This window comes from Lissotriton vulgaris, chromosome 4_1 (genome assembly GCF_964263255.1).
Source record: "Lissotriton vulgaris chromosome 4_1, aLisVul1.2, whole genome shotgun sequence".
Taxonomy (NCBI): Eukaryota; Metazoa; Chordata; class Amphibia; order Caudata; family Salamandridae; genus Lissotriton; species Lissotriton vulgaris.
Window position 1 is genome coordinate 893,808,269 of NC_141691.1, and position 288,358 is coordinate 894,096,626.

Consider the following 288,358-nt stretch of genomic DNA (forward strand, 5'->3'; position numbering starts at 1 on the left):
AGATGTCATTTTCTAGTATGTCCACGTTAGTGGATGGGATAGGGGCAGGGCGGGTGTCTGATAGGTTCGCGAGAAATCCTTCCGCATCATAAGCGTTCCATTTGCGAGACAGACCTCCGGCCATCAGCGGGATGGGGGGTTTGCCACTGATCGTGAGAGTGGTGTCTATTAAATGGTGGTCTGACCAAGTGCAAGGTGAAACGGAGGGGGGGGATAGAGTGAGGTTTTGGGTCCATATTTGGTCTAGAATGTGGCCCTTGATGTGTGTGGGCAGAGTAATTTGTTGGGACAGATTGAGACTAGTGAGGGCCTCGAAGGCCTCCGAGGCATGGGGCCCGGCATTGATGTCATTGAACCAGTAATTTAAATCGCCAAATAGTGCGAAACTGGGATGGGAAGTGAGGAGATTGATCAACTGATCAGACAAAGTGGCCGCGAAAGTTGGCATCGGTTGAGGGGGGCGGTAGAGAAGAAGGAAAGTTAAGGCCCCGCTATCCATGTTTAAGCTGAAGATGAGATTGTCGGCTCCCAGGAGGGATATGGATGAGGTGGAAGTGGAGTTCAGATGTTTGGAAATTATGGCCGCTACCCCACCCCCCGGGCGGTTTCCCGGTCGGTCAGCGCGGAGGATGTAGTAGTCCGGGGGGAGGGCTGCCAGAATGTCAGGGAGTGAGTCCACTGTCAGCCAAGTTTCAGTCAGCAGGAGGACGTCGGGTTTTTCATTAGAAAGGAGGATGAAGATGTCGGCGTGATGTTTTACTAAGGATCGGGTATTTAGGTAGAGGACTCTGATGGTGGTGTTGCTCTGAGTAGACTGACTAGGAGGTGTGCCCACATTGGTGGAATGCCGATCTGGATGGGCAATGTCGGCCGTGAGGATGCGTCTGATGGTGGAAGGGGAGGGTGTGAGGTTGGGAGACTGTAAGTCCCGCAGGGAAGTGGCTGAATATGTGATGATATGGCCAGCCTGGCTGGCCCCAGGGCCCGGTCTGGCACGGACGGGCACAGACGGGCTTGCCTTAGGCGCGCCTTCGGCGCGCAAACGGCGCGCCCGCTGCGCTCGTCCGCTGCGCTTCCTGAAATGGCACATTTTTATGGGTGTTGGAAGACGGCAAAAGGAGGGTGTGGCCTAAAAAGGGGCGTGGCCAGCGATCTCGCCGGTGATGGCGGCGGGGTGTTTTCCTTTCCCCAGAGTCCCGTGACAGCGCTCGGTCCGCTGAAGACAGGATAGTGTGGCCCCAAGGGGAGCAGGTGGTGCAGCAAGTGAAAGGTAAAACAGTACTTTAAAATAAGTGCAGAGATTTGCCTACTCCCGGCTTTTCGCCTCAGGAGAAAGAGATGTCACAGCCGCGCTTGTAGTCAGCGAGGCTTAAATAATGAAGGCGGGGGCGTGGCCTAAAAAGGGGCGTGGCCAGCGATCTCGCCGGTGATGGCGGCGGGGTGTTTTCCTTTCCCCAGAGTCCCGTGACAGCGCTCGGTCCGCTGAAGACAGGATAGTGTGGCCCCAAGGGGAGCAGGTGGTGCAGCAAGTGAAAGGTAAAACAGTACTTTAAAATAAGTGCAGAGATTTGCCTACTCCCGGCTTTTCGCCTCAGGAGAAAGAGATGTCACAGCCGCGCTTGTAGTCAGCGAGGCTTAAATAATGAAGGCGGGGGCGTGGCCTAAAAAGGGGCGTGGCCAGCGATCTCGCCGGTGATGGCGGCGGGGTGTTTTCCTTTCCCCAGAGTCCCGTGACAGCGCTCAGTCCGCTGAAGACAGGATAGTGTGGCCCCAAGGGGAGCAGGTGGTGCAGCAAGTGAAAGGTAAAACAGTACTTTAAAATAAGTGCAGAGATTTGCCTACTCCCGGCTTTTCGCCTCAGGAGAAAGAGATGTCACAGCCGCGCTTGTAGTCAGCGAGGCTTAAATAATGAAGGCGGGGGCGTGGCCTAAAAAGGGGCGTGGCCAGCGATCTCGCCGGTGATGGCGGCGGGGTGTTTTCCTTTCCCCAGAGTCCCGTGACAGCGCTCGGTCCGCTGAAGACAGGATAGTGTGGCCCCAAGGGGAGCAGGTGGTGCAGCAAGTGAAAGGTAAAACAGTACTTTAAAATAAGTGCAGAGATTTGCCTACTCCCGGCTTTTCGCCTCAGGAGAAAGAGATGTCACAGCCGCGCTTGTAGTCAGCGAGGCTTAAATAATGAAGGCGGGGGCGTGGCCTAAAAAGGGGCGTGGCCAGCGATCTCGCCGGTGATGGCGGCGGGGTGTTTTCCTTTCCCCAGAGTCCCGTGACAGCGCTCAGTCCGCTGAAGACAGGATAGTGTGGCCCCAAGGGGAGCAGGTGGTGCAGCAAGTGAAAGGTAAAACAGTACTTTAAAATAAGTGCAGAGATTTGCCTACTCCCGGCTTTTCGCCTCAGGAGAAAGAGATGTCACCAAGCATGACAAGGAGACGGCGTTGACTTGTCTGGTCATGGAGAGTGAGGACTCCAGGATGAAGCCCAGGTTGCGTGCGTGGTCTGTCAGTTTGGGTGCGCTGCCCAGGGCCGGAGGCCACCAGGAGTCGTCCCAGGCAGAGGGCGGAGATCCCAGGATCAGGGCTTCCGTCTTATCAGAGTTCAGTTTCAGGCAGCTGTTCATCATCCACTCGGATACGTCTTTCATCCCTTCGTGTAGGTTGGTTCTGGCGGTGGCGGGGTCGTTGGTGAGGGAGAGGATCAGCTGGGTGTCGTCGGCGTAGGAGATGATGTTGAGGTTGTGTTGGCGTGCGATGGCCGCAAGGGGGCTCATGTAGATGTTGAACAGCGGGGGGCTGAGTGATGATCCTTGGGGTACGACGCAGATGACTTTGGTGGCCTCAGATGTGAACGGGGGAAGGCGGACTCTCTGGGTTCTTCCGGCGAGGAAGAAGATGATCCACTCCAGTGCCTTCTCTTGGATCCCGATGTTGCTGAGGCGTTGTACTAGGGTGCGGTGGCAGACCGTGTCGAACGCCGCGGAGAGGTCCACGAGGATGAGGGCCGCTGTTTCTCCGTTCAGCGTTCAGTTAAAGTTCAGTTCAGTTAAAGGGGCACCATGTTTCCTGGTTCTAATCGCAGATCTATGCTCGTTCATTCTGATACGTGCTTCTCTGCATGTCTCACCTACATATATAAGGTTACATGGGCATCTGGTTAAATAAATCAAATTCATCGTTCTACAGTTTATAAGGCTTTTAATTTAATTTTAATAGTTACATTATTATGGGAAGTACAGTTTCCTCTAATGATAGAGTCACAATTCATGCATCCTTGACAAGGAAATGTTCCTGTTGGTAAAGGTGCACTGTTTATGCTTGGCTTTATATTTCTCTTAACTTCTCTGTATGTATGTACCAAACTGTTTCTTATGGTACACTTTCTTCTATACAAGAACATTGGTTTTGGTAATTTCTCTTGTTTGTTATTAGTTATTAAGTGCCAGTTTCTGTTTATTATGTTTTTGATTTTATTGCTGATGGAGCTATAGTAACAAAAATTAAAGGTTGTTGTTCGATTCTGCCCTTCTCCTTCTCTTTATTTGTGAACAGGTTGGCTCTATTGAAATACCTAGCTCGTTTGTATGCATGATGGACAAGACGTTTAGGGTAGCCTCTTTCTAAATATTTTTGTCTAAGGACATCAGCATGTTTATCAAAATCTCTTAAGGATGTGCAGTTTCTTTTGAGTCTTAAAATTTGCCCGAAGGGAATATTGTCCTTCTGGCATGGCGGGTGATTACCTTTAAAATGGAGCATCATGTTCCTATCCGTTGGCTTGGTATACAGTTCGACGCTCAGGGCGCCATCTGTATGTTTAATGACTATATCTAAGAACTCACATCTTTCCGTGTCTCTGTGGGAGGGGAATTTTAAATTACTATCTCCCAGATTTAGTGAATCTACAAATAATGTGGGAGTCTCCGATGTTCCGGTCCAAATAAAAAACACGTCGTCAATGTATCTTGACCAGGCAGAAATATTCTCATAAAAAGGTGCCATGTTATTGAATATATGTATTTCTTCAAATTGGGCTACGTAGAGGCAAGCCAGACTTGGAGCACAGGTGTGTCCCATGCTAGACCCCTTTATCTGTTTATAAAACTTATTGTCAAAAAGAAATTAATTGTTTTTAAGCACTAAGGTTACACAGTCTACAATAAAAGTATGATGAGAGGTGAGGTCAATATCATCTGGACTGAAGAGAGATTCAATCATTTCAATAGTTCTGTCTTGACGAATAATTGTATAGAGAGCCTCTATATCTAGGCTCACCAGATATTGTGTTTCAGGATTAAAAATGAGGCCTTCTACTTTATGAATAATGGCTGTGGTATCTTTTATGTATGCTTTTGTGCAGTGACCAAAGGTTGCAGAAAGACATCTGTGTAACCTTAGTGCTTAAAAACAATGTATTTCTTTTTGACAATAAGTTTTATAAACAGATAAAGGGGACCAGCATGGATACCAAAAGTCTTAAAGTTAGAGTTTCCTCTCAATTTACCTTTGTGAATCGGGCCCATAGTTTTAAAGCACACTTTTACCTCACTTTTAATAAAGTGTTGGTGTTCTTCGCCCTCCCCATCCTGCCACTTCCTCCGTAAAACATTGCACACTTTCACACTTAGTTAGTTCTATCTAGAAAAAGTTAATTGAATTAAGAGGTGCTGATTCACCTTCATCCTTGTACCAACCCCTAACGCTTTGTTTACATATATAAATGGATCCCTTCTCCATAGCGCTCACTGCAGAACTTCTGTGTATGTAGGTGCTTCATAGAGATTACCATATGGATTCAATGCATAGTGAAGTCGATAGAATACAAGACTTCAATTCATAGTACAGGCACTGGTATTCTGCTCAGGCATTGTAATGTTTGGTAGATATGATAATTTCCCTCAATCAACTACATTTTGTGTTAAGGAATGCGGTTGCGGTGAAATTAGTGGAGTGTTATAATAATTCATGTCATAATTGTCAAGGAGTAGTTTATTTTTTTTTTGACGGCCTATTAGTTGTTCGTGGAGGCGGGGGCATGACAATGGTACAATTGGGTGGTGCCAGGAATGTAGCTGGGTGTATAACTGGAAGAAGTGGTGGCTGCATCCTAAGAAAAACTGTGAGCACCGGGAATTATTATTTTACAAATTAAGCACTGCAAATAGTCAAAATGCGGCTCAGCACTGGAACAGTGGGGTGGAGGCCAAGCAGTTAAGGAATTAAGTATATGTGGTAAATAAAACACTTTTTTAGGTCAAAACAATTGACAAACTATTAAAAGTGCAAAATTAAAGAGCAATCAAGCAAATCTTTGCACGTCATCAGAAAATGAAGACCAGCAATAATGTGTCAACCCACTGCTCCGTACACTCAGTTAACACTTCCACCCTGCAATATCCAGCTAAAGCAGAGACTGCACTACAGTCACTCACACCAGAGGGCCATGGCCCAGTTTGAATCACTCCTGCACCACACAAAGTAGTGTAAGAGTGACCCAAACCGTAAGTCATATTTTTGAAGCCACGTAAAGCCACTTTTCATGGTTTTGAGTTGTTTCAAAAATATGCAAATCACTGTGTTGCATTACTCTACCCTCGCTATGGATTCCATGGGCATTACGTGGGTGTTCCCATGCAACTCCCATGATTTTTGGCACATTCCCAGATTAACAAAACCTTGTAAACCTGGGAATGCGCCTAAAAGATATACCTGCCAAGGAGAGACATGGTAAGGAGAAATATCTTTATTTCTCCTTGTTTTTTCTTCTTTTTACATGTGCTGCCAAAATGGTGCCAGCGCAAGGGAAAAGGACAGGAATGTGCTGTATTGGATAAATATGGTGCATTCTTGCTCTTTCCATGTGACACAGTGCAGCACAGTAGGTGACTTTCTCTCCTGCCCTGTGCCACAAATCTCATGAATATGCCCCAGATAGTTTACTGTAGACAATGCAATCCAGTGGTGATGACAGCATGGAGGATGAGTTGAGCAACTTGAAATCACAGTTAATCAGAATGCTACCTATTACCTAATGTGCTCATATGTTACTAGTACACTTTTATGGTCGATTGTTTTGGGTTTACAAATAAATCCGATTTAAAGAGAAAAAGAACCACCTGAAAGACAAGCCATCTGTGCCTGCCTCAAAAACTTGTCAGCATGGCTAGAGGGACCCTGCTTTTGGATGGATGCCTGCATATGTTCTTTACAAAGCCATTTTGTTTTTCAGGTGCACTTTTAAGCCTCTCGGTGAGAATGCCACTGACCCTCAGTATGTCAAAGTTAGAATAAAAGATAATAATATCTGCGAAGCTTGTTCCTTACAGCTGCATCCTCTGGATACCCACCCATCCAAAATGCATGCCCCAGACACGTGCCTAAGCACCCGCTTTATTGTTTTGAATAAAACACACCTTTAAGCTTGTTCAAGATAACCTATTCGATGGGTTGTTAATCATTAAATCATGAATCACAGAAGAGACAACAATTACTGTGAAAAACACACCGCCTCCCAGTTTGAAGCAATCGTGGTTTAATGCCAACTAGGTCATGAAAAGGTGTTGACATGAATTTACAAAGATTAGCAGACTGCCAGACTAATTAATGACTTGCAACTCTTGTTTTTTTTCTGAATCGCTTCTAAGGCATTGTCGTTATTTCTCATCTCTCCTATACTATTTTTCCCGTATGGAGCGAGATAATATTTTTTGGGCTCCAAGTAGTTTCTGATGTGTCATGGGTTTCTCTGTAGTTGTCTCTCCGAGGGTCGGTCATCTTCTACACTGTGACTTCAGAAGAACTGAAGGCACCATCTCTGCTCTCACATCCCATTACCTCCCATCTTTCCTACATATTGGCATGGAGCAGAGGCATTGCACAATGTCTTCTTCTGTAATTGTCAGATGAGCATAATGTGTCATCTTCACTTTCAAATGCAAGAGTAAGTGTGAGTGCATTGGGCACATAAGGCTGGAGCAGGGAGAATATGCGGGCAGTCCATTGGAGTCCTGTTTACCTAACCCTGACTCCATTATCCACAACAGCTGAGAGGGCAAAGCGTGTGGGTAAAAAGACAGTGGCGGCTCCTCCACTAGGGTGGAGGAGCGTCACCCTACAGAAAAAAAAATTATAATAATACCATGTTGTTATCTTTTTAGTTTTCTGCCCTGGCTTTAGGTGTGTGGTGCGGAGGGCTGGGATGGACACATAGCAGGGGGAGGAGTGGTGAGCATTTTCTAAGTGTGCATGACTTTTTGGCCGTCCGTCTTGGGCCAGCCAAACACTCATGTGCGCTTAGCATGTTCTTCACCTGGCTGTATTGCACAGCCTGAGTGGAGAACATGCACAGGCTCCCAGTCCCTGTCTGAGCACCAAACTACAGTGCTCAGACCAATCACAAGGCTGCTGCCATGCCTGTGACACAGCGTCATGATTGGCTAAGGAAGTCTGGATGCCTCTTTCCTGCGTCGGACATCAGACAGAGTGGAGGTGGCTTTCGGGTAAGTGGATATCACCTTTTTTCCTACCCGCCCCTCCTCACCACTACTACCCCGTAGCAGCCGCTACTGAAAAAAGAAAATGGAGAAAGTGAAAGGTAAGTAAAAAAGCATGGGTGTGGAAAGCCTTCAAGGTGTATGAGATAATAGGCATCATCAGGAAAAGACAAACAGGGATACACACAAGAAGATGAGATCTGGACAACAAGGGATACAATCTAATATCAATCATTGACACTTATAAAGCGCGCTACATACCCGTAGGGTCTCAAGGCGCTGGGGGGGGGGGGGTGCCGCTACTGCTCGAACAGCCAGGTCTTCAGCTTCTTCCTGAAGGAGAGGTGGTCTTGGGTCAGGCGCAGGTCGGTCGGGAGGGAGTTCCAGGTCTTGGCGGCCAGGTAGGAGAAGGACCTTCCTCCTGTAGTCGCTCTTCGGATGCGGTGGACGGCGGCGAGGGCGTGGTTGGCTGATCGGAGGTGGCGTTTGGGAGCGTAGAAGTTGACTCGGCTGTTGAGGTAGCTCGGGCCTTGGTCGTGTAGGGCTTTGTGTGCGTGGGTGAGGAGGCGGAAGGTGATTCTTTTGTTGACGGGGAGCCAGTGAAGGTCTTTCAGATGTCCGGAGATGTGACTGGTTCGTGGGATGTCGAGGATGAGTCTGGCTGAGGCGTTCTGGATCCGCTGGAGTCTCTTCTGGAGCTTGGCGGTGGTACCGGCGTAGAGGGCGTTGCCGTAGTCCAGTCGGCTGGTGACGAGGGCCTGGGTGATGGTCTTCCTGGTCTCGGTGGGGATCCACCAGAAGATCTTCCGTAGCATGCGTAGGATGTTGAAGCACGCCGAGGAGACGTTGTTGACTTGCCTGGTCATGGAGAGGGAGGAGTCCAGGATGACGCCCAGGTTTCGTGCATGGTCAGTCGGTTTGGGTGCGGTGCCCAGGGCGGGGGGCCACCAGGAGTCGTCCCAGGCGGAGGGTGAGGAGCCCAGGATGAGGACCTCTGTCTTGTCCGAGTTCAGTTTCAGGCAGCTGGTCGTCATCCACTCGGCTACCTCTTTCATCCCTTCGTGCAGGTTGGCTCTGGCGGCGGCGGGGTCGTTGGTCAGGGAGAGGATCAGCTGGGTGTCGTCGGCGTAGGAGATTATGCTGAGGTTGTGTTTGCGTACGATGGCCGCGAGGGGGCTCATGTAGACGTTGAAGAGGGTGGGGCTCAGAGATGATCCTTGGGGGACGCCGCAGATGACTTCGGAGGCCTCTGACTTGTACGGTGGTAGGCGGACTCTCTGTGTTCTTCCGTCGAGGAAGGAGATGATCCATTCCAGTGCCTTGTCCTGGATGCCGATGTTGCTGAGGCGCCGTACTAGGGTGCGGTGGCAGACCGTGTTGAATGCCGCGGAGAGGTCTAGGAGGATGAGGGCCGCTGTTTCTCCATTGTCCATCAGGGCTCGGATGTCATCGGTGGCGGCGATGAGGGCGGTCTCGGTGCTGTGGTTGGCTCTGAAGCCGGACTGTGAGGGGTCGAGGGATCCGTTCGTCTCGAGGAAGGCGGCCATCTGCTTGTTGACGGTCTTCTCGATGACTTTAGCTGGAAACGGGAGGAGCGAGATGGGGCGGTAATTCTTGAGTTCGGTGGGGTCCGCTGTGGGTTTCTTGAGAAGAGCGCTGAGTTCGGCGTGCTTCCAGCTCTCGGGGAAGGTGGCGGTGTCGAAGGATGTGTTGATGATGTCTCGCAGGTGGGGTGCGATGACAGCGTCGGCCTTGTTGAAGACGTGGTGAGGGCAGGGGTCGGTCGGTGATCCGGAGTGGATGGAGTTCATCGTGCGGATGGTGTCTTCGGTGCTGATCGGGGTCCAGGCGTGGAGGGTGGTGGTGGGGGGTGGTTGTTCGGTCATAGTGTGCGTTGGTTGGTTGTTGAAGCTGTTGTGTATGTCGGCGATCTTGTTGTGGAAGTATGAAGCGAGGGAGTTGCAGAGGTCTTGCGATGGGGTGATGTCGTTGTTTCCTGCGCTGGGGTTGGAAAGCTCTTTCACATAGGGAGAGGGAAAGAAAAGACTGCCCGCCTGCAGCAAAGAAACAAGGCTAAGTTCTGATCAGGAAACAAAGGGTCATTTAGCTGGGAATGATGGGTCAGGATACAAAGTGGAGAATTGGCACTCAAGATGGGCAGAGATGATGCTGCGTGCAGTCAGCCTGAGTACCCTACACATAATCCCGGGCATTATTATCATCCACAGACAAGGGGCTAAGGGGTGTGGTCATGCAAACACAGCGCCGCAACTCTATAAACAGAGCCTGTGACAAGGAAGAAGGGTGCAACTAGGGATTAAAATAATACCACTCTACCACCCCTAGTAGTTCAATCCTATAAGTACCCAATCACAGGCATAGTTAGACAGGCAGGCAGTATCTTTGAATCCCCTTGTCCACCTGTATTCTGGTATACAATTTGAAGGACTGGTGTTTGTTTAAAATGTTTCTTATTGTATCAATTTAATTGTGTATATCTTTGTCTTTGGTGTTTTTGAATTTTGAGTATTGATTGTGTACAGATCCAACACTTGTATATATTGCGCACATTACTTTCTGAATGTATGCTTGATTGTTTTGATAATTGTGCTTTTGAGGACATGCAAAGAAGTCAATGAAAAATGTGAATAAAATAAAATAAAAAAAATTTCAAACAACACAGTGGATCACCCAGTACTTACAGGCTGGGTGTGTACAAATTACAAAAAAAGTAAACCTGACTGGCTACTTGTTCTGTTTGGCAACTCTATAAACAAGCATTTGCAATACAATAGGTCTTACATTTATGAGAGTTTGAGCTATTGGCATTGTAAATGGCAATGCCTTTTATTTATGCGTTGTTTTTAAAACAGATAAATAAAAGGCATTATCATTTACACTGGGCCTCAGTTATCTCTCTAAGTGCACTACACCATCTTTAATCATCAGTGAACGCGGACCCACTGTACCTTAAAATGATGCTGGGGAGGAGAGGAGGAGGGGAGGAGGGCAGTGTGTGGGGATCGCCATTGAAGGGAGTGTGATTGAGTAGAGAGAAGTAGCCGCACACGCCATTGGTCAGCTTGGGTGGGCTTCAATAGTTGGCCCAGGTGGACAGTGTGAGAGTGGAAGGTGTTTACAGATAGTGCAGGGAGTGTAAGAAACTAGCTCAGAGAACATAGAGACCACATGGGTGATCCGCCATGGCCAATTTCAAGTGACCCTACTGACTGAAGCCAAGGTGCCAAACGGTTAAGGGGCACAAGCACTGCTGCTGGGAAAGTCGAGAGACAAAAAGGCATCCAAAACGGACTTACATGAAAGAACAAGGGCCAGAAAGAAGAGACTTCAACAATAAAAGAAACAAAGATAAACAGAGGAAAGGGGGAGTCTGGAATAGAAAGGCCACAACGCAAATATAAGGGTCAAGGCAGACGCTGCTTCAAACAAAAACATGGCCCGGGAGAATGGGCATGCATCAGAAGGGCAGTCTGAAGAGGGAAGGACAAACCATAGGTAAAAAGAGAGGAAGAGACTAAAGAGCAGACCTGGAGCATAGAAGCAATGCTCATTTCGAAGCAGGGAACAAATGGCCATACAGCAGAACTCTAGAGATCTGCCCGTGTGTGCGAACTATGGGTGCAGCGGGAACTGGCGTGCCCCTTGCACATGGATGTGGCACATGTTTAAAGAATGGTCGAATGTAGTACATGGAATAAATACAGTTCACAGCCAGGTACTTTTTACTATTAAGTTTATGTATATGGCATTTGCATTGCACTAGCAGGCAATCATCATGTTGGAGACACATGAATTGAACTTCAGTAACACTATAGAGCCATCTAGCTAAGATACATGGCACACACAAGGCATGATGGGTCACAGCAGGTCTGCCGATACACCTGTGCTATTTTCATTAGCATGTTGATCCCCATGAAATATTCCAGGACGAACTTTAATGTCAAGGCTGTAAGAGGATACCCCAGCACCTAGATGAAATAACTCATTCAGTATTGTCTTCATGCAGCTGAGAACACAAATATACTTCACGTAAGGCTAAAACGTATCTTTTTGGATACACATTTATTTCTACTGTGTTTGTACATGCTTACTCTCTCCTCCCTTTAACCCTTTTTTTTTTTAAATGATGTTGGGTTTTTTCAAAAATATGTACCTCTTTGGTCACTTGGGGCACCCACAATGTCTACTGAGCACTCCTTTACTACTTTACAGTGAGAGAAGCCCATTTTAAGCTACTTGAGACACAACAATAGCTAAGACAATTCCATAAACCAATGAACTTATTGGAACTATACAAAGTACTATTCAAATGAAAGTAATAGATGGACCGCAACATTAAACAATGAAATAGAAAATGTAAAAGAACATAATCACCCAATCAACATGGCAAACATTTTAATTTGTCACATTGTACAAGACGTATAGGAACCCTCCACAAGCTCTACTGTTACCAATGGAACAATTTAAAAGATCACGGTCATAGAAAACCAACACAATCTATTTTTTTTATTTTTTTTATTTGCAAAGTTTTATATAGCTCTTGCTAGACCCGGAGGTATCAGAGTGCTTTGCAAGAGTATCAGTGAATTACAGGATGCATAGTTATATAATTTGAATCAGCGAGTTATCGGTTACATAGTTACATCAGTTTGAATCAAAGAAACACAGAGGGAGAAGAAGGAGGGGGGGAAAGAGACACGGACGGGGAGATGAGGAAAACAATGTCAGATGACCGGCTGGGTAGGTGACGGCCAAGGAGCCAGACTCCTCTGTAGCTGCATACGATAGCTCCACCGGGCATCAGCCAAGTTTTCTCGGGCTCCGCTGTAGGTATATACATCAGTTGAATCAGCGAGTTACAGGATGCATAGTTACATCAGTTAGAATCTAAAGAATCACAGAAGAGGGAGGAAGGAGAAGTGTGGCTCACTGGTTAGAGGCGGCAGACCCTGAAGCAGAGATCAGGCCCGGGACCAAGGTTCAAGTCCTGACGCGGCAGTGTCTAGGATCAATGTCCGCGAACTCGATAATTCTCGCCTCGGCTCCTTGTCTAATCATCGGCCCCACGCTGCAACTCTGGGCAATAGCTTGCTTAATCTCTACAACGGCCCCACCAGCGCTGGGATGCCTGGCTCCGCCCTTCACAGGGAGAGCCAGGAAGGGTTCCACAGCCTAAGTGCCGAGATACCCTCATGGGTGATTCAGCGCTATATAAATCAATAACTATAACTATAATAACTAAGGGGAGGGAAGGAGACACAAACGGGGGAGATGAGGAAAACAATGTCAGATGACTGGCTGGGTAGGTGACGGCCAAGAGGCCATACTCCTCTATAGCTGCATAGGACAGCTCCACAGGGCATCGGCCAAGGTTGCTCGGGCTCCGCGATAGGTACAAACAGTTTTGGTATCCACCCAGGGGGCGTCGTCATAGATCCATTGAGCCCACAGAGCACACATAGAGAGCCCAGAAGAGCTAAGGCGAAGGTTATTCCATTTGTTCTCTGCCTGTCTGCAAAATTAAAGCAACCAAATTCAGCTCTAAAAACATAAGCAGAAATAGATGCCCCTTCTATGTAACAATCATGCACACAAAGTAAAATTTCATTTTGTGCAACAATTTAAGAATCAACAATTGAATTATTTCTTCACCACTGAAAACAATCTGTTAGCCCTAACTCAGTCACCAGGTTGGTTGATTGATGATAGATTTTATTCATACCCACCCCACTTCAATCAAATACACATAATACACAACCAATCTAAGAATGATAATATCCCATGAATATTTGTTCAACTTTCCAACAAAGAAAATACTACTTCCAACAAGTTATTGACCACCATCCAACAAAGAAGAAACAACTATTCACTTACCAAAAACAGGAATAGACTTCGAGCATGCATTGACACAACACATGCGATTCATAAACTTTTTCCCTACACGTGTGTCAATTCTATTATTTTATTCTAATCAGTTAATGAAGGAAGAAATCCCAATTCGCGATTATCTATTCGGAAGCAAAATGCAAATGCAGTTGCAAATAGCAACTGCATTTTAAATAATTACGATTCTGCTTTCTGGGTCAGGGAGATCAATGCACAAACAGAAATAAGTGCCTATGAGAAGCCTGGAGAGCAGGTGGGTGAGGAGGGGAGAACTGCTCCACAATCCAAGTGACTGGAGGAGCCCCAAAACCTTAATCACCACAGGAATGCCCAGCCAACAAGCAGAGAAGGAGACATAAGTGAGAAAGGTAAAATGTAAGTTCTCCACTGGAGATACTAATCGAGGAGTGCTGCAACACCCTTTAGGAGCTGTTTGGCCGTGCATCTCTGACTGTGCCTGAGACCCAGAAATGCAAAACCTGGAAGGAAATGCAGAAGAAAAATAAATGCTTTTGGTGTGACACAGAGCTCAGTGGAAGAAATTTGGAAGAGATGGTATGACCTCAGGTGTCGCATCAAAGGAAGGGTGGCAACACATCTGAGTGAGTGCCGGGCGACAAGAGATGGTCCCTCAACTGCACCCCAACCCAATACACCGGAGGTAATGGTAGAGACTACCCTGGATCTAGAGGCATTAGTTGGTTTGGACAGCCTTAATACTTCAGTACCTGCACCATCCTAAAGTAAGTGTACATCAAAATAACTGTCCACAGCATGCATGTAAAAATAGAACTGATCCAGGCAGGTCCTAATGGGACTATTTCATAGTTAAAGTACCATTAATGGTGCATCATGGGACTTGTACTAAAAAAATTGCATACTGTAGTCAGTGTCAAATCATATGGTACAACTAAAGACAAATGGTGGTTCCCCATATAATTACATTAATAACATGTCCATTCTTCGAATATCTGCAACTGAGGAAAAAACTGATTGCCCAATTGATGAGGTAGAAGAACAGACACAAGTGTGGCGGAAGAAACACTTTTGGTGGACAGTCTGCCCACACTACTTCATGGACACTCTAGCGGTGCATCTTTTTCCCCACAGCCACTATCATCTGAGGATGCCATCCAGCCACCCACTCCAATCCTGACACAAGTTGTCATGCCCTGACACGAGCGTACTGTAGTGCATGCTCGTAGGCGCCGTGATAGTCCATATATACACCAGCCTTCTAAGTCCCAGGCAACTGCAGAACAGCAGGTGCCACTTTAAATAATTGAGGCATTCATGCTTCAGAATCAGTGCCTGCAGCATAAACACATTTAAATAGGCATCAGAAAATTGCATTACATTCAGCATACAATTTCAGTGGGTTTCAATACAGTGAGCACTAAAATGGACAACCTAACAAGTGTCCTAGAAACTATGCACATAGATGGCAGTGGATACTAGCCATCAGAGACAAAGAGAGAGGAGAAGTGCTGTACATATGGGTGCCTCAACAAGTTCCATTGGAAGGCTTGCACATGCCACCTCAGCCTGATCAAATTGGACTGTGACACTGCAGGTCAAAATGAGGCTCTTCAGTGGAGATGTGTCGAGGGGTATCGGCCAGATTACCACTCCAGTGTAAGCCATACAGAAAAGCACAAATTGCAAGTGCGCTGGTTGAAGGGCAGCCTGATAGTGAGGAATTGTCGAGTGTCAGCAGCATCTCAATCAAAGGTGTGCAAGTGCTGCAACGCAGTAGTAGTCATACTCCAGCAACGCAACATGGCGGCACATCCTATTCTGGACGTAGTCAAAGAAAGAATTGAGGGGTACCAATCAGGGAGTGCATACATTTGTTGGTTTAATTTAGGTTGGTGCTGATACCACATGCTGCATACATTTATGTGTAAGACAGATTGATTTGAAACAGTTGTGAAACACCTGACATTAAAGGTATATTCACTTTGATAAATCAAACTATTGTGCAACCATTTTATTTCAATTTGTGGAACTAACCATGACTTACCTTGCAAAGTAATGTGTTACAATGTGGTCCCTGTGCCTCCTCCCCTCCACTGCTCTTCTCTCCTCTGTTGGATGCTGAACTGATGGGCTGAGTTATTCATCCTCAGAATCATATTCCAACACCCCAATGTGTGGGTCTCCTCTGTGGGCAACACTGTGTAGTATGGCACACATTGCTACCATCTTACAGGCAATTTCTGGTGCATATTGTGGGGCACCCACACTCTTATGCAGGCACTGTGATTTCAGGAGCCCAAATGACTGTGGCATTGCAGTCCTGGTGCGAAGATGTGCAGTGTTAAATAAAGTCTATTTTGTGTGGTGGGAGAGAGGAAGAGTGTAAGAATCCAGGGACATGGGGCATACGCGCTTTCACCTGAAAAACATACATTGGTGTGAGGCAACATACATTATGTGTGGATTAGGCAACTACAAATATATTTTGATGTTTATTTTCAGTACCTAATAAATATCCGTCATCAAACTCCCCTCTTTCCAGTTGTCCGTAAATTCCGCTGTGCCAAAACATGAAGGAGTCATGGGTGCTTCTGTATATTGTGACACTATATCAGTGATAATGTTGTGGGTATTGCATACAACTTGATTGTTAGGTGAATGGGTATTTTTCCAGTTCCTAAAAAGATATTCAATATGGGATGGTAGACATATGGGCACATGTTTCTCAGCAATACACCCTATGACATGGTTAAAATTCGCAATCCGGTAAAAATTGTGGTTTTGTACTTTGTATTTTCTGCTTATTTCTGAGCAGGTATATGTGGCGGTGGATGTAGATAAGCATGGCATCTAGGAATCTCCTGAAGAAATGCGGAAGAACACTTTAAGACACCCCTCCCCTAGCACCTATCACATTCTGGTAACTTCCACTGGCTAATGTGTGGACCGAGCACAACGCCTGCACATGGGAGGGGATGGAATTGCTGCACAGAGTACTGCTTTCTAAATGTGGCTTTAAAAGGACAATGATGTTCAGAATGACATTGCTACTTAGCCTGTACAGGTCATTCATTTCTTCTTCTGTTTGTTGGAAAAGGTTCAGCCTAGTGCAGAAAATCCTTTCAGTTTCTGCCTCCTCCTCTGCTGAGGAGCCAGTGTGCTCATCCTCCTTGCTATCACGTACAGGGCAGCCATTGTGGAAAGGCCTGATGCATTTTGGGCCTGCACTTTGCACCCAGTTAAAACCAGATTTGAATCAGGGGTTAATTGCATATGCAAATGGATGTTTTTGTGACAAGTCGCTATTTGCGACTGTCTTTTTCATACCATTTGCGAATCGCAATTTGCAAGTTGCTAATTCCAGTCGCTATTGTTACTGACTCGCAAACCGGTAGCATTACTAGTTATGGTTTGCGAATGGCTTTTGTAGATGTACAGTCTTTTTTTTGCATTGCAACCACTTCACAACCGATTTGTGAGTGGCAATTCTATCGTACATCTGGCCTATAGTTATCAACATTAAATAATAATGCAATGGAATAGAAGCAATCTAAGCCTTGCAGTTTTTGGAAAAGTTGGATTTAGTGGGATAGGATTTCAATGCCTATTTTGTGTTTGCTTAGATATTTTTGGTTTAGCGGAGGATGACACTGGGTCTGCTTGAACGAGTCACAGTGTGCACGTCCCAGACTACCGCCATATATTGTTCAGTTGTTACCCAATCCATGGACATGCCTGCCCCTCCCTTCTACAATTACACATGGATACACTGTGCACTGTGCCAAACCGCCACATCTTATTTATGATACACAGGTATAGTCGCACCATGGACATGCCTGCCCCTCCCTTCTACAATTACACATGGATACACTGTGCACTGTGCCAAACCGCCACATCTTATTTATGATACACAGGTATAGTTGCACCATAACGCATACTTCCAAAATCGCTGCACAGGGACAGGCTCACAGTTAAGTACAGTTTTCTTATTGTTCCACTTGTTCGAACTCCTCATTTCTGACTCGCCAGTGGATTTTAATGACCCATTACACCGTTTGGTTCTAAAAACGTTACATTGTACTGTCTGACGTGATATTCTGAGTGTAATGATGTAACTATTACGTAAAAAAGCTAAAAAAACAATACAGATTGTTTAAGGTGAATAAAGTTATTTTTGGATTAGAAGTTTGTGTAACAGTCAAACTCTTGCACAAACCACTAAACCAAAAATATCTAAATGGACACAAAAAATTTATCACATCCTAGTCAACTCAATCCAGCTGTTTAAAAAACTACAAGGCTTAGATTACATCTATTCTATGGCCTACAGCTTACTCTAACATAATCTACTAATACTCACTGTTAACAAACAAAACGTGATAACCAATGCAAAATACATCCTAATCCAAAAACGTTGCCAAATATTTTCTTTTTGAAACCTGTTTTTTTTATTGCATTCAGGTTTGTTCCATTCTAAAATACATGAGGAAATACAAATGTTTACTCTGAATTACAGCATTACAAAGAGATCAACATAACAAATGGCAAACAATCGCACATATAAAATATAACTAAAGCATATATACTCATATTTTGTAGCTCAGATATCCTAATGAATAATTCCTACAGCAAATAATCCATTAAAGTATTCCAAACTAATAAATAATTCGAAAGTCCAAGAACCTGTACAAAATATTCCACCGAGCATAGCTCCATTTGTTAATACATGATTCACTTAAAAACCCATAAATACTTTTTTAAATAAAAGAAAAAAGAGTGGAAAACCAAAAATGAAGGGAAATGCAATAAAAAAGTATATATCCCCTAATCAAAATCAGGATGTGATTAAAAATGAACAGCCTTCAATGTTGGTTTCTTCTGTGCGGTAAATGAAATACATAACACATTCCCACCCACAACCCAATACATTACAATCTTAACTTTATACCTGAAAAAAAACTAAAATGCTAATTCCTAGTCCTTCAAAATCAATATTAAAAAATAGTTTTAATTTAAAACCACAGTCCTACACACTGGAACCACCCACACCACAAAATACACACTTACATAACATATGAGCCATAACACATAAACCTACTACACTTTCAAAACATCAGATAACTCAGAAAAATGTAATTAACTTAGAATGTAAGATTTGAATTAGACTTTTCTCATCCAAAGAACTAGAAACCTACTACCTCTTGCCTTATTTGCTGCTAATCTCTGAAAATATAGAAAAAATACAAAAACAAAAAGTTAATTTGAAATAAAAAAGACTTACTATATATAAGAGCCTATTCACAAAAGCGTGTTTGAGCACAGGAAGTAGTACTCCTGTAGCAGCACTTGACATACAAAGGCAATTCACAAACCTCTGGTAAGATATTTTTACCTGTTATGTGCCGAGTTCTCCATCAAGAAAGCACAGCTCTTCACAAAGGGAGATATATGTTTTAGCAGTAAAAGAGGGAAGGACGAGAATGAACAGTTGTAAATGGGAAATATCTACTAATAAATGGGTGAGATTAAGAGAAATGTAAGATGGATATATGTAGAGTAAATACAAGGGGCCTGATGTAGACTTTGGTGAATGCATACTCTGTCCCAAATGTCCACTTAATTATATGTGCCACAAGATATAATGCACTTTTAATAATGCGGATGAGATATCTTTCATGTTTGGTACAGCGTAACCATTCCGTCAAACTCCAAATCAGGCACTAACAGATGTGCACAAAAGAGTAAGACAATTGCTAGTCATAAAAGTTACAGCTACAACTACTACAGTAGTATTACTGATAAAACACGTTCCACTCTTCTCTGGCCAAGCCTTGGAGTAAGTCAGGCACAGCACATGGCCATTCAAATGCATAGATACAACAATGAATGGGTGGTAAATGTTATAGTTATGTACAAAGATTGAGTTTAAATCAGTTATATAACCAGAAGATTCAGAATGGGTGTTGGTTTTGTTTCTGCAAGGGTAAGCCAGAGAGAGGTTGGATTTATGGCTGGTGTAGATGTGGTGCTAGCAGGGTGTCTGTGTGGGGGGAGGTGGCTTTACAGGTTGCAATTGTGCCCCCGTTGACTTCTGTGTATTGCCTTGGCTTTGCAGACTGACAAAGGCACCTGTGTGAACCAGCCTTTATTATCTGTATGGCCAAAACATGTCACCTAACATGTCACCTTGACTCCTCTTACAAAATAGATAGAGTCTTTACAACTTTACATTGGCTTGAATAGATGTTGCTACATTATCCATGGTGATGGTCACTCTCAGTATGGTGGTTTTCATGTTTCATATTGACTTCCACCCTCACTTAAAATTGTTGCTTGAAAAACTGATCTACCAAGAGTTCTAGTTTGTTCTTGTCAACTCCACTTCTTCTCTCACATGCATGGCAATCTTACAGTGCCAGCAGGTAGTTCATTGTGTGGATGGCTGGAGGGTGGCGGAGAGAAATTAATGAATGGGGGAGAGGTCTGCCTTAATGGGGCCTTCTTCACGCTCAGTTGAAAAAGAGAAGACAGAAGTTGCATCTGCATTGGAAGGAGTATCAAGAGAAAGGGGTACCTGCAGGCTGTGATATAATTTGGGGAGAGTCTTGTGTAGCTGGTACCAGTACTTGCACTTTATAGTTGCTGCTTGGGGAATTGAAATCATAGAAATTGTCGAGGAGGTAGGTGGCTGAAAGGTCTTGAGGACTTCTTTGAGATGTATCCCTGTGAGATGTGTCCCTGACAATCTCCTACTATCACTCCTCCCCTTCTCTCCCACTGAGAAATCTGCAGACATGGTATCTTGGAGGAGGATAATGTTTTCTCACAGTTCTGCCTGCCATCTCCTGCTTCTGGATGGGAAAGCATCATTGTCAATATTTTGTTGCAAGAAGTTAGAAGTAAAAGATTGTACATGTTACAATAAATGACTCATCATGCCTTCTTTGTGATCCAAAGATGACACATTAATGTACACACTAAAACAATGCTTCCCAAACTGTTGGCCACAAGTTCAATTTTAGTGACTTGATTAGTCCACACAATAAATAAAGATGTCTTTCAATTCTGTAGTTTTCTTGTCCCAATCAGTGCACTTCAAAGAGGAAGATCAAATGTCAGGCTATGTCTTCTGACAAACTGCTGCTTCTTTTTTTAATATGGAGATTGGTTTTCACAAACTCCTCTCACTTTGCAATCAGCGTAAAAAAGTCAATTGAATTATGTGACAATCTTGCTGGCATACAGGGGATGTGAAAGGAAAGGCTGTAGGATGTAATGTGTTTTAATACACAGCAAAATATAAACACTTGTAAATAAATTGTACTCATTCAACAGTCAGGAAAACAAAATGATGCATGTGTGATGGAAACAAAGATTTTAATAGGATTAAAATGTATCAAGACACTTTACTTGGTGATACACGAATGATGAATATTCACTGAAACTCGATTTCCAAACATTATCATTTGTGTGCAGTATAGTTTTATCAGTAAAACTGCATGTCTGTGCAAATTTAGTGGCAGGTCAATGGAAAACGTGCTACATGCAAGTAACAGTGGGCTGCCACATGATGCTTTACATTTAAAAATCACCAGCCTCATGTTTATTAAGGCTAAGGGGGTGGAAAGGTTTGTCTTTCTAAAAATTGGGTCATGATTCTAAAAGGTTTGGGAAGCACTGCATAAAAAATTAACTAACTTTAGGAGTCACATATATTTAGATTCCTGCAAGCAACAATAGCAACATATCTTAGCTGCTCTTTCCACAGACACTTGCTTTGTGGACAGACACATAGCTGTCAGATTCTGAACCTTGCTCCTGAAAGTCATTATGTATGTGTCTCTAGATCTAGCAGCTGTCAAACCATAAATTTAGGAGGTAAAGTTAAATTGGTATTCATGAGTAGGTCAAATTCAGACCAGTGTACTAACAGCAATGAGAGAATTATATATATATTTCCCAGTGGCAGTCCATAGGAAATGTGTTTTTAAGTTTTGCTAATAACTTTGGCACCGTTTGACAAATCTTCACAAAACTTTCCAAAGAAATGCTCTTTTTGCCTAGGTTGTGCATGGAAAGTTTATAGGTGATCTGTCACGCAAGGATTGAGAAACAGGGCGGATCCCAAAATGCAAAATCCTCATCCACTTTCAATAGAGTTTTTTAAGAAGCACTACAGCTTAAACGGCTGAACTGTGGCAGCAAGCTACATCTTTGTTCACAGATTGTGCTTTTTGTGATTTTGGGTCAATCCATTCAGTAGTTTTTAAGAAATGAGTGTTAACATATATTTGTATATCTGGATTGTTGGTCTGCGAGAGTGTGAAGCAAGTCTCGCGGCAGCGGCAATTTAAAGATAGAGCATTCTTATTGACCCAGGGAGCCTTTTTCCCTTGGCCTACCTCACTCCCATGGGATTCAGACTCCCTGGAGAGTGAGCACTCTGATTGTCTGCCAGCAACATGAGAAAAATGTTGCTGGCAGGTAAGTGCTCTGATTGGCTGCCAGCAACATGAGAAAAATGTTGTTGGCTGCCATTACAGGATTTCCGCATTTCGCCCCCTGTCCTGAAGTTTAAAACAAAAATTATGTAAGGGGACAGGGTAGGGATACCCAAAGAGACTTCCTGAGGCAAATTTTGCTGTGTTCCTGCGGAAGTCCTGCGGGATATATGTATATGGGGAGGGGGCATCAGTAGGACCCCCCTACCCAACCCATTGAGGGCCCCAGTGACCCCATCGCTGGTGATAGGTAAATATAGGCAGAGGGAGAGTGCATCCGGACCCAGTGGATGAGTCCCTGTGCCAAAATAGGCTCTAGGCATTTGGAGGTGTGGGGATGGGTGCTGAGCGCCCCTCCCTTTTAATATGGAATTGGGCAGAATGATGGGGACCACAGGGCCTCAGACAGACTCAATTCAATGTTGGTCCGGGGGTATAGGGTTCTTGGGTCCTCCCAGTGGTGGGGACAATGCACCATCCCCTATAAACCTGGCCCATCCCAAGATTTTTTTAAAGCACAGATAATCACACTTTTTTTTTTAAATGACAGCAGATTTGCAGATCCATCGGCAAATTTGCTGTAAAACATTTTAAAATATATATTTGCCACCATTTAGGGTCACAACAGGCCTAGAGGGGCAAGGGATCCCTAACCAATTTTTAAAGTTAAGGCATCTTATCTCAAGATCAGTTGGATCTCCTGATCCTCCTCGGAATGAAATATATAACGTTTTTGAGCTTCAATTTCCCGACGCTCCTGAATGGATTTACTCCAAATCACAAATCACAAAAAGCATGCTTTCTGGAGAAATATGTAGCCTTCTGCCAAATTTAGTGTAATCTTGTTTGGCAGTTTTTGCGGCATCGCTGTTCACATTTCCTATGGAGAAATTAATGGCGAAACAAGCTTTGGGCCCCCTCTTTCCCCAGCCCCCTGCTTTTTTTTTTTTTACATTATTTTTTTAGTCATCATATATGCCACCAGATTTTGTATGCTCTAGATGGGTCTCGCTGTCCCCTCTTATACTGACATTTCCGAATCCGGCCTGGGGACAGTATCTTAGCGGACAGGGATGTCCCAGAGGTAGGTTGTTTCCTTATCCAACTCCCCTGACCTTTGATGGAATACTTCAGGCCAAGGGAGGACAGGACCGACACAACCTCTGGCATAATCATCGGACCGTTTACTTGTTAGACCAGACCTCCTCAGCCCCCTGCTTGACAGATCCCCCCAAAACCTTCTAGGTAGGAGCTGAAGTGGATGAGACTTTTTTTTTGGAAAGTTTCATGAAGATTCGTCAAACAGTGCCAAAGATATTCGCAAACCAAAAATTGTTTTCCTATGGAAACTTAAATTTAACTATAACTACCCAGTGTCTCCTGAGAGGGTTTTTCAGATTGCTAAAATGACTGGTATCAACACCAAGATTCTTTAGTAGACTTGTGATATTAGTGAACAGATGCCATGGGCCAGCATCCCACTCTGAACGGTGTTACAGCTTCAGTGCAGTTAACCATCTTCCACTTTTACAGGCAAATCAATATTTTGCACACAAGCAGATATACACATATTGAAGGAAGTGGTCAAGGTTGTGAAATTTGCAAGCAATTCCTGTTAGAGAGGAATGCGAACAATTGTAAAGAGTATGTTATTTCATTAATTCACAGCATTTTGAAAGCATGCTTACCATTACATTTAAAAAATGTCCATTAAAGCTAGGTGGGTCGCGAAGGTTTAGCGTTCTAAAATGTTTGGAATGTAGTGGTCTATAGCACTGTATTAAAACAATTTAACATGGGCCCTTGCCTTGACATAGACTTGTGAATAATCTGTTTTCAACAGAAGCTTTGGCTTTTCTCACAGATTATTTCCACAACCTCCTTTGAAACTCACATCAAGTGCACTCAACCTTTACCTTGTTTAACATGAGTACTAAATGCACTCCATACTTTACTGGTTTTTAAGTGCTGCACCATATACCTTTCCATATGTACAACCAAGCTTGCCTCCAGACTTACACTTTTCCATTCAATACGCCCACGTATGAACACGCAGTAATTCTAAGCTGCATATGTCTACAGGCCCTTCAATAAACAATGTCTTTTTCAAATAAGGTAACAGTTTATGGAGTAATGTGACTAGCAGTGCCATGGATGAAGTTAGTCGAGATGTCAGCAGTAATGTTGTCAATTATGTCATTTGAGATGTTAGCAGTGATGTCATCAATGATGTCATATAAAATATCATGAGTGATGTAATTTCTTCTGTCATAAGCATTGCATGGGGCATAATTTATAGTTAGTTCATTAAAGTATAACTGGCACATTTCTGTTCTTTTTTCAGTGTTAAATGCTATTTCTCATTTCATTTGAACATTAACTCCTGTTTTGTCCTTGTTTTCTTTTTTTTTAATTACATTCAAAGTTAAGCATGTGCACCAACCCCCATGCTGTGCACAGATGAAGGTGGTGGCTGCAGAGCCTTGTCTCTGGCCAGGTCTTAAGCCTAGCCTCAGTGAGTGCCCAACCCCCTATTGTGCACTGTGTCTGGCCATGTGAAGTAGGGTATTGGATTCATGGTACTGCCTCCAGAAAGGTCCTATTCCCAACCCCCTATTCCGCATTGCCTTCAGCCATGTACATCATTGGTTTTGTCCAGCACCCAAGCCAGTGCATGCTGCCAACTCCCATTGTCCAGGGCCTATGACCTGCACAGTGGCAGTTTACTGCAGGGCCTGGTCTATGACCAGACCCTTCTTATCTTCTTTATCTATATCATTTTTCTGTACTCTGGGGGAGTGATGGGTGCAGAGGCACCCGGTCCTGGTACCACAGTTCTGGGGTTGACCACACAGTTTGGCCTTTAGCCATGCTGTTTGTCAAATGCCCTTCAACTACCCACCCACATGGGTGCCGACTCTTCAGCCAGGCCCTGTGCCCATCTGCCAGGGGCATCCAATCCCATGCAATTGCCTAACCCCCACTGTGCATGATCTCCAGTCAAGCTTTCTGCCCATCAGTTAGGAGCGTCCATCTCCTGATGTGCATGGCAGGACTTGGGAACAGAACCTTGCCCCCACCATTGCCCAGTGCCCATTCACCTGCCGGTGCCTAAACCCCATTGCGCATGGCCATTCGAAGCAGGGGGTTGGCTGCAGGGTCTGACCTCTAGTCGGGCCATGTGCCTAATACCCTATGGGTGCCCAACTCCTACTATGCAGAGATTTCATCCATGCACTCAAAAGGGTGGCAAAAGGAGGGCAACCTCTGCACCCAACAACCCCTGGACACCCAAGGCCCTGTAGGCACCCAACCCCACACTGCACCAGCCAGTGCCTAAGCTTTTTGCCAAATTTGGTGGAATTCAGTTCAGCCATTCTACTGTATTGAAGAGTAATCGATTGTTGATACCCCGGCCTGTTCCTGTACACAAGCTGGAAGGGAGTTTGTTTTCCCAGACAGTGGACGTGTGCTGCTGACATTCTTGAAGCTGGAGGGAGGAGACTTAGACAATGAAGTGGGGAAAGAAGAGACAATGCTCTTTTAGAAATTCAAGTGGGTGTTTTGCTGAGAGAAGCAGCTGATTAGACTTTCTGCTCACAGACATTTGGTAGATGGAGCGGGTGAAGGATGGGATTGCTGTCTCTGTTGTTAGGGTGAAACACCTTTAGATGAGACACGCCTTTTTCATTCCTCTGATCAGTATTCATTGTGGCTGATGATAGCCATGTGCAGAAAGGTCACAGTTCTTTGTGCCTCTGTTGTGGTACTCAAAGATGTAGACCACCCTTCTGTGAGAGGCATCACTCTACACAAAGGCTGAATCTGCAGAGCAGTCTGGAAAGGGCACCTGCAGTAAAACCTACCCCAAAACAGTTTTGTGTGTGCAAAAAGTGAATCCACATCTCCTGTCAACTTTCACTGGATAAAGGTTATAGCCACTTATCCACTAGTGGTTTCAAGTTCTCTTTGACCAAGAAAGAGAGTTCTCCACAGAGTACCCAGGGAGTGCTGTGCAACCAGAGTTGGTAGCTGCCTGATTCCCAGAGATATAGAGACATCATCTCACGTCTTGTTTTGCTGGAAAATGGGGTTCATCTGAACTGAAATGGCTACAAGCAACGTGTCTGCTGAGGACTAGAAGGAGGCTGCCAAACTTGCAAAAATTGTGACTGTCCACGGAGAGCCAGAACCAGAGAGACACCAGTGCTGTTGGGTTCTGCCACAAGAAGGAAGATGGAGGAGAGAGATCTACAAGCCCAAGGCATAATAGGTGCTAGTCTCTCTGGTATTGTGGTTCCAAACCACTGGTAATTACTCTGAGCCACATCCCAGTCCGTCACTTTTTTGTCCACCATCCTTCCTATGAGATCCAACCACAGGCAATTCTGTTCTATATGGAGGGCAACCCCAGTTGTGGACCTGCTACAAACCCTCTGAGGGAGTAGGATACCTCCCAAACCCTACCAATATCAAATATGAGAGACAGACTGAGAGGATTGAAGTTATGTATCCTGTCGATAAAAGATTGATTTATGAACCTAAGTTAATGGTAAATGGAAGTTGGATTTTTTTTTCTAGTGTCAAACTGATAAACAAGGATAAACCAAAGTTGTGCTCACACTGAGCAATAACCCAAAGCCAACACGTTTTTCGCAACGTACATAATCTCAATTTTGCTTCATCAGGGCTTTTAAATATATATAAAAACATTTAGAAAATATAAACCATCAACATAATGTAAAAAAGCCAGACAAGTTCATAAAGATGAAAAAAAAGCAATATAAGTTGTACAAACAAATGTTTTTTTTTGCGAAAGAACAGAAAATTGGTAACATGAAGGTACCAAACATATTGAATGAAAATATAAGTTTAAAAAAATTAATGAAATAACAAAATATATCATAGGGAAACGTGAAAACAATGTTGCTCATGTTCATATTTTCATTTTGTCCGTTTTAGTGTTTGAGACAAGCTGTGTTGTGCACTGATTAGTTGTCATACTTACTAACTTACATATGCCTACTGCCCCTTCTGGGGTATAGGTCATCAACCGGGACTCTCCAGACATCTCTGTCTTGGGCTTTCCTTTCATTCTGACTCCAGGTGTAGCTCATCTCCTTGCAGTCAGCATCAGGACTCGGGCCATGTGCTTCTTGGCCCTCCTATTTTCTTTTTTCCTTGAGAGTTCCAGGTTAGAGATTGCCTGCTTTTGTTTGATGCAAGTTTGTGGATGGTGTGACCTATCCAGCCCTTGCTTCCTTTCATTATTTGGTCCTGGGCAGGGAGTTGGAAGTCTGCTGCCATAGGCCATTTTTGCTGATGGTGTTTGGCCAGTAGATTTGGAGGATTTTCCCCAGACAGGTGTTAATGAAGAACTGGACTTGGTTGGTGGTGGTCACTGTTGTACTCCAAGTTTGTACTCCTTACAGAAGGACTGATTTTACCTTGGTGTTAAAAAGCCTGATCTGGTTGCCTTGTTAGGTCCTTGGAGTTCCAGATCTTCTTTACCTTTGCCGATTCTTGCCTTGATGTCCGCATCTGTGTCTCCCTGCTTGTCTATGATACTGCCCAGGTAGGTGAAGGCCTCAACCTCTTCAAGTGCATCACCTGCAAGAGTGACTAAAGCTGCCCCGGTTGAGTTAGTCTTCAGGATCTTGGTTTTCCCCCTGTGGATGTTAAGGCAAAGTTGTGCTGATGTGGCTGCCACATTGTTGGTCTTCTCATGCATCTGCTGATGGGTATGATCCAGTTGTTTATATCCAGCATGCATTGTCCGGATCTATGTTTAGTATCAGCAACGTCAGGTCCAAGAGTAATTAACAACTGCGTATCATCGGCATACGACAGTGTGCCGAATCCATGAGCCTTGATTACTTTAGCCAGGGGGGGGATACATATAAGTTAAAGAGCGTAGGGTTCAGAATATATCCCTGGGGGACACCCTGTTGATAGATTGACTCTTGGATGTAAAAACACCGATTTGAACTCTGGAAGTTCGGTCACTCAGGTAACAGCTGAACCAAGCCAATGCGGGGCCTCCGACACCCACTTCTCTCAGGCGCTCCAAAAGGATGGAATGGGAGATGGTGTTGAAGGAGGTCAACAGATCTAAAAGCTAAAAGGACCAAAATGGCATATTTTAAATTGTCCAGAGAGAGTCTAATGCTATCTACCACTTCTAGTAGGGCCGTTTCGGTACTATGGAAAGCTCGAAATCCTGACTGAGAAGGATCTAGCACTTTGATATTTTCCAGGTGTTTGGTTAATTGGCCGTTTATCAATGACTTCAGGAATTTACCGAACAGGAGAAGAAGGGAAATTGGTCAATAATTGTGAAGAGGTGAAGAGAAAACAGTCAAGGGTGTGGCCTGTATGTTTGGGTTTGCAGGGTTGTTATGTGTCAAATGTGAGATCCTTGGGAGTAAAAAACAATCACCTGAAATTGAACATCAGAGAAAAAATATGGGTGATCTACACCTTCGTCATCTTCAACATCACAAATGATATTGTACAATGGACTTCCCCTCTGGTCATTAAAGTTGGAGAATTAAACCGAGAGCAAACCAACACACTGTCCTTCTTAAAGTAAAGGGCCCAACGTGATACCACCAGAGGTACTTCTTTCTGATCCAGATTAGTGATCTGAATTACTTTTAAAAGTCTTTAAACAGATTGTCCTCACAAATTACGGCCCAGACTGCTGGCCTGGCAAAACAACATCACTGGACCACTATATCATAAGGGAAATAAATGGCCCAAATTCTTGTAGGCCAATCAGTCCATTATGTATTGATAGTAAAATATTATAAAAATCGATTCTTAAGGCCCTAGATGAGTGGGTCCCAAAAGAAAACATCCTTTTACCCATGCAAGGACGCTTAAGAGAAGGACTCTCAATGATAGACCAAACTTTCACCTTCCTGCATCCAACCCACACAGAGCAAGAAATTTTCGAGTGGATCCCTGTAGCGAGGTGTGAGGAAATGGCTGCTGCCCTCATTAGGTTGTGCCTGTGTGCAGATTCAAGTCGGCGACCAAGTATGCCAGAGGGAGCTGTTGTGAAGTTGAGCATGATTGTCCCGATCGGGCCACCGCCCATGTGCAGAGTAAAGTCAGTGGTCCCGTTTGCCAGAGGGGGGGCACCGTGAAGCTGATATCACTGTTGTGGTGCTGCAGCCCTCTGCAGCATTTGAAAGTGAAATTCTCCCGGGAACTCCGGAAGCACAACCCCTGCAGGCACAGGTAAATCTGATTGCAAGGCCGGAAGTCCCAGGGGAATTTCTTCTGCTAGATGACACTTTGGGCACTGTTTGGAACAGTCGGAGTGCGACACCTGAGACTTGGGCTACTAGTGGCACGTAACCTGAATGTCGCCAATACTGAATGGGGAGTAATTACAACTGTTAGTGAGAGGGAAGTTGGACTCAGGAACCTGCCTATCAAACACTATAGTCCTGACCACTGGGGACTGTGTTTGTTTATGCCGTATTTTACTTTGTGTTCGTATATACGCCTTTTTCATAAAAGCAAGTATTTGGCTTGGCAATCACTTATTTCTACAACTGAATGTATTTTAAGCTGTGAGCATGTGTTCACTCCCCTGTAGCTACCTCTCCTTTGAGAAGCTTTGAACTGCTCGGCCCATGTTACTACTGAAAGTCAAGTGCTGAAGGAGTACTTGGCCCATTTGCTCAAGACCCATAGTAAGTCGGGCCCCAGAACACCCACCAGAGAAAAAGGCCTCATGCCCACTGTGGCTCCCAATAGTTCCTGCTTCCCCCATGCTCTTTGAAAGGGTTTCTGACACACACATAGAAAGAGGAGAAGAGGGCAAGGCAGGCAGAGAGAAATTGATTACAATCCTCAGAGCATTACTGTCATTTTCATTGCAGCAACAAGAAGGCCAGTAGTGAAGAGGAATATGTTTATGGTTAAAAAAGTTGGCAACTAATGCTACAATTGAAAGCAATATGCAAATTAGGTGGGGGTAAAATGTGCATGATTTGCTTTCCTGTAATAATGGTAGATTTGAGCAAAATGACATGAATTTAAATTTAATTTCCCGAAAAGCAGTTCCACCATTTAACGCTATACTTTAGTATAACATTAATTCTTGCATTCTTGTTATTACCATGCATTTTGCACAAAAATAGTGCAAAAACCAAACGTACCATGAACAACAGCTGCACCTATGGTCTATTTATTGTTTGTGTGCTTACCGCAAATATCGCGTTCGCTGTAAAATTTGGAAGTAGGCTGAAGCACAAAAAATAAAAATAAAAAGAACATTACCTCTTAGAATAATATAAAACCAGTGGGAAAATATGTTTTCTTTGTACAATTCTGCTTGCTTCTGAAATGTGTATATATGATGATCCTAGCACGGCGAACCTTTTGTTTAGTTTTAGAAAAAAGACCATAAGCTTTCTTGTACTGAAATGTTTTCCCCATAAGAAAAAATTAAAATTAACTATATATTGGTGATTTTCTTGGTTCAATCCAGGGTAACCTACAAACACTGGTACCTTTAGAATCCACAATATGTTTATTAGGTCCTTATCCTGCTCAGAGCTCAAGTTTGTGCGTATAAACGCCGTGGTGAGGGAGGAGAATTCCATCGCTAGTTTGCAGTTAAACACATTACTGATGAAATCAAAGATCTTCCTCCAGAATACCTTGAGTGTTGGGCATTGGAAGATAAGGTGTGCTAGGTCCCCCTTCTCTTTGTTACAGTTCCAGCAGAGGGAGTCCTTCCTGAGTCCTAGGGCCAGATGTATCAAGGCTTTTGCGACTCGCATAGAATTTCTGCCTTTGCGACTCGCAAACGGCCTTTTAGCATTTTTTGCTATGTATTAATTTAAGGAATCGCTAAAAATTGTGATTCCTTATTTTGCCATAGCATTTAAGGAATCACAATTTTTGCGAATCCTTAAATGATATGTATGTAACATTTTGTAATTGCGAATTTGTGTTAAGAAATCGCATGTGACATGTGGCATGTGACACACATACATGCACACACATGTAAATTTCAGGGGTGCATCAGGGTGTCTTTGAGACACCCCTGCACCCTTGAAATAATTCTCAAATTGCGATTAGCAAATTGCGAATTCACAATTTGAGAATTATTGCACTATCATTCCTATGGGCCTCCTGGCCCATAGGAATGCATTGGAAAATATTCTCTATTTGCAAAAATGCGAATTCGCAAATAAAGAATAAGGAATCGCAAAAAAATAGCGATTTTGTACATACATTCCATTTTGCGAATTCTAAATAGCGATTCGCAAAAAATCGCTATTTAGAATTCGCAAAACGGAATCTTGATACATCTGCCACTTAGTGTTATACGCTCAAATTTGAGCTCTGAGCGGGATAAGGACCTAATAGACCTCTTACTGACAGCAGCTGTTAAATTGGTCCTAACCAACTGGAAAGACACAAGCAAAACTAGCCACAAAGGATGGATCAACTGGGTCACACGTCTCAGAGGAGCGGACAGCATTGCGCTACAGTACTCACCCTGGAAAGCGTCCTCGAGGGGGTTGTGGGAAGCTCTGGATACGTACCTAGAACCTTATGAACCTCCATAAACAATTGGCCTGAACATTTAGTGTACCGACCCTCGAACTAAAAGTGTGGAGCACAACAGAGCCCGGGTGGACTCGCAGGCGGACTCAAGCACCCTGAATGTCTGAAAAACGTAATGCAGTTTGTACAGCTGTTGCCAATGTAATGCCAAGCGACTGTATCTCCCTACATGCCTGTCCAATCCATCTTTTGTTTCACCTCTAATTTTTCTGTCCTTTCCTCCTTACATCTTTTTCACTGTCAAAATCAAGCAGTAAGGGGTAGCCACTTATGCATCATTGTACGAACGACTACAGCCATTCGTGGCTAACCCTGCACAGTACTTGTGATTGAATACTGTATATAAAAGAAAAAAAAAAGTAATAATCCACAGGATGTTTGAAGAAAAAAAAAGAACACAAATGTGGCATGGATACTTTTTGTGGAAAGGTTATTAAGGTTTAAATACGAGCTACCCCTAACATCCCAAAAATGGCTCAGCGGGGTGTGGGAGAGCCCTAGCGGTCAGACCCTTGAGGTACTGACACTTACCCATAATGAATGAGTACAGATTTGTATAGCGCTGGCTACCCGGGGGCATCCCAGCGCTTTAGACCCATCTCAGACAAATCACTCAGCAGAACAGGAAGGTCTTCAGCCGCTTTCTAAACTGTAAATGATTAGGCTCAAGCCGCAGGTAATCGGGCAGCTGATGTAATATAATATATAATAATAATAATAATAATAAGCGGAAGGCTCCATTTTGTTTAGTGTTAACAACAAACACCTTTACGGACCAGGTAGGGCCCTGCTGCCCAAGCCCCTTGTCTCTTCAGTGTTAGAAGAAGCAGCGAGCGCCCTCGTGGAGTTTCAGAGCGTTTGCTGTTCAGAAAGAGAAGCCTGAGCAATCATTTGGACTCCTTTTAGGGAACAAAGGGACGTATTTTCTTGTTTCGGAAAAACACCAAACATTCTTCCTGGTTGAACTGCTCATTAGGCTCCTGACAGACACACTGCGGAGTTGACAGAAAACCTGCGGTCTGATGACCTTCGCTTGCCGAGACTTCCCCCCTTTTCACCTGGAGGATAAACACCGGGCCATGTATTAGGAAGCCGGACAGAAAGGGAGTTTTGGAAGAATGACAGCCCGTTGCGTCTTACCTGCCCGGGCTGCAGTAACTGCTCGCAGGCGCGCTCATGCGGAACGCGCTTTCCCCCTAAGCTCCGAGCTGATGAGTTACCAGAACTAATGGCCGCCCTAATGGCCCTTTGATCTCCCTCAGTGTCAGTGTAGAACAGACGAGCCTCTGGAGCGACTTAGTTAATGAAGCTCCCGGGCCAGGGGTAAAATCAATAATCGCCTCTGCGTGTCCACGCCGGGGCTCCTTTAACGCATTCCCCACTGAGCCCTCAGAATGATGCAAATGGATTAACAGCTTTGTCCAAATGTAGTCAGCGACAGGGGGGTGCAGGCCAAATAAAGAAACGGCGAGAGAGGCGCATAATGGGACCGAGGAGGCGAAATCCAGCGGAGACAAAACAACTCTGTTAGGCACTGGTTGCTAAAAGCAATCTTGTTTGCACACCATTGCGATTTTTCTCAGCATGACTCACCCATTTCATGTTTGCTGATCTTCCACTTTCATTTTTAGCAATGTCAGTCGGGGGGAGGGGGCGTTGTTGATGAGTTGGTGGGGGTTTTGAGATTTGACTGTCTGCAGGAAAAACACAAGTTAGCAGCTTTTCCAATTGAGGACGTATTTTACAATGTATTTTAATGTGCACATACTTGGTTTAATTATTTTTAGAATGTGTATCATGCCCACTGTAAAAAAGAATTGGTTCTAGGAGCTTGCAAGGAGCGAGCTTCTTCCGGCAGCATGGTCCGACGTCCGTGCTTCCTTAGGGGAGTTTTGCTGAGTCACTGGAGAAGTCCAGGAGGTGAAGTCGGTGTAATTTTTTATCTGTTGCTCGTGAGATTGGCTTCACTACCATATCTAGTGGGGGTCATTCGACTGGTGGCTCCGATGACTGAGAAGTTTGTCTCCGACACAAGGTAGCAGCCGAATTGCAAAGGCACCGTGTACATATCACATTGTTACAGGAGACCCACCTCACACTGCCACAAGCTCACAAACTGCACAAAACATGTAGGGTTGACAACTGCTGCATAACTCATTCTCAGCATATGCGAGGGGCATTGCAACATGGCTCTGTGCGGGGGTCCCCTTCTCGGTATTAGAGTTTAAATCTGTCACTCAAGGGTGTTATGTGCTGGTACGGGGGAGTTGGATGGGACTCCTCTAGTTCTCGTATGCGTTTATGCACCCAACACGGAACACGATGCGTTCCTGACCCACCTGTTCACTGTGTTAGCAGATTGGTGATTTTAATGCATTGCTAGATACCACCCTTGGCCAATCCCACCCCCCACTGTCAGGTACGGCTTCCATGTGGCAAGCAAAGGTATTGTGACAGTGACAGTGGATTGAGGGCTGCTGGGGCCTCTCAAATGATTGGTGCTGTGGCAATGTAGGAATGAGGGAATACTCCTATTCCTGCACCCACGCACTACACTCTCGCCTCAATAGATTTCTATGCTCCTCCCGCCTCCAGCCTAGTGTACTGCACGCCACGTATTTAGGAAAGACCATATCTGATCACAATCCCTTAGAAATTACACTGTCTTGGGGCTGAGCCCCTGCCTCTATTCCCACTTGGCACCTACAGCCTTTGTTGCTTGACAATGCAGTTTTCATAGGCACCCTTGTGACCTGCATTGATACATATTTCATGGAGAATACAGGCATTGCATCCTCTCCTTAAATGGAGTGGGAGGCATTCAAGGTGGTGCGTAGAGACACAGCTATAGGAGCGGGTGGCTCAGAGGGAAACTGTACAAGATCTTACGCAGCTAGAGGACAGAGTGGGATCACTGGAGAGGGTGGCAATAGGGGATGCAGAGCGGCGGATAGGCTACAGGAAGCTAGAATTTCCCATGTGGAACTCTTTGATCGCCTTGGTATTATTGATTAGACGGCGCACACCCAAAGGACTTATACTGATGCTGATAAATCTGGAGAGCTCTTAGCCTGTTTGATTCGACCAGACCCCTCACCGCCACCCATACTATTGATAAACACCCTGACACAAGTGGTGGTTACAATACAAAGTGAAATCAATGCGGCCTTTCGTGATTTCGATGCTCAACTGTACTCGGCCTGCCTCCTCTTACCTGGTCTCTATCGCCACATTTTTACATTAAAATACCTGTGTAGGGTGTCCGCAAAGGGCCATGAAGTCCTGGCTGCTTCAATATCGGCGAATGAAATACATGGTGCAATCAAGGAACTTGCCGTCAATTAAACCCCTGGGTCCAATGGCATCTCTGTCGAATTTCATTCAATATATGGCCTGCAACTGATACCCCAATTGAAAAAAATGTATAACTCCGCCTGGGAACATGGATGTCTCCCTGCAACTACTAGGGAAGCTATAGTGCCGCCTTTGATTTAGTACCAAGAGTGAAATTATGGAAAGTTTTGGAGGAGTTGAATGTCCCTGGAGATATTCTGACTATCCTGATGAGATTGCATCATAACAACTATGCCCGTGTTAGGTGTGGCAGAGGTGGCAACTTAACCGAAAGGTTTCCCGTTCGCAGAGGGGTAAGACAGGGTTGTGTGCTTGCACCGACCTTGTTTTGCCTCTTTGTGAACGGGATAGTTGACCACCTAACCAGGATTCCCAACACTGACGCCCCAAAGCTGACTGGCAGCAGGGTGCCTGCAATCAGTTTGCAGATGACACCCTGCTGCTGTCCAAATCCCCTATGGGCATTCAACGTGTCTTGGATGGGTTCTTACAGTTCTGTTTAGACCGGGGGCTTGAAATCAACCCACAAAAGACCAAATATATGATCCTCAACCCGAAGCCGCATAATTGAGCCCCACCAAGGTTGGGAGCTGTCCAGCTGTCCAATTGGAACGGGTGTACACAATTGAATACCTGGGGATCACTGTTAATGAACACCTAACATGGTCACCCCACCAGTCGAAAGTGAACATCAAACTGGCACATTTGGCGGGTGGCACTATGAGACTGGCAAATAAATCCCCCTTTCGTCCACTTAGTCCCATTATTCACATTTATAAAGTCCAAGCCCGGGGTGGTGTCACGTATGGGGGTGAGCTGTGGGGGCACATTCCATCGTCCAAATTATCAACAACTGAAAACAAATTCCTGAGACAGATTGTTGCTCTTCCACAGAGTACTCCATTACTCCCGCTCAGACTGGATTTGGATATTCGACCAATAACGGAGGAGTTGGGCCTAAAGCCCTTGACATTCTGGCGGCGTCTATGGAGTAGCCCAGACCTTTCAAACTACAGAGCTGAGTTGCAGGAATTCTTAGAGTTACCCAATGCTAAAACAATGCCATGGCTGATCTACATCAGGAGAACGCTGGAGGCAATTGGACTCTCTGAACTATGGATAGACCCATTAAACATCTGCCTAAAGACCCCAAAAAAGGCACTGGCAAGAGCTTATTACGATCACATGCTCCTTAGAGCTATGGACGGTGCACGGGAGGGGTCACTGTCCAACAAGTTCATACAATCAAAAGATTCCTATCAACTAGAAAGCGTCCTAGATGCCATTTCCCCACAACTAACCAGGAAATTATTTCTCCAATGGAGATATGGAACTCTTCCCCTAGCATCGTTCACAGCATCCTGGTCCTCCCGGTCCTCTTCAGAAATTTGCCCGGCATGTGGACATCCAAAGGAGAATGACGTTCATGTTGTCTTCTTTTGCAGGGGCTATGAGAGGAGCAGGAAATATTGGCTAGTCCCTTTGCTCAGGAACCTGGGATTCAGAACCTTTCTACCCGCTTACAGAGTCCTAAAGACAGACTTATCCCCCACTGTAGTTTTTGCTTTATCTAAATTTTTAACCTCCATGTGGTACGCTCGATGTCGTCGTGTAAAAATGATGTGTAAGGAAACTTGAAGTCTTGAGACAGTCCTAAAATTGTGTTACATTTTTAACTCCAGTTTTATGCTGATCACTAATGTTGTTTAATATGCTTTTTAAATTTTGTATAGAATGGAATGTACATCTTTTATGATCTTGTGATCGAAATAAAGACTATTAAGTAAGTAAGTAAGATTAGAAGGCGCACACCCAAAGGACTTATACTGATGCTGATAAATCTGGAGAGCTCTTAGCCTGTTTGATTTGACCAGACCCCTCACCCACACCCATACTATTGATAAACACCCTGACACAAGTGGTGGTTACAATACAAAGTGAAATCAATGCGGCCTTTCGTGATTTCGATGCTCAACTGTACTCGGCCTGCCTCCTCTTACCTGGTCTCTATCGCCACATTTTTACATTAAAATACCTGTGTAGGGTGTCCGCAAAGGGCCATGAAGTCCTGGCTGCTTCAATATCGGCGAATGAAATACATGGTGCAATCAAGGAACTTGCCGTCAATTAAACCCCTGGGTCCAATGGCATCCCTGTCCAATTTTATTCAATATATGGCCTGCAACTGATACCCCAATTGAAAAAAATGTATAACTCCGCCTGGGAACATGGATGTCTCCCTGCAACTACTAGGGAAGCTATAGTGATCTCACTCGTGAAACCAGGCAAATCACCCTTAGCACTCGTCTCATATCGGCCTCTCTCAATATTGAATACGGATATTAAGCAAAAGTCTTGCACATAGGTTGCTACCGCTACTTTCAAAATTACTACACACTGATCAGTGTGGTTTTGTTCCATGCCGTAGTGCTTCATTAAATAACCACAGATTATTTCAAATTATGGACACTTCCCCTAAAAAATACCTCTTTTGCTGGTTGCTTGTCCCTGGATGTTCACCAGGCCTTTGGTGCACTGGGATGGGACTTCATCTTGACGGCACTGGCAAAATATGGTGTGCCCCCAACATATGCTTGTTGGGTAACACTAGTGTATTCTATGCCTACAGCTATAGCCCGTATCGGATCCTATTTATTTGCTTCATATTGAATATCGAGGGGGACAAGCCAAGGCTGTCCCCTTTCGCCACTCCTGTTTGTGGTCTCTATCGAACCTATCATGCAGCAACTCCAGCAGGATGATGAGGGATGGGATATCCCCCTGGGCCGCAGAATTCATTCTGTGTCTTTGTACGCAGACAACATGATACTATACTTCAAAAACCTCAATGTTAACTCTGGGAGGGTGACCCAATTGCTCACTGACTTTAGCATACTGTCAGGATTACAGGTAAACATGGATAAGTCTTGTACATTTTCCTTTGCTGGCACCTTCAAGGACCCCACCACTACAAGTGGTTTCACTAACATTCCACTATTTAGGTAGCAAAATATACCATATCAAATCAGGAGGGGTGGAGAGGGAAGAAACTGAGATCCATTCAGCTTCCTTATTTGTAGATCAAAAAAATCAAATGGGGAATGGATCACTTGTCCTGAGTAACCAGGGTTTATCAATTTTCGTGTAATATACCGATAAAAAACCCTCATTCACGTACAGAGGCTGGGGTGGCGGTATATCTTGATTCTCCGCCTAACTCTTAAAAACGTTAGAGTATCATCATAGGGTTTGCGCTTATGCTTCCTCCACCCGAAGGTGAACCCTGGTTAGTGCAGTAATGATCAGTGATAATGGGTATTCATGTAGTGAATCTCAAAAGAAAAAATGGTTAAAAGGCTCGTATAGCCAGGCCAAAGAAAATTTTAATAGGTCTGCGTTCGAGGTTTTCTAAAATTGTTTCGTGCGTAGGAAGAGTGATTAGGAGTCTCATCACTGTTTCTGCCCTTATCCTTGCCCAAGCGGGTCAAGTGGGCTTTCTTCAGGACCTAGAAAGAAAAAATAGTGATGGAGACCGTGTGTGTCTCTGTGATTTGAGACTGGGTATTATCAAGGTCTGGTTGAGTCAAGGTGCATTCACCTGATTCTAGTGAGGTCGAATTGTACCTGTAAATGTAAAGGAGTAAACAAGACAAACATACATAAAGAGAGAATGTCAGGTGTGCTTTCTCCAAGTAGTTATGCTGCCTGTAAGCATGGACAGAGAGGGAACTAAAAAATGGCAATTCCTTAACTATTGACAAATCTCTCAATCAGCCCATTAGGCAAAAGATCTCTCTCTGTTCTCTTATAACTTGTGTCACATTCGATGTTGTATTTGCTTTATTCGATAAAAAATATATCATAAAAGCATGTACATTTATGGGTCATGTTAAAACAAAAAAAAGGAATTCATTGTTAAATACAGAGGGTATATTAACAGATAATGCTTGTATATCAATTGTTCCATAAGTTCAATAAATACACTTGATTAGAATACTACCAGTAAAAACTACTACAGTAAAAAGAAGATGCATTAAAATACTTTAAAATTCTTGTACATGTACAATAAAAACTTTGATACAGCTAAAAGGGTCCCACGCCTCACCTATAACCTCCCATCCTTTAGTTCAAGTTCAAGTTCAGGGATTTATATAGCGCACTACTCACCCAGAGGGTCTCAAGGCGCTTGGGGAAGGGGGGGGTTCAATTTTTGTCGAATAGCCAGGTTTTAAGTTCTTTTCTGAAGGAGATGTGGTTTTGAGTAAGGCGGAGGTGAGTGGGGAGTGAGTTCCAGGTCCTGGCCGCCAGGAAGGAGAAGGATCTGCCACCCATGGTGGATCTTCGGATGCGCAGGACTGCGGCGAGGGCTTGATTGGACGATCTAAGTTGGCGGGTGGGTGTGTAGGACAGTCGAGTGCTGAGGCATTCGGGTCCTAGTTTGTAGAGGGCCTTGTGTGCGTGGGTGAGAAGACGGAATGTAATTCTCTTGTTGACGGGAAGCCAGTGGAGGTCTTTTAGGTGTCCGGTGATGTGATCTTGGCGAGGGATGTCAGTTGATGCGTCTTGGATGCGTTGGAGTTTTTTCTGTAATTTTGCTGTGATTCCGGCGTATAGTGTGTTACCATAATCCAGTCGACTCGTGACCAGTGCGTGGGTGACAGTCTTTCTTGTTTCGAGGGGGATCCAGCGGAAGATCTTTTTGAGAATACGAAGTACGTTGAAGCAGGAGGATGATACTGCGTTGACTTGTCTGGACATCGAGAGGGAGGAGTCTAGGATGAAGCCCAGGTTGCGCGCGTGGTCTGTGGGTGTGGGTGCTGTGCCCAGAGCGGAAGGCCACCAAGAGTCGTCCCAGGCAGAGGGGGAGGATCCTAGGATGAGCACCTCCGTTTTGTCTGAGTTGAGTTTTAGGCGGCTATGTTTCATCCATTCGGCTACTTCTTTCATGCCTTCGTGAAGATTGGTTTTGGCGGTGTTAGGGTCTTTGGTGAGGGAAAGGATTAACTGGGTGTCGTTGGCGTAAGAGATGATGTTAAGGTTGTGTTGACGCGCGATGGAGGCGAGTGGACTCATGTAAACGTTGAAGAGGGTGGGACTGAGTGATGATCCTTGTGGTACTCCACAGATGACTTCAGTGGCCTTTGAGTTGAATGGGGGAAGTCGGACTCTTTGAGTTCTCCCGGCAAGGAATGAGATGATCCAGTCCAAGGCTTTTCCTTGTATGCCGATGTTGCTGAGGCGTTGTATAAGGGTGCTGTGGCAGACTGTGTCGAAAGCGGCCGAGAGGTCGAGTAGAATGAGGGCCGCTGTTTCTCCATTATCCAGTAGTGTTCGGATGTCGTCTGTTGCTGCAATGAGGGCGGTTTCGGTGCTGTGTTTGGCTCGAAATCCGGACTTATTACGTGTTAGCCAAGCACAGCCCAAGTATTTGGCTACCCCACAAACCACGGTGAGGGAGATGGTATCAGATCTTAAAATGCGGAGCGCCACACAATACTTCTTGGTGCCCAATTTCCTGAAAATAGCTTTAAGCCATTTCCTTCTTGCGTGCCTGTAAGCTGGGCAGGCAAAAAGGAAATGGGCAATGGACTCCCGATGGGCTGCACAACCAGGACAGGAAGGGGATGTTACATTGCCCTGTTTACACCCAGCCGTAAGTTTGTTGAGCGGCAGAGTTCCAAACCTCAATTTCATGTATAGCATCCTGTCTCTAGGGATTTGAATGAAATCCAAAAAGGGTTCCAATTTCTGGACCGGCTTGTGTTCCAGAAATTGTTCGGTGAGGGTCCCCCTGTTGGATCAACTGGCCTCCCTCTCCTGAACCCACTCTCAGTATGCTTTCTTGATGGTTTCTTTAGGTGGCGGCGGCTGGCTAACCCATGTCTCCCCTAGCCCAATGTATATCACCAGCTGTCCAAGCTTACAGATCCATTTAATTGTATTACCCGTGTCTAATTTGATAAGTTCGATAAAGGCGGCAACATAATTTGACAGTTCGGGAGTCCTTGTTAGGCGTGTCCAGAATAGAAATGGACAAAGCCGCACAATGTCTTTGATGGACCGTTTTCCCATATCCTGGCAAAGTGGTATCAGAGGCGTGGAGGGTGGGAGAGAAACCAAGCCTCTATAGAACTTATTTTCAGATCTAGCTAGATCAGAGGTGTCCTTGAATCCCCAAAGTTCCGACCCATAAAGGGCCGATGGTAATGCTTTACCCTCATATACCACATTAGCCGGTGCTACCGGTTTGCTGACAGTAAGTTGCTGATCTCTTAAAATCTTCTCTGCTACCCCCTTGTGGTTGAGGAGCATTTTGGCCAGATGGGAACTCCATTTCATCGAGCTATTAACCCGAATTCCCAAGTAGTCAAAAGACTCCACCATGTCGAGCGGAATACCATTGAGGGTAATATTATTTATGAAGCGTTTGGACGGGTATAGAGCCATCAGCTTAGCTTTGGACGTATTAATAGATAGACCCCGTAGGTCACAAAACGAGCTGAACCTATCCAGCAATATTTGTAGACCCCTAGGACTCTTTGATAGAAGGAGGGTGTCGTCGGCGAAGAGTAGGGTGGGGGCTTTCTCGCCAGCCAGGGCTGGGACATCCACTGGGTCCTCTCTCAAATGGTCTACCGTGTATTATCAGGGTCTGGTTGAGTTAAGGTGCATTCAACTGATTCTAGTAAGGTTGAATTGTACCTGTAAATATAAAGGAGTAAACAAGACAAACATACATAAAGAGAGAATGTCAGGTGTGCATTCTCCAAGTAGGCATGCTGTCTGTATGCATGTACAGAGAAGTAACAAAAAAATGGCAATTCCTCAACTATTGACAAATCTCTCAATCAGACCCATTAGGCAAAAGATCTCTCTCTGTTCTTGTGTCACATTCAGATTGGTTAGAGGTTCTTTCTCTTTTCTCTTAAGGTTACTAAATTTCTGTCATGTTCAGATTTCTTAGGATGAGTAATGTGTGTGATGTCATTAGGCCTCTATCATAAATATAAGTTCACATGGATCACCCCATTACTATATTCACTCTGGTCTATATAGAGTCCTGTTGTTTGCAAGTAGAGTGCCCATAAGAGAAACTCAAGGACTTGACTGGAGGTGGTTAATTACACTTAAAAAAGGTGGCATTCATTATTTCGAGACATTGCATCTTACGGCCCTTGCTCAATAAAAGGACCGTTTGGACCTCTGTTGTGCCGTGCCTTTCTATTGGTGTGTCTATTATGTTAATGCACAGTCTCTTTCAACACGCTATGGTCAGGTCCCGGGTAAGACGAAATGCGTACTGCAAGGTGCGTGAAGTTAAAATACTCAAAGTCTTTATTATGCGCCTTGCTTCTATCTCTGCGTTGTCGTATGAAGATGCAGCACATTAAAACACAATATAAAATCATTTTAGTGCTGCACCCCTTGGTACCCTCTTCGATAGTTTGGAAAAGCTCTTTCTCACATTGCACGCGTATACAGAGCAACTGCGTGGGGACACTCCTGTAAGCGTACCTTGTGTAATTATTGTTTTGACATCAGCGGGCGGCTAGTGGGTTTGATTCCTGCTGCTTTCTTCTACCTATTGCGCTGGTGTAGCACAACTTGTGCTGACTCTTCCTCTGGAGGCCCGGTTAGGTTTGGCTTCCGTGTCGAGTTCCTTTGAAGGGAGCAGTTGAGCTAGAGGAAAGACTATGTGTAGATAGGTGGAAGACAAATATGAAGAAGAATGCTCTAGGGGTTGTGGACCTATCGCTTTTGGCATGTTTAAAAAGAGTGGTAGAGTCACTTGCTTTGTTAGGGGTGTTTCAGAGATTGTGATTAGTGACTTGTCTTGGTGATTCATCTTAAGGCTTTGGTCTTTTATTTTCTGATTAGGTAGGTGCTTTTGGTTAGCTGAGGAGATGGATGCTTCTTAGTGGTGTAGGCTCAGCCACGGGATGTTATCATTGAGCCCCTGGTCATTGGTTTGAAGGTGGTGGACATATTTCTGCTCTTTTTCAAACAGCACTCTTTCTGCTAGGTAATTCTTTGTTTCAAGAATTACCCATTTCAAGTCATTCACTGTGTGTTTTGCTTCTATAACATGATTACTCATTTTTGTTGTGTTTCTTTTGCATTTGACATTGCTCTTGTGTTCACATATCCTCTGTTTGACTTTGCGGCAAAGGGGCAGATTCACAGAATCGGCGCCTTTGTGAGCGGATTTTACCTTGATGAATCTATGCTTTGTGTGGTACCTTATTGTCCACTTGAAATCCGGAAAAAGTTGTATGGTTTTCGTTGCCGTGGTCAGATTGCAGGAGCCGCACGGTAGTGCCCCAACACAGGGGGGTTATTCCATAATTGTGTGGTCACTTCACCTCGTTTTTGTGGCGGCGGTCGGGTATGTACCAGGATGTCTTTGAGATGTCTAGTTCTTTTGTTAGCGAACCTCTGTTTCAGCCAACACAGGGATCCTGAAGTGAGGATTCTCCAGTTTCTGTTTACTTTTTTCTTCACATTATTAGAGGCTGCGTTGTAGGTGGTTACGCAAGTTATTAAATCCTTTTCTGGTACCCTTGGGGTTTTGTCTAGAAGGCTTTCTCTGGGTTGGTTTATAACCCTCTTTTTGCATTTGCAAATAGTTTTCTCTGGGTACTCACGGTTCCTGGTCAGCACGATTAACTCTCTCTGATCAAAGATCGGTTTCTGGATCACATTTCCGCTGTCGGTCTTGCTGCTGTGACTCTTATATCATTTTGAAAACTTACTGATAGCTTGGGAGTTAAAATGATTAAACACCATGCTAGTGGAGCTTCCTGGGGCCAAGGGCGTGCAGAGTGAGCCTTGCCAAACTACAACTTCTGACTGATGGAGGTGGACTGGGAGCTCCATATTTTAAAGCATACTGTCTAGCGAGGCAGGTTCAGTGACTGTCATGTTGGTTGGCAGGATGTAACCTAAGAGAGATTGAGTTCATGGCTGACCTGTTGAGCAAAGGCCATTTACAACACCTGATGTGTCCGAACGTGGCGGTACCTACAACACCCTCCCTTCTGTTATAAGTTGCCCTTATGTACTGGAAGATGGCGGGAATATGCTTGGCCTTCACACATCCCTATGCTCCAAATATACCACAGTGCTGCCTTCCCACATCATCAGGCACTCTGACAGCATGCTGGTCGGTACCCTGGGAAAGCGAGTGTATAACATCAGTGGGCTCCTTGTTTCAAGATAGAATACTGTTATCACACACTGTTTTTGTGTATTTATATGGCCTAACGGAAGATCTCTTCCTCACACATGCTAGCAATCTCCAATATGTGTGACGCTACTGGACATTAGATGGAACAGAACTGCAGACACACAAACCTCTTCAAGCATTATACACTTTGGGAGCAGGTAGACATTTGGTGCGTTGGCTTTATCACAGATTTCGTGCTCATCTTAAAGTTCCTATATCCTCCCTAAAACTCAAAAGGGAGACTGAGCTTTCCAGCGAAATGACGAACAAAGATTGGGCAACCCTATTAGAATATCCCAAGAAATTGTCTCTTAATTCAAGGTTTAAATTCATCCAATATTCCAGACTGCACAAGGCTTACCTAACATGATATAAGATTGGCCAGATGTACCTATTGACCTCGTCGGAATGTCCTCATTGCCATACGGTAGAAGCTGACCGTATGCTCAAATTGTGGTCAAGGCCTTGTTTGTCTGCTTATTGGACAGAGATAGCGACCTCATTGTCAACTTTGACCAGCTTTACATACTGTGAAGCCCCAGCGGACTGCCTCTTGGGCCTCCTCCCTAGACCGAAATGCTCTAAGGTGGTATTGCATTTCACTGACCTAGCATTGTTGTTGGCAAAATGGCTGATAACCAGACGCTGGAAATCATCAAAGTCTCCACAACATATTAAGTGGTGGATGGAGGTTTACAATGGGGACAGGTGGAAAGTGGAACAATTGCACATGAGGAATTTAGGGAATTGCGTAGGATACCCATTGCGCTAGCATAGGACCCCATCTTTAAAAGTTTTATGGCTCAGGATGAGCAGTCAGATGGAGATTAAGCTATAGATCGTTCCTGGGTTCTGGTGTTGGGTATATTAGATATAATTGGAGATCCCTCCCCATCCCCTTCCAATTGGCAACGCGAGTGCTCTCAATACCTTTGCTGGTGCCTGCCCATTGGGTCCTAACTCTGCCCTCCCAGGAAATGTGAAAACAGTATTTGCCTTGGTCCAGCTACACAGCATACTTAATAGCCACACCTGAATAAACCGAGGCCAACATCACATAATATTTTGGTGCTGCCTGATGGGTGACACAGTTCAGTTTAACAGAGCTTATTGGTTGGAGGGGGTAAGTTGACTTGCATTATAATGATGAATGGCTTCAAATGTTATGGAAATGTAAATATAATTCCATTGCCTAATATATGTACTGTTCTACATCTTACTGCATAACTCATTTGTGGACATACATTGTATGAAGTGTTCTATACACTTAACAAATGCAATAAAGTTTATATTAAAAAAATACATTGGGAATCATTGGCTCCTACATGTGTGTCATATTACAGATGTGTGGGAGGACAAACAAACCATAGGGAAAAGCACTGTTTGTGCACAACATACGAGGAGGTGCACAGACAGTGCACCCCCACAATAAAACTTTACAGAGATTTTATAGGCTGCCAGCCACAACCCCCACTCACTCCTACATGAGCTCCACCTCAGTTCCCACAAAGACTCTGACAGCCACACACTACACCTGCCTGTGAGAAATTCCTGCTACCCTTTCAAAATTCAGGCCAAGTCTGTTGTCACTGAAAGAGAGAATTGTAGTTAGAATCTGTAGCTATTTCTCTCACTATCCTCCCAGCACAGGCGAAATCCTTTCGGTTTACTCCTACAGTTTTCTCCTGTAATCCTCCGCATGCCATGCTCTGTGGTGGGTGCGCCTGAAAAAGGTGTGCCCAGCGCAGAACATGACTACGCACCAGATTAGTATAATCCAGTATGTGATTTATTCAGTCAAGAGTAAAGAGCCTAGAAGGACAAGAAGACATAATGAGAAGTAGGAGTGGATCCCACAATGACTTCACTTTGGAGTCCATTAAGGCTTCATTAAGCTTGAGGAAGAGCAACTCAGTGGGACATAGCTGATTATTTTATTGTAAAATTGAATCTAACAGTGATATTGTTTGATTAGATACAACTTAGATGCATAATACAAGTGTCATTGAATGTGATACCATTTAACAGCAGTGGCTGCCACAGGTAAGTGCGGTGGGGTGGGACAGGGCGCACCAGGGGGGGGCGAAGTCATCGACAGACGGCAGAATAGGTAGTTGCAGGAAGGTAGGATTCTTCTGCATGGTTACCCCCACTTTTTGCCTTGTGCTAAGCTGTTTTTGGACTAGTTTGACTGGGATCTTGCTAATCAGGACCCCAGTCTCTCTGCTTTCTCCCTAAATTGTTGTGTTCAGTATTTAGGCACATCCCAGATTGGATACCGGGGTGCCCTTACAAGTCCCTAGTTTATGGTACTAAGGTACCCAGGGCATAGTTACCCCAGAGGTCTCCCATGGGCTGAAGCATGTATTATGTCACCCATGAGAGACCATTCAAAATAGAATTACAGGCCTGCCATTGCAGCCTGTGTAAGCTGGTGCTAGCACCATTTACTAAAGATATAGGTTTACTATATTTAGGGACACTGTACTTAAAAACTATAAGTCACGCCTATTGCAGGTTTTAGAACTGGGGGTCTCTAGTTGGCAAAGGTAGGTACCACTGTTCAAATAGGGACCCTTACTTCTAGTCAGGTTAAGGAGGAACCACTCTTTAGATAACCTCTGCTCACCCCCTTGGTAGCTTGGCACAAGCAGTCAGGCTGATCCAAAAGCAATGTGTAAAGTATTTGTACCAACACTCACAGTAACACAGTGAAAACACCACGAACTGACTCCACAACAGTTTAGAAAAATAAAGGTATTCAATCTAAACTACACAAGACCAAAACAACAAAAATCCAACATACACAGTTCAAGAATATGGTTGCGAAAGAGTTCTTAAAGTTGCGATAAAAATAATCCACCGTTGCATGAAAACTTCACAGTTGCGTCACGTTTAGCCAACAGTACCTTTAAGTGCGACAAACTTCCAAAGCAGAAGTTGGTGCGGTGGAAAAAAAGCGATGGGTTGCTCCTGAGACCATGGGGATTCAGTCCTGCTGCAGCAGCGGGCGTGTTGCGACGAATCCGGTCTTAATGGGGAGGAAGGCGATGTATGGATTTTGGTGCGTAGGTTCCGTAGGAAGTTTGGTCTCGCAAAGGTACGATGCGATGATCTGTAAGGGCTGCAACGATCTCCTGGGCAACGATGCGTGATTCAGCACCGATCTTCCTCTCGCAGCTCATCGTTGCGATGGCTCTGCGACGATGTTCGCAGCGACATGATGCGAGCCACAAGCAGACGGTGCAGCGATCTCACCCAGCGATGACAGGCTCTGCGACGATGCTCGCAGCGATGCTGATATTCCCGCAAACAAAGGATGCGACGTCTCTGGCAGCGGCAACAAGAGCTGCGATGATCTCGGCCTTCGTAGCGGCGGGAATTTCCTTGCGCTGTCGGGGATGCGCTCTGCAAGCGAGCGATGCGATAACTTTTCGGTAGCAAAGTCTCTCAAATCTTGGTTTCCAGCTTCCCAGCACATGTACCACTTCCAGAGGCACCACAACTGGCCCAAGCCCTCTAGAAAGGACAGAGCTCTCTCAGCTGAGCTCAGGGAAGCTGGGGATGAAGTCCTTTTGTTCCTGGGACTTCAAAACAGTGAGCCAGCTCACAACAGGCCCTTGGAGATTCCTTCAAGTAAGGGGACAAATCAACAACAAAGTCCTTCCCCTCTCCTAGGCAGCAAAGCAACTGCAGGTCAGTCCAGCATCACACAGCCGAGCAGTCCTTCTTCTTCAGTCTTCCAGCTTTCTCCTTGGCAGAGGTTCCTTCTTGTTTCCAGGATGATCTAATTTTCTGTAGTCAGGGGTCCTGTACTTATACCCCTAAAATTCTTTGATCACTTTGTGCAGGAGGGCTCTGAACCCGGTCTGAACCAGTTCTGGGTGTTCCTTGAGCACTTTGTTTTCCTGGCCTCTCCTTTTCTTTCAGGGAGAGGGGCAGGGTCGTCAGCCGCCCAGCAGGAGGTGGAGCCAGCATTGTGGAAGGTAGGCACAGCCCTATTCAGGCCCAGGTGCTATCCCCTCCCACCACTCAAGATGCAGATGCAGTCATTCAGCCTAGAGCGGACCCAGCCAGCCTCCTGCGGGCTCCCAGCCCCTGTCACTCTCAAACCAGACAGCCAATTGACAAACAGGCCAAGGCACACTGAAGGGTCAGACACGAGAACAGCACATTTCTAAAAGTGCTGTTCTCAAACACAGAATTTAAAAACAACCTTTCCTAAAAGATGTGGTATTAAATTCTGAGTTCAGGGATACCAGACTGTTATGTCCTATCTTGCTCCTATGGGAAGATATGCTGGTAGCCACTGTAGCCAGCACCCCCCATGATAGCCTATGGAGCAAGATAGCCTTACAATAGTGAAAAACAAAAATGGGTGTAATTCACTACCAGAGCATGTCACCTGCACAAGTACATGCTCTACCTTTCACATACACTGCACCCTTCCCATAGGGGTGACCAATGTGTACATGAAGGGAAGGGTTAGGCCTGGCCAGGGGGACACTGACCAGTAGGACATGGCAGTTCACAGACTGCACTCAGGCACAGCGATGGCAGGCCTGAGACACCATTTTAGGAATACTCATATGGGTGGCACAATCTGTACTGCAGGCCCACTTGTAGCATTTGTTATCACCAGCCCTGGCACACTCAGTGCACTTTACTAGGGACTTCTTGGTGACACAAATATGCCAATCATGGATAACCAATCACAATATCAATTTACACAGGGAGCACTTGCACTTTGACACTGAACAGCAGTGGCAAAGTCCCCAAAGCATCTAAACCAGAAAAAACGAAATCCAGCACAGCATAAAAAATACAGGAGGTAGGGGCAAAAAGATAGGGGGAAAGTACACCAAAGATGCCAGGTCTAACACGTGTCCCCTCCAGCTGAAAGTGGGGAGAACTACCCACCCTCTTGGGAGTTCTCTTCACTAAGGCGGAAAAACCTGGACCGACCATCAGCATTGGCGTGTTCAGTGCCAGGGCGGTGTTCCACCGTGAAGTCCATTCCCTGTAGGGAGATGGACCACCTCAACAGTTTTGGGTTCTCACCCCTCATCTGCATTAACCACCTGAGGGTCCTGTGGTCTGTCTGAACACGGAAGTAAGTCCCAAAGAGGTAGGGCCTCAGCTTCTTTTGAGCCCAGACCACAGCAAAATCTTCCCTCTCAATTGCACTCCACCTCTGTTTGCTGGAGAGTAGCCTCCGGCTAATGAAAGCTACAGGTTGGTCCCAGCCCTCGTCAGTGATCTGTGAGAGTACTGCTCCCACATCATGCTCTGAAGCGTCTGTCTGCACTATGAACTCACTGGAGAAGTCAGGCGCCTTGAGCACCGGTGCTGTGCACATGGCAGTCTTCAGGGCATCAAAAGCAGTTTGGCAGGCTTCGGTCCAATTCACTTTCTTGGGCTGCTTCTTGGAAGTCAGCTCTGTCAAGTGGGCAACGATGGTGCCCTATCCCTTGACAAACCGTTGGTAATACCCAGTGAGACCTAAAAAGGCTCTCACCTCTGTCTGGGCCTTGGGGGGCTCCCAAGCCAGAATGGTATCAATCTACACCTGTAGGGGCCCCACCTGGCCCAAAACATCTAAACCAGCAAAAACGAAATCCAGCACAGCATCAAAAATACAGGAGCTAGAGGCAAAAAGATCGGGGGAAACCAAACCAAAGATGCCAGGTCTAACAGCAGGCCTTTGCAATCCTTTCCAGACCCGGACAGCACAAAATGGTTGCTGCCGACCAAAGACACGATCCTGCCCTCCTGCTGCTGAGCCAGGCTTGAGCGGGGGAAGGCAGAATAATAGGCATTCTGTCACAGACAGGATTTAGTGTATTGGGGCAGGGTGGGTGCGCTTGCCAGCGCACCTCATTCAGTATGAGGGGCACATTTGGTGTCCTCATACATAGTCCAGTTCAAACCAGTCCTTGGAGCTGTTGGCTCCCGCTCTGGAACGAAACTGGACAAAGAACATGGGAGTAACCTCCCCTTTGTCCAGACCCTCTCCTTTGAGGGTCCCCTGAATCTTCCCAACCCTTTCCCTAGGGTACTTAAGGGCTTAGCTTAGTTGCTGGACTTCGTTTGGGCATGACTTTGGCCTGAATTTGTCTTCCTTCCAGTCTGCTGCATCGTCTGTGCCCGTGCATCATGCAGGAACCTTCCGAGGCCTGTGAAACATCAAAGACACCTGAAGAAATTTCCCTTGGAGTGAAGGACTCACTCCCCTGCATTCACAGACACTGCAACTAAGTAGACTGGTCTGCAGATCCTGACCTCCTCCGGACTCCATGGGCTCTACAACACAGGTGGTCCTTTTCAACAGCTCCTAAGGCCTGCCCTGCCCTCTCACCAAGTTTGAGGCCAGTATCCCTTGTGGGGGTTGCAATAACCTAACCACTGTGCACCGTGTCCAACTTGCTGTTGCAAGGGCTTGTTGGCATCCTTCCAAGAAGTTCTTCGTGCTCCAAGTAGCCCCAACCTTGAGCATCTCCTGTGACCAGAATATTCAGCCACACTGCATCATGTGCATCATGGCCTGTATCTTTTGGTGAGCTGCTTAAGGTCCTCTCGCGACTCTAGTGCTTCCGGCCTGTGGGTCCATTTGAGGGTCATCTTTGTTTTGGTGAGTCCCCTGGACCTTGCTGGTCCTGACGTTGCACCTTCTTCGACTTTTGCGTGGGTTGCATTTGCCAAGGCTTGTTGGTGCTCCGCTGGACACCGACCCCTCTGTAATCTCCAACCTTCTGTCTTCCACTGAGTTTCTTCAGGGTCCACTGAGGAAGGGTCCCTAATCTTTTAAAAATCCAACCGCGACTTAAACATAGACTTGTATGGAGCATGCGGTCGTGTCCCCACACTGCACACGCTCTCCGTGAGGTCCCTATCTACTTACCAAGGGTAGTTGTGTGGGTCTCCAGCACTTCTATGTCCTCGCAACACTATATTGATCCTAATCGTGTTTCCTATACCACTTTCTTAGTATATGGTTTGGTCCCCCCCCCCTGGGGTCCACTGTGTGTTACGTGCTATTTACTTGTTTCTTTGATAAAGTAGTGTGTGCATTGTGTTTATCTTTGTGTTTGAGATATTTGAACATACTAGAGAGTATTATATAATAAATACATATTTTTATAAATACTTGGTGTGGTTCTTTTACTTAATCTATACTATAAGATTGCATTCTGGTTAAAAAAAAAGCTGCTTTACAATCTTTCTGGACTAAGCCTGAAGGCTGGTCTCCACAGCTACCACGCAGAGAGCTTTCTAAGGTTGTTTAAGACCTCTTAAATCACCATAAGGGTTGTCTGGACTGGTGCAAGGTGTCCACTTACATAAGTGTACATCATATACCGGGCCAGCTTCTCACATATTTATTTATTATACCTATTCCGTCGTCAGTCGACATCCTCCCGTTCCTACCATGCCCCCCCCCCCCACCCACCAGGCCCCCCCTCGTTTACTTGTGCTGGCTGCCACTGCATTGGAACTACTGTTTATAAAGAACATTAATAATATGTTACAAAATACAGACTATCTTTGTTACGATAAACAAGAAACAGTCCCCATTTGTGCACGTAAATCCAGGTATTACATAGTGTAAATTTTTACATTTAAACGTTTCTTAGAGTATGATCATGCTGTAGAAAGTTTTTTCACGAATAATGTGCTTTTTGTTTCTGAAATGCAAATGAATCCAGCTATGAAATAAACTGTCATTAAGGATTCGCAAACGAACCTTCTCGAATTAAGTTCAGGAATGTTTCGAAAACTTTTACATTTAAAAAATAAAAGTCCTTGCCATGTTCTCACATTACGTCTTGCTCTAACTTATGCGGGGAACGAGATTTTGATATCAATTTATGATTATGATAAATTTAATAAAGAATCCCATTCATCTGTTTTGGACCGCTTGTATCTGTCATTGAGGAAAGGACCACCCCCGCATTGGTTAGACAAACCCCATTAACTGACGCCACTCTGAAGAACCACTTACAACTGATAAAGTTTTAAGAGTTTATATGAAGTTAATTTGAATGCGTTACAATCCACTCAGGATAAAATCTCAAAGTATACAAAATACAAAATCGGTTACAATATCAGCTGCTTAAGCTTCGGTGTGAAGTGGTTCCTTCTGCGTCATCTGCAGTAAGATAAAAATATCATCAAGTTAATCTGTCCCTACTCTATGCTACGTGACAATCCTACTTCGCAAGTTTCTTCCCTAAAAAGGTGTCAGCAGTTTGACTTCCAAAGAAGTTCAAACTCTCTTTAGCCTCTAAAGGAAATCTTAAGTTTCAGAAGCAGTACCCTATCTGCCTACCCATCCGCTCTCTAAAGGGTCCTCGGCCTACTGCTCCCTTGCGCTCTGATCTCCCAGCGCATCTGCTCAAGGCATCTACCTTTCGCCCTTGCTCTGAGCAATTCGTCTCGCTGTTCCTAATCTCCCAATTGCTACCTCCTCCCCGGGGTGCTGTCCCTAAAATACACAATCACAGTGTGGGTGGAACGCCCCTTGACGCCCACCACGGACTTTCCCCGATGATGTCAACTTCCTGCTTCTTCCATTGGTCCACTCCTTGCGTCGTTCGTTAAGTTGACCCTTCTCCTCTGGATGTCATCTTCATCATCTCATCGTCGACATTTATTGATTCCTTTCAGATCGAGTAACATATGAATTTAGACAAGGCCTTAACTCTATGTCTCTTAACTTGACCCTGCTAGGTCCTGTGAATGGTCTTGTCAAAACATAGTCTACATTCAAAGTGTCTCTCCTCACGTTCGAGCAATAAGCTCCGTCCGGCATTGTCACCTTAAATCTAACAAGTGCTAGACTTCTCGGCTCTCATGTCCACTTCAAGCTATTTACGACCTTTACAAACCCTCTAAATTACATTCCATGTGACTATGCTCCTTCGAACTCTTGACCAGTTAGGTTACAAACACAAATGACCTAAACTCTTCCAGCATTCCTACAAAAACCCTCTACACAGCATAACCTTTGGCATACATTTATATATTCGTACTTCAGCAAAAGCCTTAGTTATACATAAATACATTCTACATCAAATATATGAAATACATAGAATACGACTGTATAGAATATAACTTATGCATTTTCCTTGGTTACATCTTTATGTGAGGTCTCTTATATATTTATCCACGTTTCTCCGTTTACGTCTTTCCACGTGACATTTCTCGCCGCTTCTCCAATTTAAAGTTACACATGTTTAAAGTTACACACGTACACGAATTCTACTGTGCACGTTCGATATTTCCTAAGCATTTCTACACAGTTCTATATATATATACCCATCATGTATACGGGTCTTCTAAATCTAATGCATTTTAACGTGTGAATACATTTACATTTCCTATACCATGTTATCACATTCATTGGCCTTTATACTATAATCGCCAACTTTACATTACGATATGCGTTTCATTCCTACGTTTATAACATATACGTCTAGATATGGCTACTATATACTTTGCATTCAAATTGCGCTCTCTCAGTTCCCCCCTTTGATGACTTTTAGGAGTCATCACTAAAAGCAATTTGAATATATCTCTTATACCGAACTAGTTACATCAGTTCCTCTTTTTATCGATTCAAGTGTTCTCAGACTTTTATACTGTTGATCTTGTAGAACAGCTAGTCTCCTTTCTTGGTCTCTCATCGATCTTTGTAACTGGTTCGACCTATACCATTTATACAATTTTACTAATCCTAATAATGTAATTATACAAATTAACACTATTAATACAGGCTTCAAAATATACCAAAATATGCTTTTGCCTAGATTAGCAAACCAACTTCCAACTTTTCCCACTCCATTTCCTACTTTTTCCCAAACATTTATTTTTGATAAATCTTCAATTTCTTGATGAATCTGTGTAATGTTCTGTATGACTTTCTCAAGTGGTTTTGAATTATCAGGAATATAAGTACAACATTCCTGAACTTTCAAAGCTTTACAAACTCCGCCTTCTTTTGCTAATATTACATCTAAAGCAAGTCTGTTCTGTAAAACCATTGCTCTAATCGACTGCATCTCACCTTCTACTAACATTAATGATCTTGCAGTGCTGGCAGACAATCTATCCACGACTGTCGCTAACCTTCTAATCTTAACATCGTTAAGAATCAAACCTAACAATGGAAACATCGCTCCAAATACATCTCCTACTACTTCTGCATCTCCTACTTCCCTTTTCGTTCTCCTCGAAGCCTTTCCTTCTATAATCGCTAAATCCTTTGCATGATATATTTTGGGGAAGACAATTGCCAAGTAACACGAACCATACCAATTGTCTGGAAGTTTTACATAGGTATTTCTCCCACATACAAAATACACATTCGGAATAGCTTGCATCCCTTTCATAAAATCCTTCGTGTAGTACTCTAGTCTAAAAGAGTGCTCGCAACTAACTTCACCTACAAATTCACTCTCATAATACGTTTTGCTTCGAGTTAAACATAACTTTCCTTTCTGCGTTCTATCCAATGCTATTGGACCATTACTACCTTTCTTTTTATGTGCCTTCTCTTCTTCTGTCCAATCTATTTTCCATTGTCCTGACATTTTTAGAATCTTCTGTCGTCTGCATCGGTCATCTACTTGTGCTATAAACCTTTTCTCTACTTCTGATACTTTGCAAGTCAGATTATTTCTTCGTGCATATGATGTATCTAATGTGTCCCAAGGAAGAAAGAATTTGGCTAGTCTATCTTCCTTTTTGTAGTAGTCCCACTTATTCATTTGCTTATAATTCGGAACTTCAGGCAGTACCGAATCATAATTTGAAAAGTAGTACTCAAACCCTTCTCTACCATAAAATATACTAAGCAGTAAACTACATGTTATCCCATAAGTCAATGGGAGATGGTGATATCTAATGCCTTCGTCTACAGAAGCCGGCAATTGCATACAAACGTAGCAATCTTTGGCCTCCATGGCATCGATATATTCATACAATAATTTAGCATATGCATTTGACCTAAAGTTTCCCTGAGACTCATCTATGTGTAATCTACGAGCTTCATCTGCAAGTAACGCCTTTTCACGTATAACATTGCTCTCCTCCTTCTTTCCCACAAGAGCAGGTTTCAAAGTCGTTACAATTTTTACATTTGCTATTCTTTTATCATTCTCATGTCCTGTCATGTAAGATATCGTTACTACTATGATTATGAGAGATATCACTATTGCTATAAGTGTACCTACTATACATCTAGCTTTTCGGTTTGGGTTGCCGTTCTCCATGTTATCAAAACAGCGTACCTCGTTCTCTAGCGAAAATTCCCTTTCCAGTCTTTGGTTGCTTGTTTGCTTTCACAGTCTTTAAAGTGCTTTTTATCAACAGATATCTTTTTCGCAACAATGTCCTTTTCTCTTCTTAGCAGCAGACAACCCTAGCCCTTCTCCGTCCTCTAAATGTAATCCCTAATTTTATTCTTCTTTCCATTCGGCGCTAGGTTATCTTCTTCTTTATAACATAAGTAAAAAGTCTTTTATGCATCAACAATTATTTTCGGACCTGCAGCTTTCACAACAATGATTAACAGTTCAAAGCGAATAACTTTTTCTTCTTCTTCTGTCATTTGCTGACCAACTGTTGGAAATTGTAATCTTTTTAGCACTAGATCTTGAATTTTACTCAAACGTGGGGGTATGGGAAGTGTGAAAGTCAGTAACCCCTCAGTCTCGAGTCCAGGCGCCAACATCCATATCTCCACTGCCACAAATGGATCGAGATTGATTACTTTCACACTCTTCACTCTCCCAGATTTCTGTCCCCAATACATCTGCTAGATAAGTCCACTCTGGGGTGGCGTACCTTCTGCAGGGCACACGTACCCTTCTCGATCTTCGTGGACTCTCAGTTCCTGAATCTGTCGTCTCTTCCTCCTGATCCGATTCTTCAGCGATCGGGGCAAGAGTTCTTTCCTTCTTCCTTTCCGAACTTGGCCTTTTCCTTCTCTCCGGCCAACTGGCTTCGTTGCTTTCCGTCTTTCCGCTCCTTGTTCCAGGACCTGTCTCTTGGTCACTCTCAGTTTGTTCGATATCTGTGTCGGATTCCCAATTACTTTCTTCTCCTGAGGCAACTTCGGTCCCACTCGTGTCCTGACCTTCGTCGCCCTGTTCCAACACAGTTTCAGTTTCTTCGATCACCTCCACAGCTTGGCTTTCCCCCTCTATGGCTTCTCCGCTTCCCGCCGGATTCTCATCCGAGAGAGGAGCTGTGTCTTCTGGAGGTGCTGGCACTCTTCGGGTGTGTGAGGCATGTATCCAGTTTGGCAGACCTCCACACTTCACTGCGGTATTCGTTACAAGTATGACTTGAAACGGTCCTCGCCAACGCACGTCTAAGCAGTTCTTCCTGACATGTTTCTTCACCAGGACCCAGTCTCCTGGACTCAGGTCATGGCACAAGTCTTGTACTGATGGAACCTCTGCAGCCTGGACCTGGAGGGACACAGAATTAACGGCATCAGATAGTCCCTTGCAGTAGTCCAAGATCAAATCGTCTGTGATGTTCACTAGCGCTGCAGTCGGAACCGATGGCAATCTCATAGCTCTCCCCATTAGCACTTCATGTGGAGAGAGGCCTGTTCTTCTATCAGGTGTGCTACGTATACTCATAAGAACTACTGGAAGTGCGTCTGGCCAACTCAGGGACGTCGATGAACAAACTTTAGCCAGTCTGGACTTGATAGTACTGTTAATTTGCTCTACGATCCCTGAAGCTTCTGGTCGATAGCTGCAATGTAGCTTCTGATCGATATTTAAAGCTGAACACAGCATCTTCACCACTTCGCTATTGAAATGAGTTCCTCTGTCCGATTCCAAAAAGGATGGCACCCCAAACCTCGGTATCAACTCTCTAAGTAACAATTTTGCTACTGTAAGTGTATCGCACCTACGTGTAGGGTAAGCCTCAACCCATCTAGAAAATATGCAAACAATCACTAGCACGTATCTGAGTCTGTTGCATGGAGGCATTTCTATGAAGTCAATCTGCATTCTATTGAAAGGCCCCCCAGACCTTCCTATGTGACTCAAGGTAACTGGTGTTCTCTTTCCCACATTTAGTTGCTGACAGATCGTACATCGCTGACACACTGCTTCTGCCGCTACTCTAAATTTAGGGTTAAACCACGTTTGTCTGAATACTCTCACCATAGCATCTCTTCCTATGTGTGCTGATCCATGCAATTTCCTTGCCATTGGACTAACAAGCTCATTTGGTAATACTGCCCTTCCGTCGGCAGAAACCCAGAAATGCATCTCACTTTTTTCACACCCTGCTGTTTCCCAGCTCCTTTTCTCATCATTTGGTGCATTTTCCTGTACAGCCCTCAATTCATCCCACGTATCCACCGTGTCTAACAACATGGTCAATTCAGTTCTTTCCTGGATTCCCCCCACCTTTGCATCAGTGTGAGAATATCCCTGCTCTGCGCAGTAACGCGCTACCTCATCTGCATATTTGTTTCCTAGTGATACAAAGTCCGTATTTTTTGTATGGGCTACACATTTGACCACAGCTATGGCCATAGGTTTTTGCAAAGCCTCTAACAATAGTTTCACGAATTCTCCATTCCTAATAGGAGAACCCGAGGAGGTCATATAACCTCTTTGAGACCACAACTGCCCGTAATCATGAACTACGCCGAATCCATACTGACTATCGGTGTATATGGTGACTCGAAGTCTATCGCCTGCTAAGCAAGCACGAGTCAAAGCCACAATTTCAGCTACCTGTGCGGAGTGTACTCCTTCCAGGCAAGCGGCTTCTATAACTCTGGTAATCGTGCATACTGCATAAGCTGCTCTCAGCTGACCGACATCGCTTCTTACGCATGAACCATCGACGAAGAAAATTTCGTCTGGGTCTGTCAATGGCTCATCTACGATATCAGGTCTCGGTTTGGTACATAGTTCAGTCACATCGAGGCAGTCATGTTCTGTACAATTGTCGTCGTCCACTTCATTCGGAAGTGGCATCAAGGTTGCAGGATTCAAGACAGAGCATCTCTTTAGGGTCACATTCTCGGCAGCCAGTATGACCTGCTCGTAGCGTGTGAGCCTGCTATTCGTCAGATGCTGAGTCTTAGTCCTGGTCATTAACAGTTCTACAGAATGTGGTACATACACTTCTAACTGATGACCCATAACTACGCTTTCAGATCGTTCAATGCTGACACCCGTTGCAGCTACGGATTTGAGACATCCGGGCAACGCTGCGGCTACTGGATCTAATGTAGCCGAAAAGTACGCCACTGGCCTGCGCGCATCTCCGTGGACCTGTGCCAATACCGCTAAAGCGCATCCCTCTCTCTCGCAGCAGTAAAGCAAAAAAGGTTTGGTGTAATCGGGCATTCCTAAAGCCGGGGCACGACATAAGTCCTCCCTCAGCTGCAAAAACGCCATCAAACAATCTTTGTCCCATGGTACCGGATCACTTACTCCTTTGTGCGTCAGTTGTAATAACGGTTTTGCCTTCAGTGAAAAGTTTGCTATCCACTGTCGACAGTAACCGACCATGCCTAGAAACATCCTGACTTCTCTTTGTGTCGTAGGCGCGTTCATTTTCATAATCGCCTCTATTCTGTCTGGAGACACCTTCCGCTTTCCCTTTTCAATCCTATGGCCCAAGTATTGCACCTCAGTCTTACAATATTGCAATTTACTTGGAGACACCTTGTGCCCGTTCTCGGCCAAGTGATTTAACAAGGTGATGGTGTCTTCTCTGCAAGCTTCCTTAGTTTCTGACGCAACTAGGAGGTCGTCTATGTACTGGACTAGAACTGAATTCTTGGGCAGTACCAGACTCTCAAGATTTCGTTTCAATAACTGGTTAAAGATCGATGGGCTCTCTGTATACCCCTGAGGGATACGACACCATGTTAAGACGCGATCTTCCAGCTTGAAAGCGAAAAGATACTGGCTCTCTTCGTCTAACGGTATCGAAAAGAAAGCCTGACACAAATCTATCACGGTAAACCATTCAGCTTGGAACGGTATCTGAAACAATATGACTGATGGATTCGGTACCACTGGACAACATGAGACAACAATGTTATTAATCTTTCGAAGATCCTGCACTATTCTGTATTTCCCACTAGGTTTCTGCAAACCCATGATCGGGGAGTTACATGGACTTCCCACGATCTCCTTCAATATTCCCTGCTTAATCATGGATTCGATCACAGGCTTTATTCCTGCAATCGTCTCTGGCGTTAGCTTATACTGTGGCGTTCTTGGATACTCAGCATGGGGTCTTACCAAGATTTTTACCGGTTCCACTCCTTTGATCAATCCTATTTCTTCCCCAGTAAAATCCCATACCTCAGCTGAAACTTTCTCTCTCAAGTCTTGCGGAAGCTCCTCCACTGTTAAGGTAGGATAGAGTTCCACACATTCCCTTGAGTTTACAACTTTAAAATCAGCGTCCTCATCATTGGTCTGCACTTCTACTCCCTCAGGTGTGCAATGTATCGTGCAATTTAGTTTGCACAGCAAATCTCTCCCTAATAAGCACACAGGACTAGAGTCGCAGATCACAAACTGATGTTCGTCACTGTAATTCCCTATCCTTACTGACACTGGTTCGGTCAAGGGATTCGTCATCCTTTTGTTCGCAACTCCTACCACCTGAACCGTTTCTCCTGATATTGGCAGACCCGGGACTACCGCCGATCTCAACGTGGATCGAGTGGCCCCCGTATCCACCAAAAAGGTCGTAGGACATCCCGCTATTTCCGCCTCTACGTATGGTCCTCTCTGATCTACTTCCAAAGCGGCTCCTAGAGTACAATCTTCCTCCCTATTCGCCCGCTGCCCTGTAAGAGGATCAACGTAGTAGCATTCCTCTCCTCCTACAAACAATGGCATCTGTCTGTAGGTTTTCCCTCCGTTTGTGATGCGAGGTGGTTGAGGAAACGGGGCTCGAGGAGTCTGAGTCCCCCCTTTGAGAAACCTGCCCTTCGGGACTATGGCTCCCTTAACCACGTTGCTCTGAACCTCTTCCTCCTCCTGCTCTAATTCCCCTGACTCAACATTGTAAGGACACTCGCGTCGCCAGTGTCCCACCTCATTACACTGATGGCATCTCGTCGTCTTTTTCAGTGTCGCTATATCCATTCTCGGTCTCGGTCTTTCTTCCTCGTCCCTGCTTTGATTATTCTGTTTCTTTGCCTGCGTTCCTGTTCCCTGCTGCCGCGGTTTATCCTTTCCAGCAGCTTGCATTTGCACTAGCATTAACTTTTCTTTAAGCTTCTTTGCCTTCGAGTCTATCTCGTCACTACAATACCTTGCGTATCTCAGAATCTCATCTAAAGGTTTGTTCTGCCAACAGATCAGATGCTGTTGGATCATTAGGCATATTTCCGGTCTTAATCCGAGGACAAACTTTGAAACAAACTGTCCTATATCCTTGGGATCCATCACATCTAACCCGCTGTATTGCTTGAATGCTTTCAGCAATCTCTCGTAAAACTCATGCACTGTCTCTTTCGGCTCTTGGGTAGTCCGATCTATCTTTACCCAGTCTATGTCTTGCACCGGCACTTTCTCCTTTAGCCACGTTATTACTCTCTCGTATTTTTCCATGACTCTATCAGATGGACCATTCGTCCTGGCGTCTCTTGATGGCTCACAAGTGGGCCATTCAACACTAAGCTTGCACGCCGTCCATAGGTCTCCGGGTACTACGATATCGAACAGTGTGTTCAAATCGATCCACAGTACCTTCGAGATCTTCACAAATCTTTCTACCTGCTTATACCACTCGACGGGATTATCCCTAAGCTTTGGGAAGGAATTGGTGAATGACGCCAAATCCCCCCTACTCCAGGGCACATGAACGTAGCTTCCATTCGCGATTTCTCGCAAAGGGAAGGCTTCCATTCGCATCAAGCCTGTGTCCTGGGAGCCCTCAAGTACACTCCGTCTAACAGAGCCCTTTCTGGACCATCTTTCCTCCCATCTATCTAGATCTCTCCATATTCTGATACTTACGATCAATTCCCTTATGTGTACTTTCAGCGCGATCGTTCTGCGATCATCCAAATCCTGATCCGTGCAAGTTAGCCTATGGTTACTCTGTAAAGCCTTAGTTCGTGACAGGTCTACCATGTACCTGTTTGCTAAATTTGATAAGTTCTCATGAACTGTCCTCGCTCTCCGAGTAATATCTTTGGATAGAAACAGTATCTCATCTGGTGTATACGAGTCTAATCTCTCTAGTGCCACTGTGCCATCAATCAACTCATCCAGATCTGCCTTCAAACTCATCACGTCTAGCCGTTTTGCTTTTATTTCAGCTTTCAGCATTTCAGTTCTATGTTCCTCTCTCATATCCCTCTCACCTCCACTATGCGCCCTACGCCTGAGCACAGGTGAGTTATGAGGAGTCTTCCTTCCATCTTTTCGTTCCCACCCTTCTAGATCCCAAGCCTTTCCATCTCCACGTGGGGTATGGTGGAATAATGCTCCGTCCCCCAACCCTATGTTCCGATTTTTAGGCTCGGTTTCTCCAGATGTGAGATAGGATCCACCGTTCGGTTCTAACCCCTTATAACTTGCTTGTTGTCTGGTGTCGCTTAATAAGATGAAAGGCCCTCGCCGGTCTTCCGTGTTCCCGTGATCTCTTTCGTGATCACCGGATGCATGGCGAGACGTTTCGCGACTTCCTATGTTCTCCTGACTCCTTCCACTATCACCGGATGCATGTCGAGACGCTTCGCGACTCTCCATGTTTCCGTGACTCCAATGTCTCACATTCTCACCTGAGGCATGGTGTGTGCACCTAAAGGTATTCTGGTACTCCTGTGTCCTACGTTCCCCTTCACTGAAGGTGACGCGAGGCACTTCGCCACACCCTGCACTTCTGTCTTCGCACATTAGCCTGTTGCTGTTATCAGCAGGACAAGTATCCCTTCTGCTCTCTTGGCTTCCTCTCTCCCACTCGGGGCTGCTTTCGCCAGCTCCACAATGAGTGAGAATCCTGTTATCCTGCTCTCTCCACTCGGATCCCGTTTCTAAATTTTTATTCCGAGCCTCTTCGGCCGCGTCCCATTCTCTCAGGTATTCCCTTAATTCCTTATGGGTTTTTGGTTTAGGACCCCTCAAATCCATTGGTCCTCTTCGACCTCCCTGTTCTACCCTGGGACCCGTTGCGGAATCTAATGGGGTACTCCGACTTATTGGTGCTCGTATTTGCCTGTGGGAATTCATTGTGGCATTCCTATTCTCCTCTTCTGCTCTTTCATTGTCCCATCGTGCCTGTTCCTCCTGCTGGACCCCTTCTGGGTTATAGATTGACACAATAGGGCCTATGGTGACCGGAACCTGCAAAGCGTCCGGCATTTGGTATGACCTAGCGCATTGCGTCTCCGGCACCTTCTGGACCACAAATCTTCCCACTACTCTCTGTTCAGGACTAGCTTGGGGTATTTCTACAGTCTTAGTAGCGTCCCACTCTGTTACTGGGATCGACTTATACTCCCCCCACCTAGCTCCGTCCGTTTGCGGTAATATGGGACTCGCAAGTTCACCGCTGTATGGAGGTGGTCTATCTGTTAACAACCTTTCTATTAGATCCTCCTCCGACTCACTTTCCTCATCTTCCTGTTCTAGAGGTTTCCTTTCTCCCGTAGCCTCTATCATGGTGAATAGTTTGTCCGCTTCTATCTTTTGTACCCTCCATTTCTTAGCTTCATCGTCCCATTTAGCATCCTGCACTGCCTTTACCGATCTTCTCACTCTTTCTTGTCGCCTCTTTACGCCCCTTTCGTGTGCTGTTCTAAACCACACACCAAGAGCTTCAAATTGTGTTGGCCTCGGTAGAGGTCTCATTGAAAGCATCGTCGCCTTCAGTTGGTTCAACACTTCTAATTTAAACGTTCCAAATCTTGGAAACGCTAGTTCTTTTTGCCCTTCGGTTAGCCTGTGCCACTCGGAAATCCATAATATCGAGTGTAAGCCTACATTTACTGCCATATGATATGCAGGTGTGCCTTCTGGTGGAGCTTCTTCTCCGGCATATAAATTTCTCCTTTTCTTTTTAAAGATTTTTCCTAAACCCTTAAAACACTTCATTTTGATAACGTACGATATTTCTTACTTATTTGCGTACTTGATAACAACCACCAGTCCCTGTACGACTCTCGCTAATCAGCCTATCCCAGCACGGTTCTATGCTAACCGACCAATCTCAGCGCGGCTCTACGCTGACGTCACTTCTCCCTTCTTCAGCAGCTTCTCTCGTTTTTCAACTCGTCTCACGATCTCATATGCGTTTTCATTCATACATTGAAAAATGACTACTTCCGTCCAAGCGATCACTTTTCTCTGACTGTACGGCCACAGTCTAACTGTAATTGCTACCTCAACTGGCACAGCGTCTTTCCTCTTACGGTCGGACACTTGCCTTAACTGATAGGTTACTTACACGCAGTAAACGTACGACCAGCGTCCGCTACTCATTCACTCACACATACGCTCCCCCTATCATCGGTCTGTCGGGAAATCAATGGTACCTCATGACCCCCTTTCAATGGTAGACAAATTACTCTGGGTGTTCGATACACCCGAACCACTTAAGTCCTCTGGACATAAGATTTCATCCAGTTGCGCGCGCTCACAACCTTCCCCCAATCACACTACAGGCATTCAACTCCGCTTGACATTACAACACAGGAACAACATAAAACACCGCAATCTTACAACGCATGACCCTTATACTCACTCTCGACCGACTCTGCTGCTTTTCTCTCGACGCACCGTCAGCACCGTCTTCGGCTGCAATTCTTCTTCTGGTCGACGATGACTAGGGACCTTGGGGTAAACTAACCTGGCCTAGGTCGTCTTCCTCAAGAAGATAACCATCATTTCTCTGCTACCAACTGCGGGGAACGAGATTTTGATATCAATTTAAGATTATGATAAATTTAATAAAGAATCCCATTCATCTGTTTTGGACCGCTTGTATCTGTCATTGAGGAAAGGACCACCCCCGCATTGGTTAGACAAACCCCATTAACTGACGCCACTCTGAAGAACCACTTACAACTGATAAAGTTTTAAGAGTTTATATGAAGTTAATTTGAATGCGTTACAATCCACTCAGGATAAAATCTCAAAGTATACAAAATACAAAATCGGTTACAATATCAGCTGCTTAAGCTTCGGTGTGAAGTGGTTCCTTCTGCGTCATCTGCAGTAAGATAAAAATATCATCAAGTTAATCTGTCCCTACTCTATGCTACGTGACAATCCTACTTCGCAAGTTTCTTCCCTAAAAAGGTGTCAGCAGTTTGACTTCCAAAGAAGTTCAAACTCTCTTTAGCCTCTAAAGGAAATCTTAAGTTTCAGAAGCAGTACCCTATCTGCCTACCCATCCGCTCTCTAAAGGGTCCTCGGCCTACTGCTCCCTTGCGCTCTGATCTCCCAGCGCATCTGCTCAAGGCATCTACCTTTCGCCCTTGCTCTGAGCAATTCGTCTCGCTGTTCCTAATCTCCCAATTGCTACCTCCTCCCCGGGGTGCTGTCCCTAAAATACACAATCACAGTGTGGGTGGAACGCCCCTTGACGCCCACCACGGACTTTCCCCGATGATGTCAACTTCCTGCTTCTTCCATTGGTCCACTCCTTGCGTCGTTCGTTAAGTTGACCCTTCTCCTCTGGATGTCATCTTCATCATCTCATCGTCGACATTTATTGATTCCTTTCAGATCGAGTAACATATGAATTTAGACAAGGCCTTAACTCTATGTCTCTTAACTTGACCCTGCTAGGTCCTGTGAATGGTCTTGTCAAAACATAGTCTACATTCAAAGTGTCTCTCCTCACGTTCGAGCAATAAGCTCCGTCCGGCATTGTCACCTTAAATCTAACAAGTGCTAGACTTCTCGGCTCTCATGTCCACTTCAAGCTATTTACGACCTTTACAAACCCTCTAAATTACATTCCATGTGACTATGCTCCTTCGAACTCTTGACCAGTTAGGTTACAAACACAAATGACCTAAACTCTTCCAGCATTCCTACAAAAACCCTCTACACAGCATAACCTTTGGCATACATTTATATATTCGTACTTCAGCAAAAGCCTTAGTTATACATAAATACATTCTACATCAAATATATGAAATACATAGAATACGACTGTATAGAATATAACTTATGCATTTTCCTTGGTTACATCTTTATGTGAGGTCTCTTATATATTTATCCACGTTTCTCCGTTTACGTCTTTCCACGTGACATTTCTCGCCGCTTCTCCAATTTAAAGTTACACATGTTTAAAGTTACACACGTACACGAATTCTACTGTGCACGTTCGATATTTCCTAAGCATTTCTACACAGTTCTATATATATACCCATCATGTATACGGGTCTTCTAAATCTAATGCATTTTAACGTGTGAATACATTTACATTTCCTATACCATGTTATCACATTCATTGGCCTTTATACTATAATCGCCAACTTTACATTACGATATGCGTTTCATTCCTACGTTTATAACATATACGTCTAGATATGGCTACTATATACTTTGCATTCAAATTGCGCTCTCTCACTTAACAGGAAGAGGCTTCCTTCAGAAAAAATACAAATAAAATAAAGAATTAGTTAACCTCTTTTATTTACAGTACACACTATTGTATGGTTGACAGTAAAGAAAGTCACTGTTGATGGATCATGTACAGATACAGCAATTTACGACATTCTTAAGTCATTTACAGACTAAAATAGGATTTTGAACTATGTGTTTGTCATTTTGAAAAGGTCCCCATACATAATGAATAGTTGCAATTCATCAGTGACGCTTGCAGACATTTCCACGGGGTGCGGGTCAATTATTTCATTTTACTTCAGAAATGTTTTACAAACTGTGTATTGGCTCGAGAACGGATTTACTTACATCACTGTTTCTTAATAAACCCACATTGTTTGCTTACAAGGTTGAATAAAAAATAAAAAATCGTAGTTTATATTTATTCAACATACATTTCTTCTATTCACTGTTTAGAAGTTGTTCACTTCATGGGTTAGTCCATTCTTTCTAGAGTGAATAAATATAGCTCTCTTGTTTCACTTCCTGCTAGATTTTTACCCCCAGAGTTGAAGTTCGTAGTGCAAGGGGCAGTTTGGATGCGAGTTGGTGAAAACATATCTGTTCAGAATTGCTAACCTCATAAACCAAGCTGACTGAAAAAGAACATTCTATTTTAGCCCAGGAATTATAATGCAGAAAAACTCACAGCATCATTTATAGATGGTTTTGCCATCTACAAGCTTCAACTGAGGTTTCCATTACAGGGATGGTGGCGTGTTAGGGTCCACAGGCCACCATGTATGTGATCGCCTTTAAATAAAGTAAACTTTTTTTATATAAACATGTTTTTTTTAACAGGGGAAAGTGTGTGTGGGCGTGGGGAGGATAAAAAAACACTTTTTAAAATAGTTTGTTTGAGAGTTGGTATAGGTTCCACTGGACCACTGTCTAGTCTCCAACCCACTTTTTCTTACATTTACAAAGAGAAAAGGGACCCACTCCCTTTTGTGAGTGAGTTATTTTATTTCTGGAGTTCATAACCTTTCAGTGTTTGGTGACCGGATTACAGTTGCAAAACACTGATACATCACATACCGATTTGGTATTTAGAAGGGAGGCCCACGACACGTCCCTTTTGAATACCCATTTGGTAGGGGATCACAACCCCCTTTTTCGTGACAGTAAAATTTTACTTACCCCTAAAACTGAATTAGTACATCAGAAAAAGCATGTTTTCAGTCACAAGCCATGAATTGAAGTGTCTGTGACCATAAAAATGCTTTGAACACTTGGGGCCATATGTATCAAGGCCAAATGGTATTTCGGCGTTTGCGAATTCATTTTCGCAAAATGGTATGTATGAAAGAATTTGGTTGCAAAATAAGGAATTGCAAATTTGCGATTCCTTATTTTGCGATTGCATTTAAGGAATCGCAAATTTTGCGATTCCTTAAATGCAATGTATTAAGCAAAAAAAAATTCCAAAATGCCCTTAAGGAATCGCAAATTACCACCAACTTCTAGTTGGTGGTAAGTTGCGATTTCCTTGAAAAATGCAAATTTCAGCAATTTTCGGGCATGTATGTGCATCACATGTGCTCCCATACTTATTTCAGGGGTGCAACAGGGTCTCCTTTGGACATCCCTGCACCCTTGAAATTATTCTCAATTTGCGACTAGCAAATTGCGAATCACAAATTGAGAATAAATTCCCATTCCTTCCCATGGGCCCGGTGGCCCATAGAAATGAATGGGAAAGTATTCTGTAATTGCGAATTTGCAATTTGCGAATTCGCAATTAAGGAATATCAAGAAATCGCTAAAAAATTGTGATTTTCTTGATACATACCAATTAGCGATTCGGAAATAGCGAGTTCTTAAAAATCGCTATTACAGAATCGCTAATTGGTATCTTGATACATATGGCCCTTGGTCCTTTGTGCTTGTGTCCTATCCGACCTATAATATGCAAATGGTCACCCTGCTAACGTGAGTCACGGGAATGCAAGAAATGTATATAAGGCTTTTTGTTTTGCACATTTGAAGGTAATCCAACATCACTTATTTAATCCCTTGCGCGCTAGCGGTTTTCCCGCTGTGTGCTGGGTTTTTCGAAAACCCGCGTTACATGACGAGCTCAGCTCGTCATCAGCATACGAGTGCCGTAGCTGATGAGGAGCTGAGCTCATCATCAGCATCGAAGGGGTTAAGAAAGCAGAGGATTCCATGTGAAATAAAGAACAATAATGAAACTTGATGCAGTGAAAGGAAGTTGTTTTATTTTTTTCTAGATAACTGTTGAGTATTTCCTGTTTTCTTTTCTTATTTAAGTTTTTTAAGGCACCTGGACTTTTATGTGGCTCCATATCCTGCCAAAGAACCCATAAACAGTGACAACAAGTGATGCCACTCTTTATGGATTCCTTTCAGTTGACTGATCATCAAGCTAGTGATCATAGCCACTGTGATAAAGTATTGTTTTCACATTAGATGCTTTTTGACGATTGTGCTAGGGAATATTGAAGGCAGAATATTGAAGAATCACAATAGCATGACCAGAATATCAAGAGATAAAATATTGAAGAGTAAGTGCACAGAGGAAGGTATGGATTTCCAATTTTTAAATCGACATATCTTTGAATATATTAATATATATAGTTTTTTTTCCAAGGTACGTATATCTTGATTTAGGTGTAGTAAATCAATACACCGTTACGTTTTTATAGTCTGTCCCTTGATAATCTAGTCACACATTGTGACCCTTCGATATTGCCTTCGACTTTCTCGCCACACACTGTGTTGACACAATTCTTAATCATGCTCACAAGTTTTTTCAATTTTCCGCTGCAATACAATCTTTGTAAACACCACTGATGGAACATTGATCATCAACTGTTGATTTGGCAGCTCCAGTAATTACACTGCTAGGATTTGTGATGGCCACAACACAGGCTGAGTACACAGTGACACAAATGAATCTCTCGTTAACAATGATCTTCAGTACCTCTTCACCTATGTCCTCTAGATTTTAAACTTCTGTTTTAATCTTATTTCTTTTAATTTTGTCCGGCCTAAAACACATTTATCGCTACTCTGACCTCACTTGATCAGTAAAATTGGTTATATTTTGACAAATTGCTCTCATGGTTAATTAACCAAAAGTAGTGCTGCCTTTGCTAGACTTAGTGTAGCCATCATCATGATGGCAGGGCTCGGACTATGCTCTTGAAAGGAAAAGCACCTTTCTGTGCATTATTGTACAACTCAGTCAACATCATCAATGACAGGTAAGACCTCCCATTCCAGTGCTACCTGGTAATCACACATGTCTCTCTAGCCACCTCATCACTTCAATGCTCAGTGAATGTGCGCTTCATACGTGAACCTCTAGATGGCTTTTCTCCATTCCTGTCACAACTGATCTTCCATACCTGTAAAAATCCACTGCCTAGCCTACAAATGTGTAACATGCTCCCCTACTTTCTACATTTGGGAAAGGAGCAAAATGAGGAAAGTTTGCTGACACGTCTGTCCTGACCAAGCCTACTTCCTAGAGGTCTCCAGTACCAAGTACAAAAGCATAGGAGTCATTCAATTCCTTTGATTATCTCTACATTTATTCAATGTCTTTTTTGAAAAGGGAATCATCGTACTGCAATACATCTCCTGATACCTACACTAGTGAAGAAACCGAATGTCAACCACAGTATTTAAGCGACTTCAGACCAATCTCTGTCCTCTCTTGCTTGACCATCGCCCTCAAATCTATAGATAATACTAAACTGTCTGCTTTCCTGTAATGGTATGTACTGTTCAATAACTTTCAGTCCAAGATCCATATGTGGTGTGGGCATGGTATTTTCTTTGCTATATAGTGGAAAGGAAATGATCACTGCCTTGGATCTGGGCCAAACCTCAACACTAATTCTCTTTGAGCTTTCTTCTGCTTTTGACATGGTAAACCACAAAATACTACTAGAATGTAAATTCATCTTGGAGGTTGAGTTATAGCGATGATGGAAATGTTATTTTCTGCGGGGTCACCCCCAAACCTTGTGCCTTCCTCCTCCATTTTTTGCTGAATTTGTTTTTATTGGTCTTAGGACTCTGGGCACTTTACCACTGCTTATCAGTGCCAACGTACGTACATGTGTTCTCTCCCTATAACATGGTATAATTGATTTCCACCTGTTTGGCATTATAATTTACTTATGAGTCCCTAGTAAAGTGCACAATATGTGCCCAGGGTCTGTAAATTAAATGCTCCTGGTGGGCCTGCAGTACTCATTGTGCCACCTACTTAAGTAGCCCTTTAAACATGGCTCAGGGCTGCCAGTGCAGAGCCTGGTTTTTCAGTTTAAATTGCCATATCGTCCTGGCAAGATAATCCACTTGCCATGTCCAAACCTTCCTTTTTAATACACAAAGGCAGGCCCTAAATAGCCTCAAGGGCAGAGTGCAGTGTATTTAAAAATTAGGACTTGTACTTTTAAGTTTTACATGTCCAGGTAGTGAAAGACTCTTAAATTCGTTTTTCACCACTACAAGGCCTCTCTCTCACATAGAGTAACATTGAGATTACCGTATTACACCTTATAAGTGTAAATTCCAATTGGGCCAAAATAGATATTTCCAGTTTGGTGTCTCTGGGCTTACAATTTAAAAGCGCAACTTATGGTGAATTTGGATGTTAAGAGGCAAATCTGACAATGCCAATTTTAGAAAGTTGGCATTTTCTTACTTTAACCATTCTGTGTCTCTGCCTGTCTCTGAATACACGTCTGGAATGGTTGACAGCTGGGCTTTGTGCATTCCCTCTAGACAGTCACACACAAAGGGAGCTGATGTGTGCTTGGTGGGCCATTCACTTCCTGATGGCCGATCACCAGATTGATGGGTCTTCCTGGGCTGGATGGAAGGGAGGAGCAGACAGTTGTACCTGAATAGGGCTGTGCTTCTCGCCACACAATCATCGGCAGAAATTCGACAACAACGCATCTTTCTACTGGGTGACTCGGAATTGATGCATCGCCTACAATCCTATGGACTGCCGCCAACACATCAGCTCTGACTGTTCCTCCCAGCCTGCACCTCGACGTTGACACTTTCTCCGTGAAGGTACTGTTTGCAGTGGGCCCTATATGGCTCCTGTATCTGACCAACGCTACATTGCAGTCAGCTTGATTTTTCAGATTTGACCCTGTCCAATGCGACCAGATGACCCCATTGGAGCTTTATGACTCTAAGCATTAGATTTCACCAAATTCATAGCTCCTGTTCTACTGAATGGATTTTTGTTGTTTTGGTCTTTCATCGTTCATTAAATTAAGCTCTATTGTTCTAACATGGTATGAATTATTTTAGTGCGGTGTTTTTACTGTTTTACTGTATTAAGGGTTGCACAAATACTTTACACATTGCCTAATACATTAAGCCTGACTTCTCTGTGCCAAGCTACCGGGAATTGAGCACAGGTTAATTTAGGGAGTGTATCTGGCCTACCCTAACTAGAGTTGTGGTTCCTGCTTGGATAGGGTACATACCTCTGCCAACCAGAAGCCCAATATCTAACAAGCCCATAAATGGTTCCCTTGTACCTCCTTGACAGGTCTCTCTGAGTAAACCTGACCTCTCTTTTACAACAACCATCTCTGTGGGGGCTTTACATAAATTATTAGCCCTCTTTTTTTTTTCCAAAACTCTTTTTATTGAAAGATCACAATATCAACGCAGCCCTCCGAGCCCGGAAGGCACTGCAAGCAGATCATTCCAACAACAATTACGATCCGTAAATTATACAGTTATATGCCCCGGCTCTTAACAGCCCACCTCCCAGAAAACCCCCCACACAACTCCCATCCCATCCCCAACCCCCCACCTTGCCCAGTTTTGCCATGTCCCCTTGCAAAACAGCAATGAAAAGAAAACAAATGCATTGTGTACTATATCGCCCCCTGGCCACATCTCGCCGACCCTTCATCATCTCTAGACAGTGGCGGCGGCTCCAGCCATATCCCCCGGTAGTCTGGCCACCTTTTCCATATTTTGTAATGTTTCTTAGGGCACCCTCTGGCCTCATAGACAGGGCGCTCCAATCCCATACAAAAGTCAAGGCCCTGTTTCCATACTGTCAATCTAGGCGCTCAAGGGTCTTTCCAGGTTTGTGCTATGTCCCGTTTCGCAAGAGTGAGGCCCAGCAACAGCAGATGTCTCTTGTAGCTATTGCCCCCCACTCCCTCAAGGACATGAAGGAGCCCTAGTTTGGGGGTGCGCAGGAGCTCCCAGCCCAGCACATCCGACAGGCAGTCCCATACATTGCTCCACCACTGCGCCAACCCATCACAGCTCCACACTGTGTGTAAGAACGTGCCAACCGCTCGTCCGCACCTCAGGCAATCGGGGGACGCAATCAAACCTGCTTTCCACAGTCGTTCCCTAGTGTAATAGGCCCTGTGTAAATATTTAAATTGAATAAAGCGCAGGCACACAGCAATAGCCGCTCCCCTGGGGGCCTCAAGCGCCTCCCACCAATCCTCTTCTTCCAAATCATCCACGTACCCCACCCAGACCTTCCACAGATGTTGTAGGGATGATGAACAGTGTACCACAAGGGTCTGATAAATAAGGGAGATCTTCTTGTCCTCCAGTTCCCCCATGAACACTTTAGCTTCTATAGGGCTGAATTCGGGCAGAGAGTCGAGGCCCTCCAAAGCGGGCATGATAGCATGGCGAAACTGCAAATATCTGAAAAACTGTGTCCTAGGCATGTCATATTCACGACTGAGGTCCTGAAACAATTTAAGAGATGTGCCCCGCATAACATGGCCCAGGTTCGAGATTCCAATGGAATCCCACCCCCTGAAGCCTTGCAAGGACGCCAACGCTGGGAGATGGCCATTGCCCCATAGCGGAGTTTCCTCAGTAAGTTTGCCCCACCACCCCATTCTGCGGAGAGCCTGGCGCCAGACCCGAAAGACCACTTGCCTGGCATTGGGCAATCCTCTCCTCAGCCGCGCGGAGTACAGTAGAGTGTGGATCGTGTGCGGCTCCATCAAGTAAAGCTCCAGGGCGTAGGCCGGGTCGCCTCTGTCCCCGTACCACCATTCATTGAGGACGAGGAGGTGGGACGCCTGATAATATGTTAGAATATCCAACGTGGCCAATCCCCCACAGTAGGTAGACAAAAAGCAGGTACGAAGAGCCACGCGAACAGGCCCCCCTGCCCACAAGAACTGGCCCAAAGCTGAGTTCACTTGCCGGAACCAATGTGGCGAAATCGGGAATGGGTGATTCTGTAACTGGTATAGGAGTCTCGGGAGGGCAACCATTTTAAAGATTGCCGACCTGCCATACAGATTGAGGGGCATACGGGCCCAGGACTTCATTTCGGACTGTACCCGGTCCCACACAGGCACCATGTTCCGTTCCCAGGAAACAGCGGGCGAAGCCATCAGAAACACATCTAGATATTTAAGGCCTCCAACAGCTATCTGCAGCGGTGACGCCCATTGGCCCAACTGTAGTCGATCTCCCAGCGTCCAGATAGTGGATTTCCGCTGGTTTAAAAACAGTCCTGACACTTCCCCGAAGGTTCTCATAACTTCTAGAACTCTAGGCCCGACCTGTTCACATCCGTGAGGAAGAACCGGACGTCGTCCGCATAGAGGGCGATTCTATCCGATGACCCCGCCTCCCACTCTATGCCACATATTTGAGCGTCCGTTCTGACTCACGCCGCCAACGGCTCCATGGCAAGCGCGAAGAGGTAAGGCAAGAGGGGGCACCCCTGCCGAGTGCCCCTCCCAATGGGGAAGGCCACTGACGCGGCGCCAGCTACACTCACCGAGGCCGTCAGGTTCATGTATAGGAGCTTCACATACCACAGGAAGCGCGGTCCAAGGTTGAGCCGCGAGAGTAGGGCAAACAGGTAGGTCCAGCTGAGGGAGTCGAAAGCTCTATCCACGTCCACCAAGAGCAGCGCAGCCTGGGCTCCAGCGCCACCGGCCACCGCCACCGCCACATGTGCCCGCCTAATGTTGTGGCGTGTTGCCCTACGGGGCATAAACCCCGCCTGGTCTGGTTGCACTAGCTCTGTGATGTATGGGAGGAGCCGGTTCGCTAGGGCCTTGGCCAGTATCTTGGTCTCGGTGTTCAATAAAGAGATCGGGCGGTATGAGTCATGCCTGTCCGGTGGCCTGCCGGGCTTGCAGAACACCACAATCTCTGCATATCTCCAATCTACTGGCAGGAGCCCCTGCTCCCTCTCCGCCTCGAGGGCTCGCCTATAATGTGGTCCCAATTGAAGGTGGAATTTCTTAAAGAACTCGCTCGGGAACCCATTCGCTCCCGGAGCTTTCCCCGTGTTGAGTTCTCCCAGAGCTGTGCCCAGCTCCTCCGCTGATAGCGGCAAGTCTAGTTGGTCCCTCGCATCGTCCGACAGCGCCCGTGGTGGGAGATCTGCAAGGAATTTGTCAATGTCTAAAGGGGGAAGATGCACCCTCGGGTCGTATAGGGTCGAGTAGTATCTGGCAAAGCTGTCGGCCAGGGATTTGGGGGCTGAAATCGGCTCCCCAGAGTCGTTCCTGAGGCCCAGCAATACCTGTGGGCGATACGTGCGCTGGCAGAGTCTGTGCAGCATCGTACTAGATTTGTCTCCCCACTGATAGATCCTGCTCCTAGTCACCAACCATACCTGGCGCGCCTCATCCAGCAATAGAGAAGCATAGGACTGCTGTGCTAGCAGCAGCCGTTGCACTCCCCCCGTATCACTTGCCGCACTGCTGCAAGACTCTAGCTCCTCAACCGTCGCTGCTGCCCGCACCAACCCCTCTCTACGCTTCCTACTGGCCACCGTACACCAGGCTATGTCCACTCCCCGCAGCGTGGGCTTAAGGGCCTCCCAAACTATTTGCGGATCAGTTACAGAGTCCAAATTTTCATCCCAATAGTGGGCTATGGCCATCCCCATGTGCTCCTGGTACTCCTCCTGCTGCAGGGACCATGCGGAAAGGCGCCATCGAAACGGCCGTCTCTCCTGCCCCAAGGTTAAGGTCACCGCCACTGGCGAATGATCGGATAAGCCCCGGGTTAAGATGGAGGCGTAGGTAACCCTCCCCACTACTACTGTCGGAACAAACACATAGTCCAGCCTAGAGAAGGATTTATGCACAGCGGAAACAAAAGTGTACTCTCGACTATGTGTGTGGAGGTAGCGCCATGCGTCCACCCAACCCATTCCCCGCGTCACTTCGCTCAATTTGGTGGGTGCGTCGACCAAGGGACCTCCCCCAGGCCTACATCTATCTATTCGGCTCTGCATAACGTCATTCCAATCGCCACCTATCACCGCCAGGCACTCCGGGATTTCAGACCATACCGTATAGAGCTTCTCTATCAGGGCCCATTGCAGCGGGGGGGGGAGCATTCACACTGCCAATCACCCAATGCTCAGCGCCAACGGTGCCTTTGAAGAATAAATATCTGCCCTGTGGATCAATCCACTGTGATTCATGAACATAGGACAGGCGTCGATGCACCAGGATGGCTACCCCCCGGGAACCTCGCACAAACCCAGCGTGGAAGACCTGGTCATACCCACACCGTCTCAAGCTAAGCACTTTGGTGCCCATCAGGTGGGTCTCTTGCAACAACAGAACGTCCGCTCCTTCCCGCTTCCCTAAGCGCAGCACTGCCCCTCTCTTGATTTTGTCCAGCATGCCACGAACATTCCAACTCACCACACGCATGCAGGCCATAGACATCCTAGATTCCGAATCCTCAACCGCCATCAAGCCGCAAACACATATTGTGGCCTAGGGATGCGCTCAGCAGGTAAGTACACACTTGTGTAGACAATGGCATCAACACTGTGCATAACAATTGACCCCCCTCCCCCCTAACTCCCAGACCCAACCCCCAACCTTCCAAACCCACCCCCCTCCCCGTACCTCTCCAACATGGAAGCACCTGTCGCGGCCGGCCCCCGGTCTGATCCCCAACGGGAGATCAGAGGCGCGTCCTCCAATGATACCCCTCGTGGCAACCCATAAGAACCAGGCTGTCACCCCCTCCGACCCCCTACAATTGGGGCAAGGTCCCAGCCCAGCATATCAGTGCACCTGAGCATCTATATAGAATGTCCGCAGGGTGTTACGATCCGTGTCACAGCTCCATCAAGGGGCATCCATATGTTGTTCCTGAGTGGAGCCTTCTTGTCGGGCAGTTGAGCTGGCACGCGAGCCCCTATTCGAGCGCGACCCCCTGCGACGGCAGCTCTGGCTCCGGAGGCCTCCGCGTGCAACGCTACTGTTGGAGGAGTCCGATTCCCCCTCTCTTGCAGTGTTCACGCGGATCTTCACTGTTTCGTCTGTCCACTGGAAAACTGCTTCAGGGTGTAATAGAACAGGGTGCGGGACTGAAAGACAACTCGCAGTCGTGCCGGGTAGAGCAGGGCATATTGGAGCTTGAGGCCCCGGAGTCGGGCCTTGGCCACTTGAAACGACTGCCTCTGTTGTTGCACCATCTTTGTGTAGTCCGGGAAGATAAGGATGGTTGAATTCTCATAGGAGAGTGTTCCCTGGAGCCGCGCTTGCCTCAGGATGACGTCCCGGTCGAAGTAATTTAAGAATTTTGCTATGATTGGCCTCGGGCGCTTCCCTACCGGAGGCTTCAGCACCAGCGCCCGATGGGCCCTCTCAACTACAAAACAGCGAGAGTGTGCATCCGCCGGAATTCAGTCTTCGAGCCACTTGGCGAGGAAAGTTTCAGACTTGTCCCCCTCGCAACCCTCGGGAAATCCCACAAAGGGCAGGTTATTCCTTTGAGCGCGTCCTTCCGCATCCTCCACTCTCAACGCCAGCCCCTTCTGGATCTTTTTGAGGGCCGCAACCTTCTTTTTAAGGACCGTGACATCATTCTCCCCTTGCGAAATGTCTGTCCCAGCAATGGGGATGTCATGCAGTACCCGGAGGCCTGGTCCCTCAGTTCTGGGTCTGTAGGGCGAAACAGCAGCCCTCACCACACCTGCATCGCGTCTCCGGCCACTACAGCCCTCGTCCGGCCCATCTGCCGCATCCACGTGGGTCCAGGGACTCGAAGTTGCGGCCGTTCCCAACCTCTGCCTCCTCCGGCACCCCCACTCAGGGCCCCCGGCCGACCACAGCCGCGGCAGGTCAAGGCGCGAGCTCCTCCTGGGGTCGACAGTCACCCGGGCCAGTCAGCAGAAAGCTGGTGCCAAAGCGCCGACCGGGGCACCCAGGCCGGGCAGCACCAAAATCCAGGCCCCGGTGGTGAAGGCCCCGCCGGAGCCTCCGGGAGCAGCCGCACCACCTCCGGATTTCGCCCACATATAGGCCGCCTCGCTCTCGACCGCTCCTGAGATCGCTGCTCGACCCCAGCAGGGGCGCCGCACCTCGCGTGCCTGCAGCGCAGTGGGAATGGTCTAGTCGTGCACCTTCAAAATCTAGGTCCCGGCTGCAGTAGGCCCCGCCGGAGCCCGTGAGACCCGCTGTGCTGCCCGGCTCGAACACCGCCCATTGGGTGTCCACAGAATCGAGACTACTACCGATCGTAGCGCATTGTCTCCGCTGCCGGTTGCTGCCGCTGGAGACCGCCGCTGATGCCCAGGGCCAGGATAATCGATGAGGATTTCGTCAGGCTGGCCGGAGAGCAAGCTCTATACGGCCGCCATGTTTGCTGGCTTAGCCACGCCCCTGTTAGCCCTCTTTAATGACTATGTAGCACCTCTCTCCTATGCCCTTCACAATTACAGCATGATTTATCACATGGAAATTGATGACACTCAGCTATACATCAGCCTAATCAACAATCCTGGTAGTCATCAACACATCATAGATTTACTAGCTAAGGTCCAAAACGTAATGCTCCAAACATGCTGTACTGGTATCATTGCCTCAAGCCATTTTGTCTGCCTATACTCTTCGGCCCTTAACCTCATCATTCTAAAAATATATGGTATAAAAGTATTCTTCAGCTTTTTTCTTATCTCCTAATCGAACAACATCTCTAAAATGCCTTCCAACATCAGCCTATCCCCTGAGGAATGTTACCTCTGTTACTCTAGCCTCAACGCTTAGTCCTTGTCCCAGTAGGTGTTACTATCAGAATTTATGTAAAGAATTTTATGTGTACCTCCCATTCAATATGACTGTGAGGCTACCAAGTGCAAAATATCAAGCTGGCTGTCTCATCCTTCGTCTGAAGCACACAGAATCTAACGTATGTCACTTTATAGGCTCCCGAGCAAACACTAGGCTGAATTCAAAACTCTGTGTCGCAAACACATCATGCAGCTTCCTGTCTCTCCAATCTAATGACTATTCTTACTTCTTCCAATGAAAAAGTCTAAGAAATGTGCAAAGCTTTATTCCAGTTGCTGCTCCTTTAGGACCAATATCCTATAGTCTAAAGAAATAGCTTATTTAGTGAATTATTTACAGTGTGGCAACCCATCCGAATGATCCTCAACAAGGGGGAGATCACAGCCCTTATTCTTCTAGACCTATCAGCAGCCTTCAACACCGTTTCCCACCCCATCCTAATCCAATGACTCCAGGAAACAGACATCTAGGAACTCGCCCTTGAATGGATCTGCTCCTTCCTCATCGAAAGAACCAAAGCCTTCAATACACCCCCTACCCCCTGAAAGGACGAGATCTTATTTATGGAGTCCTGCAGTGCTACTAGCTCAGCCCAATGTTCTTCAACAGCTCCATGACCCCAGTGGCCAATGCCATACAAGCTCACGCCATTAACATTCTGACCTACACTGATGACACACAACCGATACTGTCCCTGACAAAACACACAATGCCAAGAACAGATTCATCACAATCCGACACAAGTAGCTCCCTGGATGAAATTAATTTGCTTCAAATTGAACTCAGACAAGACCGAGATGGTAGTATTCGGGAAGAATGTCTCACCATGGAAATCTACCTGGTGGCCAGCAGACTTTGGTTCCACCCCCATGCCCTGCTCTCAATTGAGAAACCTCAGTACCATCATATACAACAAACTGGACATGACCACTCAAGTCAACACAGTGGCCTGCTTCAACACACTAACGATGATTAAGAAAACCTTCAAGTAGCCACCATACAACACAAGGAAAATAAGCCAAGCCCTCATTAACAGCAGACTATACTTTGAAAACACCCGGTACACAGGGATTATCAACCAGCTCACATGAAGACTGCAGACCATCCAAAACACAGCAGCTAGATTATTCCTCAACATCCCATGCCAATACTACATCACATCACACGTTAGGGAACTCCACTGACTCCCGATACACAAGTGTGCACACTTTAAACTCCTCACCACACCTATAAAGCTCTCAACAATGCTTGCCCTGTCTAACTGAATAACTGCAGTCACTTCAACCAACCTTCCAGACACCTCCACTCTGCTGGTCTCTCACTAGCACACACCCCACACATAAACAAAAGCAGAGCAGGAGACCTCGCCTTCTCATGCCTCGCCCACTAAAGCATGGAGCAATCTCCCACAACACATCAGGGCCTCCTCCTATCTTTTTAACTTTTACAAGAAGTTGAAGACCTGGCTTTTCGAGTAAACCCCCAGGGCTGGCCTCACACACCTAAAACCCTTCATGGGTGATTACTGTGCTTCAAAAACACCGATAACAAAGCATTTAATAACTTGCAACGTTTGTACTTCCTACTTTATGTTTTTAAGCATATGAACTGAATTGTACTCTCCTTTCAAAAAGGAACATAAAGCTATATTGCTATTACCCCTCTATGAACAGATTCAGACCATTTCCAAACGTCCAAAATTCACACGTGACTTTAAGTTTGTGATGTGTAAAAGATTTTCAAAAGTTCAGACAGAAAAATGTGACAAATAAATGAAATGCAGCTGTTTCACAGCATTAAAGAAACGCTTGCAGAGGAAGGGTTGTTTTTCAGTGAAGATATTGAAGAAAAGTAGAACACAAGCATGTACTAGAAATAGTTTAGTGAATCAATTTTAAATATAAAAGAATAGATTAGAGCTTTGGTCAGAAGCGTGCAGAGGTTGGTGAAGGAAAACAACATGTGAAAGACAACTGCAACACTTATTTATTTCATATTAAAAACAGAAAGAGGTGTTTTCTTCCAGAGGGAAAGTCCTGACTTTGGTAAGAGACACACACTAAGACAGACATTTTTACAATGCCTTTCATTAAACTATAAAAAGTGAGTAATTTCCCACAATGTATTTCAGGGTTCTGTTGAGGAACAAATGTCATTAACACTGAATAAATATTAGTCCATAAGAGGGCCCAATAGGAAAAGCTGGGGCTTCAGAATATTTGGAACTGGTGAACATATTATTGCATATATAAGTGTCTCTATGTGCTATAGAAGTGTTCACATTTTGACTGGCACTAACAATATTGTGCACTGTACTTTGAGGCCAGCAGCCACTACCAATAAATCAGTAGCCAGCAGTACTAATTGAACATTGACCAGTGAAACAGACTCTCAAATGAAGCTAACCCAACCCCACAAAGCCATCAAATTCTGGTACAAGTCAAACTTTACAGTATTCGCTGCCTAACAAACTACTTGCACAAGGGCTAATGTTAGGTGAGGTACACAATGTATTAAGTGGTACCAGAAAAAGAGAGAGAACCTCATTCAGGTTCTACATCATACAAAGAAACTTGAACGAAAACATCTTTATGTTTAAAAATGACTTTTTTTTGTTTTGTTCAGAAATAATTATTACATTTTAATTTTAAGTATAATATACAGTGAACACAGTACAAAACATCATACCTTAACTGTGAGGAATGAAATTTGAGAGCAATTACATGAAAAATATGGGAAAATCAACTTACATCAATATTTTGAACCATATGAATAAGTAAATAAATAGAACAAAACAAAAGGAATAAAAACAAAGAAAGGGCTACAATATGAAGTATGATATAGAATAAGATAAAATAGTATACATTTTATAATGAGTTGCATGTGTTAACATGTGAGTCCAACATACGCCATATATTGGGCCTAATAACAGAGTAGTCTTTATCAGTATGTATATATGCTATAAGTATGCTATAAGGCATTAATAACTTTGCATCTTTCCAATTTGAAGTAATTGATTTAATCGCAGTAGAAATAGGAAAATCAAAAGGCTTCCAATCATCAGGAAATAATACAATTTTAAGAGAGTACGATTTATAGATTAATGTAGGAAAAGATAAAGTTACTTGGATTTGAAATAGTTGGGTAGTAATATTTCAAACGTCAGACCAAAATTTAAAAATGATAGGATATTTATACAGTATATGCTGTAAAACTCCACTAGCAGTTTTACAATGCCAACAGTTTGGTGAATCTAAGAGTTTAGCTTTTAATAATTTGTCTGGGGACCAAAAATATTGATATAGTAAATAAATATTAGTTTGTAGAAGAGTGGCCATGAGATAACTAGCGATATTAAATCACCAAATATATTTCTATTGTACATTTGAAGATTGTATAATTATGTATGAGGACCCTTTTTAATTTAGAGCCATAAAAGGGGAAGGATGAGCAGAAGGTTTTTTATACACTTTAGAAACTATATACCCTGTTTGGCTAAACAGGCCTAGATAGAACTCCATATTAGATAATTTAGCAGAAAGTAACGAATCAGAATATGTATTAAGGATGGTATTACAGAGGAATTCATATTTTGGAAATTCCGATTGAGGTAAATGATATTTGGCTTTTATTTAATCAAATCAATAGAACACATTTCCTTGAGAAATATCAGCAATATAAAAAATACAAGCATTTATCCATGAATTCCTGAAAGAATTATGTTATTAATTTTGAGTTTGTGGTTAAACCAAAGGGAAACTTTTTTAGAAGATTTAATATTAGTAGGAAATTTTTCATCAAAAGATAAAAGGCCAATTTTTGAAATTTCAATAGTTTGTGAAATGTTTTAAAAAAAATGTTAGTCATGGTTAGAAGAGCAGGTGGAGGATAGGGCTTTGGTAAGTCTTTCTTTAATGTAAACCATTTGGGTGAGTTAGAAGGAGGAATATTTGGGAACGATTGTGAGCATTGTGCAACAAGAAAAGATACGTGCTATTTCTTGAAATCATGTAGGCCAATTTCTACTTCACATTTGGGAATATGTAAAGTTTTTAGATTAAGGAGCGCAGGTTTTTTGTTCCAACTAAACTTAGTAAGCAGTTTATTTAATTTTGTAAAGAAAGAATAAAGAAAACCTAAGGGTTATGATAACCATACATGCATAAAAAGTAAAGAATTTGTCATGCAATAGTAATTTAAGTACTTCAATACGGACAACCAATTTAAAAGAAGGGTTGATCATTTATCAAATTTCTCCTTTGTGGTGGTTAATATATTGAAACAATTGATTTCAATTGTATTTGTAATAGAATGAGCAAACGTTATCCCCAAATGAGAAAACGTTATCCCCAAATAGCCTTGCTCCACTCTGGTGCAGGATTATAAAACGCTCCCTAAAAACCGGAATCGTTCCTGATTGTCTGAAAGTGGGTCAAGTCACCCCGCTGCCGAAAAAAACAGGCCTGGACATAAATGACCTAAACAACTTCAGACCCGTCTTTAACCTTTCTCTTGTTTCCAAAATCCTAGAAAAATGTGTACTCCAACAATTAACACAACACCTGAACAATATGAACCTCCTTGACTTCCATCAGTAGGGATTCAGGAAAGGATGCAGCACAGAAACCGCAATCCTCTCATAATTGATGATAATCACAAATCACTGGACTCAGACCAATGTCGCCTCCTCAGTCTCCTAGACCTATTGGCAGCATTCGACACAGTTGACCACAAACTTCTCCTCAAAGCTCTCAAAGAAAGGGCCGGTTGAAACGAGGTTGTCCTCAAATGGTTCTCCTCATTCCTACTCAACCGCTCCCAGAGAATCAAAATCAGATGCTTCGAATCCGACCTTCAACCAGTCTGGAGGGGAGTCCCCCAAGGATCAGTGCTCTCCCCTCTACACTTTAACATTTACATGGAACCCCTCGCCACCTTACTCAGAAAAGCTAATATCCCTTTTCACCTACATGTGGATGACAGCCAAATCTACCTGGAAATCTCCTTTGCCAAAGACATCCAAAGACTCAATGAAACACTAAGAGAAGTGCAACGCTGGCTGTCAAGCAACCACTTAAAACTGTACCCAGACAAAACCGAACTGCTCCTCATCTTGAACAAAGAAGAGAACCCACAAGTGGTCGAGTGGCTAAAAGAGATCTTTGCGCTCAATGGGAACCTCACCCTAGCCGATTCTGATAAATCATTAGGCATCACGCTAGACTCAAAACTGGACATGACCAAACACATTAAGATTTCGGCTAAGAGCGCCTTCCTTAACCTGAAACTACTAAACAAAATAAAACCTTTCATTCCACCCAAGGATCTCAAACAAGCCACCCAAGCATAAGTGCTGTCAAGACTGGATTATGGAAAAGCAGTCCTCTCGGGAATAGTAAAAACACACCTTGCTCCGCTGAAAACAACCCTCAATACGGCTGCCAGAATGGTCACTGGAATAAAGAAATTTGACCACATCTCTCCAGCACTCAAAGAACTCAAGTGGCTTCCAATAGAAATGCGGGGGAACTTCAGAACGGCCTGCCTCGCCCACAAAGCCCTCCACACAGGCAAACCCCAATATCTGGCGTCCAAACTCAAAAAAGCAGGTCAGAACAGGAACCTTAGAAGCTGCAATACCTTAATTCTTATCCCGCTAAAACCACGAAAACAAAAAAAACGCGGCCAGATCCTTCGCCGGCAATGCGCCCAAAATATGGAACTCTATCCCCCCACACATCAGAACTATTCCCTCCTTTGCTAAATTCAAAAGTCAGCTCAAAATCCTATTCCTCGCTCAATCGCTAGCGATTAGATAGGATCAGTCGGAGTGCTGAAAATGACACTAAACCTCCCTCAGTTGTGGGATAACAAGTCCTTGTAACGGAACTCCTCAACATCTTCATCACTACGACTCTCATCCGGATTGTCTCACTGTACTGCAATTTGTTCTGCTCTCTTATGCTCGCTTTATTGTAATATGTTCTGTTACCGTTGTTCTGCTCTGCAACTGTTGTGAAGCTCTCCGATACCCTCCAGTCAGGCTAGCGCTATACAAAACTTTGTAAATAAATAAATAAATAAAACTTTAGTGTCATTGGTGCCCACAAGATGTAGGTATTTGCTATCATTGCAGAGTTGCATAAATTATTTAGTGTAAAAACTCAGTTTTATTGATATTCAAAGAATAACCAGAGCCATCTGCTTACTGTTAAACAATATCAAGAATAATAGGTAGAGAAGTAAAGGGACAATACACATAAAATAAAACATTTTCAGCACAAGCAGAAAGGTTTACTATAGTATTTTTAAAAACAGCACCAGTATATTGTTCATGAATGTGGAAATAGCATCAGAGAGCAGTAAGAAATCTTAAAGGGGATAGTGAGCAACCTTGCTGTGTACCTCTATATAAATTGAATTGAGTAGAAAGGGTACCATTGACATAAATGGAAGCAGAAGGTGTTGAGCATAGTGTTTTAACCATTTTAAAAATTATAAGGCCAAAATTAAAAGTTTCTAATGTTTTAAATAAAAACTGACAGGTTACTCTATCAAATGCCTTTTCTGTATCTGTGGCCAATAGGCCTACTGGATATTTGAGATCCTTAGAAAAAGAAAGAACATGGTGTAATAAACTAGTGCTTTGCGCTGACAATCTACCCTTCATAAATCCAGTCTGGTCAGATTGGAAAATTGCGGTGAGTATAGTTGAAAACCTGTTTGCTAAGGTTTTGCCATATATTTTGCAATCCTGATTAATGAGGGATATGGGATTAGAACTGGGAACCAAAGTAGAGTCTTTATTTGATTTTGGTAGTATAATAATGATGGATTTATTAAAAGAGTCACCCATCATGGAAGTATGTTGAAATTCTGTAATAATGGAAGTAGAATAGGAGAGAGTTGAGTTTGAAAACAATTGTAAAATTCAGCTGGGGTACCATCTGAGTCCGGTGATTTGTTGGTATTTAATACTTTGATGGCCGTTGTTATACCCTGAATGCCAATAGGATTTTCTAGAGTAAGTCTATCTGTATCAGACATTTGAGGTAAATGGCAAATTTTCAGGAATGTAATAATTGCATCCTCATGGAGGACATTAGGCTTATCACACAAGGAGGTATAAAAAGGTAAAAACGCTCTAGATATCTTCTCTGTAGTAGTGAACAAGTTACCACCATTCCTTTGAATGGCAGGTATTTGAGTTTGATCTTTTTTAATGCATAAGTAGTTAGCTAAAATTCAACTAGATTTGTTTGAGTTAAAGTGAAAGTTTGGTTTTTCTTTTGAGATAAGTAACCCTGCTGTTTTACTGAGCATACGTCTATATTCATATCTGTGTTTCTGAAGCTAAGATTTTCATTGTAGATCTCCTGACGAGATGAAAAGCCTTTCACGATCCGCTATTTGTTTCCCTCATGTGGAAAGAAGAGCATGACATTTTCATTTTCATGAGCCATAATAGAAATTGTGGCTCCTTGAATAAATGCTTTAAATGCATCCAAATGGATAATTTTGGAAGTATCTTCAGGTTTATTATGCAGAAAATAATCATTTATGGTAGATACCAAATCTTTGGAGTTATTTGGATTAAGAACTCTATCAGAGTTCATTTTCCATCTCTTTTTGGTAGGGTACAAATCTGGTATAGATAGAGAGATGGAGATTTAAGTGTGATCAGAAATTGTAACAAGTTGTATATTAGGATCAGTAATCATGTTGCAAAACATGAGGCTAAGAGGTAGTCAATTCTGGAGAGAGTGGAGTACGCATTAGAAAATAAAATACATTCTTTGTCTGTAGGGTGTGCTAATCTCCAAAAATCAATTAATTTAGTAGTAGAAAAAAGTAATTTCAAAAAGTGAAAAGATTTATTGGGCCAAAATTTGAATGCAGAAGAATGGTCCAATAGAGGTCTCGTATAAAATTAAAATCACCACCCATAACAAGTGGAGCATTATCTAGTTTTATTATTTTGGTAGTAATATTTTTTCCAAAAAGAAGGATCATCTTATGTAGTAGCATAGATGTTAACAACATTTTAAACGTGCTTGTCAACTTTAACTTGTGCATAAACATATCTACCTTCTGAATCATGATGGTGAGTTAATAATTGTGTATGAGCTTTGCGTGAGAAAAGTATAGTTACACATTTTTGCATTTTGCAGTATGAGATTAAACTACCCATCTCGTAGACACTGAATGTAGAGTTTTAACATCTTTGTGACTTTCTTGTAAAAAGCAAACATCAGTATTAAATTGTTTTAGATATTCTAAAATTATACGTCATTTGAAAGGATGGCCCAAACCTTTGTCAAAGAAACAACAACTTGCTTGTGCTGCTGAGCAATATCAAGTTACTGACAGACAGAAAACATGAGAGACAAAAAGGACAGTGAAAAAGAAGTAGCTAATATAAAGGAGACAAAAAAATGACAGACAACATATAGGGAGGGCATCAGCCAAGACCTCATATCAAATGGAACACTAGAGACAGAGGTAGGAAGCAAGACTAGAAACCCTGCATACACCTGCTATGATAACAATCTAACGTCAGATATGATGGGGAATAAACGTTAGCCAGTAGACACTGAAGGTTGGGTCTCCTTGACAATAGGATCATGCTGGTCTCAAAATTGTATCAAGTCTGAAGGTGAAGAGAAATACTTGTAAATATAATTTTTCCAGATCAGCATTCTAGGAGAGTCGAAGAGGCCTTACTTGTATACAGCATCTCATAGTCAAGGTTGCAAGTCTGAAAATTGCAGTTGAATTTGTACTGTCTCTTTTGCAAAATCTTGAAGAATAAAGACGTTATTTCCCCCAATCGTAAGGTTTGGGCGTTTTGTGTAGACTTCCTAATGAGTGGAGATGGTGATGTCTCAAAACGTTAAAAATTATTTGTCAAGGGGCGTGGTGAAACTCGCGGGGGAGTAGCTGCGCTTTGGTGGAGCTCTGCCATGTGTGGCCCCTTGAAGGATCATCCAAGCCAGCACCGGACCCATCCATCCCCGGAATCTCTCCCCCAGCCTGGTCCTAACTAATTGGAGGTAGGACCAGTGGACCTGATTGAAAGGCTTCTGGCCATCAACTGACAACAGAAGGGGCGGTGTTTGGAATTGTTTCATTTTGTCAAGAAGATATGCATGTGGGGCTGTCACTACAGCTCTTCTCAGGGATGAACCCAGTTTGATCAGGGTCCGTTAGGCACTGCATGTATGGTACTGGCTGGGTCCAAACTGGAGTGGCGTGGTGAGTAAATGAACAATGGATTAAACTCAGATCTTTGTGACTGAGGGTAAATGTTTGCATTGTTCAGCATTCCATCCATCAATTTTTCCTTTTGCTTCTAAACTAGATAAGGACATTTGCACTCGGAAGGTTCTCTTGCCGTTCAAAGGCTGCCCTTGAGTAAAGCCCTAGGTGAAGATGGCTATACCTTCAACTTTTATAAGGCGTTTGCATCCATACTCGCCCCATTTTTAGAGCACCTATATAAGTCCTGAAGCGGAACTATGGCTCTCACAGCTTCCATGCAGATGGCCACGGTTGTGGTCCTCCCCAAACTTGGCAAGGATCCGGCATACTGAGCCTCATACCGTCACATCTCACTGTTGAATGCTGAAATAAAAATCTTCACTTGCCTCCTTGCATCCTGTATAGTACCATACATGCAGTGCCTAACTGACCCTGATCAAACTGGGTTAATCCCTGAGAAGAGCTGCAGTGACAGCCCCAAACGCATACCTTCTTGACAAAATGAAACAATTCCAAACACCGCCCCTTCTGTAGTCAGTTGATGGCCAGAAGTCTTTCTATCGGGTCCTCTGGTTTTACCTTCAATTAGGTAGGACCAGGCTGGGGAGAGATTCCGGGGATGGATGGGCTGATACTATGCCAGCTCCTGAGACTAAAGTCAATGAAATATTGTCCCAACCATTTTGAGTGTCATGAGGCACCCGTCAGGGATGTCCCCTGTCCCCTTTGCTCTTTGCTCTTTACATGGAGTCCTTCGCTGAAAGGATTCACCAGCACCTTTCTATAATGGGCATTGCCATGGTGGAGAGGGAACATAAAGTGGCACTTTACGATGACGGTGTCATGCTTACAATAATACAACCATTCAACTCTCTACCTCCTCTTCTACATGAAGTGGAGGAATTTGGATGAGCATCTAGCTTCAAAATGGAACTTCAGAGAACAAAGGCTCTTAATTTAACTATCCCAAAAGAGGACCATGCACGCCTTGAGAATGTGTTCCCTTTCGACTGGATACCCAAAGGGTTCAATACCTGGGGCTCCAAATGTAGTACATGACTGAACGCACCACCCTGGAAAATTATTCCACCTTCATTCTTAACACCCAATAGGAACTTTTCTCTTGGAACAGATATATGTTATCGTGGCTAGGCAGACTAGTGGCAGGAAAGATGACCTTGCTGCTTTAAATTCTATATGTCATGCAAACCTTGATGTTACAACCCTTTGCACAGGTCTTAAGTGAACGAAAGAGCATATGGCTCAAAAACAGGTGCATTTGAGTCAAGTCGACGGGGTCTAGGAATCCTGCATTTGGAGTAGTCCTATCAGGCTGCATAGCTGTGCTACATGGTAGAGTGGTACTGGGCCAGCTCTGAGAAGCACTGGTGCTTCATTGACCTGGCAGTCGCAGGGATTCACATTTGGAAAGTGCCTTAGCTCCTCAAGAGACATCATCCACCAGGGGTTTATATTTCACCGGTCACCAGAACCACAATGGGAGTGTGGGACAGGGTACAAGAGACATGAGGTCTTTCCTTGTGCATTTTGTCCCAAACTCAATCCACAGGAAATCCAGATTTCCCTCCAGTGGCGGATATTCACATTAAGTGTCAGGAAACAAATTGCAAGAGTGTCAAGGAATGTTTTGATGCGGGTGGATTGATGGATTTCTCCCAATTGAACTCCAAATATGACCTTCCATCTAACACTTATAGGCAATACCTTGCTCTCCAAAATTGGATCGTACAACTTCCCATTCGGCACAATGCTAGTTGGCCGCTTACAATATTTGAGAAATGGCTATTACACGTCAGTTGGACAAAAGCATTCCTACAGATATTGACGCCTTCCTCCTTACTCCCATATCACACACCAAAACACTGGCACAGCGTAGGTGGGAAACAAAGTGTGAGCATGAGTCCACACCTAAGGAATGGCATGACATAGCACACAGGGCAAGGGCCTCGGCCTAAAACACGGCAGGCAAAGAAATGTTCCTTAAAATAGCCAACTATTGGCACTATACCCCGGCTAGAATAGCTCAATGGAAATCAGGGGTCCTCCATTGTTGGCGACAGTGCGGCCAAGTGGGCACTCTTATGTCCTAAAATCTAACTTTTTTGAAGTGAGGTCCTGGCATATATTGATCAAATTAATGACATAGAATTGTCTAGGTTCCCTAGGTATATATTGTTGGCACTACTAAATGCATGGCTTATCTTCTGAATTCGCAACGTGGGCAGCCATCACATTTACCACCGAGCAGATGTTGGTGTCCCGTTGGGGCACCGATAATGCCCAGACAAACTTGGATTGCCTTCACAAATGATGGAAACTCCTCGGTATGAAAAAGTTGACGGTGACTGTCACATAATATATCACGGTTTGATAAACCATGTGGATCTAGTATTTGTTTTTTAGCAAATGAATTTACGGAACTGACCTGTCCTGTCTATTTGTGCCTACTTCGCCTCAAACAACCGGCCCCATCGGATGACTGACCCACCATCTAATGACTCACTACCCAACCTCCCTCTGGTACACTGTAGCCTCTTTGTGGGTATTGGCTGAATTTGTAAAGCGTATATTTCCCCTCTATCTGTCCCATTTCTCCTCCCTATCTTTATTTTTCTCCGTTGAATGTCTAATTGTTCTTAAAACTTTCCCCCAAGAGCCTGTGGATTTAGTTGGGTTGATGTTGTTTATACCTTGCTTAAAACAATATAAAGATTTTAACCTAAAGATGATTTGTTGTGGTTTAGTCTGATGAGATTTTCAATGAGAGGCAATTCTATGAGCTTTGCCAACTTCTAATCGTTCCAGAAATGTGATATTTAGGAGCTTTGGAAATGTAGCTTCTATGAAGAAACGACAACTTTGTCCCTCAATATTCTCTAGAATGTTAAGGATGTGTAGATTATATTGTCTATTTCTATTTTCTAAGTTAAGTAAGGCCGTCTGAAGAGAAGCAACCTGCTTGACAAATGCAGTCATAGTTTCAATGGCTTTGTATTATTGCTGATTTTAATCTCACTGTATGCTACCTTCACAGAAAGGGAGGCAATGTCACGTTGAAAATATTTAATGTGCGAGAATATGGTGTCTGTGTTCATATGAATATCCTGAATTTCTTCCAAAATCTTATTTAGTGGGGTATCTTGTGTCTATAACCTTAGATTTTGTGGGCAGCGGTGAAACAGCTTGCTTTCATTTATTTGAGTTTGCTGATGCTGGTTTGGATTCTATTTCCCGAGTGTGAAAAACAGCCAATTTTATATATGAAAGCTTAGAAATGTTGAAATAATATGTAGAATATTGTCCATATTTATGTCCCAATTAGTAGTGCTTATCTGATAAAATTTGTAGATAAGGAACCCAAAGGAGAGTTATAGTGCATTGACTGAAGACTGCTGCACCGGATTGTGACAGAGAAAGAAAAACCCCTTCAAAATGTCTGAATGGGACGTTTCCAGGCAAGAGCAGACAACCAGAAATCCCTTTAAATGGATAACAACCAAGCTGAATAAAGGGCGGCAATTATGATGGAAGCGCCAGTCTCCTTGCCACTTCTCTCAGGAAGGCAGAGAGAGAGGAGTTTCAATTCAGTAAACAGCAGAAAAGAACTCTTTGCTCTACAGGCATCAAAAAGCACCTCAAACCTCTCCCCTAATACTGCATGACATGAGGACTCGCTGTGAAAATAAGGTTGAATTATGTCCTCGTTCGGCGGTAATTCATTGTTGTTTGGCAGGTACACAACGACATCTAAGGAGCAGCGGCCATTTTGAGTCGTGCACGCTGCCATCGCCCCAAATTAACTTTTACTTACATGTAAAAGAAACAGTCATGAATTGTTTCATCAAAGTTGGCTAATCTATAGGTGTGCGAATCTAAAGACCGATAGATTTTTTAGAACAACCGATTCCATTAGAAAATCTTGAAATCAAGACGATTTATCAATTATGTTCTATGCATATGACAGGGAACACCAGATAGACATTTTTCATTGGCTTGATGAATGATCGGCAGACATTAAGTTAGTGATTAATTCCAGAAGGATTAAAAATTCATGGATATCTACATAGAGAATAAAAGCAGGTGTTGACAACATTGATTTACACAAAAAGCAATAACGTTATTATATACCATAGTTATCATCCAAGCTATCTTAGAGACAACCATCCATGCAGGGAGTTTTAAAAAACATGGAAGGTTAGAGAACACCTCTTCAAATACTCAGATGTGCTAATTTAAAAAAAAAAATCAATAGCAAAGTATGTCCAAAGAAAATTCTCAAAAATGCTCAGAGGACACCAAGTTTGATACAGAAGCACATATTTCATAAAGGAAAGAAATGTCAAATTAAACATGTCTTGTTTGTGTCATCACTTTCAGCTCGAGCACCAACGAGTTCAAAATAATTACCCATCATGGAGAAGTGTGGCTCACTGGTTAGAGCAGGCAGACCCTGAAGCAGAGGTCAGACCCGGGACCAGGGTTTGATTCCCTACGCGGCAGGGTGTTGAGCTCAAATGTCCACGGACTCGATAATTCTCGCTTCGGTGCCTGACCTAATCATGGGTTCACACTCTGCAACTCTGGGCATTAGGCTTGCTTAATCTCCACAACGGCCCCCCGCGGCGGGATGCCTGGCTTTCACCTTGGGGATGCCCTGTAGGGGCTATCTCACAGGGAAAAACCAGGACGGGTTCCCAAGGCAAGCGCGGAGATACCCCTTCGGGGGTCGATTCTGGCGCTATATAAGAAATGTAATAATAATAATAATAATAATCATAACTGGCACATTCTTGACTACGTGTGCTGCCCTTTTGTAGGACTGTTTTTGCACTTCAAAAAACAGAAGCCAATTAGAAGCATTTGTTAAAGCTTACATACCTCCAGATAAACCACAAACCTATATTTAATTAATTATTTATTTATTTACTTCTCTCTTTTTAGTTCGAACATCAACTGATCTGAATTTCATGTTTGAAATTATCCAGTGGAAGACCTTCTGAAACTCCATACATTTTGACATATCTCTTGTTAAGGCGTGAAATGAGTCACTGGTTCACCCCCGCTTTCTGGTGCACCCGCTGTGAGTTTGGCGGCCCTAGGTGGAACGCTGTCTTTGGTATTTATTATGGGGCTGTCAGAACCGTCCCTGACAGACTCTGTTGACCTATGTAGGTCATGGTTTATTCAAAGCCAGGGTGTACCTTTCCATATGAAGGACACCCACAGCGAAGCCAATGACAACATTCAGCGGCAGGCGAGGGGTATGTGTAGGCACAGTGACTATGATTTTCAAGGTGGTAGAAGTGTTAAAGCATTTTATGTTTACATCGGACAAAACTATGGAATGGAGCATTGAGGCCAGTATAACATCAGATAGTACCGGAAATGTTGACGCCCCACTACGGACTTCTGAGAAGTTGCAGTCCTCTCATTGGCTAAGGATCCACCAATTAGACCGCAGTCTTTCCAAAGCACAGGAAAGACTGACTTGGGTGCCAATTAGAAGAACAACGAGTTTTACGAAAAAGGACTAACAATATCGTAAAGGAGCTGTTTTGTGCCAACAAAATAACGAACACTCCACGCCAAAACCCCTCATCGGCACCTATGCTTGAGATAATACTCAAGAGGAGTAGAGTTGAACCCATGGGAGCGAGATCAGTACCAATAAGGAATATTCCATCCTGAAACGCAAGTGATACAACTCTAAGACGACAGAAAACATGTAAGTTGAAGCCGAATTTTAATTGATCTGACCGGACCACTCCAAACTAACAAATATCATCCCCATTATAAGAGATATGCGGGCATTAACAATAAGGAGATATATATGTTTCAGAATCAAGTGAATTTGCGGCCAATGATGGAAATAGCCACAAATGTGAAATAAGGTAACATATGAAAGTGGCAACCAACCAGTGCCCATCACAAGAGAGACATTAACTAAAGTCTTGATAAAGATGGTCTATCGATTGTAAATCCATCAAAACGCGACAACGCTCTATTGCACATAATCAAGGGAAGCAGCCGATCCTGTAGTTATGAAAATTTAAACATACCTAGGAAAGGCCAAGGATTAAGTGAATCCTTAATGTGTGGTTTTTATGACAAAAACTAGTGTCTGTCTTTTTATTTCTCCTTTTTATGTTTTGTTCAGGTTTATGAAATTGTGATTTGGGGCGATTTATCTATTTTTTTTATTAAAATCTGTCCTGGTAGAATAAGTTGTTAGATACATGCTATTGAAGTGTATACAAATGTGAAACAGCAACAAATGCTTTTTAAATGTAATTTTTAAAATTGATTGGTGTAACATTGACAATGTGGCTTTAACTATCAAAAAATAAAAATATAATTTTAATGAGCTATTTTGAAATTTATGGTGTAAACATTAGATGGCTGTTTTAATACATGGGCTATATATGTTGTGAGCAGTATAAGGTCTTTGGTCTTCCAAGGGATTTCTCTCTTTTTTACTAGTTACAAGTACCCTAAGCCCCTGGTTGTTGAAAGGTGTCTCTCTCATTTATTTTTATATATATTGTTTATTCAAAGCCAGGGTGCCTTGCCAAAGAAGGACACCCACAGCAAAGCCCTAGACAACATTCAGCAGCAGGCGAGGGCTATATTTAGGCACAGTGACTATGATTTTCAAGGTGGTGGAAGTGTTAAGTCTGTGAAACAAGCGGGCTCCATCCCCTCTCAATGGTGGCACTCGCTGTGAGTTCGGCGGCCCAAGGTGGAACGCTGTCTTTAATATAAATATAAATATGTATATCACATAAAATGCCCATATTGTCTCACAGTAAGGAAGGCTAAACGTAGTTGGACTGAACATCATAGCAACAAAATTATAACACTTTTTAAAAATCAGGAGGTGACAAAATATATTCAAAAATCTGATCTTGCTTTAAGTCAACTATGATTGCAAACATTGGAGATTAAACCAGAAGAAATGAGACGTGGAACTAGAGAGTCCTGATTGATATAAAACATTTAGATACATTAAACACCAGAGACATAAATGAAATCCATGATTTTAGGCTATTAAGATGCTAAGACTTGAATAACATACAAATCAGTAGGCTATCCCTCGTGACAATAGCACTAGAAGACTTACAAGTTGAAATTTAACAATTTTGATTTACAGTGGTCGTATTTTAGTAAGCAGAAGTAAGTAAATATTTTTTTTGTCGTTTTAATTGAAAGTGTCAGCCCTCCAATACATGGGATCCTTGTGTGGTGGTGGTATATGGAAGCACAGTTGACTAATGTGGCAAGAAACATCTGAGAGGGCATCAAGGAGGAGATGGTGGTTGTGTGATCTGGTGCCCCTTGGCATAAATCAAGAAAACCACAATTGTACAATGTTACAAGGCAAGACTGTGGACCCCTAAGTAGCACCAGGCAAAATATGTGGACCATTTCCAAAGGAAGGGAGTACAAGTCCCATCATACTTCGTTCAGTGACCATATTCACTACTTGGCTATTTAAAAAAGTGCCACCAATTGCACTGCACGGGTATTGCGGAGGTTTCTTGGGCGTCTGCAGTGAAGTGTCTCACAACGGTACATGAAAGCAATTTGAGACAGAGGAATTGTGCACTTTTTGGAACCACCAATCAAGGAAGGGAAGCAATTTAGCTCCTCCCACCAGAAGAAGCATCAGTGATAGATGATTTGATCTTGGTGCCTGGAAGAAGGAAAATGAAGGGCAACCACAAAGTCTGTGATTATCCTGAGAACGTGTATCTGTTGTTGATAGAGGCTCCTATTAAGGATGACTATTTGTAGCTGAACAAAATCTTAGTTTTTGCATATAAAAAGTAACCAGATGAACGTTTACAAACATCGTATACATTGATATGCGCAGCGTGTACACAAATGCATAGAGTAACAATCAGTTAATGTTGTTAGAGTGATCATACAGTTCTATACTGATTCCAAAATGTATGGCACAAGATCAGGCGTTTGCCCCGACAGGTTATTATTCTCGTATTAGACTGCAAAATTGTCTCTAAGCTAGAACTCTTGAATAATTCTGGGTTTTTTCTCTCATTCCAGATCTCCTTCCTTGCTGATCCCTACCCTAACACCTGGCGCGATGTAGTCTCTCGGAGCCTCTGAGATCTTAAAGCAAGCAAACTTGGTGATGCATTAACATGAACCTTTTTAAGCATCATAGTATTCCCGAAGAATCAAGAGAGTCGACAGAAACTAAGTCATTATATAAAACAGTGAATCTGTTCACTCCTGAGACAGAGATGGGTATCTTGAACTGAAAAGAGTTTCAGAATGTATTTCACTTTTTATATTAAGACATTCATAACATTTTATCTGTTTTGTCTGGAGCTAAAATAATGAACATGATGTGCCTATTTATAAAGGGTATTTACAGCTGTAAATGTAAGATTATAGATATAGATGCTAATTTACGCCTTCCAAGAATTCACAAAGGGATTCCTAGTGGGTATGAATGAATTTACCACTGCAGAGTTCTATACCATAAATGCAGAGAAACCTACAGTTGTGAATTTCTCGCAATGAACATTTATGGGCATTTGCAAAATTCGATCTGAACGTTTTCAGCCGTGAAAAGGTTACCTGATTTACTGCAGACTTCTAGGATGGGTAGGAGAACAGATCACTCCCAGACTTGCTAGGTGTGTACAGCAAGAATATTCTCACTCTTACCATATTAAATATTCTACTTTTCCCCATATATCACTACATTTGATTGTAAGGTATGGACATAAAACAGCAAAGAAGGTGAGGAGTGGTGATTATAGCCAGTTACAGCTTGGCTTCTGTAAATCGTTAATAGTTCGGGTCTTATTTGGGACATAAAACCTAGGCAAAAATTAATTTCATTTGATTTTCACATGTCCTCAACCATGTAATGATACATTTTGGGCATAGCACACACTGTGAATAGTGGACCAGCATATATAGAGCTGGTAAAACTATGGGCCTTATTATGAGTCAGGGGGCCCATGGACCAACATACTTGCAGGGGTGCGGCGTGGTAGTCCAGCCACTGTGCACCGGCAGTCTGACTGACGTATTATAAGTTTGGCAGCCTGACCACCATTTGACCGCTGCAACCACCAGGGTGGTGGCGCGGCAGTCACGGGCTAAGAATATGCTGGTGGTGCTGCTGCAGCACCGCCATGCATATTTTAAGTTTCTCAACCACCAGCCTTACATGGTGGTCAGCACAGCCATGTAAAAGCTGGTGATATGGAAGCAAAAGTGGAGCTACATGGCCCCTCTTGCCCCATGCAGGTAGGTGCATGCAGGGGGGCAAATTTTTGCAACCGCTGTGTGCAAGAACCTCCCCCAGTTCCAGGACGGCATGGACTTTACACTCCATGCCACGCTGGAACACGCTGTTGTATTTTATGAAGAACAGTGGCTCCTGTGGAATAGATACTTAATAATGATTTGAAAAAGCGTAAATCACGTATTTTAAAACAGGGGATATGTGAGATGTCAGAGAGAAAGAACTGCCATTGTACTGATATAGTTGTTCAATGAGTTGTATTGAAAAATAAAATTACGGTAAATAGTTTCATACATATAGCGAAAATTATTTACAGTTGGGTAATGTGTCCCAGGTGAAAATATGAACCAAAGCATTAGAATAACATTTGTGAAAAAATATGTGCAAGGTCTCAAAATAAAATGTACACAAAAGCGACCACTTTCTTTCATCAAATTACATAACATCTACACAATCATAGAGTGCTATTCTTAAAGGTTCACTTTTCTCAATTGCCGACGGTGTTTTGATCCTAGTATGGATATAGGGTCTCTTCAGGACCTACGATGTGGGGGACATCTGGGAAGAAGAGAGATATGCATTTAGATTCTACTATGAGGGTCGGATGCTATATTTAGAGGTTTTTGGAGTTTGTCAGAATTACCTGTTTTTCAGAAGTGCTAGATTACTGGTGGTGTGCGTGCAAACCGTGTATGGGTGAAATAAAAAGTACTCACTAGGCAACCCAGCCGGGTTCTGTTTAGGCAAGAAAACATATATAGTCCTGGTTAGGGAGGTTAGGAAAAGTGACTAATTAATGAGGGAAGGGGGAGAGAAAATTGTTCATGCTGTAGTTTGGCTCTCAAGTCAGGAGATCAGATCACTTACCCCTAATGAGGGCGTGGGTCTAGCAGTTCTGGGTGGATGCACAGTGGCTGTCCTCTCTTTTCCAGAAGCTCTACTTCAGTGTGAATGTGGATTCCTACAGAATTATGTTGATATTTTGGCCAGAAGTGGGTGCTCAATGGCAGTGACCGTGTGTCCGGGATGATTTCTGTATTGATAAAATAATGACCAATGTTAGTCTCTATGTACATATAGGTGGCCACCTATAGGATACAATATTTCCAATAGTTTAAAAATATATCAATATAAACCGCCTCCCAAGTGGTCTCCTGCGGTAATAGTGATCACGGACAGGAATCCGTACTATAGGGCAAACGCAACCCAGGCCCAAGATTGTTATTAAACCCACTATTCCCAATAATTCAATTTACTCGAATTTAAAGAAACCACAATTGTATTGGGGTACTGTCCGGACCAAACAACAATTTGTACCATAATCTGACTCCCGCACCACCCAACTCATAATGAGGCCCTAACTGAACCATACAAGCACCACTTGAGGTAGACAGAGTCAACATGAGGGGGGATGTGGACAAAATATTCAATTGTAAATATCAGTGGACAGAAATATCAGAAGTAAAATATTGTGATACAAAAATATTGCAACGCAAAAATATGATGTGTCAAGAATATAATATTTTTAAGTAAATAATAACGTTTTATAAGAATATCATTGTTCTTAATATTATTTTCAGTTATTAAGTTGCACATAATATTGTTTATTAAATATTTTATTATGTTTTAGTTCATATATTAAAGTTATGTGTTTCTATTGTTTGTATTATTGATATTATTTTTTTATATAGTTTATCATTTTTAGTTATTTTGAAAATGTTTGTTAATTGTTAACAGTAATTTATAGTGTTGCAGCTGGTTGTTGGATTTGTAGGAGATAAGGTGGGAAGTTAATTAACTAATAGTTAATAATGAATAAATTAATCATTTGTAATTAATTATGTGATTGATAATAATGATATAATACTGATTTATTTTAGATATATTTTAGATGTAGGTTGCGTGGTTTTTCATGGGTATAGGATAAGACGTTAAATAAGAATCAATTCATTAACAATAAATTATTAATTTAAAAATAATGATTGAACTCATTACTAATTTTGTACATTTTATAATACGTATATATTTTGGTTATATTTTAGGTGCAAGTTGCTAAGTTTGTAGGGGTTCTGGGTGGGGAGTTAAGTAATAAATAATGAACAATTAAATAGTAATTGTTAATTAAATTTAATTGATTATTTGTATGTAACTTGTGTAATATGTATATATTTTAGCTATATTGTAGGTGTGGGCTGCTGGATTTGTAAGAGGATTGGGTGGGAAGTTAAGTAATAAATAATGAACAATTCATTATTACTTAATTATTTAACTGATTATCAATTTTGGAGATTGTGCTATACTTATTTATTTTAGTTTTGTTTTAGCTGTGGGCTGCTAGGCTTGTAGACATAAAAGGTGGGAAGTTAATTTAAATAATAATGATTAAATAATTATTTTACTAATTCTTTCTTAAATAGTAAACAATTACAATTATTTTTTAAATAGTGAATCATTATTAAATTAGTAAATAATCATTTTAATTGATAACGAATTATTTATTGGAATATTAAATATGTAAATTGGGTATGTTGTATGTTTTAATACATTTATATATTTAATGTTAATTAATAATGTTTATATTAATTATATTAAGAGTTTAATATTTTCGCTAATTTAATAGGGCCATTCAAATATGTAATGTGTTTGAAGTTAAGTACTTTCTCTACTGTTTGCTTAGACTTGAATGGGAATAGTAAATGTAACTCCTCCAAATTCCAACACTTTCCCTACTGTTGCACAGATTGGAGTGGGAAAGTCTAACGCTTTTCCTACTGTTCCACAGAGTGCATTGGAATCGTAAATTCTACCTGTCAAAAGTCCAACACTTAACATACTATTGTGCTGTTGAAGTGGGAATCGTAAATGTAATCCCTCGGAAGTCCAACACTTTTCCTACTATTGTGCTTTCTGGAGTAGGAATAGTAAATGTAACCCCTCTTAATTCCAACATTTTCCCTGATGCTAAGCTGACTGAAGTGCAAATAATGAATGTAACCCCTCCAAATTCTAACACTTTCCCTACTGTTGCATAAACTGGAGTTGGGATAGTAAATTTCACCTCTCCGAAGTCCTACAATTTAACTTGCACTGTTTGGAGTGGGAATAATAAAAGTAACCCCTCAAACATCCAACAGTTACCCTGCTGTTGCGCTGACTGGAGTAGGAATAGTAAATTTAACTCCTCCAAAGTCTAATGATTTCCTGACTGTTGCTTAGACAGAGTTGGAATAGTAAATGTACCCCCTCCAGACTTCGTTTCCCTACTATTGTAATGACTAGATTAGGAATAGTAAATCTAACTCCTCCGACGTTCAACACTTTCCCTAATATTGCAGTGACTGAAGTAGGAAGAGTAAACCTACTTCTCCGAAGTCCAAAACTTTCCCTACTGTTGCATAAACTACAGAGGGAATAGTATATTTAATATTCCTCAACCCGAATATTTTTTTAATGATATTGGTTAAATAGATTTTATAGCGTTAATTGTTTTATTTGTATATATTGTGCTATTTGTGTTTATTTTTACATTTATTTTGAATGTTCATAGAACATTTTCTACGTATGTCTTTTAGATTTTTTAATTCTGTTTAGTTTTATTGTGTATGTATGTTTTATACGGTTGGATTATCCTGGTATTTCATGAGCGAAGGTGAGAAAGGGAGATGCGAAAGACATTTTCTCTCTTGGACAATTTTGAAATGCAGGCATTTGTATTATTTTCATTGCTGCTACAATAATGACTTGCACATGGTTACTTAATCCCAAGGAACCCGATCATATTTAACATCTTTACTGCAGTGATGGACGCTATGCAGAGGGATTAATATTTAACTGCAGTACAAACATTGAATACACCAACATGGTGCACCTTGGATGTGTAGTATGCCAACATAGGTCACATGACCTTTTGAATTTAAACAGTTGCATTCAGCATTGTACGGATACTCACCTGTGAACAAGTCTTGAAATAGATGAAATGCGTCAGGGTATGAGCAGGCAGCCAGTACAATCTGATAACAAATGCTCAGATGTATTTTGAAATCGGGATCTGCACTTTGTTCTTATGGATATATATATGGCGCATTATAAATTGGGGGATTAAATCCGCTTGGATCCTGAGGGTCCCTAGGGGCCAACTAGCTCACCAGGTACCCCCAGTAAGTACCACTGAGCTGCGTTGCACAGAGGTGTTCCGAGGCCACGCCCCTTTTTACACCACGCTGCAAACATGGTTTCTGCTGCACTGCTGCTTCGAGGATTTTTGTAGGACCACCTGAGCAGGCGTAGGGGGTCAGGGTGTTTCTACCCTGCCCCCTTTTCTTGTTTTTCTCCTTTTTTTGTACTGTTTTCTTGTGACTTGCTGCTCAAATATCAATATTTTTTATTTTTTAATTTCTCAGCAACTACTGAACGGATTTACACCATTTTAAAAATTGGTCTCTTACTGAAATAAGATCTACATTGTTGCCAAACTTGGTGTAATTCCGATCAGCAGTTCAGGCTGTAGCCGGTAATAAAATTTCCTATGAAAATGAACATTGGAAAAATGCGTTTTTGGACCCCCTTTTTTTCTCAGCCCCCGCTTGGTGACTCACCCCAAAACTTTCCAGACAGGAGCTGACCTTTCTTTGTGGTAAATTTCACGAAGATTCATCAAACTGTGCTAAAGATATTGGCAAAAGAAAAAACGCTTTTTAAACAGAAACGAGGTCCTAACTATGACTACCTACTGACACCCGCCAGTAGGTCATATATATATAAATATAACTATATATATAACTATATATATATATATATTCAAACTTTGAGCAGAGGATTAGTTACCGGGATCCATATCCCTTAGTCAGGTGGCGTGTTTCGCTCGGCTAATCCCATCGCCGAGTATTGACAATGTCCAGAAGAATATGCTTTCAAAAGCAAAAACACGCACTCGGAAAGGTGCAGCGTTTCAGCACAAGGGTGCCTTGATCAAACGTGTGATCAAGGCACCCTTGTGCTGAAACGCGTAGCGTTACCTCGTGAATAAACCCCTTGTTTGCTGCACCTTTCCGAGTGCGTGTTTTTGCTTTTGAAAGCATATTCTTCTGGACATATATATATATATATATATTCAATAACAAAGTCCAATACCCACGCTCTCAGGAAACCACACGGAGACACCAAAATAAAGCCAGTGCTGTTTAATCCACAACGCGTTTCGCCGACAAACGGCTTGATCACGTGGATTGACGTTACCGTACCAGTGCAATATATATCACAAACAGTGGAAATGAAAACAGGACTGAAATGGCAAAGCATTGTTAAAGTAAAGTTTTCATACTACAATACTGTCGTAAAACTCATTTTAGCATTTTCAAACCAGCGTGAGAAAAAATGTTAAGAAATCACATATTTTCCACATCAAATAAGCATTTAAAGTGAAACACAGTATTTGCGCAACCATACAAATTGATACTTTGATATGACAGCAGTTGAGACGCGGCAAAAACCACACTGAAAAGGTAAATAGACCCTGTGGATCTCGTTTCTCATACACCAACACCTCACCCTTAATGTACGTCGATAACGTTAGAAAAGGGCTCACTCAGTGCTGCAGGCGAAGAAAGTTAATGTGCGCCTGCGCACACGGACAATAAATCAAGTGCTAGTGACCATGATGGAATGTCTCAGAATAAAACGAGAGTGGTGTAAGAGGAGAAAATAATAATCTTAGTGGCAAGTGCCCAAACCATGCTTTCAATCAGGTAATCAGTCCAGTCAAACTCCAAGTCATAGTGATGGCAGATCCTTAACGTCAAGGTGCTCATGTGACAAGAACCGGATTAGGGGAGGGGTCCCGTGAAGTGAAGTGATGGTGAACTGGGCCCCTTATCTCGGTCCTACGACAAAACAGATAGACAAAAACTGGTTAAAAACAATTTCATACAGTGAAAAGTTACATGAAGCTAAAATATCATCATAAGACAGTTTAACATGGTAAAAGAAGAAGAAGGAGAACGCTATGTGACAGTTGCATTATTCCTTTAGGTGTACGGCTAGCTCCTCATCTTGGTTAAGACCCCCCGGGGTCTTGGTTTGGAAGTCTATGATGAGTTTGGACTCCCTTTGGCGTAATTTCAGTACCCTGTTGCCCCCTCTGGGATTCTTAACTATCTGTTCCAAGATGAAATAACTCAGATCCTTGACATTAGAGAAATGTTTGTCTCTAAAATGTCGTGCCACTGGGTATTTGGGATCAAAATTGCTAATGGCTCTAGTATGTTCCAAAATTCTTTTTTTGGCCATACACGTCGTACTACCTATATACCATTTATTGCAAGTGCATGCACTTATGATGATATTTTATGATGATATATTCCATCATGGTCACTAGCACTTGATTTATTGTCCGTGTGCGCAGGCGCACATTAACTTTCTTCGCCTGCAGCACTGAGTGAGCCCTTTTCTAACGTTATCGACGTACATTAAGGGTGAGGTGTTGGTGTATGAGAAACGAGATCCACAGGGTCTATTTACCTTTTCAGTGTGGTTTTTGCCGCGTCTCAACTGCTGTCATATCAAACTATCAATTTGTATGGTTGCGCAAATACTGTGTTTCACTTTAAATGCTTATTTGATGTGGAAAATATGTGATTTCTTAACATTTTTTCTCACGCTGGTTTGAAAATGCTAAAATGAGTTTTACGACAGTATTGTAGTATGAAAACTTTACTTTAACAATGCTTTGCCATTTCAGTCCTGTTTTCATTTCCACTGTTTGTGAGATATATGGCACTGGTACGGTAACGTCAATCCACGTGATCAAGCCGTTTGTCGGCGAAACGGGTTGTGGATTAAACAGCACTAACTTTATTTTGGTGTCTCCGTGTGGTTTCCTGAGAGCGTGGGTATTGGACTTTGTTATTGAATATTTCTGGGTCGGATTCACTCCGCCGACGTCCACGCCACCTTTCATGGGTCAAGGGACCCGGAAGGAGTTTTGTGGTGAAACGAATATATATATATATATATATATATATATATATATATATATATATATATATATATATATATATATATATATATATATATATATATATATATATATTATGGATATATATATAATATATATATATATATATATATACATACATACATACATACATATATATATATACACACTCACACGCACACACACTAAAAGTAAAATGTACTTGGTTTTTACCAACATAAGACATTAAACGTTCTCGTGGTATTTTCATTTTTTTTAACCTTTATTTTTGTTTCTCAATGTATCATGATTATACAGCAATACAGCCACAGCCAACACGCGTTTCGTGCACAAACTAGCTTCTTTAGGGCTGTCACAAACAAAGAAATACACATCAGTTTCTTGCCTTGATTTTGAAAGCAATAATCAAACAAAATATATACATATATATAAAATAACAGCATCTTCTGTTCGACGTATGTTGTTAAATAAAATTCATAAGCATTTTGACCGCTTCATGTGTATCACATTTTTAAATTAATCAGTGTTAATCAATGTTACATACAAAATGTATTCTTCAAATTCTCTAATGCCATTTCACTCTTTTTGATATTATTCTTTTTAGTTTTCTATTTTTTATATGTTCTGTTCCCCAGGGATATTTTATTCTTTCTCTTGTACCTAAACTAGTCAATCGTTTTATGTTTCACCATTTAGATTTTGGGACAGTGAGCAGTAGTGACCCTACTAATTGCGCTGTACCTTAGAGCTGTTAGTTCAGAAAATTATTTACCTTAAATGTTCTGTTCCTTTCGTATTTCAAGTAACTAGTCTCTGTGTTTGTTACATCCTCCAAGTTCAGACAGCATACTTCTTTGATTATAGGAAAAAGAGTGGAAGAATATTCAGTATATGAGCGGTTGGTTGTGTTTCTAAATTCTTACATTTTTTATTTTCTATAAACGAGATAATAATTATTTTGACACTTTTCAATTATACTCCTGTGTGTTTACTCAGCTCCTCTCATCTGATTGTGTTCATAATGGAAATATCTGTCTGTAATTTCATTGTATTCTACCTGTAACAATAATCAGATGAATCCTTATATTGTGCACTAAATTTAACTCACTTCCTTTAGTTCCTTCCTTACTTAGGGGCACATTAGGATGAGTCCACCCGCCATCCCGTCGTACAGAGAGACCATAAGGGTGGGGGTCTCGTGCCTGCCAGTAGGATGGGCCCGCTACAGTGGCGGGCGCATTGAGCATCCCTAAGATTGTGGCGGGTGATGCACTCAGCACCGCCCGCCACAATGTTAGGGAGGCATGTTGTGCACTTCCATGCACAACATGGCAGGCAGCGCGCGGTGCCTGCCATGTTGTGCATGGAACTGCAGGGGGGTACCATAGTAATATGGCTAGACACCGCCACCATATTGCAGCCTTTTCCGCCCGGTCGCAAGTTGACCGGGGCAGAAATGCAGCGGAAGGTCTTTCCGTCCACCACGGACCCCCCAGCCATAATAATATGGCAGGGGTCTTTTCTACACAGATGGCGGGTGAATTGCCCCCGCCGGGCCGGCCGTGATCACCGCCAGCCCGGCGGGGGCACCAAAATAAGGTGAGACACTAAAGGCAGGATGAGGCCCTTACTGTCTCACCTTATTTTGGTGCTACTGTCTTCCTATTCCAAGGATGGTTAGATCTCTTTAGTTCTGCTCTTATTAGCACTCCCATTGATACGGGATACTATAAAGAAAACACATGTTTACTTATAGCCTTGCGGTGGTTACCTTAGCATTCAATGTTTTCAATCTCTTACCATTCCTTAGACATTGTTTTCTTAATAAAAACTAATAATTACTAGGTAAGTGCACAGCTGGGAGATTGGTCACCCTAAATCAATCTGTGTGCTTCCGTATATTCTAATTCAGTTAAACTTGCACATTCATGAAATATGGATAGTTATATGTTTTGCACTCCTTTGTTCTTAAACCTTTTTGTGTACCATGTTTTGGCAAGTGCCAATCTAAAAGAAAAAAACAAAACCAAAAAAAACAGAACAAAAAACGATGGCTTTCTCCCCATTTCTAGATTTTCTTATTGTACTTGGGGAAAAACATAAAGGTATTACTTTGTATGTCTCTAACAATCTAGCCCCTGAAAATATTGCTCTATCTATTACAAAAGTCATATTTCAGCAGATTGATATAAGTATACATGCTTGTCCTTGTAGCTAACCTATATTAAAGCATTCTCACATAACCGGGACTCTCTTTCACTTACTGCAGAGAAATGTCATCACGTCCATTTGTCAGAAAGATCAGGATACTTTGTGTAAGGGGGAGACTAGGCATCCTATTTATACTCTGCTCTAAAGTCAATTGAAGTCACCTGGCTTCAAGTGCAGGTTTTTACAAATATTTTTTTTTAAAACTCTTATGTTCTACTTTTCCTGTTATAATCGAAGAATCTTTCTTTTCTTTGCTAGATATTGAAGTTTATAAAGTAAAACTGTTAGTATGAAAACTCTAGTGCTCGATTAGTAGCAAAGTTAAGAATTTTTTATATGTTAGTTTATTTAAATAGCGTGAGGATTAGGTGTATATATCTGGGATTTGAACCCTGCACTGCTCCCTTTGCTACGGTCAAAACTCAGTCCTGTTGCCTCTTGGCTGCAGATATTTTTATTATTTTAAACATGTCTTTGCTGCCCTTTACTGTTTAGTTGGGTCAGATTATTTTGTGCTGGATGGAGACTTTGCCTTTTGTTAGTAGGTTGTCCCCAAGTTACTTGATTGTAGCTGGTTAACAGAGCACCTTTGTTCTATTTCATATGGAAACCTCTGTATTTTCTTGCAAATGTTGTTAAAGTTGATGTCACTTTTTTCTTCCTGAATGTTAAAGCTTCTTAGTGTAGCACAACAAAAACCGAAAAGCAAAACTGTTAAGCTTAAAACCTCGGGACAGTAATGTAACTTTTGAAATAGATCCCCCAACTACTAGTGCATCAGGGGGCACGTTTGCCTAGTGGTGGAGAAAGGGAGGTGGCCACCAAAAACCTTTCAGCAAACCCACTGTGTGGGACTTACTGGAGGTAACAGGAGGACTTATTGGCCCCCAAGGACCCTCTGGAGCCACGGAGACTTAAACTTCCAACTAGTATTGCACTGGTAGTCATGTTTGCAGAGTGGTGGAGAAAGGGGGCTTGGCCTCTGACAACTTCTCAGCAATCCAGCTGTGTGGGATGAACCGGAGGAAACAGGAGGGGTAGTTGTCCCCCAAGGACATTCTTGGTGGCCAACTACTCCTCCTGTTACCTCTAGTAAGTCCCACACAGCTAGATTGCTAAGAGGTGTTCGAAGGTCACGCCTCCTTTATTCAGCACTCTGCCAACACGGCTCCTGGCGCACTACTGATTGGAGGATGAAGTCTGCTTTCCTCCTGAGGGCCTTTGGGGACCAAGAAGCATTCTTTGTACCACCTGTAAGTCCTAAACGGCGGAATTCCTGAGAGCTGTGCAGAGGCCCGCAACCTTTCTCCACCACTCTGCAAATGTGAATACTACTTTAAAAACCATAGAAATTCACAGAAAAATACCAAAGGTTACAGGGATGTTATAGTTAGGAATTATAATTTTAAAAAACCTTAGAAATTCACTGAGAAAACCTAAGGTTATAGGGACGTTATAGTTAGGCTGATATTTCATTCACATAAAACCAGAGAAATTCAGCAGTTATAGTTAGCTAAGCTAACTATACTTGTGCCCCCCGCAATGCACTGTTTATGACCTCACCTATTACATCACTCATGACATGGTCATGACATTTCTGATGGCATCTCAAATGACATCACTGATGACATTCTCATCAGAATCCCTGACACACCCACTCACACCCCCATATGACCTTTCATGCACCCACTCCAACTTCCACACTACCATTCTCAAAACGTTTAACAAACCCATACCAGTACTTACACACCCACTCACTGATTCATAGGTCTACGCACACATCTACCCAGTCACCCATACAGCCACTCATACACCAACTTACTCCCTAATACAGTCTCTGATATATCCACTCATATACCCAGACAACCACTCACACACTGTCAGTCACTCATAGAGCTACTCACACACCTACTCACTCACCCATAGAGTTAATTACACAGCTACTTACTCACCAATACAGTTATACACACACCCACTCACTACTTCAGACAGATACATACTCACTCAACTATACAGTTACTGACACGACCACACACTAGCCCATAGGGCCACAGTCGCAATTATTCAGTCACACATACAGTCACTCATATACTCCAACTCACACCTATACTGCCTTTAACATATGCAGTTCCTCACCCATTTACCACTGACACATCTATTCACTCACCGACACATCCATACACACACTCAGTCACCCATAACGCCTATCACAGATACACTTACTAACCCATACAGTCACTGACTCACCCAATAACTCATCCATGCAGGCAATCACACATACCCTCACCCACACAGACACTCATACAGGTACTCAGACAACCAATCAGTCACCCATACAGCCACTCACCTATCCACTCACCAACCCATGCAGCCACTTAGACACCAACTAACAGACTGGTACAGACATTCGTACATACGCGTCACTCACTCATACATTCACTGAGACACCTACTCACTCACTTATACAGTCATTTATGCACCCACTGAATCATCCATACAGACACTTATACACCCACTGATTCACCAATAGACCTTGGTATATAAATGTAAAACATCAACTTTTTCAAAACACTCACAGTCACTGGATGCTGTCATCAGTGATGTCATTTGAGATATCATCAGTGATATCATCAGTGATTACACTGACCATGTCATGAGTGATGTATATGTGAGGTCATAAGTAGTGCATTGTGGGGGCATGGGTTATAGTTAGCTCAGCTAACTATAACTACTAAACTTCTCTGGTTTTGTAGGAGTTAATTGTCAGCCTAACTATAACGTCCCTGTAACCTTTGTTTCTTTTTTCAGTGAATATATATTTATGTATATTACCTACTTGTGATAGGTGTTGAAAGTTTCGGGGGGATTTGCCAAATGCGGGGCAAGAAAAAATGGGGGTCACAAAACATGTTTTTCCCATGGTATGTCTATGGGGATTTTTCATTTTTTGAACACGACTACAGCCCGAACCGCTGAACGGAATTAAACCAAATTTTGGCAGAATGCTAGATGTTGGTTCCCAAAGTGTGCTTTTTCTGATTTGGTGCAAATCCGTTCAGTAGTTTCAGAGATAGTGATGACAGCCAACTTGAGATATTGCTATAATGATAGCGAAACATGTTTCAGGGGTTGCTCATATTCATTTCAGGTTGGCATGGTTGGAATTTTAACAATTCAAAGCTGTAGTACTGTGCCTGGAGTGGTAAAAGGGTTTTGGCATTTTACAGCTTAGCATGGATGGCACGGTGCTAATCCTATGCATAAAAACTTTGGTGTAGAAATGGGCAAGAGACTTTCCCCCTTTCTATCTCAGCGTGGGTGTCACTGTGCTAATCCTATGCTTAAAGATTTTGATAGAAAAGCAGACATTTGAGGTGAGCAAATTTAGCAAATTTAGAGTCTCGCTGGTGTTGAGGGTGCTTTATACAGGAGCTGCTCTCCACCTAAACACGGGAACTACCCGAATTCTCTGCTTCTTATATATATTTGCACAACATGATTCCACAGGGAAACACTGAGCACTCTCGGATTCCATAAACTTCAATTTATTGTAGCCAGGTAGACATGTTTCAGCAGTTACGCCTTTTTCAATGCCAATTTTTAAACAAAGTGTCACATGCCAAATTTTAAACATTTGCTGCCCATCCACATTGGACAACAAAAAATCAGCAAGAGACAACTGACTGCTCAGTTTCCAAAGTATAGTCCAATTCACTCTGCATCGTTGCAACGTGTGTTTCTTTACATTATACTAATCTCAGTGATTATGCCAGCATGCTCATGTTTGCTGATTATAGTAATCTTAATCTCTTAGTAGAAAAGAGACATGCATCACACCAGTCCATTAATTAATTACATGTTGTCTATTAAATGATTGCAGCCCTCCTCCTGTCAATTGCTGGCTAAATTAAAGCATTTAATGTCCCTCAACCTGCCGCATTATGATCACATTCAAGGCACAAACCCATAGGAACTGGTTTCTCTCTATAAAGGTAACAGTCACGTCGGATGCACCTGCTCTTAAGCAATTCGGCAGAAATGGTGGCATTTGGTGGAAAGAAAATATATATATATATATAAATAATCAACGGCCCTCACTTCTTTCCACAATGAAAATCTCACTGCACCATAAACAGTAGGTTTCTTCTTTTTTGTTTATTGATCACACCATAGTGCAAACACACAGAAGGACGGTCTACTCATTTTGGCTCCCAGCCCTCTACTGGACCATAAGGTCCTTGCTTCTGGATTGCCTTTAAAAGTGCTCATGTGCATTAACCCCTCATTGCTTTACATTACAATGCGTTTCTACACTGCTAATCTTCATTCTCAATTGATGGTAACATTTGTGAGCCATGTTAGTGTATAAATGTAAAATATATTACAAATTCGTTTCAACATGTTCTTGAGTACGATAATTTGAAAGTTGGCATAAAGTGCAGGTGCATATATTTATAAATATTTAAAAGAATTGATAGAATATTATTCAGACAGATAACTCCATGAAATTAATTATAAATATAATATAAAATCTCAAGAGTAAAAATACATTAAGTTTACAAAGTATATTTTTCAAAGTGAAATCCATGTTTAAATTCTATATTAAAGTAAGAAGTGAAAGTGGTGAAGTACAAGTTGGGGATAGTCATTTTATAATTTTTTTTTTTTTTACAAATTATGATGATTCTCTATATCAGAAATTAAAAAAAACCTGTTGTTAATATCATCAATCTCTTTCCCAATCTTTTGTTCAGTACAATATAATTAGGGCTCCCTGTTTTCAGTTTTTATGTATTTTTACTGATTAATGCAGCCAGAAACCCATTTATTTTCCTGTCTGTATTTATTTTTAAATGTGAATAAAAAGGGAAATTGAGTTGTTTTTTGAGTGATTCTAAATGCTGTCAGTCATGGCTGCAAAGCATATAGCTTGGGGGATGGACAGGCAAGGGTGTTAAAAAAATAAAGGAATTTTAGTAAAGTTTCTTAAACAGCAATGGATATGCACAAGGTTAATACTGAGATGCATATGTTTTCCTAATAGTGCATTGATTTATCATCTCTGGTGTTTCCTATCATTGAAATCTCTCAGGCATTTAAGCATCAATGATTATTGATTGTTAAATATACATAGAAAAATACTAATTTCAGCTCAATGTTTTCACAAATTCCAAAATAAATGTGGAAAAATATAGATACAATTAGCAAAAAATAAATATGGATAAATACAGATGGAAAAGTAAACAAAAAAAATACCATAACACCGGGAGCCCTAAATATAATTGATTTCTTCACCCTTCCATTACTTATAATTCTAAAAAAGTTTCATCTGGACTTTTTTTTAATTTCCATAGGAGCTTCTGTATTGTTTGTTGTAACCATCAATTCCTATACATATATATACAAAGTGCTAGTGCAATCATAATTTAAAACTGATCTGTTCAGCTGTATTTTACTTGATCTGACGATCTTATTTTTATCAGTTATAACACCCTGCTATGAAGATTTATAGATTTTAAGTCATCCTGTTATTATATTTCCTAAAATCAGCATCTATCTAGTGAGTCTGATGAAAAAGAGCAGTTGTTAATTATAGTGACAGATAAGAGTCCACTTTCCTATATTGATTTTACTTCTACAGGTCTATATGTAATTCTGCATCCAGATTATGTCCATATGGAGTTTCAGTTCCAATTGCTAGAATGAGACTAGATTCTGTATGTCTTAGACTTAAAGTTCTGTCACCGCCTCATTCCTTCACTCCTACGTGTTTTATTCCAAAATATTTCAGTTGCTGGCTATCACTTGTGTGATGATCTAAAAAGTGTTTTGCGTTTATATAGGAAAGATCTTTATTCTTTATAGCACATAAATGTTGGAGAATCCTTAATTTTAACGTATTGATTCATACGTATTGTTTCCCGCAGGGACATTCCATTATGTAGACTACAAACTTCGATTCACAAGTAATATGTTCTTTGATTTTCTCAATCTTTCCATTCCGAAGTTTGTATGATAATGAATTTTGATCATGTTCACATGTCGACATTTTAAACATTTCTAGAAACCTGGTTTATTTAGCCAAGATATGTTGTGGGTTGTTTTATATCAAAATGACTTTGCGTAAAAATTCGGATTTTTCTCAGTTTAGGAGTAGTAAAGTTAGGACTCCTAACTTTACTACTCCTAAACTGAGAAAAATCCTAACTTTACAACATTAGGTATTCACGGAAGGCATTTAGGAGTCCTAAAGGTAGGAGTCCTAATTCTACTACTAAACTGCGAAAAATTCAAATTTTAAGACTTTCGGTATTCACAGGAGGCATTTAGGAGTCCTAACTTCTGTGAATACCAACATGACTAAGTGCCTTCTGTGAATACCAAAATGCTAGTAAGTTTAGGATTTTGTCTTAAGTTAGTACTGTGAATCAGGCCCTACGTAAGGCAAAGACCAAGAGATGAACTTTTAACACCTCAAATAAAAATGTATGTATATATGTAGTGTATAATAACTATATTCATTATACATTTATTGATTTTAATAATATATTTAATATATTACTACAAGCATATAAACATTAATATGTTCATATTAATACATTTTAAATATGAAAAGATTTATATAATGTCAAATCAACATTTTTATCAATGATATATATGTTTTCATAGTAATACCTTTTATAGATACAAATATAATGTAAAATAAATATTTTTATTATGTTACTCTATATATCTATATATCTATAGATATAGACAAATTTATATATAAATATATATATATATATGTCTGTGTGTTTATATAAGTATATCATTATACAAAGTATTAAATATTAGTGAAATATATTTAATGTACATTATATTTAATTTATATATTAAAATATTCAAAATTCACTACTTTAAACTCCATTTATATTTGAAAAAATCGATCTTTTTGTCTATTAGTGTTGATGATACTTTTTTGCCGGTATTTTTGTATTTACCATTAAAAGTATAGGAGCATGATATTTTGTTAAACAATATGTTTGACACAATAATTTTGTCAACTATATAGTTTACCAAGATACTGAGTCAGTGATCGAATATGGGTTAAGATCATCAAACCCTTTTACATTTGATGTATGTTCTAATGTGCGCTTTTCTAAGGTTTTAATCCTGCAACTTTGGGTATTTTTACAGCATACCTCAGCATGTAAGTGCATGTGGTATGTGTACGTGTATTTATTATTTGACCTGGGCCACAATTTCTCTGTCAATTGTAGCTATCCACACTATGCATGCACAGTTTTGCATGCATTGCTGGTACATCACAATTTTCCTCACCACCAGCTGAATAAATATATAAATAAATACATTTTCTGCCGTGCGACTGGAAACACTCATTGCACATACTGGATGATGAAAGTGACCAAAACAATCACACAAGTAACTAAACCAAAATTGTCACCACGAAGCAACTGGGTCGAATGGCTTCACATTGACTAAGCGCCAGCTAATGAGCAACACTTGTTTAAACACATATTTTGATGATGGTTCTTACTTATGGTTATTTGCCCCCCCATTGTTGAGTTTCCTCTCAACCCCCAACCTTTCATCCCACATTACCCACTTGTTCCTTTTTTCTCCTCTCATATATGGCCTTCTCATTAATGCAACACTGATCAAAGCCTCTTTTCAATTTCTCTTGCACCAGTATTCCCCCTGCCACCAGAACTGAACCAAATGGTTTGCAACCATCAGCCCTAGGTAACAGAATAATTTCCTATATCTAACTTGTTTTCTACATTCCATATTCCTAGAGCAAACAGTTTCAAATTCTGCGCTAATGGAAATAATGTAATTCTTCAGAGGGTTTGTCATTCCTCCCTCCCAAAAGGTAAGTGTATGATCATGCCCAACTAAGCAAAGCCCCTGGGGCATTTATCAGTGTTTAATCTACTGAGTTTAGTCATTTGTGTTCTTGTGTAATTTAATATTTTAACTTAACTAGTCTAAATCCTCCTACTTGCTACCTCTGTAGAGTCCAGAGTTACTGCAGGCCTGATTATGACTTTGGCACAGTTTGCTGGCTCTCCACCGGCACAACTGTACCCGACTGTTCCCCAGTACAGCCAGCGGTCCACCACCGGAATGACTCAGAGTTTCGCAATCCAGCAGACAAAACACTGCCACTTGGAGTCTGGTTGCTCATGGACCGCCGGACTTGTAATCAGGTCCTAAGACTTTGTGCCGGGGTTGCATCACAAAAGAAATGTAAAGCTAGTACAAAGCCCCCTGGTGAGATTTACTTTCCAATGCAAACCATGTTTTGAACTGAACAGTTGCTTAAAGTAATGGGGAGTAGCCCCATTTATGCTACTTTGCATCAAAAGGGACTTGCAATGGGTGGTACATTTGTGTTCCCATGCTACCGACCCATGGGTTTTGATTCAATTTACTATCCACTAGCATAGTTAGACAGGGATTTGCACCAAAAAAATAATACCTCCTCATGGCAGGCACAATACTGTAATAACTTTTAAAAGTCCTTTTAACTTTACATGTGTATTGCATTGTACAGACTGGGAAAAGTATTAAAGAATAATTTTGTAGTGGAAGGGTCTCCTCCCAATACAAAACCCATAATTGGCAGAGCACACACCCTTGCACTATGATGCAAAGGTTTGCTCTTTGGTGCATGGCAACCTTAAGTGAGCTAGCGCTTGTGGAAGAGAGAAACAGAGCCATATCTTAGTAGATATGTGCTGTTTTTCCTTCACCCTTTGAAGCACCAAAGCATAACAAGTTTAGTTACAGGCTGCCTTGCGTCAAAACTTAGCAAACCTACCCCAAAGTGTTTGTGCTGCTTCCATACCCTCCTCCTTTCCAAATCACCTAGTTCATTTGTACATTTGTCTTTTGTCCAATTGTCCCTTAAGTTCAGCAATAGGTCTGAAATGTTATGGATTAATTTTTATATATTGTAAAAATCAATTTATTTGGAATATGATTAGTGAAGATTTTATCAGGGAGTTGGCTGTTAATAGTTTGATTTTTCCTACATACACCACAAGTGTGAGTATAAGTTGCATATAACAAAACATTTCAGTATCTGCCATTTTATATTCAGATTTTTGTGTCTCATAGGACTTCATTTAGGTTTGGTCTCACATGTCCCCCAATTTACTCATTCTTTCTTGATCCTATTTTTGGAATCCCCCAGTCTTGCTCACTTCTTGTAGCTCCTCACTATCCCATGAAGAAGTTTACCTAGTTAGTACTCTCTCCCATCCCAAATATTTTGCCACTGTCTTCCAAATTATTAATACTGAGCATGCGCCTGGAGCAACTTTCAATGTACGTTTTTTCCCATATGTAGTAGCTGTATAGGTGTAAAGCCCAATGGTGTGTCTATCGACCTGAAGAGATGGTTCCTCTTCAAGAGCGAATGCCCACTCATTGATTATTGCAGATTGGACTGCCCAGTAATATGCCCGGATTTCAGGGAGTGCAATGCCTCTGTCATATACACCTCTAGGTAGCTTCTGGAGTGCTTTTCATGGTGACCCTCTGCCTCACTGTAGTACTCGAATTTAACATTCCACTTTCTGACAGAACTGCTCTGGGACCCAGTAGGTTATATTTTGAAATAGGGCTGCCTTCCCTAATAATCAAAGAGGCAACTTACACCAACATTTTCCATCATCCCAAAATCTGTTTAGTACAATATATTGAATACAGTTGAGAGATTTAGCCAGATCTTATTTTCCATGAATGCTTACATATTTGAATCCCATGGAGTGACCACCACTGGGTATGAGAGGGCTAATGTTGGGTTTGTAGTGATCAGTGGATAGATCTCTAATTTTTCCCAGTAGATGCATAATCTGGGATATTTCCTAAAAAGGTCTAAAATGTGTAGGAGCCTCTCTATAGTCGCTTCTGCAAGTTCCACATATAGTAGGACATCATCAGCATACAATGAAATCCTTTCCTCTCATTCCTGATTCCATCATTATCAACTGACTAGCATATTCTCTCTAATCCATCTTTTGCAGCGGCAACAATCATTGGAAGGAGTAGGCTTTCCGGAGTTGTCCCGCTCCCTAGTCAAAAAGCCTCCAAAGCGATACTATTTACTGTGACCCTGGCCATAGATTACCTGTATAGCAGTCTAAGCCATGTCATGTTTTGGGGCCAACACAATTTTTTTAAGGACTTCAAACAGGTAATAGATTCAAGAGAGTTGAAGTCTTTTGACATGTCTAATGGCATTAACATTGTTGATTTTTTCACACATGCCATACAGCCAAAAGTACTTCCTCCTTTTTATTTAATTTTTTATTTTTGGTAAGCCAATAACAGATAGGAGGGAGAACATGGCGGCCAACGAGTAGTTGGTCGCGGAGGCTGCCGAATGTCATGCGCAAGATAGAATTATATGTCTTGGTCCAGTGTAAATATTTGGGTCTGTAGACAGCATAGAGTAAACATAGCCAGCATAGTATCATGGATATGAGGAGACGGTGTAGTTAATACACTTACCGGTGGTCATAGCAGTCGGTGACGGCCTGCTTAGCTTTGGATCTGGGGCTGGACTTCGGTTCTCAGGTTTCCGCACAGCGACCCAGTGTGGGTTTCCACTTGGTTTTCTTTGGTCCTTCGGAGTGGCAGAGGTGGCGGGTCTGGTCGGATCAACTGAGGCGGCAGCTGCGGAGTGGCGGCTTCAGGGACCCCAGGGGATGCCGGCATTGTTGTGGTCCTGTGCAGCCCGCGAGTTAGAACGCGGATGGAAAGCCGCTGCGAGGCTCCCTGTCCAGGGCGGGAGAGGCAGGGGCAGCACTTACGCTGCTCCTGTGCTATAGCAATCGCGATAAGCCCCTCAAAGACTGGAAGAAGAGGCAGCGGAGAATATCATTATTGAACACGGAGTGAGAGCAAGCAGTGAAGTAAGTTTAACCGTGGTAAATGAACCGGGAGGTGTTTGCATAACTAAGGGGCCTCTGGCGAATCCGGAGGGTGAACTAGGCAGGGGACCCACAGGGATAAAGTTGGGGGGAAAAACTAGGTACGTATTGAGAAGTGCAAGCTTGAACCCGTCCAACGTAAATCTGCAAACTTTTGACAGCACTCAAAAACAGGGGGCTCAATCGGCTAAAAAACATATTAAAATGTTAACTTCTCACGTATCCATGTACGCCGATGGCCTCTTGATTTTTGTAAGAGACATCTCGGACGACCTTACTCCCATATGGTGGGCACTCACAGACTTCGCGAGCGCCTCCGGGCTCTGAGTCAATTGGGACAAGTCCACAGTATACCCATTTCATCCGGACTTGCCCCCTCGCGACATCTGGATAGGGACACAGAAAGTAACCTGGACAGCGGAGGCGCCTCGATACCTCGGGATCCGTCTCTACCACTCCCCGACCGATCTATTTGAGGGGAACCATTGCAGGGCGCTAGCCGGCATCGGATCGGTGATCGGCTTTTGGTCCAAGCTCCCACTCGCCCCGATTGGTCGTGTAGCCTTAGCTAAAATGATCATGCTCCCCCGACTCCTGTACCACTTTGTGAACCTACCGGTCATCCCACCCAGAACCTTTTTCCGCGACCTCGATTCTCTCCTGAGTACACTCATATGGGGATCGGGCAGGCACAGAATAGCGCTAAGGACACTGCAACTGACTACCACCCAGGGAGGCCGAGGAGCCCCATCCTCCGAGTCTTATTTCCTGGCGGCCCAACTCCAGTGGTTATCTTACTGGACGGCGGGGCGTTACATGAGCGAAACACATACCCCGACGGGCGAGATCCCCATACCGGAACTCACCTGTCTCCTTCTTCCGGGAACAAAACCACGGCGTACATATCCCCTACAGGTGACGGTGCGCCCCTATGCATGCTCAGGGTACATCGCATATTACCCGGTACACCCCCATATTCCCCACTGCTTCCGTTGGTCGGTTGGCCTAGGCTTGAAACATACTTCCCGACCAACATGCTCACTGTATGGATGACATGTGGGATCACGGAAATGGAATCCCTCTTTGAAGAGGGGCAACTCAAACCTTTCCGCCGGCTTGTGAATGAGTACGACCTCCCCCCAGGTCAGTTCCTACGATATTGCCAGCTCTTGGAAGGCTTCCTACCCCATCACAACCTCCAGTCTGGGGAACCAAGTACGCATCCGGCTATACACGCAGTCCTATGCATGGGGTTGGGCCGACACCTGGTTACCTGGCTATACAAGGCGCTACGAGACATTGCACACACACCCCTGACAGCTTTACGTGCCACATGGGAGGATGAAATTGGACGTCCACTACAAGACTCTGAATGGGTCAAGGCCCTCGAAGCCCCCAAAAAGACATCTAGAAATGCCCGTTTCAAAAATATACAGTACAACATTCTTCATAGGGCATATTTAACGCCAGCACGCCTACAAAAATTCTATCCCGACTCCCAATTCCTTTGCCCCAGATGTCACTCCCAGGACGCAGACTTCCACCACATGTTCTGGAGCTGCCCTACCCACCACACTCTATGGCAGATGGTCCATACCACTCTGACAGAACTCACGGGACTTTCAACCCTCGCTACATGGAAAGCCAGCGCGCTGGGCATATTCAGGATCCAAAAGCATCTCAAGGCACACAAGTGTTTCATCTCCCTAGCGCTATTACTGGCAAAGAGGGGCATAGCCATGCACTGGCGATCCCCCGCAGGCCCCCCCTTAGTGGCATGGGTGGGAGCAGTGTGTAAGTGGGCGGCAACGGAGGAAGATGCTTTGCGCGATGAAGAGGTTAAGGGGGTCCGGAAACATCCCATCTCCATGGAATGGGCCATGCTGCTGCATAGCTTTAAACAGCTGACACAGGAGAAAGCCCCGGAAACTCCCCCACCCAATTCCGCCACCCCTAGCCCCCCGGTGCAGTCATGATCCTAGTCCTTATGCCCCCTCTCTAACAGCACCACGATTCTACGATACAACAAGCCACGTCCATTCTCACCAGACCTGTACCTCCCCTTTCATACGCGCACTCTGCACCTACATGCTTCTTCCCCTAGTTTATACCCCACACGTTTCTTGCTACTGCTGATACACGGACCATAGAGACCCGATCCAATTGTCACTGTTCCCCTATTCTAGACATCCAATGCTGTTTGTACAAATTGTTGTTTATATGTCTCATGATATGGTCTGTATTGTGCAATATCAAAATGCTAATAAAAACAAGTTTAATTTTTTTTTTTAAAGTGTTACCTTCTCAAAATAAAGTAACAACTGGGGAATGGGTGACTTGCAAAAATAGAAAGTAAAAAAAATAATAATAAACTCCCAGAACCAACATAATCCAAACCATACCCTCTCATTGAGGAGTTATTTTAAGGTTGCATCCAGCACCTTAATACTACAACCAATAGGTTGTAATCCTGTTAGTAACCCCAGGAAAGTATCTGAATTTTCAGAAGGCAGAAGCCCAAACAGGTTCCAACAACTCGCAAGCTACCTAGAAGGAGAGGTCGCATGGGAATTGGAAATGGCTGACGAAGGTGACAAAATCTTAGATATAACTAAACAGAGAGACTTGGTTTATACAGGTGAGAACCAGGTGGCTTAATCTGGGGAAACTGTTTCTGAGTCAGCGGCAGGTGAGAACCAGGTGGGTCTATCTGGGGAAACCGCTTCTGAGTCAGCGGCAGTGGCAGCCCAAAGAGGAAATGCTGTAGACCAGTCCCCCCGGTCAGTCTCAGATCTCTTGCAAACGCAGACAAAAGAAGTTAGAGACAGATTTGTGGTCTCAGAAAGGAATCAAGCTGTTATCAAAGAGTCATGTGAAAAGATGGAAGAGAAACTGGATTCTCTAGCAGCCAGGACCACAGCTTTGGAACTCACTGTAGCGGAGCTAGCTTCTCACTCAGAGGAAAACGCAAGAAAATAATTTTATTGAAAGAGAGGGAAATGGGCTTTCAGGACAAGTTGGAATCTCTTGAAAATTTCCAAAGGAGGAATAACATTTGCTTGCTTAAAATTCCTGAGGGGGGTAAGGGGAGAAACCTTAAAGAGTATGTAGTTAAACTAATTAAACAAGCTATCCAAAATGAAACTTCAGAGCAAGCTCTCATGTCTGATATTCAGAGGGTACTTGGGGACCCATTTAGGCTGAATCCAAATAAAACTAGACCTCCAAAAATCCTAGTCCATTTCCTAACATACAATTTGAAGGATGGAATCTTAAATACGGCTCTTAAGGTGAGTTTGTTAAATGCAGAAGGTATAATCTTCCAAATGCGATCTAATGTCACATCAATTACAGCAACCAGGCACTGGGAGTTGGGGAAGCTATTAGAACCCTTCAGAAAGCAGTGTGCAACAGCACAGCTTAAATTTCCTGCCATGCTTAAAGTGATGTATAACAATAAAATGCATTCATTTAGGTGGGTTGAGGAAGCTGAACATGTTTTGCAGTCTTTTTCAGGGGGTATAGAAGGAGTGGGAAGTTAAATAGAAGCTCTGCATACCACTAAGTCTTCTCCGTCACTGTCAGCTAAAGGTTTTAAAGTAAAATGAGAAACATATAAAGATTGCCTGATTTACAATATAAAAATATTCCCAGGATAATATAGAGTATCTAGTGTTAAAGCTCCTGACACAGGGGGGGCCTCAAAGGCCAGTGTAGGGCCATGGAAAGGAAAGAGGGGGTTCTCCACAGGAGAGGTCATGAGAGAGAAAGGGGAGGGAGAGGGGGAGCATAGAGTGGGACGCAGTGGGAAAATAAAAATATTAAAAAATATGTCCAATTCATCTAAATAGGATTCTTAAAATTTAAATCTTTGCCTTTTTTGTTTGTTTTACCAATAGAGAGATGGCCCAGCCAATAGAAGATCAGAATATTTGTTTAAGAGTATTGTCATGGAATTTGAATTGCTTTAGAGCAAAGTACAGGATCGAGAAGGTCTTTCAATATTTGAGAGATGCCCCAGAACAAATTCTCATACTTCAGGAGACACATCTAACAGAGAGTCAGTTGAAAACTTTGTGTAAGTCTAGGAAGTGCATCCAAGATGTGGTCTGCACCACGCAATAGATTCTAAAGAAGTGCGTGGCCATAGTTATCAAAGAAATCTAGCTATCTCTCTAGAATGTAGTAGAGTGGATAAGATGGGGAGATGGGCCATAGTTAAAAGCAAGTGTCATGCTTACAAATCTACAGTGGCAGGATACTATGGCCATAATGCAGACGATCTAGCTCCCTTCAGAGATTTGGGTTCTGAATTGTTAAACTTTGCAGATCCGTTAATTCTAGCTGGCGACTTTAATGTGGTCTTAGACCCTGCCTTGGATAGATCATAGAAAAGTAGAGTGTTAGACCTAGTATCATTGTCGTGAGTCTCCCTTCCATTTTGACGGATTGCCTCCTTTGTTTTGATATGTTTTTGCTGGTTTTATGCTTTGGGCACTGTGCCACTGCTAAACAGTGCCACAGTGCAAGTGCTCCCTATGTTAAATGTATGTACTAATTGGTTATTCCATGATTGGGTTATTTGATTTATCTGTCAGCCCCTAGTACAGTGCACCATGTGTGCCAAGGGCTTGTAATCAAATGCTGCTAGTTGGCTTGCAGCACTGGTTGTGCCACCCACAGAAGCAGCTTGTAAAGTGTGTCTCAGGTCCGCCATTGCAAGGCCTGTGTGCAGTCTAGTACTGCCATTTCCACTTGGGCATGTGCATCCACTTGCCAGTTCCTATACCTTCCCTTTGCTTCATATTAGACACCCCTATGGTAAGCCAAAGGGCAGGGTGCATTGTAAGCATAAGGTAGGACATGCTCTGATGTGTGTAGCATGTTCTAATAGTGAATTAAAGCCATTTTCGTTTTTCACTATGGAGGGCTACCTGTTCTCCATAGGTTAGAATGGGCAGTTAGATTATTACATTCTTATAATCCTAACTGACTCAGGGAACATGGAAGAAATTCGAATTTAGTATGCCTGAACTAAGAATAATAAAATACATATTTTAGTAAAGTTGGTTTTAATATTCTGTGTCTGAAAATACCACTTTTAGAAAGTAGTTATTTTCTTGCCTAACTATCCAGGCCTGCCTCTGCTCTGTTGTGTATATCTTGTCTGGGTTTGTGAGTGACAGGGCTGGGGTATTCCAGGAGACAGGCTGGGGCAGCTCAGTGGTAAATAGAGAGATCTGCATCTAGATGGGAGGGAGGAGTTGCACCTGGGACCTGAATAGGGCTGGGCCTTCCCTCTAAAATACTGTCTCCACCTTCTGTGACTTGTCTGATGTCTCTGTCCTGCACTGTGAAAGGAGTGGAGGAATTATGTCAACAGAGTGCTCCAGAGCTGTATCTTCCATCCCCTGTGCTGGCTCCATCTCCTGTGGGACGGCTGATGTTTCTACCCTGCACAGTGAAAGGAAGAAGAGAGTCATGTAAACAAAGTGCTCTGGAACTGGTTTGGACTAAGCAGAGGCCTCTTTGCCTTCAGAGAACAAAGGACTTTGGGGTATAAATATTGGGACCCTGATCTCAAGAAATGAGATCACTTCTGGACAAGAAACCTTTCTGCCAAGGAGAAGAACCAAGGAAGCTGCAGGAGTTGTACTGCCCCTCTGCCAGTGTGCTGTTTGCTGGGTTGGTCTGCAGTGGTTGCTTCATTGCCAAGGGAAAGGAGAAGGAACGTTGTAAGGACTTTCATCTACTGAATATTCTCCAAGGGCTTTAACTGTGCTTGCCTCCAGCTGAAGTCTCAGAGACAAAAGACTTCATCTCTAGCTCCCCACTGAATTTCCTTGCTGGGAATTCTGACTCCAGACACCTGTGTGCCGCTGGGAGCTGGAAGCGCGACGCATTGTGAAGAAGCATGTCACTGCCACCGCTGAAATCATCGCAACGCCGGAGAACGAGCCTTCGCCGCATCTCCCTGGAAGTATGTGTTTATCGAAGCTGCCTACTGTCGCATCACCGGAGAAGCGTGACGCCATCGTGAGAGTCGCCATCACATCACCGGAGAAGCGTGTCGCAGGGCCTGTTGTGGCTCTAAAGTACAGAGTCGTCGCAAGGCTGCCAGGGCATCATCGCATCATTATCGCATCACCGCATCAAGGGCGCCATCTTCTCCCATCACAACCGGATCCTCGCATCGCATCAAGGCGCCATCTTGCGCACCGCAACGGGCCCGCAGGCCGAGAATCTACGCATCACCTTGCGCACCGGTAAGTAGCAAGCATTGAGGCACGACGCATCATCTCCCTCGGATCACGGAACCGATGCATCTCCCCTTTTGCGAGCCTTTTGTTTACTTTGAGTTACGCATCCAGGTACTTTGTTGAGAACTTTTTCGCATTTACCAACAACTTGAACTAAGCAACTTGAAATATCCTTTAAGTAACCTTAAGTGTAGTATTGTGGATTTTTGTCATTTGTGGTCTTGTGTTTAAGTCTATATAAAGAATACTTATTCTTGAGCGGCTACGCCTCCACACCATGAACGCCACAACGCCCGACACCGCTACGATGCCAGAACCCTCAACGCAGGACGATCACACACCTGCTTCCTGGCTGCCCGAAGCGCACCCATGGAGCGTTCACCTGCCGGAACTGCAGGTTCACAAGCATCCGCCCCACCATACTGCCGACCAGGAAAGAACCCAACCACATCAGATGCATCCTTCTCAACACCGGCTCCCCCCAAAACATGCCGCTGAACTCTGGGACCTACTCGACTAAACCTCTCCAGACGTCCCCTTCCAGACGGAGACCTGGCTGAACCCCGCCTCGGCACCCGACATAGCCATAGCCGTCCCGGAAGGCTACAAGATCACCCGCAAGGACCGCACCAACAGAGTAGGAGGAGGAATCGCCTCGTCCACAGGAACACTCTCAGAGTCTCGACCAACACCGACGACACCCTCAGCACCGCCGAACACCTGCACTTCCAGATCCACACCGACCCCAACTCCACCCTCAGAGGAACCCTCATCTACAGACCGCCTGGACCCCGACCACAGCTCAGTGACTCCATCGCCGACTTCGTCAGCACACATGTGACAGAGGAGGCGAGACGGATCTTGGATCGGGGGGGGTCAGTGGCAGTGATCCTCCTCGACCTGAGTGCCGCTTTTGACACGGTACATCATAAGATCCTGATGAACCGTCTCGCCGACCTAGGAGTGTCCGGAGAAGCCCTGGTTTGGTTTGAGTCTTTTCTATCGGATAGAACCTTCCAGGTCTTTGACGGCACATCCGTGTCATCGAGCAGGCCTCTGGGGTGCGGAGTCCCTCAGGGTTCATCCTTGAGCCCTACGCTCTTCAATGCATATATGAGGCCCCTGGCTGGGATTGTTCGTCCGCATGGTATTAACATCATTTCCTATGCGGACGAAACCCAGCTGGTGGTCTCCCTTGTGCAGAAGAGTGGCCTCCAATCGCCGCCCAATCTAGCGGCGTGCCTGGAGTAAGTGAGGAGTTGGATGATGAGCTCATGTCTGAAGCTCAACGACGACAAGACAGAGCTCCTGCTCCTGGGCCCGGCGGCCCCCTCCACTATGGAGCGGCTATGGCCCGCGAGCATGGGAGCGGCTCCTGCCCCCAGAGATAACATCAAAAGTCTGGGGGTATGGCTAGATAAGTCGCTGAGCTTCAACACACAGGCCCCAAGGTGGTGGCCACCTGCTTTGGCCTCCTTAGGGTGATTAAAAAAATTCTTCCCCTTCTTCCTTTTGAGGCCAGGCAGATAATTATACAGGGCCTCGTCCAATACCGCCTGGACTTCAATAATGCCCTGTATCTTGGAGCACCGGACTATACCTTACAAAAACGTCAGCGCACTCAAAACTGTGCTGCCCGTGCGCTACTTGGAGTCCCACGAAGAAAATCAATAAAAGCTGGCCTAAGAATGCTGCATTGGCTGCCTGTCAGGGACAGAGTTAAGTTTAAAGCTCTGTGCATTGCCCACCAGGCTCTCTGGAAAACGGGTCCAGAAATTAACTCTTCCTTGATTTCCCCTTACCTGCCCAACAAGGTGCTTCGATCCTCGTCTGTCTCTCTGGCCAAGATTCCTAGAATCATTAGAGCCAGAGCAGGAGGACGTTCCTTCTCTTATAATGTGTCAAGATTGTGGAACACCCTCCCTTTGCATATGAGAAGCAACTCCAACTTAACCAGCTTCCGGAAACAGCTTAAAACCTTTTTGTTTCAGTAACCAGAAATTTCATGTTCATCTGAGTGCATTTTTGTTAGTCACAGCGCCTGGACGCCTGAGGGCAACTGTAGCGCTTTACAAATCTCATTTTCATTTCATTTCATTTCACACATGCCCTTGCCTCCACGGACTACATCCTCCTCGGGGACCTGTACTTTTAACTCGAGAACAATGACGACACCAACTCCACCACCCTGATCTACAACCTAGCCAACCTCAGACTCAAACAACTCATCACAACACCCACCCACTCCGCCGGTCACACACTTGACCCCATCTTCTCTGCAAGCCCCCACGTCTCCTTCAACCATACCACCGAACTTCACTAGACCGACCACCGCTGTATCCACTTCACCTTCAAGAAACCCACCACGCACCACCGCACCCAACAGATGCCTCACCGCTGCTGGAGTAAAGTCACCGAAGCCCAGCTAACCACCACCCTCGCCCAGAGCCCACCTGCCGACCATACCGACCCCGACACCGCCGCCTGCAACCTCAGACAGTGGATCAACGACTGCGCCAACACCCTCGCCCCGATCAAGAAACCCTCCAACAATCATACCAACAATAAAGCCAGCTGGTTCACTGAAGACCTACGGGCCTCCAAGCAAACCTGCCGAAAGCTGGAGAAGATCTGGCTCCGTGAACAAACAACAAACAGCCACGCCGCCCACAAGAATGCGACCTGCAGACACCATCACCTCATCAGATGTGCCAAAAGGGCCTACTTCAAAGACCGCCTAGACAACAACGCGCACAACAGCAAAGAGCTCTTAAACATCGTGAAGGAAGTCTCCAACCCCAGCTCCAACACCAACAACATCCCAACCTCACAAGATCTGTGCAACTCACTGGCCACCTTCTTCCACCGCAAGATCACAGACATTAATGACAGCTTCAACGCCACGACCTCCCCGACAACCACTGAGACCTCCGCCCCTACGACCACCATCCGCACCAACCGCCTGCTCTACTGGACCAACATCAATGACGATGACACCATCAAAATCATGAACACCATCCTCTCCAGATCTCCGTCAGATCCATGCCACACCACATCTTCAACAAAGCCAGCACATCCATCGCACCCCATCATCAGAAAGTCATCAACACCTCCTTCAAGACAGCAACCTTCCCAGAGAGCTGGAAGCACGCACAGATCAACGCCTTACTCAAGAAAACTAAGGCGTACCCCAAGGACCTCAAGAACTTCCGGCCCATCTCCCTGCTCCCATTCCCAGCAAAGGTCATCGAGAAGACCGTCAACGAACAACTGACCTGCTACCTCGAGGAGAAAAACATCCTGGACCCTTCCCAGTCTGGGTTCCGCAGCAACCACAGCACCGAGACTGCCCTCAGCGTCGCCACCGATGACATCAAGTCCCTGCTGGACAACGGAGAAACGGCAGCCCTCATCCTCCTGGACCTGTCTGCTGCCTTCGACATGGTCTGTCACCACACACTACGAACACGCCGCCACAACGCTGGGATCCAAGAGAAGGCCATGGGCTCGACCGCCTCCTCACTCTGTGGCAGAACACAGAGCATCCGCCTTCCCCCCTTCGCTCCGAAGCCACCGAGATCATCTGCGGAGTACCCCAGGGCTTATCCCTCAGCCCAACTCTGTTTAACGTCTACATGGCACCGCTCGCCCACGTCGCCCATCGGCACGACCTCAACATCCTCTTCTACGCCGATGACACCCAGCTGATACTCTCCCTCACCAAAGACCCCCACACCGCCACGAAGGAATGAAGGCCGTTGCTGAGTCGATGAGGAACATCCGACTGAAGCTGAACTCGGACAAGACGGAGGTCCTTATCCACGGATCCAACCCTTCGGCCTGGGACGACTCCTGGTGGCCGACCGCACTGAGAACCGCTCCAACATCCACCGACCACGCACGCAACCTAGGGGTCATTCTCGACTCCACCCTCTCCATGACTAAACAGGTCAACGCCGTCTCCTCCTCCTGCTTCAACACCCTCCGCATGCTCCGTAGGATCTACAAGTGGATCCCCACTGAAACGAGAAGAACAGTCACCCAGGCCCTTGTCAGCAGTAGGTTGGACTATGGAAACGCCCTCTACGCAGGTTCCTCGGCCAAACTCATGAGACGTCTCCAACGCATCCAGAACGCCTCTGCACGCCTGATCCTCGACATCCCTCGCCGCAGCCACATCACACCCCACCTGAGAGACCTGCACTGGCTCCCGGTCAACAAGAGGATAACCTTAACGCTCCTCACCCACACACACAAGGCACTCCACAACACAGGACCAACGTACCTCAACAGACAACTCAGCTTCTACACCCCCACCCACCAGGTCCGCTCCGCCGACCTCGCCCTCGCTACAGTCCCCCGCTTCCGAAGAGCGACCTCAGGCGGCAGATCGTTCTCCCACCTCGCCGCAAAGACCTGGAACACCCTCCCCATCCACCTACGGCAGACCCAAGACCTGTTGACCTTCAGAAAACTCCTCAAGAACTGGCTTTTCGAGCAGTAGCAGCATTCCCCACCCCAGCGCCTTGAGACCCTCCCTGGTGAGTAGTGCGCTTTACAAATGATATGATTTATTTGATTGATTGATTTTTATAAAACCTGAGTTGTGTCCATCTGTAGTGTTTTCACTGTATTACTGTGTATATTCACAAATGCTTAACACACTGCCTCTGAGATAAGCCTGTCTGCTCGTGCTAAGCTACCAAGGGGGTGAGTAGGGGTTATTAAGGAGTGTAATCCCCTTATCCTGACTTAGAAGTAAGGGTCCCTATTTGGACAAAGGTGAATACCTTTGCCAACTAGAGACCCCCAGATCTAACATTGGTGGCAGCGGTGGGATTTGGACTTTGCATTTGTGTTTCATATACAGTGATTCATGTACACTACTAGTGAGTGTAGACCAAACGCGACCACATATCTTTTTTTTAGAATCTTGTTCCTTGGACTGTTAGTTTTTCCTGAAAACTCCCAATTTTTACTACCATGAGTAAACCAGCATCTGTTGCATCTATGGATTTTGAATTTGAGGAAGAGAGGTTGGAAACCTACACTGTGAAACAACTCAAGTATCTCTGCAGGAAACTGAAAGTTGCTACACCAGGCATTTCTAAAAACGACGACTACTAAAAGGCGCTGAGGGCCTGGGTAGAAGCAAGAAATGCCCCTGACCTTGTGGTGGAGCCAGTTGGGGATACAGATAGAAAGAGAGGTCGTGTGGATTTTTAGTCTGGGAACATTTAAAAACGGGCTAAACAGCAAAATTCCATGGGAAAACGCGATCATGTGATCTGCGCCTTTCCATCCTTGGGTCTTTTATCCCTAGTGTTGACCAGATTATGATGAGCACTGGTATTTTTCTGGTTCTGGAATTCCTTTGTCATATCCTTCCTCTCGCCCCTTCTTCCCCCCCCCTTTTTTCACCCCTCCCTTCCCCCTCCTCCCCCCCTTTTTAGGTTTTGACTGGCCATGCGCTTTGCGCATGTGCCAAAAAACCTCTTGAGTTGTGTGTGTGGCTTTGGGTCGGCCCTCGTCATTGATTGGCTGGCTCCGTAAACGGAGCCTTGCCATTGGACGAGGGGCCTGTCCGTCAATGCCGGACCAGACACGGGGGCGTTCCCGAGATTCTTTGGCTTTTGCCGACGTCACGCGACGTCAGCTGAAAGCCGGGAACGCCCCCGAATCTGGTCCGGCATTGCCGGCACCTGCCTTCCTGCTCTGCGTGTTTGTTCCCGCCCCTGCCCCCCCCGCCCCCCCTCCGTGCACCTGCCTTCCTGCTCTGCGTGTTTGTTCCCGCCCCCCCTCCCGCTCTCCGTGTGTTTGTTCCCACCCTCCCCTCCCGCTCTCCGTGTGTTTGTTCCCACCCTCCCCTCCCGCTCTCCGTGTGTTTTATTTATGCGTGTTCGCAGAAGGGGCATGGGAGGTGAATCTGTCCGTCAACGCGGACCCGTTTTCGTGTTTTTCAGGAATTGTCCCCATCGCCGCCCGGCCCGCGACCAGGAAGTCAGGCAGGCCGGGGGCGGTACTGCGGGACACTCGTCATTCCCCAGGCCGCGCTCTGATTGGCTGCCGGCCCGGGACCTAAGTGGAGGAAGAAGCAGCCTGCAACCTACGCCGGAGACCGAGGAGAGTCCCGAGGAGAGGGAGCTCTTAAGCCGCCGACGAGACCCGGTGAGTGCCTGAGAAGGAAGGGGGAGGCGTCGGGGCACTCTGCCGGTGCAGCGCATGTAACGTTTCCACTGAATCCCTGGCACCTAACATTTCCGGGATGCCGCTCTACGGTAGTAACATCCTCTGGGCATCCTTAAGGAAACTACCACAGGAAGTAATGGGGCTCAAACAATGGTATCTAACGGGCCACAACATGTCTGTTGGGATTAGGACCCCTCTGGGATTCTACGTGAATTACAGTGACGTGTTACAAATCTCATCCACTTTGGACCAGGCCTAGCCATACTGCCACATTGGCTGCAAGCTGTGAGGCGGCCTTCAGCAGGACCCCGCCACCACTTAATGCTTGCACGCTAGTGGGCTGGTAGCAACACTTTTTGCTGGGCTGATTCTGGTTTGCAGTTCGGCCCGGGTGGTCCCGTTAACGCTAATACCCCCTGTGCAGAACATCTTGAGCACAATGGCTGCCTTGGCGCCAAAATTTCTTCAACAACCCACTGTGGCCGTGACAACGAAGGCCACAGGACAGGCGACAGTCGGTGGCATGGTGTAACCATCCCCATGGCAACCGCCTCCAAGTTTGGACTGCTGCGGTACAATGATGTAATCACGAGGGAATGCCGCGGGCAAACTGGAAGGGTGAGGCGTGCCCGCTTGCAAAACTGCACCTAAAAGCTCTCATCTACTCTGCCAACATTTTCTCCGGACGCGGTTACTATAATTGAACTTTCACATTTCAAGTAGTTGCACCTAAATCCGCGGCCCTCGCACCACAGACGTCTCCTAGGTGCATTCTAGTTCTTTGCCCCTATAGGAAGCAAGGGGCAGCCTTCCTCCCTCCCCCGTAAGACACAGGCCTGTTTGTTTTAGGACGCGCAGCGGGGGTGGAATCCTCCGTGCTTCCCGTGCCAGAAACAGCATGTCGACCACTTCAGTTACACATCCATGCCGGGAGACAGTATCCGCTGGAAAGTTCTGAACGTGTAGCGCTCCACCCCGTGAGCGCCAACGGGGTGCTCCAGAATCATTTGGCCACCGATCACAGAATAACAATCGGGACAAAGTAGTGAACAGCAGCACTGTGTGGAGGAGAGATGCCTGCCAAAGGCTCGATGTATTTATCCTGGGCATGTCAGGCCTCTACATCCATAGTCGGGCCGCCGTTAAGCAGAGGCCCACACATACATGCCCCACTACAGGTAAACACAGAAGGCGTGTGTAAGACAGCAGCCTTGCGCTACGGTTCTATTTTCAGCATGTGTATACCGCCTTTTGCTATTTGTAAGGCACTGTAGCGCTTTATTAATCCGGGTGCCCTTTTCGACAAGTTCGGAGATGTAATTGATTGTGTGGTTGTTTTTAGCCTTGTGGAGTTCGAGTATAGTTAAATGTCTTTTTGTTTATCGTTGTGTAGGTTACCGTTAAAGTAAAACGAGGTTCAGCCTACTCAAGATTTTTGCTCCAATACATTTTTTCATCCATATAGCGCTTCCCAACCTCTGCAAGACATGAGGCGCTTTAGTATGCTTGTGATTAGTTGGCGGGTGAGCGTATGCATGAGTTGTATGAGGGAACAGATCTGTTGGGTGCAACACCAGGGTTGGCGATGGTGCGCCCCCCTCTGCTTGAAGTGGGGGAAATAACAATTGTGGGAGGAATTGAAGCTATCGTTAATACTACCACACCAAGTATGGGGTCAGGATGGTCCACCGAGGCAAGCTGGAGGTGCAGCCCCGGGATTAACCACGACGAAGGTGATGTACCAGAGGCAAAGGCACCACACTGACACCGCTGTGGGATCTATGAGGATCCCCATGAAGCTGTGGGTGTCCGAGTCAAGAACAGTCACAGATACCGCAGGTCAGGGGTCACCACGCAGAAGCAATGAAGACAATCCAGACACCAGAGGGACTCGAGGCTCACAGGGGAGCGGCCAAGGCACAAGTCGAGGATATTCAAACACGCGAGGGGTGGGGGTTGATGCACCAACCCGCGGGGAGGCCGCACCTCACCAAGGTAGGTGAGATTCCTGAAACAAACTGCACAGTCCCCTCTACAAGCCACCGACAGGCTTTAGTGACTTGCTTGCGGTGGGCATAGAAGGGCTGCCCTTTCGACACTCTCACCCGAGGCATCATACCAAACTATTGCGTTATTCTTTGTCTACAGAGGGCTCATCTCCAGCGGGGACAGGCAGAACCCGAGCAGCAGCTCGGCGGAGGTCAGGCGTTTCCAGTGCTTGGAGTGTGACCACGAACGAGTCCTTCCGGTATGCGTTGTCGCTTTTACACCATGGTCCACCATTTGGCTGCTTTCAGCGGAGTAACCCAAATCCAGACAGGCTGGTGTTTCTCAACGGCTGGGATGGTTGGGAAGAGTCAGTCACACGCCATCTGCTCATCAGGCGCCCCCTAGCAGTCTGCTAGAAGCAACCCGACCTAGTCACAGCCCTGCCAGGCGTTTTCAAGGACGCGACCCTGATATGTGACTAACGAGTTCCCAGCCCCACTGGCCTTTTAGTGGCCGCCGGCGATCATGGCATGTAAAGGGCGGCTCTGGCCCAGCTCTACTCTGTCTTCGAAGCAGAGTGGATCAGTGTTTACAGCGCATCAATCGAATGAACACTAAGTAAGGCCTCCTCAGACACCACAACATACAGCAGCATGGAAACATATGGCGCCTACCATTTCCCCTTCTTTCCCGTTTTTCTGTAGTGCTGCACATCCTACGTTTCTTACTACTATTAGCTCTGGTGAATGTTGGCTCCGGGCTCTGTAGATTGCTTCGTGGTGACAGTTGTTAAATGCCAACGTGTGCCATTAAATGACAAATACCATACGTTTTAAATTGGCATTTTTTCATTTATTTTTTTAGTACCTGCCAAACACCTCTGCTGTTCCTTAACTCGAGAGACCCTCCCTGAGGTGATCATTATACGTCTGACGCTGACACAGGCCTCATATCTCCCAGAAAGGGAATGAATGGATCTAAACTGATTCAAAATGTGTCTCTTCAAATCCAGCCCATCGAGCTTAAATGGATGCTAACATGAATGAATAACACCATTAAACTGTAAAGCACTTTGAATTCTAGTTAATGCCACAACTGTGTGCATGAGAGATGACATCTAATGCAGTCTATCTCAGCGCACTTCACAACTCATTCTCTTATTTTTAGGTCTCATCTGAGACAAGGCATGTGCTGTCTCTTGCAAGACATTTTGTAAGTGTACAATGGTCTTTGATAGTACCACATTGCTTACCATTAGTTGCCTTCATTGTCACTCATTTGCAAGATCCACATTTGTGAGTGCATACGGACTTCACTTAAGCTTCCTGTGTTTCTCCCTCCCCTGGAGCAAAGACGCATTACTTGTGTCCTTCCAATGTTCCCTTTTAGGGCGTTACTTTTGATTTTTATTTAAGGACTCAACTAGAGTGCATGCCTTTTCTAAAAGTTTCCCTCGTGTGCCACACGTGTGTTGCTGTTTCTCTGCCCGTGTCCTTCTCTTCTACATTCTCGTACTTATTATTCTGCCCACAAAACGTGTGAGTGTGGTTCTTCCTCCAGTTCCACGTTGTGCACTCTCATCTGTTTTGACCCACCCACGCCCTCTGTCTTCCTTCCCATGTAGTCTCCATGTTACTTAACCCCACCTGCACCCTCAGTGTTGATTCCCCTACCCGTGGTTCCTGTGTTGCTGCCCCACCCCAGTGTTGCTTCTTCCACTCCATACCTCCCCTCTCCTTGGTGTTTGTGTTTCCATCCTCCGTGTTCCTTCTCTTCCGACCCGCCTTTTGTATTGCTTTCCCTCCGTGTTGTTGTCCCTCCCCCCCCCCCCCCAACCTCTCCCTTTTTAGGTTTTGACTAATGATGTCCATGTGTGTTTGTTGTGACTGCTCTGACTATCTTCGTTGATGGAAACAGGAAGCGTGAGGGATTTATCCCCTCCCCCCCCTAGATTTTGGAGTGGAGGGGACACGCGGTAGAAGTTTAGGTCGACAGAAAAACTGCGCACTTCCACTGTTGACATCCGCATGGGATGACTTCCCTGCTGCTTTCGACCTGCTGACCGGCCTAAGGCTTCAGACAGGGTCGGATTTATTCTCTGGGGCCCGAGGACAAATTCCCGAGGTCAGATGTAGGTGTTGTTTGTCAGGTCTGGGGCAGGGTCCCCATTTAGCACATTGTCATTCTCCATAGAATGCGTCTCCTTCTATCCTGGGCCAAGGGCCCAGCATGGAGGACTCTGCCCTGCTTCTGTGTAGGAGTTCACATCCTCCTGGCAAAGGGAGGTGCTGGGGGCTATTGGAGTTCCTCTTTGATAAGGTGATGCATCTTTTTCATGGAACTCACCTCAAATACAGACATACATGGGAAAGCAAACCTGCTCCATACCTGTTTGACACTTAATGGAACTGCTTTGCTTTGTCAACAAATGCCCCGAGCAACGTGTTTGTGACAGTGAGTGCAGAGTGACAGTGAGTGCAGAGTGACAGTGAGTGCAGAGTGACAGTGAGTGCGAGTGCAGAGTGAGGGTGAGTGCAGAGTGAGGGTGAGTGCAGAGTGAGGGTGAGTGCAGAGTGAGGGTGAGTGCAGAGTGAGGGTGAGTGCAGAGTGAGGGTGAGTGCAGAGTGAGGGTGAGTGCAGAGTGAGGGTGAGTGCAGAGTGAGGGTGAGTGCAGAGTGACAGTGAGTGCAGAGTGACAGTGAGTGCAGTGAGAGTGCAGAGTGACAGTGAGTGCAGAGTGACAGTGAGTGCAGAGTGACAGTGAGTGCAGACTGACTGCAGAGTGACAGTGAGTGCAGAGTGACAGTGAGTGCAGACTGACTGCAGAGTGACAGTGAGTGCAGACTGACTGCAGAGTGACAGTGAGTGCAGACTGACTGCAGAGTGACAGTGAGTGCAGACTGACTGCAGAGTGACAGTGAGTGCAGACTGACTGCAGAGTGACAGTGACTGCAGTGTGTGTGTGCAGGGTGCACATTGTGTGAGTTTGCAGGGTGAGCAGTGTGTGAATGTGTAGGGGAAGTGTGTGAGTGTGCAGGAAACAAACACTCAAACGAAGTCCACCACACACTACTGCATATACTAGTGAATACAGTCATCTCTTTATACAGAAAAAATGAGTTATATTTAGAGGGGTCGGAGTGGGACACAGTGGGTGGATGGATGCATGATGGATGGATGTATGCATGATGCATGGATGTATGGGTGGATACATGGATGGGTTGGTGGTTGGATGGGTTGGTGGATTGCATAAATTGTTGAGGGATTGGCTGTATATATGCATCTATCCATCCACCCATCCATCTATCCATACACCCATCCATACACCCATCCATGCATGCACCCATACATGCATCCACCAACTCATCTATGCAAGCATTACAACAAGAGCCCGCAGCTCTCCTTCGTCTCTCCTCGACCCCCTTCCCTGAGCCCGCAGCTCTCCTTCGTCTCTCCTCTCCCCCCTTCCCTGTGCCCTGCCATTGTAAATGACAATGCCATGTTAAAAAAAAACATAAATAAAAAAAATGTCAAGAGCAATGCCAATAGCTCTAACTTTAACAAAGGCAAAACCATTGCATTGTAAATGCTTGTTCATATAGTCATCATTGGTTCATTGTTCCCTAAATAATCCTCCTAGTACTCCCATTGTTTTCCCTTTCTTCCTTTATTCTCCTTTGCCTTGATTAAAGTAGGCTCTACTCGTTCATTGCCACACATCAATTCCGCCCCCTCCCCCCCTTCTATCCCTCACCCCCCCTTCTATATTTTATATTTACAACCTGGGTCAATTATTTCAATCATTTTTCCGTCCTTTGTCTTATTTATTTTACATTAGTTTGGGTTATTTCCTCAGTTTTATTTTTTCATTTTGGTTATTATTTTTTTCATCTTTTTCTTATATCGTTTTCCTACATATTTATCGCTGTGATATTATTAGTTCGTTCCTGGAAATCACAGGCGAGTTAGTCCTTTGCTTAGCATAGATAGCGGGAATCTCCCCTTTAATATCGGCAATCTTTTAATTCTTTCCTCTAATTTTGGAACAGGGAACCCGTACAGTCTCCCACGTAAACAACTAAAAACACGGGGCTGCGCTACCTGTGAGCCCTTTGTATAGTTTATCCGGAGTATCATCGGAACTTATTTATCGATTCCTAGCTACATCAGTCGAGTCGGTCCCTTTTCTATGTTTATCATAGTTCATCCGTGGAGTCCGTCCTTTTTCTGACTATGTGGTCAACACTGCTCAATCTTACAGTCCTCTTTTTGTTTTGTGAAGACTATCAAGTGTATTCACTTTTCCACCTTCCGACACAGTATTTATATGGCCGTAGCTCTTATGGACGGTGATCATTTTCCCGTTGCATCGACTGTAGGTGGACTCGCACACTGCCACGTCTGACTTGTAAGGGCATTATCCTGCTCCTACTCGATCTTCAGAGGTAAGCGCTGTCTGTGGAACCTCCCCTGACTCTTAAATTTTTTGCGATTTCATTTTGTGTGAACCCACCTTTTCATCATGCTATGTATACTCTGACCCTCTAGCTACCTATCACAAGAAGGTTCCTTTGAAGGGATATCCCTACTCTACCTTGGATTAAAACATACTTCTGCAACTTCAAGTTAACCTAAGGTAAATATTGTGCCTTTTCAGAATCGCCATATCGCTATATTAGGGATTCATTTTTGGACTTTTCCTTCGTTAAATGAACTGATTATAATACGTAATATGTGGTTTCCCCTTTTTTGCATTTGGTCTTTAGATTTCATTGTCTCTTAGACCCACCAATTCTGTGGACATTTTCCATTTTTAAGCTTCCTGTAGCGCTTTTATGATACATTCTACAGGTGCGTAAAATGTGTAGTGTGTAAAATTATCTCTTTTTACTTTATGAGCCATTTAGTTTTTGTTTATTACCAACCGGCACCCATGTTAATTTGGTCAGGTGTTGGTTCCATCGGTGTGTGTTGTCATATAACCCTATACCTATGAGCCATTAGCTTCCCCTAAGCTGCATTTTAGTGATTATGAAATATGGAAGTTTCGCCTTAGAATTCTCCATACTTTATTTTTGGCTGTAATTAACACAAGCCCTTTACATATAGCGTGACACTGTTCATTTATCGATTGTTCTTTATCTGATTCAGTGTCTTTCGTTTATTGGTTACCTACTGGTTTTTCTTGGTGTATTTATACATCACACCAGAATTGGTTGTAGATCCGCCATCATTAAGAGGCATCATTATGTCATCTCCTCTTATTTATGATTTTGGCAGACCACGGTCATCGTTAATTCATTGTTCTCTGCAGTTTGATCATTACATCGTTAATCCGTTGTTCTCTGCAGTTTGATTTTTATGCCCCACATGTCTGTGTTATCTGATGAAATGTCCACTTGTTTTATAATAGTCTCTTGCACATTTAGCCCAGAAACTACACTTCATTTGATTGTTTGATATTTTGTATACTTTAGGAACACAATCGGTTTGGTGATCCTTGTATTTTTGACTACTCAGGAAACTGGTCGCTTACCCAGTGTATACAGTTTGGGTCAAATCTCTGACAATAGTGAGTAATCTGTACTGTACTATATATGTCCATTTTTTAATAACATCTGCGTATAAAGGAAATGTGAATAATTTGGATGGCGATATATATGTATAAAATGAATGAATTCATATATATAAAGGAAAGAGTCTCTATCACTATCATGATTGTAAATTTGCTGTATATTACATTCTCTTAAAGTGTTTATCAGTTTTTGTTAAATTCACGAGCTTGAAAAATAGCTTTCCAAGTGTTTGTAAATAGGTTTGTCTATTCTTATAATTAGAAAAAATCTCCTTTTTTCTCCCCTCCCTTAGTTTCTGAGTATGGCACAATCGTCTTTATGATTATATCAAATTGTTGTGGCAACATGATATTATATTTAATCTCTTGACAGTGATTACTTAGGTCCTGTGTATATTCTTGTTCATGAATACACGTTTTAGTGTGTCCTTTATGAATTTTTTATATAATGTAACATTAGGTGTAATACATTGTTATGATATATTTTTTAATGTATGTTTCAGATATCACTACTTCTGTGTGGCTCCTGAAGAAGGCGTCTTTACGCCGAAACGCGCGTCGAGTTTCACTCGCCACAGTGTGATTTTTATAAATTTTGTGATATTAATTTTTATATGTATGCTTAAATAGTAATGATATGTATGTTTTTTAAGTCTTATGTTTATATTGTGTAATTATGGTTATGCCATGTACCTGTATGATTTTTAATTGTCTATATTAAAGTTTTGATTATTTTTAAATTTCTTTCATTACCTAAAGTTTCTACTGTCATTTGATATTACTTGTTTTGCCATTGTTATTGACTGCCTAGGGTTTTTGCTCACACATTATTGTCCCTGCCCTAGGAGCTCACTGATATCAGTGTCCAGGGGGTCCTTGTTTTTTGCAATCCTATTCACAAATGCTAACACACTGCCGCTGAGATAAGCCTGTCTGCTCGTGCTAAGCTACCAAGGGGGCGAGCAGGGGTTATTAAGGAGTGTAATCCCCTTTTCCTGACTTAGAAGTAAGGGTCCCTATTTGGACAAAGGTGAATACCTTTGCCAACTAGAGACCCCCAGATCTAACATTGGTGGCAGCGGTGGGATTTGGACTTTGCATTTGTGTTTCATATACAGTGATTCATGTACACTACTAGTGAGTGCAGACCAAACGCGACCACATACCTTTTTTTTAGAATCTTGTTCCTTGGACTGTTAGTTTTTCCTGAAAACTCCCAATTTTTACTACTATGAGTAAACCAGCATCTGTTGCATCTATGGATTTTGAATTTGAGGAAGAGAGGTTGGAAACCTACACTGTGAAACAACTCAAGTATCTCTGCAGGAAACTGAAAGTTGCTACACCAGGCATTTCTAAAAACGAAGTCTACCAAAAGGCGCTGAGGGCCTGGGTAAAAGCAAGAAATGCCCTGACCTTGTGGTGGAGCCAGGTGGGGATACAGATGGGCAAATTGATAGGTCAGTGTTTCCAGCCAGGGGAGGGGTGCTGTCCCTACCTTGCAGCAGTATCTCTTCCAAAGACCTGTCCCCCATAGAGCTGGAAGACAGGGAGATAAATAGATCACTGAAGCTGGTGAGTCAGGGGGAAACAGAGAACAACAGGTTGTCTTTTGAAAGAGGGAGAATGAGAATGGAGCATGAGATAATGTTGAGGGAGTTAAAGATCAAGGCCAAGGGCTTAGAAATCAATCCCTCTCGTGGCAGCGCACCATCTGTGCCTTCAGAAGGCAGGGTACATATTCTCAAGGTTGTCATCAAAGATTTCCACAAAGGTGAAGATATTGGGCAGTGGTTTGCAGCCTATGATATAGCAATGTTGGCCCACTGGGTCCCTGAGAAAGATTGGGGAGCGGGTTTGTTGGGCCGCTTTTTAACTGAAGGTAGGGATACTTTGTTAGACTTGCCCAGTACTCATAGGATGCCTTATGCCCACATGAAAGGAGCACTGATGACAAGGTATGGGTTGACTCCAGAGCTCTATAGACAGAGGTTCAGGAGTTATAAGAAACTGGAGGGAACTACTTATGTAGAATATGTGACTTTCTTTTGCAGAGCTATGGATGGTTGGGTGAGGGGTAGCAATGTTGATAATTTTCATGCTCTCTATGATTTGATTGCTAGGGAGCACTTGTCTGCTAATTGTTTTCCCAAGCTACACCAGAACCTAATTGATAGCAAGTTCACTAACCCTAGACAGCTTGCTGAAGAGGCGGACCGCTGGGTCAGTACCAGGGTCCACAAGGGTCTTGTGGGAGACTCCGCCAAAGGTAGGCAGGGTCCAAAACAGAAGAGTGGGGGGGACAGGGGTAAACAGAGGGAGTTCCAAAAAGGTCCCCAAAGTAATTCCCAAGGGACCCACGGTAAGGGTTCCCAGCCTCCCCCTGAGAAGAAGTCAGGACCCCAACAGGTAAACCTGTTCAGAGGGGGCCTGTTACCTGCTTTCAGTGTAAGCAGGTGGGACACCGTTAGTATGATCCCCAGTGTCCCCAAAAGGGCCAGTATGTGCCACCCCGTGCACCACCCCATTAGATGGCCAGTGTAGCCCTGGGTGGGGAGGAGATGGGTGCCCAAGGTTAGTGGGGTCCCGCAGAAATTTCCCTTGTCTCATTAAGAGACTTTGAGATGGTCCCTAGTACTCAGCTGCCTGATAACACTAAGAAATACAGGCAGTGGGTGACCATCAGTGGCCATAGAGTGGAAGCTCTGAGAGACACAAGAGCAAGTGTGACAGCTGTCAAGTGTCACTTGGTGTCTGAAGAGCAGGTAGTCCCTCATGCATTCTTCACAGTTGTTGCCGCTGACAGCACAGAGAGCCATTGCAAGCTGGTTCAAGTTCCCTTTGAGGGGGGGGGGGGTCCTCTGGTACTTTTCAAGTAGCTGTGAGGCCATCCATGCCTGTTGATTGTTTGTTAGGCAATGATTTAGAAAGCTCCCCTTGGGTTAAGGTGGAGAGGAAGGCGCATTTAGAGATGTTGGGTCTGCCTGAGTGGGCATGTGTGACCACTCGGTCTATGGAAGCTAAGGGTGTTCAAGAGACCCTGGAGCCTGAAAGTATGGCCCAGGGACCTGCCTTTAAGAGAAGAGGTAGGGGGTGCAGGAAACCGGCCCCCATTGTTCCCATGGTCCAGGAGGAGGCAGACCTTGAGGGGGAAGTCCTGGAACCTACAGGGGAGCAAGTCTATGAACTGGGGAACTTACCTGCGCTGACCCATTGGTAGCAAGAAGGGGGTCCCTCCAGGGAGGAATTTTGTGAAGAGCAGCAGAAGTGCCTTTCTCTTGTGGGTTTGAGGCAACTGGTCACAAACCAGGCAGCAGGTGATCAGAGCCTTCCTACTGGGTTTGGCTCATGAGGTTTCTTTAGCTGGTCATCTGGGGCAGAACAAGACCTTTGAAAGGGTTGGCTCCCACTTTTATTGGCCCCAGATGCAGAAGAGTTCAGATACTCAATATTGGACCTGTCAAACTTGCCAGGCAAGTGGAAAAGTGGAAGGAGGTGCAGGGACCCTCTCCAACCTTTCCCTGTAGTCAGTACCCCCTTTGAACGGGTGGGGATTGACATTGTGGGGCCACTGGACCCCAAGACAGCCATGAGCAACAGGTTTATCCTGGTCTTGGTGGACCATGTCACCCGGTACCCGGAAGCCACTCCGCTCAGGACAGTGACGGCCGCGTGGTGGGACATGCACTGATGGGGATCTTCTCCCGTGTGGGGTACCCCAGAGAGGTGGTGTCTGACCAAGGTACAAACTTCATTTCTAATTATATGAAGTCTCTGTGGAAGGAGTGTGGTGTTACCCACAAGTTCAGCACTGCTTACCACCCATAAGATAATGAGCTGGTTGAAAGAATCAACCGGACCCTTAAAGGCATGATGATGGGTCTTGAGGAACCAATGAGGCGTAAGTGGGACGTCGTCTTGCCATGCCTTCTGTTTGCCTACCGAGAGGTGCCACAAAAGTCTCTAGGGTTCAGCCCCTTTGAGCTTTTGTATGGTCACCCAGTAAGAGGACCTTTGAGTTTGGTCAAAGAAGGCTGGGAGCAATCTCCCAGGGAACCTCCCTAGGATGTATATAGTTACATGCTGGCCTTCAGGAACCAGACTCGGCGTTTCAGAGATCTCGCTCAGGTGACTCTGGAAGCTAGCCAGGAGGAAATGAAGCGGTGGTACAATCAGAATGCCACTCTGATTGAGCTTCGGCTTGAAGAGAAAGTTTGGGTCATGGCCCCTGTGGAGCCATGTGCGCTCAAGGACAGGTGGACCGGACCATATGAGGTGGTGGAGCGCAAGAGTGATGTCACTTACCTGGTGAACTTGCGGTCTCCCAGGAACCCCTTGCGGGTCCTGCATGTTAACCGCCTAAAGCCCCACTTAGAAAGGTCCGAAGTGGGCATGTTCCTAGCGAAGGATGATGGAATTGACAAGGATACAGAGGCTCTTCCTGACCTCCTGTCTGGAACAGAGCAAGATGGGTCACTGGATGGTGTCACCCCCTCGGCCACACTGACCCCTGATCAGCAGCAAGATTGTCGCCAGTTTTTGGGGCAAATCTCTGATCTATTTTCCTTGGTGCCTGGTGTCACAGAGTGGTGCGTCCATGATGTGGACACTGGTGACAGTCCTCCGGTGAAACACAAGGCTTACAGAGTGACTGACAAGGTTAGGGCTTACATTAAGTAGGATATCTCCAAGATGTTTGCTTTAGGGGTCATTGAGTCCTCAAACAGTCCTTGGGCCAGCCCAGTTGTCTTGGTCTCAAAGGCTGCCTTGCCGGGTGCCACACCCGAACTCCAGTTTGTGTGGACTACAGAGGGCTCAATTCAGTCACCAGGACTGATGCACATCCCATCCCCAGAGCTGATGAGCTAATTGATCAGTTAGGGGCTGCACGGTACCTCAGCACATTTGATTTGATGTCTGGTACTGGCAGATCATCTTGACTGATGGGGCTAAGGAGAGGTCAGCACTCTCCACACCAAATGGGCACTACCAATTTTGGGTTATGCCCTTTAGGATGAAGAATGCACATGACACCTTTCAGAGGTTGGTCAACCAGGTGTTGGCTGGGCTTGAGGATTTTAGTGCTGCCTACCTGGATGACATTGCCGTGTTCAGTGCCAGATGGGAAGAACACTTGCAGCACCTCTGGGAAGTGTTGATGGCACTGCACAAGGCAGGCATCATGATCAAGGCGCGTAAGTGCCAGATCGGGCAGGGTTCCGTGGTGTACTTGGGTCATCAGGTAGGAAGCGGCCAGGTGGCGCGCCTACAACTCAAGATTGATACCATCGTGGCATGGGAACCCCCAAAGACTCAGACACAGGTGAGAGCCTTTTTAGGACTCACGGGGTACTACAGGAGGTTTGTCAAGGGGTATGGCAACATTGTTACACCCTTGACTGAGCTGACTTCCAGGAAGCACCCCAAGAAAGTGAACTGGACTGACACCTGTCAGAAGGCTTTTGACGCACTGAAGACTGACATCTGCACAGCACCCGTGCTTCAGGTGCCCAACTTCTCAAAAGAATTCATTGTTCAGACAGACGCTTCAGAGCATGGTGTGGGGGCTGTTCTGTCACAGATTAATGAAGAGGGCCTAGACCAACCTGCAGCCTTCATCAGTAGGGGGTTACTTCCACAGGAACAGAGGTGGAGTGAAATTGAGCGTGAGACATTTGCTGTGGTCTGGGCGCTGAAGAAGTTGAGACCATACTTGTTTGGGACTCACTTCCGGGTTCAGACCGACCACAGGCCCATCAGATGGCTGATGCAGATGAGGGTTGAGAACCCAAAGTTGTTGAGGTGGTCCATTTCCCTACAGGATGTGGACTTTACGGTGGAACTCCGCCCTGGCACAGAACACTCCAATGCTGAAGGTCTGTCCAGATGTTTCTGCCTTAGTGAAGAGAACACCCAAGGGGAAGGGTAGTTCTCCCCACATTTCAGCTGGAGGGGACACGTGTTAGACCTAGCATCATTGGCATGAGTCTCCCTTCCATTTTGACGGATTGCCACCTCTGTTTTCATATGTTTTTGCTAGTGTTATGCTTTGGGCACTGTGCCACTGCTAATCAGTGTCACAGGGCAAGTGCTCCCTTTGTTAAATTTATGTACTAATTGGTTATTCCACAATTGGGTTATTTGATTTATCTATCAGCCCCTAGTACAGTGCACCATGTGTGCCCAGGGCTTGTAAATTACATGCTGCTAGTGGGCTTGCAGCACTGGTTGTGCCACCCACAGAAGCAGCTTGTAAAGTGTGTCTCAGGCCTGCCATTGCAAGGCCTATGTGCAGTCTAGCACTGCCATTTCGACTTGGGCAAGTGCACCCACTTGCCTGTCCCTAAACCTTCCCTTTGCTTCACATTAGACACCCCTATGGTAGGCCATTTTCGTTTTTCACTATTGAGGGATACCTATTCTCCATAGGTTGGAATGGGCAGTTAGATTATAACATTCTTATAATCCTAACTGACTCAGGGAACATGGTAGAAATTCGAATTTAGTATGCCTGAACTCAGAATAATAAAATACATCTTTTAGTAAAGTTGGTTTTAATATTCTGTGTCTTAAAATACCACTTTTAGAAAGTAGGTATTTTCTTGCCTAACTATCCAGGCCTGCCTCTGCTGAGTTGTGTATTCCTTGTCTGGGTTTGTGAGTGACAGTGCTGGGGGAATCAAGGAGACAGGCTTGGGCAGCCCAGTGGTGAATAGAGAGATCTGATTCTAGATAGGACGGAGGAATTGCACCTGGGACCTGAATATGGCTGGGCCTTCCCTCTACAATGCTGGCTCCACCTCCTGTGACTGTCTGATGTCTTGCCCTGCACTGTGAAAGGAGAAGAGGAATTATGTCAACAGAGTGCTCCAGAGCTGCATCTTCCCTCACCTGTGCTCGCTCCACCTCCTGTGTGGCAGCTGATTTCTCTGCCTTGCACAGTGAAAGGAAGAAGAGAGTCATGTAAACAAAGTGCTCAGGAACTGGTTTGGACTAGGCAGAGGCCTCTCTACCTTCAGAGAACAAAGGATTTTGGGGTATAAATATTGGGACCCTGATCCCAAGAAATTAGATCACTTCTGGACAAGAAACCTTTCTGCCAAGGAGAAGAACCAAGGAAGCTGCAGGAGTTGTACTGCCCCTCTGCCAGTGTGCTGTTTGCTGGGTTGGCCTGGGGGAAAGGAGAAGGAACTTTGTAAGGACTTTCATCCACAGAATATTATCCAAGGGCTTGAACTGTGCTTGCCTCCTTCTGAAGTCTCAGGGACAAAAGACTTAATCTCTATCTCCCCACTGAATTTTCTTGCTGGGAATTCTGATTCCAGATACTAGCATGCCGCTGGGAGCTGGAAGCGTAACGAATCGAGAAGAAGCGTGTCGCGGTCGCAGCTGAAATCATCGCAACGCCGGAGAAGCGAGCCTTCTCCGCATCTCCCTGGAAGCATGTGTTCATCAAAGCTGTTTGCTGTCGCATCACTGGAGAAGCATGACGCCATCGTGAGAGCCTCCATCGCATCACCGGAGAAGCGTGTCACAGGGCCTCTCGTGGCTCCAATGTAGAGTTGTTGCAAGGCTGCCAGGGCGTCATCGCATCGTCATCGCATCACTGCGTCAAAAGTGCCATCTTCTCGCATCGCAACCGGATCATCGCATCGCATCAAGGCGCCATCTTGCGCACCGCAATGGGCCCACAGGCCGAGAAACAGCGCCGGGACAGCCCTGTTGGGGGTAGCCGATCGCTTTATAAGTTTCAAAAAGAAATCAATAAAATCTGGTAAAGCTGTAGGACCCGATGGCCTGCCTGTGGAACTATATAAAGAGCTAATGGAAGCCCTTATTGCTTTTATGGTGAAGCTATTTTCCCATATTTTAGAAAAGGGCGGGTATATGCCGCTATCTTGGAACGAAGCTACAGTAGCTTTGATTCTTAAACCTTCAAAGTCAGCTCACTCATGCGGTTCATACCGACTCATCTCTCTGCTAAATCTTGATTATAAGATCTTTGCCAAGATTTTGGCAGAGAGTCTAAATGGAGTTATAGGGTGTCTATTGCACAGGGATCAAAAAGGCTTTGTTCGGGGGAGAGGAATTTGAGATCTTACTTATAATTTGATTGGGGCAATTGATTTAGCAACACTGTATAAAACATAACTGGCCATTATTACGTTGGATGCCACAAAAGCTTTTGAAAGAGTTAATTGGGCCTATTTGAAGTATATACTGAGATTATGTAATCTGGGGGACAACTTTTTTAGGACAGTTACTCTGATCTATCAAACTCCGATAGCCAGAATCCCAGTGAATGGGAACCTGTCTGCTCCAGTTAAAATCCGAAGGGGCACAAGGCAGGGCTGCCCGTTATCCCCATTGCTTTTTAATCTATATATTGAGCCTCTATCTGAAAAGATTAGAAGACATTCCGGAGTACCTTTGTTTAAATATAAGACCTGGTAAAGGAAGGTGGCTCTATACGCCGATGATCTGATTGAATTCACATAGGATTTAAACACTGCAATACCAATCATTTACAAGGGGGTTGTCAAGGGCCGTCCGGGACTATGTGGGGAACACAGTTAGGGACTTTGGCAAGGAATGGGAACTGGGTAGAAAACAAACGCAGAAAGAGGAGTACAGCGCTGCCCAGGATCATACATGGAGTCAGAGGAGAAAAACGGATCCAAAGGGCAAGCCTGTAGAAGTTAACAAGATGGGCAAGACTCGGAAAGGAAGGAAACTCACAAGGCAATTTAGCATTCAGACTAACTACACCCAGGACAGACCTGCAAGACATATATATAATACAACATTAACAATAAAGGGGAGTCAGGGGTAAAGCACTCAGGAACTCCACACGGTAAGACTGAAGCTCAGTAAGTTTCTCACCCACAATTGCTGTTACAGATACTGACTGCAAATACCCACATATAGGATATGCATGCAAAGGCAGGGTCTGTGGAGCTTATACATATGGTGATGTTATAAATACAACTCAAAGACAATACTCACAGTGAACAAGAAACTCCACTGAGGTAGTCAGTTGTACCCATGGATCCTAGCGATCAAACAGGAACACGCAAGGCAGTAACAGTAAGGGTGTAGAACTAAACACACGCACAATAGACAAGGTTCTAGAAAGGAGGAGTGCTTAACAGGAAAGGAAGGAAATCACAGGGCACACTTGGCAGAAAGCAGGTAACAAACATGCAAGGCAACAGAAGCAAGACAGCAGAAAAGAAAGACAGTAAACTTGGAACTGGAACCAAGGAATTGGGAAGAAAGACAGGGACTGGAAAGGGATATATAGAAGGGGAGGCTACAAGGGTATACTAGAATAGTGCAGGTTGAGGAATCAAGGAAACAAAGCAGCATAGAAGGCAGTGCTGGGGCAGGAACAAGAATTGAGCTAAAGCTCAGCAGTCTAGGTATCACTGCCGACAGTGCTGGTTCAGGAACAGGGAATTAATATAGCTAAGGAGCCAAGGTAGCACTGCAGGCAGTGCTAGTACAGGAATAGGGAATTAGCTACAGCTCAGGAAACAAGGAGTCAAGAGAGCACTGCAAGCAATGCAAATTAGGAACAAGAAATAGCTGAAGCCCAGGATTAGGAACAAAGAACAACTATAGCTCTGGAACTCAGGAAACAAGAGCACTGCAGGCAGTGCTAATTCAGGTACAAGGAATAGCTATAGCTCAGGAACTCAGGAAACGAGGTAGCACTGCAAGCAGTGCTCATTCGGGAGAAGGGAAACTGCTGCAGTTCAGGAACAAGGAATACTAAGGCTCAGGGGTCAAGGTAGCACTGCAGGCAGTGCTAATTCAGAAACAAGGAAAACAGCAGCAGGTCAGAAACAAGGCATTACTAAAGCTCAAGAAACACTGGAAACAAGAACAGCAAAAGCTCTGGGAGCACTGGAAACAAGGATTGGTCTCACCGGTAAACAGCTACAATGACCAACCTTGGCCTGAAGGGAGCTGAGGCTTAAAAGAGCTCACAGTAATCATATGCACCAGGTGTGAGCAGGCTAGCAGGAGCCAGCCACAGGTGAGCTGAATTCTTCCACCCATCCATGGCCTGCAGGGGTGGAGGCAAAGCAGTGAGCAGGGAATTCTGGGTAATGGAGTTATAGGCATGAGTAGGCTGTCTTCAAGTATAAGCAGGCTGGCTTTCACAAAATCCGGCATAGATTGGGAGTGGATGTCAGTTCCCAAAAAGTGTCCAAACGGCTGGAAGTCAGGATATGCATGCAGGGGAGGGTCTGGAAGCTTATTAGAAGAATGTAAACTCCCACTATGTGGCTCCCTGGTGGTGGGTACGAGAGCACAGCGAGCAAATCTTGACAGGGGCGCAACAGTTTCGTCAGGTTTCTGGTTTAGAAATCAACACTATACACAAAAAGGAGCTTAGAGGGTACATAGAAACAGGTCTCCCCCCACTTACAAACCAACACAACAAAAGAACTGTTCTGTTAAATAAATGAACTGCTATATACGTCCACCATGAATTCACAGTCACACAATATTGTATGACAGGGCAGCGAATGCATGTATCCTGTCTGTTCTAAGGTGACTTCGGTCACTTCATATTCTAAAAACTGATGTGTCTGCTGTCTCTCACTGTGTGTCCCACCCCCAATTGTGAAGAGAGGGAGAGTAGTGTGAAGAATAATGTTAAAGCAATATAAAAAAATGAAAAAATGTGTGAGAAAAGTTGACAGTGCCTCACGGGAGTAACACCATGGGAGTCTACAGCAATACGTTGAGCGCCTCCTCATAGCGCTGTTTGGTAGGGAGGCTTTTTCACTGGTCCTGGTGGATGAGTGGGCTCACCGATCACTAGCGCATCGCCCTGTTCCTGGAGCCACACCCGATAATAGCCAGGGTACTCAATTACCGGGACTGAGACACAGCCCTCCACCTCTCCAGGGAACATGGTCAACTCTGTTTTGAGGGGATGGACATTTGGATTTATCCTGACTTCACTATGGCTGTTCAAGAACAGAGGCAGAAATTTCTCCCCGTCAAGAAGAAATTGCAACAGCTCAACCTACCCTACGCAATGCTATTCTCTGCCTGTCTCAAAGTCACGCCCAAAGGAAAACTACATTTCTTCAGCACCCCGCAACATGCGCAGGACTTCATCAAGACTCGGCCGAAGCAACCCGCGGGCCATTCCTCCCCACCCCACCACCCAGACAGTAGAGGTGATACTTCAGACATTGAATTAACCAATGCTGCTCTGCTTTTGGGGCGGACTCTGCCCTCCGGAAATATGCCATATGTAATTTCATAGGAGATCTTTAGATTTCACTGCGAGCTGTGCGCGGCCGCGGCGGGTCAGAGCACCCCCCTTGGCTGTGCACAACCACCACTTGCCCCCTGGAGATGCAAACTCCACTGACTCCACCCACTGCGGATCAGAGACCTCAGCCCGCACAAGTTGCCACCTACCTAAGTCTCACAACCTTGGCCTGAACACCGCTAATTGCTGCATCCTCTACCGTCTTGCTGGAGAAATCAACCAGGCCAAACGACTGTACCAGTAATTGGAACGAGATGAAAATCCATGTGACTGCCTGAACGCCCTCGCTAGAGCAAGGAAGACTCTGGTCCCCTTCTGGACTCCACCTATCAGGTGAACCCTTACAATTGTTGTTGTTCTTTTGGAAGTTATGTCGCCATTTAGGCCACTTTCTCCAATTGGGAACATGGCACTATGGGGAGGGTGGGAGGGATGTGGACCATGGCAGGATTGGGCTGCTGATGTGGGAGGGGGACGCTTGCACACCCACTTGAGAGGACTAAGACCTTATGACATGCCACACGCCACTATTCTGTTGACCATTTACACACCTAGATATTGACGCCAACTCGGACCATGTCCACACCCATGAATGCGCAACATTAAACCGCTACCATGACTGACTGCTCTAGACCCCCGGCATACCACTTCCTCACTTGGAGCGTACAAGGCCTAGGAGAACCCCGCAAACGCCGACACATATTATCTTATTTAGAAAGCCATAATGTCTATTGCGCAATGCTGCAGGAGACACATTTCAGCCCTGCCTCCCCAACACGTTTGCCTCCACCTGGGCAAGTTATGCATGCTTCTCCTTTTTTTCCTCCTATGCCTGGGGCACATGTATCCTGGTAAACAAATCCCTTCCTTACACCCCCATAGGCTCCCTTGTAGACAAGCAGGGCTGTTACACTATCCTCTGGGGCAGGCTAGCCGCTCAATCCTTCACATTCATATCCTGCTATGGAACTAACACTGACAGCCCAGAATTCTTCCGGGTACTCTGGGGCAAGATCCTAGAAATTGGATCTACTCACTTAATCTGGGATGGTGATTTTAATGTTACAGTAAACCCCACACTGCACCACTTGCACCCACAACCACATCACTATTCCAGCTACCATTCCACCCTGAAAATGATTGTCTCTGATCATGAGTTGATAGACGCCTGGCGCCATCTGCACCCACTGTTGCGAGAGGGTACCTGTTACACCACGGCCCGCTCCTCCTTGTCAAGGATAGATGTCTGGTTCATCACCAAGGGCCTCATCCCCTGGCTAACACATGCTTCCCATCTCCCCCCTACGTACTCCGATCACTTCCCAGTACTCATCACTCTTACCCCCTCCGCATGAGGACTCACCCTTCTTGGCCTGACGCCTCAAACCTCTGTCCCTGATCGACCCAGTATTCAAACAGGATCTAGAACAGGAAATCACCGATTTTTTCTCTCGAACGGGGATTCGGTGGGCAATACTCCACGGTGTGGGAAGCATTTAAAGTTACCATTCGGGGACTGTGCATTGCAAAGAGCGGGGGAATCTTGAGAGATATCCAGTCCACTCTACGTAGATTGGAGACAGAACTCAAACACATTGAATCCGAGATACAAACTCCCCCTCGCCTGAGTTACAGGCTCGGCTGCATAGTGTACTCAATGAATATCAGGAGACAGCTGAGAGTGTGTGTAAATTCAAGGGGAAATATCATAAAGCACGCCAACATGGGGAGGGTGACAGACCGGGAAAAGTGTTGGCGTCCTTAATTCGCCCTCCACAATTCTCAAACATAGTCCTTGAATCTGAAGATGAGGACGGCCAATTGCATAGAAACACGTCGGATATTGTGGGGACTTTTTGGAGGTTTGACCAACGCCTTTATAAGACTCATAGAACTCAACCGGCAAACTTCACCCCCTTCTTTGAGGACAACGCGATTGTTGCCTGGCTGGGTGATGGACAGAGGAAATTTCTCCTGGAGCATCACGAGGATGAAGAGATTATATCAGCCATAATGCAACTGCCATCCAGAAAAGCAACGAGGCCGGACGGTGTCCCGGCCGAATTGTATAAAACATTCTGCCACTTACTTATCTCAGTGCTGAGGCACGTCTATGAGGAGGCTCGTGAAACGGGTATACTACCCCATCTATGCGAGAGGCGCGTATCATCTCCCTGCCTAAACCGGGTAAGACACACACACACACACTGGGATTCATACAGGCCTCTCTCTTTAATAAATCTGACACAAACATTTTGGCTAAGCTATTCGCCAATCGCATCAGTCCTCTCATGACTGCCATAGTGCTTCCTGACCAATCAGGTTTCGCACCCACCAGAGGCACTTCTCACAATCTGCGCTCTTTGTTTGCGTTACTCCAAGACATTGACCCCGACATGAATGCTGCAGCTATATTCCTTGATGCCACCAAGGCATTTGATTCCCTGGAACGGGACTATCTTGCCTTTGTATTACAATGCATGGGATTCCCCGCCCCCTTCCTAGCCTGGATAAACCTGCTATACTCTGGGTTACAAGCTAGAGTAATGGTTAATGGCGTTCAGTCATCTCCCTTCACGATTGCACAAGGCACCCGTCAGGGGTGCTCCCTCTCACCCATCCTTTTTGCCACGGCAATTGAGCCCCTAGCGGACAAAGTCAGACAACACTTCCGCGAATATGCATTGATTTATCCAGAGAGGCAGATACTGATCTCATTGTATGACATCAGCCTCAACCCCATTCTCCGTCTACTCATTCTACTTAGCCACCTCGCCTGGGTTAACGTGAATAGGGGAAATCACAGATATACCCTCTCACAGACTCCCCCACACAGTTTGAACCTGGGTACCCCCTTGCATGGTGTGCGGACATGATCACATACCTCAGAATCAATGTCTCCCGTCGCTGAGATGAGCTGATGCATTCCAATTATGGGCGAACACTAGACCTCCTAACTGTCAAGATTACCAGATGGATTGCACTGCCCCTCTCCATGGCTCCCAGAGTATCTCTGATCAAAATGGTTATACTGCCCAAATTGCTCTACCTTTTCACCAATATCCCTCATGCTCCTAGCCAATAATTTTTAAAATATATTAAAACCCAGCTGATCTGTCTGGTGTGGGGTGGATAGCAACCCAGACTAACATGGAATGTCCTCACGCGTCCCTTTGCCGCCTGAGGGTTCGTATTTGGAACTTTACTTTGCATCTGCCCAGGCCCACTTAGCAGCTTACTGGATGCACCCCCCCCTTACATACCTCACTTAGCTATAGAAGACAGGTACATGGCCCCCACACCTTGCACAGCATACCTAAGCACTTCCGGGGCACCTGGCCTCCACCACTGTACAATGTACCACCAGTGCCTGGTGAGATCTGGCGCATAGAATCCAATGCCCCCTACTCTATTAGCCTTTAGGGCCTTTACGGGGCAACACAATCTACTGGTCACGCATGAAGGGGGCTGCCGCCGCATGCTGCGCAGGTTGTTCTGCCTCACCTGGGGTCAATTGCACACATACAGGAAGTTTTGCACCAGCGAGGAGTTCTTCGTCACCACATCCACCACTCCACTGGAGCGATTCTATTACATGAGGCTTGGACAAGATATGTGGACCCTCACCCAATAGTTCCCACCAGAATCTCCCATTATGCTTCCTCTTCATATCCTCTTACAGCAGACCACTCCTGCGCATGTAGTGTCACTGCTCTATCGCACCACCCAAAAGGAACGGGAGGGGGTACCTACTCCAACCAAGTGCAGATGGGAAGAAGAGCTTGGGCACCCTCTCACGACCAAACAATGGTCCTTCTGCTGCCGCCAGACTGGCGATATCTCAGCAAACAGTAGGCTACGCCTCATACATTACAAATACATTCACCGAGACAACGATCTATGCGATAGATGGGTAGCAGTAGGCGCTGACTTCGGACATTTGTCCTGGGGCTGTCTGCATGTCTGTGAATATTGGAGGGAAGTCCTCCACACTTCAGACAAAATGACAGGTACACACTTGCCCGCTGACCCTCTCACCGCTCTTTTGGGTTACACTGAACTGCTCCCTGCCAAGATACGGCGATATGCCTCCTTGGCCCTCCTCCTAGCGAAACAACGAATTGCCTGCAGATGGGGCAGAGGCCGTGCCCCCAAATTCAAAGATTGGCTGAACAACCTTATATATTGCCAGGAACAGCTGCGCACCTATGCTGAACTTTTGCCACCCTTCTTGCGCCCACAACATATTTGGGCTCCTCTCCAAGCCTACCTCCTGGAACATACCGAGACCATTGACACTGACTCCGACCCCCGCCAGGGAGAGGATACTACACGAGACGTAGAAGGTAATTGAATAACAGAGGGTTCCCAAGGGACCGGGCGAATTGACTGCAATGCTTTCACTGGGTTTTGACTACACATTCTATACAGACATGCTTTGGTGGCGGGAAATATCTAAAATGGGCTTGGCAACACTTGGACACAGTAGGCGAACAACAGTGATATTATTGGGGTTGTTTGACTTAAGTGTTAGATGGTACTTGTTTGAGACCTTTGTTGATAACCAACCATAATGTCTGCCCACCTGACGCGGCCGGCCCAATGAGGTTGTAGGCACCCGCTGTGTTCCTTACCCCACCGCCGTCGTTAAAGAATGTGTCAAATCGCAATGCCTACCCGCTGGGATGTAGGCACCTTACTTTTTTCAGACCTGAAAGGTGTCAATAAAGGTTATTTTTAATTTTAAAAAAAATAAGTGATGAGGTATCTGGGCATAATTATCAAACATAACATTGAAGATATTACAGATACAAATTTTTACAAAATTAGCAAGGAAGTGCAGAACTCCTTAATGAGCTGGGCTTACCTATCTCTAATATTAAAAGGTAGAGTTAATTTAGTAAAAATTAAGGTTCCACCTAAACTAATTTTTTAATACAAAACCTCCCCCGGGCATTTAAAGAAGAGGGACTGAAAAAACTCCAGGCAAAAATAAACCATTTTAAATGGGCCTCGATAGGTATTAGGATATCATGGAAGAAACTACGCAGAAAGAAAAACAAGGGAGGGTTGTGTCTGTCAGATTTAGAGCCATATGTAGGCAATTGCCAAATACTGTATTCTTAATATCGAATTTTACTGAATCGGTATTAAGAATTCGGTATTTGTGATGTAGGTAAATATTTGGTAAAAAATACCAAATCATAATGGGCCAGATGTAGGTAAATGAGATTTACCGAATTTTAATTACCGAATTTTACCGATTCGGTAATTAAAAATCGGTAAATCTGAGGGGTGGATATGTAGGAACATCCAGATGTTCCTTTTACCGAATCGGTAAATATCTGTATTTACCGATTCGGTAAATACCGACCGGTAATGCCCCATTCATTCCTATGGGCTTTGAAGCCCATAGGAATGAATGGGGCATTACCGGTCGGTATTTACCGAATCGGTAAATACCGATTCTGACAAGGGTGCAGGGGTGTCACTTTGACACCCTCTAGCACCCCCAAAAAAGGTTCGGGGGCCATGTGGCAGGCATACCTGCCCTAAGGGCAGGTCTGCCTGTCATATGGCACAGGTGTGCATGCACACATGTGCATGCACACCAGAATCGTTATTTTACCATCAAATAGTATTTGATGGTAAAATACCGATTCTGTAATGCTTGTGGGACTCAGAAGAGTCCCACCTACATATCAATTTTACCGAATCGGAAAAAATACCGATTCGGTATTTTACAGAATCGGTAAATTTACAGATCGGTAAATTTACCGATTCTGTAAAATACAGGGCCCTACATCTCAAATTGCATTTACCGGTCGGTAACGGACGAATTCGGCCGTTACCGACCGGTAAATGCCTACCTACATCTGGCCCAATATTCCTTATTACCGATTCGGTAATACCGATTCGGTAATAAGGAATACCTACCCATTCATTCCTATCGGCTTGGAGGCCCATAGGAATGAATGTGAAGACATTCTGTTTTACTGATTCGGTATTACCGAATCGGTAATACCGGGAGGTATTTCAAGGGTGACAGGGTGTCCAAAGGACATCCTGTTGCACCCCTGAAATGTGCATGTGTGCACATGTGGCACACATGCATACCCTAAAAGCATTTGCTTTTTTAATGGAATTCGGTAACTACCACCAACTTGAAGTTGGTGGTAATTAACAAATTCCTAAGGCCCAAAAGCAATCTTAAAAGTGCTTCCTAAATTACATTTAAGGAATCGGTATTACCGATTCCTTAAATTCAAGGCCAATTAGGAATTGGTATTAAGGAATCGGTATTTACCAATTCCTTAATACCGAATCCTTCCCTACATCAGGAATGCCTAAATACTGGTCGGTAACGGTGAAATTTAATGAATTTCACCCTTACCAACTGGTATTTGGGCCACCTACATCGGGCCCCTAATTTCTTATGCATTGGTATTCCAAATGAAGGCCGGGAAAATGCTCTTGAATGAACCGGACAGATCAGACATTGGTACAATGTTTAAGGAGATGCTGTTAGATCTTAAGGGAGGGACCAGGGCTTCATATATAAACTTGGTGACCCAAGATTTTTATTAAATGTGCTCTCGGCTCACCTGAATGGACTAAGGACTCTCTGGTAACCCCCTTGAAAATAAATGAAATATTAAGTTGGGAACAACTTGTACCAGAGGGCTCTCTGCTCTCTTGGGATTCTTTGAGTACAGTTACAGATAATGGATTATCCAAATTTAAGTCCTGGCAAAGTAAGAGCAAGCATCAAGCTGTGGGTACGACAGTTGGCGGGTCTAACAAATTGGAGACGACCCTGAAGAAAAAAATCGCGAAAAAGAAAGAGGTGGCGATCCTATATTGGCTTTTGGTAGACCTGGCAGAGGGTGAATTTAAACTTACCTCGGAGCTGTGTGGAGAGTGCTTGTCTGGCACCCATCCAGAAGACGTATGGCAAGTATCTTATAACATCTTATATACCACAGTTCAAGCTGCAAACCTAAGGAGAACCCACATATTTTGTCTCTATAGGGTGTACTGGTCTCCCTTAAAGCTATCCAAATTCACGGAGGGTCTTACTCCAAAATGTCCGAAATGTTTCCAGGCTAAAGCAGATGATGTCCATATATTTGTAACTTGTCCAATGTTACACCATTTTTGATCTCTGTAAGTAGAGGTATGAAATCCATGTTTGGGCCTGGTATCCAGGTGAGCACAATTTTGGTATTTTTTGAGGTGTCTCCATATTATGAGTCAATGTCCCTGGAGTAAAACAAGTAATTTTTTTATATAATTTTATTTGCATGGAGAGAAATGTGTGCATTTTGGGTTAAAAGTACATCTCCGACGCTTCTAGAGTGGTTACTCTCTATTAAATACACGATGAAGCTTGATAGAGCTTTATTAGAAAAGAAGAGTAAGAAAAATGATTTTTTGGGGAGCCATGTGAGGAATGGCTGGGTATTTTTGAACATCAGGGGGAATCAGTCGAATGATTATGCCTCCACACTGAGTTACTTCACCCCTCTTGTTGTTCAGCGAGGTGCCCAGAGAGAAACAGGACAGATCGAAAGGGAGGTTGTGTAAAGTGTATCCATTCAGATACAGAGCTCTCCAGTCGGTGTCAATTAAGTGGGGGGCCATGGAGATATCTGAATTGCTCTGGGTTTATCTAATGGCGCTTGAGGACAAAAATAAAAAAAATAAAAAGCCAATAACAGATAGTGTACGTTTACAATAAAATTACATAAACAAGAGCAAAAAAAAAGAGAGACCAAAGCATACATTAAGGGGTCGATTAGGATCGCGGACGGACGTGCGTCCGTCCGCGACCCCTGAGTAGGAGGGAACCTCCGCATGGCCTGCGGAGTTCCCTCCTGTGCTATTAGGATGTGACCGCCACCCTGGCGGTCACATCTTCTATTTTTAACATTGCGGCGGGTTCAGCTTCAAGCTGCACCTGCAGCAATGTTAAAAATGCACGCATAGCATTTGGATGCAGAAAGTGGCAGGCACCGCGCGGTGCCTGCCGCTTTCTACATACAAATGCAGGGGGGTACCATAGGTACCCCCCATGTGCACCCCCCACCCCCCCTTCACCTAGGGGGCCCGCAACGGGCCCCCGCAGTGAAGTTATACATGCTTTTCCACGGCGGAAAAGCCGCCGCGGAAAAGCATGTATTACTTCCCATCCTAATCTGCCTGACGGTGTCTGAGAGACACCGTCACCAGATTAGAGCTTTTCCGCCGCGGTTGTAAGCCAGCCGCGGCGGAAAAGCTGCGGACGGAAACCAGGACCCACCAGCCATCCTAATGTGGCGGTGGGTCTTTGGTCAGTCCGCTGCGGTTTTTCCGCATACTCTGGGCCGGCGGTGGCTACCGCCGGCCCCGAGGATGCGGAAAAAACGCAATCCTAATGAGCCCCTTAGTCACAATAGAGTTTCAAAAACATACAAATAAATACATGATACAAAAACCAAAACAAGATTGCAGAATCGAGTTCAAAAGGAGGAGAGAGTAAAATAAAATAGCAAGAGAAGAGAGAGATGATGAATGAAAGCATATACGAGACCTCATGAATTATACATAAAAAGTGTATACAAACCTATATAGTGTTTCTCTAATTTCATCCTTCATTAAACACCAAAACATAGATAAACACACATAAAGAAGCCAGGGCATGCAACAACATAAAGGCAAATTGAAATTATAGTCATTTTAAATGGTCCACTAACGCCGCCCATTGTCTTAATAGCTAACATACATTTTCTGTCGTCCTTTAAGGGCATAAAGACTATGTCCTAGGTTGCACACGACGTATAGTCTGCCCCTCCACATTTCAAAAGATGGTGGCTCTTTTTGCCTCCATCTCAACGCTATGCACAGTCTAGCCACCGCAATAGGTATGAACATAAAGTACCTGTATTCATTGCATTATTCATGTGAGATATTCCCTTCCTGATCTAGTTTGGTGTTCCATTTGAGATTCTTTGTTTCCAGATCATCACTTTGTAGTTATATAAGACTTTGATACATGGTGCCAATCATTCCACGCACCCTGATTACCTCCAGCAGGTTACCATTTTGGGCCAGATTTCCTACCTCTAATCTTTTTTTTTAAATAATCCCGAATTTGTAAAAATAATTAAAAAAACAGTTTTAGGGAGACCATATTCGGATACCTGCAAAGAGTAAGCCTTGATATCATTATTATCAACTAAATCCCCCATGGTCAAGCGTCCCTTTTGTCTCCATCTAGCCATGATGGGGTCGGAGAAGATGGAAGGGAGTAGTGCTTGGTAGGAGGTATGCAGCCACACTATGTGGGGAGCCTGAACCACCTTAAATCGAGTTTTTTTTTATAGTAACTGGGCTCTAAGTTTTAAAAAGAAACTCCTCTCTGCTGTTGAGTCCAACAGCATCTGAAAAATGTTCGGAGACTCTTCTACCCTTACCTCACCTTCCCCAACCAGTAGGATTCCCATTTGTTGTAATAAACACACCCAATAATAAAATTAAAAAGTTAGGAACAGTCCACCCCCCTTGAGATCGTGGTAAGATCATATACTTCATTGCTTGACGGGTCTCACCTTGGGCACACATGAAGCTACTACAAATGGATTGAAGTTTCTGATGTTCCTTCCCCGTGATTTTCAAGGGGACAGACCTGAAATAATACAGCACTTTAGGCAAGACATCCATTTATAAAACATTACATCTGCCCACCATTGATAGATGTAGGACTTCTATGTTGTCCAAATCCCTTTTTATTTTCCGCACAGGGGTTCCCAGTTAGATAATACCATCTTATCCAAGCATGTGTTAATTTGTCTCCCTAAATATGTAGCCTCCTCTATAACCCTAGGCTCATTAATGCCTACTAGCGCCAGGCCCGGCCCGTGCAGGGCGTTATACCGGGGCGGTGACATCAGACGGGTGAGGGGCAGGGTGGGGGGGTTTAAAATGCGGAATATGGACCATTACAGGTAAGTAAGAAAAAAATGAATAAAAAGAATTTCGTTGCCCGTGCTGCATCGCCAAATGTGATGCAGCATAGGCAACGAAATTCGTTTTATTTTTTTTTTTCTTTACTTACCTGTAATGGTCCATATTCCGCATTTTAAAACGCCCCACCCTGCCACTCCCCTGCCTGACGTCACCGCCCCGGTATAACGCCCTGCATGGGCCAGCCTGACTAGCGCTGTACAAACTATTTGAGTTTTTGCTATATTTAATTTAAAACCAGATCTTTCCCCAAATAAAGCTGCTAATTGTTCGATCTCTGTCAAGGTCTTGGCTGGGTCTGGTGAGACAACCGCAATGTCGTCTGCATATGCTAGTATAGTAACCTCCATCACAGGTCTCGCCAGCAGCGCATCTAACCGAATTAATGTAGAAGGCAAATAATAGGGGGGAGCATGGACACCCTTGCTGGGTGCCTTTTGATATTATAACAGAGTTAAACTCGAGCCCCAATGCACATAGTTTTGCCTTAGGGGATCTATACATAGTTTGGAGAGCTTGAATAAAACCAAATCCAAAGCCTTGCCATTGCATAGTTGGCCATAAAAACTCCCAAGAGACACAGTCAAACGCTTTTTCTGCATCAAGTAGCACTACTCCACAAGGCGCTTTCAATACATTAGCGGACTCCAGCATAGTAACTACCCTGCTAACGTGATTGACCATGTCTCTTCCTTGGATAAAACCATGCTGATGGACAGAGACTATGGGTGTTTACACTCAGGAAAGTCGTGTTGCCAGAAGTTTTGCATATATCTTTCCATCGCAGTTTAGAAGCAAAATGGGTCTATATGACCCCGGCAGCATGGATAGTTTATCTTTTTTTTTTTCTGTGCCTCTCGAAGGACCGTAAGCATATCTGTTTGTATCTTGGGTAGAACGGTCTTGTAAAATTCAAGCGGGAGCTTATCGGGCCCAGCAGCTTTCCCTGTTGCTAACGAACCAACCACCTCCACTAGCTCTTCCAGGGTTATAGATTCTTCCAGTTAACCACAATCTTCCCCACTTAATATCTTCCTATTTGCATCTTTATAAAATGCTTTAGATCTATCCTGATTCACATAATCCTCTGTGTATAGCCCCTCATAGAAGGCTATAAAAACCTCTAGATCTCTGCCAGCATTTCTATGATTTTCCCATTTACATCTTTAGATGCAGTTAATGCATCTTTTACCTTTCTGCATCTGTATATATTAATGCATATTCAGCTTGTTGAAGGTTGTCATACAACCCCTGAATAAACTGATTCTGTTGCTTTTGAGTACACAATCCAAAGTTTAAAATGTCCCCCCTGAGTCCGGCTTTTAAAGCATCCCACACAGTGCCACATTTAGTGGAGTTCCGATTTACGGCAAGAGTGCGAGGAGGGCACACAGGTATCCCGCAGGTCCTGACCGAGACTGTCGGTCATTTCCTTAACCTACCCACTCCTGGAAGCATCGCAGACAAATCGTTAGCGTATGCCTGAGGAGGGAATCCCTTCTTACACTTAGAGCACCTTAGTGAGTGCAACACATAGTCCAAAACACTCACTTACTTATTTCTTTAATTTGCACCACACTTAAAAATACGGTCCTGAGGAAAGCCAGATTTAAGAGAAGGCACTGGCTGAAACATGTCGACCCACGTTGGATGTAGGAGGCCGTAATTCGCCACAGTGACATCCCCACCGCCTTGTTTTTAACCGCTGACAGGAGCCCATTTATTAAAATGTAATTAGCCCTCTGGTATTGGGACCCCTGTAAAGCCGTTTTAATCCCACTTCACTTTTCACTACACTGCACTCTCATTAAGAATACCTGCTCCACTGTAATCAGGCGTCGAAGCACACCCGGGACACATTAGGTGTCACTGGGTGGGCCCGATGATGAAGCATGCCACCAACTAGGTTGGTGGGTGAGGGCTTCATGAAGACACCCAATAGGTGCCAATGTACATGTCATAGCGTTCTGACACACAAGTCACGAATAGCTAGTCCTTGTTGATACATATATAAATACCCCTGGGGATACGGACTAGCTATCTAGTCCTCTCTCTCCCTCTTCATACGCAAGAAACTGCTTTAGCCAATGTCGTATATGACTAACAAATTGCTTGTTAAGCAATAGATTCGGATCAAAGTCAAAGTTCCCCGGGCTCGTACCACTCCTTGCGTTTTGATTTTTAGTAATAGTGGATTATGATCCGAGGTAATTCTTGGGTAAATCTGTATCGGCTAAAACGTTTTTAGTAACAAAAAAATAATCGAGCCTTGCTAACTTCTGATACAGACAAGAAGACTGTGTGTATCCTGGATCAGATTGTTTTAATCTGGACCATGCTCATACATAAGTTTCTGTAAAGCCTTATACACCCAGGGTTTCCGCCCATAATATTTATCTCCAAAAGTGCCATGGGTGACTTCTTCAAGTTGAATGTTGAAATTATTCACAGTATCAGGGGGTTACCCAAGAAGCTAACTCTTTATTCAGATGATCTATTATCAGAGCTACATCGTGGTTTGATCCATACACCGTACAGGTCGTAAACTTTTTATTGGCAACAACACATTCAACAATTACCCAGGAACCACATTTATTGGCAAGGCTTTTCCCTACCGTTAAATTGTTTTATTTGACTAAAATGGCCACCCCTCTTGCTGTAGTCCATTGTGATGTACAAGCCAGTAGCTTATACCCCACCTCTAATAGCACCTTATGCTTAGTCCAGGGTATATGTGTCTTTTAGAGACAGATCACATCACAGACATGATTTTAATTTTTTGTGCTACCCTTTGCCGCTTAGCCCTCTCATTGAGACCCCAAACATTAAATGAAGATATTAAAAATATATTCGTCATCAACCTTCTTTAAAGCTACAAAAACAACTCCCTCTCTCCCAAAGGACTACATAATTTCTTCTTGTTTGCTTAGATTCATTTATTGGCTTTTCCCCCCATTTTTCAACCCCTGTGCCCCCGCAGCAGCCACCCCCGAGTACCCCATCCTTCCCCACCCTAGCGTCTCTTCTGCCAGCAGAAACCCCCTGTCCACCCAACCACAGAGGCTGCAAGACCCGTGGGTCTTGGATGATGGAGAGCCTTGCATCAAAGTGGACCGCCCTCCATCCCAAATTCACACACCCAATATGCTTTTAAACCCAACTGTTCAGGGTGATCCCAACAAGTGCTTGAATAAAAAATGAAGTGACAACAGGATTGGTGCATAACCTTGTATATAACTCACATACTGAGAATACAGATATATAGCATCCCTGAAATATAGACATGGTCTGTATAACTTAATCTGCTACTCCCCCTCCCCTGAAATTTAAGATTTAATGTCATGGAAATATTCTTTGGCCTTGGTCTCAGATGTTAAAAATGGGTGTTGTCCTTATATATAATCTTGAGTTTAGTTGGATTCAGGAGACATGCTTGGGTTCCTTTACCCTGAAATGGAGATATTAGCTGCCGGAGTTGCCACCTTTTTTTACCACTGTTTGATGACAATAGACAGGGTGAACAAAGAACTCAAATCCATTCCCTTTTCTCTTCCTATCTGGCCTGGCCAAGTCATACAAAGCCTGCCTAGATAAAAAATTAGATAGACAAATGAGAATTGTTCCAGGTTGTACAGCAGATTTGCTGGTCCCCTAGTTGTTACTTTTCCGGAAGGGGAACCGATGAGCCCGTTGCACCTCGATATCTCATGCCCAATGAGACAGCTCCGGGAAAGTTTCTGTAAATAGTCCTACCACGAACTTCCATGGGTCATACCCTTCAATGCCTTCAGGCACACCAAGAATTCTTAAGTTGTTGCAACTGACCTGATTTTCCATGTCCTCGAGCTTCCAAGACATATCACCATGCTGCGTTGACAAGGCGTCTGTAGCAGCTTTCTGAGCAGTCCTTTTGTCCTCAAGAGTGGAGATCCTGTTCTCATCTTCAGTTATGTGCTCAGCAAATTCAGAGCTGGACTAGGCCAATCGTCAAAGTGAATTTTGTAGCCTTTGTCATGCTCCCTGCGTTTTTTGACTCTCTGCCCGGGTTTCCTCCCTTCGTGACGTAATTGTTTCGTAAATGATGGCCAGGGAGATTTCTTCTGTGTGGGCTATTGAGTTATACTGTTCTTGTCTCAATACCCCCTCTGAGGACACAGTTGGGCCTAGCTTAAACATAGGAAGCTGTGTTTGGATAGACACGGTCGTTGCATCAGTCGCCTCTCTGGGTGTCATTGTTGGTGTTTTTTTGCGTATTGTATCTAGGCCAGACAACCTGGTCCAATTCACCGGGGTCTCATCTTGGTGAATGCTACTGTCCGCTTAGTGAGCTAGAGGTGCCATCAGATATCTGTACAAACTCATCACTTGATGAGTTGGAATGGTCAGACAATGAGAAAAAATGATCGCCCATATCTACCTCAGGCAGTACTTGAGATTTGCTCTGATCTATCGGATCTCCCATTGGCAGCATGTCACAAACTCGTTTATCCATTTCTGGGTTACCAGCTGCTAATTCTGCCATGTTTACACAGTATTCCACCCTGACATTGTGTGGTGTGCAATACTGTGCCCTCCTGTCCCATTGACGCCCCATGGGGTATGCATTAAAGGGTCACTATCACCCTGCCCTCCATGGTTCATTTTGTTAATTACTGCCTTCAAAGAATAGTCAGAAGCCCCTGAATTGCCACAGCTCACCTCTTGCAGGTGGGTAGTGACACCTGCCTCTTCCATCATGAGGCCATCCGACTTGGAGTTCTTTCCCTCCTGACTGTAAGAAAGATAGCGGGATTCGTTTTCTTCCCTGGCTCCGCAGTCCGGCTGTTCCCGGATCCCGCATTACTTCCTGGATCAGAAGCCACTCCATGTCGTTGTTTCTTCTGTGTGCTTCAATGACTTCGTTGTGGGGTCTCCACCGCGCTTCTTGGCTCCTCGGGTGCCTCTTGGAGGCATCTGAACTTCGACCGCTTCTCGCCAAGCCCCAAAGACGGATCAGCGAGCTCCTTGAGGAGAGCACCACACCAGCCATAGAAACAGACTCACCGCCCGGGGACCAGACACTGCTGAGCAGCGAGACATGAGTAAACTCCAAAGAATTTCTCGCTGACCACCGATATGCACCTGTAGCCTCCAAGAGCCTGCATTAATATCTGCTCTTAATTCTCTTGAGCCGCATCGGGTCCAAAAGGTTTGGGGAGTTTGTGGAGGGCGGTCCTCCCTGGACCAAAAACAAGCATCCTAGGACTAGTTTCAGGGCACACCCCTCATCAGCCAGGCTAGCTAGAATCCAGTGGTGTAGTGTGCATGGGACCCACCTCTGGGCATAACCTTCCCACTTAGGGGGACAAAAGAAAAAAATGAACAAATGATGGCCAGAATGCTGCACAATGCACTCGGTGACCCCCAGTCACAAAGATCTGGGTTTAATTTGTTCTTTTTTTCACCACACCACCCCAGTTTGGACCCAGCCATATGTAAATCAGTCTCGCCCCTGCTCCTCATGGAACTAGTCCAGCCCAAACTGCCAAGCCAGGTCTATCCTGGACCAGAAACAAGTATCCTGGGACCGGATTCGGGGCATCACCCCTCATCAGCCAGGCTAGCGTGAATCAAGTGGCACAGTGAGCAAAGACCCACATCTGGGCACACCCTTCCAGGGTGACAAAAGTCAAAAAAAACAAATGATGGATGGAATGCTGAACAATGCATAAATTCACCTCCAGTCACAAAGATCTGATTTTAATCCATTGTTCATTTGCTCACCAAGACACCCCAGTACGGATTCAGCCATATGCAAATCAGTCTTAACCCTGCTTCTCATGGGGACAGTCCAGCCCAAACTTACAAGCCAAGTCCTCCCTGAACCAGAAACAAGCATACTCTGACTGGTTTCGGGGCATCACCCTTTAACAGCCAGGCTACCTTGAGTCCAGTGGTGCAGTGATCACGGGACCCACATCTGGGCATACCCTTCCCACCTAGGGTTACAAAAGCAAAAAAGAACAATGATGGACAGAATGCTGAACAATGCATATATTTACCACCTGTCAAAAAGATCTGGGTTTAATCCACCATTCTTTTGCTCACCACACCAGCCTAGTTTGGAACCATCCATATGCAAATCAGTCTTGACCTTGCTTCTCATGGGAACAGTCCATTCTGAACTACAAAGTCTATAGCGAGTCAGTGATAGCACTGCTGTACATTCCTGAGGTGACTTTTTACCAGCTAGAGTTTCAGGCTGGAAAAATTGGATCCAGTGTTCTGGCACCCAGAAAATCAAGGTGGGCTGGGCATAGCACTACCTATAATTCCTTCCTCACCCCCTATTGCCACTCCCTCCCCTGCACCAGCTCCCTCACACACAGGGCAGGAGGTAAACCCATGGAACTGAGTACTCAATTTGGAATTCCATTAGCTAAAAGTGTGTTCGCACAGATGTTTTCCATTCCATGGGTTTTAACAGAAATTCCAGTCACCTGGTCTTCACATATATCTGTCTGACTCCTAATCAGGTCGCACGGACTAATTTAATTAATAATAAACCATAGCCAGAACATAACAAAACCATTGCACATATGCTTGTATTTCCTTGTGCATAGTTACCTTCATGAATATTATTTAAAACATCTTCTTTATCACCATTATTTTCATTTATATAATAATTATTGTTATCATTGGCACCAATACCATCATAATATTATCACCACCATTAAGACCTTTCTCAATATTAATAATAATAATAATAATAATAATCATCCTCATCATCATCATAATAATCATCATCATCATCATCGTAAAAATATTAATGCGTATTATTGTTGCTGTTGTTAATATTCTTGATGTTGTTGTTGGAGTTATTGTGAATACTATTGTTCTAATTAGTACTATTGTTATTATTACTAAGAAAATGAATGGGAATAGCAATAACAAAAGGATTAGGAATAGGAATTTGAATAGCAAAAGCAATAGGAATAGGAATTAGAATATCAATAGCAATAACAAAATGAAGAGGAAGAGAAATAGGAATAGGAATTGGAATAGCAATGGCAGTGGGAATAGGAATAGGAATAGGAATAGGAATAGGAATTGGAATTGGAATAGCAATAGGAATAGCATTAGCAATAGGAGTAAGAATTAGAATAGCAATAGGAATAGCAAGATCAATAGCAATAACAATATGAAGAGGAAGAGGAATAGGAATAGCAATAGCAATAGGAATAGGAATAGGAATAGGAATTAGAATTGGAATAGCAATAGGAATTGGAATGGCAATAGGAATAGGAATAGCAATAGGAATAGGAATAGGAATTGGAATAGCAATAGGAATAGGAATAGAACTAAGAATGAGTATTCCTAGTCTACCCAACTGGAACGAATACCAGTTGTGTCATCTGAGTCCCAGGAGACAAGGTCAGAGAAGAAGGGACTCTGCAGTTCATCCCCGTCAACCTAACACTGAAAACACACACTAATAATTCAGAAATGCTCAGTGTTTGCTCACAAGCCGTTAAAAGCATGTTTGTCAAATTCCAGCCCTAGAACTAGACCAATGTCACTTAGATTTCCGTGCTCGAGCTCTAAGCTCAGAAAAGGTCATGAAGCAAGGGTGGAGCACGGAGGGTGGTTCTGCTAACGAGGGCTGTAGAACAAGTCCATGGGTGACATTCCATCTGTGTGTATACACCAGTAAGCAGAGCAGACAGCCCTGCACACACTGTAGTCTTTGGGAAACACCTCTCTTAAATCCAGGACCTGAAACAACGAGAGTGATGAGTGTGAGTGACCCTCCCCCATCAGGCACTGGATAACAGCAGTTGACCAGACCTGGAAAGCACAATGTGAGGCCAATGCAAACAAGATTTGCCTTTAGGTAATTGCAGGCTTATGATGCAAAGGGATAGTTTAAAAAGAGAAATTTCAGTTAAATGTACATACATACTGCTAGAGAGCACAATTATCTTGAAGCTAAGGGAAGGAAGAGGAGACCATAAATAAATGAATGAATGTTGGATTTATAGAGGGCGTGGTTACTCTGGCACGTCCCAGCGCTGTACCACTGGGGAACCTGTACTGGTTTTCCCTGTGAGATGGTCCCTTAACTGGGCATCTCCAAGGTGCAGCCAGGCATCCCCGGCGGTGATGGGGCCGGAGTGGAGATTAAGCAAGCTATTGCCCAGAGTTGCAGCGAGGGACCCCATGGTTAGAGTGGCACCGAGGCGAGATTTATCAGGCCCGCTGACATTGGTCCTGCACCCGGCCGCGTCGGCAATTGAACCCTGGTCCCGGGCCGACCTCTGCCTCCGGGTCTGCCGCCTCTAACCGTTGAGCCACATCTACACAATTCAATCTGACGAAGTTGAGACATTTGCGCTTTCTCAGAATATTGGTAGACAAGGCACCTTTCTTCCAGCCTAACGTTTTTCAGTAATGGGGTATGTTGATATTCGCAATTGCATGAATTAAAAAAAAAAAAACTTCATTAGGGACCAAAGCTTTAAGAAGCTTTGGTCCCTAATAAGCTTTTTTAAGGTGAGAAGCTTTTTGCTGCTCACAAATGGCACAATTCCAGAAAAAAAGCATTTTCTGAGGTATCAAACCGTGTGACTATGTAAGAATGTTCCCAACCGACTTGAGGTCACAAAATATTCCCATTTTACCACCAGCTTCAAGTTGGTGGTAACCCTTCGCAAATGGGAAGGGGTCCCCAAGGGACCCATTCACCATTGTGAATGGTAGTACATACATTTTTTCAGAGCAGCCAGTGGTCTCACGGACCACTGCACTCTTAAAAAATGAAAATAGAACTTTTAATTTTATTTTTGAAATGCATCCCATTTTCCTTTAAATAAACATAGCTGCTCGCCGATCGGGAGCTTCCTGATACTGAACTGGTGTGGTTCATGGGCCACAGCACCTCACCCCACTGGATATATCCATCCGTTTATCAGCAGCTGCATTTTACCTTTCGACCAATCTTGTCATGTCTCAACAATATCAAGCTGAGTGGGTGTTTACATGATGCTTTCGGACATCGAGAGAGTGCACCACTAGTTACTGCTAAACTAGCCTAATCTCCACATGCATTCTTCTTCCCTCAGGCATATCATTTAAGTCCTGGTGATGGTCCCCATATTCTAATGAGGGATCGAAACATCGACAAAAAAGTGCCATGATTATTCTAAATGTGAATAATTAAAGATATGAATAGCATGGGTACTAAAAATGTAGTGCTAATTAAATATTGATATAACCCCACTGTAAATGTCTGAGCTTTTGTTTATGCAAATTTGTTCAGTTTTTCCTGTCTTCTTTCCAAGTCGCAAATGGCTTTGTGTGTTGTTTGGAATATTTATCAAAATTACACAATACATGATCCTATTTCAGTCTGCTATAGACATTATTTACTTTCAATGCATACTAAGAAAATGTTTTTTTCTGGAAGGGGCCTAGTGTTCCTTTATAAATAACTGCACCCATGGTCCCTGTCATATCCTTGGGTTCCCTTGTTTATGATAACACAGCAGGCCACCATCCCTGTGTTGTTAGCAATTCCCAATGGGGTGCAAATTGCAACCTAGCTTATAAATATTAATGAGGTAGGTCTATTGCAACCCCATTAGGAATCACTAAATGTGAGTGACACACATTTGTACATCCCGACTTGCAATTTCCTAATTTCTAATCACTAAAATGCGCAATTAATAAATGGCAAATGGAATTCTAGGTACACCTGGCCCTAGGTATACACCTGTTGTAATATATTATACAACAACTAATTTTTATTTGTTAAGTATATTTAATACCGCTCAAATCTTTGTTGTTTAGGTTATGTTTAAAGCCCAAGTTTCTTGGACGTTTAACTGTTTATAGGAGAGACAATGTGTCATCATCAATTATGTCATTTGAGATAGCCTCAGTGATGTCATCAATGATGTACTTTAACGTCATGAGTGATGTAAATGTGAGGTCATTATCAGTGATTGACAGTGACACAAGTTATACTTAGCTCAGTAAATTTTAACTGGTAAATTTCAGTGTTTTTTATAAATAATAGTTTTTATAGTATAGCAGGTCCTAATTATTACGCCACTTTAACCTTTAATTTTTTAATATTAGCTAAAATCTTACCTAACTATAACATAATTTTAAACTTTGTTTTTTGTCAGTGAATTTTTGAAACTTTTCTAATGTAAAGTAAGATTTTATAACCAAACCTAACTATAACATCACTTTAAACTTTGTTTTTTACTGCATTTCTGAGGAGTTTTCATCACGTTCACCCAACTCAGTCACTGAGCATATCTTTTAACTGTGTACAGAAGGAGGTTGGATGCATGTCAGGCCCAAGGACACCCCCAATGGGTGACTAACCTCTGCTGCACATGGGCGTCTGGCATGCTCGTCCTGTGGTTTGTTGCAGTCCCTATGCCCAACCCTGTGGCCCAACCTGATGTGGTCCCCTTCCCTTAAATATAGGCTATCCAGGATATAGGGTCCCCAGGCCCTGAATGAACTGAGGAGGGGGCTCTACTGATTCCCCTCTCCCCATCTATATGTAAATAATGGTGGCCGCACTTTGTGGATTTTCTTTTATTTTGGCCCCAGGGGTCCCCCCATGTGGCCTGGGGGATAGGGTACCCCTAGCCTGCCCACTTATATAATATTTTTTTAAAGTTCAGGACAGGGGACTAAGTCTCAAAGTCCTATTAGGATTACCAGTAAAATTGTTCTCATGTTGGTGGTAGTCAATCGGAGTGCTCACTCCTTTGGGAGGTTGGCTCGCGTGTGAGTCAAATAGCCAAAGAGAAAAGCTCCCTGGGCAAATCAGAATGCTCTATTTTTTTATAGATGCTCCTGCAAGACTCTTAAGAGACTCTTGCAAACCCAGTCATCCAGATTTGCAACTCAATCAATTAATCAGGACTTATAAAGCATGGCCAATCAACTGATAGGGGATCCAGGCACTTGCGGAACCCAGAGGCTTATTTAAACAGCCTTGTCTTGAGGGTCATTTGGAATTCTGGAAGTAATGTAATGGTCTGGAGGTGCGTGGGGAGGCTGTTCCAGGTCTTTGTTGCAGTGTGGGAGGAGAAGCATCCTCCACTTCTGCTTGGTAGATGCAGGGAGTATGGACAAGCGAAAGGGAGGTGGAGCATAGTCTTCTCAACGGTTGGTGGATGTTCAGGCGAGTCCTTCATTGTGTAGAAGCATGTATGCGTGGGTCAGCAGCTTGAATTGGCATCTCATATGAATGGGGAGCAAGTGGAGTTATTACCTTGGGTGGGGTGTGTTGTAGGTTTGTTGGGGAAGGCTGAGCATGAGTCTGGCTGTGGTGTTCTGTATGGTCTGAAGTCTCTGTAGGAGGTGTGTGACGATTCCCACATGGCAGGCATTGCCATACTCTATTTGGCCAGTGAGGAGGGCGAATGTCATTGTGCGTCTCAGGTGTAGGGGTAGCCTCTTGAAGATCTTACGTAGCATACCCAGAGTGAGGAAGCAGGCGTAGGAGATGGCATTGATCTGTGATTTCATGGTGAGCTTGTTGTCAAAGATGATTGCGAGGTTTCTGGCCTGGTCAGAGGGGTGGATGCAGGTCTTAGTCCTGAAGGCCACCAGGAGGCATTCCAAGTGTTGCTGCTGTTGCCAAAAATCAGTACTTCCATGTTGTCTGTGTTCAGCTGCAGGCAGTTGTTCTTCATCTAATCAGTGACTTTTGTCATGCATCTGTGGAAGTTGGTTCTGGTGATGGTGGAGTTGTGTGTGACTGAGAGCTGAGTTGGGTGTTGTCTGCAGAGGAATTTATGTTGAGACCGTAGGATCTGATGATATTGGCCAGCGGGGTCATATATGCGTTGAAGAGTGTCAGGCTGTGGGGTGAGCCCGGGGGCAACACCGCAGGTTATATCTTTGGATTCACAGGTGAAAGGTGGAAGGTGGATCCTCTGGGTTCTTCCAGTGAGGAAGGAGGTGATCAATCTGATTGAGTCCCAGTAAATGCTGATGTGGTGAAGTATTTAGATCAGCGTGTGGTGGGATACAGTGTCAAAGGCTGCAGAGAGGTTGAAGAGGATCAAAGCTGTTGTTTCTCCTTGGTCACGGTGGGTTCAAATGTCATTGGTGGCTGCGATCAGGGAGATATCGGTGCTGTGATTGCTGCAGAAGCTGGATTGGGAGGCAGCGAGTAGCTGGTTTGGCTTCAGGTGTGTCATGAGCTGATTATCTTTTCCAGTACCTTTGCTGGGAATGGAGCAGGGAGATTAGTCAGTAGCTTTTGAATTACCTCTTGGAACATTACGCATCTCAATCCGCTGAAGAACTTCCGGACAGCAATCCCCAAGACTTGCAATAAATTCACGTTATTCTTGGATTGATTTGTTCGAACTTTTTTTACTTTTCGCTTAAATCTTTTTCAATACACTTCAATTGAACTATTTTCATATAATAACTTTCTAAGTATGCTCAGGCATTTGAACTCTGTTTTCATTATTGCCCCTTACATCTCCAGTCTAACTAGGGATGGGTGATGTATGACCTATGCAAATACGCTATTTACTTGCTAAATTAGCCTAAACCCAACATCCATTTTGAATCCATGTTGATTCTTTGTACACATGTCTCTCTGCCTGCCTCTTATCCACGAAGCCCTTTCACACAAATTTACTCATCCTCAGCCTCTTCTCACGAGCTGGCGATCAAGATAAAAAAGCACAACATTGTTTAGTAACTGGTTGGCACAGTGTGGTAATCGTATCCTACCTTTATTTTCATTATAGAATTGAGTCATTCATGTCTAATAGCTATTGTTTATGTTACATGGAACTGTAAAATGTAATGTGGAATTCACTGATGCAGGAGCTTTGGTTTGAATACAACAGAAGCGGTTGGAGTTTGCCTCAGCTCGGTACCTTAGCTCTTTGCACAAGAATTTTTTTTTGAAAGAGCTGAAGACAATAATGTATGGTTTGACGAGAAAGCTACCGAATGTGCTTCTCAGAAGCACAATTTTGTGTTCCTCTTCAAAGTTCCGATGTGGGTAGAACTATTACCAATTCTGAAATACATCAGATTGAATCTACTGTACAAGAGATTGCTGACTGTTCTACTGTTGATAATTTTGTGTTATAAAAAAATGAGTACCGGGGTACCTAAGAAGTTTGATGATTACATTTTGCAATTTCTTTTCTTTTTTTGCTTTCTTAAAGGATACATGTGGTAATCGTATGCTACCTTTATTTTCATTATTGAATTTTGATTCATTCAAGTCTAATAGGTATTGTTTATGTCACATGGAACTGTAACATGTACTGTGGAATTCACTGATGCAGGAACTTACGTTTGAATACAGCAGAAGCGGTTGGAGTTTGCCTCAGCTGAATGCCTTACGTCTTGCACGAGTGAATCCATTTATGGCACTTGAAAAAAGACACTTTTATATAACTTTCAGACTCCATCGCTTTATTACACACAGCCACTTTCTTAAACACATCTTATTTCACCATTTCTCTTCCTGTGGCATTGCAACATTCTGCATTATATTCTTCTCGATTTTTTCTTTATTCCTGCTTTTTAAAACACTACATTTGAGTCTTCAGAAAGTAGAGGCTGAAGACTTGAATGTAGTGTTTTAGCAAGCAGGAATAAAGAAATATTTGTGAAGGATATAATGCAGAATCTTGCAATGCCACAGAAGACAAATGGTGAAATCAGGTGTGTCTAAGAAAGTGGCTGTGTGTAATAAAGCGATGGAGTTTGAAAGTTATATAAAAAAGGTCTTCATTTAAGTGCCATAAATGGACCCACTGGTGCAAGAGCTAAGGCATCCAGCTGAGGAAAACTCTAACATGTTCTGCTGGATTCTAATGTAAGCTCCTGTATCAGTGAATTCTACATTACATGTTACAGTTCCATGTGACATGAACAATATCTATTAGACATGAACTACTAAATTGTATAATGGAAATAAAGGTAGGATACGATGACCACAATGTGCGAACCAGTTCCTAAACAATTTCGTTTTTTTTAATCTTGATCGGCAGCTTGGGAGCACAGGCTGAGGAAGAGTAAATTGGTGTGAAAGGGTTTTATGGGTAACAGGCATGCAGAGAGACGTATGCACAAAGAATAGACATGGTTTCAAAATGGATGTCGGGTTTAGGCTAATTTAGCAAGTAAATAGCGTATTTGCATAGGCCATACATCACCTATCCCTGGTTAGAATGGAGACGCAAGGAGCAATAATGAAAACAGAGTTCAAATGCGTGAGCTATGGTCCTGAGGGGGAATGCACGAGGAAGATCCGGGTTAAATCCGGTATTAGACAGGGTTGTGTCCTGGCCCGCTGCTTTTTTCCCTCTTTCTAAACTCCATGGAGCAAGAACTGAAAAACTTCAAGCTGACGCCCCGCAAGTCGAGGGACAACCAATTCCGGTACTGCTTTATGCAGACGATACCATCTTACTTTCAAGAACCCCCATAGGCCTTCAGAAACTCATGAACTGTTTTTATGATTTTATACAGGGGAAGAAATAAAAATTCATAACTCCAAAACCTTCATCATGGCATGCGGAAAAAAGGTGAACCAACTTAAATCATTTTATTTTAAGGATAACCGCATCGAGGTTGGGAATAACTTTTGCTATCTGGGCATTACTTTTAACAATGGCTTGTCCTGGGCCCCAGAGCAACACAATGTTAAAGCTAGGATGGGCAAGGCTTCCTTAAGTGTATTTCGTTTTACTGCTAAATTGGGAAGCCGACGCATACCGGACATGCTGAATGTTTATCAACACAGATGTGCATCAATTGCCCTTTATGGCTCAGGGTTTTTTTGGACACAGGACTCAAAGGGATTTGCAAATACTTGAAAATTCATTTCTTAAGAGACTCCTTTGCCTCCCACCTTCGGCATCTATTGAACTGACCCATAAAGAACTAGGGCTGGATTACATATCTGACTTAATCGGATTGAGACCCCTAATGGCTTGGAGGTCCATTTGGTCGAAGGATGAAACTGGCTTTACCAGAGGAATAATACAAGACTGTTTACGCTTGGATAACGCCCACCAGATTCCGTAGCTAAAATATGTCGTCTCATCCTTTAAGGCACTTTTCGACCTGGATGTTCATGAAGACCCCATGTGTGCGATTGTTTTACCGAAGCAGGAGGTTAAAGGAGTCTTTTTGAGGCATAAATATAATAGGCGTAAAGAACAATCTAGTGATTATTCAACCCATACCTTCTATTTTTCAAACAAGGAAGAAGGGATTGGTATTCCTTTGTACCTAAAAGTTATCACTAGACAGCCTCATCAGTATGTTCTTACAAGGCTGAGATTAGGTATTGTGCATAATCTGGTGGCATTTCCGAGGATGAAAATTTACTCTGCCACCCCCTGTCCGTGTGACGGAATTACTAAACAAAGCATGTTGCACTTTATGCTAATATGACCTTTATATAAACCTTTGCGTATTCTCTACCTCAAACCTCTGTTTAAGAAAAACTCTATGTCCACAACTGCTAATGCTATGAGATTTCTATTTGCACTTGCCACTCCGGATATCTGTTTTTTTATCGCAACCTTCATTCTAAAATCAGTATCGGTCAGAAAAAGTATGTTTTTTTAATATTGTATTAGCCCAAACCTTTCGCTGTTAGTCCATGTTCTTACTCATTTGAGTTCTACTATGTACTGTACTCCCCAATCTTGTATTAATTCATATGTGCCTTTTTTTTTACTGTGTATACTTTTATGATGTTTTTTATGAAGAATCGAATAAAGTTTAAGAACTGAACTGCGTGAGCATACTTAGAAAGTTATTATGTGAAAGTAGTACAATTGAAGTGTATTAAAAAAAAAAGGAAAAAGTAAAAAAAGATGGAAGAAATCAATCCAAGAATAACGTGAGTTTCTTACAAGTCTTGGAGATTGCAGTCCAGAAGTTCTTCAGCGGCTTCAGATGCCTAATGCTCCAAGAGGTCATTGTTGACATCGTGTGAGAAAAGCGAAGCGATCCAATTCATATCCTTAAAAGGACAGTAATGTTACTCGAATGTTGGAGCGCCAATTTGAATTGGCAGGCAATCTGCGATGTTGTCAAAGGTCGCACGTTGCAGGAGATCTTTCGCAGCTGAGCAGAAATCCTATTCCGCCACAATACCTTTTTGTGTGCCATGCGCCATTGCTCCTGTGCCCGAACAATCAAGTTCATGGTTTTCAAGATACTCCATTACCTGCTGGATATCGGGAGCGATTGTTGGGATGTTGGCAAGGCATAGATCCATTCGCCAGTCGAATGGGCAAGTTTTCCAATAAAAACATGGTTGCACGCAGATTGCATATGTGGAAATAAATGTCGTGTTGTAGCTGGCTCCGATAATAGATAGAGGCAGGCAGCCGAAAAGTTGTTCCATTTTTTGACAGTATTGATGCAGCTTCGCGTAGAGGCGTATTCTTTTTTTTTCTTTTTGGGGGCTCTCAGTCCCGAGTCCCAAGATGACTGTCAGCACTTCTTTTTTTTTATTGGAAATTAGATATATTTAACATACAATATACAAAGCAATTATATTAGTTTATCATCATCAGCTTATGCATTAATATTTCGTTGCATCTGACAGCTTTGACAGTGGTGCCCAAATATTAACAGTTTATGAGGTACACAACATTTACATCTATTTACATTCATATACTTTAACCAATGCCTTGTCTGTCTTGTTTACCCATCCAGATAGTTAGGGTTCCCAGATATTCAGGTCTTTTGTCATAGCTTTCATCCCTTTACATTTATACAGGGATGACAAATGTCACGTTGTAGCTGGCTCCGATAATAGATAGAGCAGGCAGCCGAAAAGTTTTTGACAGTATTGATGTAGTTTCACGTAGAGGCTTATTATTACCACAGGGAATGTAGACATTTTTTACAAGCAAAAATAGTAGCAGGATGGCTGCAAACAAAGCAAGAATTACGGGCACTGTTCCTGCTATTCCAGAGATGATCGAATGAATGAAGTCTGGTATTATACCAAGAACTGTTTGAACGTCTGTGAGAAGGCTGGAGGAGAGCATGTTAAAAAAGTGTGGCAGACCTTAAGTGTGAGATATGTTGAGAATTGTGTAACAATTCACAAACTGTAATGGGAGGTTTGTTTTTAAAAGGGAGAGTATTTTACTTGAAGTTTGTGCTATCTGCAGTCGATACATTTCTTTTACAGATGTGAGGGACACTTCTGTTCTGAACAAAAGTGCTTTAGTTTGGTTAGTTTAATGAAATCTGTTTTCAAAGTAGGGATTGAAGGCCAAGTTGAAGTTTGGGAGTTACTTTGTGTGGGTGGGAATAGACATTGCCACAGGAAGTAACTCGGTTTGAAACAGTAAGGACAACAGTATGCCAGCTCACATTCTGTAGGAGTGAATGTTATTGAGAAGCAGATAACTACAGTTAGAAAGCTGTGCAAATGTTGGTCTAATTGTGGGAGTTGGCGTGGTTTTAAGAAAGCACACAAGATTGGGGGCTGTAAGCTTAGAAGCGGCATGCAGTTGGACATTCTTGGATAATAATGAATGACTGCCATTGTGGTCGCAGTTTTTACCTGTGCGAAAAAACTTCTGTATGCTCTTTAAGACAGTGTTATGTAAATGGGAGAAACCACTGCTCGTGTATAAACGTGCTTCCTTGTATAATCACATACAACATGACCAACAACATGTACACCTAGCAGACACATTGACACTATGCACTATGGGAACCGTGGCTAGCCATGTACACAAACCAAACATGGCATGGCACCTCTGCCACACAATGCATAATGCGGGAGAGATGGGAGCAAAGTATGTGCGAAGGTGGCAAGTGATTTTCGATTACAAAAGTATACAATGCAAAGTGTTGAGGGGATGTGCCTGACAGACTTGAGTATGCAGAGCACAGACAAGTACATGTCAATATACACTGATGATGTATTTAATAAAGTGGATAGTGGACGCTATCATGATAGTACAGTCAGTATGGATAATTACGGAAATGTAGAGCGTACGTGCCTCCCCTCCCCCTCCCCAAATCTTTAGCGTAGTGAGCTGGCTCGGCGTATGCAAGGGTATCGTAGGGGTATGAATAAAAGGCACATTTCTCTGGGTGTGGTTCTCTTACGCAATGCAAATGTGTCTGCCAGGTCTGCGCAGCTTACACCGCCACAAGGTTGCCCACGTAAGCGAATGAGGCTGCGTGAATGATACTCTCAGCGTACTGGTACTCGGAAACCGTCATGGATGCTGCAACGCATATATGCCGCACGGTTTATCTTTCAACACCACCGTATGTGAAAGAGGGCTCAACACATGCTGGCGGAAGCTCCTGGGCCGAGGTCTCTGAGCTCGGAAGGCTCCTGAGATCAACGCTGGCTACTGCGACACAGGCACACTGGGCCCGATTCACAGAATGAACTTAAGACTCAATCCTAAATTTACTACTATTTTGGTATTCACAGAATGCACTTACTACTTTTGGCATTCACAGAATGCACTTACCACTTTTGGCATTCACAGAATGAACTTACTACTTTTGGTATTCACAGAAGTTAGGATTTTGTCTTAAGTTTGTCTTAAGACAGACTTAAGACAGACTTAAGACAAACTTAAGACAGACTTAAGACAGACTTAAGACAAAATCCTAACTTCTGTGAATACCAAAAGTAGTAAGTTCATTCTGTGAATACCAAAAGTAGTAAGTGCATTCTGTGAATGCCAAAAGTAGTAAGTGCATTCTGTGAATACCAAAATAGTAGTAAGTTTAGGATTGAGTCTTAAGTTCATTCTGTGAATCGGGCCCACAGAGCCTAGCCTGAGGCGCAGCAGCATGGAGTGCTCTGTATACTACTAATACAGTAGTTGAACAGGTACCAACAGTGGAACATTGACTTGATCCCACAATGAACAATGTTAAAACTGCATTTGAGAGTGGAGATGAAGGTACTCTCTTCGACCAGGTGCAACCAACTCTAGGTCCCAACAGTGGAACGGTGTCTTGATCCCACAATGGATGATGTTAGAACTGCATCTGAGAGTGGAGATGAAGGTACTCCCTCCTCCAGATGCAATCTACTCTAGGTCCCAACAGTGGAACAGTGTCTTGATCCCACAATGGACGACGTCCGATATTACCTGTTGCTTGGTATTCATGGAATTCGCTCCGTTGAGGTGCATCAGACTCTGTGCTTCCGTAGCTAACTGCTGCACTTGATTATTGGGCTTGATTGACTGTAGTCGGTGGACTACACCGAGGTACAGAAAGTCAGAACAGTGAAACAAGGTCTTAATTCTTTGATTGATGATGTCAGAAGTTAAAGTCTGTGAAAATGTCTGTGTACCATCTCCGATCAGGTGCAACCGACTCTAGGTCCCAACAGTGGAACGGTGTCTTGATCCCTTAATGGACGATGTCCGATATTACCTGCTGCTTGTTTTTCACAGATTTCCCTCCGTTGAGGTGCATCACACTCTGCACTTCCTTAGCTAACTGCTGCACATGATTATTGGGCTTGGTTGACTGTAGTCGCTGGAGTACACTGCAGTACAGCATGTCCAAACAGCGAAACAGGGTCTTGATTCTATGATTGAGGATGTCAGAAGTTAAAGTCTGTGATTATTTCTGTGTACCACCTCCGATCAGGTGCAACCAACTCTAGGTCCCAACAGTGAAACGGTGTCTTGATTCCACAATGGAAGATGTTCAATATTACTTGCTGCTTGGTTTTCATAGAACTCGCTCTGTTGAGGTGCATCAGACACATAACTTTCGTAGCTAACTGTTGCACATGAATATTGTGCTTGGTTGACACCAGTCGGTTGAGTACACCACGATACAGCAGGTCTGAACAGTGAAACGGGGACTTGATTCTATGATTGAGGATGTCAGAAGTTAAAGTCTGTGATTATTTCTGTGTAAACTCTCTGATCTGGTGCAACAACTCCATGCTTTCAAATTCAATGGTACGTGGCTATGAGGCGTTAATGAATTTTGCCTCAGGCCTACACTGCGGTTAACAGTGCTCAAATTTCAGATCGAGTGGTGATTGTTCAATTACAGAATCCAGTAGTCAAGTAACTAGAACGTCTATTGAAATATACACAATATCCTTTCAGTATACTTGCTTGAAGAATTTTTTTTAGATGACTTATAGATTTACTACAATGACCAAATTCATCTTACAAATCAAAAGGAACACTGAATAGTCTACACTGTGGACAGCATAAATTGCAATTTGAATTGTTTTGATTTATTTATTGCAGAGTTTTCTGTAATTTATGTTGTTGTATTTTGTGAAGAGGAAGTGAGAAAAAGTATTCATGGTTGTCTGTGTGAGTACTGCCTTCAATTTACACTGCGGACAGCAGTGTTCACAATTGAGATTGAGTCGCTATTGTAGATGACGCAGTCCTGTAAGAAAAGACATTGCTCCAGTGCGCTCTGTCTGCACCATGCATACGTATCATTACAGGCTCCACACACGCTTTTTTTGCTTGGGGTATGAAAAACTGGGCAGCTCAAGTCCATGTTACGTAGCTGTGGGCCCTTGCTGATTGCTCTCTTTGACCTACAATGCAGACAGAAGTGTTCACAATTGAGATTGAGTGGTGATTGTTTAATTACAGAATCCAGTAGTCAAGTAACTACAACGTCTATTAAAATATACACATTATCCTTTCAGTATACTTGCTTGAAGACATTTTCTTAGATGACTTACAGGTTTACTACAATGACCAAATTTATCTTGCAAGTGCAAAGGAACACTGACTAGTCTACACTGTGGACAGCAGAAATCGCAATTCGAATTGTTTTAATTTATTTATCGCAGAGTTTTCTGTAATTTATGTTATTGTATTTTGTGAAGAGGAAGTGAGAAAAAGTATTCATGGATGTCTGTGTGAGTACTGCCTTCAATTAACACTGCAGAAGCAGTATTTACAATTGAGAATGAGTCGCTTTTATAAATGACGCAGTCCTGTAGGAAAAGACATTGCTCCAGTGCGTTCTGTCTGCACCATGCATACGTATCATTAAAGGCTCTGCACAAACTTTTTTTGCTTCAAGTATGACAAACTGGGCAGCTCAAGTCCACGATACGTAGCTGAGGGCCCATGCTGACTGATCTCTCTGGCCTACCTGCAGACAGAAGTGTTCACAATTGAGATCCAGTGGTGATTGTTTAATCACAGAATTCAGTAGTCAAGTAACTACAACGTCTATTGAAATATACACATTATCCTTTTAGTATACTTGCTTGAAGATATTTTTTCAGATGACTTATAGGTTTACTACAATGACCAATTTTATCTTGCAAGTGCAAAGGAACACTGAATAGTCCACACTGTGAACAGCAGAAATCGCAATTTGAATTGTTTTAATTTATTTATTGCAGGGTTTTCTGTAATTTATGTTGTTGTATTTTGTGAAGAGGAAGTGAGAAAAAGTAATCATGGATGTCTGTGTGGGTCCTGCCTTCAATTAACACTGCACACAGCAGTGTTCATAATTCAGAATGAGTCGGTGTAGATGAGGTAGTCCAGTAGGAAAAGACATTGCTGCAGTGTGCTCTGTCTGCAATACGCATACGCATCATCGCAAGCCCCGCATACGCTTTTTGTTGCTTCTCGTATGGCAAACTGTGTAGTTTAAGTCCAACTTAAGTAGCTGTGAGCCCTTGCTGACCGTTTTCTCTGGCCTACACTGCAGACAGCAGTGTTCACAATTAGATTGAGTCACAATTGCAGATGATGCTCTGTTGATGGCAACAGATATTACTCCTAGTACGGCCTTCCCGCAGCACGCATCTTTGCTGGCTGTCCACATGCTGAATGCTTTTGATGTGGTTATTTGAGTGCACTATAACTGATGGACCCTTTATGATACAAACTTTTTGTGTATTACTTCAGATTTATTGATTGTGTCTCATCATACCATAAGTTGTGGTTCTTTTACGATAGAATATTTTTCTGTATTATTTCGCATCAACTGTCCCTACCTTACTGCAGCACAAACTGTTGATTCTTTTATTATTGAATGTCTGTGTGTGTTCCAATGATTACTGTTGTAGTTGATGGTAGCAGCAACCATGCCCTGAGGGCTGGTTTACACTCACTCCACACGCATCCACCACAGACTTCACTGGGTATGTGTCCCTGGTAATAAAAAGGTGTTGAGCTCACGTGCCCGTATTCACTTCCACTATCTATCTGTGTCCGTGTGTTCATTATCTATGCATGATCCTGCCCCTGGCCCGTACTACATTACATTGTGCTGTGGACAGCGTATGCAACCATGTTACCTCTGGTAGTTGGGAAAGCTTTAGTTATGTAATTTTAGGTGTATGGCTGTCACAGGTGGAAGGTTACTTTACAGACGATGAATATTGATGAAGATGGTGGTTGCATGTTGTGTGTAGTGTAAGATATGTGTACATTGCAAAAAGTTTCAAAAACGCTCTCTAAGCAGAAGAGGCGTGTCTCATCAAATGCTGTAGACAGAATGACTAAAATGGGTGATGTTTTGCAACTGCTACAATGGAAAATGTTATGAACTATTGAAATGCTTCTTTTTAAGGTCACATGAAAATCGCGCACTGAGCCCTCAAGGAGACCGCATCCAACATGATTTTGAGACAATATATTTACTATAATATAAGTTTAACACAGTTAGAAATATATAAATGTTTCAAATATTTTAGATTATCACTTGGTCACATATACACTTTAAAGTTATTTACATATACTTTTGAGATATAAAAAAAAGTGAGGGAATGGCGTACCCGGCGAAACACCATATGTCTATGACATAAGACAGGGCCTGGCAGCATGCACTCGTCGCAAACGCAACGCGCAGCGGACACGACCCCATACGTACTTGACGTAATGTGCAGCTTGGTACTGCGACCCGTCGCATACCAAACTAGCAGCTGACGCGACCTCATACGTATATGTTATCACACGGGATGCAATGCCACAAACTCGTCGGATACCAAATGCGCATCATTTCAACATGGTGGAGCTTGGTAGACTACCGGTATGGGACCTTAGTTTTCTAAAAAAAAAAGAAAAAAGTATATACATATTTTTGGGGAAGATATAAAATAATACATAGTTTTAAAAGTTAAAAAAAAGATAATAGAGTTGCAAAATATTGTAATTTTTAAAAAAGAATTATAGTTTTTATAAATATTAAAATATTGAATTAACATTTGAAAAACCTTCGAAATTCACAGAAAAAAACACAGGTTTTATAGACGTTATAGTTTGGAATTAACATTTAAAAAACCTTAGAAATTCACTGAAAAAACCATAGGTATCAGGGATGTTATAGTTAGTTGGACATTTCACTCATACAAACTATAGAAATTCCCCTGTTGTAGTTAGTCCAGCTAACTATAACTCGCGCCCCCGCAATGCACTGCTGATGACGTCACATATTACATCATTCATGACATGGTCAGTGACAGCACTGATGACATCACTGATGGCATCTCAAATGACATCACTGATGACATCACTGATGACATCATCCACATGACAATCTGATGCAGCTCATCAGACTCTTACATAACACTTGATACACCCACTGTAAAATACAGACTATAATTTTTGAAACCATGAACATACCTATACCAGTTAGTACATATCCACTAACTAATTCCTATGTCTACACACACATCAATTCGTTTACATATACAGTCATTCATACCTACAGTCACCTATCAATACAACATCATCATATCCACTCACACATCTGTAGAGACACTCAGACACCGACTCTCATTCAAAGAGTTATTCACACACCTGCTCAGTAATGGAAATAATGAATCACACTTCTATTTACTCACCTGTACAGTTATATACATACCACCTCACTTATTTAAACATATACTGACACATACTTTTGCTCTAATACAGTAACTAATACAAGCACACACTGGTCGATACTGGCACTCTCACAATCACTCACTCTCACATATAGTCATTTATACAGTCTAACACTCACATATACTGCCTTTGACATATGCAATTACTCACACATGTACCACTGAGGCATCTATTCACTCACCAAGACTTCCATACACAAACTCACCCAGCCATACAGCAGTTCACAGATACAGACTTGAACACATATACACGGTGAATTATCCACTCACATATTTCTACACAGAGTCACAGCCCCCACCCACACACACAGGCACTCAGGCACCCATACAGATACTCAGACAAACAATCAATAGCCAATATAGATCCTCATTTAGCTGCTAACCAAACAATGAAACCACTTACACACCATCTGACAACCTAAACTGTGTGAATGTCTGCATCAATCACTAACACGTGCATTAAGTAAGACACAATTTATTACCTTGGTATGTATATATATATATATATATATATATATATATATATATATATATATATATATATATATATATATATATATATATATATTACCTACTGGCGTTCGCCAGTAGGTATATATAGTTAGGATAAATTCCCTATGGGACTTTTGAAAATTCTATGTCTAATAACTTTGGCGTTTGTGGATGGAATCGGCTGAAATTTTCAGGAAAATGGCACATTTTGTTTCTGAGCAGCTCCTGAAAATTTGGTGGGGTTTCGTCAAGGGGGGGCTGAGAAAAAAGGGGGGTCCCAAAACGCGTTTTTTGCATTGAGTTTTCCATAGGGCGGTTGGACTCACTTTTAGCTCGAACGGCTGAATGGATTTGCACGAAACTTGGCAAAATTGTAGGGACTGTTAGCCCGATGTGCCTTTGCTAGGTCTCAATATATGTGCTCCAGTAGTTTTTGAGAAATTAACGTTTAAATCAAGATATATATCTGTAACAGCGCTCTGGGCAGCGATCCGGTCCGCTTACTTTTCGCTTATCGGAACTTTGCGCGCAGAAAGCTGATTGGCTCTCCGGTGTCTGTCAACATTCTAAACAGTCCGGAGCGGCCGCCATCTTGTCTCTCGGTAGGATCGAGAGAGAAGAAGAGGTGAAAAACGAAGGGTGAATTTAATGAAAGGGGGCAAGGTATCCCCCTCTTGACCCCCTAGGAATGCTGTTGGGGTTATTAAAGGGACCCGTGGGGAAAAGAAAAAAAAAATGATTTTTCACGGTAGAAGCGCTTCACGGGCCGCGAACTGGGCCGCAAACTGGTAGCGAAACGGGAATTCGCCATTTTGTGCTTCGTAAATTAAATTACTAGTTATAAGTGGGTACGGGAGACGTATCCTAATCCCCTATGTTTCCTGAGGGTGGGTGAGGAGGCTGATATATGTTGATACATCTCTTCCAGCGGCTGTGCGTGAGCTTTTTTTTTTTTTTTGCTGCGTGACAGTCCGGAGCGGCCGCCATCTTGTCTCTCGGTAGGATCGAGAGAGAAGAAAAGGTGAAAAACTAAGGGGGAATTTAATGAAAGGGGGCAAGGTATCCCTCTCTTGACCCCCTAGGAATGTTGTTGGGGTTATTAAAGGGTCCCGTGGGGAAAATAAAAAAAAAATGATTTTTCACGGTAGAAGCGCTTCACGGGCCGCAAACTGGTAGCGAAACGGGAATTCGCCATTTTGTGCTTCGTTAATTAAAGTACTAGGTATAAGGGGGTGCGGGAGACATATCCTAATCCCCTATGTTTCCTGAGGGTGGCTGAGGAGGCTGATATATGTTGATATATCTCTTCCAGCGGCTGCGCCATCTTGCCTTTTTTCGAATGCCACAATTTTGTCGTGCACGGCAGCCATTTTAGATGCCAGGCTGGTCCCAGGCTATCACCTACCCCTGCGGATGTAGTTTATGGCCCCAGCTGTAGAGAATTCAGACATGCCAATCCTCCTGATTCAGGCGTGTGAGTACTGATTTCAGTGCTAGTCTCCCGCCTCCCGATTTCTGCAAGCAAAAACCCGGGGGCATATTACTAACAACTAGCGATAATTTTTGTCTATAACTTGTTTAGAGACAAAAATTATCGCCGCACATCGGCGATTTTTATCGCAGATAAACCTTGCTATTATCGCAGAAAAGTCAGCGATATTCATGTATTATCGACCTAATGCTCTTAGCCATGTTATCCACCTCCCATTGGATAACATGGCTAAAACCTGCTCAGGGCAGGTGTTAGCTTTTGGAGATATTCGCGCTTAGTGCGAATATCTCCAAAAGTTGGTAATAGAAGGTAGCGATGTTAGGGACTGTTTCCAGTCGCTAACATCTTGGCACGCCACTTTGCATGTCATTAGTGATAAGTATCACTGACATGCAAAGCCGGGCCCAAGATGGTCGCTATCTCCTTTTAGGTGTCACTAACTGGTGTTAGCGACAGCTTGATAATAGGGAAATAATTTTATCTCCGCTTTCATGGTTTTTAAAGCCAAAAAAGCGGAGATAAACCCCCTTGCTAATATGCCCCACGATTCCTTGGGGGTTTCAGCTGATAGGGCTTGGTATTGTGTTACATGGTAATTTTTCCATGAAACGTCAGAGGGTCGATGTAGGGGTTCTAGAAGAGGTGATAAACCATTTAAGCCTCATGAACAAGCGCATGGTCTTTTAAAGATTTCTGAAGTACTCGGGGCGGCGGTGTGTGTGTGCCCTCTTTCAGGAGCGGGCGGGGGGGCACTGCCAGCAACTTGCCAGGTCAGGTAGTGTTCAACACGTGCATCACCCTTTCTCTGCTTGCTATTGCGCTCCATGCTTCGGAAAGGTAAGAAAAAGAACGTGCATTTGAGTTTGAAATGTCCGATCCTGCAGCAGCACACTTCCAAAGCCCACACATGACAATAACCCGATTCAAGGCCCCATTCACCCGTTTTTCAAAAAATAGATAACACTCCAACAAAGTAAGGTTATAAAACTTTATTAACTTTTAACGATAATGAACAGAACAAAAACTAAAAACATTTAAACATTTATTAACACAAAAAGCAACAATGGTTAGAAGCTGTCTTTTGTGCGAATAGTCCCAAGGCAGCACAACGTGCAGAGTTCTGGACGGCACCCAGGTGATGTCGCCTGGGTGCCGCACTGGTTTAGGGATCCTACAATGCTGCTCCGAAAATTGGCGTGGGTCGTCCCGGGTGGGGCGGGGGGAGGCCTCGTCAGTAGCGGTCTGTTGTGCGAATAGTCCCAAGGCAGCACAACGTGCAGAGTTCTGGACGGCACCCAGGTGATGTCGCCTGGGTGCCGCACTGGTTTAGGGATCCTACAATGCAGCACAGAAAAACAGCGTGGGGCGTCCCGGGTGGTGCGGGGGGAGGCCTCGTCAGTAGCGGTCTGTGTCCAGTGTCACATGGCTGACACAACATGTACGACAGGCACCCAGGTGATGTCCAGTAAACTGCCGCACTGGTTTTGGTATCCTACAATGCTGCTCCAAAAATTGGCGTGCGGCGGCCCGGGGGGGGGGGGGGAGGCGGCGTGAACGGGCCTCCCCAGGTGGCGGCCATTCAGCTGTTTACCGCCCGCTCTTGCGACTACAGCGTCTCGCTCACCATGTAGTTGAGTTGTTCCCACTCTTGCGGTGCAGCGATAGGCGGCTGCCACATGACTCTTAAAATGGCGGACGGCTCTTCGGTTTTGGGCCTGGTCCACTGAAATGGCCCTGGGACACCTTGGAAGTCGGATGCTTGCCTGCTAGGGCTTGGGCTCCATTCTCGAAAAGCGTCCCCTCAGCCGTGAAGATTGTATAAAAGTCTTGGGGGCTCCCAACTCCCGCAGGCTTTCGGTGGGGAGCGGCTGCCATGATTGCTCGCGGAATGACCACGACGGAGCCACGAGATGGTGGTGCTCTCATGCTGACGCCAGCTTCAGTCTGAATGATCCAGAAACAAGGTGGGGCTTTCATCGTTTGGGAAAAAAAAATGTTCTAAACCAATGAAAAGTGTTATTTTTAGGTCATATGACCAAGCCTTCCATCTTTAGGAAACCAAAAGTAAAATGAACCAATGAAAAGTTTTATAAACAAGTCACATGACCTGTTATGCGACATAGGGCTACAAAAAGCGTAGAAAATCCGTTGGCACGTGAGGCGGCGTCAGTAGCGGACCGATGTGCGAATAGGCCAAAGGCAGCACAACGCGCCGAGATCCGGATGGCACCGAGGTGGTGTCCAGCAAATTGCCGCACTGGTGTGGCCATCCTACAATGCTGCGCCGAAAGACGGCGTGTCCAGCTGAATTGCGGTCACTGTTGCGGTACAGTGACTCGAACGCGCCGAGATCCGGATGGCGCCGAGGTGGTGTCCAGCAAATTGCCGTACTGGTGTGGCCATCCTACAATGCTGCGCCGAAAGACGGCGTGTTCAGCTGAGTTCCGGTCACTCTTCCGGCACAGTGACTCGAACGCGCTGAGATCCGGATGGCACCGAGGTGGTGTCCAGCAAGTGGCTGCACTGGTGTGGCCATCCTACAATGCTGCGCCGGAAGTCGGCGTGGGGTGCCCCGTTGGCTTATGAGGTGATGTCAGTAGTGGACTGATGTGTGAATAGGTCGGAACCAGCACAAGGCGCCAAGATCCGAATGGCACGTCCTGGATGTTGAGTGCCTCAGTTGAGATTTCTGAGCAGTGCTTGTAGAACTGTCTGAAGCTTATTTGCACCTGCTGCAGCTTCACTAGGTCCGGCGGAACTTGTTGCCTTTTCCTTTCTGCTTCTTTTCCTACAATGCGTTTCTTCTGAAGACACGACCAGGTCCCTGAATGTGTGCAGGGGGACGCTATTGAATGAATGAACGCGCCGAGATCTGGATGGCACCGAGGTGGTGTCCATCAAATTGCCGCACTGGTGTGTCCATCCTACAATGCTGCGCCGAAAGTCGGCGTGGGGTGCCCCGTTGGTTTATGAGGTGATGTCAGTAGCGGACCGATGTGTGAATAGGTCGGAACCAGCACAAGGCGCCCTGCACTGTTGAGCCTTTTTCAATGTCTGTTTTTTGTTCTTTCCCTTCCATCAAAAACAAAACAAAAATACAAGGCGCCAAGATCCGAATGGCAAGTCCTGGATGTTGAGTGCCTCAGTTGAGAGTTCTGAGCAGTGCTTGTAAGACTGTCTGAAGCTTATTTGCACCTGCTGCAGCTTCACTAGGTCCGGCGGAACTTTTTTCCTTTTCCTTTCTGCTTCTTTTCCTACAATGCGTTTCATCTGAAGACACGACCAGGTCCCTGAATGTGTGCAGGGGGACGCTATTGATTGAATGAAAATGGCGGCTTGACACAAAGCTGACTCAAGCGTTACTGTTGGTGCTATACAGACAAAAATTGGTTTTCAGTTTGTACATTCTTCAGGTTTTTTTTTCCATCCAAGTCTGATTGAGAGTTTGTAGAAAAATGGCTTCAGATTTTCCACATACTACTCTTCAACATTCTTCCTAAATGTAACAATGTGAAACTCACTAGGAGAACGGCTGTTTCTGTTTCCTTTCAAAATGCTGCCACCAATATTTTCTGAATGGAAGACATCATCTTGTAACATAAAGGGCCGAAAGGGGTTCTGGTCTGGCCGATGGTTGGTGGAGACATTTTGACTATATCTTGGACCTGCCCGGCCTCGCCCAAAATGGCGCCGGTATAAATGGGACTCGTAACTCTTTGCCCGCAAATGTATATCTAGAAAATGTTATTGTAAGTGGCCCTGTCGTATTTTAATTACAAAATGTACGTCCACCGATACCGCAACTGTTAGACACCTTTGTTCTTGTCACCTAATGGCCCGCTCGTTACGTTCTTCTACAGTGTAAATGTCTCCTCATCATATACGATTTGAGTTTGCTCCGTGGCCGGCCCACGTGGTTATAGGCCCGTATTTGTATACTGACATTTTCACAATAAAGGTTTTTAAAACAAAACACGGTAGTAGTATTTTCATTTGTAAAGTTTTTACTTTTAGTGACTGTTTTCGAATCAGTAAAAGGCAAGTGAAATAAAGCAGTCCAATTACATGACGGATAAAAGGTATAATATGTAGGAACGCAGTAAAGATAAATGGTCAAGGGCAGTTGTGTTTTTCATGTCTGCAACATAAAGTGATCGATAAGAATCTGATAATCAGGCGCATCGGCGACTAAGACAGCAGGCCGAATCTCTTTTACTCAACGGCTCCGTCATGGAAGGAAGAAACGCCCTTTTTCTCGAAAAAGGAATATATTTTACTTGCCAGACAGTTGTAAATTTTCCGGGAAAGTACATTAGCCTGGAATATTATAACATATGTTTGAAAAAAAAATATTGTTCGAAAATAATAAAAAGCGTAATTTTTAGGTCATATGACCAAGCTTTTCATCATTAAATTAACAAAAGTAAAATGAACCAATGAAAAGTTTTATTAACAAGTCACATGACCTGTTATGCTTACGTTACGCGCTGCGCGCCGCGCCTCGGATCACTTCTGGGTGCGCTAACGCGGCGTGTCATAAAACGCATTACGCGACAACGTAGGTCAAGAATATAGTCTAAATGTCTCCACCAACCAGCGTTCAGAACACAACCCCTTTCAGCAGTCCAAAAAGTTCTGTTAAATGACAACAGAGGGGACAGGCAACAAGAACCATCAGTCAAAGAGGGGAGGGCAAGTTCTTCTCTTCCGGGTCATGTTGGGGCGCTACCGGAACTGATCGAATTGGTAGTCTACAGTGTTTCTGGATGTTTCAGACTAAAGCTGGCGTCAGCATGAGACCACTACCATCTCGTAGCTCCGTCGTGGCCATTCCACGAGCAATCATGGCAGCCGCTCCCCACCAGAAGCCTGCGGGAGTCGGAGGCCCCCATGACTTTTGTAGAATCTTCACGGCTGAGGGGACGCTTTTCGAGAATGGGATCCAAGCCCTAGCAGACAAGCGTCCGAGTTCCAAGGTGTCCCAGGGCCATTTTAGTGGACCAGGCCCAAAACCGAAGAGCCGGCCGCCATTTTGAGAGTCCTGTGGCAGCCGCCTATCGCTGCACCGCTAGAGCGGGCGCATCTCAACTACATGGTGAGCGAGACGCTGTAGTCGCAAGAGCGGGCGGAAAACAGCTGAATGGCGGAAGAGGCACAGTGTAGCAAAAGCGGGCGGAATGGCAACTAAAACGATAAAGGGGCGCCTCACTACAGCTTGTCTTCAGGTCAAACGGATTGTGGGACAAGGTCCAGAATTGAAGAGTCATCAAAAGGCAAAAAGTACCGCCGGACCCCGGGAGCCGGCCGCCTATGTCGGGGGCGATCTCAGGCTACACCAGTGCTATAAGACTTGGGGAGGGTGTCGGAGCCAAGCGTCTTCTCCGAGTCCATGGCCATCACAGCGCCCCTCAGGGGCCTCCGTCAAGCTGTTTAGGAAGGTAACATATCATATTGTTTTCTAATGCAGTCAGGTCCACAAACGACACTCACTTACTTTGAGAATAGTGAAGCTGCAGTAGGAGGAAATAAGCTTCAGACAGTGTTACAAGCGCTGCTCAGAACTCTTAACTATGGCACCCAACATCCAGAACTTATGCTATTTGAGAATGGTAGTGACATCGAAGCATCTCGGGGACCAAAACCATTAACTTACTTTCACGTATGAAAATCTTACTTGGGGAGGGGGCAGGAGCGAAGCGCCCCCTCCCAGTCAGCGCCACCACACCGTATGTTGAAAATCTGAAGCCATCGTTCTACAAAGTCAACCAAACTTGGATTGAAAAATCTAGAAAAATGTACAAACTGAAAACCAGTTTTGGTCTGCATAGCATCAGTAACAACGCTTGAGTCAGCTTTGTGTCAAGCCGCCATTTTGATTCAACAAAGCACAGGCATCGAAAAAGGCTGAAATTCAGAACTCTAAACTATGGCACCCAACATCCAGGAGCTTGCTATCCGGATCTTGGAGCCTTGTGCTGTTTTCGATCTATTCACACATCGGTCCACTACTGACATCATCTTATAAACCAACGTTATGTAAATAGTTTTTTAATAAAATGTTTTACCCTATTTCTTTGCTGGTGTGTTGTCTATATTTTTAATATTTGCATAGGGTTTGTCATTATTTTGTGCGGGATGGGTGATGGAGCCGAGCTGTCTTGCAGCCCTCATGGTGTGGAGCTCAGTTCATCTCACTATTTTCGTATTTCTCAAGAAGGGTTGTTCCTAATATTTCTATTTTAGCGAGGTCAAAAAGAGATCCAATTAGTGGCCTACTGATTTTGCTCGATTACTTTTATTTTTTTACACGATTTTTCACTATCTGCAAAGACTAAACAGAGTATTGCGACTTTGTGCTTGTTTGTAAATAGAGAATGATCCAAAGAGAACCAATTCTAAAACAGTAAATGCTTGGACAACAATCAATCAAATGGAGAGACAAGGAGGTACGACGGATTACAACGGGGGTAAAGGCCTGCGTTAACTACCCTTCTGTATCTGCAAAGAGAGAGTACTAACAAAGGTAAAAGAGGGGAGGGGGGGGGCAGCGTTCAAAGCACATCAGCGTGCATAAATATGAAAATGTTTTTATCTATCACGTACTTGACATTTTAAAGCTTTTCATATTTGCTATTAAAAAACCAATGAAATTCACAGAAAAAACCATAGGTTATAGTGGATATATAGTTAGGAATTTGCATTTACAAAACCTTGAAAATTCAATGAAAAAACCATAGGTTATAGGCCATATATAGTTAGGAATTAGCATTTACAAAACCTTATTTTACTCGCATAAAACCATTGAAATTCCATATATAGTTAGCTAACTATAAGCGCTAACTATATATCGCGCACCCGCAATCCACTGCTGATGATGTCACATATTACATCATTCATGACATGGTTAGTGACATCACTGATGACATCACTGATGACATCTCAAATGACATCACTGATGACATCACTGATGACAACATCAAGTGACTGTATGTTTCTGTAAAGTTAAAATATGTCTTACATATTGAAGAATGAGTGGATGTATAAGTGTCTGGATGAAGGATTTAGTAGGTGCATGACTGACTGTATGAGTGAGTGATTAAATGTGTCTCACTGAGTGCATGGGTTAGTGACTAAACTGTTTTAATTTGTGCATCATTATATCTGTTGTTCTACAAACTGCTGCATTTGTTGATCAGTAGCTATATGAGTAACTGTATGGGTTATTCATTGGTTGTCCAAGTATTTGTATGGGAAACTGAGTGTGTGTGTATGGGTGGCTGGGAGGTGTGTGACTCTGTACATAGATGTGTGAGTAGTTGATTCACTATATGTATGGGTTCAAAAGTGCATGTGGAAACAGCTGTATGGGCGGTTGACTGTGCATGAGTGTATTAGTGAGTGAATGGATATCTCAGTGCTACATGTCAAAGTAAGTACATATGTAAAACACAGTACATGTGAGAGTTGACATCTATAAATAACTGTGCATAAGAGCCAGTGAATGTGTGAGTGGCTGTATGGATCATTGTGAACATGTATCAGGGATTGTATCAGAGAGTAAAGTAAATATGTGTTAGTATATGTTTGAATAAGTAAGATGTGTATAACTGTATAGTTGAGAAAATGGAGGTGTGATTGATTTTTTGCATAATTGACTAGGTGTGTGAGTAACTCCATGGATGAGTGACAGTCTGTGACTGTCTGTTTACACTGATTGTATCTAAGGTTATATTAGAGTCTGGAGAGGTTCATGGTATTATCACATGAATGATATCATCAGTGATGTGATCAGTCATGTCAAATGAGATGTTATCAGTGATTTTATCAGTGATGTCATTTGAGATGTCATCAGTGATGTCATCAGTGATGTCACTAACCATGTCATGAATGATGTAATATGTGACATCATCAGCAGTGGATTGCGGGTGCGCGATATATAGTTAGCGCTTATAGTTAGCTAACTATATATGGAATTTCAATGGTTTTATGCGAGTAAAATAAGGTTTTGTAAATGCTAATTCCTAACTATATATGGCCTATAACCTATGGTTTTTTCATTGAATTTTCAAGGTTTTGTAAATGCAAATTCCTAACTATATATCCACTATAACCTATGGTTTTTTCTGTGAATATATATATATATATATATATATATATATATATATATATATATATATATATATATATATATATATATATATATATAAATTCACTGAAAAAAACACAGGTTTCACACCAGTTATAGTTAGCTGGACATTTTACTCATACAGAACCATTGAAATTCCCCCGTTATAGTTAGTTGTACTCGCTATAGCTCGCGCGCCCGCAATCCACTGCTGATGATGTCAAATATTACATCATTCATGACATGGTCAGTGACATCACTGATGACATCACTGATGACATCTCAAATGACATCACCGATGACATCATCCATGTGACAATCAAATACACCTCATCACACACTAGTATAATCTTTCATCACTCACTGTGAAATAGAAAGTGCCATATTTGAAACCATTGACACACCAATAGAAATTTCTAAACACCCACTCAGTTATTCATAGAACGATACACATATCTAATCACTTACCTATAGAGTCAGTGTTACATGCAGTGAATAATCAACAGAACACTATCAAATATACTTATACACCTATTTCAACAATACACACCAGCACACATTGTATTCACTTATAAAGACATACTTCTGACTTACGCAAACAATTGATTATACTTACATTTACTCACCTACACACTTATACAAACACCACTTCATCTATTTATATAGATAGTAACTCACACTTAGTGTGTTATAAAATCACTACTACAAGTATACAGTTATCCTTGTAGTGACTCATACAATCACTAAGTCTTAGGCACACTTAATTAGATATAACTGTCATATACACTGCCTTTTTTCCAAGTTTAATGGAGATGTACCATTGAGAGAAATGTTTCATCACCACCACACCCATAAACATATACACTCACTGAAACAACTGTTATAACATGTAGTCTTAACCTCATATACCTACTGAATGAACTATTCACACAATTTTTGGCAAACACCCCCCCCCCCACCAAACCACATAGACATTCATTTACCCATACAAATACTCAGTTAAGAAACCAATAACAAATATAGTCTTTAACATAGCAATTGAGACAAAGCAATAAAAACTTTCACACAGTTTAGTAACTACACATTATATGTAGGGAGACTCTACAAATTAGTCAAGGAAACAATCAATGACACTGTTACTAAATCCACCATCCACACATTTATATTCGTATATCCACTCATTTTTCAATGCAAAGTAGTGTATTTATAATACATATTTAAATATCAAAGCAAACCACATTCACTGGATGATGTCATCAGTGATGTCATCAGTGATGTCATTTGAGATGTCATCAGTGATGTCACTGACCATGTTATGAATGATGTAATATGTGACATCATCAGCAGTGGATTGCGGGCGCGTGAGTTATAGTGAGTACAAATAACTATAACAGGGGAATTTCAATGGTTTTGTATGAGTAAAATGTCCAGCTAACTATAACTGGTGTGAAACCTATGGTTTTTTCAGTGAGTTTCAAAGGTTTTGTAAATGCTAATTCCTAACTATAATGAGTGTGAAACCTATGGGGCCTTATTTACGAGCCCCTTGCGCCTCCGGAACGTCACTTTTTGTGACGTTCAGGTGGCGCAGAAGACTGAGTGATATTTATCAGGCAGGATTAAGCCGTTTTTTGTGGCGTAATCCTGCATGATAAATATCAGTCCCTTTAATGCAGTGTCCTGCGTTAAAAGGGGCGTGCAATGTGAAGGACTGGGTTTTTCTAAGACCCAGCGGTGCCAGGGATAACACCTAAAACCTTCGTGGGTAACCTGTTCCGGCGTACAAATGACAGAGACACGGGACACTTCCTTCGGCGTCAAAGATTCGAGGTTTATTACTGCAGGGAACACATAAGTCACGAGAAGTACATAGCATGTAAGTTCACGGAGACTGCTTCAAATTGTATCTGTGGATCGCTCTTCTTATACAGTTTTCGAGCATAGGATAACATGGTGCACAAAGGTTTACAACTTGGTTCCCATCGTAAAGGTCATAAGGGGTCGCTTTCATGTATTCAGGGCCCGGAACATAATTACAGTAACATTTGGCGGTTCCCAACTGTAAAACTACATCTTCCCACCATTAGTGCATTCCGTACGGCAGTAAACGAATCAAGGAAGAGACAGAAACAGGTGCAGAGGAAGACGAGGATAGCGAACAGATCGAAGAGGGTGTAAAAGGGGTGGTACCAGGAAACACGAGTTGCAGGCATCAAAGGGGACGTGCCTAATGAATGCACAACTAAGACAATAGACCGGCACGGCAAGATGAGCCTCGAGCGGGGCCATCTGCCTTACAGTGCCATCCCCCTCATCATAAAGACACCTTCAAAGGAACACGTGTCTTCCGCAAGAGTTTGGGAATCCCAGGGTCGCGAAGCGGACAGCGTCCGTTCGCTGGCTACTTGAGGGCAAGAAACAAAATGGATCCCGTATCTAAGATGGAACCCGTGGGCTCAGATGAAGAAACCCACGAAACAAAACGAACGGTTTAGGCTAGCACAGCGAAAACGCGTACACCCACTAAACACGTCATTTGCGGTTCATAGATACCAGACTCGACCATATTCGTGTGAGTCGAAAACACCACTTACAATTGTCATGGAACCTCAGACCCTCCTTTTGCCCTCATGTAGGCAAGCACTAGTCAGAAACGAAATCGATCTCGATATTCATCAGACCATCTAGATGCTGCTGCAACATAATTCTATCCATCAGAGTTCCTTTGGTAACTGGCGGCTGCCTTATACACGTCGTAGCACAGAGGCCACATAAGGCAGGACCACACTGCACACAAAGACAACACGTGAACAGGAATGCTACAACAACCCCGATGATCATCAGAATCTTCCAACCCCAAGTCGACATTAGGCCCCAAAACCACCCGAGTAGTGTCCAATCCCCTCGTCCACGTGTATGGACTCAGAGATCTTATGCAACTTCGAGATGGCTTGATAGACAGTCGGAGCGTTGTCTGGAATGAAAATACAACAACTCGAATGGATCACCTTACATACTCCACCTCGATCTGCTAAGACAACGTCTAAAACCATACAATTTTGTAACGTCATCAATCTATCCGCCTGAAGCTCTGCTGTGATATTACCAAGGGCACTGGCAGTGATGTTAGCGGTCGATTCCACCACTCGAGTCAACTGTCTCAGGTTCCTACTATTGATCATAGGCCCCCAAAACGGCAAGAAACCCTTGAAAAAGTCTCCTGCCTCTTGACCGGCAGTGTCCTCTTTGCTAATCACGCCCCTCATAACTCTGGTCTTGTGGTAATCGGAGGCGACTGTAAAAGTCGGTGGCAACAAGTTTGCAATATAACAGGTGCCCGCAAAGTCAAGGGGCAACCATGTATATGCACGGTCGTAACAGACAAAGTACGTACCCTTGGCAGTCAGGAGAACAGGGGAAGAGAGCATTGGTAAGACGTACGTCTCAGAGCAAGCACTCTCTCCAAGGTGAGCTCTCGGGCTTCGGCCACGGCCTTTTAGACAGAAATTACCAAGGTGGGGTACGATCCATATTGGAGACGAGCTTTTGAGCTGTCTTTCGCCACGAGCACACTATACTCAACCTCACTGAGATCCCTATAGGCTCGCACCTCTTCCTCCGGGATGAGCGACGGCTCATAGATATCCCTATCTAAATCAGCAATCGCTATTGCCAAAGGCTTATGGTACGGACCGGGACCAAAGTGTGGAGAACGTGGCTCTCGATTGGGGTAAGAATCTAGTGCACTTCGAAACATTGTTTGGAATGCTCGAGCTGAACCCTGGGAACTATAAGGAAGGACCAAGTAGGGAATGCCCTTATCGGTGGTATGTGGCATTAATCCACACACCCAACAATTGGTAGTGTTCATCACCAACCGATGCTGGTGAAGGAGCTGAACGAAGGAATTGTTCATGAATTCCGCACGTCTAACCTGTTCGTGTTGGGGTAAGATGTGGAAAGAATGAGGAGAAACAGTGGAGGTAAGTTTAGGTTCAGAAGAAGGGGTAGGTGAGGCAGAAGGTAACAATGACTGTATCATGTAATACACCCCACCCACCAATAATGAGGAAACAGTTAAAAACAGAAGGAACACCTGAAACATGAAGCATTTTGTACGTGCAATTTTTCGCAACTTGAATCTTTGGGCCTGAGCTTTTTCCAATTCCGACAGCTTCGAGAAAGCCATCCTCTTAAACCGTCCGCTACGTTCTTGACGCACTTCGTTCTGTGTAGCAGTAGTCAATCCCCGGGAGTTCCTAGGAATCGACGGTCTCTGACCTAGTGTCAAGACCTACTAACCAGAAGGAAGTACCCGCGCTGCCCTACGGTCCACCCGGATGTAAGGTATTTTTTTAATCAACAATATATACAAAATCTCCTAGCTGTGGAAACAAAAACACATACATAGAAAAAGGCTCAAAATTTACAAAATCACAATTATGCAAGTGTGTTCAAACTCTGTAATGGCAATGGGGTGACATGGATGTCAGGGGAGAAAGCAAAGATATTTTATTTATTTGTCTCTGGTGTTGGAGCGGAGAAAATATCGGCTTCTCCCAGGACGAGTCTGTTCGTCAAACAATTGATCCGATGATGAGACAGAGTTCTGTTGATCAGTCAATTGTTCAGATCCTGAGTTTTGTGATGACAAATGTTCAACAATGTCGTTCTGCTGCACTGGGGTCTCTCCGACAGGCTGAGCGTCGCTGAATGGAACGAAGTTCGGCACAGTTTCAACTTCAGACGAGGCGATGCCCTTCCTAACCCACGAGTCTGCTGGTAAAGGTATAGGTACCTTTTTGGTATGGGTGGCGTGCACCCAGTTCTTACGCCCTTCTAAACGAACAGCAGTCCTTGTGGCAAGGAGCACTTGGTAGGGTCCGGTAAAACGAGGCTCAAGGTTGCGCTTCCGGCCAAAATTCCTCGTCACCACCCAGTCTCCGGGCTGGAGCTGGTGGCCTGGACCCTCCGTCTGCGTCGGCAGTGCTTCAAAGACCTGTTGGTGAATTAACCTCAGTTTAGCAGTCAGATCATGAAGATAATCGATCAACATTGGGCACTCAAGATCAGAGAACACACTGGGTCTAGGGGCCCCCCAAACATTGGCAGGGCGGCCGAACACAATGTCATAAGGACTGAGCCCTACTCAGGAGTGTACAGTCGCCCTGGTTGACAGAAGAGCTAAGGGCAAAGCGTCAGGCCACGAGAGACCAGTCGTAGCCTGAATCTTTGCTAATTTCAATTTAAGGGTGCCATTATACCCTTCAACCAAACCTGCTGACTGGGGATGATTGGCACTGTGGAATTTCTGTGTAATTCCAAGGCCCTTACACACACTCTTCATCACACTCCTCACAAACTCACTTCCGTTATCGGACCATACAACCCGTGGCATTCCATACCGAGGAAAATATTCCTTCAGTAGGATTTTCGCAGTGGACAGAGCAGTGTTGTCTTTGAGAGGGTAGGCTTCAATCCATCGGGAGAATGCACAAACCACAACTAAAACGTACTTCAGGTTATTGCATCGCTCCATATGGATGAAGTCTAGCTGAATCACCTCAAAGGGACATGAAGGGGGAGCAAAATGGCCAGGGGGCGTAGGAGTTCCCTTACCAGGATTGTACATCATACATATCATACAATTCTTAACCAATCTCTCAGCACACTTAGCAATACCATCATTCTTCCATACAGGGGACAAAAACTTGCAGATACCTTTCACACTAATATGTGCCAAGCCGTGAGCCATCGTCACAACAGCCAGTACATACGCATCCGGCAACATCCATCTCTTATTCTCCGACAAATCGATCCAGCAGCCATTCGCATCCAACTTTCCCGTACTCTCTTTCCACTTCGTCTTTTCAGACTCAGTGGCCTCGTTCTGAATCACTTTCACACTCTCGATAGTGTCCTCACACATACCAGTTTCTGCAGGCCACCTTACCGAACTCGTCACATACATTTTATTGCTAAGATTCCGGGCAGTCTCCTTAGCAATCTCATCCGCAAACGCATTGCCACGACCAACATCATCTGTCACCTTTGGTGTGCACTACATTTAATAATCGCCACCTGCTCGGGCAATGTAAGTGCATCCAAAAGATCATTCACAAGCTGTCCATGCTGAATCTTTGTACCATGCGATGTCATAAAACCTGTCTCTCTCCACAAACGTCCAAAACTGTGCGCAACACCAAATGCATACTGACTATCCGTAAACACATTCACCCGTTTCCCTTTCGACAACACACACGCTCTAGTCAAAGCAATCAGCTCTGCCGCCTGAGCAGAATTCTGATTCAGTCTCGCAGTTTCCACAACCGTACTCAACGTCACCACAGCATACGCAGTCGTCACATCACCATTCGGCAACTTAAAACACGACCCATCCACATAAAAGGTCCCATCGGGGTCTTCCAATGGAGTATTTAAGTCAGCACAACCTTTTGTTTCCTCCTCAGTTCGTAAGTAGCAGTCATGTGGTGTTACCTCGTCTGATTCCATACTGATTGGCAACAAAGTCGCCGGGTTCAGGACATTACAGCGTTTTATTTGAATGTGACTTGCCAAAAGCGTCAGCTCATACCCAGACAACCTTGCACTCGTCAGGTGTTGGGTTTTCGTACGATTCAAGAGAGTGTCAACTGCATGCGGAACCATCACCGTAAGCATATTATCCATGACCAATCCTGCAGATTGTCGGATGGACACCGCAGCTGCCGCTGTTGCTCTCAAACAACTCGGCAATGCTCTAGCTACTGGGTCCAAGGTCGAGGAAAAATATGCACATGGACGCTGCTTACCACCAAATTGTTGCGTTAGAACACTCAACGCACAACTTCCCTCTCGTGAACGTATAGTGTAAACGACTTACTGTAGTCAGGGGTACCTAACACAGGGGCCGAACACAACGCATCACGCAATTCAGAAAAACTTTTCTGACATTCTTCCGTCCATGGTAAAGGAGTTGGAACATCCTTGCATGTAAGAGCCACCAATGGTTTCGCTAGCAATGAAAAATTTGGAATCCATTGCCTGCAGTATGACGTAATACCTAAAAAGGCACGCACATCTCTCTGAGTTGTTGGCACAGTCATTCGAGCAATCGCTGCAATTCTCTCTGGGGTCAACCTTCTTCCCTCCTTTGACAATAAGTGACCTAGATAGGTTACTTCTTGGCAAAAATATTGCAGTTTAGAAGGTGACACCTTGTGATGTAAGTCACAGAGATGCTGCAACAACGACACTGTAGCAATTTTGCAAATGTCCTGAGTGTCTGCAGCCACCAATAAGTCATCGACATATTGGATCAAGGCCGCACCGGCCGGCAACACAAACGCATCAAGTTGGCTCTTCAAGGCTTGGCTGTAAATCGTTGGACTCTCACAGTAGCCCTGAGGAGCGCGTTTAAACCTAAAGCTGCGGCCACCAAGAGAGAAACCGAAAAGGTCCCTACTCTCCTCAGCAATCGGAATGCTGAAGAAAGCATTCTTCAGATCGATCACCGAGAACCAAGATGCAGAGGCTGGAATCAGAGTCAGTAGAGCCGTAATGTCGGGCACCACAGGGAACTGAGGAATCACAATTTTATTCACTTCCCGTAAATCGATGACAAAACGATAAACAGGGGGCTTTGATGGATCAGTGCGCTTCAGAATGGGTAGAACAGGGCTATTGCACACGTTTCCCCGAGTTTCCTCGATAACATCTTTCTCAATCAAATCGTAGATGATCGCCAACAGTGCTCGCTCACCATCAAGGGAGATACGATACTGGGGAATACGTGGCAATCGCACATTAGATTTCAAGTGAACAACATAAGGGGAGATGTCAAGCAGGCCCACGTCATTGGGACCTGTTGCCCACAAAGATGCAGGAAGAGAACTCAATTCCGGTGGAAGCTTGTCGATGGATAAGGACATAGGAGAGACAACTTTCTCACCCAATGTAAGCTTTACTCCCGCAGGAGAACAATACAAAGTCGCATACAGACGTTTCAGCAAATCCAGGCCCAAGAGATTCTCACCACAACCAGTAGTCAAAATCAAAGGAGCTTTCAGCTCACGTGGCCCAATTGTAAGGGGCAAAGGGCGCGAAACCGGATTGCTTACAGGGGCGCCAGAGAATCCAACGGAAACATTTGTTAAGCCAGACAAAGGTGCGCCAGGGAGTTTCGAATGCATGATGGAACTTTTCGCTGCACCAGTGTCCAACAGAAAAGGCTCAACGACGCCCGAGGTGGCAACTGCGACGTAAGGCCCTCTCTGATCAACCGGAACTGATACTACTCCCTCTCCTTGTCTATGGCTGTCCTAGTAATTACCGTCGTCAGTACCCTGATCGACGTAATAATCGTCCACATTGTACTGCGCAGATCTTCCTTGCGACGATCCACGCTGATCGAAACAATTATTAGAATCAGAAGAATTATTAGAACGATCATTTTGAGCACCGCGGCCTCTACCTCGTGAAGCCTGTTGAGGACCACTACGACCTCCTCTAGATGAATTACCACTATTTCGATCACGCAAAACTGGACAATCGAATTTCAAATGACCCTCTCCCCTACAATAGGCACACTGATTGTACCCCAATGTAGATCTCTGCGAAGAGGAGTCATTTCGTGACTGCGACCTATTCGACTGAGACTGCGATTGATTCCGCTGTTGCGAATCATTCTGATTCGAACATGGAGGATACGCTTGCTGCAACAACACTTTAGTTTTGAGTTCTTTCGTCTTTTTATCGGCACAATCATTTTCCTCTTTCTCCCTATTCTCATAATATTGGGCCGTGGCCAATATTTGAGCAGAAGTGGAAACAGCCCACGCACTTTCTGAATTCCGTAATTTGTTGCTTAAGTCCGGCAACAAATTTGATACAAACTTGTCCACAAACAATCGCTGACCTCTCTCGGTACCCATATCTTGACCACTATGATCAATGAATGCTTCCTCAAATCTCGTAAAGAAATCAGAGACACTCTCATCCTTCTTTTGCTTGCAAGCGGACAACTTGTCCCAATTTACTTTCATAGCTGGCATAAGCGTTTTCATAAGGGTAATAATTCTCTGGGGCAAAGCCGTAATTAACTGTTCAGGCTTAGCCCCACCAACTTGTCGTGTATCCGCCGCTATAAGAGCAGCCCAATCACCACCTAATTCTGCTACATGATTTTCTTGACGAATTTTCGCCCAAACCGGTTGCGGAACTACGTTACCGAACAACATATCGATGTCAGCAAGGTTCATTATCGTAGCATCCACTAGCTGCGATAATTCTTTATAGTATCCTGCAGGATTTTTGCGAGGGTCGGGCAAAGATTGCTTCACCTGCAACACTTCTGACAGTTTCCACGGAAGATGTATCCACACTCTCTGAAAGTGTGGCAGGATCGGCGGAGCAGCACCAGGGTTACCTGGCATCCACACTGGTGGAAGTTCACGCATGGGAAACTGACCAGGCGCTGCTGGCGGTTCCTCAATGTCTTCTAAAAATAATGCCCGAGTGAAATGAAAATGATCAGACCAATAATTAAGGAAGATCCTTTATTCAATCGAAGAGCACAGTACAAGTAATCCAGCAAGATCAGCATCAAGGAATAACTGACACATACAAAGGATGCACATAGCCATGACATGTATAACATTCTACATCAATGATGACATAACTAGAATGTGTGAGATTAAAGGAACAGTGCAGTAAGTAAGCAACACAACACATCCCCCTTTCTAATAATAAAAATAAAAAATAAAAGAACCCGGAAATTACATTAAGTGGATCAAAACTTTTACAATCATAAACTGAATGAAAAAGAAACCACTACCTATTGTTTGTGATTTTCCCTTTAACTATTGTTAGTGATATAGTCTTTAAGCCACATAGGAACCACCCTCTTCCTTGAAGAATGGCGGAGAGTAAGATCCTCACAGGTAACAGAACCATCTTCCATAGGAATGACAACAGAATCCTCAGGGATGTTACTAGAAGAATCTAAGTTGTCATTTTCAGAAACAACTTCACTAGGATTAAGAATATCACTCGAACTAGGACAATTAACTGCTCCAGAATTGTCAATCAAATTATTGTTGCCACTAGAACCATCCATATCCAAGTCTTGTGGTTTCCATTTGTTAGAGAGATCAGGTCTAGAAGAACAATTTGGATTACATCTGGCAACTCTACTTAAATTCCAAACTTTCCCATTGCTAAGTTTAACAGAATTCTTTAAAACTTCCATTACTTGAAAGGGTTCAGAAAAAGTAGGCTCGCCTTTCTGTACCTTAAAAGGTTTTTTTATTCTAATCCAATCACCAATACTTATCTTCACTTCTTTAGATCCATGTTTCAAATCATGATATTTTTTACTTTTGTCATGGACCTGTACCAACCGTGCCTTAACTAAATCATTAGAGTAAGGCTCAATTTCACCAGAAAATAACCAAGTAGGAATGCTTTTAGAACGTGGGTTCCTACCTTTCATTAGGACAAATGGGGAAACACCAGTAGAGTCATTTACAGTAATACGATAATTCCAAACAACTTTCCCAACTTGAGTTGGCCAATCCAAATTATTACTAATAGAAAGTTGAATAGTATTTTTCAATACCCTGTTAAAACGTTCTACTACTCCATTGCCACCAGGATTATAAAGAGAAGTAGTCCTATGTCTAATACCAAGTTTACTGAAATATCTTTTCGCTTTGACAGATAAGAACTGAACACCATTATCGGTGAGAATGCAAGAAGGAATACCCTCAGTAACAAAAGTTTCATCCAAGAAACTTAAAACAGAATCAGTATCTGCTCTCTCCACCACCTTAACAACCGGCCATTTAGAAAACAAATCAATGATGACTATTAAATACCGATGAGAACCATCCTGATCTTGAATAGGACCCATAATATCCACAGCGACAGATTCCCAAGTAGATTCAGGAGGAGAACACTCCAACATAGGAGGACGAAGGGTACGTAAGGTTTTGTCTGAAGAAGCACAAATGACACAATCTCTAACAATCTTTTCTATTTGAGAATCACAACCAGGCCACCAGAATAAATTCTTTACCAAAGATTTGGATCTCACAATCCCAGGGTGACCTTCATGGCAAAGCTCAATGATTCCTTCACGCAAACCACCAGGAGGAACGATTCTTTCACCCCTTAATAAAGTCTCGTGAGCAACAGAGAGTTCAGACCTGACTTCCCAAAAAGGTCTAAAAATATGATCCAACACATCTTTTTTATCTGGCCAACTCTCAATTGTGTAGGAAATTACCTTTTGTAAACATTCATCAGACAAATACTCATTATTCCATTCTTCTTTGCTGAAGGCTGACAGGCCTTCATCATGAACATATGCTATTTGTAATTCATTCCAATCATTATTATCAACTTCCTCTAACATTACGGGCATCCTTGACAGACAATCTGCAAGGACGTTGCTTTTACCAGGCACATAAACAATCTTGTAAATGAAGTTCTGTAGTCTCATAGAAATTCTAGCCAGGCGAGCAGAGGCATTGATAACCCCTTCGGTAGTCAAAATCTTTACCAATGGCTTGTGGTCGCTGCGTAACAAACACATTTTACCCCACACGAAAGATTTGAAATGATCAAGTGCCCAAGCACAGGCTAAGGCCTCCCTTTCTATAATAGGGTACTTTTCTTCACAAGGAGAAAGAGATCTTGAGGCATAGGCTATTACATTTTCCTTCCCCTTCTCATCTATTTGCACCAAAACAGCTCCCAGACCCTTGTTACTAGCATCAGTAGTAATTACATTCTCTAAAGATGGATCAAAACTGTGTAGGGCAGTGGTCTGGGCAATAGCATTTTTAATATTCATGAAGTCTTCATTACAAGATTTAGACCATTCAAACTTCACACCTTTTTTTAAAAGTTGCCGAATATTGAATTAGACACTCGCAAAATTAGGAACATACTTAGAGCAAAACTCAGCCATTCCTAAGAATGACTTGATGTCATCTTTACTTGTCGGAACCGGAGCCTCGGAGATAGCTGAAACCAAAGAAGGTTTAGGTTTAACCCCCTCTGCGTCAATGATATGGCCTAGATAAGTTACACTTTTCTGAGCAAATTTACATTTAGAATGTTCAACGGTAAGACCCTTGCTTTCAAGAATATTCAAGACTTTATGTAATCTTGATAAATGCTCATTTTCATCATCTCCGAAAACAAGAATGTCGTCTTGAAAAAATCTGACACCTTTTTCTCCCTTAAATAATTGGTACATAAGCCGTTGGAAAACTGCAGCCGCTGAAGCTAAGCCAAACGGCATGCGTTTATAACGGAAGCAACCAAAAGGTGTCACAAAGGACGTAAACTTCATTGATTCAGGGCATAGAGAAATCTGGTGGTATGCAGACGATAGGTCTATAGTAGAAAACCATTGGGCGTTACCAATACTAGAGACCATCTCATTGATTTTAGGAAGTGGGAACTTGTCAACCACAATGTTGTTGTTTAAATATCTTAGGTCTACACACAATCTGATTTTACCATTGCTACGTCTCGCGACGACAATTGGCGAAACCCATTCACTCGCCTCAATTGGTTCTATAATGTCAGTAGACACAAGCTTATCGAGCTCTTTACTGACTTCATCTCTCACTAAGATAGGCACATTTCTACACTTGTGTACCTTAGGACAAGCATCATCCTTTAATATGATCTTATGTTCAAAACCAATTAAATTTCCCAAGGTTTTACTAAAAACCTTTGGAAATTTCTTTAAAATATTATCAGTAACAACTGAACAATCATCAACTACTAGAACCTGTTCTTTACTATTTGGATCTAAGATAATGTGAAGTTGTTTTTGGTCGAACCACCCTAAAACAGGTGGTCCTTTCTTTGAAATATAAAGTTTTCCTCTACACTCTCTATCCTTGAATCTGAAAACAAACCAACGAAAACCCAGGATAGAAATAGGGTCTCCCAAATAACCTTCAGGGTGGATATCTGATGGTAATAACCTCTCACCAACATGTTGGATAAAAGAAGATTTCCACATTTCTTCATTAACAATGGTATAAGGTGAGCCCGAATCAGCATACATTTTGACAACTACTCCACCAATATTCATTGTACAAATAGGTTTGTTAACCATGTCTTCGTCCCTTATCCTTAAAACTAGCTTATCATGAACATTCATTACTAGATTATCCTCTACGTCGTTCTCAAAGTTTTCTTCCTCATCAATATCATTCACAAAATTTACTTTACTCTTCTTTTTCCTATTGCATGCTTTCGTTAAATGACCTTTTAAACCACAACTAGAACATTTGGCTTTCAGGCCAGGACATCCTTTGAAATCAGCCAAATGGTCTAAACTGTTGCATCTGTAACATTTAGGTTTAAAATTTGAGAAGGATTGAGGATGTTTAGTTGAAAAAGATTTGTTGTTAGAACTAAAAGATTGCCTAGAATTGTAGTTAATCCTTTTTTTATCAGTAGCATTCACTTTGCAAACTACTTCATTAGTCAATGCACTATTATCATTCTTTATCACATTAGCGCACCTGCCAGACATTTCTGCTTTGCGTGCAATGGCAAGAATATCATCTAAAGGAGAATCTCCATTTATCCATAACCTATCTTGTATGGACGCATTATAAGAATGCATAACAATTTGGTCTCTAATTAACTCCTCTTGTAGTACACCAAATTTGCAATCCAAAGACAATTTTTTAAGATCAGCAAGAAAATGATCAATGTTTTCCTCTTTAGTCTGTTTCCTAGAGAAAAATGTATACCTTGTTACGCCAATACACACTTTAGGAGCAAAATAAGTGTCTAAATGTAAAAGCGCTAACATATAAACATTCAAATCCCCAGGAAAAGAGGGTTTAGTCATGGTTTCGTATACTTTTAGTCCAACAGGACCTAAGGAATGAAGAAGAAGTCTCTTTTTTTGAGCATGAGACATTTTTCCATCCTCATCTAGGGCATCTATATAGTTACAGAAATATGGTTTCCACTCCAACCATTTAAGTGGTGGTTTGTTGCCTGAAACCCAAAATGCCTGAGGAGGACTAATATTATAATTAGGTTGAGTCATTATAAAATGTGAAACCTAGACAATTCCAATTTAAATTAAAATGCTGGATACAGTACTTAAGTATTAATAGCAAAAAGAACTAGTGCATCAAGTTATAATATGCATAAAATGGTAAAACAGTGTAAAACGCTAATTTAAGTCATCAAAACTGCCTGAATAAAATAATAAAAATAATAATAAAATGAAGAAAGGTGTGCGAATCACCGTAGGTAGTAACTCGCTGATGAGAGCGAGGAAGGTGTGCGAATCACCGCTGATGGAAATGCGCAGATGAAAGAAAATTGTCACTTTCTTCCGATCGTTAAACTTCCCTTTTAAGTCTCTCACGAAGGACTTCGTATCTTTTCTTGACTTCAAGTTTACTTAAGATGGCCGCCAAACGTGTTACGTCACACGCAAATATCCCACAATGCAAAGCGGAGCGTCAGTCGTCAGAGCGTAGCATTCTTGGCCTCGAAGGTGGAATCCGAAGGAAGAAGCTGACGGCAGACACGAAGAATCAACAACAAGGTGATTACTTTTAAAAAAGAATGGTGCGAGCTTTTGAGCGAGCAGAAGTGATTGCGAGCTGTGACGTGTAGGTGGTACAACGGCAACGGTAAAAACGCTTCGTTTCCTTCGTTACCTTAGCACTAAATGTCACGCAAAATCCACAATTCCACTCATATTTAAGGTTAAGTCGCTGTAAAGTTCTTCTTATTATTTTTAATAAGGCGATAATCTCAATGATTAAAACGCTTGCAAAATTAAAACGTAGCAATCTCTTTAAGATGAAGGAGTTCAATAACAGGCTCAAGCACACGAAAGTTAATTCATAATTAGTCAATAAATAAATGGTATAATCACCAAACAGCAATATCCTTCCTTGTCTGTTGAGAAGTCAATGTCCTTTTCACAAAAAAAAAATTATTCAAAGCAGGCAAAAAGAATATCCCACGTAGGTTCTGCTCTTCGAATCCCGTCGCCAGTGAAATGAAGATGATCAGACCAATAATTAAGGAAGATCCTTTATTCAATCGAAGAGCACAGTACAAGTAATCCAGCAAGATCAGCATCAAGGAATAACTGACACATACAAAGGATGCACATAGCCATGACATGTATAACATTCTACATCAATGATAACATAACAAGAATGTGTGAGATTAAAGGAACAGTGCAGTAAGTAAGCAACACAACACCGAGGCATTATAGAAGGACGAAAAGACAGCAACTGCTCGACAGCACGTCGAACATTGCTACCCACCAGTATTCCGCTCGCAAACTGGAGCTGAAGATTAGTCAGAGCAGTCAATACATCGTCAGACGCATCAGCCGATATTTGATCACGTAAAAACTTGCACATTTCTTCAAACACGAACCTTTGTGTTGGTATGTTGAATTGACAATACGTATCAAGAACCACACGTGGAGGATTCCTAAGGGGGTATCTAATCCAACCCATCGCCATATTATACAGCGAGTCACGTTCCCTACTACCGGGAAGCTGACTTCGCCTTTGAGGACCATCAGAACCAGCGGACTCAAGAACCGGTCCAAGAGAAGTGAAAAAGTTAGCAGCAACAGAGGGGACACAACGTCGAGAAGATGGGGAAGTAGAGTAACACAACGGGGTAACAAGAGAAGTGTCAGGAACAGAAGGGACAGCCGGAGTAACCAGAACAGTAGGAGCAGCGGGAACAGGAGTATGAGGAAGTACAAGCGGGGGAGCAGTAGGGACGGGAGCAGGTAGAGGAGCAGGAACGGGTTGAAGAACGGGAGCAGGTTGGGGTACAGGAACAGGAGCAGGTGGAGGAACAGGGACAGGGGGAACCACAGGAACTGCGGTACCCTGTGCGTACGGAGGTGGTGACTTCAAGAGATAGGACAACAAGGGGTCCTCTACTACTTCCTCCTGCTTATCCGTACCCGTCGGTAAAGCGGGATAACACTTATCTATAGTCATGCGCTGCAATCTATCGAAAACTTCCTTTTCCTTTTCCTCCTTATCTCGCTGGAACTGCTCTGCGTTTCTTACCGTTGTAACAATTCCTTCTCTCTTATTACGTTTAATCTGCTTGATTTCTCTCTGCTTGGCTTCTTTACGCCACAACCGAAAGGAATCAAACATGGCCGGCCTTGCTTTTCTCTGGAACAATTTAGCTTCAAGATTATCTAAAATCGGGGCCTCAAAACTACCATGAGGTGGCCAACTAAGGACACCGTCTTTTTTAGTGTAACGAATCCAACACTCATTAAATGTAATAGGGCCCAAACCGTGTCGACTGTACAACTCGTAAGTTGGAGTTCCAACCGGAGGTATCGGACACGAGTCCTCCAGTCGGGAATCCGCACCACAACTTCTAAAGCAACTGAACAAAGTACTACGGCCAGGCATCGTGCACACTAACCGAGTTTCCCAAACGTCAAGGGTTATAGGATTACAATGTCCCTGCAAAGAGCAAAAACCCTCAGTTTTTGGCGACTGCAGACGTCAAATATCACAACAAAGAACAAAATACCAAGAACTACAAATGCAATGGAACCATGCAACAACTAAGCACCCACAACGAAGGACTCTGGGAGCGACCCACAAATACTTAACTCAGAGATCAATGGCGTCACCAGGAAGGCCCGTCAATCGTCTCGCTGTACCAAGGTCTACGCCAGGCGCCAAAACAGGTCTACAGTCAGGGCAGCAGTCCGTCGCAGCCGTCAGGAGGCGGGGATCTTCGCGGGAAAAGTCGTCGGGCCACTTGTTTCGACAACAGGATCGATGAAGCGAGGTGCACCTTCCCTCGGAGATTTCACACGAAGTTCCTCACGATCGTCGGGCTTTGGACCGGTACCACTGATGTAGCCCCACTTTGGGCGCCAACTGAAGGACTGGGTTTTTCTAAGACCCAGCGGTGCCAGGGATAACACCTAAAACCTTTGTGGGTAACCTGTTCCGGCGTACAAATGACAGAGACATGGGACACTTCCTTCGGCGTCAAAGATTCGAGGTTTATTACTGCAGGGAACACAGAAGTCACGAGAAGTACATAGCATGTAAGTTCACGGAGACTGCTTCAAATTGTATCTGTGGATCGCTCTTCTTATACAGTTTTCGAGCATAGGATAACATGGTGCACAAAGGTTTACAACTTGGTTCCCATCGTAAAGGTCATAAGGGGTCGCTTTCATGTATTCAGGGCCCGGAACATAATTACAGTAACATTTGGCGGTTCCCAACTGTAAAAGTACATCTTCCCACCATTAGTGCATTCCGTACGGCAGTAAACGAATCAAGGAAGAGACAGAAACAGGTGCAGAGGAAGACGAGGATAGCGAACAGATTGAAGAGGGTGTAAAAGGGGTGGTACCAGGAAACACGAGTTCCAGGCATCAAAGGGGACGTGCCTAATGAATGCACAACTAAGACAATAGACCGGCACGGCAAGATGAGCCTTGAGCGGGGCCATCTGCCTTACAGTGCCATCCCCCTCATCATAAAGACACCTTCAAAGGAACACGTGTCTTCCGCAAGAGTTTGGGAATCCCAGGGTCGCGAAGCGGACAGCGTCCGTTCGCTGGCTACTTGAGGGCAAGAAACAAAATGGATGCTGTATCTAAGATGGAACCCGTGGGCTCAGATGAAGAAACTCACAAAACAAAACGAACGGTTTAGGCTAGCACAGCGAAAACGCGTACACCCACTAAACACGTCATTTGCGATTCATAGATACCAGACTCGACCATATTCGTGTGAGTCGAAAACACCACTTACAATTGTCACGGAACCTCAAATGGGTGTTGCTGGGGGCGTTCCCAGCAGCATCCATGGACTTGAGTAATATATAGCATCCTCAAAGTCAGTCTTTCAAAAATTCCAAAGTATAGGACATGATAATCCAAATCCAAATGTTTCTCAAGAAAAGTCATAAACCGTGTCCGTGAGTCATATCTGCCCAAACGCTGATATTCCAAACGATTGATGACTTTTCTTGAGAAACATTTGGATTTGGATTATCATGTCCTATACTTTGGAATTTTTGAAAACTGACTTTAAGGATGCTATAAATTACTCAAGTCTGCCCGAATTGTGTAGGTAAAATTGATACCTAGTCACTTTGAATGAGAATGTACTTACGACTCGTCTAACATTCGGAAGAAATATCTAGTTATATGACAACAGGATACCGACATAACTTGAAGGAAAGAAGAATGCCCTGAAGAAGTTCTATTGTACAGAACGGAATGCGTTGGCTGGCTGTGGTGCATAAACTTAAGGAAAATAAAAGCATTTGAATATACACCAAGATTTGATTGGACTTGTTGTGCAAGTGGTGCTGTGCAAAACTTTGGAATATTCTCCACTACTCTCTACTACTCACTCTCTACTACTCCATTACTCTCTAATACTCACTCTCTACTACTCATTCTCTACTACTCTACTACTCTCTACTTCTCTCTCCCTCTACTACTCACTCCCTACAACGCACTATCTACTACTCACTCTCTACTTCTCACTCTCTACTACTCTCTACTACTCACTCTCTACTACTCTCGCTCTACTACTCTCTACTACTCACTCTCTACTACTCACTCTACTACTTACTCTACTACTCAGTCTCTAGAGACGTGGCTCACTGATTCGTGTGCCCCGACCATTGAACTTGCTGTCCCTAGAGGCTTTAAGATTGTTAGAGCGCATAGACCTCTAGGTAGAGGGGTGGGGGGGTCTAGCGGTGATTTTTAAGGAAGAGTGGCACTTTGCCGTTGAGCAATTAGCGGCAGGGGTGGAGGGTGAAGTTCTTCATTTTTCCCTCATTATTAGTCCCCACTTCACTCTGGGGGGGTCTCTGATCTATAGGCTCCCTGGTTATGCAAGCCACTTTATTGAGACTTTGGAGGAATGTATAGTGCCACGGGCCCTGAGTTATCCCAAATTCCTTCTGGTCGGCGATTTCAAAATTCACGTAGATGACACTGATTCTTTGGAAACGCGCCGATTGGGGAAGTTTTGGATTTATCACAGCTCAAACAATGGGTGATGTCTCCGACTCATGTCGGAGGCCATCTCTTAGACTTAGTGTGCTCCAATTTTCCCATCAAGGTGCTAGGCGTAGAAAAGGTCACTTGGTCGGATCATGATCTCATCAGATTCTCGTGGGAGGTGGAAAACGTAGCAGATCAGCACTGGCACTGCCCGTTAGCCACTCCCAGAAAATCAACCTGGCTGTGTTCGGCCAGGAGCTATTAAAAACTTGCCTGAAGCTTACTCCTGAGTAGGGGTGGGCGGAAAATCCGTTCCGCTCGCGGATTTTGCGGATTTTCGGGAAATCCGCAATCCGCGAGATTTGCGAATCTCCCGCAAAATCCGCAAATCCGCGAGCAGCGGATTTTGCTCGCACTGCTCACACTGTTAGCATGAGTTCGCGTGAGTTCGCGCCCCGCGAATAAGTGCAAAATTGCAGAAATACGATCTTAGCAAAACTGAAAGTAACTACTTACCAGGTTCAAAAGTTCAGGCTCATCATTAGTAGCCATTTCCTGTAGTGCTTCCTGAGGGGCCCCTCCAGAGTTCAGTTGCCAGTTGAAACTATTATGTGACCCTGCTCTGAACCTCAGAATAGTTACACATATGCCACAAAGGTCCTGAATTACAGCTAAGGGAGACAAGCAGGAGCCAGGCTGGAAGTTAAAATCCATTAATCAGCCCCTAATTCATTATTGTCAGTTGGGGCAGGGCAGGTGTTGTAACTAATTTTGCAACAATGAAAGCACTTAGCAAGTGCAAAAGATCACTAATCAGGGCGCACTAAGGAAGCAGGTGCCAGCTAAAAAAATATTCTGTGACACATTAATCAGCCCCAAATTAATTCAGGTCACTTGAGGCAGGGAAGGTGTGCTTTGCTTTGCCGAAAATAATGTACACTGGACAACCAGAGGGTGTGGTGATGAAACAGAGGGTGGCATGGGTGGGCCAGAGGGTGGCATGAGTAGTCAGAGAGTGGCAGTGGTGACAGAGAGTGGCAGTGATGAAGAAGAGTGTCCCAAACAGGCTGGACACGTAGAAACAACAAGTTCGCGAAACTTGCGACCCGACAGGTAAGTTCGCAATTTGCGAAAGTGTACAAAACCCTCGCGAACTGGCAGAAACACGGGCGAACACAAAAAAAAAAAATCCGCAAATTCGTGGGAATTCGTGGATTTTGCGGATTGCGAATCCGCAAATCCGCAAAATTCGCGAACGCGAGATCCGCAAAATTCGCTCATGCCTACTCCTGAGATGGACAAGGCGGTTGATGATTTTAATGGGAGGGTGCTGCAGGCGGCGAATGCGTCCACTAAACACGCCACTGTACCTAGGTTTCGAAACAGCCCCTCTCAACCTTGGTTCTCGCCTGAGTTGAGGGAGTTAAAATTGGGATGTAAAAAGTTAGAGCGAGTTTGGAGGCGTGGTTATAGTTTTGATGCAAAGGCCGCCCTGCGCACAGCCCAGAAAAACTATTATGCCGCTATCAAAACTGCCAAAGGGATTTATTATGCAGGGAGAATCGCTAAGCGGAAAATAACAGCAGAGAAAATTTTCTCTATTGTTAAAAGCTTTGTATCCCCAGTTGCAGAAACCACCATACTCCCGTCCTCTGCGGATTGGTGTGAAAATCTGTCTAACTTTTTCATAGACAAAATAGCAAAGATTCAGCAGGACTTGCTCTCTGCGTTACCGGCTGATAGTTCAGGGAATGGCCCCTCTATCAGGCCATGCCATTCTGAAACTCAGCAGCTCATTAACTTTTCACTGGTGGCAGAGTGTGATGTCTTGCCTCTTCTTCAGTCCCTTAAATCGGGCTCTCCCTCCGATCACTGCCCTGCCCGGGTACTTTCGGAGGTGGCCAGCATTTTCTGCAGGGATGTCACCCAGATAGTGAACCTTTCTCTCTCTTCGGCAGAGGTCCCTGTTAAATGGAAGCAGGCAAAGCTCCTGCCGCTTCTGAAGAAACCAGGCCTTGATGCCACTGTTCCTGGAAACTATCGGCCCATTTCCCTTTTGCCCGCATTGGCTAAAATATGCGAGAAAGTAGTCTTTCGCCAATTGGAAAGTTTTGTAGAGACCTCTAATGCTCTGCACCCAGCCCAGTCAGGCTTCAGGGCGGCCTATAGTACGGAGACGGCGCTGGTAGAGATGACGGAGTCGATCCGGGGGTGTCTGGACGGGGGCGGCAGAGCGGTCCTGATTTTATTGGATCTCTCTGCCGCCTTCGACACCGATCCCCATGCGCTCCTCACCGCCAGGCTATCCACAATTGGCATTGGCGGCAATGTCCTGGCCTGGCTGTCCTCATTTCTTTCTGGCAGGACACAATAGGTCTGGATGCCACCCTATGCCTCTGAGCCCAAACCACTCCTTACTGGGGTTCCACAGGGATCTACTCTTAGTCCCCTACTGTTCAATATCTACATCACCCCCCTGGTTTATCTAGCGGAACAGTATGGGCCTAAGATTATAGGGTATGCTGATGATACGCAGCTACTCTTTACCTGGCCAGACGACCATCTGGACACTGCAACGGTCCAGCTCTGCCTATCTTCAGTTTTTCGTTGGCTAACCTTGGCTCAGTGAAAATGTAATGAGGATAAATCGGAGGTCCTCCTCTATGGTTCCTTCCCCCTCAGTTTCAAGAATTAATTGTGGCCCCAGAATATTCCCTGCCCTAAGGTGATGGGTGGCCCTGCGAAAAATCTTGGGATCTGGTTTGGGGAGGATCTAAGATTTGAGGACCATATAAAAAAAACTAACTGGGACATGCCTTGCTACTCTAAGAATGCTTAGAAATCTTTTTCCACTGCTTCCTAGAGAGGCTAGGGAGACTGTTGCCCGAGCACTCATTTTAGCAAGGCTGGACTATGCAAACGCCCTGTTCAGCGGCATTCCTGCTTACTTGGTTAAGCGTTTGCTGGTCATTCAGAATGCCGCTCTCCGTCTCCTTTTTAATGTTCCGAGATGGAAGAGCGTTCGGTCTCATATGTCTAGCCTTCACTGGCTCCCAGTACCACAACGCATTCTTTTCAAAGCTTTAGTGCTCTCATTCAGAGCCACTCACGACCAAGGTCCGGCCTATCTGAAGAAGAGATTTACTCTCTATGCCCCCACAAGAGTTCTTAGGTCATCCTCGCTGTTCAAAATGACCCTCCCCCAGTTCAAGCGAACCAGGTTAGGTGGCCAGTCCATTGCAGTAGTAGCAGCTCGAGCCTGGAACGCCCTTCCCTTTCATCTGTGTTCCAGTCAATGTGTAGCCCAGTTCAAGAAAAATCTAAAAACCCATCTGCTTAGAATTGTGACATAAGTTGATCCTTGCATGTTCTCCTTTACTCCTTCCCATCGTGCCAGGATACTCCCAAGTAACAGTGCTCGTTACAAAACGATTTATACATACATACATACATACATATACAAAAGCAAAGCTAAAAAGCCACCTCATTACAAACAGAATGGCTTTAACTTAAACGAGGGCGAGATCTATTACATTTTCAATGCTTGTTTACTTTGGTTCCATCAAGAAGGCATTCAGATGTGTCACACATTTGCCATAAATTCAGAATGTTAGCACGCTAGTTGCTTATTAGATCACTGTAGTAAAGCTACTGCTCACCAGGGTAGTCTGCTGCTGGTATTGAAAGTGCATGTTTCAGTCTGCATGTCAGAATTTTTTAATGAAATAGAAGAGGATTTGAGAAGTCACTCAAAATGTGTGCTAATTTTTCTTTCTGAAGCACTAATCATACTTTCTATGGCAAAATGAAGCCACTCATTTTGTTCCTTTTTAAAAGAAATGTTTTCAGACTTGCCACTTCATTCCAATCAAGATGGCTTCTGGTGTGCCATACTTTTGTCATAAGTAAGACTGTTAACGCTCTAGTTGTTCTTTAGAACACTCTGGGACATTCTGTCATTGGGCTATACTTGGGCTACATCTGGGGATTTTCGCGACCGAAAACAGACCAAAACAAGCCCAATTCAGCGCGTTGAGAAGCGCGTTGCCGCCGAGAGCCACCCGGTGCCTGCAGCGTCACAGGGCGATGAGGGGAGCCCTTTCGCATGCGCGAGGAGCACGCTTGTAACGGGGAATGGAAACTGAACCGGGAACCAGGCTCATTAAACGAAAAAAGGGGTATCGGTCTGCCTCCGGTCAACGACTGTCACATCTGCACACCCGAACTGGCGTGAATCTAGCCACAAAGGAATGCGATTGACAGCGGGTGATAGCGACACGCTAGCAATAACGCACTCGCCCGCTAAAGCACAATTCCCTCAAATGAATTCAGAAAGCACACCAGGCATATATCGAATTAACCTGACCTTATCAGATAATTGTAATCGTCGCTTTAAACAGAAATTTCGCAATATATACACAACATGCAAAACAGCAGATGGAGGGGACAAAGTGCACTTATCTCGCTGTGAGCAGCAAAGAAAGAGGAAGATGACAGCACGCTAAGGGTTCTTATGGACTGTGGGGGCGTGCCTATACATATGTGCACCATGGGAAATGTAGTTTTGTTATTCTGTTATTATGAAAATATGCATTTTCATTGGCTGCTGTGTTTTTGCAGTAAAGATTGAGAAGCATAATCTGAAGCCTCCGGTCCTGTAACAGAATTTTTTTATGAAATAGAAGAGGATTTGAGAAGTCACTCAAAATGTGCCCTCATTTTTCTTTCTGCAGCACTAATCATACTTTCTATGGCGAAATATACCCCCTCATTTTGTTCCTTTTTAAATTAAATGTTTTAAGAGTTACCACTTTATTCCAATCAAGATGGCTTCAGGTGTGCCATACCTTTGTAATAAGTAGGACTGTTAGCTCTCTAGTTGTTCTTTAGAACACTCTGGGAAGCTGCAGTAAAACACAAAGTAATCAACTGACAGTCTCTGTCCTTGTTGGATGTACATTTTTTACTGAGAATGTCAGACTTCCTTCTCACATGACTGAGAAAGATAATATGAATTTACAGAAAAGATGCTTTCAGTTTAGCTTATAGATCCCCTTCCAAGCCACTGTTGGAAAAGCATGAGATAATAGTTTTCTTTCAAACATGATCCATGATATCCCAGCAGAAGGTTTTTTCACATGGTAAAATCCTTAGAACACACCACAATTCCTAAAATGAGTATGGTACCATCAACAAATGATTTATAATGTAACTAAAGTCCTAAAACCTTCTATTCACTGCAATGCTTTTTAATGAGGTGCTATCATGTATATTGGTCCCAAGATGGCTGTCAACACTTCTTGGATGAAGTGCTGACAGCCAATCAGATCTCAGGATGAGATGTGTGGTTAGGCTCCGCCCAGATATTTATATATTTTTTCTTTTGATTTTCCCAGGAATTACTGGAGGGATTTACACCATTTAACCAAAAGCGTGATCTGCGTATCAGACCCTACTATTTTCCAAAATTTGGTGTAATTCCGTTCAGCGGTTCAGGCTGTAGCCGTGTCTAATCGTCCTATGAAAATGAACATAGGGAAAACACGTTTTGGGACCCCCCTTTTTTCTAGGCCCCCGCTCGACGAATCTTCCCGGGACTGCGCGCACAGTACGGGTACTGTACGAGTACCGTCCGCGCACCGTGCGCGCACCCCGCGATTTTGGGGGGGGGCCTTATATATATAAAACATATTTACATTTTAAAGAAACACATAGTCAATGGATAATGTTATCAGTGATGTCATTTCAGATGTCATCAGTGATGTCATCAGTGATGTCACTGACCATGTCATGAAGGATGTAATATGTGATGTCATCAGCAGTGCATTGCGGGGGCGCGAGTTATAGTTAGCTGAACTAACTGTAAGAGGGGAATTTCTATCGTTTTGTATAAATGAAATGTCCAACTATAACGTCCCTGAAACCTATGGTTTTTTCAGTGAATTTCTAAGGTTTTTTAAATGCTACTTCCTAACTATAACGTCTATAAAACCTATGGTTTTTTTCAGTGAATATATATATATATGTACATACGGAAAGCTCACAGATTGCACAACACTATTATTTTTCTGAAGTATTTGTAGGAGAGTAGGGTCTGCTTCCTATGTTTATCCCCACTTGTTGCTGTGTTTCACTGTTTTCTTTTACTTTAGACTGGTTGTGGCTCTGCTAATGACCACAACCTAGCTGCTCTTTCTCTAAATTGATACCATGTACTTTAGGTACATACCAGATTGGTTACTGGGTAACCCTTATGAGTCCCTGCATGTGGTACCTTAGGTACCCAGGGCATAGGGACCACAGAGGCCTACCAGCGGCTGAAACATGGATTGTGCCACCCCTGGTTAGTCTTCCAAAATTACACCACAGGTCTGCACTTGCAGCCTGGGTAAGGTGGTGAAAGCACCCCTTACTTAGATATAGAATACCTATATCTACCCTTACATATAGACACATATTAACCTATAAGTCACTCCTATGGCAGGCCTTGACAATCCTGAAGGCAGAGTGCTTGGTTGTTTGTGAGAGAGTGCCCTAGCATGAGCTCAGCACTTTTGCTGCTTTCAGAAATATCTCCTTATAGCTGTTCTATGATATACCCATACCATATACTCTTAAGTGCATTTATAATCCTTGCGGTTAAATGCTAACTTTGGTCTGGATTTATCAAAACATGTTGTGTAAGGTGTCAAACGATTTGGAATACTACTCCTGGTGCTGGACGAAACTGCGGCAGGGGGGGCCTGGACAATAGGTTTCCTGTAAGGCTTTAGTGTATTGGGGCAGGGAGGGTTGCATTCAGTGAATGCTTTCCAGACACTGCCTGGTGCACACAAGGTGCTCCATGCATTTCCCAGTTTAAACCGGTTGCTGGGGCACTCAGCCCCAGCTATGGTGCGAAACTGGACAAAGAGGAAGGGGTGTAACCACCCCCTCCCCAGGTCCACCCACAGGTGGGACCTTAGAGTTAGCCCAATCTCTAAACTTAGTATAAGTTTAGGAACCGAGTCCCTGGGACTTAAGATTACCCTGGAGAAAACTCTAAAACTCTGAAGAAGAAATCCTGGACCTTCGACATTTCATTTCAACTGGAAGACTGAAGAATCTCCCTTGGGGTCAAGGAGTGACCCCCCTGTTCAAACAGGCACCAAAGAAGCATCTTTGCCGGTCTGCAATTTCGAGGCTCCCGCCGGATCCCAAGGAATCTGCAACACAGGACATGGACTGCCAGACATCTCTGAAGCTGGCACGAGTTACCAGCAGAGGTGGGACCCACAGCTGAAAAAAGAGATGTGGGGCCCGAACTCCTGGACATCCTGCATTTTTGCAACTGTACCTACTTCCCAAAGTTTCCTGAAGTTGTGCATGGAGGTATTTGAAGCCCCTGCCACAAGTGACCCGTGAGTCCCCTTTCTTCACCACAGCTCGAGGCTTCTTTGCAGTTCCTAGTCTATTGGCTAGTGGGCCACCACGAAAAACAATCCTTTGTTTCTTGAGCTTTTCTGGTTGCTCCAGATGTGCAATGACTCCCCTCCAAAGGGTGAGTCCCTCAAATCTTGCTGGTCTGCTCCGAAGACAATCTTGTCATCTTGCGTGGGTTGCTGTTGCCAAGGCTTGTTGGGTCCAATCTGGATTCTGAAGCTGCAGCAATCAAAATCCTTTGTGGAACAGCTCGAGTCCAGCTCCTGGTTGTCGTCGACGCCTCCTGGTCCTCGTGGCTGAAGAGTCAAGCTTCACCTACTTCACTTGAAAGCACCCGACATCGGCTGGCATCTTCCTGCCACCATCCTGGTCACTGGCTAGTGACCCAGACTCTGCCCCTCTGCTTTAAGGTTCTTCACATCTCTGATCCACCCTTGGATCCACCGGGACACATTTTCTCTGGTTGCCTGTAGCACTTCTTCGCAGCTCTCCATAGGAATCAACGACGAAACCCGACACCAAACGACACCTATGCACCCGGCTTTCCTGGGTGAGGTAACACGAGTACTCTGGTGCTCCTGTGGGTCTTGACTTTGAAGTGTCCTAGTCTAAAAGGGTTCCATCGTAGTTCACCTCTAAGTGTCCTTAATCTTTAAAATTGTAACTTGTTCGTTCTCCATAGAAAGTCAACAGTGATTTGCGGCTGTGTATTAGACACGCGTTCCCCGTTGGTCTCTTGTGTCCCTACCTTGGGTGGTTCCTGGTTGACCCAGCGGTTCTACAGGCCCTAGGCCTGACTTGTATCTCTCATGTGGTTCTTATACCACTATTTTAGTATATGGTTTGTGAGCCCCCTAGGGCATAACGTATACTGTGCAATTATCGTATGCTAATTAAGTTCCTTGTATTGTACTTTGACCTCTGACCTCATACAGAGTCCAGAGGGGTTGTGTTTAGAATAAATACATATGTATTTGATATATACCTTGTGTGGTGTACTTTCATTTGATCATTCTAGAGATTATTTACTGGTAAAACAATTTGCTTAACTCGCCTCTAATTCTTAGCCTGAAGGCTGCTCTCCACGGCTACCATTAGGATAGCTTTCTATGAGGTTGACTTCAAACCTACCATCAAGAAGGGTCGTTTGGACTGGTGCAAGGTGCCCACTATTTGCAATTCAATTCGATTAAGCTTTATTCGATTTAAAAAATATGAATCATAAAAGCATACAGATTATTAAAAAACAGTCACAATAATTACATCTCGCTAAAAATAATTGTTTTCACAGTTAAAAAGAAACAGTTTTTTACAAAGTTTAACATCAAATCTGTTAGGGGCTTCCCCTGTCTAAATTAATGTATTCGGGGCAAGTAAAAATGGTTTGAAGTCGGCATTTTATAACCATATTGTACGTATACATTTCTGGCCCTCTGATGATTACTCTCTACTATTGGTCTTGATGGGGTGAGATAACACGACCTAGAATAAAAGTCATCTAATTGCCATGTGGATATAGGGCCATCTCCCAGTTGGGGCTGCCAGGATTGTAGATAGGGGACAACATTTTCATTTCTAAATCTTACCAGGACAAGGTCCCCTTTAATGTCCTTAGGGAGCGGTCCCAACTAACCCCCCCTTCTGACGCTTACTATCGAGCCGTAAATATTAGGTGGCAAGGGTCTATTTTTCGTTAGCCAAAAGATGACTTTGTTTCTTAAGTCGTGCTGTCTCTCAGGTATTGCTTTCTTAAGTACTGGGACACCCGAGAGAACACATACAAAAGGGGCGGCTATTGGGGGTAAATTTATATGGTCACTTCTGCCGGAGTTGATACCTTTGTTGTCGGCTATGACAGTGTGAGGGATTGGGCCTAATGTCGACCTTACTTTGGGGCTAAGCCACTGGGTTGTAGTGGATCGGCTACCTGCGTTTTGATTTTTCCGAGTTGTCCTATGTTCAGCCATTGTTTTATTCCCACTGTTATTGCTTTGAGTAGCTGATTCGTGCACCACAGTGGCAGGTAGAACGGGTTCCTGGCTGGGTTCTGCCATGTTCTTTATTAGTGATGTACTGGGAGTAATTTTCGTCTCAATTTCACTGAGCTTTTCTCCCAGACTATTTATTCTTGCTATCAGTGGGGATATAATAGAAGTAACAAGCCGTTCTATAAGGCCCAATAAAATTGCCTGGGAGGTAGGAGCAGGAAAATCTAAACTATTATGTCTCTTAGCCTCTGACGGGGTAGGTGTAGTCGTTGCTAGGGAGCTTGGACACAGTTTTCGTTGTTTGGCTTCATCCTCCAAGCGTGTAGTCCTGTGTCGCTTCCTTTTGGCAGGTGGGATATGAAGGGGCGCTGCATGATTACTGTAAACTTTTACAGACGGAGATGGGGAGAGAGCATCTGATGTGTTACAGTCTATCAATAATGGCGTAGTGGACTGGGCATTTGGGGTTACTAGGGGGCTAACCAGGGCGTGGAGTGTCTCGGTTACATAGTCTGCAGCGACATACTGGGTCTTACAAAGGGCATTCAGTTCGTCAAGCAAGGTGGATCCATATACTACATCAGCCGTCTGTGTGGCAGGGAGATTGCAAAGCACGTTATCTGTGGGCAAGTGTTGCTCTAATCTGTCTAGTTCATGAGTGATAGTTGAGGTTACCCTTTCTAGATAGCAATCCATGGGCCCAGTGACCTCGCTCCTCTGCGTACCACAGCTCTTAGAAGCCACCTTAGGTGACATGGAGGTAGTAGATCAACAGAACAGTCTCAAAATGAAGTAAATAGCGAGGGCTTTAGAATGAGCAAGTGACACCTTTTACCTTACAGTCGAAACCAAGGGGACAGGCCCGGTCCGGTCTCCTCTGGCCTCTGAGGGCCGCAGAGGGCCCGCCCTTTGCCCGGGCTTAGCCCGGTCGCTCCCGCACGCGACTCGCGGTGCGAGAGGTTCTCCTCACTTTTACCCGCGCCTCCGGGCGCTCCGCTGACATCACCTGACCGCCGGGGCACCTGGGGGATGTAGTCCCTTGCCCTCGCAGCGGTCAGGATGCTGGCGCTATTGTCTTGACAGCCGTTCCCCTCACGGCACCAGGGTTATGCAGCAGGTCCTCCCCAGAGCGTCCATCTCAGCAGTGACAGCTTCCCCAACATCGCTCGGCTCTCCTCACTTTTACCCGCGCCTCCGGGCACTCCGCTGGCGTCACCCGACCGCCAGGGCACCTGGGGGATGTAGTCCCTTGCCCTCGTGGCGGTCAGGATGCTGGCGCTATTGTCTTGACAGCCGTTCCCCTCACGGCAACAGGGTTATGCAGCAGGTCCTCCCCAGAGCGTCCACCTCAGCAGTGACAGCTTCCCCCACTAGAATAGTGGACATCATATGCCAGGCCAACTTCTCACATTGGTGTGCAGCGTCTGGGATTACAGTTTGCATTGTTTTACCAGATAATCTTGAGAATATCATTTGAAAAATCACTTAAAGTACCAGTAGGTACATATAAATCAAGCTTAAAATACATAGGTTCTACTGAACTTAGAAGTTGTAGGTGTTAAGGGCTTAGCACACCCTGACTACAACTACTAGGGAGGTTCAGTAGGAAACCAAGTAGTGTAGGTAGGTGCACACGCCACACCACACTAATCATGGCTTTAAAGGCAGGATCTAGTGGGTGTCTGCCAGATGACAGCCTAGTGCTGCCATCTAAGTATGACACATTCTCCTTCCAAGAGTTAAGGGGTCTGTGTGCCATAAGAAAATTAAAGCAAGGACAAAGTCCAACCACCCAACACCTGATAGATATCTTTGTGTTAGATGACTTGGAAAAAGCATCAGATCATGATAGATTAGGTAATGGGGATGGGGTGCAACCATCAGCAGACGAGGATCCTAGTGGGTTGCCCCACCCGAACTCTGATGATGATGATGATGATGCAGACCAGGTTGATGTCAGTAGACTCAACCTGGGGAATCCAAATCTACCTGGAGATGAGGAAGGCCAGAATGGGCCCCCCTCCATCCGCCCACATAGACCTGGTAGTGTACCTAGAAGGGAAAGATCACCTTCAGTGGAATCTGACCATTCCGGTACATCTCTAGGGTTCTCTGCCTCTGCTCATAGGAGGAGAGCTTCTCCTGAGAAGAGGAAGCATGAGGCTAGGAAGAGAGAAGCCAAGCCTAGGATAAGGAGACAAGAAGTAGCCTTAGAAAAGGAGACCCTAGCTCTTAAGAGAGAGAGAAAAAATATGGGACTAGTGTCCCATGGTGGCAGCAATATCCCTAGTGGTAGGGATAGGTCTTATGTCCATAGAAACCTAAACAAGATTGTCCCCCCCTATCAGTCATGGGATGAGATCCACAAATGGATTACTGCACTGGAAAGGGCCTGCAAAGTACAGCAGGTACCCCCAGGGTAGTGGGCACTAATCTTGAGGCTCTCCTTTGCAGGCAAAGGTAGAGTTAAGCTCCTCACTGTAAGAGAAGAAGATGCTGACAATTACACTGTCCTGAAGAGTGCTCTGATAAATGGGTTTGGCCTAACCACTGAGTACAGGTTGCAGTTCAGAGATACCCAAAAGACACAGACTGGACTGGACTGATTTTGTAGATTGTGCTACTAGGGCTCTGGAGGGCTAGTTGCTGGGCAGTAAAGTGTGTGACTATATAGGATTGAATAATCTAATCATGAGGGAACAGATTTTTAATTACTGTCAGAACCAGTTGTTGCATCAGCACTTGGTTGACTCTGATCTTACCTCTCCCCAAGAATTGTGAAAGAAGGCAGACAAATGGGTCAGATCCAGGGTGAAGCAGAAAGTACAGAACCCAGGTGGTGACCAAAAGAAGGAAGACTAAAGGGTGGGGAGAAAGTAAAAGACCAGAAGTCTTCACAAGGTCCCCAAAAAGTCTCTAATGGTGGGGGACCCCAATCTAAAGAGAAAGAAGGTCCAAGAAAACCATGGTGCAAATTTAGTAAGAATAATACTCACTGGACTAGTGAGTGCACCAAAAAGGAGACACCTTCATCCACCATTGTCCCTAAGGTAACTGTTCCCCCTAGTACAGCTACAAGTGGTGGTTCCCAGCAGAAGGGTGTAGTAGGGTTAACCCTGGGATCTGGGATGGACTCTGGCCTAGTCAGAGTGCCAGCCCAAGCTGTTTTGATCTGTGATTGGGGCATGGATATTACCTCCTCTGTGAGTCCCAGTAATCTGGGCAAGTACAAACACCTTTAATCAATGAGAAAAAGGCTGAGGCTAATAGGGACACAGGTGCCAGTGTCACAAAGGTGATACCTGACTTTGTGGACCCTGGACAAGTCATACTTGGAGAGACTTACCAAGTGAGCAATGCTATCAATGTCAGTACCACTCATAGTATTGCGGTGACTAGGTCACAGGTCAAAAAGTCTAGCACTGAACAGGCACTGGATTCTGGAATTAGGGACCAGTTGCCTCCTAGGGAAAGGAGCAGTAGGGTTAAGGCAGTGCCTTCCCCCCTGGCTCAGAGTGAGGATCAGCCTTCTGAGGAAGCTGATTGTGAGCCTGAAGGAGGAACTGTCCCAGACGAGCTTGAACCTGATCAGGTTGAGTTCTTAGGGACAGGGGCCCTTCCAGGGCAGATCTGAGTCAGGCGCATTGAGCTGCCCTTCTCCGGAACCCCTCAGACAGCAAGCGGCTGCTGAGGCTGCTGGGAATGCTAGTGGCACTCACAGAATCTATTGGAATGAAGGGCTCCTGTATTCAGAGAGTAGAGACCCCAAGCCTGGTGCTTTCGGGAGGTTGGTCATACCTTTGGCATTCAGGGGCTTTCTTTTGTCACTAGCCCATGTATTACCTTACTGAGGACCCCAAGCTACAGACACGCGGGACGCTTTATCTGGCGGCATGAATAGGGAACGCACGTTTGAACTACGGCGGGTCCCGACTATTGAAAACCTCTGATGTACTTGTCTTCAAACCTACTTTGCCCGTTACGGAAGTCAAAATAATCTTCAAACACAGAGACCCCGCTCTGCCGGGTTCATTTACATTTACCTTTCGGGGGGAAAAAAAAAACCCTTTTTTTTATATGTGAGTTTAATATACCGCGTGTCAAGACTGACAATATCTAACGACTTCGACTCTTTTTATACATTGAAAGTGTGAAGATATTTCGCTGGACGAATATCTTCTGTCTTGGGTAGAAAGGAGGCTGAGTACCCCTTAAATACGACCCTAATGGTTCAATGAGAATTAATTGGGAAACTATCTTAAATGTCCTGATGAAGGTGGTAAAAGCTTCTTTCACTCCACCGAAACGCGTCGATGCCTAAGGAGGAATACATGGTCAAGGAACAGAGGAGAATTCTGTATCATTGTGTGAATTTAATCCTCTACCTGTACCTCCTTTTTTACTGGAATGTTTTTATGATTGATTGTATATGATTTTCTTCCTGTCTGTTTCCCATTTTTTAACAAATATAGTGTATACTAATAAACTGTTTAGATTAATTTTACTAGAGTGTTTTTCACTTGTTTCCAATTCTGTTTATATTGCTTCCTGCATGTCCATGTGTTATGTATTGTTGCATTTTTATCTGTTTGGTCCGTAAGAACTAGCTGTTCTATGTTTATTCGTCCAAAGGGAATTCCCTTTTTTGACTTATAGTCGTTCACGGAACCCCGTCCCTTTGGCCCTGGGGTCCCTCTCTCTTTTATTAGAGATTACCTTAGCAGGACACCTGGGCCAGAACAAGACTTGGGACAGGATTGTCCCTCACTTTCACTGGCGCTACATGTCTGAAGACACAAAGGAGTTTTGTCGCTCCTGTGTCACCTGCCAAGCCAGTGGTAAAGCAGGTGGCACTACAAAGGCCCCCCTTATACCACTACCTGTGGTGGGGGTTCCCTTTGAATGTCTAGGGATTGACATTGTTGGACCAATGGATCCCCAAACTGCATTTGGGCACAGGTTTATCCTGGTGATAGTGGATCATGCCACGGGGTACCCAGAGGCAATTCCCCTTAGGACCACTACGGCACCTGTTGTGGCAAGAGCACTCGTGGGAGTTTTCTCAAGAGTGGGTTTCCCTAAGGAGGTAGTATCTGACAGAGGTACAAACTCTATGTCTAGTTACTTGACTGTAATGTGAAAGGAGTGTGGAGTGAACTACAAGCTCGCCACACCCTATAATGCACAGTGCAATGGTATAGTTGAAAGGTTCAACAAGACCTTAAAGGATATGATTAAGGGTCTCCCAGAAAAGCTTGAGCGGAGATAGGATATCCTGCTACCCTGCCTTTTGTTTGCATACATGGAGGTTCCAGAGAAAGGGGTTGGCTACAACCCATTTGAACTTCTGTTTGGGCACCCTGTTAGAGGACCACTTTGTCTGGTGAAGGATGGACAGGAGTTACTTCTCAAACCTCCCAAACAGGATATTGTGGACTATGTACTTGGTCTCCACTTCTGGGTGGCTGAGTATATGAAAAAGGCATCCAAAAACCTTGAGGCTACCCAGGAATGACAGAAAGCCTGGCATGACCAAAAGGCTGCACTGACTGTTTACCAGCCAGGACAAAAAGTGTTGGTGTTGGAGCCTATGCCCCAGCAGCTCTCCAAGACAAGTGGAGTGGGCCCCACACTATTGTTGAACAGAAGGGAGAGGTTACCTATTTGGTAGATCTTAGAACTAACAAGAGCCCTCATAGGCCGCTTTATGTCAACAGATTGAAACCATATGTTGACAGGGCAGACATGGGATTGCTCATGGCTACTGATGAAGGGCAGGAGAGAGAGAGTGGCCCTCTCCCAGACCTGCTTTCTCAGAACCCTGATGATGGGTCAGTTGATGGAGTAGCCTTGGCAGGCAGGCTCACTGATCAGCAGCAAACTGACTGCAGATTCTGCAACAATACAGACATATGTTTTCACTGACTCCAAGTCAGACTACCTGGTGCACTCATGAAGTGGACAATGGGGACAGTCTGCCCATTAAAAATAGGATTTTACAGGCAACCTGATCATGTCAGGGGCTGTATCAGGACAGAAGTCCAGAAAATGTTGGAATTGAGAGTAATTAAACCTTCAGATAGCCCTTGTGCTAGTGCAGTAGTCCTAGTACCTAAACCTCACACCCAGGGTGGTAAGGGAGAGATGAGGATTTGTGTAGACTACAGAGGTCTCAATGCAGTCACTAAGACTGATGCCCATCTAATACCCAGAGCCGATGAGCTCATAGATAAGTTGGCATCTGCCAAATTTCTGAGCACATTTGATCTAACAGCTGGCTACTGGCAGAATAGACTAGCTGATGATGCAAGGCCAAAAGCAGCATTTTCAACCCCTAATGGACATTATCAATTTGTGGTAATGGCCTTTGGTCTGAAAAATGCACCAGCCACATTTCAAAGGTTGGTGAATAAAGTCCTAACAGGCCTGGAAGACTACTGACCCAGAAGTTCTTGTCTGTTAAGGATAGTGCTTCCTTCGAACCCTTTATGAACGAGATAGGTCCTCCTTTGGCGAAATCCTTATATCTACAATTTAGATATGGGGTCCTACAGACAAAAGCATATACCTGCAAGTGGGGGGGGGCACCAAGGATACTGATTTGTGTACTCTTTGCTCGCAAATGGTGAAGGAAGATGATGTTCATTTACTTTTCTTTTGCCCAGTATATAAGTCCCCTAGGGCTCGATGGATTACATCTTTATGTAAAAATATGGGCGTTAGGTCCTTTAAAGAGGCTGAACGTATATTCAAGTCTGACACTTCACAACTGGTAGTGTTCTGCACAAGCAGGTTTCTTTTTAATGTGTACCTGATTAGGAAGAAGCTTAGTTTAAAGCTATGGTTTAATTAACCGGATTCTAGTGTCCGCCATCTTTGCACATTTGTATATAGTATGTTTTAAAAGATTAAATTTTTATTCTGGCTATTAAATTAAATTTTACTGTATTTATGTACTTAGATTGTAGGTTTTAGGGCGAAAATTGCAAATATGGATAAATTGTATATGTATTTCTGTTCCAACTCATTGTTGCCTGCTCACTTGGATATTGTCTGTAAAATGTTTTTATAATGTTGCTTTTATGGCTAAAAGATAACCGAAATAAAGTTGAGCGAACAAACGAACGACTACTGTGCAGCTTATCTTGATGATATTGCTGTCTTTAGCTCCACCTGGGAGGATAACCTGATCCACCTAAAAAATGTTTTGGAGGCCCTGAAAAAAAGCAGGGCTAACTGTCAAGGCTACTGAGTGCCAGATAGGGCAGAGTCAGGTTGTGTACCTGGGCCACCTTGTACGTGGAGGCCAGATGTAACCATTGTAGAGCAAAATCCAGACCATACTGGACTGGGTTGCTACAACCACCCATACTCAGGTCAGAGCTTTCTTGGGCCTAACTGGGTAATATAGGAGATTTGTCAAGGGGTATGGTTCCATAGAAACACCCCTGAATGACTTAACTTCTAAAATAATGCCTAAGAAAGTTCAGTGGACAGTCAGCTGTCAAAATGCATTTGATGACCTGAAGCAGGCCATGTGCACTGCACCAATTCTGCAAAGTCCTAACTACTCCAAAGAATTTATTGTCCAAACAGATGCATCTGAGTTAGGGGTAGGGACTGTGCTATCACAATTGAATGATGAAGGTCAGGACAAGCCAGTACCTTTTATTAGCAGAAGGCTGACCCCTAGAGAGAAACGTTGGTCAGCTATTGAGAGGGAGGCCTTTGCTGTGGTTGGGGCTCTGAAGAAGCTGAGGCCATACTTGTTTGGCAATCACTTCACAGTTCAGACAGACCATAAGCCCCTCTTATGGCTAAAACAGATGAAGGGTGAAAATCCCAAACTGCTCAGGTGGTCCATTTCCCTGCAGGGGATGGACTATACAGTGGAACATAGACCTGGGAGTAACTATGCCAATGAAGATGGACTCTCCAGATATCTCCACTTAGAACATGAAGACTCAACTGGTCAAGGTTAGTTTAAAGTCCCTGCGTTTGGGGGGAGGGGGGGTTGTATATGAGAGTAGGGTCTGCTTCCTATTGTTACCTCCCTTTTTTGTGTTTTACTGGTTTTTCGACTTTAGACTGGCTGTGGCCCTGCTAATCAGGACCACAGCCTAGCTGTTCTCTCTCTAAATTGATACATGTACTTTAGGTACATACCAGATTGGTTACTGGGTCACCCTCATGAGTCCCTGTATGTGGTACCCTAGGTACCCAGGGCATAGGGACCCTAAGAGGCCTACCAGGGGCTGAAGCATGTATTGTGTCACCCCTGGTTAGCCTTCCGAAATGACACTACAGGTCTGCACTTGCAGCCTGAGTAAGGTGGTATAAGCACCCCTTACTTAGATATAGTATACCTATATCTACCTATATCTACCCTTACATATAGACACATATTAACCAATAAGTCACTCCTATGGCAGGCCTTGACAATCCTGAAGGCAGAGTGCTTGGTTGTGTGTGAGAGAGTGCCCTAGCCTGAGCTAAGCCCTTTTGCAGCTTTCAGAAATATCTCCTTATAGCTGTTCTATGATATAGCCATAGCATATACTCTTAAAGCCATTATAATCCTTGAGGTTAAATGCTAACTTTGTTTTGGATTTATCCAAATTTTTGTCGTGTAAGGTGTCAAACGATTTGGAATACTACCCCCACCAGTTCTGCGGCGGGGGGAGCATTCCACCCATCTAGAGGGAAAAGACATGTACATACTGGTATACCCGGTTAAAGTTAAACAGGGCCCCAGCATCACAAAATGGATGCTGCTGCCACAGACATGAGTCTGACCTCCTGCTGCTGAAGGAAACTCCAGCAGGGGAGGCCTGGACAATAGGTTTCCTGTCCAGGGAGGGGCCAGCACCTTCCTGGACAGGCTTTAGTGTATTGGGGCAGGGAGTGTTGCATACAGTGAATGCTTTTCAGACACTTCCTGGGGCACACAAGGTGCTCCATGCATTTCCCAGTTCAAACCGGTTCTTGGGGCACTCAGCCCCAGCTCTGCTGCGAAACTAGACAAAGGGGGAAGGGGTGTAACCACCCCCTCCCCAGGTCCACCCATAGGTGGGACCTTAGAGTTAGCCCAACCCCTAAACTTAGTATAAGTATTGGAACCCAGGTCGTAGGACTTAAGATTACCCTGGACGAAACTTGGACCTTTGACATTTCATTTCGACTGGAAGTCTGAAGAATCTCCCTTGGGGTCAAGGAGTGACCCCCCCTGTTCAAACAGAAACCAAAGAAGCATCTTTGCTGATCTGCATTTTCGAGGCTCCCGCTGGATCCCGAAGAATCTGCAACACAGGACACAGATTCTAGGCATATCTGAAGCTGACACGAGTTCCCAGCAGAGCTGAGACCCGTAGCTGACACAAGAGACGTGGGACCGGAACTCCTGGACATCCTGCATTTTTGCAACTGCGCCTACATCCCAAAGTTTCCTGAAGTTGTGCCTTGGGGTACTTGAAACCCCTGCCCTGAGCACCTTTTGCACCAAAGTACTGAGGCCAGAACTCCACGAGTGACTTGTGAGTCCCCTTTCTTCACCACAGCTTCTTTGCGGTTCCTAGTCTGTTGGCTAGTGGGCCCCCATGAAGGACAATCCTTTGTTTCTTGAGCTTTCCTGGTTGCTCCATATGTGCTCTGACTTCCCTCTGAATGGTGAGTCCCTCAGACCTTGCTGGTCTGCACCAAAGACAATCTTGTCATCTTGCGAGGGTTGCTGTTGTCAAGGCTTGTTGCGTCCAATCTGGATTCAGACACTGCAGCACTCGACATCCTTTGTGGGACAGCTCGAATCCAGCTCCTGGTCATCGTCGATGCCTCCTGGTCCTCGTGGCTGAAGAGTCAAGCTTCACCTATTTCACTTGAAAGCACCCAACATCGGCTGGCATCTTCCTGTCGCCATCCTGGTCACTGGCTAGTGACCCAGACTCTGTCCCCTCTGCTTTCAGGTTCTTCACATCTCCGATCCACCCTTGGATCCACCCGGACACTTTTTCTCTGGTCGCCTGCAGCACTTCTTCGCTGCTCTCCATGAGAATCAAAAACAAAACCCGACACCAAAAGACATCTATGCAACCGGCTTCCCTGGGTGAGGTAACACGAGTCCGCCAGTGCTCTAGTGGGTCTTGACTCTCGAAGTGTCCTAGTCTAAAAGGGTTCCATCGTAGTTCACCTCTAAGTGTCCTTAATCTTTAAAATTGTCACTTGTTGGTTCTCCATAGAAAGTCAATGGTGATTCAGGGCTGTGTTTAGACACTGCACGAGTCCCCCGTGGGTCTCCTGTGTCTCTACCTTGGGTGGTTCCTGGTTGCCCCAGCGGTTCTACAGGCCATAGGCCTGACTTCTATCCCTCACTTGGTTCTTAAACCATTATTTTTGTCATGGTTTGCCTATTGCGCCTGCCAAACTACATATCCCAGAATGCTAAGAAGGGGGCAGAACTGAATCTATATATCCCCGGCGTCCACCAGGGGGCTTTGTAAGTGATTACTCTTTGGAACCTGTGAGTGTTGGTGTCGAGTTCCGTGTTCGGGAACTACTATTCAGGATCAAAGATTAGAAGCCTGTGTGTTCGTAGGATTTCTTTGATGCAAGAAAGATTACGTTTGCGAAAGACTTGGGAAAGGTGTTTCCGTTTGTCACTTCTTTACGCGTGCGGCTGCCGCGAGAGAAGAAAAGCGAGTATCGGCAGAGAAGCTTTGTTTGGAGATCGCGGACAGGAGAAGGCGTCTCCGTGTCCTGAAGACTTACCCGTTCACGTGCGGCTGCCGCGAGGGAAGGTCTCTGGTTTTTGTGTCCTGTTTTGGGAATGTTTGGATTTGAACTCTTGGGGTTCGAGAAAGGAAACCTGCTTCGGGGAATTAATTTGTGCCTTCTTTTTTCTCGCGAGCGGCTGCCGCGAGGAAGAAAAGCAGCTGGATCTGTGGCAAATCCCTGGAACCAGGAATGCGAGAAAACGCTCGCAACAAAAACACTGAACTGTGCAAATATAGTTTACAAGAAGTTGGTAAGCCTCGTAGGAGGTTGCATTTCGTTCTTTCCTATTTTTGTTAGTGTTCCGTAATTAGTTGGGCCCAGCTAGGAATACTATTTTGTGTGCTAATTTTTGTCCTTGGATGAACTGGTATTGTTTGCAAAGACTATACTGAATCCTTTTTCTTCAGTGTTTGGAACTGAGGTTTTGCAGTATCAAAACATTATCCGCTGGGTTACTGGAGAGAACTTTTATACTTTCAAGGGAAGCAAAATAAGGGTATGTGTGTTGCATGATTGTCCAATGAGGTATTCTGATGTGTTGTTGAACAAACAGTAATCAGTGGTTTTCTTACAGGCAGCACTCATGTATAGAGAAGTATCTATGGTATAGAGAGGCAGAGGTCACCTCCTGATTTATGTGGTATGTATTGTTTCATTAGCGAGAATTGAATGAGAGTAGTCAGAACTGATGTGATAATTCTTTCTTCTTGTCGTTTCAGCTATCCCTTGGGTGACACAATACATGTGTTCCTGTTCCTTCCCTTACCCTTCCTGATTTATCCCTCGCTTAATTACCTCTACGCTCTGTGTTTTCTGTACAGTCAGAGTGTGGGGAAATCAGGAGTTGGAACCCTTTCAGCATCACCCTGATCCCGAGGAGAAGCAAACTGTGACAATTTTAGTATATGGTTTGTGAGGCTCCTATGGTATAATGTATACTGTGCAACTTATTGTATGTTAATTAAGGGGCATATTAGCAAGACAGGCTATAAAATTATCGCCGTTTTCGTGGCAGAAAACTGCCGCTAAAACGGCAATAATGGGCTTGATAATATGCTCTATGGAATTCCAATTAACATGGGCTTCAATTCGAATTCCATAGAGCATATTGTCAAGCCCATTATCGCCGTTTTAGCGGCAGTTTTTTGCCGCTAAAACAGCGATAATTTTATCGCCTGTATTGATAATATGCCCCTAAGTTCCTTGTATTTGACCTCTGACCTCATAAAGAGTCCAGAGGGGTTGTGTTTAGAATAAATACATATATACTTGATATATACCTTGCGTAGTGTACTTTCATTTGATCATTCAAGAGATTATAAACTGGTAAAACAACTTGCTTAACTTGCCTCTAAGTCTTAGCCTGATAGCTGCTCTCCACAGCTACGGATAGCTTTCTATAAGGTTGACTTCAAACCTACGATCAATAAGGGTCCTTTGGACTGATGCAAGGTGCCCACTAGAATAGTGGACATCATATGCCAGGCCAACTTCTCACAGTATTGACATCATATACATGACATCTGTAAGTACAGGTTCCCAAACGTCCAGGATGTCATGATGAACTAGGCAGATGCACTAAATTCCCTCACCACCACATCCAATTCAAGTTACCTAATCCCGCCATTCCCGGAACTGCATATTACGAACATAGGGGCTTATTTACAAGTCCCTTGCTTTGCCGGTGATTCAATTTTAATCACATAAAAAGTGATGCACCGGCAGTGAAAGGGGCTTGTAAATAAGCCCCGTAGTGACTCACTGGTAACAAAGCAAAACAGTGAACAAAAATAAACCATCCTGCCAAAGGGAAAGGGGGATGGCGTAATATGCAATGAAATGTCCTTGAGGGAAGGCATGCACAGGGACACATATTGTCCTGGGACACACTTGCGTATCATAAGTGGGGGACGTGGGCTAGCATATGCAATGCACTTCAGATCGTGTAAGGTACACCAACCCTAAACGTCCAACAGTATATAACCCTCTGGGCCTACAGTATTGGAATGTCGGCCAGTATGAGGTCCCAGGCCTCAGTCCAACTCTGGGGTCGCAGTCCCCTGTTAGCATCGTGCTGCAACACAACCCCCTCACAGCCAGCCCATCAGCGAAGTTCTGTCACCCAGGACTGTAAAGTGGGGCTGCCAGCTGACTTCCAGAAAAGCTTGATCTGATATTTGGCAAGTAGAAGTGCCAAATCTATAAACCTGTTTGTGACTGCCTCTACCTTCCAGCTGGGGAACCATTCCAGCAGGCATGCCCCGGTGGAGCTGGGAAACTGCCTCCCCTTTGCTGTGGTTATCACTGTTCCCACCCGAGTCCAGAAGGAGCGGAGTACCTGGCAGTCCCATACCATTGCAGAAAGGTGGCTTCATATTTGCTACAGTGAGGGCATGCGGCCACCGCAAGTGGGTCTATGAGGCTTATTTTTTTCGGTGTAATATATGCCCTGTGGGCGTGATAAAAATTGAATCAATTCGAAACACGTATTGCAAGACACCAGGGGTGTGAGTGCAAGTATCTACAGATTGTGCACCACTTAAGAGGTGGCACAAAGTCAATGTGTCTCCTATTAGGGTCTCTTGGGAGGAAGAATGAAGGTCTCCTCAGGCATCCACTCACAGATGGATACAGTTACTATGGGGAATCCTTGCCTCCCTTGAAACTGTGGCCAGATCCACCAAGTACAGTCAAGGCAGACCAGTGGTTTCAAACAGCTTGTCTACCTTTTGACTAAATTGATGTTCAAATTGCAGGCACAAGTTTCCGCCTGCATGGAGAACAGCACATGTATTGTACTCAAGCACACATTCTATGTCTGCGCTGAGTACAACCAATTAAATATGCACCCAAGTGCAGATCTAGATTGTGCATCTAATTTCTAATAGGGTCCAATGTGAAAAAGACCAGTAAATATTAGTTGCACATTTCCAACCTATGCCAAATCACACCATTAATATGTCACATTTTTCAAAATGTTCCTTGAGCTAGATCCAGTTCCACCCCATGAACCTTATCTTCATAATAATTCTAGGTTACTGGTAATGAAACAGGGATGATAAACTGAGAAATATAAGTTGTATAACCACAAGCATAGGAACATTTAGTAGTCCCCTCCTCCAAGATTCTTGTTTGTCTCCTATTGCGTAAGCTAATTTATTTCACTCCTTTAGTTAATTATTTACACATGAGTCTGGATGGGGTGTCTCAGAATAGGCAAGTATTGTAAATCGAACACCCAATCCACTCTGGTGAAAATTTGAGAGCCACCGTTCTTCTCCCTAGGGCTGAATACAAAAATAGTTTTCTACTATGATATGGTGTTGGGGAGAACATTTCTTATAGACTGTGCTTCTGAAGCAAAGACTCGGAAGGAAAATGTTGAGTTTTGGTCTATGAGCTCATGTTGGTATTACACACCTCACGCCCCTGATGCTGCCTATTGAACTGGACATTGGTTCTTTCAATTTGTTGGACTTCTAATATTTCGTAGTTTGTTGAAAGTTTGTGTTTAGTAAAGTTTCCTAACCACACATGGTCAGACTGACGACACAGAGGAGTCGCACAGTTTCATGACTGAATTCACACAGACGAAAATCACAAACTTAGATACAAACGGAAACCCCAAAAGAACACATGGAAGCCAATCTACATAAGACAGTGCTGGAAATCTCTGCATACATTCTACAAAGTAAATAAACTGTTCACAAATAAATCTTTACTAATATTGTTTGGTAGTCTGGGATCTATCCAGGGTCATGTTTTAAGACTCAGTAGAGTTTTCTCATTACACATCAACCATGCCTATCACAGAATGGAAGCTACTTAGGCTGGTTCCAGAAACATCTAAATCATCCAACCTTCTTGACTTGGATAGTGCCCCATTTAAAACACCAAAGAAGGCTCTTGCATGAGATATGGTTAACATGGAAACATTCCTTATGCTTAAAAAAGAGAGGAATTGTGTGACATTGTGAGCATGATAGATGAACTTTGCCAGAATTATATTTAGTTAGTGTCAATCTCATCCTAATTTGAAACATCTTTCCCAGACCATCAAGTGTGAATTTCATTTTCATCCAGCGGATCACGATCCCTTAAACCATCCAAATCCATTTTAATATCACTATTGGAGCATGTAGTGCATTTAGCGCAAACTTTACACAGCAGTTAAACCTAAAATTCCTTCCTCATTGCCAAAAAATAATGTGCAAAATAAAACAGATGTTATCCTGGGGCGTGGTTAAGGCACTGCGCAAGATGGCCACCTGAGTTGGAGGCTCCGCCGCACCGGCACACATTACGGCCCGCAAGTGCTTTAATTCGCACCTTTCGAATGCGGACTTCTCAGAAATGAAAGTCTGAAGTTGCCACGACTGTGTGCTGAAGGATTTTTTCCGACCTGAGTGCGTCGCGCTCACTTCTATTTTCTCATTTGACTTCTTCTCCTCAGAGCACCAGCCATTTTGAATGCGTTGCACTCCTCATAACGTGCTCACATTAAATACATTTCAACGGACTTTCCTTCTCAGCGAATGCATTACCAGATGGCAGCATTCCTGCTCTTTGATGAAACTACTTAACACAATAAGAAGAACTTTGCCTTCTATGACCAGACTTCATTGTTATGTTATTTTCTTCAAGTCAACACGTCAGAATACCTTCCCTACTGACTAATATTACAGCATGTAAATTGGTCTACTGCTGACTATGTCTTCTCCTCAATGGCTCTTAGTATTTTGAACCATTTTGCAGCCTGGAAGAGCAAAACATAACCTGCCTATGTGTTTCTCAGACCTAAATAACATTTGTTTTCTTCATTCAAAGGAGCTCTCTCTGTGATATACCCATCGTAACAATTTCTGTTATGAAACTTTGCTTCATTTATAATAATCTGGTCTCCTACTCTCCTTAATTTACATCTTGGGACTATTCATACAAGAAATTTGATTCTTGAACACCACGCTTACAATTTTATTTTCCCCTTAATTACATCTTGAATACAGAATACACAAACCTCAGTTTATCTTTGTTCCCAAAACTTCCTCCACAGCAACGTCCTCGGCTACTGTTTCCACCGCGTCTACTGCTCCTTCATCCACTATAGATATGGCTGGACTGTCTTCTACTCGCAACCAATCGACTCATTCAACTCCACAGAAATCCTCCCCTCCTACCTTAACACCTGAAAGACTGAAACAAGATCCACTGTCTCCAGATAAGACACCTTCTACCATCTCCTTAGAATTGCTCTTGGATGAAATCCATGCCTTGCGCCCATTTGTGGAGGAGACAAACAATAAAATGCAGTTTCTGTAGGAAAAATGGTGCTCAATGGAGGGTAGAATTTATAGAGTTGAGCAACAACTTTCCACTGTTCAGGGTGAGTCTCAAAGAATATTTTCTCTGGAGAAAGAAGTCCGTAAACTCCAGCAACACACTGAAGATTTGGAAAATCGCAAAAGAAGGAATAACCTGCGAATGTATTGATTGCCTGAAACCTTGGAAGGGGAGGATCCTGTCGCCTTTTTTACCTCCTTCTTACCAAAATTACTGAATATGCCGACATCAGCATCTCTTAATATTCAAAGAGCGCACAGAATTGGCCCTCGTCCTTCGCTTTATTCTTCTTCATTCAGACCCTGAGGAGTTATTATTCTCTTTTTGAAATATACTGACCTACTCTCAGTCTTATCCGCAGCCAAAGCTAAACGTCAACTCTTAGCTTTGTCAGAAAGTTTTTCTATCCCAAGATGTTTCTAATGCTAAAGCGACCAAACCAAAGAATTCCTAAGTCTTCAACCACCTCTGCGCACATTGCGAGCCAGATACGGCCTCTTTCATCCCTGTATTTTCAAAGTGACCTTCCAAAATTGTACTCTATCCTTTAAAGACCCTGAGGATCTCAGGAAGTTCATACACTCTCATACTTAAACCAACTTGGATATTGCTGGCCCTTCGGTTTATATGTTATGCTCATCTTTGTATTCTGCATATAACTTTCATATTGTTATTGTATGAAATTATTATGTTCATCTTTATCTCTACTCCTGTTTTTATTCTTCCTTCCCTCTCTTTTTGTCATTTATTAATAAGGATAATTTCTTAAAGTATTATTTCTCTGACATGGCATGAATAACAATATAGTTGGTATTTGTATTGTTCATGGTTAACTGTTCTGCATATAACTTTCATATTGTTAACACATGATATGAATAGCTTAATTGTTCCCTCTACTCCTGTTTTTATTCTCCCTTCCCTCTCCTTTTTGCATTTATTAATAAGAATCATTTCTTCAAGTATTATTTTTCTGACATGGCATGATTGACAAGATAGTTAGTATTAATATTGCTCACGGTTAACTGTTATGTTATATGGTTCATATTTATTTTTATGTCTCCTTTATCTTAATGTATATCTTCTAATTTGTCTTCTCTTTTTCTAAGTCTTTTTGATTTATTTTTATATTACACAGGTTCATTCGTCTTTTTCATTTTTCTCTTTTTTACATATTGAGTCAGTATACATGTTGCTCTTGTTCTGGTGTGTTCCGGACTTCCTGGTTGGGTTGCTCATCTTCCGTACGTCGCCATTGCCCTACTCTTATCTCGTCCTCATTTTCCTCAGGTATGTCGCTTCAGTCGTCCTTTGGATATGTACTGTCTCTTCTTATGTTCTTTTTCTCCCTTCTGTCTTTCCCTCTTCCTTTCCTCTCTTCTTTTTATTCCCCTTACCATTGACTACCTTTTTTACTCTTTCATCATTTCCTATTTTGTTCCATGTGAATGTTTAATGTTTTTATATTCAAAGTAATTTCATGGAATGTAAAACGTTTTATTAGTCCAATTAAAAGACAGAGAAATGTTTCCAATCTTGCCTCTTATAACCCTGATCTGGATTTCCTACAAGAGACTCATCTCAAAGAAATTGAGGCGCTAAAATTAAAAAGAAGTTGGGTGAGTACAGTTTCATTTCCTCCTTTTACTAATAAAAAATATGGAGTTGTAATTCTATGTCATGAGAAATTAAACGGTGAAGTGTTATTACAAGAAAATGACACAGAAGGTAGATGGATACTAGCTAAATTGTTAATTAACAATGTTGCCTTAACTGTTTTTAATATCTATGGTCCAACACATCCCGACTGTTCCTTTTGGCATTTAATTACACAAAGATGTACCCAATTCCAAGATGATCTCTTCATACTAGGAGGAGACTGCAATGAAGTTGTAGACCCCGTTCTTGACCGTCAATCTCAGGTCCGTTTTGTCTCCCATAAGACTCACAAGCACTTCCTAGACACTTCTCATTGACTCTTGGCGGCTCTTTCATCCTAAAACTCTAGATTTTTCTTTTTTCTCCCCTCCTCATTCATCCTTTTCTCGCCTAGACCTGATTCATCATAGACCCGTTTTGCGAGTCTATAATAGCGATTCATAAGGAATCGGTATTACAGACTCGCAAAACGGGATTCATGTAGGAATCGCAAAAAGATTTGCGATTCCTACACAATCCTTATTTGCGATTAGCAAATTGCTAATCGCAAATAAGGAATAACTCCCCATTCATTCCTATGGCCCATAGGAATGAATGGGGAGTATTCCTTATTTGTGATTAGCAATTAGCTAATCACAAATAAGATAGCGATTTAAAGGGTGCCAGGGGTGTCTGAAGGACACCCTGTAGCACCCCTTAAATGCAAATTGAAACAGGTGTTGCGCACACACATGTCCAAAGGACATGTGTGTGTGCAACATGCAACTTAGAAAAATGCTTTTAAAAGCATTTTTCTAAGTTTTTACTATTTACCACGAGGTTTGACCTCGCGGTAAATAGCGGGCCGAAATTGCGAATTCGCAATTTTTTAATAGTGGATGAATTGCATTTAAGGAATCTCAAATAGAGATTCCTTAAATGTAATTCCTCGCAAAATTGCGACATCGCTATTACCGATTTTTGCATTTGGGATGATGAATCCCAAATGCAAAAATAGAGCTTGCAAAGGGCCAGATTCTCAGAATCTGGCCCTTTGCGAGCCGATTTCCGCTTGATGAATCAGGCTGTATATCTTTCTCTCTCAATCCTTATCTCAAAATCTCCTATCTTCCTCTATAGAACCTATAGTTATTTCCGGCCATGCTCCAATTGTAACTGATCTTGATTTGCTCCCTCCTCATCCCAAGTCTTCTCGCTGGGGTTTTAACAATTCTCTTCTCTCAGACTCTCTCTTCCCTTCCTCGTTCCGCTCCTTTTTTAATGAATTTTTTAAACTAAACTCTGACCCCACTTTACCCCCTCATACCATTTGGGACTCTTTTAATGCTACTTCGAGAGGCTTTATCATAGATTTTGTCTCGAAAAAAAGAAACGGTTCCTTCAGCAATGCAAAGTCACTTTGGTGCATATTAAGCTCTTAGAACATGAATTTTACACTTCTTCGGGAGACTCGATATCCCCCGCTTTGATACGTGAAAAATTTGCTTTTAATAAAACTACGGATTCAGAAAAGGGGGTGGTGATGAACAGAGTGTCTGAATTAAGCAGACCACTCTTACCCAGTCCAAAGATCAGGGCTTGATCCATCACCGTTTTTTAGCTCACTGCACCATCCCAGCTCAGAGCCTGGCTACATGCAAATTAGTCTGATCCTGGCCCAGTGCATCATGGGAACAGGGCAGACCAAACTACCAAGCCAATTCTTATACTGGGAAGGAAACAAGCTTCTGGGGACCGGTTTCTGGCATTTCAGCCGTCTTCGGCCCGGCTTGCTTGAATCCTGATGGTGCAATGAGCAAGGGACTCACATCTGAGTATACCCTTCCACGCTTATGGTGGACAAAAAGGATTCAGAAAAGGGGGGTGGTGATGAACAGAGTGTCTGAATTAAGCAGACCACTCTTACCCAGTCCAAAGATCAGGGCTTGATCCATCACCGTTTTTTAGCTCACTGCACCATCCCAGCTCAGAACCTGGCTACATGCAAATTAGTCTGACCCTGGCCCAGTGCATCATGGGAACAGGGCAGACCAAACTACCAAGCCAATTCTTATACTGGGAAGGAAACAAGCTTCCGGGGACCGGTTTCTGGCATTTCAGCCGTCTTCGGCCCGGCTTGCTTGAATCCTGATGGTGCAATGAGCAAGGGACTCACATCTGAGTATACCCTTCCACGCTTATGGTGGACAAAAATAATTCAGAAAAGGGGGTGGTGATGAACAGAGTGTCTGAATTAAGCAGACCACTCTTACCCAGTCCAAAGATCAGGGCTTGATCCATCACCGTTTTTTAGCTCACTGCACCATCCCAGCTCAGAACCTGGCTACATGCAAATTAGTCTGACCCTGGCCCAGTGCATCATGGGAACAGGGCAGACCAAACTACCAAGCCAATTCTTATACTGGGAAGGAAACGAGCTTCCGGGGACCGGTTTCTGGCATTTCAGCCGTCTTCGGCCCGGCTTGCTTGAATCCTGATGGTGCAATGAGCAAGGGACTCACATCTGAGTATACCCTTCCACGCTTATGGTGGACAAAAAGGATTCAGAAAAGGGGGTGGTGATGAACAGAGAGTCTGAATTAAGCAGACCACTCTTACCCAGTCCAAAGATCAGGGCTTGATCCATCACCGTTTTTTAGCTCACTGCACCATCCCAGCTCAGAACCTGGCTACTTGCTAATCGCAAATAAGGAATAACTCCCCATTCATTCCTATGGCCCATAGGAATGAATGGGGAGTATTCCTAATTTGTGATTAGCAATTAGCTAATCGCAAATAAGATAGCGATTTAAAGGGTGCCAGGGGTGTCCGAAGGACTCCCTGTAGCAACCCTTAAATGCAAATTGAAACAGGTGTTGCGCACACACATGTCCAAAGGACATGTGTGTGTGCAACATGCAACTTAGAAAAATGCTTTTAAAAACATTTTTCTAAGTTTTCGCTATTTACCACGAGGTTTGACCTCGCAGTAAATAGCGGGCCGAAATTGCGAATTCGCAATTTTTTAATAGATGATGAATTGCATTTAAGGAATGTCAAATAGAGATTCCTTAAATGTAATTCCTCGCAAAATTGCGACATCGCTATTACCGATTTTTGCATTTGGGATGATGAATCCCAAATGCAAAAATAGAGCTTGCAAAGGGCCAGATTCTCAGAATCTGGCCCTTTGCGAGCCGATTTCGGCTTGATGAATCAGGCTGTATATCTTTCCATCTCAATCCTTATCTCAAAATCTCGTATCTTCCTCTATAGAACCCATCACTTTCCCCCTTATTATTTAACCTTTACCTCCGTCCACTGATTTATTCCTTAAAAAATTACAACTTAACCCTATTTAATTATGCTGATGATCTTCAGCTGATCATCCCTCTTAATTCCCCAAACTCCGCAACCGAATGCTCAGCCATAATGTCACACATACAAAAGTGGATGACCTATAACGATCTTAAACTGAACCCAGGCAAGACAGAATTGATCTTGCCTGGGGAAAGTGGACTGAGCTGGGGGCAACTGTGCTGGCCAACAGACATGGGATCCCCCCCTACAAAGACCCAATCGGTAAAAAGCTTAGGGATTACACTCAATGAGGATCTATCCCTCAAAGGACAGGTGGCAACGGTAGTCTCTGCTAGTTTCTACCAACTTAGGAAGATTAGAAAGATTGCCCATCTCTTAACACACTCTGCACTTATTCAAGTGGTGATTGCCCTTGTTCTCTCCCGGTTAGATTTTTCAAACAGTCTTTATTTAGGTCTTCCGGTGGGACTACTAAAACGCCTACAGATTGTCCAAAATCAGGCGGCAAGACTGATTTGGAAACAACCAAAGTGGCAATCAATTAGAGCTGGACTAGAAAAACTTCACTGGCTGCCAGTGGCCCAGCGGATTGCCTTCAAAGCAGGATGTATCACCTTTAGGGCGCTCCATGACTATGGCCCTAGATTTATCAGGCAATCTATTACCAACTACGCACCTTCGCGCAACCTACGCTCTAAACATCTACTTCTTGCAAATGTCTCCTCATTTAAAAAAAAACGCCAGGGCAGCAGCTGCTTTCACCATCTGGCTGCCTCCTTCTGGAATGCTCTCCCCCTTTATATCAGACAGAGCAAGGATCTACTGACGTTCCGAAAATCTTTAAAAACTTGGCTATTCCAACAGGCTTATGCTTAAGAATGGTGTTGTTGTCTTGACTCTATAGCGCAAAGAAACCCAAGGGTGTACGTGCGCTCAACAAATGACTATTAAGATAAGATAGTTATTTCCGGCCATGCTCCAATTGTAACTGATCTTGATTTGCTCCCTCCTCATCCCAAGTCTTCTCGCTGGGGTTTTAACAATTCTCTTCTCTCAGACCCTCTCTTCCCTTCCTCGTTCCGCTCCTTTTTTAATGAATTTTTTAAACTAAACTCTGACCCCACTTTACCCCCTCATACCATTTGGGACTCTTTTAATGCTACTTCGAGAGGCTTTATCATAGATTTTGTCTCGAAAAAAAGAAACGGTTCCTTCAGCAATGCAAAGTCACTTTGGTGCATATTAAGCTCTTAGAACATGAATTTTACACTTCTTCGGGAGACTCGATATCCCCCGCTTTGATACGTGCAAAACTTGCTTTTAATAAAACTACAACTGATAATGCCTCCTCTGTCCTTCTTCGCAGTAGTGCCTGTTCTGTGAGGGTCATAATAAATCAGAGAAACTCTTGGCAAATTATCTCAAAACGCGCAAAGAACGCACTTTTATAGACTCTATTTATTCTTCTAATAATTCCCTTTTACATAAGGATCAAGATATTCCTAATGAATTTAAACTTTTCTATCAAAATCTTTACACTCCGGAATCCCCTCCATCCTCTTCCATCATTAAAGCCTATCTTGATAAGCTCCCTCCCACATCTAACTCCCATCTCAATCTTTCTAATCTCAAAGCCGATTTATCCCTTAATGAATTATCATCTGCTCTAAATTATCTCACTAAAGAAAAAACTCCCGGCCCAGATGGCTTTTCTGCTGAATTTTACTTACATTTTACTGATTTGTTACTCCCGAAACTTTTAACACTTTTTCATTCATTTTTCTTAACTGGTAAGACTGATGGTACTTTTCAAGAAGCTACAATTTGCCTCATTCATAAATAAGGTTGCAACCCTAAATTTTGTAAAAACTACTTTCTGATATCCTTAGTTAATGTTGATTATAAATGATTTGCTAAATCGCTTGCTTTACTTTTAGACCCCCTCATGCCTCATCTTATCGGTAAAGAGCAATGCAGCTTTGTTAAGGGCAGACTTACTTCTGATAACTCCTGTCTTTTCCTTAATGTATTAAATAAAATTCCTTCCCTCTCCCTTTCTCTGGCAGCTATCTCTGTTGATGCTGAGAAAGCTTTTGACAGAGTAGATGGGTCCTTTTTATTTGCTTCACTACAATGGCACGGCTTTTGCCCTAAATTGATTTCTCTTATCTCTTTATTATATTCTGCTCCTAATGCCTCGGTATTATTCAATGGTCGAGTGTCATCTTACTTCCCCCTCCAACAAGGCATCCGTCAGGGTTGCCCATTATCCCCCCTTCTTTTTGTTCTCGCTCTTGAACCTTTTTTAACCTCTATTCGTAATAGCTTGCGGCCCAGAGGTGGATATTACAGCCATGACTAAATCCCCACCTCCGAGCCGGAAGCTCCGCCTCCAAGCTGCAAGCTCTGCCTCCGGGCCGGAGGCTCGGCCTCCGGGCCGCAAGCTCCGTCCCCACGCCGGAAGCTCCGCCTCTGGGCCGGAATTTCTGGCACGAGTGCGGACGTAAAGTTAGTAGTCTTAAATCTATTTACCGAAAGTAGTAAGTTCATTCTGTGAATCCCGAAAGTAGTAAGTTCACTCTGTGAATCCTGAAAGTAGTAAGTGCATTCTGTGAATACCAAATAGTAGTAAGTTTAGGATTTAGTTTTAAGTTCGTTCTGTGAATCGGGCCCTATGTGTCTCAAAGAGGGGGCTTGAAAAGCAACCAGATAGGATGTGAAAAAGCTCTGATTGGATGTGGCTTAAGGCCAGAGCTGCCGCCTTTGGCACTGGGGAACCAGGGGGCATATCAGCAACACTCGGCGATAATTATCGCTAAGCACGCTTAGCGCAAGGATAATTATCGCCAGCTATCGCAGAGATAGCGCGCTATCAGCAACGCTTATCTCCAAAGCGATTAAAATCCAAGCGATAGCTGCAAATTGTGCGATTATCGCTGGAAATGTGGCGATAATCACACATCGATAGGCGATAGGTTGATGATCGGGCAGGGTGGTATTATGATCCACCCCCCATAGACTATAATTGCTTAATCAGATTCAAAGCAGGCGTAAGCAAATGTGCGATAAGCGCGGTTAGGGCTACTTTTCCCGTAGCTACACAGGTTAGCGATTGTCTTGATAATTGGAGAAATGTCTGTTAGCGACATTCTCCGCGTTAGTTTAGCAGGGTACACCCAATTTGCATATCATTGGCGATGCAAGATGGGCGTAAGGGAAAGCGGCGCTGAGGCATAGGAACACACTTTAGCATGTCCTTGCTGATAGTGAGATAAAATTATCGCCGCTTTTTGCCCAAAAACGGACGCTAAAGCGGCGATAATTTTATTGCGCAGCCTTGATGATATGCCCCTGAAGTTCGCGTCTCAGCGTCGGCTCAACATCCTGTGATTCTGAGCAAATCGCTTAATCTCCCAGCGCCTTCCAAGAAACTAATACACCCTTATGTTACGTAACTGGTGCTCATGTAAAGCGCTACAATACCTTCGGGCCGAGTTTGTGCTGAATATAAACAGCAAAAAAAAATATTAAGGGGGGATCTTCCGCGATTTTTTTTTTTTACGTATTGAGCATTTATTTTCTCACTGGTTTACAAAAAACATCTAAATTCCAAATTACAATTTACAAAACATTTAACAATGTATGTGCGCCACAATATAACAAGTTAAAACACATTGACTGAAGGCAATTACAGAGTTTTTAATTCTGGAAGTATTACACTTAACAATGTGTGCATTACCATTACAAAAAAGTACACTGAGTGAAAATCTCATTTTTGTTACTGTTGCCGCGAATGTGGTACTTACAGTGCTTTGTCGCATTCACCTTTCCTTCTGGGTCTTATCTAGAAATAGGAAACGCTATTGTGTATTGTACAATGTGAATGATAAGATTTTAATTGCAGATCTAAGAGGTTGAAAACATAGATTGGTTGCCTAACAGATTGCTTGAATCAAGTATTACATTTACGCTTGGCACTTGAAGACTCATGAAAAAACTCACACACCTTCAGCTTCACAATACACCTAGAACAAAGTAGCAAAGAGTGTAAAGCTGCCACTTTAGCTTTTAAGCAAACAGTTTAGAGTAGACTGGGTGCAAGGAATATTGCCGCCTCACCTAAGATACATTTTGCCCCATATTAAAGACTCACTATCACATGACCTTGGTCCCACTCAGATACAGTATTCATTGTAAACTTTGTAAACATTAACAAAATACAGGCAGAAATATGCAATAACTTATTACCCTAACATAGATATCTATATTCTAAATTTCTATCAAGAGAATACATGAAATTTGAAATCATACTGAATGGACGAAGTAAGATTTAAAACATCTCAAAATGAATAGTATTACCCAAGTGCCTAGGTAATTCATTCAGTAGTGGAGGATATGTAAGTGTGCATACTCACTCATATCAGAGATTGTTTTTGGATAAACTCACTCATATCATACATTGTTCTTGGATAGGATAACAAGGTAAAATACTCAAATGCTGCGCCATGATAATTCTCCCTATAACATTATTCAAAGGCATGATATAGGGATAATACATGTAGGTATCACCATTTGTGGAGTAAATGTGCAGGTCACGGAATTTGTAACACGATCAGGTATAGTAGTGTGCATTCTCAAACAGTGTTGTGGCACTTTTTTACCCATGCTAGTAGGGTAAAGGTGAAACTAAAGGGGCGAAGCCAGCAGGGATACGGTAAAGACACACTCCTGTTGGCTCCCAGGGCAGATCCTTTCATTCTTCTCAAAATCCTATTAACCAGAACCGACCCACTGATAATAAACGTATAAGGACAAAATGTTAAAGTAACAGATTGCAATGGCATGCGCATACACAGCAGATGAGTCTTGGAGTCAGATTTACCAAAATGACATGCAGTGCAGCAAGACATCTTGATGTGCTGCGGTGAGCTGCGTTGAGTTACACGGAGAGGGCAGTAATGTGTATTCCTGTCCTCTCCTTACGCTGGTGCACTATGTGCTGCCTAGCGCCAATGCAGGCCTCCTTGCACCCTAGCGTAGCAGGCAGGATTGTTTTGTGCAGGAAGGGATACCTTCCTGCACAAAAATATTCCTCTACGGCTTTTTTCTCTTTCTATTTGAGCTTCAAAATGCAGCACAGGTTGCAAGAGGAACAAAGAGGGGAAATAAATATATTTCTCTTTGTTAAGCCTCCCCTGGTAAGGTGTACTATTTTTGGCGTATTGGTAAATCTGAGAACGTCCATGCTCCACCCATGGAATGTATCCCTGGGGCAGAGTAACACAAGTCAGCGAAGGGAAATCGTTTGCATTTTACTGGCTGCCTTGTGTTACTTCAGATTTGCCAAGCCATGCAGGGCGGTGCAAGGCGGCTTTGCGTGGCTTGGTAAACCTCATTCGAGGTTTTGCATCGCCCTGTGTCCCCTTACATCAGTTGTCTTCAAACTTTTTAGTGCTGCACCCCCTCACTGCAAAAACAAAAACATCGCCCCCCCTAAAATTGTTTCACAATTATTCTATTAAACTGGCAATGTTTAAATATGTCTAGACTAAGTTGAACATCACAGGTAAGTTCTGTTACTGTTTGAAAAATGCAATCAAATAAATTATTGCCAAACATACTATTCTGATCAGGCAGGCCTTACTAATGTGTAAAAGTAACCACAGTCTGATTATTAGAAATGGGGGCGGGAGTTTTGAAGAATATTTGGAGTCCCTTCCTTTTTGACACCTTCTCCCAGCCAGGATATAAATGACAAAAGATGTCAGTGATGGCCCACTGCAGAGCGGCTTACTGCTGCTCATTTTTTCCCCTCTGAAAAGAAAGAGCTGTTATCAGCATAATGCTTCTTTTGGCTAGAGCAAGGCATCCCCCCGGGATCACTTGAGCCCCCACCCCCTCTAGAGGGGCCGTCCCCCAGCTTGAAGACACCTGTATTGCATGGTGTAAGGGCACTGCAAAAACCTTTGATAAATCTGCCCCTTAGCGTCACATTCTCCCTGCAGCCCCATTTTTAAGATGGCCACAACAATAAACAATAAATATGTGCAGAGACAGGGAGGATACCACAGCAGGTGCTGTGTACAGTTTAGATTAGACTGGGTGCAAGGAATATTGCCGCCTCACCTAAGATACATTTTGCCCCATATTAAAGACTCACTATCAAATGACCTTGGTCCTACTCATATACAGTATTCATTGTAAACTTTGTAAAAATTAACAAAATAAAGGCAGAAATATGCAATAACTTATTAACCTAACATAGATATCTAAATTCTAAATTTCTATCAAGAGAATACATGAAATCTGAAATCATACTGAATGGACGAAGTAAGATTTAAAACATCTCTAAATGAATAGTATTACCCAAGTGCCTAGGTAATTCATTCAGTAGTGGAGGATATGTAAGTGTGCATACTCACTCATATCAGAGATTGTTCTTGGATAAACTCACTCATATCAAACATTGTTCTTGGATAGGATAACAAGGTAAAATACTCAAATGCTGCGCCATGATAATTCTCCCTATAACATTATTCAAAGGCATGATATAGGGATAATACATGTAGGTATCACCATTTGTGGAGTAAATGTGCAAGTCTCGGAATTTGTTACATGATCATGTATAGTAGTGTGCATTCTCAAACAGTGTTGTGGCATTATTTACCCATGCTAGTAGGGTAAAGGTGAAACTAAAGGGGCGAAGCCAGCAGGGATACGGTGAAGACACACTCCTGTTGGGTCCCAGGGCAGATCCTTTAATTCTTCTTAAAATCCTATTAACCAGAACCGAGCCACTGATAATAAAAGTATCAGGACAAAATGTTAAAGTAACAGATTGCAATGGCATGCGCATACACAGCAGATGAGTCTTGGAGTCAGATTTACCAAAAGGACATACAATGCAGCAAGACATCTTGCTGTGCTGCAGTGAGCTGCGTTGAGTTACATGGAGAGGGTAGTAATGTGTATTCCTGTCCTCTCCTTACGTTGGTGCACTATGTGCTGCTTAGCGCCAATGCAGGCCCCCTTGCACCCTAGCGTAGCAGGCAGGATTGTTTTGTACAGGAAGGGATACCTTCCTGCACAAAAATATTCCTCTACGGCTTTTTTCTCTTTCTATTTGTGCTTCAAAATGCAGCACAGGTTGCAAGAGGAACAAAGAGGGGAAATGAATATATTTCTCTTTGTTAAGCCTCCCCTGGTTAGGTGTACTATTTTTGAGGTATTGGAACGCCTCCCTGGGGCAGAGTCACACAAGTCAGCGAAGGGAAATCGTTTTCTTTTGACTGGCTGCCTTGTGTTACTTCAGATTTGCCAAGCCATGCAGGGCGGTGCAAGGCGGCTTTGCGTGGCTTGGTAAACCTCATTCGAGGTTTTGCATCGCCCTGTGTCCCCTTACATCAGTTGTCTTCAAACTTTTTAATGCTGCACCCCCTCAGTGCAAAAACAAACCCATCCCCCCCTAAAATTGTTTCACAATTATTCTATTAAACTGGCAATGTTTAAATATGTCTAGACTAAGTTGAACATCACAGGTAAGTTCTGTTACTGTTTTAAAAATGCAATCAAATACATTATTGCCAAACATACTATTCTGATCAGGCAGGCCTTACTAATGTGTAAAAGAATCCACAGTCTGATTATTAGAAATGGGGGTGGGAGTTTTGAAGAATATTTGGAGTCCCTTCCTTTTTGACACCTTCTCCCAGCCAGGATATAAATGACAAAAGATGTCAGTGATGGCCCACTGCAGAGCGGCTTACTGCTGCTCATTTTTTCCCCTCTGAAAAGAAAGAGCTGTTATCAGCATAATGCTTCTTTTGGCTAGAGCAAGGCATCCCCCCGGGATCACTTGAGCCCCCACCCCCTCTAGAGGGGCCCGTCCCCCAGCTTGAAGACACCTGTATTGCATGGTGTAAGGGCCCTGCAAAAACCTTTGATAAATCTGCCCCTTAGCTAGCACGATTTTTGGGGGTGTATAATCAGGAAAAGCCATCTACTCTACTAAAGGGAGGCATTCTAGAATACTTGGCAGTACGATCTGGTCTCCAATCGCGGCCTGGAGTAGGGACTATTGGCGTCTCGTCTCGTAATGTATTGAATTATTGTAATGAATTGTGTATTCTTTCTTAATTTTTTTTTCTTTTGTTTAAAAAAATTGTCCGTGCCTTTCTCTATAATTGTAAAATCCTAGAATTAGTGCCTTTTTGCTAGCTTTATTAATCATGAAGATATTTATATATTTATTTACTGACATATATCTCTATTTTTCTATATGTAATAATTGGAGTTGTTTAATAAAAAAGAAAAAGAGAATGCACTGAGGGCATAGACACTACATGGCTCACTGGAGAGCAGCTGCATGAGCGGAGAGTTTCCCAGAAGAATCAGAATGGTGAAGGGCAAGCCAAATAAGGCAACCTCACAGAACAAGATGGAAAGATGCACTAGACCAACACCGGTTCCATCAGCAAAGGGGCCACATGATGCCGTGGGAAGGAAAACTTTAATAGGCAGCGATTCGGCTATTGCTGAAGTACTTTCAACTATTCGCGAAACAAGATCCTGTCTGGAAATTAAAATCGATCCAGTGGCTACTGACCATAACTTAGTGAGTACCAATATGAAACAGGTGGTAGAGTGGGCTATACAAATCAGAATAACCTCCAAAACAACAGTAGTCGAGGTGATGCAACTGAAATCAGTTGTCGGAGTGCTCACAAACATAATGGAAATATTAGCGGCACACGTGGAAGATGATGGAAGGAGTTCATGAAGCATAATGTATGTCTCATAGGACTTTTAGCTGAAGCAGAAGCAAAACGTATGGAACTGTCCCTGGAGAAATGGATCACCAAGGAATTGAACCCAAAGGGATTACCAAATTTACTTGTGATAGAGAAAGTAGATAGGGCCGCAGACCTACTGCAACCTCTTGGCACACTACACAGGGTGGAGATATTCTGGCTATTGAGAAACTACAGAGAAAGGGTTGTCATTCTAATGGCACCATAATGACTGGAGATGACTCATTGCAAATATTAAAAGATCATGTTATTACCGGACGACTCATAACAAGTGCAGAAACATAGATGCTATATGCAAGAGAAATTGCAAGGAAATAAAAGTGTAATATATGCTGTTTTCTCCAGCACAATTAAAAATACTTCCTGCATGCAAGTCATATTTTAACGCCCCTCGCCAGGCCTCAGATTGGTATAAAGAAACAGGAAAAATTAAGGGAAGAGCGAACTCTGTGAACTGAAGGTCTAGACCTGAGACAACTGACGGAGGATCTTCTACCACACAGATTGGAGAAATGTAGGTCCATAAAGGCAGGTCAGTAAATACTGGAGGTACTAACAAACCAGTTACACTATTGCTGAATGATGCTGTAACTGAGTAGGACATTGAACAATGACTGAAAGGGTGCTGATGGATGTGGACGCACAACACTCTTTGACTGCGTATAACATGTGGAAGATAGTTGTGCATGCAATGCTAAGGCGATGCTGTTTGCTTGCTCCAACACCTTCCTTAGATTTTAACCATTCAGGGCAAGATGAACAAGATTTAGGGCCTCATTATGACTTTGGGGGTGTGGGAGCATGGACAGCCAGACTCATAATAAGACCCTTAGCCTTTAACAGTCTGAGCTTGTGGGACCCCAGCCATTTCATGAGTCGGCACTTGTCTGTTATGATTTGAAATTTCCATATCATTCATTGTTACCATTCTATATTTACGCTTCAAATTACACTTTTAGAGATGATCTGTTAGGTCTATGACTATGAGGTTAGGGTCCTCTTACATATGGATTATCCAATGCAACATGTCACGTGCTGCCGGTTTGGTGTATTTTTAACACTCAAGGTGAGTAAATCTCAGTTCTTGTTTCATGTTGCTATAGGATAATAAGAGGCAGCGTGAAATTACTGGGCACTTCTTGGGTATATCAAGGGAAAGGCTAGGAGTGTGCATTGTACATATATGCATGACTACCAAGATAGTTATGATTTCTTTGGAACTTCAAGGGCCTAAATTATATATTAAATACAAGAGCGTGGGAGTGTACTTCTATAGACCTATGGTGCAATCATTCAGGTTTCTTATAAAGCGTGACTATCGGTAAGGGCCTCAAGGCACTGTGGGAGGGGAGAGGATCTGCGGTTCAGTCGAAGAGCCAGGTCTTGAGGTCTTTCCTGAATAGTGGCAGTGATGGTGATTGCCTAAGGTGCAGAGGCAAGGAGTTCCAGGTCTTCGAGCAAGGTAGGAAAAGGTGGAGATAGCATGTATTAACCCCTTGCATGCTGCCGCAATTCTGCGCCTATGCAGCAAAATTGCAAGTGGGCGGGTTTATGACGACCCCCAGCCTTCATCAGCACACGAGCGCCGTAGTGCATGACGGAGGGGGGCCGTCATCAGCATGCAAGGGGTTAAAGAGGCACACTTGACCAAACATGACGCTGAGAAAACAGCTAAGAGAGGAGTGGGGTATTTTATCACGCGTTAGGCCTCGCACTAGAGGGAGGGGTTGCCACATGGTTAGCACTGATTACCCGACTGTCGGTTTTTATGGTAATAGCAGACCCTGAGTAGAGATAGATTGGGTTACAGGGTCTCCTGTACAGAAGGATGATTTGTTTGACAAATATTTATGAACTTAATATCAAAGATAGGCTCTTTTCGATCAAGTAATTGTGATATTATCACAATATGTGGGGATGACTAAGTTAAGGCTTGTTGGCCTTAACTGTGTTTTAAATGGCACGAGTGACATAGTACCACCTGGGGCAAATTATAAGAAAATGATTGCATAAACGTTTTCGAGTGATACTAGATTTGGGTTTAATAGTTGCTTGGAGATGCCATAACTCACACCAGAGGCTCTTCTCCTGTTACTCCCAGACTCATAGAACCTTTTCTCAACAGGATTATTCACCTGTGTCAAAGAAGCCTGCAGAATGCATCACTGATGTACAGTACCTAGCCCAAAATGGTATGGGATGATTCTGAGACAAAATTGTTTTCCACTCAATAGAAACATGGACATGCTCAGAGAGCATGTGACTCCATGAAGGTATCCAACTGGTGATACCAAAAGGCAAGGGTAACTTCCACACGTAAAACAGTGGAAAAACAAATAACTGAACAAGAACAGGTTCTGAGAAGACTGGAGAAATGCAGTACAATGGGCGAGCCCGCAGTATAGAAAATGCCACAGATTAGAGCGATATTGATAAGATTGGTGCATTAACTGGAACTGTACCAGATCAAAGGTTAGAGATAAACAATACCTCGGGATAACGACACATTTGGCAGGCTCATTGCTTCGCTCCGTGCCTCCATTGGCTTCCTATCCACAAGCGCTTATTGTTTAAAATCTTGATCATCACCTTCAGAGCTTATCATGCACAAGGACCTAGATATCTTTCCAACAACTTCAAACGACATCTTCCAACTCGGAATCTAGCAACCTGCTAGTGGTCCCAAAATTCAGACTAGCGACCAAAGGTGGAAAATCCATCGTAGTGGTAGGCTCCAGAGCCTGGAATAAACTTCCTCCCGCACTTCGTCAAATCTCAACAGAATCTCTGTTTAGGAAAGCCTTAAAGACCTGGGTTTTTACACTCACTGACACTGCCTGTAAGGCTTTGGTGTAATGATCTATCTCTGAGAGCTGTTCCAGCCTACTCACCCTTTTCTATTCTGGGGTGGCTCACAGCGCCAAGATGCTCCTTGGAGTGATAGAATGCGCTATACAAAAGCCAAAAAAAGAAAAATAAAGATAGAAAACCCACCTGCACAGATTCCTTCTATAAGAGGCAGCTACAATGCGATACAATGCATACTGGAAAGAATAAAAAGAGTGTTTTGGGACTGTTTGCAAACACTATACAAAAGCCCACTTAGATGGACAAGCAAGACATGCCGACTGAACGACAGACTGTTATTATACCCAAACTTATGATGAAACACAAAGTGGAACTGGAAATACCCTTGACAGCTGAGGAGATTAAAATAATATTTGAAACCCTGCGTATGGTTAACATCCCGGCCTGTAAGGTAATACAGATGAAACTACATAAAGTATTCAAGATTCTAGCCGCGGAATGGCTATTAGGGTCTATCAAGTGTCTAGGGTTATACCCTATGCATACGCTATGCAAGGACACTGGAATTATGTGGCCGGGGAGGACCAAATTATGCGGCAGAGTTGACTAGATTCTGTGTCAAAAATGCCTCGTTTTGTGACATAATAGTAATACTTCATAATTCTGTTATTTTTTACATGTTATCATTGCCTAGGCAAAGGTTTCACCTCAATAGTACCAGTTTAACATTCAAATAAAGTAATCAGCAATGTAAATGCGGCCAGTCAACCTTTCACTGCACAGCAACACTTGTTGCTGCAATTTAAGTCACTTTTGATCCATATAAACTAGAAAAAAAAGTTTTATAAATCTGTAAATTATACTGCAGATATTGAATTTTGTAGAATATGAGGCAAACCCATAATTTTGCAAAAAACGCAGCTGTTGCAAAATTGCATGTGTCCAGGGGCCCTGGCAATAAGGGATTTTGCCTCAAACCCTTTGGCTCAGGACTTTGTGGTTACAATCTAAAAGCCAAATAAAGATCCATTAGATTATAAGGCATACAAGCATAGTGAGTTTGTGAAAACGAATATTCGTAAAGTGCAAACATATGCAACAAATGAATTGGGTAGGTCACTGGAAAGAGTGTCAGTTGCATGTAACTGAGCAATGTGTCCACTGCTAGCAAGGTAATTTTTGCTCTAGTATATATCGAATCTTTATGAATTATTGCTGTGTGAAAGATGGGATTCAGTTGGGTATTTCAATAAAGTTTCACCCTGAGATGGGGAGAGGCCATTTAGAGATGTTTTAAGGCATGGGCAAAGTGGGCAATTAATCAGGGCCCCCATCTTCCAAGGGCACCCTGGGAAAATTAACATTTGCCCTTTCGGATTTCTATTTCTCTTTCTCAGCCTTTAACATATAATTCAATATTATTTGGCATCATGGGGAGAAAATGAGTGCTGGGACTGGGGACAATATTTCTCCAGAAACCAACAAAATGGGGGGCAAGGTGTGGCGGAGAAGAGGGGGTTGAGTCACAAGGGGCAGAGCCTGAAAACAAGAGTCTGACAGTCATCTTATAAAAAAATAAATAGTAATCTGCTGTATTGCTATATAGAAATTGGCAACAAGGATATATGTGACAGTAAATCCAAGTAGAATAGGGGGTTAATGTGCCGGCTTCAAAGCACATCCTGTAAAATGCAGATCACAGATTTGTATTTTATTTAGATAGGTAAGTGGGCTACTGCTTTTGACACTGACATCATTGTGTTACTTCCAGTTCAGAAGTTGCAAGCCTTCTAATATAGCACAGTGATATATTTAATCACACGAAGGAGCTGCAGGCAAACTGTGAGTCATGGGTTTACATCCTTATTATTTTTTATCTCAATCTGTTATTATTCTAAGATTGCAAAGAAGGGTTCCTTTTGGAAGTAATATACCCCTAGATTCATCAAAGTCCTGTTTTGCGAGTCCTTAATAGCGATTATTAAGGAATCGCTATTAAGGACTTGCAAAACAGGATTCATGTAGGAATCGCTAAATAAATTGCGATTCCTACACATTCCTTATTTGCGATTGGCAATTTGCTAATCGCAAATAAGGATGCGATTTCAAGGGTGCTAGGGGTGTCCAAAGGACACCCTGTAGCACCCCTGAAATGTAATCTACATTGGTGTTGCGCACACACATGTCCAAAGGACATGTGTGTGTGCAACATGCAACTTAGAAAAATGCATTTAAAAGCATTTTTCTAAGTTTTCGCTATTTACCACAAGGTTTGACCTCGCGGTAAATAGCGGCCCGAAATTGCGAATTCGCAATTTAAAAATGGGTAATGAATTTCATTTAAGGAATCTCAAATAGAGATTCCTTAAATGTAATTCCTCGCAATTTAGCGAATTCGCAATTACCGATTTTTGCATTTGGGATGATGAATCCCAAATGCAAAAATTGCGCTCGCAAAGGGCCAGATTCTCAGAATCTGGCCCTTTGCGAGACGATTTTTCCATGATGAATCTACCTGATAGTCTTGTTAGTGCAGACAGCCTCAATCACTGTGTTAAGATTTATATCCAGACTTTGTGTTTCTCCTGACCATTCACGCTTAACATAGAGGCCCAGATTTACAAAGTCCTTGCATTGCCATTGAGTCATGCAAGGCAGCACAAGACAGTTCAAGGGCTTCAGAGAGATTTACTAAGCCATGTAAAGCCACCTTGCATGGCTCTGCACGGCTTAGTAAATCCAGAGAAACGCAAGGCAACACAAGCTGCTGCCCAGCATTACTCTATGTTGGGAAGGCATTTCATGGGTGGGTCGTGGGTGTTCCCACACATTCACCCACGGATTTTGGTACATTCCCAGATCTTATAGGACTAGTAAACTTGGAAATGTGTCAAAATGCTACACCTTTCCAACAGAGGGATAAGTAGGAGACATTTCTTTATTTCTGCTCGTTAATTCTTCATTTCTACATGTGCAGCATTCTGCATTACAAGTCGAAAGAGGAAAATGCCTCTGAGGATTGTTTTTGTATAGGAAAGTGTCCCTTCCTGCAGAAAATAACCCTACCTGTAATGCAGGCACACTGGCACCGTGGCACAAGGGTGCCTGAGTTGGCACTAGGCTGTCCTGTGCGCGCCAATGCAGAAAGATAGCAGGAAAGTGTCATATATTAGAAAATATGGTGCGTTACAGCTCTCTTCATTTGAGTCAGCGTGGAGTAGCAAGTTGTCTTGCTGCACTGTGTTGTGCCAAACTTTAGTAAATCTGGGTCATATTGTCACAAATATGGATGATATGCGATTCATACACCTTACAGCCCTCGATGTCTTATTTATTTTTTTGAAAACGTAGTTTATTGGGTTTTATACAGACATTATACATGTACATTCAATCCACCAATCAACTGGTCAGTTAGATCCCCACACCAGGGTGTAACCCCACTGCCCTTTGTACAGAAAAATTATGCAATCTTCACAGTGGAATAGAAACCAGATGACAATAAACATATCCCAATACTACTTACAATCCCAATACCCCCCCAACTTGTGTTGTGTCCCTTCCCCTCCCCAAAGTCGCAGGTGTGTACTATCCCCGGACCTATACAGTTGTGTGGGAACAGGAGTCACTCCCTATACAACCTCTAGCCATACCTGTCCTAGCTCGGGTTTCCTACCGCTTCTGCAATCACCTCTCTTTCTTCCTCTATCTGATAATCTTGTAATGCTTGTAATGATGTTTCCCATGCCGTTGCCATCTCCAAGGCCCTATCCGTATTCAGTCGTTGAGCCTGTTGGTATTGTGCTCTCATCAGTCACCCACTTCATAAACTCAGCCCTCCATTTCTTACTGCTAGGGCCCACCGTCGCCTTCCATTGTCTCGTTATTTCTCGTTTCGCCAGTAATAGACCCATATCTATAAATTTACTTGTGATTTTGTTTTTCGATGTGTGGGGAAACCAATGCAGGATACCAGTGGCTATATCAAAGGTCAGCTGTCACTCCGTAATGGTGTTCAGTACCTCTCCTACCTCCTTCCAATGGTCCCCCATCTCAGGGCAAGTGCACAGCATATGCAGCAGGTCAGCACCTGTTCGCGCACAGCGAGGGCACGCCGCTTCCTGTACATGAAAATATTTTTGGATTTTCCTTGGCGTCAAATAGGCTCTATGAAGAATATAAAAATGTACCAGCTGGAATCTCGCATTTCTTGTGCTCTTCCAGGCTCTGCGCATGATTTGTGACCAGGTCAGGGCAGGGATGGGCTTCCCTATGTCAGATTCCCATTTCTCTCTCAACACCTCCAAGGCTGCCAGTCCCTCATTAAGCATCCTAGAGTAAAGACACGTGACCGCCTTGAAAGTCCCAGCCGCCATCATGGTATATTGGCATGCCATGGTCATCTTAGGTTCCGCCAGCCCCTCCGGCCAGTGTACTTGAAGTGCTCTAGTCAGCGCTGCATGCAAAAGAAATCCCCCTCTTGGCAGGTCGAACCTCTCCTGCAACGTCTGATAGGGTAACAAGGCCCCATCCTCATACAGATCTCCTAATAAATGGATCCCTGCATCTTCCCACTCCAGCAGAGGTGTCCAATAACCGCCGTGCGGGAGCGCTGTCATCATTCCCAACGGGATCTCAGGCGCATATGGGTGCAGTTCTCCCGCCCTACGCTGCGAACGATTCCAGCACAGCCGCAGTGACTTCTCCTCCATGAACAGGCCCTTAGGATCCAGTTTCTGCTGCAGCACCATGAAGGACAGTACATGGCATGGTATACCCCTGCCTCGCTGTTGTTCCGGACCTCTAAACTCTATTGCCACTGCTTGCGTTAAGACCTGGAGTTGGGCCGCCAGATAGTACAGCTCAAAGTCAGGGACCGCCAGTCCCCCCTCGGCTTTGGGCCTAATGAGCGTTGCCAACGCAACCCGGCGTCTGCTCGTTCCCCATAGGAAACTCACTTTGAGTGACTTCAACAATTTAAACATTGATCCACACCGGAAGAGTCCTAAAAAAATACAATAGTCGAGGGAGCGCTATCAATTTCAACAGCGCTATGCGCCCCGTCACCGACAGAGGGAGTGTGGCCCAGAAGGTCATGCTACTCTTCAATGCCCTCAAGCCACATCCCACATTGCCTTCAAGCATGTCGGCTGCTGTATGATAGATATGCACTCCCAAATATTTCAAACAATTGGGTTCCCACCACACATCTCTATCAGTAACCGGCTGGAGCTCTCCCTGCTTCAACAGGAACAGGCACGTCTTCGACCAGTTCACTCTCAACCCCAGATATCGCCAAAATCCGAAAGCAAAGTCCCAGCTCTCGTCAGTGCTTCACTGGCATTATCAAGAAATAGCAGCAGGTCATCGGCGTACATGGAAATGTACTGCCGGCCTCCTCTACACCACAGACCATCAGAGTGGTCTCCCAATCGGACCTTCACTGCTAACGGCTCCACCGCCAAGGCGAGCAACAAAGGAGATAGCGAACACCCTTGTCTCGTGCCCCGATTCACTGGGTACTGCGAGGAGATCAGCGATCCGACGTGCACTCTAGCCACAGCCGATGTGTAGAGCACTTTCATCCAGCTGATAAAGTCGGCCCGAGGCCAAATCGCCCCATCGTGGTATATAAATAAAACCACTCCAAGCTGTCAAAAGCCTTCTCAATGTCCACCGACAACACCATTGGTTGTGGTGCCTCCGGCTGGTCTTCCTCAAGCAGCCTCACTAACCTTCTGATGTTCCTGGATGTGTTTCTCGTTGGGATGAAACCAGCCTGATTCTCATGGATCAATGTGGTCATATGGTGTAAAAGTCGCGTCGCCAAAATAATGCTCAGTATTTTATAGTCAGTGGTCAGCATTGATAACGGGCGGTAGGAGGCCGGATTCGCCCCTTCCCGCCCTGGTTTTAAGAGGGGAATGACTAAGGCTTCTCGCATTGAAGCAGGCAACCTGCCCAGCTCCTTTGCTTCCCTATAGACCTCCAGGAGTCTTGGTGCCAGTATATCTATATACATTAAGTAAAACTCTATCAGCAACCCGTCAACTCCCGGCGTTTTATTTCTGGCCATGCGCTTAATAGCACTTCTAATTTCGCTCAACTCTATATCGCAGCCGAGGCATGTCATCTGTTCTGGATCCAATTCTGGAAGTGAAAGTCCCTTCAAAAAGGACCCGATTTCCAGGTCTCCCACCACTAGCGAACTCTCGTAGAGTCCTTCATAGTAGCGCAAAAAACGCTGCTGGATCCTATTCTGGGTGCACACTAACTCCCCGTCATCATCAACCACGGCCAAAATAGAGGAGCCCCTCTTTGTTGGGTTGGCCAGCCAGGCCAGCAGCGTTCCTGCCTTGTCTCCCTCCGCATGAGCTCTTGTGGTATAGGCCTTATAGTCATAGCAGCGCAACCTTTCCACTCCTGCAGCAACCTCTTCCTTCGCTGCCTTGACCTCCTCCTGAAGCTCAGGATGAGCAGGTTCGCCAACTCTGCCTTACGTAGTTTTGTCTCGGCTCGCTCTAGGACCTGGAGGAGCACCCTCCACACTCCTGCATGTTTCCCGATGCACATGCCCCTGACCACCACCTTGAAAGCATTCCACTCTATCGCCCTCGTGGAAGCCGAGCCGGTGTTCACTGCAAAATACTGGGTGATCCCCTCACTCACTTCGCTCTGAAAAATTGGGTCCTCCAGTGTCTCATGGCGGAGCCTCCAAGTGGGGATACTCAACACCCCAATCATCCAGGGCATGGTAAATAACAGTGGATTATGATCGGAGATCGTTCTGGTCAGGTACTCAGTTCGTTGTACACTGGGTAGCACCGTTGGGGAGCACAGCACCGCATCCAATCGGACATGAAGATCGTGCATCCCGGAGTAATAAGAATAATCACGGTCAAGTGGGTGATGCACACGCCAGGCATCTACCAGGTTCCACCTAATTTGCCAGTCCAGTCTGCCTTTAGTCCGTCTATGTATCGGGGAGTCAGCCAGTGGAGGGTGCGATCTATCCAGTGATACGTCCGTTACAGAGATGAAATCCCCACCAATTATCAGGGAGCTCGCAAGATAGGACGCCAATGTACCAGAAAGTTTTGTCAGAAAACCTAGCTGATCTACATTAGGTACATAAGGACTACAGAATGCTACATCCTTGCCCCTAAGTCTACCCTCTATGGCCACAAACCTGCCCGAATGGTCTATCGTCTGCCTCGTGAGATGGAAAGGGACCCCCGCTCGTATCCAGATCAGAGCCCCCCGTGCAAACACTGAATAAGTGGTGTTATAGACCTGCCCCCTCCATCGTCTTTGTAGTGCTATGCCCTCCTCTTTAGTTAAGCGGGTCTCTTGGAGTAACGCTATGTGAACCCCTCTGCGAACCAAATCTGCATGAATCTTGTGGCGTTGTGTCATAGTATGAAGGCCCCTCACATTCCAGGTAATACAGCGTAAATCAGCGGTATCTCCCATTCCCCACAAGTAACATCTGCATCCCAAAACGTACACCCGCTTCCACACCGGTCAACTTCTCCCCCCAACCTCGTCCCCCGCTACCCCGCCCTCCCCTCCCCCCCAGAACAGGGCCTAGTAACGCACTGCTAGCTCCCATCCAAGCCAGTACCAACTGTAACACACTCCTAAGCCCATCAGCAGTCACTGAGGGCACGCCCTAAGGGCAATGAGGGGGGCCAGGTGCCAACGGGCCGCCGCCCAGCCTCTGAACACTTCCTGCCACAAACTGAGCTCCGGATAAATGAAAACTTTAACGATCCCTCCCCCCCGACTCAAAGTCCCTGAACAGAACCTGCTACAGGAAGTCCATATATTCCACGGCATTGTCTCCAACTCAGTTTAGGAGCCGCTTTGGCCCTCATCCAACATGCCTTCTGCCATTGATGGTGTAACCTTCGGCAGGTGCACACTGTCCACCTCTGAATGTTCGGTATTGGTTCGGTCGCCGTCCTTCTCCGAGTCTGAACCTCCTGGAGATACCACTCCTGGCGCTCCCAAAAGAGCCAATGGGACTTCGAGCACATCTCGATGTTCCGCTTCTGTTTGCTGCAGCGAGGGCCTCTTCAGCCTGTTTCGATGCCTCCTCGATTTCCTTTGAGGCAATTGTCTTGCCAGCCACTGCGTTCCTTGGCCGCCATCATCCTTCCCGGCTCTGTATAACTCCAGCCAAGCACAGGCATCTTCAGGAGTTTCGTAAAAATATGTTTTACCGCCCACAATCACCCTCAGCTTGGCCGGAAACAACAGGGAGTATTGGAGTCCCTCAGTCTGCAGCTCTCTTTTGACTGCCAGGAAGGAGGTCCGACGTCGCTGTGTTTCGTATGTGTAGTCAGGGAACAAGTTAACCTTACTGTTCCCCACATAGTAGGGACTGTCTGTCCGTGCTTTCTGCAGCAACAAGTCTCTATCACGGAAATGCAACAGCCTTGCCACCACTGGCCTCGGGGGTTGGCCCTGCTGGGGTGGCCGGGCCGGAACCCTATGCGCTCGTTCTAGAGTATAGAAAGTAGAGAGGCCCTTGGGGGCTACCACAGTTTGTAGCCAGGTCTCAAGGTACTGCAGAATGTTTGTCCCTTCTGCTTTTTCTGGTAGACCCACTACACGGATGTTGTTTCGGCGATTAAGTCCTTCGGCATCCTCGGCCCGCTTCTCTAGCGCTCCCATGCGATCCAGTACATTCGTCATTGAGGCCATGAGGTCTTTCTGCAGAGGTTCGATGGTTTGGAGCGCTCCCTCCACCGGTTTGACCCTGTCCGCCAATTTACCATGATCAGCGTGTAAGAGGCCCAGCCCCGTGGCTACCTGCGCTATGTCCTGCTGTAACGCCGCTCGGGAGTCCGCTATTGCCGCCAGAATTTTGTCCAGCTGGCGCTGTAGGCGGGGATCACCTGGCTGCTCGTGCTCTTCCTGCTCCTCTCGCTCAGGCAATTCACCTTCCGCCATTGGCTGAGCTCCGTCCTTTTTCCCTTTTGGCTTGACCATGGTTAGGCACCGGTAGTCGGGGTCCTCCCGTCCTTCCTGTCCGCTGGGCACGTAAGCCCCGCACCAGGGAAGACCGCCAACCCCTCCTCTTGCAGTACCACTGTGTCAAGTCAGGCTCTTCCAATATCCTCTCCCCCCGTGGGGAGTCTGCAGTAACCCCCGACGCAGCGCCCCCTAGGTCCCAGCCGCCACGCAGTTAAACCGCAGATCAACCTCAGGTTTCAAACCTCTGGGAGCCCCGCGCTCGGGCCACAGTAGCCGTCCTCTGGGCGTCCGGGTAACAGCGCAACTCGGCTCGCCTGCGCTCAGGGCATTCCAACGGACATAGCCGCTCCGCCGATCCTCGTCGCTCTGAGTTTCGTTTCTAGGCTATGGCTGCCATCTTGGCCCGCTCCGTTCTCCGCATCAGCCAATGTCCGATGGACGACGGCAGGATGCTAGGATAGGTCCCGGTCTCAAATCGCTGCTAGTGGGAGCACAGTCCCTTCCCCTTTCCTTCTGTCGGGGTGGGAAATCTGGATCACCGGTTTATCTGGATTTTTAAGGGCTCAGCTACGGAGCTCGCGATTTAGGCTGTCGCCATCCTCGGCTCCAAGCCACGCCCCCGATGTCTTACATAGCATTTCCTGTACACTGATTTACACACTTAAATGATTTATTGTGCTACTGTGTATGATGTAAATCACTCCGATGTCCTTCACTGGGATTAGTATTGGTATAAAAGAGTTACATTTAAAAAAAAATTGAGAGGTTCCATTAAAATCAATACTTGTGTAATTACTTATACAGACAGATAACCCTTGGATTCTTACAGTGCAAGTACAGTTCTTACATAGTGGAGCTGGACAAAGTTAAAAACCTTCCTCCCTTCTCTTAAGTACTAATGAAATTATAACAAGCTGTGTGCCTTTGTTTACTTCCATTGCATTGGCATTTAAGTGTAAGGTTCCAGATGGCTCCCAGACTATATGATATTTGAACAAAAGGAGGGCTGGTGTCCCTTTAGAAAAAGACCTTTGTATTGGGCCCTTCTGGATATTAAAATAAGAAAGCCCCCTCACTACCTGCAGGTTTCTGTTCTGAATGTAATCCACACAATCTGTAGGCACTGCTAAATCATGCCCTGGTTCGGGACTCGGCCCCGCCGGTGCCACTGGCGTGGGCAGCCTGGGAAGCTGACTTAGGTACGCCACTGGACCAAGACAGCGTAAGCGAAAAGGGGCCCTAACACAGAAGGTATCTTGTAATGCACGCTTTAAATTAATACATTTTGTTTCCTGCACCGCACCTACCTCACTCCGATATTATTGAAATGTTATTCCACAGACAGGGGAGATAATTGTCCCAGATGTAGCGCAGAAGGGGCAGGGTTCCTGCACTTGGCTTGGGACTGCCCGCTAATCCAGAGCTTTTGGGCGAGCCTAGTGGATCACATAGCGGCCACGACGGGACTCCGTATTATAACTGACACCTTTGCACTGCCTGCTGGCGCTGGTCACTAGGCCAAAGAAAGGAAAGCTGCCATATAGATTAATGCAACTGATGTTGGTGCTGGCCAGTTGCAGAGTGGCTATCACTTGGATGGGTCAGAGGGCCCCGGAGATACCCACGTGGATCAGTTATGTGCGAGAATGGTCCCTAGCAGAAGAAACACATATGCAAAGCTGCAGGAGGGATGAGAAATTACAAGAGGACCTACTGGCCTGGCGAGCCATGTGTGCTACAGGATTGGGGGTACGGGGACACACTTCCCACAGTGATTCAGAAGGGACGAGTGGCGAGCTATTCTCGTCACAGGGATCGGAAGAGGAGGCCGGGGGAGTCCCCTAAGGTAGAGCTAGTGTACAGTGTAGTGTAGGGTCTGGTTCTGTACTCACAATGATACTTGTTTCTATGTATGTTATTCTGCTATGCCTTCTGAGTTTTATTGTATCTCGGTGAAGCCTCTAGTCAACAAATGTGCCTTAATGAGTCAGTCGATGTGTGTACGTGCTGTTTTGATGCCAATTGGGGGGGGCGGGTTTATGACTGTACAATATAAAACTGAAAAATAAAGTTTAAAAAAAATGATGCCCTTGTGTCAGAAAATAGTACCAGGGCGAATTCATCATGCTACCCTAGGTCGGTGGGATCAGAGCTCTGACCCAGAAACTGCTGCCGGAACCTGGATGCACCAGGATCCCCCTACTCTCCAGCACTCGAGAAAATTAATAATACAATTGAAATCTGTTCTGAACAGGGATTGGGCCCTCAAAAAATGTCTTGCCCTGGGCCCCAAAATCCTTAAAATGCCACTGGGGCCATTGCCAAATGCACTGACCATTGTGTCAATGTCAAGTGGGACCTCATTGATTGTTTTGGCATGTGAAACAGTTTCAAGGAAAGTTGTGATCCATGTGGCAGAGTCATGCCAAGGGCAAGGCCACACAGAGCCCCAAATCGACTGGTGCCAAGATTAATTTGCTTCTACACACGTTTTTCTACTTGACATACAGTAAAGGGGACACTATTTTCTGGCAGAGTAGATGCACCACTGCTGCTTGCAAAAAAAAGAGCTTTATGAAGCTTAGTATATGCTACCACTGTATGGTGGCTAAATTCATAGATAAAGAATGGGTGAGGGAGGACAATAAAAGTTTAATAGAGACAAATAAGGCACTTTGGTAGGGTAAGTTGAGTGATAGAATATTTATGTAGCACAGACTTCAAAACTGATTACATCATGGTTTAAAAATACCTATTGTCCATGGAAGATGAATACATTGTTAGCCGTATAGCACAAGAAAGACTTTAAAAGCGAAAGTGAATTATTTATGTCATATAGATAGCTCAATGAGACATCTTATAAAGGATGTGTACTTGTACAACACTATGACCTTTAAACCACATTTGAACATATTCACCAAAGCAGGTTGTGCTAGTGAGGTAACCTGCTTAAATTGGCTGAGGCAGGAGGATTGCCTGCAATATTTATTCATTCCTCATCTATTTATTTTGGGTGACTATTAGTTAGAGGTTTACAATAGAAACTTTACAGTGGGAAATGAGACCATTCAGCCTCAGTGAGTTGAATGTTTGCTGTTGACATTAATTTATCTGCAAATCTCACCAAAGTCAACTCCACTTTTCATCCGACCAAGATTGCTAAACATTTTAAAACTAAAGAAGTGAAACAGGATGCTTTATAAAACATACATTATTAGTCTCCTTAATGTTGGAGGAAGAAATCTTAGCCCACCGCAGATAGAAATAGCTTCATGACTGAAGTATGTGTATGACCGGCACTGTGGCCAGTGGTGACTGCTACTTAATGGGCGGGCGATTAAAAAAAAACACTTACCTGCAGGCCGCCCACCGCCCTCTCGGTCCTCTTCGGTCAACTCCTAGAAGCAGAAAGCACGCAGGCTCCCCTAGCCATTCACGATGCACCTGTCACCAGCATAACAGCAGCATCGTGATTAGGCTGAGCGTCATGGTTCGGCGCTCAGACAGGGACTGGGAACCCATACATGTTCTCCACCCAGACTGAGAAATACAGCTGGGTGGAGAACATGCAAAGTGCATATGACTGTTTGGCCGGCCCAAGACGTCATGTGCACTTAGAGAGTATCCACAACTCCTCCCCCTGCTCTGGCCAGCCCCATCCCACCCCAACCCCACACCTAAGCCAGTACAGATATATAAAATGATAATAACATTGCGTCATTAGCATTTTATTTTTCCTTTTTGAACTGCTCACAGAGGAGAGGGCGATGCTTCTCCACCTTAGAGGACGAGCTGCCACTGACTGTGATCCAGAGCAATCACTGAACACTCCCTTCCTACCTCCAATACTCTTCTCATAAATACATATGTAAAGCATTTATGAGTCAATCATGAAACGGATCAGATGATGCTGAGATTGATTTCCAAGAAGCTGAGGCAAGGAGTGGGTGAAGATCGTCTTTATTGATAGTGATGTTAAGGTAAGGTCCCCTGAAGTGTGGGGTTATAATTTGGACATCATTGTCATCTTCCATTGTTACATAATGTGAAGAGTTGATTGGAAGTGGGGAATGGAGGAGCTATGTAGTGAGAAAATGAAATTATCAGCTTGTTCTTTGTTGCCAGAGATGGTGAAAAGATTAGCCACGGAGGGCGGAAAAGTTACAGCTGAATGACCCGGTGGGTGGTAGAATGTAGACAGCATTTAATTTGTATGCTAATAAGTGTTGCAGTCCATTGTTTTGCTCAGAAGGCTGCGTTCCGCACTATTAAATGTTAGTGTGCGGTAGTCCTAGGCTGCACAGTCTTGATTCCACCTCATGCCTCTTTAATACATCACCAGAAACACTTTCATCTTTACCTCACTCCTGCAGGTTCTGTTTAATCTCTGCTTTCTCTCTTTGTTGCAGTTTTTCTCTTCTTTCTTTCATGCTTTTGTTTTTCTCTTTCTTTCTCTCTCTGGATCAAAGGCTGTTGAAGAAAGATAAGTGCTGGTCCTAAAAAAGTAGTGCTTGTAAGCCCCTCCTGCAACCACCGGATCCAATTAAGCACTGAATGTAATCAACCTGAGGTGGGTTGTGGATCTGAGTTGGGTCTAAATGTCTGTGATTTTGCATAGGCTGTGGAGGGTATGACAAGAGTGGTGCATATTTCTAGATGAACCTAAGTGAGAACAAATTACCCTTGCAAAGGTGAGATTTATGCAGAGACAACTGCAAATCCTAGCAATGTTGTTTTTGAGAAGGGAAAAAGTGTCAAAGGCTAAACAGGGACTCCCTTTCTCAGAAAACAGCTTTAAGATACCAACGGTATGATGAGCCAGAGATCAGGCCAATTTGGGATAATCCCTGGACTACTTCACATATTTGAGCTCACCCAAGGCTCTTGGTTCAACTTGTACTGATTTTCCTAATTCTGCTCCTTCTAGACTAGCACACTCCTTCTGAGTGAGAACTTGTGGAATCATCATCACCTCCAGCAAGCTGCCTCTCAGTATGACTCCTCCACTTTCTTCAACTGTCCTCACTCTTATGAACAGCATTGTAGAGTGAGTGACCACACAGACAGATCCAGGCACAGACATCCAGTACGTATGCAGTGCTGTGCTGACCCTAGTGTGGAGTGGGTCCAGGACACATTATTTCAATCATGGGACAGCACCATGCCCAATTGTACTAACCTTGTAACAGCATGAAGGAGATGTGAATCTGGTATGCATGGGTTGGGCAAGAGAACCCAAAGCCCTATACTCTTGCATATCAACAGGACTGAATGAGGGAAAAGAGTAAAGGATATTGGGGCATATTACCAACAACTAGCAATAATTATCGCTATGTTGGTTTAGCAGCGATTTTTTTATCGCCGAGCTGCGGCGATTTTTATCGCTTAAGAACCTTGCTATTATCAAGGTATATCTCCTAAGCGATAAAAATCGGCCGAAATGCATGAATATCGCTGAAAAGTCTGCGATATTCATGCATTACCGTGCTAATGCTCTTAGCCATGTTATCCACCTACCATTGGATAACATGGCTAAGAACTGCTCTGGGGCAGGTGTTAGCGTTCGGAGATATTCGCGCTTAGCGCGAATATCTCCAAAAGTTGGTAATAGGAGATAGCGATGTTAACGACTGTTTCCAGTCGCTAACATCTTGGCACGCCCACTTTGCATGTCATTAGTGATAAATATCACTGACATGCAAAGTGGGGCCCAAGATGGTCGCTATCTACTACTAGCTGTCGCTAACTGGTGTTAGCGACAGCTAGGTAATAGGGAGATAATTTTATCTCCGCTTTCTTGGCTTTTAAAGCCAAAAAAGCGGAGATAAACCCCCTTGATAATATGCCCCATTGTTTTATCTGAAGACTAAAGACCCATCATTGTTCTTCTCGTGGTCTTACCTAGATCAAATGTGCCTGCTTTGCCCAGAGACATGACTACATCTAGGGACAGTGAACATAAACACAGAGAGAACCTGTGTATTTTATGTATCAGCAAACAGTACAATCTGCATTCAAATGTTTCGTTGGAGCTGTACCTTTTGTGAAGGAAAATGAAAGGTACGATAGAAGAACCTCCTCCCCATATAAAGAGGCTACGGGATTCATAAACACAGCAAAATTAATATTAATAATAGGATTTGTAGAGCGCATGGTTACTCCATTTGGTGTATCCCTGTGTTGAAGGTTACTGCTCTGGCGAAGGAGTCTAGGCTGTACCAACTACTAAGGCAATTATATCTGTTTAAAGAGCCAGGTTTTAAGATTTTTTTTGGAAGAGAGTTTCTGAGCACCCTAATCTTAGAGACGGGGCAACGAGTTCCACATTTTAGGGGCAAGGAAACTAAAGGAGAGTCTGCCCATTCGAGCAGTCTTGACTGGGGGGATTACAGCAAGATCAGCTCTTGTAGATCTCAGACTTCTTCTGGCATAGTGGAGTTTCACAAAGAGTCAGATAACGGGGGCTTTCCTGTAGAAGATTTTATGGCAGAAACACATGGCTTCGAAGGCAGCTCTTTTGTGAACAGGAAGCCAGTGGAGTTTGTTACGGGCAGAGCCTATGGGAGAGCGTCTGGGAAGGTTGAGCTGCAGACGTGCTGCTGCATTCAGCACTCTCTGAAGTGGTCCCACTCTACCTTGAGAAAAACCAAAGTAGAGCACATTGCAATAGTCCAGCACATTGTGAATTGTCCACAACAACATAAGAGACACTCTTAGAGTATTCCAAAGAGTTTTCACATTTAAATCCTCATATACATGCATATATTAGCTAGCAGTGAGAAATGCCTAAAATCACAGATCACATTGTTAAGGTGTCGTAGAATATGCACTCTAAAGTTTGTCAAAGTTTTTTATAATGTGTTCCCGCTAGAGTGCTCTTAATCTTACCACACGACCAGCAAAGTTTTTTTTTTTACTTTTGAGTAGTTTTGCAACTCGTTGTGCCCATGAGGGAGTATTTACATTGTATCTCTGCCTTTGTTCATTTTCTTGCTGACCACTGATAGTCAGTGCTACTTCGAGATCGCTAAAGTAACATTACTCTTATAGCTGCCTTTTATTCTGAGCAGGCCAATAGTGTAAACTTGTACTCTCACTTGTCTTCTTTGGTTTTACTGTCCTTTTTTTCTCTTTATCGTTGTAAATGCATGTAGCTCCTATAATTAGCATTGCCACTGTCTGTGTCAAGTTAGGCACTTTGTCTTAATGAATTTAAACAATAGGCTTATATGGCCACTAGTAAACATCTTTCACAGCTCATTGGTTGTGCCAGTTTCTAACCTGATTAAACAAAGAGTATCATTTGATATTGAGTTTTAATGTTGCCAAGCAAATGTATCAAATTTCCAAATCTGGAAACCCGTCGAGCCTCCTTTCATGTTTGGTGAAACTACAAGCTGGTAATATATTACCACCTGGGGAAAAGCTGATGTCACAGGGTCCAGTTTACCACTATGGCGGTTGAGCGTCGCCCATCCCCCGCCAGCAGCTGCAAAAAATGTAAACATTAAATCATAATGAACCAGGTTGTATCGTTTTATTTTTCTCTACCGGGGCGAGTCTTGGGGGCAGGGCCATCATGGTGGAGGGGAGGGGGCAGTCACAGAGGGAGAGTACGAGCACTGTGATTCAGTGAGCATGACAATTTGACTGGCCTGCTCAACCCGGCTAAAGTGTCATGCGCACTGAAGCTCTCTCCAACCCCAGCTGCATTGCTGGGTTGAAGACAGCAGTCACAGGCTCCCAATATCCCTGGGAGCGCAAATCGAGGACGCTCAGGTCAATCCTGACACTGCTCTATGTGCTGGGGAGGAGGAGAAGATCGGCGATGCGGCAGTGCAGCAGGACAGGCAGATAAGATATTTAATTTTTTTATTGTGTTGTAGTCGTTAGTCCCCCCCACCCTGCCACTCCTCACGGACACCAGCTGCTACTGTGTGGTATCGCAGAGGCTGCCTCCATGAAGCGGGGGCTCGAGAGCCGGCGCCATAACGGTCGCCGTGCCCCTCTCCTCCCCCCAGGAAGTAGCCAGCGCACCACATTTTGGCGTGCATACAGCCAAGGGCGCGAAAACAGCCCGGGTTTGGCGCAACACCCCCCCTTGAGTGGACCACCAGGGCCAATGGGCGGGAAGCAATGTACAAATCCCCCAATGAGGGGCCTAGCATACAGGCAGGCCACAAACACAAAGAAAAGGGGGGATATAAGGCTGCTCCCCCAGGTGAGCTCCATTTTCATGGTCGGTGCAGGGGGAGCAGCACCTGAAGCAGAATTGTTACCTGTTGATCGAGGCGTCGCAGGGCCAAGCGCTGTCCGGCGACACAAGGGGACCAAGGTGCCACCTCCTCCAGGAACGTGCAGCGACTGCAGCAGCAAAGAATAACCGGAGCCCACTGGGCGGGAAGGGGAAGACTGCGTCGCCGCGAAGCCGGAGCCCACCCGGAAGGAAGAAAGAAAGTCGACGTCAGGAGGTCATCGGAGCCCACGTTGAAACCGGAGCCCACCCGGCAAGCGTGAAGAAGAGGACACTGGAGCCCACCCGGCAGGAGGAACAAGAGCTGCGGCGGGAAGTAAGGAGGCCGACGTCAGCACCCGGGAAGCAGAGGACACCTGAGCCCACCCGGCAAAAGGAACGGGAGCTCTGGCAAGGTAAAATGGAGCCCACCCGGCGGACTAGTAGCGTGCCCGGGGCCGCCGCCGCACTGCTCTGAGACTGCAGCCAGAAGTGCTGGCGGCGGAGCGGCGGGACAGCCCGGGTGCGCATCCAACGCACCTCGCCTCACGAGCCCGCTCCAGCTGATCGGAAGGATCAGGCTGCGGCCAAGCCGGCGGGAAGCGCCCCCACCCCTCCCTGCAACCCCCAACAGGCCGTGAGTGAAAGCGAGGGAGCGCAGCGGGGATCCGACGGCAGAGGTCCCCGCGGGGGTGCAAGAAAAAGCAGGCGTCTGAGCGTGCGCGGCACCTTCAGGCAGCGGACACTGGGGCCCAGGAGCAAAGTCATTTGGTGCATGAGATAGGCGGCAGCACCCCGCCAGGACCGTGCAGTTGGGCACATCACAGAGATTATATCCTCAAGAGAGCAGAAACAGGCGCTGTTGGTGCATAAACTCTGCGGCAGCACCCCGCTAAGACCGGACAAGTAGGCGCATTGCGCTGGGGTCCCCTACAAACACAGGAGCGAACTAAGAGTTGGTGCATAAGACTCGGTGGCAGCACCCGCCTGGACAGCGCAGGCGGGATAACGCAGGATATCTTTGGGCACGAGTGCTCAGGCAGGAGCGGGCGACCACGTCCAGGGGGCAAGCGGCGAGGTAGCAGCGTGAGCAGCATGGCAAAGAGGGGAAGAGGCAAGAAACAACAGGAGGACCTCAACGACCTGCTGCGGAGGATGAGGGAGGCATCTGCGGTGCAAGGGAGTGACTGGCTGCAGCCCCACCTGTGGGAAAATGGAGGAGATGGGCCCAGCAGCCACGGACAGGAGGAAGCCAGTGCACCACCAGGCAAGAGACAGAGGAGGGTGCCAGCCAGGTTCGCAGAAGTGGCGACCCACAAGAAAGCAACCCCAAAGACGGCCCTGCCATCTAGACCTCCCACGGCGGCGGCTGGACCTGACAGGGGAGACTTGGACACACCGGCAGCGGGTGAGCATATAAGTGCTATAGTAGCAGAATGTATTAGAACAATGGCACCAATGTTTATGAATGCAAATTTGCAGGGCGCGGGGATCCCAGTAGGGGGAAGGCATGCAGGCGCAAGAGGGGCGTGGGCAGCAGAGGACACAGAAGAGGAGGAGGAATCGTCAGGGCTGCCCTGGCACCCAATTGATCCAGGGTTTGCGCGCCGTGCAGCATTAACAGGCCACGGGCAACAAACAATAGACCAGGGGACGGGTCACCAGTGGTAGCATGGGGAGTGGGCGTCGATCCCATGCCACCAGCGCCAGCGCCAGAACCATATGCACGGTCCTCCCCGGGCCGGCACCACTGGCCACCAGAGACACAGGGCTCGCAAGCTTAATTCTGCTCGCAGTTAAGGAAAGAATTTGGAGGAAAGAATTCGTAGATATCTTCTCACTATTAGAAAAACAGCTAGAGGGGCTGGACCTGACAACGTGCGATAAGAAAGAGGAGGAGAGAAGGGAAAGGCGCAAAGAGCGAAAAGAGCGGAACTTCGATAACTGGCTTAATGCATTTTGGATTATGGCATGCATAATCGTAGAAAAATTCCAGCGCTGCGCAGCGGATCTGTGGCTTTATGAAGCAAGCATTCATAACGCGCAAAGTCAATTCCCAGGCGAGGCGTGGCTCGAGTACGACAAAGGTTTTAGACTTAAAATGCAGTCCCACCCAGAAATGGAGTGGAACGAGGAGGACGTGTCCGGTTTCATCCATAAGATGATGGTAGCGAAGGAAGTTAAGACATGGTATGGCAGGAACGAGCAGTCCTTTCGCGGGCACGCCCACAGGGGTAGGGGAAAACCATTTCAGAGGCACAGGCAATACAGCGCAGGAAAGCCCACGCACAACACCGGTCCACCAGCAATATGTTGGAAGTTTGAGACCAACGAATGCACATATGGGGAGGCATGTAAGTTCCAACACATATGCACCACGTGTAGGGGAGGACACCCGGCAGCGAGATGCCAGCGCCAGAAGGAACAGGAGGGAGACAGGAAGGATAAAAAGTCATGAGGAAGGGGAAACAGGGGTAAAAGTGGCCACAGCGGGGTACAAGGATTTCAGGCTAGCATGGTCCCCCATCAAAATACCAGAACTGAACAGACTAGCTAACAGGTACCACAATAAGACAGACGCAGCAATCCTAGTACAGGGTTTTGAAGAAGGCTTTCCCATCCCATTCAAGGGCACCCTCCCCATTGGCAGCAAAACGAATCTAAAATCCACGACAGAAAACCCAGGGGTGGTAACCAAGATGTGAGTATGGGGGAATTTTGTGAATGCGCTACGCAAATTCATGCGAAAGCGTACTCGCGGTCCGCAAAATCCGCAAACTTTTGCGAACTTGCGGATTTTTTTATTTTTGCGTGTTCGCTGGATTTATTTTTTAGCATGGCTACCGCGAAGTTACCTATGTGGTCTTACATGGGTGCAGCCATCTTGTTTTCCGTGTTCGCGTTGCGTATTTCCGTTTCTGAGCGCTAGTTGCATGCTCGCGTTGTGCATTTCCTACGTGCAGGTGCAATTGCGTGTTGCCCTCCGTTTTTGCGTGCTCGTGGGGGAAATACCACGCAAACTTACCCACGTGGTCGCAATGGGCGTGGCCATCTTGTTTTTCATTCATTGCTATTGTTCTGGGCATGCTTTTTCAATCCTCCTTCAATCTTTGTAATCCTTTGTTTTAAATTTTTTTAAATCTTTTTTACTCATTATCTATCACTCTATTTTTGTACATCTATATTTTGTGTTTTTTCTACTTTTCGTTACTTTAAAACTACTTGTTTTAACTCTCTTTTCTTTTATTTACTTTTTCCCTATTCTTTCCTATTTTTCTTCCTTTAACTGTCCAGGACCATGGCAAAGGGAGCTGGCAAAAACCTGAAGGGGAAGGGTCCCGTACCCCGTAGCCGGTTCCATTGCGGGCGCTTAAGGGGCGAGGCAGTAAATGCCCGGGAGATCTTCAGTGCGGTGGAGGTGGCCGCACTGGTCTTCTTCGTGCAGCGCCACCTCCCCAAGACCGTTGCGGCAGGCGGCAGGCCTGGTACGGGTATGGCCCCTGGTAGCATCGCCAGCTATGGGGTAAGGTGTGCCGGGCCATGTATCGGGAGTCTGGGGTCCGGCGCACCTACACCCAGGTGACACAACGGTGGTCGGACATACTGGACCGGGAACACGACCTGCTCGACCTGCTTGGTGTAGAGATCCCTGGGCTTGGTGAGTACTAGTAGCTATTTAATCACTACTTTGTTGTCTTCTGCTCTGTGTTATGATATTGCAAATATATTTTTTTTCCGAAGAGCAAGAATGCTGCCAATTACATTGCAGGTAAATTATGTTTCAAAAGATTCTGCGATTGCAGGTGCTCTCCTGCTCACTGGCGGTGCTACTATGCTTACTTGTTTTCAATTTTGTGCTCATTTGGCCTGAGTGATTATGTATGAGTGTACTTTACAGAACTGCGTAATGCTAGACACTAGAGATTACATTGCAGGTAAATTATGTTTCAAAAGCTTCTGTGATTGCAGGTGCTCGCCTGCTCACTGGCGGTGCTACTATGCTTACTTGTTTTCAATTTTGTGCTCATTTGGCCTGAGTGATTATGTATGAGTGTACTTTACAGAACTGCGTAATGCTAGAAACTAGAGACTCAAGTCCAGTCCTTCCTTTGTACTCCTGCCACTAAGAAGAGATAGTGGTGGTGGATTGATAGTTTGAATATATTATGACTGGTTATTTAGTAGGAAACTTTTTAGTGGTCTGCAATCATGGCGGACTGTGTCTGTCACTTCGCGTGCTGCAGAGTGCTGCCTGCCAGTCCTAGTGGAACCTTTTTGTAGTTGGTTTAGAGAGTTACATAACTTTCCAAGTAGATGGTCCGCGAATCCAGCAATACTAATATCCTAGTAGACCACATCAGATAGGTCAATAAATTTAGTGCAATTGTTGTCTATTTCCACCGAAATAATTTGGTATTGTTGTTTTGAAATGTTTGATTTGGTTGACAACAATCATCCATGTTTGTGTCTTTCTTTCATGTACATCACCTCCCCCTAGGGGCAAGAGGGCAGATGTGGCAGTGGCCGCGCCGGCGGAGCAGGAAGGCCAGGATCGGTCCACCGAGGGCTCCTTTTCTGGCCCCAGTAAGTTTTCCTGTTAATATTAATAATTATACTTCCCTAACTTTTACAGCACCTTTTTATTCCCAACGTTCATCATAAATCTATTTTTTCCTAAATTGTCTTTGATCGTCTTGTAGACTGTTTCTAAATTCTTATCCTGCCTCTACTATGACTCTCTGTGCTACTACTATTTTATTAGTCTGCCTGTGTAGCTAGCTAAGCTTGCACAGTTGGCAAAAGGTGTTAAACAAAACTCCTATTCAGCAATAGTTCAAGGCACTGAGTGCAGTCCTCTGGGTTGTCCATAATGTCTATTGAAGTCTACTTAATGTTTATGCTTTGCCAATTCCCAACAATAAAATGTCAATGGTCACCAAGAATAAGATACTAGTTTAATTTTTGATTGGATAGGAGGACATACTACTACTGTTGCAGGGACTATTCTGCACATACAGAACTATAGACACGAAATAGGGCATTGGTGATAATAGGCGCAGTTAATGGGCCTGATTCACAGAATGAACTTAAGACTCAATCCTAAACTTACTACTATTTTGGTATTCACAGAATGCACTTACTACTTTTGGCATTCACAGAATGAACTTACTACTTTTGGTATTCACAGAAGTTAGGATTTTGTCTTAAGTCTGTCTTAAGTCTGTCTTAAGTTTGTCTTAAGACAAACTTAAGACAAACTCCTAACTACTGTGAATACCAAAAGTAGTAAGTTCATTCTGTGAATGCCAAAAGTAGTAAGTGCATTCTGTGAATACCAAAATAGTAGTAAGTTTAGGATTAAGTCTTAAGTTCATTCTGTGAATCGGGACCAGACTTTCCACATACCTCAGTCATAGCAGAAGTTGAACAGCCAATCTTCTTACTGACTAGCTAGTGTGTCAGAGTCATTATTTAGCTCCCCAATGCAGCGATGATCCCCAATGATTATACAACCCAGAACATAAGACTACGGAGTCAGAGTCCCGACCTCTCAGAGTCACGGACTCATGCTTGCAAATTGCAAACCCTTTCGCTCACTCACTCATGACCAAAAACCACAGAGTCTATGTAAGTTTCAAAGCTTTATTAAAAGTAAAACAACTAGCTCTGTGTGTACTCTGTATATTACATTTCAATGGGCATTATATAAAAACATTTATTAAAACCAACTTCATTCATATAAGATAAACGGTGAACTCTTTAAAACTGAACAGTGGCTGATTTTACACATTAATTGTGGGAGAGCCCTCACCTGGTTGGAACTTAAAGTCTTGGTGGTGATGATGACAACACCGAGTAACATCTTGCTCTTGTTCGTAGAAGGGAAGCTTCTGTCTGTTATGAGAAAAATGGTGCTTGGTAAAAAGCAAGCATTAATCAGGTGTGCCAAAAAGTGTAGCATGTTATGGCTAAGCATAAATAAAAAACACCCTCCCCTTCCGAAAGGGGAATTTTTAGTTTAGACTAGAGAGTCACAAATAATTAAATTTGTTTATGTAGTAACATATTATTTTTTCATTCCTAGACAAAATAGGGAGTGGTGTATATGGCATCTAAAAATATTAAATGTATTTTCTAGGCGTAACACCATCGGCACAGCCCACCACCAGTGCCGGGGCCAGCGTGGAGGCGGTCACTCCAGGGGCAGATGCAGTGCCAGCAGGAACTGCTGTGGGGGATGCCACCGTGGTGGCAGGCAGTGGTAAGCTTAAGCTATTAAATTCCTTCCTTATTGAGATTGCAGAGTAGGCTCGCTGCAGGGGTGTATATGTTGTACAGTACAAGTAAGTACACTTTACTGTTAAGAAGACCTACAAATTTAGAACTAAGTTTTTGTCAACCAGGTAGAAGACAGTCACTCTTGACTTCGCATTAGCAATAGCATTAGCGGCAGGAGTTGACGAGTAACCAATGGCCTCCTCTAAATTTGACTTCAACTCAGCTGTGAAAGTTTTATCGAGAAGCCAAGTCAGATCAGAGATGAACTTGATGGATGGGATGAACGAAAAAGAAAAGAAGGTTGTAAGGAAGGACGAGCTCGTTAAATTTAATGACTGTCAAAGAATGATACGTGTTTTTGAATGCAGTCACAGTTGGCTGGGAATCTGATGCATGGCCGGCTGAAGCAAGGATGGGTGGAAGGAGAAAGAAAAGAGGACTGCCTGGGTGGGTGAAACAGAAACTGTATGTGTGCGCAATATATCCTTTGGTTAAAATTCAAATGCAAGTCAAGCACGGATGCATGGCTGGCGGTTTACAAACAAAAATAAAAAGGGTGTTTTTCGGTGAGAAAAAGTAAGGTTTGTCCATTTGAGACATTAAGAAGAATGATTGACATTTACTTTGAATGGATGGATTCCTGGATGGTATCTTCCTCATAGATAGCATAGGTGTACATAGAGTAGACAGAGTAGACTGTCACTGGATGAAGAGTGTTACTTTGAAGAGCATGTAATACTGCACGTCCGTGCCAGAGTAGCAAAGCCGAGGAAAGTAGAAGTTGTAAGTTTTCAGAATACTCCCTTGACTAACAGTAGTTTGCAAGCACAGCATATATTGTGTATCTATTGTATAGTTCACATTATCAAGTCAAGTCACAAGTCACAAGTGCCTTCCTCCGGCGATTACGGACACCACTCACTACCTCTGTTAATAATTTTTTTCAACTCTGTCATTCATGTGTGGCCTATCGGTGTTCACTCAATCAATAAAAACAAAGCACCTAAAGTCATACCTTATATAACCAAATATCCTGTGAAGGGATAGATGATCATATTATCTTCTTCATTTTCCTTTTGTAGTAGTCAGGGACAGGGCAGGGTGAAAGTTAAATTAATTGAGCAGTAGCCCTTGTAACAGAGTATGGCCAGTGCCACCCGTAGAGCTTCACCAATCACCACCTGCATGTACTGGACTGGTAACAGTAACGCAAGTCTGCGTCATCATGGCTTGCGTCTGTTTTTCTTGGGTGCAAGCTGACTGCGCTGGCATTATGCGGGCTTCCACAAGTTTACGTACTAATTTCGCTAAACAAGACAGAAGAAGAAGACTGGTGTACTGTCTGAGTCTAATGTAGTGAGTCCATATAGTGCTACTAGAATTCCTGAAACTCCCACTAATGTTAGAGCAGAGGCCGACGAAGTGGGAGGTTAGATAGATACATGCCACAAATGTTATGTACTGTGCTTGCAGGTTGCTAGTGCTACTGTGAAACAACTTTCTGTTGAATTATTTTGTGTTAATCTTAAAGAGTATTGGTTACAGTATTTTTCTCTTTCTTCATATAGATACTCCTTCTAAACTATCTAGGAAGAAGTTGGCTATCCGGGCCAGGCGCCGGAAGCTGGAGGCAATTGTCGCCGAATATCGGTGGCTGGTGGCCCAGGAGGAGGAGGATGACTCACAATCTACTACTACATCCTCAACAGCTGCATCCTCCTCTGCTGCCCCTGGGTCATACAGTCAGCACAATCCTCCAGCGGTACGGTGCCATGGTCCGGCAGCCACCCGCCGCCGCCAAGCAGCGAAAACAACAGCTGACCCCCAATGTGCCTGCAAGGCTCTGATGCACCGGTTGACCCTGCGAGTGGCCTACCTTGAGCAGCAGGTGGCGACACTGTTGAGGCAGAAAGCCCTGCTTAAGACCCTCTGTAGAGATCTGCGCGACCACATGGCCACAGGACACCGTCGGCGAAAGTAGAGACTGTCCCTTGCCCCTTTTTAAAAGACTTTTGGGGGGGTGGGAATTGGGCGTTGGGGTTTTTGGACTTTTGGACATTTCATGACATTGGTTGGTGTTAGGGAGGGGGTGGGTCGGGTTTTGCAGGATAGTTTATTTTTGTTAGGGTCAAAATAATTATTTATTTTCTACTTAAACATAGCATACGCGTTTTTATGTTTTGTGGGGAAGGCAGAGGGGGGGTTAACTGTGCGTTTGTTTTCCTGAAAGTTAACTGGCTGGTTGATTCAAATAGTCTAAGTAATAATCGCCCACATTTCTACAAAAGTGCCACTGACAGAGTTAGTGAATTCAACAGTCTCTCCTCTCCTCCTACTCCATTATTCTTCCTCCCCCAAAATGCTTATCTTACCTGTGATTCGTGTTTGAGAATAGGGCTAGGCACAGGGCTGGCTGCATGGTAAATGGCGATTAAGGTTGGCTATGGAATCCTGGACGGATGAAATGGCATCGTTGTGGTGGTAGGAGTAGTGGTACACACTGGCAGTAGCAGCAGATGAAAAAAAAAGGAAATGAGACATTGAGTGGCCTGAGAGGAGCAATAGAACAGTACGATAGTACAGTACACAAGAACAGTGCCATAAATTAAATTGTAGCCTAGGCAATGCTAAAGTATTCAATCAAAAGTTAACTAGTAGTTGCGTGAAGTATGGCTACTACAAGAACTAGTACTGAAGGACACAGCAGCGTAAGCTTTCATCACTTGTAGGAGGATGTTGTTTGTTGAAATTGAAATTCTGAAATGATTTGCAAATACTCACGGGTGTGTGTCAAGCAGAATAGGAATATGTCCGCGGATTTCTTGACCTGCCTTTAAATTGATTTTCTGTTGCTCTGACCTTCTCCTCCCCAGCAAGCGTGTGGAATTATTGGTGTAATTTACTCACACACCTCAATAAAAACCACACAGCCCGGGGGAAGAGGGTTAGGGTTTGAAAAATGGATGGTAATGGGGGTTTTTGGGAGAGAGAAAAAAAACACAGCATGGACAAACAACAAATGAAGCAAAACAAATCTTTGGATACAAGCCTCATAGAAGCTCACAACAATAACATGATTTAAAAGATAAGGACAAGTGAAGTGGATACTGTAACTGTATGTTGTAGTTGTCCTGGTCAAATTGGGAAGTTGCATGCATCCAGCTATTCCTCTAATTCGTGGTACACCTCCATTCCATCTGGCGCTCCGTCGATCAATCTTGGTGACCACACTGTCCACTGCCTGCCTGGCGGATACGGAATTGCTATGGTAAGCCTGAGTTAATGTTTTTCCCATCGCACAGGGTAAGTGCCGGCCTGTAATTGTCGATGGAAAAACAGAAAGGAATATTAACACCACGGAGGAAAAATATAAGGTACGATGTGCAGTGCAAAAATAACACTTTCACTTTCAGAGGGGACAGTATAACATACAAGCATCATTTCTAAAGTGCGTACTCTGAGTCTCCTTTTCAAGGATTATAATTAGCACACAGCAGGCCAGGGCCATGCAGACGGTCAAGGCAGGCACCCCTGAGTGAACCAATCTCCATGTAGCATACCTCTTTGACACATACAAACAAAGCAGATCTAATTTTATACAGCAAGCCACATAGCCGCAATTTTACATGAACTGCTGTCTGGACTCTGGGATAACAACACTACACTGGCTCGACAACTCCATACCACGACTAGACAGACATGTAGTTCTGCTATGGTTGTTGTTGACTTGTTTACCTGTTTGCCACTCACTAAATGTCCATAGTTCTTCCGTACACCGACGATAATGATCGATCCATCCCAGTGAGTGACTGTAAAGATATTATGTAACTTTGATCATCAAGACTCATCATCATCATCATGGTAATGGCAAACTCAATGTTGTTCATGCAGTCACAGTCTAAACACAGTGAGTCCAAGGAAATTTTCCATATTAAAAAATGCAAAGTAGTGGCCCCTGCAGTAGAAGTACAATTTGCATTAAACAAGGTAAAAACAGAGTAGACTTGAGTTACATTTAGTGTGTAAAAGATTAAATAATAACAGAACACATAGGATTCATTTCATGCACAACAAAAAAACAGCAATTGCTTTCATCAGAGCCAGACAGCCAATGTTGTCCACTCTGCATAGTGTCAATTTCAGAAGTAACAGTCAGCAAAGCGACAGTTTCTTGATTCTGCGTAATCCGGCCATCTGCTGTGAGTGAAACAAATGGATAGGGGAAGTCTGGAGGAGGAGGATACAGGAGCATGACTGAGTTGTGAACTTGTGAACTAGGAATGCAGACAGCGTCACCTTCAATATGGAAATAAGACGAAGACAGTGCTGCTGATGGATTTGTTGTGATTAGAGTTTTGTTGTGCTAAAAGTTGCAAAACAAAGAAAGACACACAGAAATAAAATTGAATAAGGATGAAAAAAAAGTAAGTATTTCAAGCCTGGGTGTCAGGGAAGTAGAGCTCGTCCTCAAACTCTGTGAACTGAACCTGGAGTAGGTCAGCTAACAGCGAAGAACTTCCGTCACCTAAGTCGGCATCCTCTTCTTCCTGCGTGGATTCACGTATTTTGTAATCTGGTGGTTGAAGTGCTGATTCATCCTGATCAGTGTTAACCTCTCCACATTTTTGGGCGAGAGGCGGGTCCTTTTTGAAGTTACAATGGCACCAGCAGCACTGAAAACATGTTTAGAAGACACACTTGCGAGTGGGCAAGCCAAATAATTTATAGCCAGCTTGGTGATCAGTGGCCATTGAGACCTTTTCCCATACCAATACACCAATGGGTTCTGATCAAAGAAGACCTCTGTTGGGTCATCCAGATAGGCCTGCACCATCCACTCAAGGTCCTCCATGGGTGCTCCACTTTGCGTATCATCTGTTGCCTTTGCATCAACACTGGAATGACCAAACCCATGATGAGTTATCAAATCTGCTTCCGACAATATTATGGCTGGGCCTGGTGCAGGTGATGATGATGATACGGTTGCTGCTGTCGGTAACAGCTGTGAGGGAAAGTGATTGCCTTCGGCCACAGCAGTGGACCTTGATGCCGGATGGCATACTGCTTCAGTAGTACTTGTGGTGGAATTTCCTGCCGCTCTTTTTCGAACCGAGTGGCTGACAGAGCTAGCCAATGTTTGTACTTGGAAACATCTGCTTCAGAAAAAGGTATTAATGTATTGCAGGCCAGTGCCTTTTCGTACCGTGGATCCAGAATAGTGGCACAAATGTAATGTTGTTCTGAATGTATTTTTGTAAGCCTTTCATTGTCACCTAGGCGGCTTAATAAGCTCTCGGCCAACTGATATGCATCTAGTTTTTCAGCCTCAACTCGGAACGTTGAAGACACCGCCTTCAGTTGGTGCTCTAGCATGCGCAACAATGGGATAGCTTTGCCCAAAGTACAGTCTTCCCTGCTGACTTCACACGTGAACACCTCAAAAGGACGAAGCATGTCTGTCAGGCTTTTAACTAGGTCCCATTCATCCACCTCTAACCTCATGTCTTTCATAGAAGCCCCCCGTGCGTTAAAGACATACTCATTGATTACCAAGTACTGCTCAAACAGACGCTCAAGCATGTAGAAGGTTGAGTTCCAACGTGTTGCCACCTCCTTGATGAGTCCTCTGACTGGCCCTCTACTGTTACGTTGAATGATCCTCAGCTGCTTCCGGGCCTTAAAAGAATGGCTGAAATGTTTGCAGATTCTCCATCAGGTGGTCAGTAACTTGCTGACTGTGTTTTCTTTTTTAAGAAATCTTGAACAACAATGTTAATACTGTGCACCAAACACAGCACTCTGAAATAGCCACCATTAGACATGGCCTTAACTATAGTACTGCCATTATCCGTGGAAACATAACCAATCATGCACTTTCTTGGATGCAGCCATTCAAAGACTTTACTGTTAAACTCCTCCAAAATGTTTACTGCAGTATGAGATTTCTTCATGGCAAACATGGCTACTGTCGCATGTTTCAGAGTAGCTTGAAAAATTGTGACACTGTCAACACCTGCAGCTAACTTCTCTCTAACCCCCGCAAAAGAGACCCAGTGTGCAGTAAAGCACATGTAATCAACGGCTTGGCAACTGGTCCACATGTCTGTTGTCAGGTGGATAGTGTGAACAGCACTCTTCTACAAAGCTGCCCCAATCACGTCCAGCACATCGTGATGTAGTGCTGGCAAAATAGGACCGGCTACGAACCTTCCATTTAGGGCAGACTGTTGCCACAAATTCTAGAAAACCCACCCCTTCCACGAAAGAAAAAGGGAGAAGGTCCAGCGCTAACATTTTAGCCAGCATTGCATTATACAGACGTGCTGTGCAGTTGGGAGGTTTGTTAAAATGGCGCCTCCGACCAAAACATGCTTTTAATGGTGTTCTGGACTGTTTTCATATGTGATGATGATCCAGACTTCTTCAACCCAGTTAGGCTCATTGATATACTTCTTCGCATTTGGTGTCTCTACCAGACTCTTACTGTGCCTCCTAGATGTTGCTGGGGTAGAGGGTGTGGGCACTAACACTGCAGTGCTGCTGCCAGGGGTACTGTGTGTACCAGAATAAATGTCTGTCGCTGCTTCACCTCCCCCCTGCACGATCAGCTCCTCGTCTTCAGATGCAATATCAATGGATACATTTGTATTTGTACTTTTGGCTTTCTGGATGTTACTTAGGTGCGCCTCCCACTGGATAATGTGGTGTTTTGGAGATTACCTTTCTGGCCTCCGGTACCATAGTTGGTACCAAGCTTACCCCGACTAACTACTTGTTTACAAATCGAACAAATGACTAGGTTTTCCGCCTTTTTGCTAATCCTAAAGAAGTCCCAAACTGGGGAGTTGAGATTTCTGGTGGTGGTGGAGGTGCTACTTTCAATACCAGATAAAGTGGAGGATGGGCGTGGCGTAATTTGTCTCTGTTGTACATTTACAGCACCACTGCTTGAGGTAATGGAGGTCGAGCTGGCAGGAGGTCCCTGCCGGCCCTTCTGAAGAGAAAATATGGAAGCTTTAGGTCGTGTTGGTGTAGTAGTTACCTGTGTTGGTGGTGGTACCAGTGCCATGCCGCCCACATTCAGCGCAGCATTTCGGGATAGGGTAAAAATGTCTGTCTGCTGCATGCCCGCTGGGGCTGGAGTGACGACTGTGATGACTGGGTCGTCATCGTCAGACTGTTCATCAGCAGCAGAATACTCCACTTCTACTTCTTCTTTGTCATCACCCATAACTGAAAGCCTTGTGGGAACCTTCCTTTTACCTAGACCCCACAGAAAGACTTGTCCCATGCACCACTGACTACCCCTGGGCCTACTGGCTAGTGTGGTTTTAACACTCACCCCAACATTTAAAAAAACTTCCACATATAACAGTGAGCTACTCAATAACATCAATGATATTAAAGTTCAACAAAACTCACAGAAACAGTTTATCATGCACACATGACTAACCCTGGGCCTACTGGGTACTGTGTGTACCCACAATATATATTTTATTAAGTTGTGAACAAATTTATAAATTGTAGTTGCAGCAACTCCAATGCCCCAAACAAACAACACCAACTTACTTGTAAAATCTCAAATCCAAATGTGATCCCCCAAAAGAATCCTCAAATACAAATATCAAGCAGCAGCCACAAAGAGTAATCCTTCCAGCTCCAGATCCAAATGAAAAGTGACCAGGAAATGGAGAAAGCACTGAGAGGATCCTGCTGGACAGGAACAGGAAGTTGGAGACTGTGGGGCACTTCCTCCCTCCCACCCCCCCCCCAAAAATGGACTCCTTGCACAAGAAAATGCAGCCAAATGTCCATTTGAGGAGTTATTCTGATCCAAATCATCATTTTCAGGAGGTTTATGCTGCCAGCGATAGATTTCTTGTGCAGAATTGCAATTTGTGCAATTTTGAGAAAGCGAGCTGTTCAAATCTCCCGCCGGATGTCAGCTGCGCGTCGCATCTACCTCTCCGCAATTGTTTTCTCTTGCGGTGCGTGATCGCGGGCCCTTATGATGTATTCGCGTTCAACAAGTCTCGCAGTGCAAGATGGCGGGACGCTATGACGTAGTCGCGGTTGAAAAAGTCTTGCGCGATCACGCAGCAAGATCGAAAATGGCGCAGCGCACGCAAACCGGGAGGAAAACAACTCGACGAACTCAGAATCACGGTAAGTCAACGCCGCGTGCATGAGATTGTATTTTTGAAGCACGGCCAAGCAAAACAAATCCGCTAACTCGCGAATTGCGAATTATTTGACAATTTTGTGCGATTCGCGGACCGCGAAATTGTCAAAAATTTGCACATTCCGCGAGCGGAACGGATTTTCAGCCCATGCTTACCAAGAAGATTGAGAAGGAGAAGGGGCTATGGAGAATCGAGGGACCCCTTCCCGCGAAGATGGCAGAGGGTTTGGTGATCTCTCCGTTAGGGGTAGTCCCCAAGAAGGAAAAAGGGCAGTACCGCCTAATCCACCACTTATCCTTCCCAGAGGGAACTTCGGTGAACGATGGGATTTGCTCAGAAATATGCTCAGTAAGCTACTCCACGATTGAAGACGCGTTAGACCTAGTGAGGGCATCGGGGCGGGGGACCTTGATGGCGAAAGCAGACATTGAGTCAGCTTTCCGCCTACTCCCGGTGCACCCGGAGAGTTGCCATTTGTTAGGTTTCCAGTGGGAAGAGAGCATCTACATAGATAAGGCTATGCCTATAGGATGCTCAGTATCATGTGCATATTATGAGATTTTTAGCACCTTTTTACAGTGGGCACTGCATGACAGGCACCCAGCGGTAGGTAAACTCCACTACTTGGACGACTTCCTCTTCACGGGTCCAGCTTAATCTGCTGGGTGTGGAAGCACCCTGGCAGCATTCAAAGTATTGGCTAAAGAACTAGGGGTCCCCCTATCAGAGGAGAAGACAGAGGGGCCGGCCACCAGGATCATCTTCCTAGGGATAGAACTTGATTCTGTAGCAGGCACATTCAAGCTTCCCCCAGAGAAAGTAGAAGACTTCCAGAAGGAGATTAGAGGCTTGTGCGGGAAAGAGAAGGCGACATTGCGGGATCTCCAGAGGCTAATACGCAAATTAAATTTCGCGACCAGGGTGATTCAGGAGGGCAGGGTATTTGCCAGGAGACTAACACAGCTGACAGGGGGACTTGATGTAGGATTCCTTCCTGACAAACTTTAACGGCACATTAATTTGGCGTGAGGGGTGGATAACTAACAAGCAGATCGAGCTGTACACGGACGCATCAGGTAGCACAGGCTTTGGGGCTCTCCTGGGGGACAGGTGGTGTACAGGACAGTAGCCCGCCAAGTGGCACAAGCAAGGCATCACCAAGAACATCACCTTCCTAGAGCTGTTTCTGATGATATGGGGAGAGCAAATGCAGAACATAAAGCTAACGCTACGGTCGGACAACAAGGGGGTGGTGCAGGCCATTCACAGGGGCTCAGCTAGGTGCCCGGACACGCTGCTGCTAATGCGGAAGATGGTTGCATTACAGCTGGACGGCAACATGGAAGTGCGGGCACGCCACGTCCCGGGGTTGGAGAACGAAGTGGCAGACGCCTTGTCCAGACAGCAGACAGACAGGTTCAGGAGGCTGGCACCCAGGGCGGAGCGGAGCATGACCCCTTTTCCAGAGCAGCTGTGGAAACTGGCAGGACAGACCTAACCGAGGTGGTTCACCAAGCGCTCGCGCACGAAGCGGCCAAGAGGTACAAGTAGTACGCTGAGACTTTGAGGAGGGTAGGCGGGATCATTTCCTTGGGAGACTTAGGCGCGACACGCAGGGCGGCTGAGCAGTTTATTCAATGGGCGTTAAAGGCAAGAAAATCCAGGTTGTGGGCCCAGGCCCATTTGGCCGCTGTGGCCCATTTCTCGAGAATAGAGACGGGGCACGACCCTGTGGCATCTCACTATATCAAGGCACTAATGAAGGGGTGAAGAAGAAAAGAGGGTCCTTGAAAGGGCACCAGGCGCCCCATCGATTACACACGACTGCGGGTACTTCTCGGCGCTCTTGGGGGAGTGGTCACAGACGAGTTCGAGGTAATGCTGTTTTGGGCAGCCTTCACCACCGCCTTCTTTGGGGCCTTCCGCCTCAGCGAGCTAGTAGCCCCAACAAAATGGGGAGCAGCAGGGAAATGCATGCAGGCGAGTGATGTAACACCCACAGCAAATGGGGTGGAAATTGTATTAAAATGGTCAAAAACCGACCAAGTGGGCAAAGGAGCCAGGATAAGACTGCATTGCATAAAAGAGCAAGGGTGCTGCGCGGTATGTTGCCTGCTTGCCTTCATGACAATACGTCTGGTGGGGTAAGGCCCTCTATTCAAGCACAGAGAATGTACAAATTGGAGAAGGTTTCAATTCACGACAGTCATGCGCAGTGCACTAGGTAAAGCGGGACTATGTCCGACAGCCTTTGGGACACACTCATTTAGGATAGGGGCAGCCACAACGGCAGCACTGCACGGGATGACAGAAGCAGGCATTAAGGAGGTAGGGAGATGGTGGTCGCAGGCCTACAGAACCTTTATGAGACCCCAGCTGCTTTGACCCACAGGACAGGATAACCCGTAGCGGGCTAACCCACAAGTGACCCATTTTCCTTACTTTAACAGGAAAGAGCCCACGCCTGGTATGGGTGGTATGGCACTCGTTCGTATTCCGGATGCAGACCTGTTGGCGCGAAGGGGGCAATATGATGAAAGGGGTGCCGGTGGACACCTGCATTCGATGGTTTGGCCAGCCGGGGATGAGATGGGACCAGCTGCCTACGACCCTCGAGGAATTGAGGGCGGACACAGCACGGCACCCAGACGTACTGATAATACACCTGGGCAGTAACGACCTGGCACAGCTCGGGAGGAGGACACTCCTACACAACATACAGAAGGAGCTCGCGGAGGTGGCCAGGACATTCAGAGGCTCATCGGTAGTGTGGTCTGAGGTAATCAGCCGGCACGGGCAGAATCACAAAAGTCAGTTGATAATTCCCGCAAAAAACTGAATCTGGCGGTAAGCAAATACTGCAGGGCTAATGGCCTGGCATCAGTAAGGCACGGACTCATCCACACGGGTCGCCCGGAACTATACACCAAAGACGGAATACACCTGACAAGCGAGGGCATGGGCCTGTTCTGGAGCAACCTCTGGAGCACCATGGCATTAGCAGGGTGCCAGTAGCGGGACAAACGGCGTAGTCGGAGGGGGAGCCAAAGGGAGACGAAAGCCTCCCGGTCGGCGTGGCGGAGAACTACGCAGATTAGGGTTGGTAACGAGGCACACCGGAGGGCGGTGTGCCAGGACAGGACCACTAACCTTGGGATGAATGTTACAAAGAGGGGAGATGGGGGCGAGTGTGAAGGTTATCGCAGAGGCTGCCTCCACGAAGGGGCGGCTCGAGAGCCGGTGCCATAACGGTCACCGTGCCCCTCTCCCCCCCCCAAGGAACTAGCCAGCGAGCCACATTTTGGCGTGCATACAGCCAAGGGCGCGAAAACAGCCCGGGCTTGTCGCAACACCCCTCCCTTGAGTGGACCGCCAGGTCCAATGGGGGGAAGAAATGTACAAACCCCCCAATGAGGGGCCTAGCATACAGGCAGGCCACGAACACAAAGAAAAGGGGGGATATAAGGCTGCTCGCCCAGGTGAGCTCCATTTTCATGGTCGGAGCAGGGGGAGCAACACCTGAAGCGGAATTTTCCCACCCACCCACACCAAAGGAACAGCAATGTCGAAGGCTGAAGCACAGGGGCAGGCGTGGCAGAGAACTACACAGATTAGGGTTGGCAACGAGGCACACCAGAGGGTGGTCTGCCAGGATGGGACCACTAACCTTGGGATGCCTCACTACTGGGAGAGCGGGCCAAAGGGCAGAGGGTAAGACCTCTCACCTTCAGATGCCTCACGGCTGGGTGAAGCGGCTT